Source organism: Pseudophryne corroboree, chromosome 6, assembly GCF_028390025.1.
Source record: "Pseudophryne corroboree isolate aPseCor3 chromosome 6, aPseCor3.hap2, whole genome shotgun sequence".
NCBI lineage: Eukaryota > Metazoa > Chordata > Amphibia > Anura > Myobatrachidae > Pseudophryne > Pseudophryne corroboree.
In genome coordinates this window covers 107,275,570-107,563,927 of record NC_086449.1, presented here as the reverse complement: position 1 = coordinate 107,563,927, position 288,358 = coordinate 107,275,570, and the positions used below count along the sequence as shown (strand labels likewise).

The 288,358-nt window shown below is 47.1% G+C and overlaps 1 protein-coding gene and 1 long non-coding RNA gene across 3 annotated transcripts; one reads left to right on the top strand and one right to left on the bottom strand.

Annotated features, from left to right (window-relative positions):
* Positions 1-53,635: 53,635 nt before the first annotated feature.
* Positions 53,636-180,214, top strand: LOC134936547 (G protein-coupled receptor kinase 5-like). Of its 2 annotated transcripts, none has more exons than XM_063931621.1 (16): positions 53,636-54,506; positions 101,405-101,500; positions 104,528-104,640; positions 105,007-105,084; positions 126,325-126,425; positions 127,292-127,384; positions 141,879-141,942; positions 142,196-142,336; positions 143,306-143,496; positions 145,382-145,419; positions 164,540-164,629; positions 164,720-164,928; positions 165,944-166,081; positions 166,750-166,887; positions 179,473-179,604; positions 179,794-180,214. In XM_063931621.1, the coding sequence occupies exons 1-16, from the start codon at positions 54,455-54,457 to the stop codon at positions 179,887-179,889; spliced, it is 1,770 nt and encodes a 589-aa protein (XP_063787691.1). In that variant the 5' UTR covers positions 53,636-54,454; the 3' UTR covers positions 179,890-180,214. The 2 variants fall into 2 exon arrangements, with proteins under 2 accessions (XP_063787691.1, XP_063787690.1); XM_063931620.1 differs by having other exon boundaries at positions 53,637-54,506; positions 179,791-180,214.
* Positions 180,215-180,840: 626 nt separating this feature from the next.
* Positions 180,841-209,739, bottom strand: LOC134936548 (uncharacterized). The gene is made up of 2 exons (XR_010180514.1): positions 209,425-209,739; positions 180,841-184,346 (listed from the first exon to the last, which is right to left on the bottom strand). It is a non-coding gene; the product is annotated as an uncharacterized LOC134936548 (long non-coding RNA).
* Positions 209,740-288,358: the final 78,619 nt, after the last annotated feature.

Sequence of the window (288,358 nt, the reverse complement as noted above, 5' to 3'; positions counted from 1 at the left end):
TGGGTCTTGAGAGCCCGTTTGAAGTTTTGTAGAGAGGTGGAAAGTCGGAGGGGGAGAGGTAGGGAATTACAGAGAAATGGAGCAGCGCATGAAAAATCTTGGAGGTAGGAGTGGGAGGAAATAATCAGTAGGCAGGAGAGTCGTCGTGCATTAGCAGAGCGAAGAGAACAGGTGGGAGTGTAAAAGGAGATAAGGTCAGAGATGTAGATGGGAGAGGAGTGGGTGAGGGCTTTGTGAGTGTGAGAAGCTTGAAATGGATTCTGAAAGGGAAGTGGAGCCAGTGAAGGTCTTCTAAGAGAGGAGAGGTGGACGTAGTGCGTTTGGTGAGAAAAATGAGCCAAACAGCAGCATTGAGGATAGATTGGAGTGGAGAGAGGTGTTTGTCAGAAATGCCAGTCAGGAGGAGATTACAGTAGTCCAGTCTGGAGATGACCAGTGAGTGGATAAGAATTAGTAGCATCCTGGATCAGAAAGGGTCTGATCCTGGAAATATTTTTTTTAGATGAAAACGGCAGGTTTGCGAGAGGTGCAGAATGTGTGGTTCGAAGGAGAGGGAGGAGTCAAGGATTACTCCAAGACAGCGCACTTGGCGGCTAGAGGAGATAGGAGTGTCATCAATAGATAATGAGATTGTAGGAGGTGAGGTTATGCCGGAGGCAGGGAACATGATAATCTCAGTCTCAAGGGCCATATTCACGGCCCGATTTAGGGAGAGATGTGCGCTGAGTGAACCGCTCAGCACACATCTCTCCCTCTGCTCAGCACAGCACGATACGGGGGGACGCTAATTTCACCCAGCGGGTGAAATGAGCGACCTGCTAGATTGAGCCTGCGCATCGCTATCGCTGGGGGGGTACACACTGAGCGATCACTGCTTAAAATCTAAGCAATCTAGTCAGATTGCTTAGATTTTAAGCAGCGATCGCTCCGTGAGTACCAACCTTTAGACATGTTAAGTTAAAGAAAGCGCTGGGACATCCAAACAGAGATAGCAGAGAGACAGTTGGAGATTCGAGTGAGGAGAGCAGGGGAGAGGTCTGGAGAGGAAAGATAGATTGAGTGTCATCAGCATAGAGATGATATTGGAAACCAAAAAATCTAATGAGGTTACCTAGTGAGGACATATAGAGAGAGAAAAGAAGAGGACCAAGGACAGAACCTTGGGGTATACCTACAGTTAGTGGAAGTGAGGGGGAGGTGGAGTCATGAGAGGAGACAGAGAATGAACGGTCAGAGAGGTAGGCAGACAGCCAAGAGAGGGCAGTATCATGTAGACCAATGGAGTGAAGGATTTGCAGCAGGAGGGGGTGGTCCACAGTGTCAAAAGCAGCAGAGAGATCAAGAAGATTAAGTAGAGAGTAGCAGAGGCGGATTTAGGGGGTAATTCTGAGTTGATCGCAGCAGGAACTTTGGCCCTCATTCCGAGTTGTTCGCTCGCTAGCTGCTTTTAGCAGCATTGCACACGCTAAGCCGCCGCCTACTGGGAGTGAATCTTAGCTTTGTAGAATTGCGTACGAAAGATTCGCATAATAGCGAATAGAAATTTCTTTGCAGTTTCTGAGTAGCTCGGTGTTATGCACACCAGTGCCAGCAGGAAAGTACTGGTGTCAGAACTGTTATGCACTCCAGTGTCTGCAGGAATGTACTGGTGTTTGAACTGTTATGCAAAACAGATGGACTCACAGACAAACTGGGGGATATGACATAACGTACACAGAAGGTGATAGGGTAACAAAATACACACAAAGTGAACAGAGAAGCCCAGAGGCTAAGGAACTGGGTATCTCCCTTGTATTAGAACTGCTAAGATGGAAAAAGCAAGATGTTGTGTTTTAATACGTAGAGTACCCGAAATGCTGTTGCTAAGGGCAACAGCAAAACCCTAAAGGGTTACCAACGGGTGTGGCAGTAAACTCCTTGGTCAGAGATGGAATGATAGACACAAGGAGAATCTCCACAATCCAAATTCTCACTTGCAGTGCACAGGTTTTAGCTTACTGCCACTAAACTGACCCCTGACACCTAGCACAGTGAGACAGGATTAGACAGGCAAGTCTTAGAATACAGCCGCAAACTTGCTAAGTTCACAGAGTAGTAACAGAACCCCAGCAAGCTAAACGACTGACTCCAGTCTTACTGCTAGGTCTGGATTGGCAGAGTGTAATACCAAATTCCCAGGCCTATTTGCAGTAAGCAACAAACAAATACAAAGCTACACAGTACTGGCTAACGTTCATGAACTGACTAACCAACAAAGATTCAGCAGCATCTGCTTACCCTGAAAAGAGGCCTTATAAAGCAGGTGCTGTCCACGCCCCACTCAGACCTCACAGACTGTGAGCACAAACACCAGCACCGGATCCCCTGCCGTGCACAGAGCCTATAACCACTGCACAGCAAAAGACCCGAACCGGAGTATCAGCTGCGCTCAGGTTACTCCACTAGCACTTGTCTCCCGGTTGCCATGACGACGTGGCAGCACAGGGCAGGAGACCCTAACAGTACCCCCCCTCTGACGAGGGGTCAAAGAACCCCTACCACCGGGTTTATCGGGGAACTGCGAGAAGAAAGAGCGTATCAGTCTGGGGGCATGAAGATCACAACTGCGCACCCACGACCGCTCCTCCGGGCCATACCCCTTCCAGTGCACCAAAAATGACAGCCGACCCCAAACCACCTTGGAGTCAAGAATCCTTTCAACAACAAACTCCCTCTGGCCACGTATCAGAAGAGGGGAAGGTCTTCCACTGGTAGAAGGATTACTAATCGCCCGTTTTAAAAGGGAACAATGAAATGTTTTATTGATACCCAAAGAACGGGGCAGATCTAACTGAAATGCCACCGGATTGATAACCCTGGTGATCTTATAAGGGCCGATGAACCGGGGCCCTAACTTATGAGATGGCTGTCTCAACTTCAAATTCTTGGTAGACAACCAGACGAAGTCTCCTAATTTGAAGCTGCAGGGTCTTTTCCGCTTATCAAAAACCCTTTTGGTCACTAATGACACAGACACAAGGGCTTTCTTCACTTTCCGCCAAATACCTCTAAGGACCGAAACCACAGAGGAACCACCAGGCGTGGAGTCCACGGGGTCAAAAGAATTGGCCTTAGGATGATGCCCATACACACAAAGGAAGGGAGAGATCCCTGTAGCAGAGTGAGCCGCGTTGTTATAGGCAAACTCCGCCATGGACAGATGAGCAACCCAGTCAGTCTGACACTTGGAGACATAACACCTGAGGAACTGCTCCAAGGACTGGTTCACCCTTTCAGTCTGCCCATTAGACTGCGGATGGTAGCCTGACGACAAGCTGACAGAAATCTGGAGATCGGAACAAAATGCCCTCCAGAATTTGGCCACAAACTGGGATCCGCGGTCAGAGACCACATCAAGTGGCAACCCGTGGAGACGCACAACATGCAGCATAAATAATTCAGACAGGCGTCTGGCTGATGGCAGCCCAACCAGTGGAACGAAGTGCGCCATCTTCGAAAACCTGTCAACGACAACCCAGATGGCTGTCATCCCCGAGGATTTGGGCAAGTCCACCACAAAATCCATTGAAATGTGGGTCCATGGCTTAGATGGGATAGAGAGTGGATGTAATGGGCCAACAGGAACCCCTCTAGGAGTCTTATTTCGGGCACAGATGTCACATGCCCGAACCCACTGATCCACATCCTTAGCCACAGAGGGCCACCACACCGCCCTAGATAGCAACTCCCGAGTTCTGGCAATACCCGGGTGACCTGCCGACTTCTTGGCATGGAATTCCAGGAACACTCGCTGTCTTAACCTAGGAGGCACAAACAAAAGACCTACCGGAAGGTCTGGAGGAGCCTGCTCCTGTGCTCTAAGAACTAATGATAAGAGGTCCTGGGTAATGCCCACTTTAATACATGATGGGGAAACAATGGGCAACGGCTCCTCGGTGGTCTCCTGGATTGGAGCAAAACTCCGCGAGAGCGCATCAGCCTTGATGTTTTTTGACCCAGGGCGATATGTTATCAAAAAATTAAAGCGAGCAAAAAACAAAGCCCATCGTGCCTGCCTGGCATTGAGACGCTTCGCTGACTCTAAATATGCCAGATTCTTATGGTCAGTGAGAATTGAGACCACAAACTTAGCCCCCTCAAGCCAGTGTCTCCACTCCTCGAGTGCATCCTTAATAGCCAACAATTCCCGGTTACCCACGTCATAATTCATCTCGGCAGGCGAAAATTTACGGGAAAAGTAAGCACAGGGATGAAGGCGATTATCAGACACTCCCATCTGAGAAAGCACTGCCCCAATACCCATCTCAGAGGCATCCACCTCCACCACAAAAGGACGCTCTGGATCTGGGTGTCGCAGCACCTTGGCCGAAACAAATGCCCTTTTGAGACGGGCAAAAGCCGCTTTAGCCTCACAAGACCAGTGAGCAACATCCGCCCCTTTCTTAGTGAGTGCCACCAATGGCGCCACTATAGACGAAAATCCAGCGATAAATCGTCTATAAAAATTCCCAAAGCCCAGGAAACGCTGAAGCGCCTTCAAACTAGTGGGCTGCACCCAATCCAGGACTGCCTGTACCTTGGAACCCTCCATTTGGAAACCTTCTGGGGAGATAATATATCCTAGAAATGCGATTTGCTGAACTTCAAATTCGCACTTCTCCAGCTTTGCCCCAAGCCGGTGGTCTCTGAGTTTCTGGAGGACTAAGCGTACATGCTTCCGATGTTCCTCCAGGGAATGGGAGAAGATTAGGATGTCATCTAAGTATACAACTAAGAATCTATCCAAATATTCCCTGAGCACATCATTCATGAAATCCTGGAAGACTGCCGGGGCATTACAGAGCCCAAAAGGCATCACCAAATATTCATAATGCCCTGAGTGGGTATTAAAGGCAGTCTTCCATTCATCCCCCTCTCTTATTCGGATTAGATTGTACGCACCGCGTAGGTCAATCTTAGAAAAAATGGTGGCAGTACGAAGCTGGTCAAACAAGACCGAAATGAGAGGCAGTGGGTATGAGTTTTTAATCGTGATACGGTTCAATTCCCTGAAGTCGATGCAGGGTCGCAACGAACCGTCCTTTTTACCCACGAAGAAGAACCCCGACCCAACTGGAGACTGTGAAGGTCTGATAAATCCCTTAGCCAAGTTCTCCTGAATGTACTCTGCCATAGCCTGAGTCTCAGGACGTGACAGGGAGTACAACCTGCTCTTGGGAAGCTTAGCATTTGGCAACAAATCAATGGCACAGTCATAGGGGCGATGGGGAGGTAGTACCTCTGCAACTTTTTTGGAGAACACGTCCGCAAAATCTGCATAACACCCTGGCAATCCTGGCAAACTTAGCTGCGAGAGCCTGACTGGAAGGCTCAAGCAACTCCTGAAACAATCAGTACCCCAACTAAGAATCTCCCCAGAGACCCAGTCAAATTGAGGATTGTGGGCCCTTAACCAGGGTAACCCCAACACCAATGGGGCAAAAGTACAGACAGTCACATAAAAGGACAATTTTTCAGAGTGTGTGGCTCCAATAAACAAAGAAATCTGGCTAGTGCAAGAGGTAATTTTACCTTGGGATAATGGTTCCCCGTTTAACCCACAAATCTCAATTTCCGATGCCAAGGGTACTAAGGGAACAGAGTGTTTCAGGGCGAATTGGCGGTCCATAAAAACCCCGTCGGCCCCACTGTCCACAAAGGCCTCAGTCTTGACAGTTTGACCGAGGATCTTCAAGGTCACCGGAATGATAAAAGTCTTCTTGGGAAATTCTGACTTCTGGCCTGACAGGATATTTCCCATCACCCTCAGGCCCTGAAGTTTTCCGGCTTTTCTGGGCATGATACTACCACATGACCTTTATTCCCACAGTACAAACACAACCCCTGCTGTCTCCTCCGCGTCTTCTCACGCGAGGAGAGGCGGGTAGCCCCAATCTGCATAGGCTCCTCAGAAAATTCCTCAGAGTCTGAGGTTCCCTTGGGAAGGAAGGAAATCTCAGTCTCCCTTTCAAGCCTACGCTCTCTCAGCCGTCTATCCACCCGGATGGATAACTGCATGAGCTGATCCAAGCTATCAGGCAAGGGATATTGTACCAGTTGGTCCTTTATCTGGTTAGAAAGACCTCTTCGGTACTGGTGTCTCAGGGCTGGGTCATTCCACTGGGTATCATGGGCCAACCTCCGAAACTCCGTACAGTAAACCTCAACTGGCCTGCGCCCTTGCTTAAGGATCGAAATCTGAGCCTCGGCTGAGGCCGTCTTGTCAGGGTCATCATACAACATGCCCAGTGCCGTAAAAAAAGCATCAACACTTTTAAGCGACGGACAGTCAGGCTGCAACCCATATGCCCAGACCTGTGGGTCTCCTTGTAGCAAGGAAATCACTATGCCCACCCGCTGAATCTCCGACCCAGAAGACTGAGGCCTAAGCCGGAAGTATAGCTTGCAGCTCTCCTTGAAACAAAAGAACTGCGAGCGATCTCCAGAAAAACGATCCGGGAGATTTACTTTCGGCTCCTTAACCCCTGCAGGTGCTGCTGCTGCGGGAGCTCCGCCAGCAGCCTGGGAGGTGTGCATTTTAATGGACAAATCATTAAATTGTCGAGTCAGGACCTGCACCTGATCAACCACCTGTTGCAACGTATTTTGAGGGGTATGCTCCATATTCCCACAAAATTTCAACAGGAGTATTAGGCTGCTGAATATGTTATGCACACCAGTGCCAGCAGGAAAGTACTGGTGTCAGAACTGTTATGCACTCCAGTGTCTGCAGGAATGTACTGGTGTTTGAACTGTTATGCAAAACAGATGGACTCACAGACAAACTGGGGGATATGACATAACGTACACAGAAGGTGATAGGGTAACAAAATACACACAAAGTGAACAGAGAAGCCCAGAGGCTAAGGAACTGGGTATCTCCCTTGTATTAGAACTGCTAAGATGGAAAAAGCAAGATGTTGTGTTTTAATACGTAGAGTACCCGAAATGCTGTTGCTAAGGGCAACAGCAAAACCCTAAAGGGTTACCAACAGGTGTGGCAGTAAACTCCTTGGTCAGAGATGGAATGATAGACACAAGGAGAATCTCCACAATCCAAATTCTCACTTGCAGTGCACAGGTTTTAGCTTACTGCCACTAAACTGACCCCTGACACCTAGCACAGTGAGACAGGATTAGACAGGCAAGTCTTAGAATACAGCCGCAAACTTGCTAAGTTCACAGAGTAGTAACAGAACCCCAGCAAGCTAAACGACTGACTCCAGTCTTACTGCTAGGTCTGGATTGGCAGAGTGTAATACCAAATTCCCAGGCCTATTTGCAGTAAGCAACAAACAAATACAAAGCTACACAGTACTGGCTAACGTTCATGAACTGACTAACCAACAAAGATTCAGCAGCATCTGCTTACCCTGAAAAGAGGCCTTATAAAGCAGGTGCTGTCCACGCCCCACTCAGACCTCACAGACTGTGAGCACAAAAACCAGCACCGGATCCCCTGCCGTGCACAGAGCCTATAACCACTGCACAGCAAAAGACCCGAACCGGAGTATCAGCTGCGCTCAGGTTACTCCACTAGCACTTGTCTCCCGGTTGCCATGACGACGTGGCAGCACAGGGCAGGAGACCCTAACACTCGGGACTTACTCTGCCACTGCGATCAGTTCAGTCAGTTTCGTTCCTGGTTTGACGTCACAAACACACCCAGCGTTCGCCCAGACACTCCCGCGTTTTTCCCAGAAACGGCAGCGTTTTTTCGCACACACCCATAAAACGGCCAGTTTCCGCCCAGAAACACCCACTTCCTGTCAATCACACTCCGATCACCAGAACGATGAAAAATCCTCGTTATGCCGTGAGTAAAATACCTAACTTTTGAGTAAAATAACTAACCGCATGCGCTCTGCGAACCTTGCGCATGCGCAGTAAGCGACTAATCGCAATATAGCGAAACTCGGCAACGAGCGAACAACTCAGAATGAGTGCCCTTGTTAGCAGTTGGGCAAAACCATGTGCACTGCAGGGGAGGCAGATATAACGTGCAGAGAGAGTTAGATTTGGTGGGTTATTTTCTGTGCAGAGTAAATACTGGCTGCTTTATTTTAACACTGCAATTTAGATTACAGATTGAACAAACCACACCCAAATCTAAATCTCTCTGCACGTTATATCTGCCTCCCCTGCAGTGCACATGGTTTTGCCCAACTGCTAACAAAGGCCCTCATTCCGAGTTGTTCGCTCGCTAGCTGCTTTTAGCAGCATTGCACACGCTAAGCCGCCGCCATCTGGGAGTGTATCTTAGCTTAGCAGAATTGCGAACGAAAGATTCGCAAAATTGCGAATAGAAATTTCTTAGCAGTTTCTGGGTAGTTCGACACTTACTCTGCCACTGCGATCAGTTCAGTCAGTTTCGTTCCTGGTTTGACGTCACAAACACACCCAGCGTTCGCCCAGGCACTCCCCCCGTTTCTCCAGCCACTCCCGCGTTTTTCCCAGAAACGGCAGCGTTTTTTCACACACACCCATAAAACGGCCAGTTTCCGCCCAGAAACACCCACTTCCTGTCAATCACATTCCGATCACCAGAACGAAGAAAAAGCCTTGTAATGCCGTGAGTAAAATACCTAACTTTTGAGTAAAATAACTAAGCGCATGCGCTCTGCGAACATTGCGCATGCGCAGTAAGCAACTAATCGCAATATAGAGAAAATCGGCAACGAGCGAACAACTCGGAATGAGGGCCAAAGTTCCTGCTGCGATCAACTCAGAATTACCCCCTTAGATCTCTTGGAGCCCTAAGCAAGACACTGATTTGGGGCCCCCCTTCCTCAAACAATCCAAAACACTATTTCTCTGACGTCCTAGTGGATGCTGGGTACTCCGTAAGGACCATGGGGAATAGACGGGCTCCGCAGGAGACTGGGCACTCTTAAAAGAAAGATTAGGTACTACATCTGGTGTGCACTGGCTCCTCCCTCTATGCCCCTCCTCCAGACCTCAGTTAGAATCTGTGCCCGGCCAGAGCTGGATGCACTTAGTGGGCTCTCCTGAGCTCACTAAAAAAGAAAGTATTTGTTAGGTTTTTTATTTTCAGTGAGATCTGCTGGCAACAGACTCACTGCTACGAGGGACTGAGGGGAGAGAAGCAAACCTACCTGCTTGCAGCTAGCTTGTGCTTCTAAGGCTACTGGACACCATTAGCTCCAGAGGGATCGAACACAGGGCCCGACCTCGATCGTCCGTTCCCGGAGCCGCGCCGCCGTCCCCCTTGCAGAGCCAGAAGACGGAAGATTCCAGGAGAAAATCGGCGGCTGAAGACTCCAGTCTTCAATAAGGTAGCGCACAGCACTGTGCGCCATTGCTCCCACAGCACACCACACGCTCCGGTCACTGGTGGGTGCAGGGCGCTGGGGTGGGGGGGCGCCCTGGGCTGCAATATGTATACCTTGGTTGGCAAAATGCACATAATACAGTTATAAACTGTATATGTGCCTAATCCCCCGCCATAAAGATTATTAAAAAAGCAGGAGAAGCCCGCCGCTGAAGGGGCGGGGCTATCTTCCTCAGCACAGCCAGCGCCATTTTCTTTTCACAGCTCCGCTGGAAGGACGCTCCCCAGGCTCTCCCCTGCAGTATTCACGACGAGTAGGGTAAAAAAGAGAGGGGGGGCACATAAATTTAGGCGCAAAAGGTAATATAAGCAGCTATTGGGGGAAATTTCACTTTGTATTAGTGTAAATCCCTCTGTTATAAATAGCGCTCTGGTGTGTGCTGGCATACTCTCTCTCTCTGTCTCCCCAAAGGACTTTGTAGGGTCCTGTCCTCAGTCAGAGCATTCCCTGTGTGTGTGTGTGTGCGGTGTGTCGGTACGGCTGTGTCGACATGTTTGAGGAGGACGCTTACGTGGAGGCGGAGCAGGTGCCGATAAGTGTGATGTCGCCCCCTGCAGGGCCGACACCAGAGTGGAAGGTATTAACCGACAGTGTCAACTCCTTGCATAAAAGGTTCGATGACGTAACAGTTTTGGGACAGCCGGCATCTCAGCCCGTGCCTACCCAAGCGTCTCAGAGGCCATCAGGGGCTCAAAAACGCCCGCTACCTCAGATGGCAGACACAGATGTCGACACGGAGTCTGACTCCAGTGTCGACGAGGATGAGACAATTGTACAATCCACAAGGGCCATCCGATGCATGATTACGGCAATGAAAAATGTGTTGCACATTTCTGACATTAACCCGGTTACCACTAAAAAGGGTATTATGTTTGGGGAGAAAAAGCAGCCAGTGACTTTTCCCCCATCTGATGAGTTAAATGAATTGTGTGAAGAAGCGTGGTGTTCCCCAGATAAGAAATTAGTGATTTCTAAGAGGTTACTAATGGCGTACCCTTTCCCGCCAACGGACAGGTTGCGTTGGGAAACATCCCCTAGGGTGAACAAGGTGCTCACACGCTTATCAAAAAAGGTGGCACTGCCGTCTCCGGATACGGCCGCCTTAAAGGAGCCTGCGGATAGAAAGCAGGAGGCTATCCTGAAGTCTGTATATACACACTCAGGTACTATACTGAGACCTGCTATTGCTTCAGCATGGATGTGTAGTGCTGCAGCAGCTTGGTCTGATTCCCTGTCAGATAACATTGATTCCCTTGACAGGGATACTATTTTGCTAACCATAGAGCATATTAAAGACGTAGTCTTATATATGAGGGATGCACAGAGGGACATTTGCCGGCTGGCATCTAGAATTAATGCAATGTCCATTTCTGCCAGGAGAGTATTTTGGACTCGGCAGTGGACCGGTGATGCAGATTCTAAAAGGCACATGGAAGTTTTGCCTTATAAGGGTGAGGAATTGTTTGGGGACGGTCTCTCGGACCTCGTATCCACAGCAACAGCTGGGAAGTCGACTTTTTTACCTCAGGTTCCCTCACAGCCTAAGAAAGCACCGTATTATAAAGTACAGTCCTTTCGGCCTCAGAAAGGCAAGCGGGTCAGAGGCGCGTCCTTTCTGCCCAGAGGCAGGGGTAGAGGGAAAAAGCTGCACCAGACAGCCAGTTCCCAGGAACAAAAGTCCTCCCCTGCTTCCACTAAGTCCACCGCATGACGCTGGGGCTCCACAGGTGGAGCCAGGTGCGGTGGGGGCCCGTCTCCGGAACTTCAGCGACCAGTGGGTTCGCTCACAGGTGGATCTCTGGGTTCTACAAGTGGTATCTCAGGGATACAAGCTGGAGTTCGAGACGTCTCCCCCTCGCCGTTACCTCAAATCAGCCTTGCCAGCTACTCCCATGGAAAGGGAGGTAGTACTGGCTGCAATTCACAAGCTGTACCTTCAGCAGGTGATAATCAAAGTTCCCCTCCTTCAGCATGGACGGGGTTACTATTCCACAATGTTTGTGGTACCGAAACCAGACGGTTCGGTAAGACCCATTCTAAATCTGAAATCCTTGAACACTTATATAAGGAAGTTCAAGTTCAAAATGGAATCGCTCAGGGCGGTTATTGCAAGCCTGGAAGAGGGGGATTTTATGGTGTCACTGGACATCAAGGATGCTTACCTACATGTCCCCATTTACCCACCTCACCAGGAGTACCTCAGGTTTGTGGTACGAGACTGCCATTACCAATTCCAGATGTTGCCGTTTGGTCTGTCCACGGCACCGAGGGTATTTACCAAAGTAATGGCCGAAATGATGATACTCCTTCGAAAGAAGGGAGTTATAATTATCCCATACTTGGACGATCTCCTTATAAAGGCAAGGTCCAAGGAGCAGTTGTTGGTCGGAGTAGCACTATCTCAGGAAGTGCTGCAACAGCACGGCTGGATTCTGAATATCCCAAAGTCGCAGCTGGTTCCTACGACGCGTCTGCTGTTCTTGGGCATGATTCTGGACACAGAACAGAAGAAGGTGTTTCTCCCGGAGGAGAAGGCCAAGGAGTTGTCCTCTCTGGTCAGAGACCTCCTGAAACCAGAACAGGTGTCGGTGCATCACTGCACGCGAGTCCTGGGAAAGATGGTAGCTTCTTACGAAGCAATTCCCTTCGGCAGGTTCCATGCAAGGATCTTTCAGTGGGATCTGTTAGTCAAGTGGTCCGGATCGCATCTTCAGATGCATCGGCTGATAACCCTGTCCCCGAGGGCCAGGGTGTCTCTGCTGTGGTGGCTGCAGAGTGCTCATCTTCTCGAGGGCCGCAGATTCGGCATTCAGGACTGGGTCCTGGTGACCACGGATGCAAGCCTCCGAGGTTGGGGGGGCAGTCACTCTGGGAAGAAACTTCCAAGGACAATGGTCGAGTCAGGAGACTACACATAAATATTCTGGAACTAAGGGCCATTTACAATGCCCTAAGTCAAGCAGAACCCCTGCTTCAAAACCAGCCGGTGCTGATTCAGTCAGACAACATCACGGCGGTCGCCCATGTAATCCGACAGGGCGGCACAAGAAGCAGGATGGCAATGGCAGAAGCCACAAGGATTCTCCGATGGGCGGAGAATCACGTGCTAGCACTGTCAGCAGTGTTCATTCCGGGAGTCGACAACTGGGAAGCAGACTTCCTCAGCAGGCACGACCTCCACCCGGGAGAGTGGGGACTTCATCCAGAAGTCTTCCAGCTGATTGTAAATCGTTGGGAAAGGCCACAGGTGGACATGATGGCGTCCCGCCTCAACAAAAAGCTAAAAAGATATTGCGCCAGGTCAAGGGACCCTCAGGCGATAGCTGTGGACGCTCTAGTGACACCGTGGGTGTACCAGTCGGTTTATGTGTTCCCTCCTCTTCCTCTCATACCAAAGGTGCTGAGGATAATAAGAAAGAGAGGAGTAAGAACTATACTCATCGTGCCGGATTGGCCAAGAAGAACTTGGTACCCGGAACTACAAGAAATGATCTCAGAGGACCCTTGGCCTCTGCCGCTCCGACAGGACCTGCTCCAGCAGGGGCCCTGTCTGTTCCAAGACTTACCGCAGCTGTGTTTGACGGCATGGCGGTTGAACGCCGGATCCTAATGGAAAAGGGCATTCCGGTTGAAGTCATTCCTACGCTGATAAAGGCTAGGAAGGATGTGACAGCAAAACATTATCACCGCATATGGCGAAAATATGTTGCTTGATGTGAGGCCATGAAGGCCCCAACGGAGAAATTTCAGCTGGGTCGATTTCTGCACTTCCTACAGTCAGGAGTGACTATAGGCCTAAAATTGGGATCCATTAAAGTCCAGATTTCGGCCCTGTCTATTTTCTTTCAAAAAGAACTGGCTTCACTGCCTGAAGTTCAGACGTTTGTTAAGGGAGTGCTGCATATTCAGCCCCCTTTTGTGCCTCCAGTGGCACCTTGGGATCTCAACGTAGTGTTGGATTTCCTAAAATCACATTGGTTTGAGCCACTTCAGACCGTGGAGTTGAAGTATCTCACGTGGAAGGTAGTCATGCTGTTGGCCTTGGCCTCAGCTAGGCGTGTGTCAGAATTGGCGGCTTTGTCCTGTAAAAGCCCATATCTGATTTTCCATATGGATAGGGCAGAATTGAGGACTCGTCCCCAATTTCTCCCTAAGGTGGTATCAGCGTTTCATTTGAACCAACCTATTGTGGTGCCTGCGGCTACTCGAGACTTGGAGGATTCCAAGTTGCTGGACGTAGTCCGGGCCCTGAAAATATATGTTTCCAGGACGGCTAGAGTCAGGAATCCGACTCGCTGTTTATCCTGCATGCACCCAACAAGCTGGGTGCTCCTGCTTCTAAGCAGACTATTGCTCGCTGGATCTGTAGCACGATTCAGCAGGCTCATTCTGCGGCTGGACTGCCGCATCCTAAATCAGTAAAAGCCCATTCCACGAGGAAGGTGGGCTCTTCTTGGGCGGCTGCCCGAGGGGTCTCGGCTTTACAACTTTGCCGAGCTGCTACTTGGTCGGGATCAAACACTTTTGCAAAATTTTACAAGTTTGATACCCTGGCTGAGGAGGACCTTGAGTTTGCTCATTCGGTGCTGCAGAGTCATCCGCACTCTCCCGCCCGTTTGGGAGCTTTGGTATAATCCCCATGGTCCTTACGGAGTACCCAGCATCCACTAGGACGTCAGAGAAAATAAGAATTTACTCACCGGTAATTCTATTTCTCGTAGTCCGTAGTGGATGCTGGGAGCCCGTCCCAAGTGCAGGCTTTCTGCAATACATGTATATAGTTATTGCCTAACTATAGGGTTTCGTTATGAGCCATCTGTAAAATGGGGCTCAGTTGTTGTTCATACTGTTAACTGGGTATACTTATCACAAGTTGTACAGTGTGATTGGTGTGGCTGGTATGAGTCTTACCCTGGATTCCAAATCCTTTCCTAGTAACGTCAGCTCTTCCGGGCACAGTTTCCCTAACTGGGGTCTGGAGGAGGGGCATAGAGGGAGGAGCCAGTGCACACCAGATGTAGTACCTAATCTTTCTTTTAAGAGTGCCCAGTCTCCTGCAGAGCCCGTCTATTCCCCATGGTCCTTACGGAGTACCCAGCATCCACTACGGACTACGAGAAATAGAATTACCGGTGAGTAAATTCTTATTATTTTCATTCCTGATTTATTTCCCTTACATTATTTGTCATTTTTCCTCCGTATATTCTACTTTTTAAAACTTTAAACACTACTGGCATTACAAACATTAAAAAGGTACATAAAAAGTGCAAACATAATATTTAATTATCACCACAGAGCAGGAGCCGAAATTCACATTATGCCACATACTATGAGCCAAAATTCACATTACACCACATGGTTTGAGTAAAAATGCATATTATGCACCATAGTATGAGCCGAAATATACATTACGCCACACAGTATGAGACGAAATTCATATTACGCTATACGTCATGAGTAGAAATGCGAATTATGCACCACACTACGAGCCGAAATATACATTATACCACACAGTATGAGCCGAAAATACACATTACGTCACACGGTATTTGCCGAAATTCACAATACGCCACATGATATGAGTCAAAATGCATAATATGCCACACTCTATGATCCGAAAAATACATTACGCCACACAGTATGAGGCTAAATTCATATTACACCATATGGTATGAGTAGAAATGCGTATTATGCACCACAGCATGAGCCGAAAACAGGATTTTAATACCTACCGGTAAATCCTTTTCTCCTAGTCTGTAGAGAATGCTGGGGTCCACTTCATGACCATGGGGTATAGATGCTTCCGCAGGAGCCATGGGCACTCTAAGACTTTTCAAAGGGTGTGATATGGCTCCTCCCCCTATGCCCCTCCTCCAGACCTCAGTTATAGGAACTGTGCCCAGGGAGATGGACATTCCGAGGAAAGGATTTACTTTAATACTAATGGTGAGATACATACCAGCTCACACCTCAACCATGCCGCACAACATGGCATTCAACATAACACACGCCAACAGGCATGAACCAATTACAGCAACATGCTGAAAACTAAAACACAACATGTGTAACTCTAATAAACCAAACTGCAGGTACAGTACGCACTGGGACGGGCGCCCAGCATCCTCTACGGACTAGGAGAAAAGGATTTACCGGTAGGTATTAAAATCCTCTTTTCTCATATGTCCTAGAGGATGCTGGGGTCCACTTCATGACCATGGGGTTTATACCAAAGCTCCAGTACGGGCGGGAGAGTGCGGATGACCCTGCAGCACCGATTGACCGAACTTGAGGTCCTCATCGGCCAAGGTGTCAAACTTGTAGAACTTTGCAAATGTGTTTGATCCTGACCAAGTAGCTGCTCGGCAAAGTTGTAATGCCGAGACCCCCCCCCCCCCCGGGCAGCCGCCCAGGATGAGCCCACCTTCCTAGTAGAATGGGCCTTCACCAACGTAGGTAACGGCAATCCAGCCGTAGAATGAGCATGCTGAATCATTCCTCTGATCCAGCGCGCAATAGTCTACTTGGAAGCAGAAGACCCAATTTTGTTGGGAGCATACAGGACAAACAGAGCCTCTGTTTTCCGTATCCTAGCTGTTCTAGCTACATAAATCTTCAAAGCCCTAACCACATCTAGAGACTTTGATTCAGTGAACGTGTCCGTAGCCACTGGCACCACAACAGGTTGGTTTATGTGGAAAGATGAAACCACCTTAGGAAGAAAATGTTGGCGAGTTCTCAACTCCACCCTATCTTCATGGAAGATCAGGTAAGAGCTCTTGTGAGACAAGGCCCCCAATTCAGACACCCGCCTTGCGGATGCCAAAGCCAAAAGCATCACCACTTTCCAAGTGAGAAACTTCAACTCTATCCCTTGTAGAGGTTCAAACCAATCCGATTGAAGGAACTGCAACACCACATTAAGGTCCCATGGTGCCACTGGAGGCACAAATGGAGGCTGGATGTGCAGAACCCCTTTCACGAAGGTCTGAACTTCTGGAAGAGAGGCCAATTGTCTTTGGAAAAAAACTGACAAGGCCAAAATCTGGACCTTGATTGACCCCAATCGAAGGCCCGCATCCACACCAGCCTGTAGAAAATGGAGAAAACGTCCCAACCTAAACTCTTCCGCAGGAGCTTTCCTGGATTTACACCAAGACACATATTTTCTCCAAATACGGTGGTAATGTTTAGACGTTACTCCTTTCCTGGCCTGAATAAGAGTGGGGGTGACTTCCTTGGGTATCCCCTTTCGGGCTAGGATCCGGCGCTCAACAGCCATGCCGTCAAACGTAGCTGCGGTAAGTCTTGATACATGCACAGCCCCTGCTGTAGCAGGTCCTTTCGAGGAGGAAGAGGCTGAGGGTCTTCTATGAGCAACTCCTGAAGGTCCGGGTACCAAGCCCTCCTTGGCCAGTCTGGGGCAATGAAGATTGCACAAACTCTTGTTCTTCTTATTATCTTGAGAACTTTTGGGATTAGCGGAAGTGGAGGGAAGACATACACCGACCTGAACACCCACTGGGCCGCCAGCGCATCCACTGCTATTGCTTGAGGGTCTCTCGACCTGGAACAATATCTCTGAAGCTTCTTGTTGAGGCGAGATGCCATCATGTCTACATGAGGAACTCCCCAAAGACTTGTCACCTCTGCGAAGACTTGGTGGAGGCCCTACTCTCCTGGATGGAGATCGTGTCTGCTGAGGAAGTCTGCTTCCCAGTTGTCTACTCCCGGAATGAAAATCACCGACAGAGCCTTTACATGTCTTTCTGCCCAGAGGAGGATCTTTGTCACCTCTGCCATTGCCGCTCTGCTTTTCGTTCCGCCCTGCCTGTTTATGTACGCGACTGCTGTTACATTGTCCGACTGGATCTGCACGGGATGATCTTGCAGAAGATGTACCGCTTGTTGAAGGCCATTGTAAATGGCTCTCAATTCCAGCACGTTTATGTGAAGGCAGGTTTCCTGACTTGACCATTTTCCTTGGAAGCTTTCCCTCTGAGTGACAGCTACCCAGCCTCGGAGACTTGCATCCGTGGTTACCAGGAGCCAGTCCTGAATCCCGAACCTGCGTCCCTCTAGTAGGTGAGAATTGTGTAGCCACCACAGGAGCGAAATCCTGGCTTTTGACGACAGGGTTATCTTCCGGTGCATGTGTAGGTGGGAACCCGACCACTTGTCCAACAGGTCCCACTGGAATACTCTGGCATGGAACCTGCCAAACTGTATGGCCTCGTAGGCCGCCACCATCTTTCCCAACAATCGAAGGCACTGATGGATCAACACACTTGTTGGCTTTAATATCTGTTTCACCATTTTCTGGATTTCCAGTGCTTTTTCCACCGGAAGAAAAACTCTCTGAACCTCCGTGTCCAGAATCATTCCGAGGAAAGACAATCTTGGACTTTGGAAAATTTATGATCCAACCGTGTTGTTGGAGTATGGACAGGGAGAGTGTGATGTTCTGTAGCAACTGCTCCCTGGATCACGCCTTTATCAGGAGATCGTCCAGATAAGGAATTATACTGACTCTTTTTTGACGAAGGAGGACCATTATCTCCGCCATCACCTTGGTGAATACCCTCGGCGCCGTGGAGAGACCGAAAGGCAACGTCTGGAATTGGTAATGGCAATCCTGAACAGCAAATCTCAGATAAGCCTAAATGGGAACATGCAGGTAAGCATCCTTTATGTCTACTGACACCATGTAGTCCCCCTCCTCCAGACTGGAAATCACTGCCCTCAGTGATTCCATTTTGAACTTGAACCGTTTCAAGTAAAGTTTCAGATTTTCTAGGTTTAGGATCGGTCTGACCGAGCCGTCCGGCTTCGGAACTACAAAGAGGCTTGAATAAAACCCCTCCCCTTGTTGTGAAAAAGGCACCAAGACTATGACCTGCTCCTGACATAATTTTTGAATTGCCGCTGTTACTGCCTCTCTTTCTGGAAGAGAAACTGGCAAGGTCGATTTGAAAAATCGGCATGGGGGAACGTCTTGAAACTCCAGCTTGTACCCCTGGGACACTATTTGTAAAACCCAGGGATCCAGGCCAGATTGAATCCAACCTTGGCTGAACAGTTTCAGACGTGCCCCCACCCGGGCGGCCTCCCGCAAGGGAGCCCCAGCGTCATGCTGTAGATTTGGCAGAAGTAGGGGTTGACTTCTGCTCCTGGGATCCTGAAGCCGCTGTGGACTTCTTTCCCTTTCCCCTTCCTCTACCTGCAAAGAAGGGGGAACCATTGGCCTTTTTGTATTTATTGGGCCGTCCCAGGTGCAGGAAGAATCACTTTCTTTGTCAACCTGGACAGTGCACTGTCTAACACCGGGGGTGACTCCCACTTTTTCCTGTCTTCTGCAGGGAAAGGATAAGCCATCTGAATCCTTTTGGGAATACGAAATTTCATTTTGGGATTCACCCACACCCCTTCAAAGGGAGTATTTAGCTCGTGGGAAGGAGGGAACTCAACCTTAGATTTCTTTTCTTTATAGAAATAGGCCTTCTCCTGAGGTACAGGAGTGGTTTCAGTAACCTCCAGAACTTCTCTTATAGCCACAATCATATATTGTATATTTTTTGCCAATTTATGATCTATTTCCCTGGAATCACTATCGTCGACACAGGAATCAGTGTCCGTGTCGGTATCAGTAGTTACAATATTTGCAAACGGTCTCTTATGTGACCCAGAGGGGTTGCCTGCGGGTGGAAGAACAGAACCCTGAAAAATCACATCTTCCACAGACTTTCTCCAGCATTCTGCATGAGATTCAGACTTATCTAACCTCCTATTGATATGATGCATACTATCACGTATTTCTTTCACCTATGCAGGCTCTTGGTGTGCCGGCAGTGCCACCACATTACAACTCGGTGTCCCTAAACTGGTTTCCTCCGGGGAAGAACTCCTTGCCTCAGACATGTCACACACGTGCACAACACACACACAGACACACTGGGACTTATAGGGGACAGACCCACAATAAAATCTGACAGAGGGACACAGTTTAGGAGCAGCCAGTTCACAACCCTAGCGCCAGGATATAATGCCTGTGAACACAAAATGCCCACTGACATGCAGCGCTGTTTTACAATGTAAATACACCTGTAAAGCACCAAAATCGGTGTCCCCCCCCCCCCCCCCTATTTTGCACCCTGATACTTGTAGTCAGAAGTGGAGGAGGACCAGCGTTGTCTGTGCAGCCTGAGGACAGAAAATGGCGCTGAGCAGTGTGCTGGCTGACTGAGAAGGAAGCTCTGCCCCCGCAATGGCGCGTTTTTACCTCAGAGATTTTCATATAATATTTATACTGGTGGGGCTGTGCCTGGGCATCTTATGCCCCCTTGTAACCAGTTTTTAAGGTATTTTGCCCTGCAGTGCCTGTGTGTGTGGGCAGAAATGGCGCGCTGCGCTCCCGCCAGCCGAGCGGTACCTTTAGCCGTCACTACGTTGATTGAAGATCTATTGTCAGGTTCGGTCTGGTTTGTGTCCCCGGAGGGGGCGCTAGTGGGTCAGTGGAGGTAGGATGGAAGAAGTGAGGATACTGGATTGGATTCCTGCGCATGTGCGCAATGTTGTTTATTAAGCAGAAAGATAAAACAATATGGCAGCAGGAATACTTGGAGAAATAAACAATAATAAATGCAATGGGTATGATGCAGCGTGGAAGCTGAGAGTCAATGGCAAAACAGTGAGAGTCTTATGGCAATACAGTGAGAGTCTATGGCAATACAGTGAGAGTCTATGGCAATATGCTGGTATGGGAACCAGAGATGATAAACACGTGGAGCCAGCAGAGGTGATGATAATGGTAGCAAACCTGGTAGCAGATGCAGAAGACTTGATGCAGGGTTCACAGTGCTATTGGAAAGCACAGGCAGCTTGCAAGCTGATTCACAGGTGAGGTGATGAGCTGCACCTGGAGATGGAGTCTCTACAGCTGAGGCTGAAGCACACTGTGTTGGAGATTGGTGTGAAGCCTGTAAATGAATGCAGGAATTGCTGATGCTTGTAGTTCCACGGAGATGCAGGAGGATAACCAGGAACACAGGGGATCTGGAGACTGGAACACAGGGAACCACTGGATGCAGCAGGAGAGCTGGAGTGGTTGCTGGAACTTGTAGTTCCACAGAGATGCAGGAGGATAACCAGGAACACAGGGGATCTGGAGACTGGAACACAGGGAACCACTGGATGCAGTAGGAGAGCTGGAGTGGTTGCTGGAACTTGTAGTTCCACAGGAACACAGGAACTTGCACACGGAATGTCGCAGGAGAGCTGGAGGGGTTGCTGGAACTTGTAGTTCCACGGGAACACAGGAACAACTGGGAACTGGAACAGCTGGGACCTGTTGTTCCACAGGTCTAATACACAAGGAAATCTCTGTAGACAGAGGATTGCAAACAGGAGCGGTCTGTTCACGGGATGTGACGTGTTGTCCAAGGCGATGTGAGAGAGCCACAAACTGGAAGTTATACCACCTGCCCAGCAGTGATTGGACACAAACTGCAGGCGGAGATACTAGCTGGATTGGGTGTCCAGATCAGCTGTGAGTTAGTTGAAGCACTATGTACTCCAGGCTGCAGAGGACTGAAAACGAGAACTGGAACAGAACTGAACTGCTGGAACCTGTAGTTCCACAGCAGTGATGTGATGGAAAATGCAGATTCCTGACAGTACCCCCCCTTTTATGGGTGGGCACCGAACACCCACGCTGGAACTTGGAGGAACCTTGAAAAAGAACTTAGAAATACACAAAAGCAGAGGTCCTCAAAAGTCTTCCCAACTTTCATCTTCAGAAGACAGATTTTCCCCGTCAGAACAAGTAGACCATTCATGGTCATTTGAGACAGAATTTACTTCCTGGGAAAAGGCATAGCTAACACTTACATCAACAGATGGTAGACTTTGAGCTGGTTTTTGAGCTCTCCAATTCTTGTAATTCTTGAAATCTCTGATACATTGATGCAACAGAACCTGTTCATGTTTGGAAGGAGTTGAGTCGAAAAACTGAGAACTGGAAGACTGATCAGATGTTGAATCCGGGGAGTCAATACTTCCAGAAGTGTTGCTGTAGGATGGAGACACGGGAGTATATGCAACTTTCAAATCTGAAGTCTGAGAACCTTGTCTTGACTTTACAGCTTGGAAATCTTTAATAGCTTGGTCTAATGTATCCTGATCTTGCACAGACAGAGATGTTGGAGAGGATTTAGCAGTAGACAAACTGTTGACAAATTGGCCAGAATGCCCAGATGACTCTGAATGCATAAACTTTGGAGCAAACTCCTGTTTTACGGCTTCGCAGAAAGCGGGAAGATCACTCAGTAGCGGATCTTTAGATTCAATGAGAGGATTCGCCCAGTCCAGTGCTCTACCTTTGAAGAACAGGAGGAAGTATCTGATTGCATTGGCTGGAGAAATAGTCACTGAAGGTTCAGACTCAGTAAAAGCGAGGTATTGGCTCGCCACTGCACGAAACTGAGCATAGTCACCATCAAAGTAGACTGGAGCTTTTGTATCTGGTGGACACTTGGAAGGCTGAATGTCAGATGAAGTCTCGGAAGACAATGTAGGACACTTGAGAGTTGAGGACTGGAATAAGCATTCAAAAGCAGGAGTAGAATCAACTTGAAATGCTCGAGGGTGGAGAGAGGACGTCATCTCCTGGATTGACTGACGGGAATTCTCTGCTGAGGTTGACAGAACGCTAGAAGCTTCATCTTGGGGTGAGATGCGTAGAGCCTCCATCTGGGTTGAGGCAACTGCAACATCTGCAAGAACTGTAGACTCTGGACATAGCGACAGGAGTTGTTTACTTGAAGCACCGGAGAGAACCACACCGGGTTTAGAGGAACTGGAATCGGTAGGGACCGATGGCAACTTTAGACAAATGGATGGACCTGGAACTTGTACAGGACTATTTGAATTGACTTGAACCGAAGGAGGCTGATCTGGACAGACGGATGGGACCAGATTGGGTCCAGAAGAGCTTGAACCGGCTGGAACCGGAGGAGTCTTCGGACTGATGGATAGGACCGGATTTGATCCGAAGAGACTGGAATCGGCTGGAACCGAAGGAGGCTTACTGGAATCGGCTGGAACCGAAGGAGGCTGATCCGGACAGACGGATGGGACCGGATTGGGTCCGGAAGAGCTTGAAGCGGCAGAAACCGGTGGAGTCCTCGGACCGACGGATAGGACCGGATTTGATCTGAGGATTCTGGAATCGGCTGGAACCGAAGGAGGTAGCCCATCATTGGAGCCACTCAGGCTGGCTGGAACCAGTGGAGACTGATCTGGACAGACGGATGGGACCGGATTGGGTCCAGATAAGCTTGAACCGGCTGGAACCGGATTTGATATGAAGAGACTGGAATCGGCTGGAACCGAGCTAGGTCCGTTGACACTTGACTCTGTATAGACAGAATCCGGATGTTCTGATGATCCCTTTTGGAGTGGTACTGAGCTGGTAGCACTCTCTGAAGTTGGCAAACAAAAGTTCATGTCTGTATCTGTGGCTTTAAGAATTCCTCCTGGGATCTTGGCCCTGGATTCCTCACTTGAGGCTGAAACTCCAAAGACCCCTCCTGGGGTTAATAGATCAGACACACTTCTTTGAGCTGCATGCCCGGATGCCACTTCTGGAACCTGAACATCAGATGCCCCACCTGGGGCTGTAGACACAGACGCCCCTTCTCGGGCTGTAGGCACGGATGCCCCTTCTCGGGCTGTAGGCACGGATGCCCCTTCTCGGGCTGTAGGCACGGATGCCCCTTCTCGGGCTGTAGGCACGGATGCCCCTTCTCGGGCTGTAGGCACGGATGCCCCTTCTCGGGCTGTAGGCACAGATGCCCCTTCTCGGGCTGTAGGCACAGATGCCCCTTCTCGGGCTGTAGGCACAGAAACTACTTTAGTTATGGGTAACATAGATAGTCTCTGTTGATTTCTGAACTTGGGATTGGGTCTATTTGTCACAGGACCCCAATCGTATACTTTTTGGACTCTCCTGTCCGAGGTAAAGGAACTTGAAACTGCAGAGGATACGTTGGAAGGTTTGCAGGTGAAAACACTGTGATGCTGGGACCTGTCACCAACTTTTGAGTTGCGGAAGGAACAGTCCTTAATAAGATGACTAGAACTCCCACAGTAAAAGCAGAGGTGAAGCTGCTTGCGATGCCGGCGTTCAGCTTCCGTTAGTTTGGAGCGCGGGTAGCTCTGGAATCTGCCCTCCCTCTGCATAGGAGAAGAGACTTTAGCTTGAAGAAAAGTTGACACGGAGGTCGCACTAGTCTCAATACTTTGAGCAGTACTCTTCACTGCGTTTAAAGCACCACCCAGGATTTCTGGCATTATTGGAATGATTTTTGTTAGGAGACTTTGAAGTTGTTCCAATAGATGATAAAGTGTGCTTATTGGTTCAGAGTTCACAGCAGACAACAAAGGAGTCTTGAAGCTTTCAAAGGAGGAAGTCGCTCTCTCAGGAGAATTCGCTGTGAAGGGACTGCCATAGGACTGACTTGAGCAATATCCATCCACAGGAACGGAATGTGCAGGGAAAGTTGAAATGACTGGAGCAGGAGTGACTTGAACAGGAACTGGAGAAACAACAGAACTTGGAAGGGATGGCTGCAAGGTATCCAAACGGATAGACATTCCCTGTAGAAACTGGAACATCTGCTGCTGCGCAGCCTCTTGACCATCCAAACGGGAGACCAGATTTTGTAAGGCCCCTGACCCCACATTCTGACCACCATCCGAGTCCATGCACCTTGGACAAACTGTCAGGTTCGGTCTGGTTTGTGTCCCCGGAGGGGGCGCTAGTGGGTCAGTGGAGGTAGGATGGAAGAAGTGAGGATACTGGATTGGATTCCTGCGCATGTGCGCAATGTTGTTTATTAAGCAGAAAGATAAAACAATATGGCAGCAGGAATACTTGGAGAAATAAACAATAATAAATGCAATGGGTATGATGCAGCGTGGAAGCTGAGAGTCAATGGCAAAACAGTGAGAGTCTTATGGCAATACCGTGAGAGTCTATGGCAATACAGTGAGAGTCTATGGCAATATGCTGGTATGGGAACCAGAGATGATAAACACGTGGAGCCAGCAGAGGTGATGATAATGGTAGCAAACCTGGTAGCAGATGCAGAAGACTTGATGCAGGGTTCACAGTGCTATTGGAAAGCACAGGCAGCTTGCAAGCTGATTCACAGGTGAGGTGATGAGCTGCACCTGGAGATGGAGTCTCTACAGCTGAGGCTGAAGCACACTGTGTTGGAGATTGGTGTGAAGCCTGTAAATGAATGCAGGAATTGCTGATGCTTGTAGTTCCACGGAGATGCAGGAGGATAACCAGGAACACAGGGGATCTGGAGACTGGAACACAGGGAACCACTGGATGCAGCAGGAGAGCTGGAGTGGTTGCTGGAACTTGTAGTTCCACAGAGATGCAGGAGGATAACCAGGAACACAGGGGATCTGGAGACTGGAACACAGGGAACCACTGGATGCAGTAGGAGAGCTGGAGTGGTTGCTGGAACTTGTAGTTCCACAGGAACTTGCACACGGAATGTCGCAGGAGAGCTGGAGGGGTTGCTGGAACTTGTAGTTCCACGGGAACACAGGAACAACTGGGAACTGGAACAGCTGGGACCTGTTGTTCCACAGGTCTAATACACAAGGAAATCTCTGTAGACAGAGGATTGCAAACAGGAGCGGTCTGTTCACGGGATGTGACGTGTTGTCCAAGGCGATGTGAGAGAGCCACAAACTGGAAGTTATACCACCTGCCCAGCAGTGATTGGACACAAACTGCAGGCGGAGATACTAGCTGGATTGGGTGTCCAGATCAGCTGTGAGTTAGTTGAAGCACTATGTACTCCAGGCTGCAGAGGACTGAAAACGAGAACTGGAACAGAACTGAACTGCTGGAACCTGTAGTTCCACAGCAGTGATGTGATGGAAAATGCAGATTCCTGACATCTATCTTCTTACACTCACCTGTCTTCTGACTTCTGGCTCTGTGAGGGGGGTGACAGTGTGCTGTGGGAGTGAGCATCTAGACACGGCTAGCGTTCAGTACCCTTCAGGAGCTAATTGTGTCCTGTCAGCCAGAAGCAGAGCCATGAAACTCTTTAGGAAGATGGTTCCTACTTCTGCCACCTCAGTCCCACGAAGCAGGGAGACTGTTGCCAGCAGTTCCCCCTGAAAATAAAAAACCTAACATAAGTCTTTTCAGAGAAACTCAGTAGAGCTCCTCTGGAGTGCATCCAGTCTGCCTGGGCACATTTCTAAAACTGAGGTCTGGAGGAGGGGCATAGGGGGAGGAGCCAGTTCACACCCTTTGAAAAGTCTTAAAGTGCCCATGGCGGGGCGGGGCCTAGCCTGTGAGCTGCGAGGTTGTGGATCTGGAGAGCTCCTGCCGGTATTACCTCTTTCATAATAACTAACAGTGCCTCAGGGGATCCTAACCCCCCATCTCCCCTACTACGAATTGTCCTATATATCTGGAATCGGAGGGTCTGGGCTGCAGAATCGGGGGACCCTTTTCAGGGTTCCTGCGGGTTGCGGCCCTCCCCTCTATCTGAAGCCGGGGACTACACTGCGCTCTCCTCCCGACCGGAAGTGCGGCTGGACGGGCCACGCGGCGGGGGAGTCCGTGGAAAGAAGAAGCTGCCCGAGGACGAGTGCAGAGGGGTTGTCTGCGAGCGCTCCCCCTGGGCTCCGGCGGCGGAGGTCCGGACCACGAGCGGTGAGCGCCCGCACCTGTCTACCGCCGTCTCCCTCTCTGAGCCGCGGCTGCAGTCTGCCCTGCCGGGACCCGGCGGCGGCGGCCTTGAGTGGCAGTTGTGCTCCAGCCCCCCCTCCCTGCTTATTTACCTTGTTGTGTCCGGGGCTCCGGGGCACAATCAGGGGATTTGGGGGACTGCAGGAGTCTGTCCACGGCTGTGGGCAGCTCCGTGGGAGGTGCAGGAGGGGCCGGCTGCTCTCGCTCTCTCCTGGTGCCTGACCATCTCCCTGCACTGGGTCTGCAGATAGGAGCTCCCATTACTTGTAATCAGTGTAGTGGAGCACGCAGAGCACCCCGCTCCCATAAGCCTATCTGTGCCTTTATATAGGAATTAATTTGAGGAATTAATTTGCGGAGGTTTGATCTGCTGCCTCCTCTTTATAGTTTGGCTGCTGGAATCTTTACTGTACATGGCAGTCTGGACCTGGGTACCCCAGAGGCTTTACCAACCTTTTTCATACCTATAGGTTGATTATTTCTACAGCTCCTACAGCCTCCTCCCTGGTCCCTATACCTGATAAACCCTTTAGCTGTGGAGCTGAGATCCTATATCCCCTGTGCTATCTGATTTCCAAAGCTGGGGCCCCTCTGCTGGGAGGTGAATGGGGATGGTCGCCCTCGTGAATCTGTGCTGCCACAGTTGTGCTGAGATGTGACCTCCTTTACATTATGCCCTACTAGTGCCTCCCTGCAGTCATTCTAGCCGACACATCTCTATACACGACATGGTCGTTCTTCTTTCAGATTGAGACCCCGCTGTAGCTCCCTTTCTACTGTACTCGACATCTCTCAGGAACAGTGCGACAACATGCCTCCAAAGAAGCATAAAGCCTCCAAACCGGTCTCACAGGTTGCCTTTTTTAAGCCGTCTCCTTACCGCAGCAAGCCTCATGAGGCTGGAGTTCCTGCGTCTGGCTCGGCACCTCCAACCATGCTGTCTTCCCCTCTGGCGTCCGCGTCCCCTCCCACCGACGCCCCCTCCTCACTGTGTTTGGAGGATAGTGAAGCCTTAACAGTGGGCAGTATGAAACTTCTGTTACATCAATTTAAAGATGAAGTGACATCTGAGTTCAGAACCATGCTGAAATCCTGCCAGAGCTCTATTGATGATTTAGGTGAGAGGACCGGTCAACTGGAAACCAAAATGGGGGAAGTGGTGGGCTCACATAATTCCCTTATTGACTCTCATGACACTCTCGAGGGAGAAGTGGCTACTCTGTGGGATAAAGTTGCGGATTTGGAGGACCGTTCGCGCATAAACAACCTTAAACTCAGGGGGGTTCCGGAATCGGTATCCAATAGCAACCTTCATGACTATGCTATGGGGATTTTCAAGATACTGCTGCCCTCTGCCACTTCTTCGGATCTGCTTATAGACCGCATACATCGTCATCCGAAGTACCGGAGTGCTCCAGAGGGATCGTCCAGAGATGTTCTCATGAGGGTCCATTTCTACCATATTAAAGAGTCTCTACTCAAAGCGGCTAGACCTTCTTCTGACTCAGCAGGGGCTTTAGGCCAGCTTCAACTATTCGGAGACCTGTCGCAGTACACCCTTATTAAAAGACGCTCTTTCCAACCTGTTACCGTAGCTCTTCGGAAGGCTGGTATCGTTTATAGATGGGGCTACCCCAGGCGTCTGCTAATTTCTAGAGACGGTTCCACTATTGCTATTTCTTCGGTGGAGGATGGTATGAGCCTTCTTCGTAAATGGAATCTAGGGGGCGATCGCGGGCCCGGCTCTCCTGACCGCCGACTCCAGCAGGACTGGTCGACGGCCGAGAAGTAGAGTCGGCCATCTGCTACACCTATTTGCCAAGAATGGCCTCCGATTGGCGGAGATTACCTTTCCAAGTTGTATTGCTGCAGAGACTGCTATAGTTCATACACAAGTTGATTACTAATCTTGCGCTTGCTCTGTAATTTTCTTTCTCCAGGTCTGACATATACGCGCAGTCTAGTGCTTTGCTTAGGGGTCGCAGATACGTATTTTGACTCGCTATGATGTTTTCACTGTTGACCTTAGCTTAACCCGTTTACTTTGGATCGAAGTGATGTGTATATGTATGTATATGTCTATATATGTGTATGTGTATCTATATAGATATATATATATAGTTATTTATTTTCTTCTCTTAAGATAGCGTGTTTCTGCAGTTTTACATTTTACATTTCTATGTTCTGTATGTCGAGTGGATTTATTCTTGTATGCCGAGATTTATAGCTCTCGGCTTTTTGACTGCGGGGAGGTTGGCCACCAACCTCTCTATCTAGTTGTGTGAGGCGCTGGATGTTTTGGCGTCTTACTATGGCTCCGTATCTTTACGGGGTCTGTTTCCTTACTTTCTTTCTATTCTACTCTTGTCCACCCCTGTATGTCCCCCTTATGTGTCTTGTCTCCCCCAGGGTTTTGTTTCCTCTTTGTCATAAAGTTCAGGATACGGTATTCTTTCAGATTGTATTTGTAGGTTCTAACGGTCACTCCACTCCCCGACTAATTAATTATGGTCAAAATAATCTCACTAAACATTAAAGGATTGAACTCCCCTCAGAAGCGTAAACTGGCTCTGTCCTCTTTCTATAAAATGTATCTCATTTTGATAGGATTACTTGAAAACGCTATGGTCACTTTAGTTTCTTGTTACGCACCGAACTCTGGTCAGCTTGCGTTCTGCAAGAAAATATGCTCTTTAATACAGAAGCATACTAAGGGGGCCCTTCTGATTTTGGGGATTTCAATCTGGTTGTTGATCCCGTTATGGACAGGTCTCGGGCTACTAGAGGCTCCCTTCCCGGGAATCTGACCTCCCGTGGTGGGAACGCGGGCTTTCGCCGCCTACTAGGTGAATACGATCTGTATGACGCATGGAGAACCAAGCATCCCACGGAGAGAGACTACTCTTTCTTCTCGCATGTTCACTCCTCGTATTCTAGAATTGACCTCGTTCTGACTAATAAAGAGACCCTAACAGCCATTCAGGAAATATCTATATTGCCAATGACTTGGTCCGATCATTCCCCATTATTGGTAGTCTGGGATCTGGAGGCCTGTAAGGTTTCTCCAGGGCCCTGGAGGCTGGGAAATTTCTTGCTTAACCACCCTGAAGCTTTTCTCGCAATACAACGTTCTATACAGTTATTCCTAGACACTAATAAACCTGAAGATACCTCGATCTTTAATAACTGGTGCTCTTTTAAGGCGGTAGTTCGGGGATCTGCCATCCAAACAGCTTCTAGGCTTAAACGCTCTCAACAACACGAGCGCTTGGTGGCTGAAAGAGAGGTCGCCAGACCTGAATTGCTGCATAAAGCTGACCCTCAAAATAGATCGGTTTTCAAGATATTACTAGCTGCTAGAGAGAAGGTTAACATTTTCTCTCTTCGGGATGTGCAACGCAATATCGCACGACTAAACCAGAGGTTTTATACACTTGGTATTAAGGCGGGTCACCTCCTGGCTAGGAAGCTACGAGGTAGACGAGCTAGGGCTAGAATACATTGTGTTTGCTCCTCCAAGGGATCTAGAGTGTCTGACACCTATGATATTGCAAACACCTTTGCAGAGTATTATTCTCGACTATATGGTTTAAGGTTGGACCCGACTACCCCCCAACCCAAAGCAGCTGATATCAAGTCTTTCCTAACGGGGATCTCCCTCCCGATTCTCGACTCCGCGGCCTGTCTGTCCCTCAGCTCCCCTTGGACAATAAAAGAACTGGAAGCAGCTATAGATGATCTCCCGAGAGACAAAGCCCCTGGCCCTGATGGCTTCCCTTCAAATTTTTATAAATCATTTAAAGCTGACTTAGCCCCTGTGCTGTTGTCTGTTTTTAATGAGGCATCGGATGTAGGGCGGTTTCCGAGGGAAATGCTTGAGGCACAAATAGTCGCTATTCCTAAACCTAGCAAGCCCCCTACATCTGTCCAAAATTACCGTCCCATAGCTTTGTTGAACACTGATGTTAAGCTTTTTGCAAAGCTTATTGCCAACCGTCTCTCCCCGCTGCTTCCATCTCTCATAGCTGCTGACCAGGTCGGCTTTGTCCCTGGCAGGCAGGCCCCGGACAACACCCGACGAGTGTACAACATACTGGAATATTGCGATGCACATAAGACGCCCCTCCTAATTCTGTCATTGGACGCCAAAAAGGCGTTTGACAGACTCCACTGGGGATATCTAAGAGCAGTTCTGGATAAATTTGGATTTGTTGGGAGGTTCTTGGACTCTATATTCGCTCTGTACTCTGCTCCCTCTGCAAGGGTGTTTGTTAATGGTTGTTTGTCGGGAGGTTTCGACATCTCGAATGGCACTAGACAAGGTTGTCCCTTGTCACCCCTTATATTCGCCTTAGCTATTGAACCTCTGGCCGAAATGATTAGGTCCGAGACGACAATTATGGGCCCAGTGATAGGAGGTCTGCCGCACAAAATTAGTTTATTTGCTGACGACATATTGCTTTGTTTGACCCACCCCGACACCTCCCTCCCAGCTCTTCATAGTATTCTGGACCGTTATTCCAAAATTTCCTATTACAAGTTAAACACTTCCAAAACGGAAGCTCTACCGCTTCACATTCCACCACGCACTGTCGCTTTGCTCAAAGACAGATACCGTTATGCTTGGCAAAGGAGATCTATCAAGTATTTGGGTATCCATCTCTCTTTAGATGGGGATTTATACGACTGTAATTACACGCCCTTATTAAACGCATTTGAAAAATTAATTAAAGAATGGTCCCTCCATGAACTTTCCTGGCTAGGACGTATCTCTGCAACTAAGATGATCTTACTTCCCAAACTCCTCTACCTGTTCCAGGCTATCCCTCGTAGTTTTCCCAAACCTCTTAATATAAGGGCTAACAAAAAAATTTCTCACTATGTCTGGAAGGGGTCTAGACCTCGCATTGCCAGACAGGTTTTGAAGTTACCCAAGACTGTAGGAGGGGTGGCTTACCCCAATTTAGAAGCGTACCACACCGCCTGTGTTCTTAGTCAGGCCCGGGATTGGTTCAATATGCACAACCCCAAGCCGTGGGTCCTCATCGAACGGTCTTTCCTCGGGTCAATAGACATGAGAGATCTTTTTATGCTGCCCATCCATAGCGTCCCAAAATGGAAAGGCCCAGGGGAAGCGATTAGAAACACCTTGAAACTTTGGTACTCTGTAGTTTCATCTGACCCGACTGTTTCGCTGCCGTCGGCCGACTTATCACTTAGAATTATTGCATGTGTCATACCTAATCTCGTACTGGACACTTGGATGGAGGCTGGGATTGTGCATTTGAGGAATCTCTGTTCGGAGGGAGGTTTGGTGACCTTCTCTAGCTTACAAACCCATTCAGGTATACCAAAACAGGATTTCTTCAAATACCTGCAAATACGTCACTGGCTCCACTCCTGTTCTGGTAGATTACCGGGCCCCGTTCCCCTTCCCGCTTCCTTATATTCTAGGCTGACTTCTCCTACACATGGAGGTGGGATTTCCAAATAGTATCAGTATATTGTGCTACTGACTAAACAGGGTAAGACTCCCTCGCAGCTGAAATGGGAAAAGGATCTATCTATTGTCCTTCGAGAAGAAGAGTGGGACTCCATCTCCTCAAGGTGCTTTAAGATTTCTAGATGCCTCCAACATTCTGAAATGTATTATAAATTATGCCACAGAGCGTACTTTACCCCGCAGCGGCTTCATAGCATCTGGTTCTCGGTTTCCCGGCTTTGCTGGAGAAATTGCGGTCATGTGGGTAATATTTTGCATATCTTCTGGGAATGCCCGGCTTTGCAGCCGCTGTGGACTGAAGTGTTCTCCCTTCTGCGGGAGGTGCTGGGAATGGAGGTACCAATGAATCCTTTGTTTGCTTTATTTCATTACTCAACGTTTGATTTACTGCTATGTGACAGATATGTGGCTGGACATGTACTGATATCCACCAAGGCTGCAATTGGACAGCTGTGGAAATCTCAGTCGATACCCAACATCCAATCTATTATTAACAATACTCATAAACATTTTTTATTCGAAACAGCAGGGGGGGTATATTTAATAACGCCTGCTCGGGTGCGGGAGAGATGGTCGAAATGGGAGGAATTCCGGGAGCGGCGAGGGCTTCCCATGGTTATTAATGGCGCTGCAGATTTGTCACAATTACTTTCCCCCCAATCTGACACTACCTGAATATGATTGAATTCCTCACTCACCTCTACATATTAATGTTTGACTATGCCGGTTAACGACTATTCCTATAGTGGAACCTGACCCGTGTCTTTATGTTTCCCTATTTGTGTCACTGTATTGTCTCTCTTCTTGTCTTCCTTTTGTTATTACATTATCTGTTGTCCTTTTTGTTCTTTATTTGTTTGTTACCAAATTTGGTAGTATATGTCTAGCGAACTGAACATTCTGTATTACGGATATGGTGTTATGTACATTTTTGATGGTTGTTAAATTCTGTCACCCCTTTTGTATACCTATGTAATGTGTACTATCACTTTTGGTTTCCTGTTTGTTTAAAATCCAATAAACAGCATTATAAAAAAATAAAAGTGCCCATGGCTCCTGCGGAACCGTCTATACCCCATGGTCATGAAGTGGAACCCAGCATCCTCCTAGGACGTATGAGAAATATACATTATACCACACAGTATGAGCCGAAAATTCACATTACGCCACAAGGAATTTTCCGAAATTCACAATACGCCACATGATATGAGTCAAAATGCATATTATGCCACATACTATGAGCCAAAATATACATTACGCCACACAGTATGAGCCAAAATTCTTATTACACCATACGGTATGAGTTAAGATGCGTATTATGCACCACAGTATGAGCTGAAATATACATTATGCCACACAGTCCACCCTCCCACAGCACCTATGCGCCCTCCCACGCTGATTTTGGAGCTGTTTTGCTCCAAGCTGCAGGGCCAACAGGTAGGTATGGCCATCGGTGGGGTGTCCATCGATGGTTGCCATCGATTATACCATCAATGATAACCATCGATGGTACACAAACCATCTATGGTGAACCATCGATGGTTTGCACCACTCGATGGCCACCAGTGAAAGGTGCTGGCTGGTCCGCGGACCAATGAATAACCAGGGGCGGGGCTTATCAGGTGTCGGAGCTATGCTCCGTGTCCCGGCACCATATAAAAAAAAAAAAAAAGGATTTGGTTATACCTTTCCATCGATGGAGGAAAACTATCTGGTTCTCCCCCATCAATGGCAAAAGTATTCTACATCGGCCATAAACCGTCGATGATTTTGAATCATCGATGGTCGATGGCCATCCCTACCAGCAGGCACTGTCTGGCAGGCACCCGTGCCCCCCCTCCCCTCCACTGATTGTTGGCGCATGCTGATTGCCTGCCACTGCCAGTACTGCTGGAGGTGAGGGTGAGGCCAACAATCAGCATGTGTGGGGGGGAATAGGGGGGCATGGGTGCCTACCAGAGGCACACTGTCAGTCTCACCCCCTGGCCGATTGCGCCCCCCACTGGCAGGCACACCCCCAGCCCCCATCAACAAGCAGGAAGGGTGAGAAACTGAGGATCGATCGTCGCCCCCTCAGCTTCCCCCAGAGCCCACCCCCCACCCCGCAAAAACTCTAAAGGCAGCCCGGCCGCAGCCGCGATACTCACTGAGCAGCTTTTGCCAGTGCCGGTGAGTCACATTCTTCTACCTCCGTTCGGCCGCAGCGCACGGTGTCTTCTCCTCTCTCCTATTGCTGGGCACTACAGCGGCTCTCTTCTCTAGTCTCTCCCAGTCTCCGTGCCGCCGCTGCGGTGCTAGTCGGTCACATGGAGGAGGGGGCTGCTCTGTGGGTGTGAGCTGGCGCTGGTCCCAGCGGCAGCAGTCCAATCAGCGTGCGCAGATTGCACGCTGACAGCCTGCTGGGGCGGGGCCGGGCCGGCTCAGAGATGTATGAAAAAAAACAACAACAAACTCTGCAGCTGCTATGCAATTCGCGGCCGTGGCCGGGCACCCTGAAACTCATGGGGCCCTAAGCGCATGCCTGGGTTGCCTAGCAGCAAATCCACCCCTGGAGAGTAGTGTCCCTTAGATTTAGCAGCATGGAGGTCATTGCATACTTTTGTAAGGGCAGTTTCAGTGGAGTGGAGAGGACGGAAGCCAGACTGGAATGGGTCAAGCAGTGAGTGTGAGGAAAGAAAGGAAGTAAGGCGGTTGTAGACAATACGCTCAAGGCGTTTGGAGGCAAAAGGGAGGAGAGAGATGAGTCGGTAGTTGGAGAGAGTGTTTGGATCAAGGGTAGGTTTTTTAAGAATAGGAGAGATGAGTACATGCTTGAGGGCAGAGGGTACAGTGCCTGATGAGAGGAAGATACTGAGAAGGTGGGAACAGGTAGAAGGAGAGAGGTAGCGGAGAAGGCGGGAGGCGATAGAGTCAAGTGGGGAGGTGGGTAAGGGGACAGGAAGGATGAGCCCCTATGTTCTGTAGCTGCTTTAGGGTGCACTAAAATAGTGTCAAAACCACTGGCTTAGCGGATACATTAAGGTGTGTATGTGTGTATATATATATATTGTAACACTGTAGGGGTGCAAGGTGCCTTTTCCTGGGGAATATGGCAGCACGCAGCAGTTGAGGAACAACACAAGTCCAGTTTCTGGTACAACTGACCCCGGCCAGTTTTATTGAAACAGAAAATAAAACAAACCCCAAAATAAAAATACCTTGCCTGTCCGGCACTAACTAAACATAAGATGTTCCTAACTGTCACTAAACAAAACACAGAGTTCTTCAGTACATACTGTATAGCTTACTTGCATCAGAAAGCGTGTCTCTCACACACAGATCCTGCAGCCTTCCCAGGCAGTCTGCCCATACTAATCAGGTTAGAAGCACTATATCACTCTTACACAGCTGAAACCCTGATTAGCCCTCTGTGAGGCCAAAGACCCGAACTGGGCCCATTGTCTAGAACTCGCCTTATCTCTCTCTCAGAGCCTTTACCCAGCTTTTACAGCAAACTGAAAAGGTTCAGAAAAAACAAAAAGCATTTTTCCTAGAAGTTAACATTTTCTAAAACATGTAAGACAAGAACCTGGGACAAATATACCTGCCCTCAAACACTATCCCAGTGTTCTTGTCACATATCCCCCTCCCCTGTTTCGACCTAGGGGCCGGAACACTTGTAGCCCCCAAACAGAAGATGCGAGACAATGCATCTGCGTTGGCCAATTGTGTTCCCGGTCTATGTTCGACAGTAAACTTAAAGTCCTGCAACGCTAGAAACCATCTAGTTACACGAGCATTCTTGCCTCTATTTACATACATCCATTTTAAAGGGGCATGGTCTGTCACTAGTCTGAATTGTCTACCCAAGAGGTAATATCTCAAGGTATCTAGTGCCCACTTAATGGCCAAAGCCTCCTTTTCCACAATGGCATACCTTTTTTCATGCTCATTGAGTTTCCTACTCAAATAAATGATAGGGTGTTCGTCCCCATCTCTGGTTTGGGACAGCACAGCACCTATCCCTACCTCTGAGGCATCTGTCTGTACCACAAATTCTTTTGAAAAATCTGGTGTTATCAACACCGGTTGTGAACACAAAGCCACTTTTAACGCTTGGAACGCCTTTTCTGCATCAGGGTTCCATTTCACCACATTTGACTGCTTCCCTTTGGTAAGGTCTGACAACGGCACCGCTGTGGTCGCAAAATTAGGAATAAACCGTCTATAGTACCCAGTAATTCCCAAAAAAGCCCTTACCTGTTTTTTATTCACTGGACGAGGCCAGTTTTGAATAGCATCAACTTTATTCAATTGGGGCCTAATCAGACCTCTGCCTATGGTGAAGCCCAAGTATTTGACCTCCTCCATTGCGAGGCAGCACTTCTTTGGGTTAGCAGTTAACCCTGCCTCTCTGATTGAGTCCAGTACTGCTTGTACTTTAACCAAATGTGACCCCCAGTCTGTACTGTGAATTACCACATCATCCAAATAGGCAGCTGCATATTTTCTATGGGGCCTCAAAATTTTATCCATCGCCCGTTGAAAGGTTGCTGGAGCCCCATGCAACCCAAAGGGTAACATCTTATACTGGTACAGCCCCTCCGGAACCGAAAAGGCTGTTTTTTCTTTGGCGCTATCAGATAAAGGTATTTGCCAGTAACCTTTGGTCAGGTCCAATGTGGTGAGAAACCTGGCTGTTCCCAGCCTTTCTACAAGCTCATCCACACGGGGCATGGGGTATGCGTCAAACTTGGACACCTCATTTAACTTACGAAAGTCATTACAGAAGCGTATGCTACCGTCGGGCTTCGGGATGAGCACTATGGGACTGGACCACTCACTGTTAGACTCCTCTATGACTCCAAGTTCTAACATGGTTTTAACTTCCTTAGAAATAGCTTCTCGCTGAGCTTCAGGAATCCTATATGGCTTTAAATGAACCCTGACCCCTGGTTCTGTGACAATGTCATGTTTTATTATGGTCGTTCGGCCAGGCAGCTCTGAAAATACCTCCCTATTTTGGATGAGAAATTCTTTAACCTGATTGTTCTGATTAGCTGGTAATGTCTCTGACACCTTCACTGCGGGAAGCAACCGGGGTGAAGACACCGAAGGGCAAGGCTCCGCTGACAGCGACAACCTATCTTTCCAGGGTTTGATTAAGTTAACATGGTAGATCTGTTCGGGTTTTCTCTTTCCCGGCTGGTATACTTTGTAATTAACCTCATTCACTTTTTCCCTAATCTCAAATGGACCCTGCCATTTAGCTAGGAATTTGCTTTCCACAGTGGGTACCAAAACAAGAACTCTATCTCCAGGAGCAAATTCCCGTATCTTGGCACTCCGGTTATAGACCCTCTGTTGAGCACTTTGGGCCTGTTCCATGTGCTCTCTGACAACAGGTACCACGGCTGCAATCCTATCCTGCATTTGTGTTACATGCTCAATAACGCTTCTATAAGGAGTGGGCTGTCCTTCCCACGTCTCTTTGGCAACATCCAACAGCCCTCTGGGGTGTCTACCATACAACAAATCAAATGGAGAAAACCCCGTAGAGGACTGAGGAACTTCTCTGATGGCCATTAACAAGTAGGGCAACAAACAATCCCAGTTTTTCCCATCTCTCTCAACAACCTTTTTTAACATACTTTTTAATGTTTTATTAAACCTTTCCACCAACCCGTCAGTTTGGGGATGGTAGATGGACGTCCTGAGGTGAGTGACCTTAAATAACTTGCACAATTCTTTCATGATCCTTGACATAAATGGAGTACCTTGGTCAGTCAAAATTTCTTTTGGTATTCCCACTCTACTAAATACCTGCACCAGCTCCCTAGCTATCGCCTTGGTTGTGATAGTGCGTAAAGGGACAGCCTCAGGATATCGAGTGGCATAGTCCATAATTACCTGGATATACTGATGGCCCCGAGCAGACTTTAACAAGGGCCCCACGAGATCCATGGCTATTCTGTCAAACGGGACCTCTATAATAGGCATGGGAACTAGTGGGCTCCTGAAATGGGGTCTAGGGGCATGATACTGGCATTCAGGACAGGAAGAACAATATTCAGACACTTCTTTATAAACCCCTGGCCAAAAGAACCTTTGTAAAACTCTTTCAGTGTTTTTTTCTGCCCCTAAATGTCCTGCGGTAACGTGACTATGAGCTAAATCTAGTACCGTTCTCCGATAAGGCTGGGGAACTACCAGCTGTTCCACCACATCCTCACCCCTTTTGACAATGTGGTACAAGAGCTCATTACAGATGGCCATGTGGGGATACGTAACCCTGTCACCTGGTACCACAGGTTCCCCATTAACAATCTTAACATTCTCTCTAGCCTTTATTAAGGTAGGATCCTTTAACTGTTCAGACGCAAACAGATCCTTCTTTACCTCCAGGTCAGGCACGCTTTCAGTTCTAACTACTATGTCTCTGTTCCCGGCAAGAGGGTCCTCACTGGACTCCCCATCTGTCACTTCCCCAGCCAAACTAGCAAAAGGCAAAGGGCCAGAAAGTTCCGAAGACCCACGTACATCCATAAAATCACCGGTATTATCATCAACTGGCTTTTTACTTCTCACATCTGTTGATAACCGTGATTCCCACAGTTTCCAAAAATGAGGAAAATCCCTCCCTATTATGGCCTCATGCACCAAGGTAGGGACCAGTCCCACTTTAACCATTGCTGACCCACAACAAGTTTCTATATTCACCTCAGCAGTGGCATAATATTGGGTATCCCCATGTATGCAAGTTACCCCAATAGGTATTTGCTGGACCTTTAAGGGGTTCACTAACCCAGCTTTCACGAGGGTAACTAAACTTCCTGAATCTAGCAAGGCCTCTACCCGGTTACCTTCTAAGAACACATCACACATTTGTTTTTCCAGCTCAGGTGAAGGTACCACAGTACAGGCTAACCTAGCAAAGAAAGACATTCTGCGACATTCAAAGGCAGCATCACATTGCATGGGTTCTTGCGTGAATGGGCAATTGGCAATAACATGACCTGGCATACCACACCTAAAACATTTAACCACACGATTATCAACCCATTTGGGCAGAATAGACCGTTCTAGCCCCATTGGCCTGTTTCCAGGGCCAGTGTTTACAGTCTCTCCAGCCTTGCGTTCTCTTAACCGCCCAGCAACGTTTTCCCACGGAACAGTCTTACCAGTCTTTACTGAAGGGCGCTGTCGAGGATCTATGGGTTGCTGGGTGGTCATCAGTAGTTCCTCTGCTGCCAAATACCTCTCTACCATGTCCACTAATTGGTCAGCAGTACCCGGGTTTCCATGGCTCACCCACTTGCGCAGGACCATGGGCAAAGATCTCAAGTAGCGGTCCATGACGACTCTTTCCACCATCTGGGGACCAGTTAATGTCTCTGGCTGCAGCCATTTTTTTGTTAGCTGAATAAGGTCGTGCATCTGGGAGCGCGGAGGCTTCTCCATGGCGTACAGCCAACGGTGCACCCGTTGTGCTCGTACTGACAGCGTGACTCCCAGGCGGGTCAGGATCTCAGTCTTTAGTTTATCATAGTCCCGAGCCTCAGCAGGGCTTAAATCAAAGTAAGCTTTTTGGGGCTCACCTGACAGGAAAGGTGCCAGCAGACTGGCCCACTGTGCTTTCGGCCAGTTCTCACGCTCGGCAGTCCTTTCAAACGTGGTCAGATAGGCCTCCACATCATCAGCCTCTGTCATTTTCTGCAGGAAGTGACTGGCTCGTATAGAACTAGAGCTGGTTGGAGCACTGACGGCCACATCTCCAACCCGAGCTGCAAGTCTCTGCACCACTTCTGCTAAGGCCTCTCTATCCTGACGCTGTTGCCTGTAAAGTTCATCAACAACTGCCTGCTGTTGTCTCTTATTTTCCTCCATTGCCACCTGCTGCTGTCTGTTGGCCTCCTGCTGTAGTCTCCAATTTTCCTCCATTGCCACCTGCTGCTGTCGGTTGGCCTCCTGCTGAGCCGCTGTAGCTTGCAGCAAGGCTTTAAGCAGATCCTCCATGTCAACAGATTTTTCAGGCGGCTTTGCAGCTGCTTTCACCCAGGACATATATCAAACCCTCAGGGGTGAGTCTCAGTAACTTCACACTGGGCTGTATCTGCATAAACCACCGTTTTCTGCAGGCCTCACAAAGCTGCTGCTTTCACTTATGCGCAGAACGGCCTGCTCGCATTCTCCACCAAGTTGTAACACTGTAGGGGTGCAAGGTGCCTTTTCCTGGGGAATATGGCAGCACGCAGCAGTTGAGGAACAACACAAGTCCAGTTTCTGGTACAACTGACCCCGGCCAGTTTTATTGAAACAGAAAATAAAACAAACCCCAAAATAAAAATACCTTGCCTGTCCGGCACTAACTAAACATAAGATGTTCCTAACTGTCACTAAACAAAACACAGAGTTCTTCAGTACATACTGTATAGCTTACTTGCATCAGAAAGCGTGTCTCTCACACACAGATCCTGCAGCCTTCCCAGGCAGTCTGCCCATACTAATCAGGTTAGAAGCACTATATCACTCTTACACAGCTGAAACCCTGATTAGCCCTCTGTGAGGCCAAAGACCCGAACTGGGCCCATTGTCTAGAACTCGCCTTATCTCTCTCTCAGAGCCTTTACCCAGCTTTTACAGCAAACTGAAAAGGTTCAGACAAAACAAAAAGCATTTTTCCTAGAAGTTAACATTTTCTAAAACATGTAAGACAAGAACCTGGGACAAATATACCTGCCCTCAAACACTATCCCAGTGTTCTTGTCACAATATATATATATATATACACACACACAGAGGTGTAGCAAGGTGTCATGGTGCCTGGAGCAAGGTATGTTTTGGCGCCCCCCCTCCCCTTTACTGAATTGAAATGCAGATATATATATATAACCAATTTCGAGATCGGCACTTACCCCTCAAATAGTATTACAGGCGCTGGGTGCCCTCATTAATGAATATTATAGAACGCACAGACATGCGGCACTCACGGCTGAGTAAAAAAAGAATACAAACGCTCACAGAGTTTTCAACGTTTGTCTTCTTTTTTGACTCAGCCGTGAGTGCCGCATGTCTGTGCGTTATATATATATATATATATATACACATACAGTATATATATATATATATATATATATATACACACTGCTCAAAAAAATAAAGCGAACACTAAAATAACACATCCTAGATCTGAATGAATGAAATATTCTTATTAAATACTTTGTTCTTTACATAGTTGAATGTGCTGACAACAAAATCACACAAATATTATCAATGGAAATCAAATTTATCAACCCATGGAGGTCTGGATTTGGAGTCACACTCAAAATTAAAGTGGAAAAACACACTACAGGCTGATCCAATTTTGATGTAATGTCCTTAAAACAAGTCAAAATGAGGCTCAGTAGTGTGTGTGGCCTCCACGTGCCTGTATGACCTCCCTACAATGCCTGGGCATGCTCCTGATGAGGTGGCGGATGGTTTCCTGAGGGATCTCCTCCCAGACCTGGACTAAAGCATCCGCCAACTCCTGGACAGTCTGTGGTGCAACGTGGCATTGGTGGATGGAGCGAGACATGATGTCCCAGATGTGCTCAAATGGATTCAGGTCTGGGGAACGGGCGGGCCAGTCCATAGCATCAATGCCTTCGTCTTGCAGGAACTGCTGACACACTCCAGCCACATGAGGTCTAGCATTGTCTTGCATTAGGAGGAACCCAGGGCCAACCGCACCAGCATATGGTCTCACAAGGGGCCTGAGGATCTCATCTCGGTACCTAATGGCAGTCATGCTACCTCTGGTGAGCACATGGAGGGCTGTGCGGCCCCCCAAAGAAATGCCATCCCACACCATTACTGATCCACTGCCAAACCGTTCATGCTGGAGGATGTTGCAAGCAGCAGAACGTTCTCCTTGACGTCTCCAGACTCTGTCACGTCTGTCACATGTGCTCAGTGAGAACCTGCTTTCATCTGTGAAGAGCACAGGGCGCCAGTGGCGAATTTGCCAATCTTGGAGTTCTCTGGCAAATGTCAAACGTCCTGCACAACCCCCACCTGTGGGCGTCGGGCCCTCATACCACCCTCATGGAGTCTGTTTCTGATCGTTTGAATAGACACATGCACATTTGTGGCTTGCTGGAGGTCATTTTGCAGGGCTCTGGCAGTGCTCCTTCTGTTCCTCCTTGCACAAAGGCGGAGGTAGCGGTCCTGTTGCTGGGTTGTTGCCCTCCTACGGCCTCCTCCACGTCTCCTGATGTACTGGCCTGTCTCCTGGTAGCGCCTCCATGCTCTGGACACTACGCTGACAGACACAGCAAACCTTCTTGCCACAGCTCGCATTGATGTGTCATCCTGGATGAGCTGCACTACCTGAGCCACTTGTGTGGGTTGTAGGCAGGTCATACAGGCACGTGGAGGCCACACACACTACTGAGCCTCATTTTGACTTGTTTTAAGGACATTACATCAAAGTTGGATCAGCCTGTAGTGTGTTTTTCCACTTTAATTTTGAGGGTGATTCCAAATCCAGACCTCCATGGGTTAATAAATTAGATTTCCATTGTTAATTTTTGTGTGATTTTGTCGTCAGCACATTCAACTATGTAAAAATTCAACTATGTAAAGAACAAAGTATTTAATAAGAATATTTCATTCATTCAGATCTAGGATGTGTTATTTTAGTGTTCCCTTTATTTTTTTGAGCGGTGTATATATATTAATTATTATATATATATATATATATATACATACACACACACACACTTTTGAAAAACCTAATGACCATTATACTGCACGAAATTATTAATTATATACAGTGTGCCGCGGCCACCCGGCGCCCTCAGCCCCACTCTATTCTCACTCTCAGACTCAGCCAGGCACAGGATGGACTCCAGTCCGTCCCTCTAAGTCTGGCCGGCGCCGCATCCCCGCCCGCCTGACGTCACTGACGGCATGACTTCAGACGCCCGTGCGTCAGACGTAAGCCAAGACGCGGAGGGTAGGGGAGGGAGGTGAGCAGAGGGGAGCGGAGGAGGGAGAAAGCTGCCGCTCCAGCTGTCAGTGACTGACAGCTGCGGCTGCGAGCGGCCTGCAGCGGTTCCGGCGGAGTCAAGCTGCGGCGCCCTCTACTGTTTTGGGTGCCTGGAGCTCGAGCTTTACCGGAACCACCCTCCCTACGCCCCTGTATACACACACACAGTATATGTATATATATATCTATATATATATTGTAAAGGTTGCATTATCACCTATACGTGGTTATAGAGCATTGCTGGTAACCCTGTGGCTCCCCAGCTGTTGTATAACTACAATCCCCAGCATGCCCTGACAGTTTTGCTGTTAGTGAATGCTAACGTTGTGATAGGGCATGCTGGGATGAGTAGTTTCACAGCAGCTGGAGAGCTACAGGTTGGCCAGGCCTGCTATAGGGGATGCATTATTCCCCATGTAGATGTATTATCCCCTATATAGTCCAGAATACAATAAATATTCCATATAGTGTACAGTAGGGGGTGCATTTATTACCTGTGTGCTCCCCTCACCCTCTTTGTGTCCACCTATAGTCCATCTAGATTGTAAATCCCTCTCTCTTCTGTATCCTCTATGAATTTATGTAATCTGAGCAGTGACATTATGGAAATATGCATATATGTAAATGTATGTTCTTGTCTACCATTTATCACTGTTTACAGCACGTGGGAGCCATATAAATAAACAATAATATTTTCCTATATAGCTTGGTCTCTGTATGCTCCTGTAGCATAGAAAAATTGTTTAAAAATCATAAATCATAAATTATACTTTAGTACAGTGGTCTCGGGTTGGTGGCCCAGGACCAATTCCAATTAGTTACGGGAAATGTAATAGACAAAACCAGTGCTGGTGGCTGACAATCAAAAAACATGTGGACAAGTAGAAGTGAATCCTGTCACTCACCACACAATTGAACCTAAAAAAGACACAATTTACTTCTAATATTTTTTTCTGAATAAGAAATTTTTGGGGTTCCGTGTTTTTTTTTTATACTCTAGTGCAGAGCTTTTCAACCTTTTACAACTTGCGGCACACTTAACAAGATATAAATATTGCCATGGCACACTCAAATATAATGGCGATGCATGGTGCAGGTGCGTGTCCTAGGATGTCATGTCGCAGCTTCTCCATAGGTAATGCATGAGCCACATCTGAGATAGCCAGAAGAGCCCAACACTGCCCAGGCCAAAAATTAGAACTGGCTCTGCAACCACTAAACCCACCAGTATTAATTGTTCCAGGACCTCAGTAGCAGCAAAACACTGATGGGCCTGGCTGTGCTTCTATGGCGGCATACCTGGAGACTGCTCAAGGCATACTAGTGTGCCACGGCACAGTGGTTGAAAAACACTGCTCTAGTGTGCCATGATTCAAAAAAGTTTGGGAACCACCGCTTTAGGACATGACTGTGCAACGTGACTCGTAAAGACAATGGGATGCGGTTAATAAACCGGCTGTCGGGATCTCGGCGTTCAGGATACTGACGCCGGAATCCAGACAGCCGGGGGGAAATGCCGGCGATCGGAATCCCTACCTCAGCCCAGTATGCCCACTCAGGTGATGGGTCCACGCCATCTGGGCTATTAGACCCAGAAATACTTGTAATTATTTATGGGGTGGGTTTGGGGTGCGGTGACCCCTATGTTGGTATTGCTGGGCTACTTCAGGTTGGCACACCCTAACACTTTATTAACACTTATGTTTTTCCCTATCACATTGTATATATTTTTGTATTATTTTAATCACACTTCACCTACATACCACTTATGTGCTTCTTATTAACCTCTACTAATTTTCACCTGTGTGCTGCCCTGTGGTGGCCAGCTTGTGCCGGCATGATGGGGACCCGCACCCCAGACCCACACCTAGTGTTAGGGACCCTCAGTGACAGAGACGCCTTGCAGTTCGACGCGATATATGCAACCAAGATCTCTGTATTATCTGATTATTATGTAGTGTTATTTTTCACTCAGTGTGCATTAGGGATAGCAAAACATCCAGATTGATCGCCTGTAAAAAAAAAAAAACCTTTTCTCCCAAAAACACACAGGTTCAGTGAAACGCGGTAGCGCCCTGTCCTGCATCCCTCCCCCCCTCACATAATGGAGTAGCGACCATGTGACCTGGGGGAGCCGGATGAGTAGCGCTGCATCGTGAGCTGTCAGCAACCGGTGCAGCATAAGGTAACCCCCGATAAGCCACTGCCCGCGCTGGGCCCCGGTAAATGACCGATGACCGGGGCTAATTGGATTTCCCCCATAGTATGGTAAGCCTACCCATATGCAGCATTCCATAAACATTTTGCAGTGTAACCACCTCTGCGTGTATGCCTGGTTTGTGATACCCCTTTCACACCAGCACCTCTGAACACGGATTTTTATTATTATTTTCTCTAACGTCCTAGTGGATGCTGAGGACTCCGTAAGGACCATGGGGATCAGCGGCTCCGCAGGAGACTGGGCACAACTATAAAGAAAGCTTTAGACTACTGGTGTGCACTGGCTCCTCCCACTAAGACCCTCCTCCAGACTTCAGTTAGATTCTTGTGCCCGGCTGAGCTGGATGCACACTAGGGGCTCTCCTGAGCTCCTAGAAAGAAAGTATATTTAGGTTTTTTTATTTTACAGTGAGATCTGCTGGCAACAGACTCACTGCAGCGAGGGACTAAGGGGAGAAGAAGCGAACCTACCTAACAGGTGGTAGTTTGGGCTTCTTAGGCTACTGAACACCATTAGCTCCAGAGGGATCGACTGCAGGACCCGACCTTGGTGTTCGTTCCCGGAGCCGCGCCGCCGTCCCCCTTACAGAGCCAGAAGCAACGAAGAGGTCCGGAAAATCGGCGGCAGAAGACTTCGGTCTTCACCAAGGTAGCGCACAGCACTGCAGCTGTGCGCCATTGCTCCTCATGTACACCTCACACTCCGGTCACTGATGGGTGCAGGGCGCTGGGGGGGGGGGGGGGGGCGCCCTGAGGGCAATATATGACACCTTGGCTGGCAAATCTACATCATATATAGTCCTAGAGGCTATATAGATGTAAAATTACCCCTGCCAGTATTCCAGAAAAAGCGGGAGAAAGTCCGCCGAAAAAGGGGCGGGGCCATCTCCCTCAGCACACTGGCGCCATTTTTCCCTCACAGTTCCGCTGGAAGGAAGCTCCCTGGCTCTCCCCTGCAGTCTGAACACTACAGAAGGGTAAAAAAGAGAGGGGGGGCACTAAATTTAGGCGCAGTATAGATATATATGATATATAAAAAAGCAGCTATAAGGGAAAACACTCATTTATAGTGGGATCCCTGTGTTATATAGCGCTCTGGTGTGTGCTGGCATACTCTCTCTCTGTCTCCCCAAAGGGCTTTGTGGGGTCCTGTCCTCTGTCAGAGCATTCCCTGTGTGTTTGCGGTGTGTCGGTACGGCTGTGTCGACATGTTTGATGAGGAGGCTTATGTGGAGGCGGAGCAAATGCCTGTAAACGTGATGTCACCCCCTGCGGGGTCGACACCTGAGTGGATGGTGCTGTGGAAGGAATTACGCGACAGTGTTGACTCCTTGCATAAAAGGTTTGACGACATACCTAATGTGGGACAGCCGGCTTCTCAGCCTGTGCCTGCCCAGGCGTCTCAAAAGTCATCAGGGGCTCTAAAACGCCCGCTGCCTCAGATGACAGACACAGATGTCGACACGGATACTGACTCCAGTGTCGACGACGATGAGACTAATGTAACTTCCAGTAGGGCCACACGTTACATGATTGAGGCAATGAAAAATGTGTTGTACATTTCTGATGTTACCCCCGGTACCACAAAAAAGGGTATTATGTTTGGAGAGAAAAAACTACCAGTAGCTTTTCCTCCATCTGAAGAGTTAAATGAAGTGTGTGAAGAAGCGTGGGCTTCCCCTGATAAAAAGCTGGTAATTTCTAAGAGGTTACTAATGGCGTACCCTTTCCCGCCAGAGGATAGGTCACGCTGGGAAACATCCCCTAGGGTGGATAAAGCGCTCACACGCTTGTCAAAGAAGGTGGCACTACCGTCTCCGGATACGGCCGCCCTGAAGGAATCTGCTGATAGAAAGCAGGAGGCTATCCTGAAATCTATATATACACACACAGGTGTTATACTGAGACCGGCTATTGCTTCAGCCTGGATGTGCAGTGCTGCTGCTGCGTGGTCAGATTCCCTGTCAGAAAATATAGATACCCTAGACAGGGACACTATATTGCTAAACGTAGAGCATATAAAAGACGCACTTTTATACATGAGGGATGCACAGAGGGATATTTGCCGGCTGGCATCCAAAATTAGTGCAATGTCCATTTCTGCCAGGAGAGGGTTATGGACTCGGCAGTGGACAGGAGATGCAGATTCCATACGACACATGGAAGTTCTGCCTTATAAGGGTGTGGAGTTGTTCGGGGATGGTCTCTCGGACCTCGTTTCCACAGCAACAGCTGGGAAGTCTACATTTTTACCCCATGTTCCCTCACAACCAAAGAAAGCACCGTATTATCAGGTACAGTCCTTTCGGCCCAATAGGGGCAAGCGGGTTAAAGGCACGTCCTTTCTGCCCAGAGGCAGAGGTAGGGGAAAGAAGCTGCAGCATACAGCCAGTTCCCAGGAGCAAAAATCCTCCCCCGCTTCCTCTAAGTCCACAGCATGACGCTGGGGCTTCACAGGCGGAGCCAGGTACGGTGGGGGCCCGTCTCAAATATTTCAGCAATCAGTGGGCTCGCTCACGGGTGGATCCCTGGATCCTTCAAGTAGTATCTCAGGGGTACAAGCTGGAATTCGAGACGTCTCCCCCCCGCCGTTTCCTCAAATCTGCCTTGCCAACCACTCCCTCAGGCAGGGAGGCAGTGTTACAGGCAATTCACAAGCTGTATTCACAACAAGTGATAGTAAAGGTGCCCCTACTTCAACAAGGAAGGGGTTACTATTCCACAATGTTTGTGGTACCGAAACCGGACGGTTCGGTGAGACCCATTTTAAATTTGAAATCCTTGAACACATATATAAAAAAATTCAAGTTCAAGATGGAATCGCTCAGGGCGGTTATTGCAAGCCTGGACGAGGGGGATTACATGGTATCACTGGACATCAAGGATGCTTACCTGCATGTCCCCATTTACCATCCTCACCAGGAGTACCTCAGATTTGTGGTACAGGATTGTCATTACCAATTCCAGACGTTGCCGTTCGGTCTATCCACGGCTCCGAGGGTCTTTACCAAGGTAATGGCCGAAATGATGATACTCCTTCGAAAGAAGGGAGTTTTAATTATCCCGTACTTGGACGATCTCCTGATAAAGGCGAGGTCCAGAGAGCAGTTGTTGGTCGGGGTAGCACTATCTCGGGAAGTGCTACAACAGCACGGCTGGATTCTAAACATTCCAAAGTCACAGCTGGTCCCTACGACACGTCTACTGTTCCTAGGGATGGTTCTGGACACAGAACAGAGAAAAGTGTTTCTCCCGGAGGAGAAGGCCAAGGAGCTGTCATCTCTAGTCAGAGGCCTCCTAAAACCAAAACAGGTGTCGGTGCATCACTGCACGCGGATCCTGGGAAAAATGGTAGCTTCCCACGAAGCGAATCCATTCGGCAGGTTTCATGCAAGAACCTTTCAGTGGGACCTGTTGGACAAGTGGTCCGGATCGCTTCTTCAGATGCATCGTCTGATAACCCTGTCTCCGAGGACAAGGGTGTCTCTGCTGTGGTGGCTGCAGAGTGCTCATCTTCAAGAGGGCCGCAGATTTGGCATACAGGACTGGGTCCTGGTGACCACGGATGCCAGCCTTCGAGGCTGGGGAGCAGTCACACAGGGAAGAAACATCCAAGGACTATGGTCAAGTCAGGAGACTTCCCTGCACATAAATATTCTGGAACTGAGGGCCATTTACAATGCCCTAAGTCAGGCAAAACCCCTGCTTCAAAACCAGCCGGTACTGATCCAGTCAGACAACATCACGGCGGTCGCCCATGTAAATCGACAGGGAGGCACGAGAAGCAGGACGGCAATGGCAGAAGCCACAAGGATTCTCCGATGGGCGGAAAATCACGTGTTAGCACTGTCAGCAGTGTTCATTCCGGAAGTGGACAACTGGGAAGCAGACTTCCTCAGCAGGCACGACCTCCACCCGGGAGAGTGGGGACTTCATCCAGAAGTCTTTCAAATGATTGTAAACCGTTGGAAAAGGCCACAGGTGGACATGATGGCGTCCCGCCTAAACAAAAAGCTAGAAAAATATTGCGCCAGGTCGAGAGACCTGCAGGCGATAGCTGTGGACGCTCTAGTGACACCGTGGGTGTACCGATCGGTTTATGTGTTCCCTCCTCTTCCTCTCATACCAAAGGTACTGAGGATAATAAGGAGAAGAGGAGTAAGAACTATACTCATTGTTCCGGATTGGCCAAGAAGAGCTTGGTACCCGGAACTTCAAGAAATGATGTCAGAGGACCCATGGCCTCTACCGCTCAGACAAGACCTGCTGCATCAGGGGCCCTGTCTGTTCCAAGACAGGCTGCGTTTGACGGCATGGCGGTTGAACACCGGATCCTGAAGGAAAAGGGCATTCCGGAGGAAGTCATTCCTACGCTGATTAAAGCTAGGAAAGAAGTAACCGCAATCCATTATCACCGCATATGGCGAAAATATGTTGCGTGGTGTGAGGCCAGGAAGGCCCCAACGGAGGAATTTCAGCTGGGCCGTTTCCTGCACTTCCTACAGTCAGGGGTGACTATGGGCCTTAAATTGGGTTCCATTAAGGTCCAGATTTCGGCTCTATCGATTTTCTTCCAGAGAGAACTGGCTTCACTACCTGAAGTTCAGACTTTTGTTAAGGGAGTGCTGCATATTCAGCCCCCTTTTGTGCCTCCAGTGGCACCTTGGGATCTCAACGTGGTGTTGGATTTCCTAAAGTCACATTGGTTTGAGCCACTGAAAACCGTGGATTTGAAATATCTCACGTGGAAAGTGGTCATGTTGTTGGCCTTGGCTTCGGCCAGGCGTGTATCAGAATTGGCGGCTTTGTCATGTAAAAGCCCTTATCTGATTTTCCATATGGATAGGGCAGAATTGAGGACTCGTCCCCAGTTTCTCCCCAAAGTGGTATCAGCTTTTCATCTGAACCAACCTATCGTGGTGCCTGCGGCTACAAATGACTTGGAGGCTTCCAAGTTGTTGGACGTAGTCAGGGCCCTGAAAATCTATGTTTCCAGGACAGCTGGAGTCAGAAAGACTGACTCGCTCTTTATCCTGTATGCGCCCAACAAGTTGGGTGCACCTGCTTCAAAGCAGACTATTGCTCGCTGGATCTGTAGTACGATTCAGCTTGCACATTCTGCGGCTGGACTGCCGCATCCTAAATCAGTAAAAGCCCATTCCACGAGGAAGGTGGGCTCTTCTTGGGCGGCTGCCCGAGGGGTCTCGGCTCTTCAACTTTGCCGAGCAGCTACTTGGTCGGGGTCAAACACGTTTGCTAAATTCTACAAGTTTGACACCCTGGCTGAGGAGGACCTAGAGTTTGCCCATTCGGTGCTGCAGAGTCATCCGCACTCTCCCGCCCGTTTGGGAGCTTTGGTATAATCCCCATGGTCCTTACGGAGTCCCCAGCATCCACTAGGACGTTAGAGAAAATAAGAATTTACTCACCGGTAATTCTATTTCTCGTAGTCCGTAGTGGATGCTGGGCGCCCATCCCAAGTGCGGATTGTCTGCAATACTTGTATATAGTTATTGCTTAACTAAAGGGTTATTGTTGAGCCATCTGTTGAGAGGCTCAGTTATTATCATACTGTTAACTGGGTATTGTATCACGAGTTATACGGTGTGATTGGTGTGGCTGGTATGAGTCTTACCCGGGATTCAAAATCCTTCCTTATTGCGTCAGCTCTTCCGGGCACAGTATCCTAACTGAAGTCTGGAGGAGGGTCTTAGTGGGAGGAGCCAGTGCACACCAGTAGTCTAAAGCTTTCTTTATAGTTGTGCCCAGTCTCCTGCGGAGCCGCTGATCCCCATGGTCCTTACGGAGTCCCCAGCATCCACTACGGACTACAAGAAATAGAATTACCGGTGACTAAATTCTTATTATTATTATCACCAGTTATTTATATAGCGCACACATATTCCACAGCGCTTTACAAAGAATATTTGGCCATTCTTATCAGTCCCTGCCCCAGTGGAGCTTACAATCTATATTCCCTACCATATGTACACGCGCACACATTCATACTAGGGTTAATTTTTGTTTGGATCCAATTGAAACCAGAATATCCGGAGGAAACCCACCCAAGTATGGGGAGAATATACAAACTCTGCACAGGTAGAGCCATGGTGGGAATCGAACCCATGACCTCAGTGCTGTGAGGCAGTAATGCTAACCATTACACCATCCGTACTGCCCAGATGGCAAATGATGGATGGATTTTTGGCACATGAACGCGCATAACCCGTATTCATGTGCTGTGTGAATGGGAGCCGGGTCAATGCGACCCGGCTCCCGTTCACTATGTACGGGCAGCGCTTGGAGATCATGTGATCTCCATGTGCCGTCACCGCTGACATCAGCAACCCGGCAATATGCCAGGCTGCTGACTGCGGTGTGAAGGAGCCTTACATGGGAATGTCACTGCATGATCCCGGGACCATATTCCCGGGTAAGTCCCTGCATTTTAGGTATAACAGTAGTATTACTAATCATCAACACTGTGTACTAGCACCTACACTATATTAGCTGCAAAACATATGCCTGAAACGGGTTCACTACGGCTGGCCGGCGGTCGGGCTCCCGGCGACCAGCATCCCGGCGCCGGGAGCCCGACCGCCGGCTTACCGACAGCTTGGCGAGCGCAAATGAGCCCCTTGCGGGCTCGCTGCGCTCGCCACGCTACGGGCACGGTGGCGCGCTACGCGCGCCACACTATTTTATTCTCCCTCTATGGGGGTCGTGGACCCCCACGAGGGAAAATAAGTGTCGGTATGCCGGCTGTCGGGCTCCCGGCGCCGGTATACTGAGCGCCGGGAGCCCGACCGCCGGCAAACAGAAGACCACCCGCCTGAAACAGTGTATTTACTCCATACAGCTGCACTTACTAGCAGGGGAAACAACATCACCCCTAATTGCATTCCTCTTTTGGAGTCAGCCAGCCACAGAATCAGTGGCAGATTTAGCGGGGGGCGATTAGGGCGAACGCCCCCCCTACACATACCGGCACCGGGATGGAGGCCGGGTCCCGCCGCGGTGTTGGGAACGAGGTGGAGAGCGGTGCAGCGCGGCGGGGGAAGGGGAGAGAGAGAGCGTCCTGACGCCCATACAGCGGCTGAGCGGCCTCTGTTCTGACCACGCCCCCTCCTTCCTGTACGCGCGTCAGGACGCTCTCTCTCTCTCTCCCCGTCCCCCGCCGCGCTGCACCGCTCTCCACCTCGTTCCCAATGCTGCGGCGGCACCCGGCCTCCATCCGACTCCTCATGCTGCTGGCTGCAGCAGGTGTCACTGTCAGTGTATGCCATGTCTCCTACCCTCCAAATTAAAGTAAGTGTGTGTGTGCCCCCTCTGTGTTCCATGTCTCCCCTTTCCGCTCCTAGCTAAAGTGCCTGTGTTCCATGTCTCCCCCCTCTTCTCCTAACTAAAGTGTATATGTCTCTGCATTATTTTGGCTCAATCAGTGTACTGTAATGTGAATTTCGGCTCATTCTACATGCTGTAATGTGAATTTCGGCTCATACATTGTGCTATGATGTGAATTTCGGCTCATTCAGTGTGCTATAATGTGAATTTTGGCTCATTCTGCGTGCTATAATGTGAATTTTGGCTCATTTTGCGTGCTATAACGTGAATTTTGGCTCATTCTGCGTGCTATAATGTGAATTTCGGCTCATACAGTGTGCTATAATGTGAATTTTGGATCATACTGTGTGCTACAATGTGAATTTCGGCTCACTCGGTGTGCTATAATGTGAATTTTGGATCATACTGTGTGCTACAATGTGAATTTCAGCTCATACAGTGTGCTATAATGTGAATTTCGGCTCATTCTGTGTGCTGTAGAAACAGAATTTGTCGGCAGATAAGAACCACTTGGCCCATCTAGTCTGCCCCTTTTTTTTTTTTTTACATTATTTTTTTTATCTCTAACCTTATCTGATCCTTATTTCTTTGTAAGAATATCCTTATGTCTATCCCATGCATGTTTAAATTGCCCTACTGTCTTAGCCTCTACCACCTCTGATGGAAGGAATGGTGATTCGCCAGTCTGTATCACCAGTGCGCAGGGTTCTCTCCACTAACTGGCAACATTTTATTAGTAATGGCAACAATAGGAAATTTAGAAGCGAACGGGAAGGGCATTACTAAGTGGGAGGGGCTATGATTAGGGGGAGGGGTTATAATTCTTAAACCGCACCTCCTAAAAGTTAAGTCTAGATCCGCCACTGCACAGAATCTGTATAATGCCTATGTAAACCTTAATAAAGGGATGATCTGGCACTCCACTCGGTGGTTTGGGGTGTAACGCAGGATGAAGTGTTACGCTGTCAGCACAACACCTCCATACCCTCTGACATTTTAGAGCTAAAAATTGATACATATCAGGAAAGGGGGCATGGTCACGAGTAAAGGGGGACATTTGGAGAGTAAAAAATCAGTACAGACCACAGAAAAAAAGGTACTGTACCTGCCAAAAAGGTATAGTTGGAGGGTATCCACCTCATCCCCCGGGGAATGTATGCGAGATTCCCAGAGCAGCCAGTGCCTGGGGAGCACTCATGCATGCATACAGGGAGCCCAAGCAGTATCTCCCTGCAACCCCAGTCAGGCGCAATGTCTAACTTTATAGAATGCGCTTGATAAATGTTTCTTCAAAGGGGATTGGTAGCCATGGGTAACTTTTCCACTCTTCACTGCTTCATACATCCCACCCCCTATACATCCCACCCCATAGTCACTCCCCGTCGCCGCCGACACCCAGCCCTTTTCCCCCACCAGTAGGACTACATTTCCCGTCACCCCCCGCGGCAGCAGGACTCCCAGCGTGACGTCAGGCAGCAGGCCCCGCCCGGTGTGGGCCGCTCTGTAGCTGCAGCGCTAGCCTCCTCCAGTCCCATGTTACTTCCTGCTGCTGCCCTGGGGATCCGCAGGCGTGGGGGGCCCCCAGCGTTGCTGCCACAGTCCCGGAGCCGGCGCATCACTGGAGAGCAGTCCCGACCTTCGTACACCGCCCTGTGACACCCCTGCTGCTGCTGGCTATGGGGCTCCCTCCTCCGCCTCCACAAAAGTTATTTCCCCGGGATCTGTGCAGCCCGAGGGCCTGTCCCTGAGCCGTCGCCCCCTGGTAACCCCGGCAGCCCGGTGCCCCCCTCTGCCCATGTACTAGGCAGCAGCCAGAGAGTAGCCAGCAGGATGAGGGAACCACAGTCTATGTGACACTGCTGCCTCCATTCATGCCCTGCCTCTGGCTGCCTTTTTATACTATATGCACATATATTTTTATTGCAATCATTTCTGACAGTAAGAATCCTGGAACAGTTCCATCTACTTATCTCAGGAGACCCTCTCTCCCAATATAGATCCAGATTTTTGGAGTCTACTCCATACATTTTCTATAGAATTCCTGCAGCCGTTGCGCCAGCTCATGAGAATAAACTGGACCCATAGAACCCACATTTCATGCCCCCTGCGGCTGGCATTACCCGGGATATAACGCTATTCCCAATGAGCATCGCCCCGTATGGTGAATGACTCGCCCAACAAGCGTCTAAATCCGGGAAATAATGGAGCTAGAGAATATAGTGGCCAACACCGTCCTGCTGAAAGCCAGGGAAGGTAAGACTGCGTGCCGGACACCTTTATTCATGCAATTGTGATCGTTGTTGGGACTCATTTCCTGTAAATAGAATTTTAGTTTAATTTCGTCATCCAATTTTTTATTTGGTTAACATGATAAATGGTTTTACTCCTGGTCTTACACATCTCATTTACATGATCTTATATGGTTGTCTACCTGTGAATAAGACCAAACCCTACTGATAACGTCTCCATCTAGTTGGTGTTGTGAAATTTGTAATCTCTTGTGTTTTAGCCTTGGACCAGCTGACGGGACGGGCACTGTACCTCATATACTCCTTACTGTATAACTATATTTTCCTTTATAACTTTAATATGTCCAATTGCTTACATGGTGTGTGAAAACCTCCTTGTGAAATAAACTTAGTTAAGCTTAGTGTTTAGTAATTTGTGTTGGGTTATATTAATGGATATTTAATTTCTTTGCATTGCTTTACTTGGACTTTATTTTTTTAAAGCAATTATATATTCCATATTGCTATATAGTGAGGCCTAACATTGCAGACACTGTACATTTCATAATGTAACACTATGTTATCTCTATAATTACATTACACGTTGAGTATCCCATATCCAAATATTCAGAAATACGGAATTTATCGAGTGAGACTGAGATAGTGAAACCTTTGTTTTCTGATGGCTCAAAGTACACAAACTTTGTTTAATACACAAAGTTATTTAAAAATATTGTATTAAATTACCTTCAGGCTGTCTGTATAAGGTGTATAAGAAACATTGTTTAATGCACAGTTATTACAAATATTGGCTAAAATTACCTTGAAGCTGTGTGTATAAGGTGTATATGAAACATAAATGTATTCTGTGCTTAGACTTTGGTCCCATCACCATAATATCTCATTATGGTATGCAATTATTCCAAAATACTTCTGGTCCCAAGCATTTTGCATATGGGATACTCAACCTGTTTTATGTGAGGGTAGCTGGACCTATCAAAGGAAAGCTTGGATGTAAGTTTTCCATATACATTTTCAAATGTATGCTCCGCTTTCATAGAGATCTGTACCCTAAAGGTTAAATTTGCTAAGTAAAACCTAAGGATTTATTTAGCGAATGTAACCCCCTACCCTCCATGTAGCCATTACCTGTGTATACTCTGCAAGACTTATGTTCCTGAACTTGCTGCCATCTTTCAGGGATCAGCCACAACATCTTTCCGGCCGCTTCCCAATCCAGGCCTTGTTTAGATGGAAAAGAGGGCCAGCTTCAGAGATAGGCACAGTTCACATCCCTGCTAAGACGCAGCATCAGATCACTCTGCAAAACATTGGCCATCTGGGTGACCCTGAGGCTACTCAGATTGGCCGTCGCACCTCTGTAGCTGAGGCCAGGGAATCTGCATCAGAACAGGCAGACCCTGGCCTCCGCACTCCTAGAAAACGTGGGCAACATGCCATCCTTTTCAGGAAAAATGGCCATCCCTGCCCCCAAACAGCGGAGATTTCTCGCAGTACAGATCCTACGCTTGGCCGATCTTCTAACATTGGAGTAGCACAAAAAAAACATCATGTCTGCATACTATTCTAAGGGGGACATGTATACTTTTATAGTATGCAAATTATAAATGTTACGTCAATGCCGATTGGTTGCCATGGGAAACTTCTCCACTGGCTCACTTCTCCACTTTTATCACTGCTAAGTACATGTCCCCCTAAATCAAGCCCCAGGTTGTGCAAAAATGCTGCGACTGGGTCCCCTTCGTGTACAGTGTCTGAAACGGAAGCGGGAAACAGTTCATGGTGGGAGACTCGGAGGAAACTGGTCATGAACCGAGGGGAGGGGCGACCAGGAGGGGTGGTCTTCAGTATGCCGACTGACGGGATCCCGGCGCACAGTATACCGGCGCCGGGATCCCGACAGCCGGCATACCGACACTTATTCTCCCTCGTGGGGGTCCACGACCCCCCTGGAGGGAGAATAAAATAGCGTGGCGAGCCCGCAAGGGGCTCATTTGCGCTCGCCACACTGTCGGTAAGCCGGCGGTCGGGCTCCCGGCGCCGGTATGCTGGTCGCCGGGAGCCCGACCGCCGGCATACCGTAGTGAACCCGACCAGGAGGGCGTCTGACTCCCCACTGCTGACTCACAACCCTAGGGATCGCGGCCTCATACTATTCCTGGAGCCTCTGATCCTTAAGGCCTAGTGCTGGTGCACTCGGGGCCTTACCTTCTCCCCATGCTCCGGCCACAGCCTGGTAACGTCTGCTGGACCTGCTAGTATATCCAACACAGACGCCCGCCGAAACAGCACTGTACTCATGGGTTGCGTTGTCGTGACCCGGCGGAGAGTTGTTGGAGCAACTCTTTCTAAGGTACGTATAAGACGCTGTTTAGAAAGATCACTCAAGAAAAAATAGTAAGACTATAAAAATAAAATAAGAAAGCTTAGGGCTGCTAAAAACTAGCAGCCCTCTGACCATGCTCCGGCTCCTGCCGCACCAAACAAAAAAACTGATTTGCCTGAGCAAGGAGGCGGGTATATATGGACGGGCCCGTTGCATGCTGGGAGGCCGGAAAAGCTTTGACCGATTGGTGCAAATCCGCTGTCACGTCATCATATCTCATTGTTATCCTGTGGACCCTACCGGAGATGAATTTGTCCTACTCTATTCAAACTCAATGTTGACACCTGGTTCTTGAGGCAATGCAGTTTCTCTAAAATAATGTATTGAGGGTTGGGTACGAAATGCTAGTGCTCACAATGCCGACGTATCCCGGTGAATATTCTAACCTTAGCTCTAACCCCAACCCTAACTGTCCCCTCCCACAGCCTAAAACTGACCCTAATACCTACCGTTGGAATCCTGACTACATGCCATGTAATGGTCCTAGGTAAGATAGGGGTGGGAAAATAATTCCATGAAATAAATGTATTTGCACCACTTGCATTGCAGCATGGTTTGTCCAGGAGCACGGTTAATTGCTCTTTTTGTTTTACTCCTACTTGAGAATCAGGCCCTGTAGGTTCTTTAAAGTATTTTTGAAGCTTTTACTAATGTATCTCGTACATCAATAAGGCGAAACTCGGTGGGTGATCTGATTTGCCAATCAGCGGACATGATGATTGTTGGGTGATCTGCAAATCCAATATGTTAAAAATCCCATATTCTCAGATTCCGATCACTTTTGGGTTGGAGTCGGTGAATCAATATTGTCCAGCATGTTGGATTTTGCCGATCACCCAACCCAACCATAGGCAGTATGGAGAATTGGCCGGATACATTCATAGTGTACGGGCCCCTTTAACCTGCAGTGCTATAAGTTGTAATCATAGTAGTACTACAGTTCTGCTACGTATCCTGTTTTATTGAAATCAGCAGAGTTTTTAATAAGCCGTTTCTGAACCTGAGATAATCTTGTACTACACATTTTGGCGTCAGGCAGTAGGACATACTTAGGGCAGTTTGCTGTATGTCTATACTAATACTGATGACTCATTTAGTTGGTTGTCACTAAATTGTCCTAAATGTTCTGAGTTTGGGCCAAAATAACAGCTGCTACCAATCAGCGGCAGCTTGAAACCGATCCGATGTTACTTCGGTCTGGAGGAAGCTCAGATGACGGATATCCCGCAATCTGCAGGTGTGCATGGCCAGTTACCTACCACGTGTGCCGGGACCTAGAACTGTCTCACTGGTCAGTTCTAGTTCTGCTTGGTGTATTCTAAGGATATGCTCTGGACCTTCGAGCCTGGAGGAATTAGTCAGCATTCTGATGTGCCCTTATAGTTGAGTTACTGAGCAGTAAGGCCCATACAAGAATACGGTACAGTACATTATCAGTCTCCTGCCCATACATTAAAGGCCCCTGATCTCTAATTTATATGTCTATGGCTGTGACAGAGGGTGGCTCTGGTTTATTTCCGCTCTACTGAACTTGTGATATGTTTGATGCTGTCAAAAGTTATTTTTAAACATTGTGTTACTTGGACTGTGTCTCTAATCTATGAAGATAAGATTGCTGGAATCCCTTGTGTAAACAGGCACCTTGTTACACCTCCAGCATTTCAGTGTTTCCCTGCATTGTCGTGACACGGTGGTGACAAAAACTTCTGTATATGCAGTGTATACAGTGTTATGGGCAGGGTTATTGTGTGACTTTCCAGCTTCACTTCAGTCACAACTTCATTTATTTTGTCAGTTCTGATTACTGGCCCTCCCTCCTCACTAGCAGTACTGATCATGCATGTGCAGGCACTTGGCACTATATATATATATATATATATATATATATATATACACACACACACACACACACACACACACACACACACACACACACACACACACACACACAATGGAGAGCCGTAGGAATTGTTTCCTGGGAGCGTATGACGAAGTGGTATTCTGTGTCTGTATAATGCCCATACTGTGCACTGGGGTGGAATGAGTAGTAGCAATAATGATTTATTAATTTGAGTTTGGAACTACTTTTCTCTAATGTCCTAGTGGATGCTGGGGACTCCGTCAGGACCATGGGGATTAGCGGCTCCGCAGGAGACAGGGCACAAAAATAAAGCTTTAGGATCAGGTGGTGTGCACTGGCTCCTCCCTCTATGACCCTCCTCCAAGCCTCAGTTAGGTTAGTTAGGTTTTTGTGCCCGTCCGAGCAGGGTGCAATCTAGGTGGCTCTCCTAAAGAGCTGCTTAGAAAAAGTTTTTAGGTTTTTTATTTTCAGTGAGTCCTGCTGGCAACAGGCTCACTGCATCGAGGGACTTAGGGGAGAGAAGTCAACTCACCTGCGTGCAGGATGGATTGGCTTCTTAGGCTACTGGACACCATTAGCTCCAGAGGGATCGAACACAGGCCCAGCCATGGAGTCCGGTCCCGGAGCCGCGCCGCCGACCCCCCTTGCAGATGCCGAAGATGGAAGAGGTCCAGAAGCAGGCGGCAGAAGACTTTTCAGTCTTCCTGAGGTAGCGCACAGCACTGCAGCTGTGCGCCATTGTTGTCAGCACACTTCACACAGCGGTCACGGAGGGTGCAGGGCGCTGGGGGGGGCGCCCTGGGCAGCAATGTATAATACCTTTTTATGGCTAAAAAATACATCACATTTAGCCCTTGAGGCTATATGGATGTATTTAACCCCTGCCAGATCTCACAAACTCCGGAGAAGAGCCCGCCGAAATAGGGGGCGGGGCTTATTCTCCTCAGCACACAGCGCCATTTTCCTGCTCAGCTCCGCTGTGAGGAAGGCTCCCAGGACTCTCCCCTGCACTGCACTACAGAAACAGGGTAAAACAGAGAGGGGGGGCACTTTTTTTGGCGATATTACTATATTTAAGCTGCTATAAGGATACAACACTTATATAGGGTTGTTCCCATATATATATTATAGCGCTTGGGTGTGTGCTGGCAAACTCTCCCTCTGTCTCCCCAAAGGGCTAGTGGGGTCCTGTCTTCAATAGAGCATTCCCTGAGTGTCTGCTGTGTGTCGGTACGTGTGTGTCGACATGTATGAGGACGATGTTGGTGTGGAGGCAGAGCAATTGCCGGTAATGGTGATGTCACCCCCCAGGGAGTCGACACCGGAATGGATGGCTTTGTTTATGGAATTACGTGATAATGTCAGCACATTACAAAAATCAGTTGACGACATGAGACGGCCGGAAAACCAGTTAGTACCTGCCCAGGCGTCTCAGACACCGTCAGGGGCTGTAAAACGCCCTTTACCTCAGTCGGTCGACACAGACCCAGACACGGACACTGAATCTAGTGTCGACGGTGAAGAAACAAACGTATTTTCCAGTAGGGCCACACGTTATATGATCACGGCAATGAAGGAGGCTTTGCATATCTCTGATACTACAAGTACCACAAAAAGGGGTATTATGTGGGGGGTGAAAAAACTACCTGTAGTTTTTCCTGAATCAGAGGAATTGAATGATGTATGTGATGAAGCGTGGGTTAACCCAGATAGAAAAGTGCTAATTTCAAAAAAGTTATTGGCATTATACCCTTTCCCGCCAGAGGTTAGGGCGCGCTGGGAAACACCCCCTAAGGTGGATAAGGCGCTCACACGCTTATCAAAACAAGTGGCGTTACCGTCTCCTGATACGGCCGCCCTCAAGGATCCAGCTGATAGGAGGCTGGAAACTACCCTAAAAAGTATATACACACATACTGGTGTTATACTGCGACCAGCCATCGCCTCAGCCTGGATGTGCAGTGCTGGGGTGGTCTGGTCGGATTCCCTGACTGAAAATATTGATACCATGGATAGGGACAGTATTTTACAGACTTTAGAGCAATTAAAGGATGCTTTTCTTTATATGCGAGATGCTCAGAGGGATATTTGCACTCTGGCATCGAGAGTAAGTGCGATGTCCATATCTGCCAGAAGAAGTTTATGGACACGACAGTGGTCAGGTGATGCGGATTCCAAACGGCATATGGAAGTATTGCCGTATAAAGGGGAGGAATTATTTGGCGTCGGTCTATCGGATTTGGTGGCCACGGCAACTGCCGGGAAATCCACCTTTTTACCTCAGACCCCCTCCCAACAGAAAAAGACACCGTCTTTTCAGCCGCAGTCCTTTCGGTCCTATAAGAAGCGGGCAAAAGGACAGTCATATCTGCCCCGAGGCAGAGGAAAGGGTAAGAGAGGGCAGCAAGCAGCTCCTTCCCAGGAACAGAAGCCCTCCGCGGGTTCTGCAAAGCCCTCAGCATGACTCTAGGGCTTTACAAGCGGACTCAGGAACGGTGGGGGGGTCGACTCAAGAATTTCAGCGCGCAGTGGGCTTGCTCACAGGTGGACCCCTGGATCCTGCAGGTAGTATCTCAGGGTTACAGGTTGGAATTCGAGAAGTCTCCCCCTCGCCGGTTCCTAAAGTCTGCTTTGCCAACGTCTCCCTCAGACAGGGCGACGGTATTGGAAGCCATTCACAAGCTGTTTTCTCAGCAGGTGATAGTCAAGGTACCCCTCCTACAACAGGAAAAGGGGTATTACTCCACGCTATTTGTGGTACCGAAGCCGGACGGCTCGGTAAGACCTATTCTAAATCTGAAATCTTTGAACCTGTACATACAAAAATTCAAGTTCAAGATGGAATCACTCAGAGCAGTGATAGCGAATCTGGAAGAAGGGGACTTTATGGTGTCCCTGGACATAAAAGATGCTTACCTGCATGTCCCAATTTGCCCTTCACATCAAGGGTACCTCAGGTTCGTGGTGCAAAACTGTCATTATCAGTTTCAGACGCTGCCGTTTGGATTGTCCACGGCACCTCGGGTCTTTACCAAGGTAATGGCCGAAATGATGATTCTTCTGCGAAGAAGAGGCGTATTAATTATCCCTTACTTGGACGATCTCCTGATAAGGGCAAGGTCCAGAGAACAGCTGGAGGACGGAGTAGCACTAACCCAAGTAGTGCTGCAACAACACGGGTGGATTCTGAATTTTCCAAAATCTCAGTTGACCCCGACAACACGTCTGCTGTTCCTGGGAATGATTCTGGACACGGTTCAGAAAAAGGTGTTTCTTCCGGAGGAGAAAGCCAAGGAGTTATCCGAACTTGTCAGGAACCTCCTAAAACCAGGAAAAGTGTCTGTGCATCAATGCACAAGAGTCCTGGGAAAGATGGTGGCTTCTTACGAAGCAATCCCATTCGGCAGATTCCACGCACTAACTTTTCAGTGGGATCTGCTGGACAAATGGTCCGGATCGCATCTGCAGATGCATCAGCGGATAACCTTATCGCCACGGACAAGGGTGTCTCTTCTGTGGTGGTTGCAGAGTGCTCATCTGTTAGAAGGCCGCAGATTCGGCATACAGGACTGGGTCCTGGTGACCACGGATGCCAGTCTGAGAGGCTGGGGAGCGGTCACACAGGGAAGAAACTTCCAGGGAGTATGGTCAAGCCTGGAGATGTCTCTTCACATAAATATACTGGAGCTAAGAGCGATTTACAATGCTCTAAGCCTGGCAAAACCCCTGCTTCAGGGTCAGCCGGTGTTGATCCAGTCGGACAAAATCACGGCAGTCGCCCACGTAAACAGACAGGGCGGCACAAGAAGCAGGAGAGCAATGGCAGAAGCTGCAAGGATTCTTCGCTGGGCGGAAGATCATGTGATAGCACTGTCAGCAGTGTTCATTCCGGGAGTGGACAACTGGGAAGCAGACTTCCTCAGCAGACACGATCTACACCCGGGAGAGTGGGGACTTCATCCAGAAGTCTTCCACATGATTGTGAACCGTTGGGAAAAACCAAAGGTGGATATGATGGCGTCTCGCCTCAACAAAAAACTGGACAGGTATTGCGCCAGGTCAAGAGACCCTCAGGCAATAGCTGTGGACGCTCTGGTAACACCGTGGGTGTTCCAGTCAGTGTATGTGTTTCCTCCTCTGCCTCTCATACCCAAAGTACTGAGAATTATACGGCAAAGGGGAGTAAGAACGATACTCGTGGCTCCGGATTGGCCAAGAAGAACTTGGTACCCGGAACTTCAGGAGATGCTCACGGAAAATCCGTGGCCTCTACCTCTAAGACGGGACCTGATTCAGCAGGGACCGTGTCTATTCCAAGACTTACCGCGGCTGCGTTTGACGGCGTGGCGGTTGAACGCCGAATTCTAAGGGAAAAAGGCATTCCAGAAGAGGTCATTCCTACACTGGTTAAAGCCAGGAAGGAGGTGACTGCACAACATTATCACCGCATTTGGAGAAAATATGTTGCGTGGTGTGAGGCCAGGAAGGCCCCCACGGAGGAATTTCAATTGGGTCGATTCCTACATTTCCTGCAAACAGGATTGTCTATGGGCCTCAAGTTGGGGTCCATTAAGGTTCAAATTTCGGCCTGTCGATTTTCTTCCAGAAAGAATTGGCTTCAGTTCCTGAAGTCCAGACTTTTGTAAAAGGAGTACTACTTATACAGCCCCCGGTTGTGCCCCCAGTGGCTCCGTGGGACCTTAATGTAGTTTTGGATTTTCTCAAATCCCATTGGTTTGAGCCACTCAAATCGGCGGATTTGAAATATCTTACATGGAAAGTAACCATGCTACTGGCCCTGGCTTCAGCCAGGAGAGTGTCAGAATTGGCGGCTTTATCGTATAAAAGCCCATATCTGATTTTCCATTCGGACAGGGCAGAACTGCGGACGCGTCCTCATTTTCTGCCTAAGGTGGTGTCAGCGTTTCACCTGAACCAGCCTATTGTGGTGCCTGCGGCTACTAGCGATTTGGAGGATTCCAAGTTGCTGGACGTTGTCAGGGCATTAAAAAATATATATTTCAAGGACGGCTGGAGTCAGAAAATCTGACTCGCTGTTTATACTGTATGCACCCAACAAGCTGGGTGCTCCTGCTTCTAAGCAGACGATTGCTCGTTGGATTTGTAGCACAATTCAACTTGCACATTCTGTGGCAGGCCTGCCACAGCCTAAATCTGTCAAGGCCCATTCCACAAGGAAGGTGGGCTCATCCTGGGCGGCTGCCCGAGGGGTCTCGGCAATACAACTCTGCCGAGCAGCTATGTGGTCGGGGGAGAACACGTTTGTAAAATTCTACAAATTTGATACCCTGGCTAAAGAGGACCTGGAGTTCTCTCATTCGGTGCTGCAGAGTCATCCGCACTCTCCCGCCCGTTTGGGAGCTTTGGTATAATCCCCATGGTCCTGACGGAGTCCCCAGCATCCACTAGGACGTTAGAGAAAATAAGATTTTACTTACCGATAAATCTATTTCTCGTAGTCCGTAGTGGATGCTGGGCGCCCATCCCAAGTGCGGATTGTCTGCAATACTTGTACATAGTTATTGTTACAAAAAAATCGGGTTGTTCTTGTTGTGAGCCGTCTGTTCAGAGGCTCCTACGTTGTCATACTGTTAACTGGGTTCAGATCACAAGTTGTACGGTGTGATTGGTGTGGCTGGTATGAGTCTTACCCGGGATTCAAAATCCTTCCTTATTGTGTACGCTCGTCCGGGCACAGTATCCTAACTGAGGCTTGGAGGAGGGTCATAGGGGGAGGAGCCAGTGCACACCACCTGATCCTAAAGCTTTATTTTTGTGCCCTGTCTCCTGCGGAGCCGCTAATCCCCATGGTCCTTACGGAGTCCCCAGCATCCACTACGGACTACGAGAAATAGATTTATCGGTAAGTAAAATCTTATTTTTCAGCCCATTTATTACATACACTTGATTCTAAATGTAAATTATTGATGTGCCCTGTACAGAGCTTGTTATAGAAGATTTGAGCTCAGTACGCATTAGACGATCCCCGCCGATATTGGCGACGGGAACCCGGAGGAGTATACCCTTGCCGATGGTGGGGTGAACGACGCCCATACTGCATCTGCAGCATGGCTGTCGTTAACGAGGATCTCCCTCATCTGTACATGTTCAGACGAGGGAGGGGGTTGTTAATGATGCGCAGGAGTGTGCATTTGTTAACGACATTGAGATCGTAAAACATCTCGCTCAGATCGGCCCTTCTGAGCGAGACCTTTCTCGTCTAGTATGTATGGGGCTTTAGTCATTGAGAGAGGTCCAGCTAATTTATATAAAAAAATTAAAAAAAAGGTAGTGGCTGTGGGTTCTATGTATTAAGCGTTGGAGAGGGATAAAGTTCCAGCCTAACTGTCATTTCTTTAATCACAGCCTGTAATTTAGCAGTTGGCTGGTACTTTATCTGTCTCCACTTTTTCTCTCTCCAAGGCTTAGTACATAGAACCCTGAGTCTTGTATTTACATTATAGATATTCTGCTAAGGAGTCTATAAGTAAGCATTGGAGAGAGAAAAAGTACCAGCCTATCAGCATCTAACTTTCATGTTACAGGCTGTGTTTGAAAAATTACAGGTAAGAGCTGGTTGGCTTTTAGTTTATCTCTCTCCGCAGCTTATTATTAGGTCTATTCATGAAGCAGTGAATAGAGTGGAGAAGTTGCCTATGGCATCTGTGTCACCCCGTCACCACACACACACAAGCTCACCAGCATCTGGTCCACTTCATGGCGGTGCCAAGCATGCCCAGGATGTGGATAGTGAACACCACGCTGGAATCCGCGCGTGTACATAGCGCTGAGAAGGAGAGTGCCGGGTCTTTCTAGTGCTGGCGATTGCAGTCCACCACTGAGATCATGTATAGCTGCACGCACGTGTAGGGCTACAGCTTCATCTGTGCAGTTGCCGGAACAGTCGGGACTTGACCGTGCACCCGGACCCTCAGCTCAGATGGGGGGGAGGGGTGACGCTGAGAGGCACAGGGGGGGTGAGGACGGACGTGGAGAGGCACAGGGGGGGATGACGACGCAGTGATGGGGGAGGGGAGTTCTGTAATGGCAGGAGGCTGGATTGACACAAGGGTTGTCTATTTTCCCTTTGTGGAAAGGACCTGGATGCTACCTTGACACAAGGGGCAGAAGGCTGGAAAGGCAAGGGGCTGGAGTGGATTCAGGGAGAGAAAGTGACACAGGGAGCACAAGTCTGGGTGAACCTTTGTTTGATGATGACATCAGTTAAATTCTGCTACATGAATATACTCCTACATGAATAATGAATACCGACTGAAGGCACTGTTGGCCCATGGAGGATACATTTCTGCAGAGGTTCCCCATTGCAGTGAAGCCACAATTGTAGGTAAGGTGTATTTGGAATAGAATGGAGAGAAATTCTCGCAGAGTGACAAGAAACTTGTGGCGTGTCATGCTGGCATGCTCCTGTGGCATATGCAGATGAAGACCACAATGTACGGATCACCTGCAAACCTAAATCCACAGGACAGATTCCTATATGGCCGTTTTCTCTAACGTCCTTGAGGATGCTGGGAGTCCGTAAGGACCATGGGGAATAGACGGGCTCCGCAGGAGATGGGGCACTTTAAGAAAGCTTTGGATTCTGGGTGTGCACTGGCTCCTCCCTCTATGACCCTCCTCCAGACCTCCGTTTTACACTGTGCCCAGAGCAAGATGGGTGCACTGTAGAGAGCTCTCCAGAGTTCTCTGCCTGAAAGCATTTTTGTTTGGATTTTTCTTCTACTTTTTACTACTTTTTCACAGGGAGCACTGCTGGCAACAGGCTCCCTGCATCGAGGGACTGAGGAGAGAGGGGCAGACCTTCTTGTCAAAGATAGGCTCTGCTTCCTCGGCTACTGGACACCATTAGCTCCAGAGGGGGTGAACACAGGTTCTTACTGGGCGTCCACCCCCGGAGCCGCGCCACCGTTCTCCTCACAGAGCCAGAAGTACAGAAGTCAGAAGACGTCTAAGGCGGCAGAAGCCTTCAGCTTCACTGAGGTAACGCACAGCACTGCAGCTGTGCGTCATTGCTCCCATACACCTCACACACTCCGGTCACTGTAAGGGTGCAGGGCGCAGGGGGGGGGGGGGGGGGGGGCGCGGCGCCCTGGGCAGCAATATAACCTCTACATGGCAAAAAGACTATATACATGTACAGGTGGGCTCTGTACATGTATATAAAAGAGCCCCCGCCATATTTTACTAAGTTTGAGCGGGACAGAAGCCCGCCGCTGAGGGGGCGGGGCTTCTCCCTCAGCACTCACCAGCGCCATTTTTCTCTCCACAGCACTGCTGAGAGGAAGCTCCCCGGACTCTCCCCTGCTTACACACGGTGAAAGGGTGCTTAAAAGAGAGGAAGGGGGGCACATAATTGGCGGTTTACATATTACACAGCGCTGCTGGGGAAAAACATTTTGTGTTGGTCTCCAGGGTTATTGCGCTGGGGTGTGTGCTGGCATACTCTCTCTCTGTCTCTCCAAAGGGCCTTGACAGGGATATTGTCTTCAGAAAAGGGGTTCCCTGTGTGTGTGAAGTGTGTCGGTACGCGTGTGTCGACATGTTTGACGAGGGAGGCTCGCTTGCGGTGGATGGGGAGTGTTTGAATGTCAGGTCGCCGTCGGCAACGCCGACACCGGAATGGGTGGATATGCTGAATGTCTTGAATGCAAATGTAAATCTATTGCATAAAAGGTTAGACAAGGCAGAAGCTAGGGATCAGTCAGGTACCCAGTCCATGCCTGTCCCTATAGCGCCAGGCCCGTCGGGGTCTCAGAAGCGCACCATATCCTAGATCGATGACACAGATACCGACACAGATTCTGACTCTAGTGTCGACTATGAAGATGCAAAATTACAGCCGAAGGTGGCTAAGGGTATACGGTACATGATTATGGCCATTAAAGAGGTTTTGCATATTACTGAGGAACCCCCTGTCCCTGACACGAGGGTACACATGTATAAAGAGAAAAAGCCTGATGTCACTTTTCCATCATCATTTGAGTTAAGTGAATTGTGCAAAAAGGCTTGGGACTCTCCAGATAGGAGATCACAAGTTCCCAAAAGGATTCTTATGGCCTATCCTTTTCCACAAACTGATAGGATACGCTGGGAATCTTCACCAAAAGTGGACAAGGCGCTGACACGCTTGTCCAAAAAGGTGGCACTGCCTTCTCGGGATACGGCTTCCCTCAAGGAACCGGCCGATCGCAGGCAGGAAATTACCTTGAAGCACATTTACACTCACTCCGGTACTATTGCTAGACCGGCTATGGCGTCGGCCTGGGTTTGTAGTGCAGTTGTGGCATGGGCAGATTCCTTATCTGCGGAGATTGACACCTTAGCTAGGGATACCATTCAAATGACCATAGAGCATATCAGAGATGCTGCCTTGTATATGAGAGATGCTCAGAGAGACATTTGTTTATTAAGCTCCAGAATAAATGCTATGTCTATTTCTGCTAGGCGACTCCTGTGGACCCGGCAGTGGACGGGAGATGCCGATTCTAAGCGGTACATGGAGTCCTTGCCGTACAAGGGGGAGGAGTTGTTTGGAGACGGCCTCTCGGACCTAGTCTCTACGGCTACGGCTGGTAAGTCGAATTTCTTACCTTATGTCCCCCCGCAGCATACTAAGAAGGCACCTCATTATCAAATGCAGTCCTTTCGTTCCAATAAAAACAAGAAGGTGCGGGGATCGTCCTTTTTTAACCAGAGGAAAAGGCAGGGGAAAGAAGCTGCACACAGCTAGTTCCCAAGAGCAGAAGTACTCCCCTGCGTCTGCAAAGTCCACCGCATGACGCTGGGGCTTTCCGGGGGGGAGGCAGATCTGGTGGGGGCTCGTCTTCGGTTTTTCAGCCACGTCTGGGTCAATCGCAGGTGGATCCCTGGGCAATAGAGAATGTTGCTCAGGGATACAGGCTGGTATTCGAAGACTTGCCTCCTCGCCGGTTTTTCAAATCGGCTCTACCGACTTCCCCGTCAGAGAGGGAGTCAGTGTTGACAGCAATCCAAAAATTGTATGTTCAACAGGTGTTTGTCACAGTTCCTCATCTCCAGCAGGGAGAGGGATATTATTCAACCCTGTTTGTGGTCCCGAAACCGGACGGTTCGGTCAGGCCCATTTTAAACCTGAAATCTCTGAACTTGTACTTGAAAAGGTTCAAGTTCAATATGGAATCACTCCGGGCGGTCATCGCCAGCCTGGAGGGGGGGGGGGGATTGGATGGTGTCCCTGGACATAAAGGATGCATACCTTCATGTTCCAATATTCCCCCCTCATCAGGCATTCCTGAGATTTGCAGTGCAGGACTGTCACTACCAATTTCAGACGTTGCCGTTTGGGCTTTCCACGGCCCCGAGGATTTTCACCAAGGTAATGGCAGAAATGATGGTGCTCCTGCGCAGGCAGGGGGTCACAATTATCCCATACTTGGACGATCTCCTAATAAAGGCGAGATCTCGGGAGAAGTTGCTGGACAGCGTGTCTCTGTCCATGAAGACGTTGCAGCTACACGGCTGGATTCTCAATATACCGAAGTCCCAGCTAGTTCCTACAACGCGTCTGACCTTTCTGGGCCTGATCCTAGACACAGACCAGAAAAAGGTTTTTCTTCCGATCGAAAAGGTTCAGGAACTCATGACCATGGTCAGGAACCTATTGAAACCAAAGAAGGTTTCAGTGCATCAGTGCACGCGGGTCCTGGGGAAGATGGTGGCTTCATACGAGGCCATCCCTTTCGGCAGATTCCATGCGAGGACTTTTCAATGGGACCTCTTGGACAAGTGGTCCGGGTCCCATTTACAAATGCATCAAAGGATCACCCTGTCTCCCAGGACCAGGGTATCTCTCCTGTGGTGGCTGAACAGTGCTCACCTTCTAGAGGGTCGCAGGTTCGGCATTCAGGACTGGGTCCTGGTAACCACGGACGCAAGCCTCCGAGGCTGGGGAGCAGTGGCACTGGGAAGAAATTTCCAAGGTCTCTGGTCAAGCCTGGAGACTTGTCTCCACATCAACGTCCTGGAGTTGAGGGACATATACAACGCCCTGCGCCAAGCGGAGAACTTACTTCAGAGAAGACCGGTTCTGATTCAGTCAGACAATGTCACGGCAGTGGCTCATATAAGCCGCCAAGGCGGAACAAGGAGCAGAGTGGCCATGGCAGAAGCGACCAGGATTCTACGCTGGGCGGAAGGCCATGTAAGCGCGCGGTCCGCGGTGTTCGTCCCGGGGGTGGACAACTGGGAGGCGGACTTCCTCAGCAGGCACGACCTGCATCCGGGGGAGTGGGGACTTCATCAAGAAGTCTTTGCACAGATCGCGGATCGGTGGGGCCTGCCTCAAATAGACATGACGGCGTCCCGTCTCAACAAAAAGCTAAAGCGGTATTGCGCCAGGTCAAGGGACCCTCAGGCGGTAGCGGTAGACGCTCTGGTGACACCTTGGGTGTTCAGATCGGTCTATGTGTTTCCTCCTCTTCCTCTCATACCCAAGGTGTTGAGAATTGTAAGAATAAGCAGGGTCAGAACAATCCTCATTGTTCCAGATTGGTCACGGAGGACTTGGTATCCGGAACTACAAGAGTTGCTCACAGAAGATCCGTGGCCTTTTCCTCTAAGGCAGGACCTGCTGCAGCAGGGACCCTGTCTGTTCCAAGACTTACCGCGTCTGCGTTTGACGGCATGTCGGTTGAACGCCGGATCCTAGCGGAAAAAGGAATTCCGGAGGAAGTCATTCCTACCCTGATCAAGGCTAGGAAAGACGTGACGTTAAAACATTATCACCGTATATGGCGGAAATATGTTTCTTGGTGTGAGGCCAGAGCTGCTCCTACGGAGGAGTTCCATTTGGGCCGTCTACTTCACTTCCTTCAAACAGGAGTGACCTTGGGCCTAAAATTAGGGTCCATAAAGGTCCAGATTTCGGCCTTATCCATTTTCTTTTAAAGAGAATTAGCCTCTCTTCCTGAGGTACAGACTTTTGTGAAGGGGGTGCTGCATATTCAGCCTCCCTTTGTGCCTCCGGTGGCGCCTTGGGATCTTAACGTGGTGTTACGTTTCCTCAAGTCACCTTGGTTTGAACCACTTAAAACTGTGGAGTTGAAATACCTCACATGGAAAGTGGTCATGTTGTTGGCATTAGCTTCGGCGAGACGTGTTTCAGAATTGGCGGCTTTATCGCATAAAAGCCCATACTTGGTTTTTCACTTGGATAGGGCAGAGTTGAGGACTTGTCCTCTTTTTCTGCCAAAAGTGGTCTCATCTTTTCATGTGAACCAACCTATTGTCGTGCCTGTGGCTACAAGGGACTTGGAGGATTCTGAGTCCCTGGATGTAGTCAGGGCTTTGAAGATTTATGTGACCAGAACGGCTCGGATCAGGAAGACTGAAGCTTTGTTTGTTCTGTATGCGGCCAACAAGGTTGGCGCCCCTGCTTCAAAGCAGACTATTGCTCGCTGGATCTGTAACACGATTCAGCAGGCGCATTCTACGGCAGGATTGCCGTTACCGAAATCGGTTAAGGCCCATTCCACTAGGAAAGTGGGCTCTTCTTGGGCGGCTGCCCGAGGGGTCTCGGCATTACAGTTGTGCCGAGCAGCTACTTGGTCGGGGACAAACACCTTTGCAAAGTTCTATAAGTTTGATACCCTGGCTGAGGAGGACCTCCTGTTTGCTCAATCTGTGCTGTAGAGTCATCCGCACTCTCCCGCCCGTTTGGGAGCTTTGGTATAATCCCCATGGTCCTTACGGAGTCCCAGCATCCTCAAGGACGTTAGAGAAAATAAGATTTTACTTACCGGTAAATCTATTTCTCGTAGTCAGTAGAGGATGCTGGGCGCCCGTCCCAAGTGCGGACTTCTTCTGCAAGACTTGTATACAGTTATTGCTTACATAAGGGTTATGTTATAGTTTTCGGTGATACCGTGGCTATGTTGTTCATACTGTTAACTGGGTAGTTTATCACAAGTTATACGGTGTGATTGGTGTGGCTGGTATGAATCTCGCCCATAGATTTACAAAAATCCTTCCTCGTACTGTCCATCTCCTCTGGGCACAGTTTCTCTAACTGAGGTCTGGAGGAGGGTCATAGAGGGAGGAGCCAGTGCACACCCAGAATCCAAAGCTTTCTTAAAGTGCCCTATCTCCTGCGGAGCCCGTATATTCCCCATGGTCCTTACGGAGTCCCAGCATCCTCTACGGACTACGAGAAATAGATTTACCGGTAAGTAAAATCTCATTTTTCTGGACACCTGCCATCTAGTTTACCACATGCGCATAAACTGGCCCCTGATTTGGTCTGCGATGGGCCAAAATGGCAGCTCACAACTTTTCATCAAGAAGTATCTTATGTAGCCAAGACATGGGGGACTGAGAGCCAGCGCCCTAACACCGGTGACTTCTATAGCAGCGCTGCTCTTTTGTAACAATTCATTCACAAAACAAATATCTTCTACCTTCATCTCAATTCATAACGGACAATAGTGCATACACTGAAATGTGAGCTCTCTTCTGCCACCAGATTCCGTGTGATAAAGATTCTGATATTTGGCTATGAATGTCCAACACACCTACCACAGGGACTTACACTTCCATGGTATCCGGTCTCTAGGTCGACCACACTTATGTCGCCAATGTCAAGGTCGACCAGTATTGGTCGACAGGGTCTCTAGGTCGACGGGTTTTAGATCAAAAGGTCGACATGAGTCTTTCACAATTTTTTTGAACTTTTTCATACTGAACGATACATGTGGACTACGGTTGGGAATAGTAACCTGCCCGATGTTGCTCGCCATGTGAGGGGACGCGATGCACTAATTGGGGATCCTGGTCACTGTACGGAAAAAATGACACAAAAAAACAACAACTAATGTCGGCCTTTTGACCTGTCGACCTAGAACATGTCGCCCTAGAAACCCTATCGACCTAAGTGTGGTTGACCTTCCTTACCACACCCCTCTTCCATACTAGTCTGCCTTCTTTCTAAGCTGGAGCCGGGGTACTATCTCTAGGGGCCCTCTGTGCACAAAGGCTTTCTCGCAGTTAAATAGAAAACCATCCACAGCCAGCACAGAAAGAGACAGATATCATATGTTTATTCCACATAGTGGCATAGCTCCTAGAGGCAATGGAAGGATTGGCCTCTGGGCGGCAGCTGTCAGGGGGGCATTGAGGAGGGAGGAAGGAGGGACAGTCACAGTCAGACTGTTGGAGGCATGCCCTGCTCTGCCTGTTACATCCTGTAGCTGGCAGGTACTAGGACCTGGAGTTGCTGCTGGAGGTGAACCCTCTTGATTTCTGCACAGCTCCCCACCGCATCTTTCTTCTTCGGGCATGGGGTGACATGGGGTTGCCATATAGAGACCATACCTCCGGGGAGTGGCAGCTATTTTTTTTTTTTTTGGGGGGGGGGGGGGGGGGGGACTACCACATTTTCATCACCCTTTTCCCATCGCTCCAGAAGCCCCAGCATCTCCCTGGTCTGGCAGCCTGCTGGCACAATCCAAGGGGGTGACACATAACAGCACATCCGCTCTTCTACTTTGGTGTCACCCAGTTAATCCCGCACCCCCCAGTGACAACACTGCCTCCAAACACCCTATTAAAAGTTCCCCCACCAATTCCTCATCACCTGCATATATGTTTTGTTTTATTATTATTGGCATATTTCAGGATTGGTCAGAACTCCTTTTTCCAAAACATTATGCAAATACCTAGATAATTGAAAAAGCAGAAGTAATAAGGACAGACCTGTACACTCAGTGCCTAATCCTGAGTCAGACGCAGTTTGTTACATGGCTGCAAATGGCGAGCGTTAGCATACTGTACATGCGCAGAAGCAAATTTACACATTTGCGTCCATCTCCAGCCAATTTGGAGTCGGACAGATCTCTCCTTGTGTGACATGGGTGTTTCAAGGCGGTAACGCTGCAGTCGGGCACAAGAGATCTGTCTCATGGGAGTGTAGGTAGTATTCTGGGTTATCCTGAGATGTGGGTACAGCGCAGGGATGACCATTTCTGACGCATCTCTGGCACCAACATGGGGCAGCTGCTAATTCTAATGATGGTAGTTGTGGCTGTAGATGGCAAAACAGCGGCCAGGGCAACTAAATGCATGAGCAGTCCGGATCCCCGCATGGGTGGTTCAGATCCTACAGTGATAAAAATATGTTGGTCCCAGGGATCCCTCGCTGTAAAAAATTTGGGTCTTATCCACCATTTCTGGATCCCATAACAAATATTCTAGGGGGTGAGGGCATACATAGTTGGGTCAGTTTTGGGGTCAGGTGGCAGCTTGGGGAAGAGGGGCTAAGGGCAGGCAGCAGTTAAGGTAAAGCTGAGGGTAGAGGAAGAGAGAAGTTGGGTGTTGAGCTGTGGTCAGAGGGGACTAGGGAGTAGGGAGGGGGTAAGTGCAGAGGCTGTACTGGGGGGCAAGGAGGAGGTTATGGGCAGGCAGTGCGGGGGGTAGGGAGGGGCCAGTAACATTAGCCATAGGACTGACCCCTGTATGTGAGTGTCAGGAAGCCACCATCACGTGCTGTGTACATAGTGTAGGGAACAGTAGTCTGCACTACAATGTCTGACCAGCAGCAGGATTTAGGTAACATTAATAATAATATTGTCACCTATACATTAGTGTTAGTCAGAGCTCCTGTCTCTGACATCCTATAAGAGCAGATGGCGAGAAACACAGGACACCAGCTATAATACATGACAGGAGACCTCATTCAGAGATGGATGCAGATATCGCTTCCCGCAGAAAGATCTGCGTTCATCTACTCTCCTGCTGGGGGCCATCCAGCATGTGTGGCGCCACCCTGCAATACGCTCCCAATTTAATTGCGAACGCATCGATTTAAGGTTGCCCACTACCTGGCGCCATTTTTTTTTTATCGGAGTGGTTGCACGTAATGTCATGCAGCCACCCCAAAAATGCTCTAGACATGCCTGCGTTATCTGGACCGTGCCCACAAAACACTGTTAATGAAGCCCCCCGCCCCCCCAACGGCCGCTGCTGGCGATCATCTTGTGACCACATAGTAAAGGGTTGTGTACGTGCACTCTTGTCAGTGTGCGTGAGCAGAACCCCTGGATGCTTCCGCTGGTGACCGGTCCGCACTTTCCAAATCTGGTGAGAGTATCGCTGCGGGAACACTCGGCTGATAAGTGAATATGCTGCTCTGTCAGTGCGATGTCCAGTCCGCCATCATGACGTGACTGTGTGTACCCAGCGTTAGGGCCTCCAGTGTTTTTATTATTTATACACTTAAATTGTATTATTTGTCATGTTGCTGAGATATTTACAACTTTACAAGGTATTCCCGTGTGTGATTTGTGCTTTATGACTGTTTTCATATTTATTATTAAACACAGGATAATGTCCCGTTGAGTTGTAAAAATAAACTGTTAGGTGGTAGAGAAATGGCTACCCATTTTTAATTGTATCAAAATATATATATACCGTGTAGAGCAGGCCTGGCCAACCTGTGGCTCTCCAGATGTAGTGAAACTACACATCCCAGCATGCCCTGCCACAGTTTTAGCATTCCCTAATAGCAAAACTGTGGCAAGGCATGATGGGACTTGTAGTTTCACAACAGCTGGAGAGCCACAGGTTGGCCAGGCCTGGTGTAGAGGAACAAGCAATAATGTCCCTCATGACCCCGCTTGTCCGGGAGATGGCATTTAGCAGCTCGCTCTAAGCTTTCTCCAGGGCTGGTTTCCTACACGCCGTCCAGCAGAGGAAGTGGGAGGCAATGTGTATGCTTCAAGCTTTGGGTGAGTGCTTGCCCTCCGTGTGATGTGCTTTTTTCCCTTTATTTTTCTATTTTAGAAAGGTTATCTTTAGGGTCTACCTTGGTCTGTGTACACAGGTCACTACGTAAATCTCTGGCCATCTCTCCATCTACTTACAGACATTTTGATTCCAAAGAGAGGATTCTGAAGGATGAGGAGACTTTCGGTGGTTTATGGAGTGAGCTGACCTTTTTTTTTTTATATAATTGCCCTCCGTAGGATTTTCTATCGGCTTTTTATATCTGATCACAGTACAACTGGCCATGTTGCTGTGGAGGAATTTTACTGTCTCTTATCCGGAGATGGACCAGAGAATGTAGAAATCAGGGGCTGTTCTGCAAAGTTCAGAAGGGGGTAATTTCCATCTCTGTAGAATAACGTATCCTAGCACCGTGGGCATGAAGTGTCAATGTTCCATCTATTTTGGCAGCACTTTGCAGCCATCACTTGGAAACGTGCGTCCATTGACCTGAACAGTAAAGATCCCTGCCAGGGGCCCTTTCTAGGCACATTGGCATCTGTCCAGCCCCGGGATTACCTTATTCTGCAGTAAAAAAGCATATATACATACTTCATGAATTATTGCTTGTTCTATGGTTGCTGCCAAATTTCTCCCATACCCAAGTCATTGACTATAGTAACATCTAATTTTATTTCCCATTTTAATTAAGCTTGCAGCAAGTCCTGATTTATTGCTCTGTTATTGGAAGACTATGCTTTGTAGTGGGAATTTCATGATTTACAGCTATTATTCCAGTTCCGGGTAAATATCAGGTCTTGTTAATGCTTCAGCTGTATTGCAGAACCGTATTCCAGCTCTCACTATAGCTGGTTTTAATTCTGTGCTCTGTTCTAATGATTATATCATGAACTGAAGTCTTCTCTATACAATGCAATATATCCTTGCTTGTGTAGCCAGTATTTAATGCTTCATTGCATACATGCACATATAACATGGTGTAAAAGTCACTTCCAATGAATGTTAGTGGTAGATTCTGTGGCATCTGGCCCCACCACTCCCAGCCAAGTCTGCTATGACCCTCAGTTTATCCCTGTAAAGTCACTATCTAATCTGATCTGTTTGCGAAATAAAAAATAAAAAAGCAGTTTATATCTGAGATCTGTGTATAAATGAATATAAACCAGTTGTTTATATTCAATCGCCCCATATAGAGTGTAAAATACATTTATTCACTGCTGCCATCATGTCAGCCATGGAGTTCAATTTCTATATCCCAGGCTGAACACATTTTTCTAAATTCTAGGAGCCAGACCATCGTCGCCAACCAAAATATATAGAAGCTTGTGTAGACCACTGTACAAGCCCCTTTTAATACCCTCCAGACGAGGGTGGCCAATCCCGGGATCGGTGAATCCCGTCCTAAAATTGGTCGGGATTCAATCCCGGGATTGGAGCTTCCAGTCCTGGGGATTTTGGGATTAGCCAGCAACCTATATTTTTTGGATATGTCTGGCAGTGTTGTGCATCCTCAGGACACATTTAGATGCTGCCCGGCTTCGGCGGTGAGGTCTGCCGGCTGCGCAGCGTGACCTCTGACTTCACGCCATGCTGCGCAGCCGCAGGACCTCACCCCCACACTGTCCGCCCAGCTGCCAGAACGCAATGGAAATGTCCCTCCGACCCGCCCAGTTAGATTGCTGTGAGTTATGTGGGCTGGGCGGGGGGGGGGGGGGTTCGGGCACTTTGAAATGCAGCCAATCCCTGGTATCCCGGGAATCCCACAACGTGTCTTACCTCGTTGATGGCTGCTGCGGGGATGCTGGGGTCTGTCACTGCTAGGATTGCTGAACTTGCTGTTGGGACCTCCAGAGTGTCTGAGGACTCTTCCCATTGCTGGAAAATGCAGTCGCCAGGTCCAAAAATGTAGTTGCCATTGTGAGGTGACGCCCGGGATTTGTCAAGCCCTGCTATGTGTGTATTGTTAAAGAGAAACTCATTGACCAGTATTTATGCAGTAACAAGGTGGAGGTGACTGTCAGTCACTTGCAGATGAAATGAATAGTGCTACAAGTGATTGACAATTATCAATCAGACCACAGATAGAGTGGGATGTATCAAGCCTGGGAAAAGTTGCCCAAAGCAACCAATCAAATTCTGTTTGATATCTAGCACAGTCTTTGAATTGCCAGAAGCCATACCCCCCCCCCCCTCCCAAGGCTTGATACATTTCCCATCCATTCTGAGCAGAAATAACAGTCAACAAAAAAGAAAAAGAAAGGGCCGGTATCCTCACCTAGCACTGGGCAGTATCCTCACTGTCCAGATCCTTGCCTGGCACTGGGCAGTATCCTTACTGTCCAGATCCTCGCCTGGCACTGGGCAGAATCCTCACTATCCAGATCCTCGCCTGGCACTGGGCAGAATCCTCACTGTCCAGATCCTCGCCTGGCACTGGGCAGAATCCTCACTGTCCAGATCCTCGCCTGGCACTGGGCAGAATCCTCACTGTCCAGATCCTTGCCTGGCACTGGGCAGTATCCTTACTGTCCAGATCCTTGCCTGGCACTGGGCAGAATCCTCACTGTCCAGATCCTCGCCTGGCACTGGGCAGAATCCTCACTGTCCAGATCCTCGCCTGGCACTGGGCAGAATCCTCACTGTCCAGATCCTCGCCTGGCACTGGGCAGAATCCTCACTGTACAGATCCTCGCCTGGCACTGGGCAGAATCCTCACTGTCCAGATCCTCGCCTGGCACTGGGCAGAATCCTCACTGTACAGATCCTCGCCTGGCACTGGGCAGAATCCTCACTGTACAGATCCTTGCCTGGCACTAGGCAGTATCTTCACTGTCCAGATCCTCGCCTGGCACTGGGCAGAATCCTCACTGTCCAGATCCTCGCCTGGCACTGGGCAGATCCTTGCCTGGCACTGGGCAGAATCCTCACTGTCCAGATCCTCGCCTGGCACTGGGCAAGGGACCTATGGGTATGGTGAGAAATTACATCTGTCACCTGGGTGGATGGAACTACACACGTTGGGTTAGGAGCTGGCTGCCATTTCTGGCTGGTGCCTGGAAAACTTCACTCTTCTGGTATTCACCAGCAGAGGGCCCTGCTGAGCTCAATGATTTTGATTCATTGAGCAAATGGCGGGGACCTCCCTAAAATACAAATGTGGAGAGGTTGTTCTATTTTTTTCCCCATTTTTCTAATATATATTACATATAATATATATATATATATATATATATATATATATATATATATATATATATATATAGTAAATGATTTAAGTACTGAAACATGCACTATACATTGCAAGTGTTTATTTCTTTATGCATAGCAAAAAATGTTTTTTTGAGCATTTGTAGAATAAGGTAATAAAGAAGCTGTTTTGTCAATGTATGCTCTGTGTATGGATGTATATACGTTGTGACATCTTGGTCAGTAGTGGTCTCTGTAAATGAATAGGATTGTGCTGTAATGAGAGAGCAGGTGGAACTCTGGAATTGCGATGCTTTTACCAAAATATGTTTAAGGTCCTTTTGTATGAAATAAGTGGGTTAGCCATGGTAACTATGCAGAACGTGCTTCTGTTTCTCCAGGCAGAAGAGTGTGCGTTCTCAGGTAACATAATTGCACAAAGCTTGACTATTACTTTGCTTTTGTTGCATTATCTAAAGCTTAAGAGATAACTCCAGCTACAGTTCAGATTTTACCCAATGATGCCGCCGCCTCCCATCTAGCAGACCTGCTCCAGTGCTACTGCACTTTGTGACCTGGCATTAAGGTAGATGCTAGAATCAAGTGGGCTAAGGGATCTTTTCCGTAAGGGGGAGGAGTTACAACGCAAGGGGGAGGAGCTAGGCCAGCGGGATAGTTCCTCTACTATCCACGCCACCAACTATTACCTTTAGTAATTAGGTGGTGAGCAGAGCGGAGCGAGCCACCGTGCCCGAAGCGTGGCGAGCGAAGCGAGCCCGCGAGGGTACTTTTCGGGTACCCTGTTCGCCCGTAGCTCCTCCCCCTGGTGACGTAGCTCCTCCCCTCAATACGTCACAAGGTCCCTTCAGCCCCTCCGATATAGAACCAACCCTGGCATTAACAATCAAGAGTGACTCCTAGAGCTAGGTACCCATCTAAACGCTAGCAGGAACCAGGGACGGATCCAGAAAAAAAATGACAGGGGGTACCATGATAAGAGAGGAAGAGGGGGGGGTAGCTGTGTAATGTGCATTTGTGTGTGTGCTCCCAAAATATGGGCGTGGCCTCAGGATAGTGAGTGACAGAGGAGGTAGAGGATGACTCAGATAGGGTGACAAGCAGGGGGTGCGTGAAAAGCAGTGGGTAATAGGGTGAGGGTAACAGGGATAGACAGAGGGTGACGGAGAGTGGTTGAAAGGGAGAGGTAGAGAGAGATCAGCAGCGGGATATGGGGAGAGGTAGATGGAGTTAGTAGGGTAAATTGGGCTGAAAGGGGTTCACTGGGATATGAAAAGAAAGGTGACACAGGCAGAAAAAAACAAAGAGGTTTAACATGAGAGGATGGAGGAAAACAGGCGTAGGGGGAGAGAGAAAATGAGAAAGGGGGTTGGAGAGGGAGAGAGAAGCTGTGAGTGAACTTACCTTTCACCCAATCACTGATCCTTGTGCACAAAGCTGACACAGCAGTGGCAAACATGGTGCAGACCCCTTCACCGCCACTAGTTTCTGTGCTGTCTGTTGAAACGACATGGGGGGGTTACGGGCCCGTTTGCATGATTCATTTTGTTTTTGACCGCTGAAATGATCTAGAGAACGTAATTTCCTGTATACACATTACACTAGTAACATTCTTATGTGAACGATACATTTCTTGAGTTGACGATTTTTACATGCGGCTTGTGAGACAATGTTTGTACATGCTGCATTTGCTGCATAACGTCTGCTCTAAGGGGTCTATTCATGAAACGGTGAAAAGTGTGGAGAAGTTGCCCATGGCAACCAATCAGCATTGACGTAACATTTATAATTTGCATACTATAAACATATACAGAGCAGCTGATTGGTTGCCATGGACAACTTCTCCACTGGCTCACTTCTCCACACTTTTCGCTGTTTCATGTATAGACCCCTAAGTGCTGTGTACACACTGTGCAGTAATCAAACCGGCCAGCTGAGAACTGGCAGATCAAACCGATAATTGCACAGTCTGTACCTGGCATAATGCATGTGCTGAAAGGACAGCCGCAGTATGCGGGTCCCCATCACCAAGTTGCCAGGGGTAAGAAGCTTTGCAGAACTGGTCACGGTGCAGGCCCACTGTGTATGGAAGACTGGAGGATTTCACATTGATTGTGACTGTTGCTGCCTGATTGATTGATTGATTGAATGGTAACACTGTATCAACTGGTGCAGCTGCTTCTTACACCTCCATAATACACAGGATTTTTTTTATTTGTTGGTGTCCAGATCTTTACATGCTGTTTAGTTGTGACTATCACCATCATTTGAGTGGCGTGGTGAGAAATGATGGATCTGTTATGGGCTTTGTACAAGCAAAAATTCTCAGGAGATTTTGAGAATTTTCATATATTTAAATCCTTTTCAAACACTGCGCCACATTTTTGTCTACTGCATAGAGGACGCTGTAAGAATTGCTGCTTTCTAAGCCACTATTGCAGGATTCACAAAACTATGTAGAAGTACAGCGTTATCGGGTCACGTGATGGCTTACACCCTCCTTCATATGTCGCGGGTTGATAACGTACACCTAGGCAGGTATCCTTAAGCACAGGGAGTGCTATTTTATTATAACCAAAATCCCCCTAAAAGGTAACTATCATTAGCAAATCATGTGACAGAAGCTCTGTATATACAAGCATGCAAACATGGTGAAGAGGTTCAGTTTTTGTTCAGAGCAAACACCAGAACTGGAAAGAAATGTTATCTGAGTGACTTTCATCATGGAATGATTGTTGGTACAAGACGGGGTGGTCTGAGAATCTCAGAACTGCTGATCTGGAATTTCAGGCACATCAGTCGGTAGAGTTTATAGAGAATTGTGCACAGAACAAAAAATGTCCAGTCAGCTTATAGTGCTGTGGGTAAATACGCCTTGTTAATGAGGAGAATGGCCAGACTGGTTCAAGGTGCATTGGATGCAAGGAGCTATGCCCTCCTCGCTGACTAGGCGCAGGGAGCTATGCCCTCCTCGCTGACTAGGCGCAGGGAGCTATGCCCTCCTCGCTGACTAGGCGCAGGGAGCTGGAATTAACACTAGTGACTGTGTTCTTGGCACACATTAGGCCCTTTAATACTAATTGATCAATATTTAAATACCACAGCCTACCTGAGTATTGTTGCAGAACATGTACAATCCTTTATGGGTTGGGGACAGTTTCCTTTTCAGCTAACAAAAATCACAGGTTGGTGCGCATTCACATGCAAAAATCCAGGATTTTAAGGTCAGTGGAAAAGGGGTATAACATGCATTACGCTGTGCTGACCATTCCTCCAATCATCTGTGCCGTGATAAAGTCCCCATATTATGTGTACCATAATATAATCTGGTGTTAATTCTAGCACCCTGCACCTGCCGCGACCCAAGCAGTTCCTCTTTCCTACCTGGGGAGTCGCTCTCTGCTATGGTGCTTCTAGCACACTCTGGTCCGTATCTATACAGACCAGAGTGTGCTATAAGCACCAGAGCAGGGGGAGAGACCTCAGGCAGGAAAAAAGAACTGCACGGGTTGTGGCAGGTGCACGGTGCTAGAATGAACACTAATAATCTGTAGAGCACATTGCAGTATGTTGCTCCATCCTGTGTGCCGTGTTATTATGCCTTGTGGTGTGCCTCTCCTGACCGCTATGTTATGTCCCGCTCCACACTGTGCTGCTGACTTTGGCACATCCCCAGATATGTGTCATGAACTCTGACTTCATTCCAGAAGGAAACGTTTGTGTTATGATAACACAATCAGACTTTCTACCGACTGTTGAATTTGATTCCTTTAATATTTGCTTTCAGGAGACCAATTACACAAAAACAAACAATATCGCTGTAACCTGTGCCAAGATTACCATTAAATGTGCCATAAACATACAAACCCTGGGCTGCTGCCTTTCCTTAGCGTGTTACCCTGACCTTTGGGCACTGCTTTCAGAGCCTTGTTCTAATGAAGTGTTCATAGAAAATTGGGGCTGAAGTGGAAGACCACATATTAAGGGTTAAGCGGAGCAGCCTGTTACTTGGGTGAGGAGAACATTACATTAAGTGTGGTTAAAGCGGCCTTTCATTGTGTTAGCGTGTTTTGTACACAGTGATCCTGCGCCTGACGCTTCAGGACGTTGCCGTTTGACCTGTTGCTGATTGATACAAGTCCTAAAAGTGAAATTAGTGTGTCCACGTTTTCCAGCTGTGCTTCAACCAGTCTGACAACTTTACACGTACAGTAACAGGACACATTCTAATTGGCTGTTGTGAGAGTTGGGCACTGAAATCTGGCATCCCACCTCCTGCCCTCTAGATCATTTATGCTTGCATATATTTATGGTGCCAGTCTCCTCATAGCTTATTTTACAAACCTTGGCTACATGATTTTTATGTTTTTTTCTAACCCAGCGAGCCTAGACTTCATCAGAAAAGCACCATGCACCTGACTGACCTGGTGGAAACTGTAATTATGATTTCTACAAATGTGGTGGTTTTTTTTCCCCCTGTCCTACCAGTTGCCTTTAGAAATCTCCCCTGAGGTCAGTGCGCAAATCCCGATAAGCGAACAGTGCAGAAATATGCTATTATAGAGGTTATTACACATGCCAAAACTATGTCTGACTAATCGGCATCCCAGAATGGACTCTCATTACCTGGCCCACCAATTTTGTTGTCTCATGTAGAGACGTGGCGGCCATTTTGTGGACTGAACTAGTATTTAAAGATTGGTGAAGAACTATTGGTGCAGCGCACATGCTGGCTGCTATCTGGGCGAGTAGTTAAAGATGATGAATCCTCGTATGCAGAGTATTGCATTTTTGGATTGGCAATCACAAAATGTCATTTATGTAAAAGATATGCGCAGAAATCGCTATTTTGTTTTTTGTTGTGCACCTTGCCATGTGAAGCACTCGGGAATCTCTTTACTAAACCTTGGATGGAGATAAAGTACCAGCCAATCGGCTCCGAACTGTCATGGCAGTTAGGAGCTGATTGGCTGGTACTTTATCTCTGCCCACTTTATCTCCATCCAAGGCTTAGTAAATAGACCCCTCAGTCCCTCTGTGTGGGCAGATCTGTGGTTCCTTTGCCCTCAGTCATCCTTGAGGTGTTAGTATGGTCCTTATCTTCCTTTCTCCTCTAAACTTCCTGCGGTTGGCTGATGTCTGTGTGACCAGTAAATACTCCCATGCTGTCACACTACAGCAGGCTAGGGCCTAACACAGGTACAGGTATTAACAAGCACACCACGGCAGTGGTAGGCAGTCAGATAGACTTTGGTGGCCATCTAACCTTCAAGAGCCACAAATTACACTTAATATCCATAATATCTCATCTGCAATAACCTATAAGCAGGTGTTTTATACAAGTGTTAAGCTGGGTGCACACCGATACAATCGTCTGCCTGGTCATCCAATATCTGGTGAGATCAGGAGGCCACATCTTATGTACTGTTGTTATTTGTCGGGTCGACCTGATCCCATAGAAACAGGAACCCACTGAACTATTTCTAGCACCGTGTGTACTGGGGCACGCAGGCGGCTGATAGGAGGTCAAGCTGGGGACACGGTGCTGATTGGGAGGGTTAACCTGATCAGCTGAGTAATCGTAATGGTGTGTATCCAGCTTTGCATGATCTAACAACCAGATCTGACAATAAAGCAGAAAGGACCTGCGTACCACAGGACAAGGCTCTGGCGGCTACCTGTTGCCCCATCACTGCACTAAGGATGGGTACACATTTGTCCAATCCTCAGGAGATCAAACTCCAGATCAGACCTGCTCGCACATTCTGTGTTCAATACATGCGTACACACTTGTCCAATTTATCAGCAGACTTTCAATTTCCATCTTCTGAAACAATCTGCTGAAATGATTGTACCACTGTACACACTCTTTCAGTCCTTAGCAGACCAGCTGCCACTCGCAGAAAAAATGTACGGGCTGAGCTGCACAGCACGGTATATGCCGGATAAAGAAAAATGTAATTTCAAAAAATGCGTGGGTGCCCCCCAACCCAATAACCAGCTCCGGACCTCTCAGCCGTGGCTGGTATTTGGAAATGAGGGGAAAACCAGCATTGAGTTCCCTCTATTTTCCGGTAACCAGCCATTGGGATAATTCCATAGCAGAGAAGCACAGTCTCCCTGCCATCACATTGACCAGCTGCAAACTAGTCAGTCCAGAGTTGGAATTTTGACGAAAAGAGAGGACCCAAGAATAAAATGGGGTCCCCCTTCCCGGGCAACAGCTAATCCCCGCACTCCTGATGATGGTGGTTGCGAGGTTAATGGTATGGAAAGAGTTAATATTGTTGATAACAGGTGGTGTGCAGGTCTCATCAAGCCTGCCCCGGCATGCCGACACTTGTGGAACAAGAAGTGCCGGCATGCCTTGACAGTAAGGCCGCTGTCCTCCAGGATTTCCTGCGTCATCTTTCTGCCGGAGCTCTTGTCTGCTCCTTCCCTGCCGACAGATTGTCAGCTTCTGCCTCACACTGGCTGTGATATAAGCTAGCCCAAAGGGGCGGGCAATAACGTAAGGAGCCGCGATTGGCTCATCGTGACTATTTTGTAATAGGCCACGCCATCACTGTGCATATAGGGCAGTGGTGGAAACCCTGTCACTGTCTAACTCTGCAGTACTGACTGCGGGGATTGGCTTTTCCAGGTTTCAGACCTGCTGACATGCCCAGTGGCAGCAGCTGTTAACCCTCTGGCTACTGGGCAGTGCCGCTGATGCTTGTATTAGCCCGGCTGATGGCTGCAGCAGATGGTGTGCTGAGTTCCTGACACTGGAGATTGGTTGCCAGCTCTGATCTCCGCAGCATACACACTGCAACATTGGCCAGCTGATCGCTGGTCAGGTCGCTTGATGTTTAACAACCATTTTCCCCAACTAGCTGACCAGGATCTGGTTGAAAGCATTGGCTGGGAGATGGAACACACTTGTCCAATGTCTGAACAACTGGTGGGTTTGTTGTCGTAGTCGGTTTCCTGAGAATTGGACAAGCTTGTATAGGGTGTGTCAGCAGCCAGATAACTTAACCTGTTTGTTATTGGTAGAAATAGAAGCACGCTTGTAAAACTTTTAAACCAAAATTATCACGGGGAGAACATAAAAACTCCACACCCCAAGTTCTGTGACTCCGTATCCGCTTATCGGTTAGCATCCAGTTACTATAGAATCTCACGGTTTGCACGCAGAGAACATTTTTCCGAAATCAGAGTTTATAGTATTATAAGCCGTGTTTATAAAGGAAATTTTAATTCATTTCCTTTCTTAATGCTGAATAACTTCCTAGACAGAGTAATAATCCTATCTCAATGTGAATACCAGTCTGCTATCGTCATAAATCTATATTCAGATTTTCGTCAAGATAAAAAAACGTCACAGCTGAGCTGAGCTAAATCGCCATGGCCCTGTCCAGGGTTGTGCATATTAAAGGCCAAGTGAGGTAAGTAAGCGATGAGGAATATACTTATACAAAATAGCTGCAGCAAATCTCACAATTCCCATTTTCTACTTTTGTTAGTAGATATAATAGTGATTAAAGTAGCAATATTTACCTTATTGTGAATGCTACTTGTAACGTCTGATTTTGTGAGGTGTAAGTAGGCACCAATTCAGTTGGCATCCAGGCCCACATAATTTTTTAGTGATGATAGGCAAAATACTGTGCCTTGGTTATAGATGGGTGGTATTCTTGTGACTGCCGGTCAGCTGACCGACAGTCACATGACCTCCTCCACGAGCCCGACGGCTCACTATCCCGATGGTCGGCATGCCGACCAACAGGGACTATTTCCACTCGTGGGTGTCCACGACACCCATAGAGTGGGAATAGAACCCGGCTTGCTGCACTCGCCCTTCCCCGCCGGTATGCTGCCGGGATCCCGGCGTCGGTAAGCTGACCGCCGGTCAGCAGTACTACACCCGTTATAGATAATGCGATACATCACGATTTCCACAGAGGCTTGTCTGTACTTCTTTACTAGAGGGGAATTGATGCAAGGGATCAGAGTGTTATACTCCCACTATATAAATCCCTAGTGAAGCCTCATCTGGAATACTGCACACAATTTTGGGCACCTTACTACAAAAAGGATATCCTGGAACTAGAAAAGGTTCAGAGGCGGGCAACCAAACTAATTAAGGGGATGGAGATGCTGGAATACCAGGAAAGACTTGCAAAGCTTGACATGTTTACACTGGAAAAGAGGAGACTAAGAGGGGACATGATGAACATTTATAAATATTTAAGGGGACAATACACAGAGCTTGTGGGGGATCTGTTTTTGGTAAGATCAACACAAAAGATACGTGGACACCCACTTAGGTTAGAGGAGATTCCGCACACAGAGACGAAAAGGTTTTTTTTTACAGTAAGGACAATACGAGTTTGGAATCCCCTTCCTGAGAGAGTAGTAATGGCAGACTCGGTCAATACTTTTAAGAATGGGCTAGATAAATTCCTAATTGATAATCATATACAGGGTTATAGTGCATAGACCAGGCACTATAGTTATAATGAATTGAGGGGAAAAACACAACGGCCAATTTTATATGGGTGTGGTATTGAAAGTCGACAGTAACTAGGTCGACAATGTCTAGGTCGACCACTATTGGTCGACAGTAACTAGGTCGACAGGGTGTCTAAGTCGACAGGGTCTTTAGGTCGACATGTTCTAGGTCGACAGGTCAAAAGGTCGACATGAGTTTTTAATGTTATTTTGGTGTCGTTTTCTTCGTAGAGTGACCGGGAACCCCAAATAGTGCACCGCGTCCTCTCGCATGGCTCGCTTTGCTCGCCATGCTTCGGGCATGGTGCCTTCGCTCCGCTACCGCTTCGCTCGGCACAGATTACCGTTCCAATCGTAGTCCACGTGGATCGTTAAGTATAAAAAGGTTCAAAAAAAGAAAAAAATTGTGAAAAACTCATGTCGACCTTTTGACCTGTCGACCTAGAACATGTCGACCTAAAGACCCTGTCGACCTAGACACCCTGTCGACCTAGTTACTGTCGACCAATAGTGGTCGACCTAGACATTGTCGACCTAGTTACTGTCGACTTTTAGTCCGGATCCCATTTTATATACAGATAAAATTAGTCCTGAAATTAATACAGCATAGGAGAACACAAATAGGTTTAACTCGATTGACAATTTGTCTTTTTGCAACCTCAGAAACTATGTAACAGTAGGGGAGATGTATGAAAAACGTCAGACGTTATGTGCTTGAAGCCGTATCACCACATTATCGTGGTGATACGCCCTGACCCGCTGCCAAAATGTATTATGCAGGCCCTGCCAATGTGGGAGGGCGCTATGTCACCTGTCCCGTGATATGCGTCCTCCCCATCGAACAGACTGTTAACAGTGCCTGCTCGCTTTGTTCACATGTGCCATTCACCCCTGCTCCCAGCATGCCCTGCAGGTGGGATTCTGTGCATGCGCAAATAGGCTGGGAGGACGCCGTGCAGTGCCGCTCACAGAGGAGGCGCTGGGGAGATGTCCACAAAGAACAATAAAGATTTATTGAAGAGACAAAAAAAAACGGTCCTTGGATGAACAAGGAAGTGCCCGTCAGGCCAGGGAAGGTGATGCAAGACAGCTTCATTAGGAGCCGAAGACTGCCTACAAAGGTAATAATACATTAGCTCCCACTCATCGCCTAGCAACAGTTCATCGGAGCGGGGGGCACGCGGCAGGTACTACAAACTGCGTTAACACTCCATTCATACATTGTAGTGAAGCGCTAAATGCAGTCTTTCCGTGCGCTGTGGCCAACAGAAAGCAAAGCGCACTTTCATACATCTGCCCCTATGTGCGCTTTATCATGTGATGACCGTCCCGGCCTCAGTTGCTCTGTTAAGAAATTTGCTTCACAAGGAGGAGAACGTTGTCTTTTGCCTTGTCCTCCTCAAGTATACACAGTGCAGGCAGCTATTTTATTACCTGAACATACTGCCATGTTTGCTACACCCATCTATAACATTAAAACCACTGACAGGTGCAGTGAATAGCACTGATGATCTCTTTACAATGGCACCTATCAAGGGGTGGGATATATTAGGGAGCAAGTAAACAGTCTGTTCTGGAAGATGATGTGTTGGAAGCAGGAAAAATGGGCAAACGTAAGGGTTTGAGCGACCTTGACCTGGACCAGTTTGTGATGGCTAGACTGGGTCAGAGCATCTTCAAAACGGCGGGTATTATGGGGTATTCCCAGTATGCAGTGGTTAGTACCTACTAGAAGTGGTTCAACGGTGGACAACCCGCGACAGGGTCATGGGACACCCAAGACTCATTGATGCATGTAGGGGAAAGAGGGCTAGCCCGTTTGGTCCTATCCCTTCAGAGCTACTGTAACACCTATTGCTGAAAAAGTTAATGCTGGCTATGATAGACAGGTGTCCATACACATAGTGCGTTACAGCTTGCTGTGTATGGGTCTTCACAGCCACTGTCCGATTAGCGTGCCCATACCGACCCCTGTTCACCACTGAACGGGCCTACAACAGGCATGTGAGCGTCAGAACTGTACCATGGAGCAATGGAAGATGTTGGCCTGGTTTGATCAATCATGTTTTAATTTACACCATGTAGACAACCGGGTATGTGTGCATCATTTTACCTGGCGAAGAGATGGCACCAGGATACAGTATGGGAAGAATGCAAGCTGGCAGAGGCAGTGTGATGCTCTGGGCAATGTTCTACTGGGAAACTTGGATCCTTTAATTCATGCGGATATGACTATGTCACCACCTACTTACACATTGTTGCAGATCAAGTACATTCATTCATGGCATTGGTATTGGACACAATTTTTAGGCAGTTGGTTTTAATGTTATGGCTGATAGGTATATATGTCAGTAGTTATGTATGTGTGTCTATGGGTTATGGATCAATAAGTTGACACAAAATGGTCGACATAATTTTTTAAAATTTTATTTCAAAATTTTCCTTTCAGCACGTGGAACCTCAATTAGTGCACCGTTGCGCTCGCCATACTTCGGGCAAGGTATATTCAGCATATTCATTTACTGTGGTCTAATGTCACCACTAAGACATGACGTAGAGCAGAGGTGGGGAACCTTTTTTTTCTACCAAGGACCATTTGGACATTTATAAAATCCTTCGGGGGCCATACAAAAATTATCAATTGACAAAGTGTATACTGAGATATATATTATGTATTCATTTATTAACAGTTTCTTATTTAGTGCAGCTAATTCCGTTGCACTTTACAATTGGAAATAACAATAATATCACAAAACTGGGTAATAACAAACAGTCATAGAGGTAGGAAGGCCCTGCTCGCAAGCTTACAATCTATAGGGAAATAGGCATGGATACACAAGGATAGGTGCTATCTATTGCAGAGTCGTCCACAAGATTCCAAAAGTTCCTGGTGGGCTGTATGATATGGTCACACAGCAATGATGAACCCGGGGTTGAGAGGAAGGGAAAGTGAAGAATGAGAAGATATGTGTGGACTGTGCAGAGTGGATGCAATTTGATAGGAAGGTTTATAAAAGTTATGTGGGCGGTTCTGGAATTTGATACGCTTGCCCGAAGAGGTGATTTTTCAGGGAACGCTTGAAGGTTTGGAGACTACAGGAGAGTCTTATTTTGCATGGTAGGGCATTCCACAGAGTAGGTGCAGCCCAAAGAAAGTCCTACAATCGTGAGTGAGAGTGAGTAATGAGTGTGTATGAGATACGCAGATCTTGTGAAGAGGTCGGGTTGGGAGATATTTTGAGATAAGTGAAGTGATGTACGTTGCTGTAGTTTGGTTAATGGCCTTGTGTGGGAGTAAAAGTATTTTAGTAAAAGTATTTTATATTGAATACAGGTAACCAATGGAGGGGTTGACAGAGTGGATCTGCAGACGATGAACGTCTAGCGAGGAAGATTAGCCTCGCAGCTGCCTTCAGAATGGATTGTAGTGGTGAGAGTCTCGTTTTGGGAAGACCAGTTAGGAGACTATTGTAGTAATCAATGCGAGAGATAATGAGAGCATGGATTAGAGTTTTAGCAGTGTCTTGTGTAAGGTATGGTCATAATTTGGATATGTTTTTTAGATGCATGTAACATAATTTTGAGACAGATTGAATGTGGGGAACAAAGGACAGATCAGAGTCAAGGATGACACCTAGGCAGCGAGCTTGTGGGGTAGGGTTGATTGTCGAGATATCAGGTTGGTACCTACTTTGGTCGGTGGAAATATAATTAACTCTGTTTTTTAAATATTAAGTTTGAGATGGCGAGATGACATCCAAGATGAAATGGCAGAAAGGCATTCAATGACATGGCCCAGTACAGATAGGGAAAAATCAGGGGAGGATAGGTAGATTAGAGTATCATCTGCATACAGATGATACTGAAATCCAAAAGAGCTGAGCAGTTTACCAAGAGATGAGGTATAGATAGAGAAAAGCAGGGGACCCAAGACTGAGCCTTGCGGTACTCCAACTGAAAGAGGTAGTGAAGAGGAGGTAGATTCAGAGAAGCTAATACTGAAGGAGCGATTAGATAGGTAGGATAGGAACCAAGAAAGGGCTGTGTCTTTAAGACCTAGGGATTGTAGTGTCTGTATGAGAAGAGAGTGGTCAACAGTGTCAAAGGCAGCAGATAGATCTAGAAGAATAAGTAGTGAGTAATGGCCTTTAGATTTCGTAGTGACCAAATCATTAACCACTTTAGTCAGTGCTGTCTCTGTGGAGTGTTGCAAACGGAAGCCTGACTGAAGTGGGTCCAATAAGTTGTGTGAGTTAAAAAAAAGTGTGAGTCGAGTGTAGGCAAGTCTCTCAAGTAGCTTAGAGAGACAAGGGAGCTGAGAGATGGGGCGGTAGTTTGAGAGAGTGTTAGGGTCAGAATTTTGTTTTTTCAAAATGGGAGTAATCACTGCATGCTTGAACAGTGAAGGAAAAATTCCAGTAGAGAGAAAGCGAGAGATTACAGATGTTAGTTAAGGTTGGGATGAGCACCGGAGACAGAGCTTTACTTATTTGTGAGGGTAAAGGATCAAGAGGAGAAGTAGCAGAGAAGCAGGATGAGAAGAGTGATTATACTTCATATTCATTTGTTGGATCAAATGAAGAGAGTGCCAGAGGTTTCAGGTAAAGAACTGAGCAGGTCACTGGCTGACAAGCATACCATTTCATATCAGATCTTATCAATCTTCTCCTTGAAGTAGGCAGCAAGATCTTGTGCCTTGATAGTGGCTGGTGGGGTAGGTGAGGGAGGATTCAGAAGTGATTTAAATGTATTAAAGAGTTGTTTGGGGTTAGAGGCTTGAGCAGAGATAAGAGTTTGGAAATATGTTTGTTTGGCAGTGTCCAGGGCATTTCTGTAAGAGTGGTAGACAGTCTTATACGTGAGGAAGTCACTTGAAATACGAGCTTTACGCCACTGACATTCAAGTTTACGTGTGAGTTTTGTAGATGTCTTGTTAATTTAGAGTGCCATGGTTAACATCTAGGCCTACGTGGAGTGTAATGGGTAGCTGGAGCCACTTCATCAAGGGCTAGTTCTAGAGTCTTGTTCAGGTGTGATACAGCCGGGTGGTCTTCTGTTTGCCGGCGGTCGGGCTCCCGGCGCTCAGTATACCGGCGCCGGGAGCCCGACAGCCGGCATACCGACAATTATTTTCCCTCGTGGGGGTCCACGACCCCCATAGAGGGAGAATAAAATAGTGTGGCGCGCGTAGCGCGCCACCGTGCCCGTAGCGTGGCGAGCGCAGCGAGCCCGCAAGGGGCTCAATTGCGCTCGCCAAGCTGTCGGTAAGCCGGCGGTCGGGCTCCCGGCGCCGGGATGCTGGTCGCCGGGAGCCCGACCGCCGGCCACCCGTAGTGAACCCGATACAGCCATCTCAGGAGAGGTGAATGGACAAATAGTTTAAAGCAGTTGTTGGAGTGAGGTGGAAAGTTCTTGAAGATTAATTGTGTTAATATTTCTGCGGGTTTGAGGAGGATTGGAGGACTTCAGCAACAGAGAGTTTGAATTAACGGAGGAGAGCATGCAGGTGATAAGGTTGTGATCTGAGAGGGGGAAAGGAGTGTTAGTGAGTTCAGAAACGGAGCATAGTATGGTGAATAGAAGTTCAAGGCAGTGGCCCTCCTGATGAGTAGAATATATATATATATATATATATATATATATATATATATATAATATGTATATATATTTGTATGTATATTACACACACACACACGTGTGTATATATAAATATATATATATATCTCTATATAGTAAGCGTGTGTGTGTATATAGTGCATACACTGGTAAAAAGAGAAAATACAGTAAGAGGGGCCAGAAATCTGTGTGTGTATATAGATATATATATATATATCTATCTATCTAATTTCTCTAACGTCCTAAGTGGATGCTGGGGACTCCGTAAGGACCATGGGGAATAGCGGCTCCGCAGGAGCACAAAAGTAAAGCTTTAGAACTACCTGGTGTGCACTGGCTCCTCCAAGCCTCAGTTAGATTTTTGTGCCCGAACGAGAAGGGTGCACACTAGGTGGCTCTCCTGAGCTGCTTAGTGAAAAGTTTAGTTTTAGGTTTTTTATTTTCAGTGAGACCTGCTGACAACAGGCTCACTACATCGAGGGACTAAGGGGAGAAGAAGCGAACTCACCTGCGTGCAGAGTGGATTGGGCTTCTTAGGCTACTGGACATTAGCTCCAGAGGGACGATCACAGGCCCAGCCATGGATGGGTCCCAGAGCCGCGCCGCCGGCCCCCTTACAGAGACAGAAGAGGTCCGGAAAATCGGCGGCAGAAGACGTCCTGTCTTCACCAAGGTAGCGCACAGCACTGCAGCTGTGCGCCATTGCTCCTCAGCACACTTCACACTTCGGTCACTGAGGGTGCAGGGCGCTAGGGGGGGGCGCCCTGAGCAGCAATAAAAACACCTTGGCTGGCGAAAATACATCACATATAGCCCCCAGGGCTATATGGATGAATTTTAACCACTGCCAGAATCCATAAAAAAGCAGGAGAAAAGTCCGCGAAAAAGGGGCGGAGCCTATCTCCTCAGCACACTGGCGCCATTTTCCCTCACAGCTCAGTTGGAGGGAAGCTCCCCTGGCTCTCCCCTGCAGTCACTACACTACAGAAAGGGTTAAAAAAGAGAGGGGGGCACTAATTAGGCGCAGTATTAACAATACAGCAGCTATAAGGGGAAAAACACTTATATAAGGTTATCCCTGTATATATATAGCGCTCTGGTGTGTGCTGGCAAACTCTCCCTCTGTCTCCCCAAAGGGCTAGTGGGGTCCTGTCCTCTATCAGAGCATTCCCTGTGTGTGTGCTGTGTGTCGGTACGTTTGTGTCGACATGTATGAGGAGAAAAATGATGTGGAGACGGAGCAGATTGCCTGTAATAGTGATGTCACCCCCTAGGGGGTCGACACCTGAGTGGATGAACTGTTGGAAGGAATTACGTGACAGTGTCAGCTCTGTATAAAAGACAGTGGTTGACATGAGACAGCCGGCTACTCAGCTTGTGCCTGTCCAGACGTCTCATAGGCCGTCAGGGGCTCTAAAGCGCCCGTTACCTCAGATGGCAGATATAGACGCCGACACGGATACTGACTCCAGTGTCGATGGTGAAGAGACAAATGTGACTTCCAGTAGGGCCACACGTTACATGATTGAGGCAATGAAAAATGTTACACACATTTCTGATAATACGAGTACCACCAAAAAGGGGTATTATGTTCGGTGAGGAAAAACTACCTGTAGTTTTCCTGAATCTGAGAAATTAAATGAGGTGTGTGATGATGCGTGGGTTTCCCCCGATAACAACTGATAATTTCTAAAATGTTATTGGCATTATATCCTTTCCCGCCAGAGGTTAGGGTGCGTTGGGAAACACCCCCTAGGGTGGATAAAGCGCTCACACGCTTGTAAGAACAAGGGCTCTACCCTCTCCTGAGATGGCCGCCCTTAAGGATCCTGCTGATAAAAAGCAGGAGGGTATCCTAAAATGTATTTACACACATACTGGTGTTATACTGCGACCACTAATCGCCTCAGCCTGGATGTGCAGTGCTGGATTGGCGTGGTCGGATTCCCTGACTGAAAATATTGATACCCTAGATAGGGACAGTATATTATTGCCTATAGAGCATTTGAAAGATGCATTTCTATATATGCGTGATGCACAGCGGAATATTTGCCGACTGGCATCAAGTCTAAGTGCGTTGTCCATTTCTACCAGTAGAGGGTTATGGACACGACAGTGGTCAGGTGATGCGGATTCCAAACGGCATTTGGAAGTATTGCCTTATTAAGGGGAGGAGTTATTTGGGGTCGGTCTTTCAGACCTGGTGGCCACGGCAACAGCTGGGAAATCCACGTTTGTACCCCAGGTCGCCTCTCAACATGAGAAGACGCCGTATTATCAGGCGCAGTCTTTTCGTGGGCAAGCGGGCGAAAGGTTCCTCATTTCTGCCCCGTAACAGAGGGAGAGGAAAAAGGCTGCAGAAATCAGCCAGTTCCCGGGAACAGAAACCCTCTCCCGCCTCTGCCAAGCCCTCAGTATGACGCTGGGGCTTTACAAGCAGAATCAGGCACGGTGGGGCCCCGTCTCAATGAATTTCAGCGCGCAGTGGGCTCACTCGCAAGTAGACCCCTGGATCCTTCAGGTGATATCTCAGGGGTACAAATTGGAATTCGAGACGTCTCTCCCTCGCCGTTTCCTAAAGTCGGCTTTACCGATGTCTCCTTCTGACAGGGAGACAGTTTTGGAAGTCATTCACAAGCTGTATTCCCAGCAGGTGATAATCAAGGTACCCCTCCTGCAACAGGGAACGGGGTATTATTCCACACTGTTGTGGTACCGAAGCCGGACGGCTCGGTGAGACCAATTCTAAATCTAAAATCTTTGAACACTTACATACAGAGGTTCAAATTCAAGATTGAGTCACTCAGAGCAGTGATTGCGAACCTGGAAGAAGGGGACTACATGATGTCTCGGGACATCAAGGATGCTTACCTTCATGTCCCAATTTACCCTTCTCACCAAGGGTACCTCAGGTTTATGGTACAGAACTGTCACTATCAGTTCAGACGCTGCCGTATGGATGGTCCACGGCACCCCGGGTCTTTACCAAGGTAATGGCCGAAATGATGATACTCCTTCGAAGGAAGGGAATTTTAGTTATCCCTTACTTGGACGATTCCCTGATAAGGGTAAGATCCAGGGAACAGTTGGAGGTCGGTGTAGCACTATCTCAGGTAGTGTTGCGGCAGCACGATTGGATTCTCAATATTCCAAAATCGCAGCTGATTCCGACGACTCGTCTTCTGTTCTTAGGGATGATCCTGGACACAGTTCAGAAAAAGGTGTTTCTCCCGGAGGAGAAAGTCAGGGAGTTATCCGAGCTAGTCGGGAACCTCCTATAACCGAGCCAAGTCTCAGTACATCAATGAAATGGTTCTGGGAAAAATGGTGGCTTCCTATGAAGCAATCCCATGCGGCAGATTCCACGCAAGAACTTTCCAGTGGGACCTGCTGGACAAATGGTATGGGTCGCATCTTCAGATGCATCAGCGGATTACACTGTCACCAAGCACAAGGGTGTCTCTCCTGTGGTGGTTGCAGAGTGCTCATCTTCTAGAGGGCCGCACATTCAGGACTGGGTCCTGGTGACCACGGATGCCAGCCTGCGAGGCTGGGGAGCAGTCACACAGGGAAGGAATTTCCAGAGCTTATGGTCAAGCCTGGAGACATCACTTCACATAAATATCCTGAAGCTAAGGGCCATTTACAATGCTCTAAGCTCAGCAAGACCTCTGCTTCAAGGTCACCCGGAGTTGATCCATTCGGACAACATCACGGCAGTCACCCACGTAAACAGACAGGGTGACACAAGAAGCAGAAGGGCAATGGCAGAAGCTGCAAGGATTCTTCGCTGGGCGGAAAATCATGTGATAGCACTGTCAGCAGTATTCATTCCGGGAGTGGACAACTGGGAAGCAGACTTCCTCAGCAGACACGACCTCCACCCGGGAGAGTGGGGACTTCACTCAGAAGTCTTCCACATGTTTATAAAACTCGACAAGTATTGCGCCAGGTCAAGGGACCCTCAGGCAATAGCTGTAGACGCTCTGGTAACACAGTGGGTGTACCAGTCAGTGTATGTGTTCCCTCCTCTGCCTCTCATAACCAAGGTACTGAGAATTATAAGATGGAGAGGAGTAAGCACTATATTCGTGGCTCCGGATTGGCCAAGAAGGACTTGGTAACCGGAACTTCAAGAGATGCTCACGGAGGATCTGTGGCCTCTACCTCTAAGAAGGGACCTGCTCCAGCAAGGACCCTGTCTGTTCCAAGACTTACCGCGGCTGCGTTTAACGGCAGGGCGGTTGAACGCCGGATCCTGAAGGAAAAAGGCATTCCGGATGAAGTCATCCCTATCCTGATCAAAGCCAGGAAAGATATAACCGCAAAACATTATCACCGCATTTGGCGAAAATATGTTGCGTGGTGCGAGGACAGTAAGGCCCCGACGGAGGAATTTTCAACCAGGTCGATTCCTACATTTCCTGCAAACAGGAGTGTCTATGGGCCTGAAATGGGGGTCCATTAAGGTTCAAATTTCGGCCCTGTCAATTTTCTTCCAAAAAGAACTAGCTTCAGTCCCTGAAGTTCAGACGTTTCTGAAAGGGGTACTGTATATACAGCCTCCTTTTGTGCCTCCAGTGGCACCTTGGGATCTAAATGTAGTTTTTGGGTTCCAAAAGTCACATTGGTTTGAACCACTTAAATATGTGGAGTTAAAATATCTCACATGGAAAGTGGTCATGCTGTTGGCCCTGGCCTGGGCCAGGTGCGTGTCAGAATTGGCGGCTTTATCCTGTAAAAGCCCTCATCTGATTTTCCATTCGGACAGGGGGAATTGAGGACTTGTCCTCAGTTTCTCCCTAAGGTGGTTTTCAGCGTTTCACCTGAATCAACCTATTGTGGTGCCTGCGGCTACTAGGGACTTGGAGGACTCCAAGTTGCTAGACGTTGTCAGAGCCCTGGAAATATAGGTTTCCAGGACGGCTGGAGTCAGAAAATCTGACTCGTTGTTTATTCTGTATGCACCCAACAAGCTGGGTGCTCCTGCTTCTAAGCAGACTATTGCTCGTTGGATTTGTAGTACAATTCAGCTTGCACATTCTGTGGCAGGCCTGCCACAGCCAAAATCTGTAAAAGCCCATTCCACAAGGAAGGTGGGCTCATCTTGGGCGGCTGCCCGAGGGGTCTCGGCTTTACAACTTTGCAGAGCAGCTACTTGGTCAGGAGCAAATACGTTTGTAAAATTCTACAAATTTGATACCCTGGCTGAGGAGGACCTGGAGTTCTCTCATTTGGTGCTGCAGAGTCATCCGCACTCTCCCGCCCGTTTGGGAGCTTTGGTATAATCCCCATGGTCCTTACGGAGTCCCCAGCATCCACTTAGGACGTTAGAGAAAATAAGAATTTACTTACCGATAATTCTATTTCTCGTAGTCCGTAGTGGATGCTGGGCGCCCATCCCAAGTGCGGATTGTCTGCAATACTGGTACATAGTTATTGTTACCAAAAAATCGGGTTATTGCTGTAGTGAGCCATCTTTTCTAGAGGCTCCTCTGTTATCATGCTGTTAACTGGGTTTAGATCACAAGTTATATGGTGTGATTGGTGTGGCTGGTATGAGTCTTACCCGGGATTCAAAATCCTTCCTTATTGTGTACGCTCGTCCGGGCACAGTATCCTAACTGAGGCTTGGAGGAGGGTCATAGGGGGAGGAGCCAGTGCACACCAGGTAGTTCTAAAGCTTTACTTTTGTGCCCTGTCTCCTGCGGAGCCGCTATTCCCCATGGTCCTTACGGAGTCCCCAGCATCCACTACGGACTACGAGAAATAGAATTATCGGTAAGTAAATTCTTATTTTATATATATATATATATATATATATATATATATATATATATATATATATATATATATATAGAGAGAGAGAGAAATATACCAAAGGGAGACATTAGCTGCTATATGTCTACATGCTATCTTTTGCTGCATCTGGGATAATTAATGTGTGTGTGTGGGATTAGCACCCACCTGTTGCAGAGCCGGTGGTTGGAAGCAGGCAAACCACTGAGAAGCAGCTGCAAACAACAGCGCAAAATGCCGCGGAGATCGAAACGCTGTGACACACAAGCCAGGCATCAGCGGAGTAGGTGTACAGAAAGATATAGGAAAGGAGCGGGAGCTGGAAACGAGCGCTCACTGCTGAGCACCAAACACCAGCTGCCAATAGCAGCACAGAGCCGGAGTCCGAACCTTCCTCAGTGCCACAACCCTCCCAGTCTCACCCACGGTTGCCAGGTTGCCTCGCGTCCTCCTCCATTGGATGTCGCCTCCCTCCTCTCCTGCGGTACTCTGGCCAGGCAAAGAGGCTATGCGGGCCTTATACGGCCCGCGGGCCGGACGTTCCCCGCCCCTGATGTACAGTATAACTGCCTCATACCTCACTTTGGTCATTTGTTGCTATTAAATCCCTTTTACAGGACGTTATTGGGATCCACTGGTCACACTACATGATTTTATTTTTCGTGGGGCAAAGTTACGTCTCTTAGCATCGCTAAGGGGTGTTCCTATGGTAAGAGGAGAGCAGCATTATAGCAGTAATTCAGAAATGAACTGTCTTAAACAAACTTTCAAGTGATCCCTGATTCAGATCTAAAGTCGTAAAGATCAGTGAATCTCCCAAAGCTGGTTTTAAAAATTAACAAAATTACAGTAATCCGCTGGGATCCCGTACCCAACCCATTACTACGTCTGGGATAATAAAGCTATTACTGTTTGTAGTATTACAAACATATTGCAAGAGCTTAGTAGTGAGTTAATTACAAGTTGGAAGTCTCCGTAGTCCTTCTGTTCATGTGTACAGGGATATGTTTGGGAGTTGATCACTAATTACATCAGTTATCCGTAGTGTTTACTGCTGTTTTATCTACATCTTAAATTGATTCTGCCGTCCCTTAGTCCCTCTAGCGTTCTCCCTGTAGTATAGTCCTTCAGGTTGCATCTCCAGGGATCAGGGAGCTGTCTATGAACTACTCAAGATTTGCAACATGTAACAGTTTGTGTGGATATAGCATGTTATTGTGAGTATTTGTGTGTATACTGCAGTGGTGTTTGCAGCTCCACCCCAAGGAAAAATTTGCCTTGAAGTCCTGCAAGTTATGGGATGCATACATAGCTGAACAAAGACATTTACTACATGCGCTGTATGACTGTATTACTCATATTTATCATAGTCCATATATAAATATACCCTGAGAGGTTTGGTTCTGCCTGTGGCCTCCAGTTGGGGAACCTGTGTAAATTCTCATCCTAAGACACATGGATCTAGAGGTGTACCTGTATTAACATAATTCATATTTGAAGTCTGTGTGCACAAGTGCCAAATTTCCACAATCGCTAGTGCAGTTGGACTAATTGGTTCTACACTTCCCTTGACGAATGACAGCACTTTGGTATAAGGATGCTGAGAAGATGTAAGCTAGCGGCACCTGCAGATTGTGCAGCGAGTTGGACGGTCATTGCAATGTCTTACATTTTATCCAATTCCACAGTGAATATTACGAGTTAGTATAACTATGCCAGGAAGACGGAAGCTGATGGCTACAGCTGTGGTTCTAGGACTCTGATTCATTGTTACTGACACACGAGTACACTGAGGCTTGTATTCTGTTCTATACTCATTGTAGCATTATACTTTGTGCATAGTCTGTACAGTAATTATCTGAACAAATGTGTAGCATTGGTCACACCGCTAAATTATCATCCTTTATATAGCGCAACAAGTGATACGCAGCACCCAATTATACCCCTTTCAGACCACATAAAGCGGGTCGCACCTGGGACTTTTACACGGCTCCTTTCTAGGTGATTCTCGCTTGAGACCCCTTTCAGACCGGCGGCACAACCCAGCAATATGCCGGGTTTTGGTTAACGTCATTGGTGATACGTCCCAGAGATGGCACTTGGAGATGAGAATCTCCAAGCGCCGCCTCTTCCTATAGTGTGAACGGGTGCTGGGCCACATCGACCCAGCTTACCTGTTCACACCACGACCTGAGTTGAACACGTGTTCAACCCTGGTCACGACCCCAGTTGAAACACCGGGTCGCACAACCTGGATTATTTCAACTGGACCCTTTCAGACCACACAGCAACCCGGGTTCACGAGCAATAGCGCAGGTTATTGCTGGTGGCCTGAAAGGGGTATTACAGAGTACATATACGCAAAATAAGATAACAGTGACTTACAGATCAGGACAATGTAGTACAGGGTATATAAACATTGTTGCATAAGCAGATGACACTGAAATAGGTATCAGGGTGGCAGAAAACCGAGGGATTTGGTTTCTTTGAATGGAGTAGAAGATGGTTTTAGTAAGAGAAGGAAAGGCATATGAGGGAAGTAAGAACAACTCCACCCCAATGATATTCCACACCGGTGATATGGAATCATCCAGAAAGTTGGCTGCCAAGCTGTGTTGGCTTGCTAAGACTTGTAGTTTCATTGCAGTTAGAGTGCTGTATGCTGGTAATGGTAATGATGAAGTTTGTATATTTTTTTTAAACAATTTTTTTTTTTTTTTTTTTTTTTGTCCCTGGTTTTCAGGTGGAGGTGGCAAACGGAAAGGGAGGAGTAAAAAATGGAAAGAAATCCTAAAATTTCCTCACATCAGCCAGTGCGAAGAGCTGCGGAGGCAGATTGGTGAGTACTCATGGTACATGGCATATACAGAGAAATGATCCTGCTTGCCCTCTGCGTCTAAAAATACTGGCCACAACTGATGTCATTGAAGGGGGTGACCTGGAAAAGGAAGAATGTTGTTTTTTCTTTTTTTTCTTTTTGTATTGGCGATCTAAAATAGGGTGGTACAGAGAGGGAGCAGTGTTTGAGACATGCCTGTAAAATAAAACGTTTCTACCCAGTAGCATGCCACCTCCATTATGAACCTATGGCATTGCACACAGGAGGGCAGTAGAAGCAAAGGCTAGTAGGCCATACGAGACTTTTTCTCGGCTAATATAATATAGTGACAATATTTGCAACACTTATCAGATTAAGAATACACAGACTTATTGTTTTTTGTCAGTGCTTCAATAACATCCTGGAAAACCTGCAGATTACGGAGTAATAACACATACACTGATTTTCCAGGCAAACCAGGTGATAGTGTATTGTCTACGTATATTTTCGCCTGTATACAAGCATTCATTATGTCTTGTTAATTCTTTGAATATCTGTATATATCTTCAACAAATACAGCCATGACCACTATATGATTACATGGTAATTTTACCAAATATGAAATCCTAAACATCACTGGCTGAATCGTTTTTACCAATTTATTAACCTGAACAGAAATTTAAGACAACTACTGTATTCACTGAGATGTAGTGCACTATGGAACTAATGACATTGTTCTATCCCTGTCCTGTGATTTATCATACAAACAAATAATTCTGTCATACAGCATTTCAGAACACAGTGGCAAATGTTTTCTTCTTTGTATAAAAGCGTTTGTCATTTTGATGTGTAAACTAAGAAAAAGGCATGGTTTTTACTTTTAATGTATATCAATAACATGTAAAATATTTTTAAACCCAAAGAGTGCCCCAGCAAATAGTTTTCTTTTCTGTCTTTATTATTCATGGTGTCCCAGCAAGCGTGATTCTAATAAACTTTCTCCATGACCAAAATGGGTGTGTATTGCATAACCGGCGGTCAGCATAACGACGCCGGCGTCCCGGCAGCGGAATGCCAGGGGGGGCAAGTGCAACAAGCCCCTTGCGGGCTCGGTTACAGGTTCTATTCTCACTTTATGGGTGTCGTGGACACCCACGAGTGGGAATAGTCCCTGACGGTCAACATGCTGCCCGTTGGGATAGTGAGGGTGCGGGATGTAGGGGGAGGTCATGTGACTGGCGATCTCCTAACCGCTGGTCACATAACTACATCCAGACCCAAATGTCTACATTAACCTTACTGTGCGGCTCCTCTCATGCCTCATTCTACTGCAATAATGTCTGTCATGTTGCTTAGAGCCCAATACAGCCATAGATCTGTCCATGGACTTTAGGTGCAATAAGCTAATAAGGGGGACATTTACTAAGCAGTGATAAGAGCGGAGAAGTGAGCCAGTGGAGAAGTTGCCCATGGCAACCAATCGGCACTGAAGTAACATCTATAATTTGCATACTACATAATTATACAGAGCTGCTGATTGGTTGATGGGGCAACTTCTCCACAGGCTCACTTCTCCGCTCTTATCACTGCTTAGTAAATGTCCCCCTGAGTCTCCGGTCATAGTTCTCTTCTAATACATGAGAGAGAAGTGTCTGTCCATTGTGAGGCAGATGGGACAGTACGGACTATCTGCTAGTGAGCCCCTCGTGTCATCCCGCTTTCTGTCTCCTGGGAGACTGAGCATCACATTGTTCCTGGGAATCTTTAGCCGAATCTTTGGAGATTATCCTATTTTCCCCTCCCTTTGCCAGGAATCTGAGCTCTTATTAGACTTTTCTTGATCTTGTTGCGATCTGTGTTTCAAAAGGTCCTGGCACACAGCCCAGGCTCTATAGATAGAATAGCTTGTAGTAAGTATGTTTTAACAGCTAAATCTTTAAGGTTCTATTTCTGTGCTTACACTTTTGTGTGCGTCTTAAGTCTATTGATGAAACTGTGCCCCTGCCAGATGACATTTATTGTGCAATTTCCTTAGTTGGTCATTGTCTTAAGCTGCTACAAAACACAGTAAACTAGATGGTTTATTTACTTACTGCGCCTTTGTCGGGCCCAAAATTACACAGTCCCTCATACTTTTACTGGGACCAATCGTATATTGGAACTGGTGGAAATTGGAAATTACAGATGGACATGGACCAAGATCAGAGTACGGCCGGTCATCTTCTGGCTGCTATAATTGTGTCACCTCGGCCTGGTATTTTTTGACCACTCAGAAGATGGCCGTATCCCTAGGCTATTGGTTTAGCTCTGTTCATCGGTTGCCATCTTGTTTAATCGCAGTGACCATTAGGTTGGTGTCACACTTGCTCTTTTGAATATTGCGCTTTTCCATCCAGAAATGTGTGGCGTTCTGTGACTGTCAAAAACTAATTTAGTGATACCCATTTTTCATAGAGAACACACTAGTACACTAGGTAATGTTTTTAGTGGAATTTCATGAACATGAGCAATAATATGGTGTTGAGCATACTTGGGATCTAGATAGTCCCAAGAGTGTATTACAGAGGTTCCCAAACTTGGTCCTCATGGCACCACAAAGGTCCACATTTAAGCATACCCATGCTTGGACACAGGTGAATTAATTCGTACCCGTTCTATTACGGTGCCTTGAGGACAGAGTTTGGGAATCACTGGTGTATAGGATGGCAACACACTGCCTATATACAATGAGTGTCTGCCTCAGCAAGTGAGCAATGAGCTAAGCTATATCTGCCTTCCTGCTCCCTGCCCCTGCAGCTTCTCTGCTCTGTCTGCATTGATACGTACCCTCATAGTAACCAAGTAAATGTCAAACTACCTGTGGCAAGTTCCAGCATTATATTTTCATCCACATTAGCAGCCGGAAGCCACTGCTTTTTCTAGGTTATGGGAAGAAAGTTACATGTAATAGTAATTGTAGTTAGGTGTTTTGTTTGGAGAACCCCTCTAAAGTAATCCTTCTCTAATAATGTTCTACTTTTCTTTTCCTCTAATTGGATCTTCCCACAGATCGGGACTACACTAGTCTCTGCGAGAAGCAGCCAATCGGACGCCTCCTTTTCCGCCAGTTCTGTGAAACGAGGGACCATCTTTTTAGATGCATCCTCCTCCTGGACGCAGTAGTAAGGATATACTGAGTTATTCTACATTATTACACTATGCCATAGGTTCTCAAACTCAGTCCTCCGGACCCCACACAGTGCATGTTTTGCAGGTCTCCTCACAGAATCATAAGTGAAATAATTAGCTCCACCTGTGGACTTTTTAAAATGTGTCAGTGAGTAATTAATACACCTGTGCACCTGCTGGGTTACCTGCAAAACATGCACTGTGTGGGGTTCTAAGGGCAGAGTTTGAGAACCTGTGACCTATGCGATATAAGGAGCTGGCACTTGTAAACTGTTCAGTGTATTTGATGTACTGCTCTGCTCCCTATCACTATACATTACATTGTGTTTACAAAACCCTGGTTTACGTCCCCTTTTTAGACAAATTATGAAGTGGCCTCAGATGAGAAGAGGAAAGAGACCGGAGAGGAGATCATTAAAAGGTTCTTTACCTCAACGGTGAGTGAATATATTGCTGGAAGTCTATGTCCCAGTGAATGTCGACTGCTAAGGAATCGCCTATCTTCATGCCTAGTGTCCTGGCACCTTTGTAATAGGCTTAGTCGCCCTGTGGTCAATTTTTGAATGCCCACAAGTCCCAGTTAGCCCTGTCATGGAGTGCCACCTGTTACTTATGTAATACACTTTAGTCACTAAGGGGAGTTTTGATAATCTACAAGGTTTAAAACAATCCTCTTCTGGGCTAAGTACAGAACTGGGGACTCGGCGATATTAGGTTGCCACCACTCCTCTTAGGTTATGATATGCATGCGAAGTACAGGAGGAAGATAGGGCTATTACTGCACCAGGTCTACAGTATAGTTTGTTTGAAGTCTGATCCAAGCTGGGGATAACAACATTTTGTGCTCTTGTGAGCAAAGACTGGATTTCTTGGGTTCTGGACAGAATAAAGGCAAATGTAATAGGTTGAAGTACAGCACCATGTAGTTTTTCAGATCAGTCAGTAGGGAATAGCTAACTTGATTAAAAGTCTGCTCTTTGGCTCTCCCTCTGCTGGGAAGCCCTGAATTTACAAAGGGTCTAACGTCCTTCCAGTCTCGAACTTGGACCTCTCATGTTGGACACCTCACTAACGCCACACAAAAGCCCCCTTTAACTTTTGAACATGGCAAACTACGGTCTTCTTACAAGCCCAACATTATACCAGTAAGGTGTTCTCTTGCCTGTCACTACAAGATTGGAACGATCCATTGGATTACACATGTCTATGTGTTAGCTACTCAGGGAGAGCCATATATTCTACAGGGCTTACTGTACGGCCGAGACATTTTCCTGGTATTACTGAAAATACTCTTTTCAGCACCCTCAAAAATTCTTTTCACACACTAACTGCTATCTCTTATCTAGAGATTTGTTTTTTTAGACTGTTCTATAGCAGCTATATACCCCACCTGTCGATGTCAATTTATTGATTTAACTAATACAGCAATGTACCTGAAGTGTTCTAGACTGGAGGCATCCCTGTACCAGTGGTTTGGGGACTGTCATGTGGTAAAAAGATTCTGGATGATGGGGAAACAGGTAGCACTTACCCACTTAGTTAATTATATATATTTATTTCCAGAATGGGCAGTCTTGGGATATAGCCCTGTTACCACTAGAATCTCCCCCGGATGCAAATAATAGTTATTGCAGCGGTGGCCAAAAAATGGATGCACACAGCCCCTTCCACTATTAATGTTTCATTATTTTTTGTTTTGTTTTTTAAATGGACTGGGTGAAAACTTCTCTGCACAAAGACTAGAAAACTGGAGTCTTTTTTTCTGGATATGGGAGAGTTATATTTATCCATCCTTCCGATATTAAATCACAGATTATGAAATGTGTTTTCCAAATGTTTCCATTCTATCCTACCATGGCTGAAATCATCTGGGCAAACACCCCCTCCCCCATGTGTGCAGTTCCTCAGAGCTGAGTCGGAAGACTTTAATTGCAATAGATCTGAATGACTCTTAAGTTTGTGCTCCCATTTCAGTTGCACCGAGTTCTGTATACTGGGGTAAATATTCCAGTTTACCAGTGTCCCCTTTGCAGCTTCTTGCACCTTTACACATGGTCCTGGTGTTGGTGGTGGTTGTTAAATATCCCCATAAAAATAAGGTCTGAGAGCACAAAACACCAGTGATCGGAGCCTGGTAGGATCATGATGGCCGATCAACTGTGAGCAAAGCCCTTTGCTAACATCTACAAGTTAGATATCTCTGGAAGTAACAATAGACTCATTTCATGGTCAGTTCTGCTTCCCAGAGTCCAGGTAGCTGCCAAACCACTAAGCCAACAAGTCATCCCCCAATGTGGGAATGGCTAGCACGTCTAGGAATGTGTTTCTCATCAGTTGAGAACCTTACTATGGACCCATAAAAGAGAGTCTAACCAAAAGAGGGACAGTTAGTTGGATAGTTCAATTCACCTAATAACTGTGCCAAGAGAATATTGCTGTACTGTTAAGGGCCCCATACACTAGAACGATATGTATGAGGCGATTTCCCTTGAACTCTCCCAGGAACTTCCCGGGACTGGCTCCATACGATTCCAAACGATTTGGTACATTTTGCATGCGATATATCGTATGCGATCCCAGCCATGCCTGCGGGAACCAGCATATCACGAGTGCAGCACTAACGATCTAGGGGAGCCGATCCGACCCTTACGGGAACGCGCATCAGATCGGAAACACCTCCAAAATGCACGATTTCACCCGATATATCGGCCCGAATACTCGAAATTGTCAGAAATCGGGCATTATTGTTCTAGTGTATGGGGCCCTTTAGGAATGTTCAACAACATAGAAACGACTTATGATCTAGAAAAGAAGCCAAACTATGTTTAATTAACCACAAAGGCAAGCCAATTAGGCTGGAAAGCACACCTAGGACAACAAGTGATCCAAGGGGAACGGGGAGAGGGGAGAACAGGAGTCCTTCAAAACTTCTGGAAATTAAAGCAGTCTATTAGCAGATATAAGTCTCCCAGGTACAGATTTAGCAAAGGTACTTCGAAGGAGATGCAGTTAATATACCAGCTGTCAGGATCCCGGCGTTCAGAATACCGACGCCGGAATCTCGACAGCCAATAAAATGCTGCGGTCACAATCCTGATGCAGCCCCAAATTCCCACTTGGGTTGTGGTGCCACGTGTTGTGAGCACAGTGAGCCCGCGAGGGAACTCGCTGCCTCGCAGCCGGGTTGCCGCTGTCTGTATAGTGACAGCCGACATCCAGTCTGCCAATCTCCCATATGTATTCCCTTCAAAGTGCTGTTAGACAACAGAATAGTAGTTTCCTTCCTCAACCACTAGAGGGCACAAATAGTTGAGCCATGATGGAGAAGCAGTGGCCAGAGCAGAAATTGCCTCCAGTTTCTGCAATACCTGCGGCCAGAGAAGTCCGTGTGACTGTAGATGTCATACATGGGAACAGATTACTGCAGGAAGAATGGGAGCTACGTTATGACGCATTCCCCTTGCAATTACAGAGAGCCACAAATAGACATCAGTGCTACAAAGGAGACCGCAGAGAGGGTTTGGGTCTTCACACAGAAAATATGGTAAGCAGCATAAAGAGTATTGGGGGAGTCTTATCCAGGCTTGGAGAGAGATAAAGTACCAACCAATCAGCTTCTGTAACTTTCTAGGTTGTGTTTCCCAGCAGTCTCGCACTGCACTCTTGGTACAGTTTTGTCTGGAGTATACTGTCCATGTACATACAGGAGTAGTTTGTTTGCAATAAACTTGGCTGGAAGTGCTTTTCTGGGAATATTGTATATAGCGTTTTATCCTAGGGTCCTTCTGCCTCTGACATTGAGTGGGAATGGTAGGGGGGCAGTCTTTCTCCCACTGATATTTACCTGACTCTCTGTGGTGTCTTACAGCTGTCCCATGTCTTCTCACTTCATGGTACAGTGCTGCTGGTGTGATAATCACACTATGGAGGAGGCTGAATAAGTCAGGGTGTGCAAGGTGGCAATAAGTCGCCTAGGTGTTTCATTGGCCGTCACATGACATCATCACAAATTCCTAGGATGGGCAATGGAGAACTGACTGTGTCTGCCATCGGTGAATGGTTGCTTTATGTAGATGAATGTTAATAAATCTAATTGATTATCTGCTTCCTGGGGCCTATTTACAAACTGCATTCTGTCCTTAAAACATTCACAACAGGCTGTTTTCAGGGAACATGTGCCAAATAGTATTGTACATACAGTAGTACATGGAATGTTAGAGGGAGAGCAGATCGCCCAGCTGCAACACAAAAGATGTCATCTGTGTAATCGCTCTTCCACGTCATTTGTTTTGCAGCTCAGTGAACACTTTTTCTCGGCTCCTCTTCGTACCAGGGCAGCGAGTGTGCCGTGATGTTGTGATGTCCATGTTGCGCTCCCGGCAGCCCTGGCTGCAGCCAGGCAAAGATAGGAGTTGCTCGGTGGCCATGGCCGGTTCTATACCAAGTAGAGCCCAGGGTGGTTTCTATGCAGTGGGGTATAGCTATAGAAATTGATCCTCTCTGGGCAGACAGTATCTTCAGTCGGATATAACTATTTTTGTTAGAAATCACATGGTCTGGAAGATGCCTGATAGTGTAAGAATATAACCAATGTCCTCATCATACAACAGATGTTCAACCAGACCTGTCACATCCTGCCCTATGTCCCCTCTAGCTTTCTGACCCCTGCCTCTCCAACCTCCTGCCCCGTATCTCTCCAGCCTACTGTGTTACTTGAAGAGCCGCCCCATCTAACATACCTATTTCTTTTGACCTCGGTCGGCAAGCAGGCAGGGTCACTGCTGGAATTGCGCGGCTGGTGGCTCGTCTTCCTGCCAGGAGCGTGAGGTTATGGCGTCAGTGTTGTTCTCCTGGCAGTAACCAGGCAAAATAAGGAGGTGCTGCTGCCAATCGCTGTGAGAGACTCGCACAGCATTGCGGGCTTGTAGCAGATGGCGGTGCCGTGGTGGCTGTAAGGTGGTCGGTAGTACAGCATACTGGCTAATAATTTCAGAATAGGGCATTGTACCCCCTTACTTTCACCACTGTGGAGGTGACCGTATACCTACAGGACAACATTTATTCTACTGGTGCCACTCTTACTATTCGCTGGGCTTATTCTCTCTTTCCTGGTATTTGCTGGTATGAGAGAATCATGGAATCCGCTTTACACGGACTTGGGTAACCAGATCTGCACATATACAGGAGCCCCAATGATTCCTAACACTGTACTTGGGTGGGAAGTTGCACTGAGCTGTGAATATATTTATCAGATTCCAATGCCAGGCCAGCAGTATCACATATGCCACGTCCCTGCACATGTCATCCGGGCATCCCTAGTTATGTGACCGTGGCCTACTTTCCTAGCGCCATATGGCGTGTGCTGAATTTGAAGACTTAAGGCAAATTCATCATCTGTTTAGCATTGGCAGCTCTTCAATCCTTAATATAAATGAACATGTAGAATACAAGGATCTTCACAAATACTGTGCTTGTTCCAGATCTGAAATTTCTGAATGACTTGGAGGTTTTCCTAATATTGTGCACCTATTTCTTACCACAGTTTTCAGAAATGCCCAAACACCATTTTAAATTGTATTTTGAATACTTTCTTAAAAGTATATTGGAAGAATAATTGTGTATTCCAAAGTCCGTGTAGTATTTGTTTGAGGTTTGAAATATATAATGTAAGAGGCATGTTTACTGCAATTAGATTCTCTCTCTCTCTCTCTCTCATTCTCTCTCTCTCTCATTCTCTCTCTCTCTCTCTCACACACACACACACACACACACACACACACACACACACACACACACACACACACACACACACACACACACACGTAACAGCAAGTTTGAAGAATAACTGACATGCTAGGCTTTGCTATTTGAGCTTTCTCTAACGTCCTAGAGCAGGCCTGGCCAACCTGTGGCTCTCCAGCTGTTGTAAAACTACAAGTCCCATCATGCCATGCCACAGTTTTTCTATTAGGGAATGCTAAAACTGTGTCAGGGCATGCTGGGATGTGTAGTTTCACAACATCTGGAGAGCCACACGTTGACCAGGCCTGTCCTAGAGGATGCTGGGACTCCGTAAGGACCATGGGGATAGACGGGCTCCGCAGGAGACATGGGCACTTTAAGAAAGACTTTGACTCTGGGTGTGCACTGGCTCCTCCCTCTATGCCCCTCCTCCAGACCTCAGTTTGATACTGTGCCCAGAGGAGATGGGTGCACTGCAGGGAGCTCTCCTGAGTTTCCTGCTAAGAAAGTATTTTAATTAGGTTTTTTATTTTCAGGGAGCACTGCTGGCAACAGACTCCCTGCTTCGTGGGACTGAGGAGAGAGAAACAGCCCTACTTCTCTGAGTTTCAAGGTCCTGTTTCTTAGGCTACTGGACACCATTAGCTCCAGAGGGAGTCGGAACACAGGTCTCACCCTGGAGTTCGTCCTAGAGCCGCGCCGCCGTCCTCCTCGCAGAGCTAGAAGATAGAAGCCGGGTGAGTATGAGAAGTAAGAAGGCTTCAAAGGCGGCAGAAGACTTCGTGATCTTCACTGAGGTAACGCACAGCACTGCAGCTGTGCGCCATTGCTCCCATACACCTCACACACTCCGGTCACTGTAAGGGCGCAGGGGGGGCTCCCTGGGCAGCAATATAAACCTCTATTATGACATAAACACATATATACATGTACAGCTGGGCACTGTACATGTATATAAAGAGCCCCCGCCATGTTTTTAAATAATTTGAGCGGGACAGAAGCCCGCCGCCGAGGGGGCGGGGCTTCTCCCTCAGCACTCACCAGCGCCATTTTTCTCCACAGCACAGCGCTGAGAGGAAGCTCCCCGGACTCTCCCCTGCTTACTGAGGTGACAGTGGGTTTTTCAAGAGGGGGGGCACATATTTGGCGAAAAACGTGTTATTTCAGCGCTACTGGGGAAACATTCTGTGTTTTGCCTGGGTTATATAGCGCTGGGGTGTGTGCTGGAATACTCTCTCTCTGTCTCTCCAAAGGGCCTGGTGGGGAACTGTCCAGATAAGAGCTTCCCTGTGTGTGTGGGGTGTGTCGGTACACGTGTGTCGACATGTATGAAGTGGAAGGCTCACCTAAGGAGGAGGGGGAGTGTATGAATGTCAGATCTCCGTCGGCAGCGCCGACACCGGACTGGATGGAGATGTGGAATGTCTTGAGTGCTAGTGTAAATTTATTACACAAGAGATTAGACAAGGCTGAGGCTAGGGAACAGTCAGGTAGTCAGACCATGCCTGTCCCTGTGTCACCTGAACCTTCCGGGTCTCAGAAGCGCACATTGTCCCAAATAATGGACACAGATACCGACACGGATTCAGACTCCAGTGTCGACTATGAGGAGGCAAAATTACAGCCAAAAGTGGCTAAGGGCATTCGATATATGATTATTGCAATAAAATATGTTTTGCATATCATAGAGGAACCCCCTGTCCCTGACAAGAGGGTACACATGTATAAAGAGAAAAAGCCTGAGGTCACTTTTCCATCCTCGTATGAGCTGAGCGAGCTGTGCGAAAAGGCTTGGGATTCTCCAGACAAGAGGCTGCAGATTCCCAAAAGGATTCTTATGGCGTATCCTTTCCCGCAAACAGGTTTATCAAAGAAGATAGCGCTGCCATCCCAAGATACGGCTACCCTCAAGGATGCTGCTGATCGCAGACAGGAGGTTACCATGAAGTCCATTTACACACATTCAGGTACAATTCTTAGACCGGCAATAGCGTCGGCCTGGGTTTGTAGTGCTGTTGCAGCATGGACAGACTCCTTATCTACGGAAATTGAGACCCTAGATAAGGATACCATTTTAATGACCCTAGGGCATATAAAAGATGCTGCGTTCTATATGAGGGATGCTCAGGGACATTTGTTTGCTAAGTTCCAGAATAAACGCTATGTCTGTTTCTGCTAGGCGAGTCTTATGGACCCGACAGTGGACGGGTGATGCCGACTCAAAGAGGCATATGGAGTCTTTGCCTTACAAAGGTGAGGAGTTATTTGGAGAAGGCCTCTCGGACCTCGTCTCCACAGCTACGGCAGGTAATTCAAATATCTCTGACGTCCTAGTGGATGCTGGGAACTCCGTAAGGACCATGGGGAATAGATGGGCTCCGCAGGAGACTGGGCACTCTTTAAAGAAAGATTAGGTACTATATCTGGTGTGCACTGGCTCCTCCCTCTATTCCCCTCCTCCAGACCTCATTAAGAATCTGTGCCCGGCCAGAGCTGGATGCACTTAGTGGGCTCTCCTGAGCTCACTAAAAAAGAAAGTATTTGTTAGGTTTTTTATTTTCAGTGAGATCTGCTGGCAACAGACTCACTGCTACGTGGGACTTAGGGGAGAGAAGCAAACCTACCTGCTTGCAGCTAGTTTCTGCTTCTAAGGCTACTGGACACCATTAGCTCCAGAGGGATCGAACACAGGGCCCGACCTCGATCGTCCGTTCCCGGAGCCTCGCCGCCGTCCCCCTTGCAGAGCCAGAAGACGGAAGATTCCAGTGAAAATCGGCGGCTGAAGACTCTGGTCTTCAATAAGGTAGCGCACAGCACTGCAGCTGTGCGCCATTGCTCCCACAGCACACCACACGCTCTGGTCACTGGTGGGTGCAGGGCGCTGGGGGGGCGCGCCCTGGGCTGCAATTTGTATACCTTACTTGGCAAAATGCACATAATACAGTTCTAAACTGTATATGTGCCTAATCCCCCGCCATAAATATTATTTAAAAAGCGGGAGAAGCCCGCCGCTGAAGGGGCGGTGCTATCTTCCTCAGCACAGCCAGCGCCATTTTCACTTCACAGCTCCGCTGGATGGACGCTCCCCAGGCTCTCCCCTGCAGTATACACTACGGAAAGGGTAAAAAAGAGAGGGGGGGGGGCACATAAATTTAGGCGCAATTGTGACAATAAGCAGCTATTGGGGGAAAAATTCACTTTGTACTAGTGTAAATCCCTCTGTTATATAGCGCTCTGGTGTGTGCTGGCATACTCTCTCTCTGTCTCCCCAAAGGACTTTGTGGGGTCCTGTCCTCAGTCAGAGCATTCCCTGTGTGCGGTGTGTCGGTACGGCTGTGTCGACATGTTTGATGAGGACGCTTACGTGGAGGCGGAGCAGGTGTTGATAAGTGTGATGTCGCCCCCTGCGGGGCCGACACCTGAGTGGATGGATATGTGGAAGGTATTAACCGACAGTGTCAACTCCTTGCATAAAAGGTTCGATGACGCAGCTTTGGGACAGCTGGCATCTCAGCCCGCGCCTGCCCAGGCATCTCAGAGGCCATCAGGGGCTCAAAAACGCCCGCTACCTCAGATGGCAGACACAGATGTCGACACGGAGTCTGACTCCAGGGTCGACAAGGATGAGACAAATGTACAATCCACAAGGGCCATCCGATGCATGATTACGGCAATGAAAAATGTGTTGCACATTTCTGACATTAACCCGGTTACCACAAAAAAGGGTATTATGTTTGGGGAGAAAAAGCAGCCAGTGACTTTTCCCCCATCTGATGAGTTAAATGAATTGTGTGAAGAAGCGTGGGGTTCCCCAGGAAACTAGTGATTTCTAAGCGGTTACTAATGGCGTACCCTTTCCCGCCAACGGATAGGTTACGCTGGGAGACATCCCCTAGGGTGGACAAGGCGCTCACACGCTTATCAAAAAAGGTGGCACTGCCGTCTCAGGATACGGCCGCCTTAAAGGAGCCTGCAGATAGAAAGCAGGAGGCTATCCTGAAGTCTGTGTATACACACTCAGGTACTATACTGAGACCTGCAATTGCTTCAGCATGGATGTGTAGTGCTGCAGCTGCTTGGTCTGATACCCTGTCAGATAACATTGATTCCCTTGACAGGGATACTATTTTGCTAACCATAGAGCGTATTAAAGACGTTGTCTTATATATGAGGGATGCACAGAGGGACATTTGCCGGCTGGCATCTAGAATTAATGCAATGTCCATTTCTGCCAGGAGAGTATTATGGACTCGGCAGTGGACAGGTGATGCTGATTCTAAAAGGCACATGGAGGTTTTGCCTTATAAGGGTGAGGAATTGTTTGGGGACGGTCTATCGGACCTCGTATCCACAGCAACAGCTGGGAAGTCGACTTTTTTACCTCAGGTTCCCTCACAGTCTAAGAAAGCACCGTATTATCAAGTACAGTCCTTTCGGCCTCAGAAAGGCAAGCGGGTCAGAGGCGCGTCCTTTCTGCCCAGAGGCAGGAGTAGAGGGAAAAAGCTGCACCAGACAGCCAGTTCCCAATAACAAAAATCCTCCCCTGCTTCCACTAAGTCCACCGCATGACGCTGGGGCTCCACAGGTGGAGCCAGGTGCGGTGGGGGCCCGTCTCCGGAACTTCAGCGACCAGTGGGTTCGCTCACAGGTGGATCTCTGGGTTCTACAAGTGGTATCTCAGGGATACAAGCTGGAGTTCGAAACGTCTCCCCCTCGCCGTTACCTCAAATCAGCCTTGCCAGCTACTCCCAAGGAAAGGGAGGTAGTACTGGCGGCAATTCACAAGCTGTACCTCCAGCAGGTGATAATCAAAGTTCCCCTCCTTCAACAGGGACGGGGTTACTATTCCACAATGTTTGTGGTACCGAAACCAGACGGTTCGGTGAGACCCATTCTAAATTTGAAATCCTTGAACACTTATATAAGGAATATAGAATTGGAGACTACGGCGCTTGGGTGCAGTTTATGTGGTAGTTATACACAGACTATACAGTAAAAATGTTGTTTAAAAATATGATAAAACGTAATGAATATAATAGAGAAGAAACGTGAAGTAAGAGCCCCTATTTCATATAAAAGCACTTCTCAATAAGTTATCAGAGCGGCAGCTTGTAATGCATATAGATATGCTTGGCGTGCATATAAAATTTGTTGCAAGAATTGGTGAAAACAAGCGCCCAAGAGTGTGATTCTTAAAATCAGGGGAAATGAAGGTGTAGAGGAACGGATGATAAGGATCGGTTTAAAACACTTATCTGGTAGGTAGATACTTGACTCAAGCAGTACTCTTTTTGTGGATTAAGAACATGCGGATAAAACAGAAGAAAACTAACATAGTGTGTACCATTTATGTTACGTATTATGTTGCTGCTTAGTTTCACAGGCCTAATTAGGGAACTAGCTTATTCCCACAAAATATAAATTTGTAGCCTGAGCAGTGTATATATTAAAAATACAAAGAATTTAATAACATAATCACATAAAAACACACATAAAATATCTGTATAACATGCGTACAGAATAAAAAAATTATATCAGGCTTATCTGTCCATGTAAATGACTGAAATGCATGCGTACAGGATTTAAAATTGTTATAGGCTTATCTGTCCATAGAGAGGAGATGTCTGCAGGTATTCCCAACGCGTTTCGTCCATCAGCAACAGGACTTCATCAAGGGGATGACCACACTGAGCAAGTTTTGCTCTATTTATGCCCAAAGGAGGAAATTAGTAATGACATCACTTCCTGTGATTGTCATTAATTTGTTGGAGGAAAAACAATATATCTATAATCTAATTTGCACTCAAAACAGTGGTAATTAGATAAAAATATAATTAGAGTAAGAACCGAAAATTGTATAAAAAACATGAATGGAAAGTGTATTAACATCTATTGCCGTCGGAAATGGTGGTGGAACGCATGTGGAACGCATGCGTCATTTCCGGCCGGCGCTGTGTACTTCTGTATAGTGAAATAATATCCACTATAAAAGGAGTGGAATAAGGAAGCAGAACGGGAGGTGATGTGAACCAGTGTAGTGTGTTAAAACAAGTGGGGAAGAAGAGAAGGAGAATAGCGGTGACGCGCACCGCCATAGCGATTACGTCGCATCCGTGGGAAACACGGAAGTGAGTGGAAGGGAGGTGGAACGCACCGCCATTAAGTGAGAAGGAGAATGAGACTTAGCGGTGAAACGCACCGCCATACCAATGACGTCACTTCCGTAAGAAATGCGGAAGTGAGAGACGTGCTTGTTAATTGTGGTGGAACGCACCGCAATTAACTACCGGTGTTGTTTATAGCGCTGTGGAGCGCATAGCCGAGAGTGAAGAATACATCCTAAATAGAATGTAATTAGTGAGACCGTTAAAGTTAGCCAATTAATCTTGTGTTGTGGTTTACTTAAGGTGCAAAGTGTCATAGATTATATGTATGTATATATACACATACATGTATATATATGTAAATATATAAATACATATCTCTCGTGAGTGATGAGGATTTAAAGTGACAGTGCCCTGGGATATAACATTAAATTTAAAGTGGCAGTGCTGTAAATAGTATTAATTTATTTTGAGTGCAGATGGATTTTATTAAAAATAATTATTAAAAATTATGTATGATATATATGTAAAATCTGGACTCATTTTTTCTTCTTAATAAAAAATTCGATACAGTCGTATGGATTCATTCTTTCTTAGTCGTTCAAAAATGTCCATAGTTTAGATGTGTCCTTAAGGTCAGTTTTGTAGATCGCTTGTGGACGTCTTGTGATACTTCTCATATTTGTTTTTAGTATCGTCCAATGGAAAATTTAGCTGGAAAAGACCATAAAAATGGCTTATGACTTAAAGCCTTGACTAAATGTAAATACAAAGAAATATATAACAAGAAACCAATTTCTTACTTAATTATATATCAAGGAGAAAAATGAATAGAAAAGGAGATAAAAGTTGATAAAAGGTGATAAAAGAATGTATGGGGAATGAAGCATCAAAGAAAAGGGGCAATTTCAAACGCCTCATTCAATCCTAATGGGGATAAGGTCTTGAGTTCATATATCCAGAACATTTCCCGTCTCGACAACTTATTTAGGACATCGCCTCCTCTTTCTCCAAGTTTTACCAGTTCAATTGCTTTAAATGAGATGTCTTCCGGGTTTGATTTGTGTTTTTCTGTGAAATGTTTGGAAACGGTATGGTTGTCTACCTTATTCTTGATATTCTCCTTCTCTTCTTCCCCACTTGTTTTAACACACTACACTGGTTCACATCACCTCCCGTTCTGCTTCCTTATTCCACTCCTTTTATAGTGGATATTATTTCACTATACAGAAGTACACAGCGCCGGCCGGAAATGACGCATGCGTTCCACATGCGTTCCACCACCATTTCCGACGGCAATAGATGTTAATACACTTTCCATTCATGTTTTTTATACAATTTTCGGTTCTTTCTTACTCTAATTATATTTTTATCTAATTACCACTGTTTTGAGTGCAAATTAGATTATAGATATATTGTTTTTCCTCCAACAAATTAATGACAATCACAGGAAGTGATGTCATTACTAATTTCCTCCTTTGGGCATAAATAGAGCAAAACTTGCTCAGTGTGGTCATCCCCTTGATGAAGTCCTGTTGCTGACGGACGAAACGCGTTGGGAATACCTGCAGACATCTCCTCTCTATGGACAGATAAGCCTATAACAATTTTAAATCCTGTACGCATGCATTTCAGTCATTTACATGGACAGATAAGCCTGATATAATTTTTTTATTCTGTACGCATGTTATACAGATATTTTATGTGTGTTTTTATGTGATTATGTTATTAAATTCTTTGTATTTTTAATATATACACTGCTCAGGCTACAAATTTATATTTTGTGGGAATAAGCTAGTTCCCTAATTAGGCCTGTGAAACTAAGCAGCAACATAATACGTAACATAAATGGTACACACTATGTTAGTTTTCTTCTGTTTTATCCGCATGTTCTTAATCCACAAAAAGAGTACTGCTTGAGTCAAGTCTCTACCTACCAGATAAGTGTTTTAAACCGATCCTTATCATCCGTTCCTCTACACCTTCATTTCCCCTGATTTTAAGAATCACACTCTTGGGCGCTTGTTTTCACCAATTCTTGCAACTTATATAAGGAAGTTCAAGTTCAAAATGGAATCGCTCAGGGCGGTTATTGCAAGCCTGGAAGAGGGGGATTATATGGTATCACTGGACATCAAGAATGCTTACCTACATGTCCCCATTTACCCACCTCACCAGGAGTACCTCCGATTTGTGGTACAGGACTGCCATTACCAATTCCAGACGTTGCCGTTTGGTCTGTCCACGGCACCAAGGGTATTTACCAAGGTAATGGCCGAAATGATGATACTCCTTCGAAAGAAGGGAGTTATTATTATCCCGTACTTGGACGATCTCCTTATAAAGGCGAGGTCCATGGAGCAGTTGTTGGTCGGAGTAGCACTATCTCAGGAAGTGCTACAACAGCACGGCTGGATTCTGAATATCCCAAAGTCGCAGCTGGTTCCTACGACGCGTCTGCTGTTCTTGGGTATGATTCTGGACACAGAACAGAAGAAGGTGTTTCTCCCGGAGGAGAAGGCCAAAGAGTTGTCATCTCTGGTCAGAGACCTCCTGAAACCAAAACAGGTGTCGGTGCATCACTGCACGCGAGTCCTGGGAAAGATGGTAGCTTCTTACGAAGCAATTCCCTTCGGCAGGTTCCATGCAAGGATCTTTCAGTGGGATCTGTTAGACAAGTGGTCCGGATCGCATCTTCAGATGCATCGGTTGATCACCCTGTCCCCGAGGGCCAGGGTGTCTCTGCTGTGGTGGCTGCAGAGTGCTCATCTTCTCGAGGGCCGCAGATTCGGCATTCAGGACTGGGTCCTGGTGACCACGGATGCAAGCCTCCGAGGTTGGGGGGCAGTCACTCAGGGAAGAAACTTCCAAGGACAATGGTCGAGTCAGGAGACTTCCCTACACATAAATATTCTGGAACTAAGGGCCATATACAATGCCCTAAGCCAAGCAAAACCCCTGCTTCAAAACCAGCCGGTGCTGATTCAGTCAGACAACATCACGGCGGTCGCTCATGTAAACCGACAGGGCGGCACAAGAAGCAGGATGGCAATGGCAGAAGCCACAAGGATTCTCCGATGGGCGGAGAATCACGTGATAGCACTGTCAGCAGTGTTCATTCCGGGAGTGGACAACTGGGAAGCAGACTTCCTCAGCAGGCACGACCTCCACCCGGGAGAGTGGGGACTTCATCCAGAAGTCTTCCAGCTGATTGTAAATCGTTGGGAAAGGCCACAGGTGGACATGATGGCGTCCCGCCTCAACAAAAAGCTAAAAAGATATTGCGCCAGGTCAAGGGACCCTCAGGCGATAGCTGTGGACGCTCTAGTGACACCGTGGGTGTACCAGTCGGTTTATGTGTTCCCTCCTCTTCCTCTCATACCAAAGGTACTGAGGATAATAAGAAAGAGAGGAGTAAGAACTATACTCATCGTTCCGGATTGGCCAAGTAGAACTTGGTACCCGGAACTACAAGAAATGATCTCAGAGGACCCTTGGCCTCTGCCGCTCCGACAGGACCTGCTGCAGCAGGGGCCCTGTCTGTTCAAAGACTTACCGCGGCTGCGTTTGACGGCATGGCGGTTGAACGCCGGATCATGATGGAAAAGGGCATTCCGGTTGAAGTCATTCCTACGCTGATAAAAGCTAGGAAGGATGTGACAGCAAAACATTATCACCGCATATGGCGAAAATATGTTGCTTGGTGTGAGGCTATGAAGGCCCCAACAGAGGAATTTCAGCTGGGTCGATTTCTGCACTTCCTACAGTCAGGAGTGACTATGGGCCTAAAATTGGGATCCATAAAAGTCCAGATTTCGGCCCTGTCTATTTTCTTTCAAAAAGAACTGGCTTCACTGCCTGAAGTTCAGACGTTTGTTAAGGGAGTGCTGCATATTCAGCCCCCTTTTGTGCCTCCAGTGGCACCTTGGGATCTCAATGTTGTGTTGGATTTCCTAAAATCACATTGGTTTGAGCCACTTCAGACCGTGGAGTTGAAGTATCTCACGTGGAAAGTGGTCATGCTTTTGGCCTTGGCTTCGGCTAGGCGTGTGTCAGAATTGGCGGCTTTGTCATGTAAAAGCCCCTATCTGATCTTCCATATGGACAGGGCAGAATTGAGGACTCGTCCCCAATTTCTCCCTAAGGTGGTATCCGCGTTTCATTTGAACCAACCTATTGTGGTGCCTGCGGCTACTCGGGACTTGGAGGCTTCCAAGTTGCTGGACGTAGTCCGGGCCCTGAAAATCTATGTTTCCAGGACGGCTAGAGTCAGAAAAACTGACTCGCTGTTTATCCTGCATGCACCCAACAAGCTGGGTGCTCCTGCTTCTAAGCAGACTATTGCTCGCTGGATCTGTAGCACGATTCAACTTGCACATTCTGCGGCTGGACTGCCGCATTCCTAAATCAGTAAAAGCCCATTCCACGAGGAAGGTGGGCTCTTCTTGGGCGGCTGCCCGAGGGGTCTCGGCTTTACAACTTTGCCGAGCTGCTACCTGGTCGGGATCAAACACGTTTGCAAAATTCTACAAGTTTGATACCCTGGCTGAGGAGGACCTTGAGTTTGCTCATTCGGTGCTGCAGAGTCATCCGCACTCTCCCGCCCGTTTGGGAGCTTTGGTATAATCCCCATGGTCCTTACGGAGTACCCAGCATCCACTAGGACGTCAGAGAAAATAAGAATTTACTCACCGGTAATTCTATTTCTCGTAGTCCGTAGTGGATGCTGGGCGCCCGTCCCAAGTGCGGACTCTCTGCAATACATGTATATAGTTATTGCTTAACTAAAGGGTTATTGTTATGAGCCATCTGTTGCTGAGGCTCAGTTGTTGTTCATACTGTTAACTTGGTGTGGTTATCACAAGTTGTACAGTGTGATTGGTGTGGCTGGTATGAGTCTTACCCTGGAATCCAAATCCTTTCCTAGTAATGTCAGCTCTTCCGGGCACAGTTTCCCTAACTGAGGTCTGGAGGAGGGGCATAGAGGGAGGAGCCAGTGCACACCAGATATAGTACCTAATCTTTCTTTAAAGAGTGCCCAGTCTCCTGCGGAGCCCGTCTATTCCCCATGGTCCTTACGGAGTTCCCAGCATCCACTACGGACTACGAGAAATAGAATTACCGGTGAGTAAATTCTTATTTTTTTGCCTTATGTTCCCTCACAGCCTAAGAAAGCGCCTCATTATCAAATGCAGTCCTTTCGTTCGAATAAAAGCAAAAGAGTACGAGGATCGTCCTTTCTTGCCAGAGGTAAGGGCAGAGGAAAAAAGCTGCACACAGCTAGTTCCCAGGAACAGAAGTCCTCCCCTGCCTCTGCAAAATCCACCGCATGACGCTGGGCTTCCCTGGGGGAGTCCGCTCAAGTGGGGGCACGTCTTTGACTTTTCAGCCACATCTGGGTTCATTCACAGGTGTATCCCTGGGCAATAGAAATTGTTTCTCAGGGATACAAGCTGGAATTCGAAGAGGTGCCTCCTCGCCGGTTTTTCAAATCGGCTCTACCTGCGGCTCCCTCAGAGAGGGAGTTAGTGTTGAATGCAATACAAAAATTGTATCTACAACAGGTAGTGGTCAAGGTTCCTCTACTGCAGCAAGGAAAGGGTTATTACTCAACCCTGTTTGTGGTTCCGAAACCGGACGGTTCGGTCAGACCCATTTTGAATTTAAAATCCCTGAACCTATACTTGAAAAGGTTCAAATTCAAGATGGAATCGCTCAGGGCGGTTATCGCCAGCCTGGAAGGGGGGGATTTTATGGTTTCCCTGGACATAAAGGATGCATACCTTCATGTTCCAATATTTCCTCCTCATCAGGCGTTCCTGAGATTTGCTGTACAAGATTGTCATTACCAATTTCAGACGTTGCCGTTTGGGCTTTCAACGGCCCCGAGGATTTTCACCAAGGTAATGGCGGAAATGATGGTGCTCCTGCGCAAGCGAGGGGTCACAATTATCCCATACTTGGACGATCTCATAAAAGCGAGATCTCGGGAGAAGTTACTGGACAGCGTGTCTCTGTCTTTGAAGGTGTTAAAGCAACACGGCTGGATTCTCAATATCCCGAAGTCACAGTTGGTTCCTACGACGCGTCTGACCTTCTTGGGCTTGATCCTGGACACAGACCAAAAGAAGGTTTTTCTTCCAATGGAAAAAGCTCAGGAACTCATGACTGGTCAGGACCCTATTGAAGCCAAAACAGGTGTCAGTGCATCACTGCACTCGAGTCCTGGGGAAAATGGTGGCATCGTACGAAGCCATTCCCTTTGGCAGGTTCCATGCGAGGACCTTCCAATGGGACCTACTGGACAAGTGGTCCGGGTCACATCTACAAATGCATCAGAGGATCACCCTGTCCCCCAGAGCAAGGGTGTCTCTCCTGTGGTGGCTGCAGAGTGCTCACCTCCTAGAGGGTCGCAGGTTCGGCATTCAGGACTGGATCCTGGTGACCACAGACGCAAGTCTCCGAGGTTGGGGAGCAGTCACACAGGGAAGAAATTTCCAAGGTCTTTGGTCCAGTCTAGAGACTTGTCTCCACATCAACATCCTGGAGTTGAGGGCCATATACAACGCCCTACGTCAAGCGGAGGCATTACTTCGCGACAAACCAGTTCTGATTCAGTCGGACAATGTCACCGCAGTTGCTCATGTAAACCGCCAAGGCGGCACAAGGAGCAGGGTGGCAATGGCGGAAGCCACCAGGATTCTTCGCTGGGCGGAAAATCATGTAAGCGCACTGCCAGCAGTGTTCATTCCGGGAGTGGACAACTGGGAAGCAGACTTCCTCAGCAGACACGACCTGCATCCGGGAGAATGGGGACTTCATCAGGAAGTCTTCGCGCAGATCGCAGGTCGGTGGGAACTGCCCCAGATAGACATGATGGCGTCCCGTCTCAACACAAAGTTAAAAAGGTATTGCGCCAGGTCAAGAGATCCTCAGGCGATAGCTGTGGATGCCCTGGTGACACCGTGGGTGTTTCGGACGGTCTATGTGTTTCCTCCTCTTCCTCTTATACCCAAGGTGTTGAGAATAATAAGACAAAGAAGAGTGAGAACAATCCTCATTGTTCCAGATTGGCCACGAAGGACTTGGTATCCGGATCTACAGGAATTGCTCACAGAAGATCCGTGGCCTCTTCCTCTAAGACAGGACCTGCTGCAGCAGGGGCCCTGTCTGTTCCAAGACTTACCGCGGCTGCGTTTGACGGCATGGCGGTTGAACGCCGGATCCTAGCGGAAAAAGGTATTCCGGATGAGGTCATTCCTACGCTAATAAAGGCTAGGAAGGACGTGACATCAAAACATTATCACCGAATATGGAAAATGTTTCTTGGTGTGAGGCCAGGAATGCTCCTACGGAGGAATTCCATCTGGGTCGTCTCCTTCACTTCCTGCAAGCTGGAGTGAATTTGGGCCTAAAATTAGGCTCCATAAAAGTTCAGATTTCGGCCTTATCCATTTTCTTTCAAAAGGAATTGGCCTCTCTACCTGAAGTACAGACTTTTGTAAAGGGAGTACTGCATATTCAGCCTCCTTTTGTACCTCCGGTGGCGCCTTGGGACCTTAACGTGGTGTTAAGTTTCCTTAAGTCACATTGGTTTGAACCACTCAAAACGGTGGAGTTAAAATATCTCACTTTGAAGGTGGTCATGTTGTTAGCCTTGGCTTCGGCTAGGCGAGTTTCGGAATTGGCGGCTTTATCACATAAAAGCCCCTATCTGGTTTTCCATATGGATAGAGCGGAGTTGCGGACCCGTCCTCAATTCCTACCTAAGGTGGTCTCATCCTTTCATATGAACCAACCTATTGTCGTGCCTGTGGCTACTCGTGACTTGGAGGATTCCAAGTCCCTTGATGTGGTCAGGGCTTTGAAAATTTACGTGGCCAGAATGGCTAGGATCAGAAAAACACTAGCACTGTTTGTCCTGTATGCAGCCAACAAGGTTGGCGGCCTTGCTTCAAAGCAGACTATTGCTCGCTGGATCTGTAACACGATCCAGCAAGCGCATTCTACGGCAGGATTGCCGTTACCAAAATCGGTTAAGGCCCATTCCACTAGGAAGGTTGGCTCGTCTTGGGCGGCTGCCCGAGGGGTCTCGGCACTACAGCTGTGCCGAGCTGCTACTTGGTCGGGGTCAAACACCTTTGCAAAGTTTTATAAGTTTGATACCCTGGCTGAGGAGGACCTCATGTTTGCTCAATCGGTGCTGCAGAGTCATCCGCACTCTCCCGCCCATTTGGGAGCTTTGGTATAATCCCCATGGTCCTTACGGAGTCCCAGCATCCTCTAGGACGTTAGAGAAAATAAGATTTTAAACCTACCGGTAAATCTTTTTCTCGTAGTCCGTAGAGGATGCTGGGCGCCCGTCCCAAGTGCGGACTACTTCTGCAAGACTTGTATATAGTTATTGCTTAAATAAGGGTTATGTTATAGTTTCATCGGTTTTGGACCGAAACTGTTGTTTTTCATACTGTTAACTGGTTAGTTTAACACAAGTTATACGGTGTGATTGGTGTGGCTGGTATGAATCTTGATTAACTAAAATCCTTTCCTCGTACTGTCCATCTCCTCTGGACACAGTTTCTCTAACTGAGGTCTGGAGGAGGGGCATAGAGGGAGGAGCCAGTGCACACCCAGAGGCAAAGTCTTTCTTAAAGTGCCCATGTCTCCTGCGGAGCCCGTCTATCCCCATGGTCCTTACGGAGTCCCAGCATCCGCTACGGACTACGAGAAAAAGATTTACCGGTAGGTTTAAAATCTTATTTTTTTTTTACCCACTTTGCCAATGTTTTAGCCGTTGCTATTTATGATGATGTGGAGTAAAAAGATCTGAGGCTGCAGGTTTCGCTACATTCTAGCGCATAAGCTGCCCCCACATACAGCAATTCTAAAAATTTTAGTTGATCTATCTGATCTAGAAACCATCACATAACTGAACAATTTGTACATAGGCAGACCAATACATAAATATGTTATATAGACCAGTAATATTTAACTGTGTGTAATTACTTAATTTCAAACACATGAAAAGAAACCACACAGACACACACGCACACACCAAGTCTGTTCTCTAATAACACTTCCCAAGAGACAGCCAATGGCCATTGGGCCTAATTCAGACCTGATCGCTAGCAGGCGATTTTTGCACTCCTGCGATCAGATAGTCGCCGCCTACAGGGGGAGTGTATTTTAGGTGTGCAAGTGTGCGATCGCATGTGTAGCAGAGCTGTACAAACAGATTTTGTGCAGTCTCTGCGCAGCCCAGGACTTACTCAGCCACTGCGATCACATCAGCTTGTCCGGGACCGGAATTGACGTCAGGGACCCTCCCTGCAAACTCATGGACATGCCTGCATTTTTCCAGACACTCCCTGAAAACAGTTGACACCCACAAACGCCTTCTTCCTGTCAATCTCCTTGCTGTCCTGTGTGAACGGATCCGACGCACAAACCCATCACTGAGCGGCGATCCGCTTTGTACCCGTGCGACGCGCCTGTGCATTGCGGTGCATACGTATGCGCAGTTTGTGCCTGATTGCCCGCTGTGCGAAATTACACACCAGTGATCAGGTCTGAATTACCCCCTTTGTTTCTGACTCGCCCTTGGACCATTATTATTGGATAATCTCCATTAATATGTTCATGTTGTGATTTAAAAGCCCTGTATTTGTGATTTTACAGACAAGTGTGTTGTGGTTTATGCTTAATTCTAGATTTATTAATTATACTTCTCATGGGGAAATGCAAACGCAAGTGACCTTTCTGAGATTGCTGTGTGTATTTTTGTAATGTGTAATTGTTTCTTATATTATTGTGTTTTGTTCATTCCTCCAGTCTCCAGACTATGTGCCAGAGATTCCAGACTCTCAAATGGAAGAATGTATATTGAGCTTTGAAAAGAACCCTAGCAAGGAGGTCTTCAGCAATTGTATCAGGTAAGAGGCAGGTTGGATGCACTCTAGAATGCTCTGTTAATATGGCAGATGAGTTCTCCCGTTGTTCAGCCCACAAACTACAACAATGGCTTTATCAAATCGTGGAGAGTGAGAAGTGTAGAGAGATAGAGGGGCCCATTTATCAATGAGGTTTAGCTATTTAAATTTTGTTGCGTATGATAAATGGTGCTCCAGCCAATCAGCTCCTAACTGCAATGTGTTTGAAAAATGACAGTTAGGAGCTGATTGGTCGAATCACCATTTATGATACGCAGAGAGTTTACTCATTGATAAATAGGCCACAGAGTACCAGCCAATCAGCTCCTAACTCTGTGCTATAAAAATGACAGAAGCTGATTAGTTTGCTAGTTCTCCCCCTGGGTCACAGAATTTTGCTGAATTATGAAACATTTGTTTTGGGGCAACAGGGCGAAGTTGTTCGTTTTCCCCTTTTATAATGTCCATATAATAAAAAACAGAGCTTTATTTTAGCACCATAAGCAAGAATGTATTTTTTTTTAACAGGTAGTTAGAGGGACAAATAATTCAGAGTGAAACACATGCAGTGTACGAACATGTCAAAGGTTGCTGCACCACGAGATGAAATTCAGCACAAACCTCACACCTGGGGATTGTTAGCCACACCACACACTACGGTCATCTGGTGGCCATTTTGGTCACCTTTAGTGTCTTTCAATTAAGTTACATACAGGAAGTCTGGTGTGCAAGGCACAAATGCTTCCACTTTCATCGAAGCCTTGCCAAAAATGTTTCGTTCTGAGAACTGATACAGATATCATTTTCATTTTATATTTTTATTGGTTTCCATTGCTCTGTTTACATTGAGTTGATTTCTGTGCCCACAGCCTCCTCCATGAGTTCCTGCGAGGGTCTCCTTTCAGGGAGTACCAGGAAAGTATGTACTTTGACCGCTTCCTGCAGTGGAGAAGTCTGGAAAGGTGAGATTATTTATTTATTTTAAAAAAGCAAATTAGGGATTTTGTTTACTTGCAAAAAGTAAAATAACCAACCTAGGTTGGAAGGGCGCTATTTAGGTTGCGTTTCTAAAGTGTGAGCTGCTGCCTGGAATAGGTTAGTCGAACCTAAATTAAAGATACAGGTTGAGTATCCCTTATCCAAAACGCTTGGGACCAGAGGTATTTTGGATATCGGATTTTTCCTTATTTTGGAATAATTGCATACCATAATGAGATATCATGGTGATGGGACCTAAATCTAAGCACAGAATGCATTTGTTTCATATACACCTTATACACACAGCTTGAAGGTAATTTTAGCCAATATTTGTAATAACTTTGTGCACTAAAAAAAGTGTGTGTACATTCACACAATTCATTTATGTTTCATATACACCTTATACACACAGCCTGAAGGTCATTTAATACAATATTTTTAATAACTTTGTGTATTAAACAAAGTTTGAGTACATTGAGCCATCAGAAAACAAAGGTTTCACCATCTCACTCTCACTCATATTTCTCTAACGTCCTAGTGGATGCTGGGGACTCCGTAAGGACCATGGGGAATAGACGGCTCCGCAGGAGACTGGGCACACTAAAAGAAAGATTTGGTACTACCTGGTGTGCACTGGCTCCTCCCTCTATGCCCCTCCTCCAGACCTCAGTTAGATTTCTGTGCCCGGCCGAGCTGGATGCGCACTAGGGGCTCTCCTGAGCTCCTAGAAAGAAAGTATATGTTAGGTTTTTTATTTTACAGTGAGACCTGCTGGCAACAGGCTCACTGCAACGAGGGACTAAGGGGAGAAGAAGCGAACCTACCTGCTTGCAGCTAGCTTGGGCTTCTTAGGCTACTGGACACCATTAGCTCCAGAGGGATCGACCGCAGGCCCAGTCCTTGGTGTTCGTTCCCGGAGCCGCGCCGCCGTCCCCCTTACAGAGCCAGAAACGAGAAGATGGTCCGGAAAAGCGGCGGCAGAAGACTTCAGTCTTCACCAAGGTAGCGCACAGCACTGCAGCTGTGCGCCATTGCTCCTCATGCACACTTCACACTCCGGTCACTGAGGGTGCAGGGCGCTGGGGGGGGGCGCCCTGAGCAGCAATAATATCACCTTGGCTGGCAAAATAACCACAATATATAGCCCCAGAGGCTATATATGTGGTAATTACCCCTGCCAGAATACAGAAAAAAGCGGGAGAAAAGTCCGCCGAAAAAGGGGCGGAGCCATCTCCCTCAGCACACCGGCGCCATTATTCCCTCACAGTTCCGCTGGAAGGAAGCTCCCTGACTCTCCCCTGCAGTCTACACTACAGAAAAGGGTAAAAAAGAGGGGGGGGCACAGATTTGAGGCGCAGTAAATATTATAGCAGCTATAGGGGACATAATTCAGTTAGTCCCTGCATTATATAGCGCTCTGGTGTGTGCTGGCATACTCTCTCTCTATCTCCCCAAAGGGCTTTTGTGGGGTCCTGTCTCCTTTAAGAGCATTCCCTGTGTGTGTGCGCGGTGTGTCGGTACGGCTGTGTCGACATGTTTGATGAGGAGACTTATGTGGAGGCGGAGCAGATGCCTATAAATGTGATGTCACCCCCTGCGGGGCAGACACCTGAGTGGATGGACTTATGGAAGGAATTACGTGCGAGTGTCGACTCCTTACATAAAAAATTTGACGACAGGCCAAATACGGGACAGCCGGCTTCTCAGCCCGTGCCTGCCCAGGCAATTCAATGGCCATCAGGGGCTCTAAAACGCCCACTATCTCAGATGGCAGACACAGATGTCGACACGGATACTGATACCAGTGTCGACGACGATGAGTCAAATTTAATGTCCACTAGGGCCATTCGTGGAATGATTGAGGCAATGAAAGAGGTTTTACACCTTTCTGATATAAACCCAGGTACCTCAAAAAAGGGTATTATGTTTGGGGAGAAAAAACTACCAATAGTTTTTCCCCCATCTGAAGAATTAAATGAAGTGTGTGAAGAAGCGTGGGCTTTCCCTGATAAGAAATTGGTGATTTAAAAAAAATTACTAATGGCGTTCCCTTTCTCGCCAGAGGACAGGTCACGTTGGGAAACTCCCCCTAGAGTGGATAAAGCGCTCACACGTTTGTCTAAAAAGGTGGCACTACCGTCTCCGGATACGGCCGCCCTAAAGGAACCTGCTGATAGAAAGCAGGAGGCTATCCAAAAGTCTATATATACACACACTGGTGTTATACTGAGACCGGCTATTGCTTCAGCGTGGATGTGCAGTGCTGCTGCTGCTTGGTCAGATTCCCTGTCAGAAAATATTGACACCCTGGACAGGGACACTATATTGCTTACCATAGAGCATATAAAAGACTCAGTCTTGTACATGAGAGATGCACAGAGGGAGATCTGCCGGCTGGCATCTAGAATAAGTGCATTGTCCATTTCTGCTAGGAGAGGCTTATGGACTCGGCAGTGGACAGGGGATGCAGATTCTAAAAGGCACATGGAAGTTTTGCCTTATAAGGGTGAGGAGTTATTCGGGGACGGTCTCTCAGACCTTGTTTCCACAGCAACAGCTGGGAAGTCAGCATTTTTACCCCATGTCCCCTCACAGCCTAAGAAAGCGCCGTACTATCAGGTGCAGTCCTCTCGAACCCAGAAAAACAGGCGGGGAAAAGGCGGGTCCTTTCTGTCTAGAGGCAGAGGAAGGGGGAAGAAACTGCACCACGCAGCAGGTTCCCAGGAACAAAAGTCCTCCCCAGCTTCTTCCAAATCCGCCGCATGACGGTGGGGCTCCACAGGCGGAGCCAGGTACGGTGGGGGGCCGCCTCAAAAATGTCAGCGATCAGTGGGTTCGCTCACGGGTGGATCCCTGGATCCTTCAAGTAGTATCTCAGGGGTACAAGCTGGAATTCGAGGCGACTCCCCCCCGCTGTTTCCTCAAATCGGCCTTACCGACAATTCCCTCGAGCAGGGAGGCTGTACTAGAGGCAATTCACAAGCTGTATTCCCAGCAGGTGATAGTAAAAGTGCCCCTACTTCAACAAGGACGGGGTTACTATTCCACACTGTTTGTGGTACCGAAACCGGACGGTTCGGTGAGACCCATTTTAAATTTAGAATCCTTGAACACATACATAAAAAAATCAAAGTTCAAGATGGAATCGCTCAGGGCGGTTATTGCAAGCCTGGACGAGGGGGATTACATGGTATCCCTGGACATCAAGGATGCTTACCTGCATGTCCCAATTTACCTTCCTCACCAGGAGTACCTCAGATTTGTGGTACAGGATTGTCATTACCAATTCCAGACACTACCGTTTGGACTGTCCACGGCACCGAGGGTGTTTACCAAGGTAATGGCAGAAATGATGATACTCCTTCGAAAAAAGGGAGTTTTAATTATCCCGTACTTGGACGATCTCCTAATAAAGGCGAGGTCCAGGGAGCAGTTACTGGTCGGAGTAGCACTATCTCGGGAAGTGCTACAACAGCATGGCTGGATTCTAAACATCCCAAAGTCACAACTGGTTCCTTCCACACGCTTACTGTTCCTGGGGATGATTCTGGACACAGAACAGAAAAAAGTGTTTCTCCCGCAGGAGAAAGCCAAGGAGCTGTCATCTCTAGTCAGAGACCTCCTAAAACCAAAACGGGTATCGGTGCATCACTGCACACGAGTCCTGGGAAAAATGGTGGCTTCATACGAAGCAATTCCATTCGGCAGGTTCCATGCAAGGACCTTCCAGTGGGACCTCTTGGACAAGTGGTCGGGATCGCATCTTCAGATGCATCGTCTGATAACCCTGTCTCCAAGGACCAGGGTGTCTTTACTGTGGTGGCTGCAGAGTGCTCATCTTCTAGAGGGCCGCAGATTCGGCATACAGGACTGGGTCCTGGTGACCACGGATGCCAGCCTTCGAGGCTGGGGAGCAGTCACACAGGGAAGAAACTTCCAAGGACTATGGTCAAGTCAGGAGACTTCCCTGCACATAAATATTCTGGAACTAAGGGCCATTTACAATGCCCTAAGTCAGGCAAAACCCCTGCTTCAAAACCAGCCGGTACTGATCCAGTCAGACAACATCACGGCAGTCGCCCATGTAAACCGACAGGGCGGCACAAAAAGCAGGATGGCAGAAGCCGCAAGGATTCTCCGATGGGCGGAAAATCACATAATAGCACTGTCGGCAGTGTTCATTCCGGGAGTGGACAACTGGGAAGCAGACTTCCTCAGCAGACACGACCTACACCCGGGCGAGTGGGGACTTCATCCAGAAGTCTTCCTACTGTTGGTAAACCGTTGGGAAAGGCCACAGGTGGACATGATGGCGTCCCGCCTCAACAAAAAGCTAAAGAGATATTGCGCCAGGTCAAGGGACCCTCAGGCGATAGCTGTGGACGCGCTAGTGACACCGTGGGTGTACCAGTCGGTTTATGTGTTCCCTCCTCTGCCCCTCATACCAAAGGTACTGAGAATAATAAGAAGGCGAGGAGTAAGGGGCGTGGCTTGGCCGAGCATGGAGTAGGCAGCTAGGAGTTAGAGCTCCGTATATCCTGCCTTTTATATCCTGCTTTCCCCGCTAGTGGCTACCAATAACCCGGCTCAGACGTTGTGGCTATTGACCCTGCTCACATTGAGGGGTCTGTGGGACGGTGTTTCTGCTCTGGGAAGCCGCTGGACGCATCGCGGCCTACACCGCTCGCCATCACTCCTTCCGCCCGGCGCCATCTTGGGAATCAGCGGCGGAGTCCGGAGCCGCGCTGGGACGGGGCTCCCTCCACTCGCACCATCTGCTGTTTTCGGCTGAACCGGAGATCGCTGTGTGCCCCTGTCTCCTTTCACCTTGCGTTTGGCGGACTGCAGGCCCCTCTGTGGCGGTGATAGCTGCTGGCGGTGCGGGGGTACATCTGCCTACACGGGCCGTCTCTCCTCACATCCCCTGCCTTTCTGCGCTGCTGATCGGAGCCTCCCAGCCTGCATTACTCTGCCTGCAGGGCTGCCTTGATACCTACAACTACCCTGCTCTACCCACACTGCTGGGTGACGTTTCCATATCTACACTACTCTCTGGATAAAATTGGCCAAGTACAGGTGGATATTACTTTAATCAGGCATGACATGCAAAAGATTCGTGAACGGGTGGGGGAGGCGGAACACCGTATCTCCGACCTAGAAGACGTCACCAATCCTCTCAAAGACACAGTTTCCAGCCTCACAACTCAGATGTCGGCAGTTAAGGCGAAGCTCTCCGATATTGAAGGAAGGCTGCGTCGTAATAACGTTCGCTTTGTGGGCCTCCCGGAGAGAGTGGAGGGCTCCTCCCCAGAATCCTTCCTTGAAACATGGCTTCTCCGTCTATTTCAACGCGATGACTTTGGTCCTCAGTTCTCTGTGGAGAGGGCCCATCGATTGCCTGCCAGGGCTCCTCCCCCGGGCGCACCTGCACGCACTTTCATAGCCCGTTTTCTACATTACAGGGACCGGGATGCAGTCCTACGGCTGGCCCGTACACAGGGTCCTTTGAAATTTGACAACCATGATATTGCTGTCTACCCAGACTTTGCCGTGGAAGTCCAGAAGTCGCGTACGCAGTTCCTACAGGTCAAGAGAAAGCTTCGTGATCATCAAATTCAATATGCCATGTTATTTCCGGCACGATTGAGGGTGGTGTATGATGGCTCCACACACTTCTTCAATACCCCTCAAGAGGCGGAGGCCTGGCTTGAGCGCAGACCCAGGCCCCCTATTTAGAGACTGGTTCTCCCTCAGAGGACGCATTGACTGCTGGGTTCTGTACTCCTTCTAGTCCTATAGCGGGAATGATCTTTATTTCTAGGAGCTGAATGCTAGGATATAGCCTTTTTGTAGAGGCATTAGTTGTCTCTACTCCCTAGGGTTGTTATAGGTTCTCAGCCTTAGTTCAGTTAACGGTTTTTCTGGGATCCAGGCGTGTCTAGTTTGGGATGGATATGCAGGGAGGGGGGGGTTTGGGTTGTTCTGGGTTTGTTCTTTTTTTTGTACATGTATTGTCTTATGTGTCACTGTGCTATTTTTTTTTCTCGAACTGTAATGTGTCCATGATTTCGTTTATGTATGCCTTCTGCTCTCCGTATGCTCCGCCTGTGTGCTGGCGGGGGGTCGTAGTGATCCCTTTGCTTCTCTCCCCTCTATGTTATGGGTTCCTCTCCTTTGCGCGCCTTGCTTGCCTTGGATTTTCTTCTTCCCCTCCCTCTCCGCATTTGCCCCTTGCCCTTTTTCTCCTCCTGTCCTTTCTCTTTTGTATCTATGGCTGCAGGGGTTGATGGGCTCCGCATACTCGGCTGGAATGTGAGGGGCCTGAATGACCGCATTAAGCGGGCGCTGGTTTTGTCTCAGGTGAGAAAATATAGGGCAGATATCATATGCCTTTCCGAAACGCATCTAGTTGGTACTAAAACCTTGGCTCTCAGGAGGCCCTGGGTGGGTCTCTCCTATCACTCCACCTTCTCTGCTAACTCCAGGGGGGTTTCAGTTTTGGTGCGGAAGTCGGTTAATTTCCACTTGGTTCATAGCCAAATTGACCAATATGGCAGATATGTATTTCTTAGGGCCTATGTTAACCGTACACTTTTACACATACTTGCTGTCTACGTCCCTCCCCCCTACAATAATGAGGTACTCAGGCGGGCGATGTCGTTTCTTGCTACTTCTCCCTCGGCTCCGGTCCTTTGCATCGGTGACTTCAATAATGTTTTGGATAAAGTCTTAGATAGATGGACTGAGCTTCCCCCTTCCCTACCCTCTGCCTCCCCGTCCCCCACTCCGTTCGCAAGGTTGATTTCCGAGCTTGGACTCCTGGATATTTGGAGGTTGAGACACCCTAATCAACTCCAATACTCCTGCCACTCGGCCAGCTTTCACTCGTTTTCGAGAATAGACTTGGCCCTCGTCTCCCCTGATCTCACTGCTAGAATACTGGATGCCCAGTACCTTCAGAGAGGAATCTCGGATCACTCACCTGTGCTGGTGGTCCTGGATTCTGTTCCTCCCCGTGGGGCTAAGCTCTGGAAGTTGAATCCCTTCTGGTTGACCTTGTTAACTGACCACGAGGCCTTGCTTAACGAATGGAATGATTTTGGGGTTCATAATGCGTCCTGTTCTGATCCACTGGTTAAGCATGACGCATTTAAAGCTTCACTAAAGGGGCTCCTTCATACGACAAATAGCTAATGTCAAGAAATCTAGTAGAGAAGAGGAGATGCGCCTGGAGCTTGCCTGTTCCCAATCCGAATCTACTTACCTCACTACTAGGACCCTTGATGATCGGGCAAGTTGGGATTTGGCCAGGAAAGCCTGGTCTGACCACTTGCTTGATAAATCAAAGCGCAAATTACTTTTCTCCCAGCACGCCCTGTATTCACAATCGGACACGGGGGGTAGTTACTTGGCATTTCTGGCTAGGGGAGAGAGAACGGGGGGTTCCATTCAGCAGATCTGTGATACTCAGGGCGAAATGGTATATGCCACTCCTGAAATAGCCCAGGTCTTCCAGTCCTTTTATTCCTCGCTATATGCCTCTAGAGTCGCCTATACCCCCACTCAACTACAGCAATATCTTTCAGACATTACCCTGCCACAACTATCTCAACAATCTGTAGATATTTTGGATGCTAATATTACCCCAGAGGAAGTTGAGGCTGCTATTGCCTCCTTCCCTAACAAAAAGGCCCCGGGTAGCGACGGTATACCGGTTGAAGTTTATAAACAATATCGTGCATACTTTGTCCCCTATCTTTTGACTCTCTTTAATACATTGCTGGAGGGCGCTCGTCTACCTCCCTCTATGTCTGAAGCTATTATCGTGGTGATCCTTAAACCGGGTAAAGACCCTACGGCCCCGGAATCCTACCGCCCGATCTCATTGCTACCTACTGATGTCAAAATTTTGGCCAAAATTCTGGCACTTAGACTCAATAGTGTTATCACTTCGATCATACATGATGACCAGACGGGATTTATGCCAGGCAAGTCCACCCTCCAAAATTTGAGGCGACTGTTCTGTCACCTGCAGATGGGGGACCGCCCCGAGTCGGAGGCTGTGGTGGTTTCCTTGGATGCTGCCAAGGCCTTCGACTCTGTGGAGTGGGTGTATTTGTGGGAAGTACTTAGACGGTTTGCTTTTGGCCCCAAATTCATACGCTGGGTACAATTACTCTATTCCTCCCCCGTGGCTCGGATATCTGTCAATGGCTATGTGACCTCCCCGTTTGCCTTGTCCCGTGGTACCAGACAGGGCTGCCCACTCTCCCCTGCCCTTTTTGCCCTGGCTGTAGAGCCATTGGCATGTTTCATCAGAGCGTCCCCTGATGTTAGGGGTATCACCATTGACGGACATGAGGATGTCATTGCATTATATGCCGATGACATGCTCTTGTTCCTCAGAGACCCTGATGCTTCCCTGACCTCCCTTCTGGGTATTGTTGATACATTTGGTCTCTACTCCGGCCTGACTATCAACTGGAATAAGTCTAATGTCTTTCCCATCTCTGGTATTCTTCCTGACCCGTTGCCAGATGTGTCCTCCTTGACCTGGACCCTTCGCTTTCAGTATCTTGGTGTCCGGATCACTCCTAATGTTAAGTCTTTTGTACATCAAAACATTGACCAGGTCACGATGGATCTGAAGCGACGGGTTCATGTATGGAAGAAGCTTCCCCTTACTGTCACGGGTCGCATTAACCTTATTAAGATGGTGATGCAACCGAAGTATCTTTATTTATTGCAGCACTCTCCTACTTATATCCCCAAGAAAATATTCACTAATATTGATAGTGTACTTTCCTCCTTTGTTTGGGGCGACAAAACGCCTAGGGTTGCCCTGAGAGCTCTGGTTAAGGCTAAATCGGATGGAGGCTTGGGCTTTCCCAATCTCCGGGTTTATTATATAGCTGCTCAGCTTGCACACCTGTCTAATTGGATTCTCAACAGGGATAGTCTCACATTTGAGAGATTCTTTGCCGAGTGTGTGGGGTCTCATTTCTCCCCTCTCCAGTTTCTTCTTTCTGCCTCTTCTACTGCTGGTCTTCCTCCTTTGCTACGACAATCGCTACTTGTGTGGCGTCAGGCTCACTCCTATTACTCATGGCAGGGCACAGACTCTGACACGCCACTCTGGTTCAATCCAAGATATAGGGAGTTGTTGCAACTCTCACAGGACAACATATGGATTGGGGCAGGCCTTACCACAGTCTTGCAACTATTTAATAATGGTGTTCTCAAGTCTTTCGCACAACTGAAGGAGGAGCTTGAAATATCCAATAGATCCTTTTATCGCTATCTACAGCTCCGCCACGCGGTGCAGGCACAGTTTGGGGCCTCACCCCCGCCCATTTCTGACTCCCCAATTAAAGATATGGTTAGGAATTTAGGTGCAAGACACCAAGTTTCCATTCTATATAGTAGTCTGAATGCACACATCTGTCCGAATATATTTGATCAACTTAAACTCAAATGGGAACAAGACATTGGCCCAATTGCAGATGACCAATGGCTACAGGTGCTGAGCTCACTTAAATACTCCACTCAGTGTATCAAATATCAGCAGGTTTATTTTTATGTTCTGCATAGGACATACAGAACTCCAGTTTCTTTGTATAAAGCAGGCCTACGGCCTGATAGTACCTGCCCCAGATGTGGTGCCCCTGAATCTACTTTTTGGCACCTATTATGGCTGTGCCCCACTGTGTATGCCTTTTGGGCAGCAGTTTGGGCGGACGTTCTGCTCACTGAACCTACGCTCCCCCCCCTCTCTCCTACTATATGTATGTTTGCGCTAGACTTAGAGGAATCCTACTGCCCTGCACTATACAAATGTTCTTTGCCTGACTACCTTAGCTAAGGTGATTATAGCGCGTAACTGGTTTGCTACCTCTTCCCCCAGTGTGTACAACTGGCGAGCCCTAGTAAATGAGGTGTCAGGACACGAGAGGTTTACACATAGATCTAGAGGGACCCTACCCCATTACTTTAGCAAGTGGGATAGGTGGAATACCTCCCGTCTGGCTACAACTGGAGCAATATTCTCTGACTGATTGAGGCTTCGTATTTGAATTTACAATGTTGCCGTGACGCTTATTCCATGTGACACTGTGACACAGATGGTATTAATTACTGTATTTTTTCTGCAATGTGTGTTTTTTTTTTTTTGTTTTTTTTTTGTTTTTTGTTTTTTCTTTCTCTTCTCTTTCTTTCTCCCTCTGTTTTGATTGTTGTTCTGGTTTTGTTCTGCATTTAATGTTGTTGTTTTTTTTTTTTTTTTTTACCTTGTCCCTGTGCAAAACTCTAATAAAAAATTACACAAGTAAAAAAAAAAAGAAGGCGAGGAGTAAGAACGATACTCGTGGTTCCGGATTGGCCAAGAAGAGCTTGGTACCCGGAACTTCAAGAAATGTTATCAGAGGACCCATGGCCTCTACCGCTCAGACAGGATCTGCTACAGCAGGGGCCCTGTCTGTTCCAAGACTTACCGCGGCTGCGTTTGAAGGCATGGCGGTTGAATTCCGGATCCTAAAGGAAAAGGGCATTCCGGAGGAAGTCATTCCTACGCTGATAAAAGCCAGGAAAGAAGTAACCGCAAACCATTATCACCGCATTTGGCGAAAAGATGTTGCGTGGTGTGAGGCCAGGAAGGCCCCCACAGAGGAATTTCAGCTGGGTCGTTTTCTGCACTTCCTACAGTCGGGAGTGACTATGGGCCTAAAATTGGGTTCCATTAAGGTCCAGATTTCGGCTCTGTCGATTTTCTTCCAGAAAGAACTGGCTTCACTGCCTGAAGTTCAGACTTTTGTAAAGGGAGTGCTTCATATTCAGCCCCCTTTTGTGCCTCCTGTGGCACCTTGGGATCTCAATGTGGTGTTGAGTTTCCTAAAATCACATTGGTTTGAACCACTTAAAACCGTGGATCTCAAATATCTCATGTGGAAAGTGGTCATGTTATTGGCCTTGGCTTCGGCCAGGCGTGTGTCAGAATTGGCGGCTTTGTCGTGTAAAAGCCCTTATCTGATTTTCCATATGGATAGGGCAGAATTGAGGACTCGTCCCCAGTTTCTCCCTAAGGTGGTATCAGCTTTTCACTTGAACCAACCTATTGTAGTACCTGCGGCTACTAAGGACTTGGAGGATTCCAAGTTATTGGACGTAGTCAGGGCCTTGAAAATTTATGTTTCCAGGACGGCTGGAGTCAGGAAAACTGACTCGCTTTTTATCCTGTATGCACCCAACAAAATAGGTGCTCCTGCTTCTAAGCAGACTGTTGCTCGCTGGATTTGTAGCACAATTCAGCTGGCGCATTCTGCGGCTGGTTTGCCGCATCCTAAATCAGTGAAAGCCCATTCCACGAGGAAGGTGGGCTCATCTTGGGCGGCTGCCCGAGGGGTCTCGGCTTTACAACTTTGCCGAGCTGCTACTTGGTCAGGGGCAAACACGTTTGCTAAATTCTACAAATTTGATACCCTGGCTGAAGAGGACCTTGAGTTCTCTCATTCGGTGCTGCAGAGTCATCCGCACTCTCCCGCCCGTTTGGGAGCTCTGGTATAATCCCCATGGTCCTTACGGAGTCCCCAGCATCCACTAGGACGTTAGAGAAAATAAGAATTTACTCACCAATAATTATTTTTCTCGTAGTCCGTAGTGGATGCTGGGCGCCCTTCCCAAGTGCGGATTGTCTGCAATACTTGTATATAGTTATTGCCTAACTAAGGGTTATTGTTGAGCCATCTGTTGAGAGGCTCAGTTGTTATTCATACTGTTAACTGGGTAAAATATCACGAGTTATACGGTGTGATTGGTGTGGCTGGTATGAGTCTTACCCGGGATTCAAAATCCTTCCTTATTGTGTCAGCTCTTCCGGGCACAGTATCCTAACTGAGGTCTGGAGGAGGGGCATAGAGGGAGGAGCCAGTGCACACCAGGTAGTCCTAAAGCTTTCTTTAGTTGTGCCCAGTCTCCTGCGGAGCCGCTATTCCCCATGGTCCTTACGGAGTCCCCAGCATCCACTACGGACTACGAGAAAAAGAATTATCGGTGAGTAAATTCTTATTATTTGGATATGGGATACTCAACCTGTATAACAAAAAGAGCAAAGAAGGCAGCACTAGTCAGAGAACAAATGGATTGTCTGTTATTAACATATATAATTAAAATTATATGTACAATGAATTAAAATGGCTTCATATAGAATACACTGCAAACTTGGAGCTCCTAGTCACCATATAGTAAGTCATACCACATCTCGCCTGTTCCTGATAATTCACAAGTGACCTGTAAATTTTGCAAGTGGACAGTGATGTTTTCTTAGGGCTGACAGCGTAGTCCCAGGACGGTAGGTTCACTTTCACCGCTGGAGGAATAATAGTCCCTCTGATGTAGATGCAAACTGGGGAATCCTCACAAGAGCTACGGTGGCTTGATAACAATCCAGTCCTTTCACTAGAAACAGTCCCACTTGGTTGAATATAGGTCCAGTGATGGTTCAGGCGATGAATGGTCCTTTCAGTAAGTTGAGGTGACAGGAGAGCATACGGCTGACGCGTTTCACAGCCAAAACTGCTGCTCTTTCATTTTAGTATGTTTTATTCTAGCATCAGGCTAGATAGACTGTGTGGCTGACATGGTAAACATACGGAATGTGCTCATGTATACAATAAATAGACCATGAATAATAATATATAATAGAGGGGACCTGGAGGAGATCCCACACATTTCTGGTTTGGGGAAAACTACTATGAGAACTATTATGAGGTTGTCACCTCCATGGCATTATGTGAGAACAGATCTATTATGCAGAGGTAATGGCAGTCCCATTGGGCTGTACATGTAGATGTCGCTGTATGCTGCAGATCAGGTGGTACAGGGGTTTGTCATCGCTGAGCTGTGTCGGTCCTATCCAGTTTCCTGGAATCACGTTACGGAAAAGGGCTGATGCAGCTTTGGAAGAAAAGTGGGCGGAGTTTACAAAAAAGGTGTGTGTGTGTATATATACACACACACACACACTGCCAGTATACAGAACGGTATGCCTCTGCATCCCCAGCGTCGTTGTCATCATGGATTTGCACCTGCCCTTTAGCAGATGCTCAAGATACAATTCCAACAGGCACAGATGTGCATATTTGCTGGTCTACGTTAGCCACATCTGCATGAACACGCAGTCACTGAGTAGTCCTTCCTGTTGGCTCGCCACGTCTCTGGTTGGAATGGTCTGGGGCAGATGTATTAAGCCTGGAGAAGGGATAAAGCAGTGATAAAGAAGTGATAACGCACCAGCCAATCATTACGGCCTTGAAATATGACAGTTAGGAGCTGATTGGCTGGCACGTTATCACCTTCTACTTATCATTATATCACTTCTCCAGGCTTAATACATCTGCCCCAGTGTGTGCAAATGCATTCTTCTCTGCAATCATGTTCTAGGCATGCACAGTACGACTTACCCAAGATACGCTATGTACACTGGCGTTGTCCTCAGCCTGTATCAGCCTCTTACTGTGACATTTTTTTAAACTGCTTAAAATGTAACTCTCCGGTGTAATTTGTGTCATAGTGGCTGTGTTGATGGCATGGCACATACCGATGCTCATCTTTGCTGCAATAAGGCTTGCTGCATGGCATGCCGGGCTGTGACTCTCTGCAGCCTGCAATCGCTCCATTAATAATCATTATCAACTGTATTGGCCAGGTATACAACCTTATACCCGAAATTCAACTCCGGTCTGCTGCTACACCAAGTACTCACATACATACCTTACATTTAAATCTGAATACATAATACAATACATAATTCCAGACAATAAAAACTTCTATTAAAAAACTCTCCTGAATTGGAACAATAATATAGTACTAATCAAGTCCTTCTTTCAGGTATTCATCAGGCGAAACTGCCTGTGGGAAGAAACTTTTGAGCTATCTAGATGTTTTTGCAGGCAGTGCTCTATAGTGCCTGGCTGACGGAAATAATTGAAAGAAGTCCCAACCGGGATGCGACTGGTCCCCTACAATATATCTAAATTGAGAGCCAACTCACCTGGAGTCACCCCTAGATTCTCCGAATGACTCCAGGTAAATTGGCTTTCAATTTAAATATATTTTGTGTGTGCTATTTTCATGTAGCTTAATCATGAACAATTATATGACTCAGAGTAGGTGCTAGCGTTAGGGACCACCAGTATCGGAGAAGCCTTGCCACTGCTTGGTAGCTTAACCATATCTTTGCAAATATATGCAAATAAGATCTCTGAATGTTCTATTACCATGTAGTTTGCAAGCCTTCTTTTGATAAGTTTTCCCCCAGCACACCAAAACATATATGCTTCTTGTTTAGAATAAACCCCTCCCTTTCATGCATCGGAAGAATATTACTAAATCAATACCAAATAATAATAAAAATAAAATATCCTGGAAAATACAGTGTGTATGTAAATGGTGTCAGCTTTATACTACTGTTTTTCTATTTTGCAGGCTAGCAGTAACGAAGGACACTTTCAGACAATACAGGGTGCTAGGGAAAGGAGGATTCGGGGAGGTAAATTATAGCTTGTGGCTTCCTTTCTATGTATGATATTGCTGCTTTAATAACCCTTCTCCATGTTGCTTCTCCCACTGACGTCTATGTCATGCTCCTCTTGAGGCTCCATATTACCCACCTATGCTAGATCTCTCTCTGCACCATGTTGCGCTGCCTACAAGGGTATATCCTGCACATCCCCTTCCTGCACCATGTGTTGTACCTCCTATAACTGTCTCTCTGCCGGATACTAAAGCTGTACTCTCCCCAGGTGTGTGCCTGCCAGGTCCGTTCTACGGGAAAGATGTATGCATGTAAAAAACTAGAGAAGAAGAGGATCAAGAAGAGGAAAGGGGAAGCTATGGCTTTAAATGAGAAGCAGATCCTGGAAAAAGTGAACAGCCGTTTTGTGGTACTGACCCTCTGTATAAATCATTGTACAGTACATGTGTATGATATTAGTGTGTATAATGGACCTCTCAATAGCTTATCATTAAAGAGAACTGTTTCAACACTAGTTTTTCATATAGCCTCCCTTCCATAGTTCTTCATGTATAAGATAAAGCAGCTTCATCAGTGCATGAAGGAAAGAGCATTTAGTAGAGCTTTCTTTGCATGCTGTGCTCGCTACAGAACCTGGTGCTTCTATCCCTGGCAGCTAGGGATGTAGGAAGTTTCCAGCAAGTGCACGTTGTCAGACTGTGAGCACGCGTTTCGTGGAGGCAGGATTGAGGAAGTGGACTAGTTCCACGAAACGCGTTGCAGATGTCAGAATGAGATTTTCACATTTCTTACGTTTTATTTTATCTACGTTGCATTTCTCATCCATTCTTGTTTGTTTTTGGTAATACTGTGAATGCATTTTTTAAATAATCATTGTCCATAATTGTGAGAAGAACTTCTGCGGAATGTTTGACAAAGGATAGACTTCTGAATGTCTTGATATTGTTTTATTCACCAGCAAAAAGATTTATTATCTGTACTGGTTTGGCATTCGAATATATTTGCTTATTTAAGGGACAAATGAGTAAAGATTTGGACCACTGGTTTTACTACAATACCATATATAATGTTTAAAATCTGGCCGTACGTTGAGGTTGCTCTTCCATGTACAGGGTACAGAGGAACCAGAATTTCTTTTTCCTCTTGTTACTTAGTACATTTGCACCCATCCAAGCATCCTTCCCAATCACTGCCATTATATTGATGTTAACAGAAACCGATGGTGCCTTCAGCCTTCGCCCCTTGGTTGGTTTTGGCTGTAAATATCTAAATAATAAATGAAGATTGTTGGTTTACTGGCATCCATCACTGATACCCAGTGAAAATGGCTCATTATAAGCAGATGACAGGACATGACTTTGCCGTGTGCTTATCCCAGGTGAGCCTGGCGTATGCGTACGAAACTAAGGACGCTCTGTGTCTGGTGCTTACCATCATGAACGGAGGAGACCTCAAGTTCCACATCTACAGTATGGGCAACCCTGGCTTTGAGGAGGAGCGTGTGGTCTTCTATGCTGCTGAAATCTGCTGCGGGCTGGATCATCTTCACCAGGAGGGCATAGTGTACAGGTGAGCGGCATGCAAAGGGCCGGAGGGATGTGGGGTTTCAACCAACCTTTTATTTTATTGACCGGGTGCTGATTCTGATTTCCCCAGCTTAGAATTGAAGCAGCCACTTGTAATAGCTCAAACCCATCCGTTTTACTGTATTCGCTTCCATGAAAATTAACTTCATAATATTAAAAGCAGAAAAATTGTTGCTTTTTGCGATAATAGTGGCAGAGAAATGTGACTGCCCCCCCCCCCCCCCCCCCCACACACACACTTTCCCGAGGCTCATGCGCTGGCTGCATTACTGCTACATGTGTGAGTACATAGCTAATGTTAGTATTAGGACAATGGACTTCCACGGGGTGGGAATAACAACATCCATTGCTAAATGTGAGCACTTTGAGCCATTGTTGTTGCAATAGATCCAGTTACTGGGTAATTATATGGAGATTTGGATCTCTAGTAACCTGTACTGATGAAATCTGTTATATTGCATCGGGAGGTGATCATGAGACTGCCTGTCTGGATCCCGGTGGTCACAATGCCGAGGCCGGAATCCCGACAGACAGTGAAATGCAGCCTCCGGAATCCCGACGATACAGGCTTTTCTCCCTCTATGCGTGTCCATGACGCCCATAGAGGGAGAATAACCTGTGGCGAGCTCAGCATGCCTGCAAGCGGCTTTCTATTGCTCGCCCCGCTGCCGGCATACTGGTGGCCCGGGATCCTGCTGTCTGGATCATGACAGTCGGGATCCCGATAGAACGTATTTATTCCATTGCATCAATATCAGGAGTTTCCACTGGGAGTCTAATCATAGTATGCTAAATTTCTATTTAATTATATCAACCATGAACTTAAATGCTTTTTGATTGCTTCAATGAGATGTAGGGACGGGGGAAGTTAGAAGGTTGCGTTTTCCTGCCAGAAACATGTAGTGCTCTGAGGCTGCATGTGACACCCATTGGACTGTGTAATTTGGTCTCCCTAGTGGCTGCACTACTTTATGTCACTACGGGATCTTCTGAGGTCTACACTGATCTTGCAGGGAAATCCTGGTCTCTTATATGCTCATCTGACCCCGGGGACTGAGGGAGTTATGCAATGAGTTACAGATACCGGGTATGCAAAATACATTTGTCCAGCTGTCATTACATTACAGTGATCATCCTTTCCACCAAATGCTCAATGAGAATAGACTGTCAGATAGAGCTACCTTCCCAGTTTCTGTGCTGAGGAATCATTACGTAGAGCTGCTTAGTGTGCGTGGAATAGCTGCTTTGTGCTTTTAATGAGCTGCTACATGCAAACAGGGGAGGCATCTATTCTGTGAGTGGAGTCAATATTTCAGGAGGAAATCTATCAAATCACTAAATGTCCGTAGTGACCACAGAGGATGCATTTCCTTAAATAATGGTTTATCAGTATTGTTATACAGTGCTCCCTCTATACCACCTCACGTTATTATAGCACATACCCTCCTAGCACAAGATATTGGGCCTAATTCAGAGTTGATCGCACCAACAAATTTGTTAGCAGTTGGGCAAAACCATGTGCACTGCAGGGGAGGCAGATTTAACATGTGCAGAGAGAGTTAGATTTGGGTGTGGTGTGTTCAAACTGAAATTTAAATTGCAGTGTAAAAATAAAGCAGCCAGTATTTACCCTGCACAGAAATAATATAACCCACCCAAATCTAACTCTGCAAATGTTATATCTGCCACACTGGCAGTGCACATGGTTTTGCCCAATTGCTAACAAATTTGCTGCTGCGATCAACTCTGAATTACCGCCATTGTTCCCTAAGCATCGGTCTATGTAGTGCCTAATACCATAAAATGCTATGTTTGTCCTGTGTTGGCAATCTGTACTTATTTAACGTGTTATGTATTTGTATTTTTAGGGATTTGAAACCAGAAAATATTCTCCTAGACGATGATGGTAAGTGCTGTGCAGTGGTGGGGGGTACGGGGGTGTAAATACATATGGGGTGGGCCAGTGGCGTAACTAGAAGTTTTCTCTGACGTCCTAGTGGATGCTGGGACTCCGTCAGGACCATGGGGAATAGCGGCTCCGCAGGAGACAGGGCACAAAATTTAAAAGTTTGACCACTAGGTGGTGTGTACTGGCTCCTCCCCCTATGACCCTCCACCAAGCCTCAGTTAGGTTTTTGTGCCCGTCCGAGCAGGGTGCAATCTAGGTGGCTCTCCTAAAGAGCTGCTTAGAAAAAGTTTGTTAGGTTTTTTATTTTCAGTGAGTCCTGCTGGCAACAGGCTCACTGCAACGAGGGACTTAGGGGAGAAGAAGTGAACTCACCTGCGTGCAGGATGGATTTGCTTCTTAGGCTACTGGACACTAGCTCCAGAGGGACGATCACAGGTACAGCCTGGATGGGTCACCGGAGCCGCGCCGCCGACCCCCTTGCAGATGCCGAATAGAGAAGAGGTCCAGAAACCGGCGGCAGAAGACGTCTCAGTCTTCATGAGGTAGCGCACAGCACTGCAGCTGTGCGCCATTGCTCTCCGCACACTTCACACCAGCGGTCACTGAGGGTGCAGGGCGCTGGGGGGGGCGCCCTGGGCAGCAATGTAATATACCTATTCTGGCTAAAATATATCACATATAGCCCCTGGGGCTATATGGATGTATTTAACCCCTGCCAGGTTCCAAAAAAACCGGGAGAAGAAGCCCGCCGAAAAGGGGGCGGGGCCTATTCTCCTCAGCACACAGCGCCATTTTCCTGCCCAGCTCCGCTGCGAGGAAGGCTCCCAGGACTCTCCCCTGCACTGCACTACAGAAACAGGGTAAAAACAGAGAGGGGGGGCACTTATTGGCGATATTTATAATATTTGAGCTGCTATAAAGGGAACACACTTATTAAGGTTGTCCCTATATATATTTATAGCGCTTGGGTGTGTGCTGGCAAACTCTCCCTCTGTCTCCCCAAAGGGCTAGTGGGGTCCTGTCTTCTATCAGAGCATTCCCTGTGTGTCTGCTGTGTGTCGGTACGTGTGTGTCGACATGTATGAGGACGATGTTGGCGTGGAGGCGGAGCAATTGCCTGTAATGGTGATGTCACCCCCTAGGGAGTCGACACCAGAATGGATGGCTTTGTTTATGGAATTACGGGATAGTGTCAGCACGCTACAAAAGTCGGTTGACGACATGAGACAGCCGGCAAACCAGTTAGTACCTGTCCAGGCGTCTCAGACACCGTCAGGGGCTGTAAAACGCCCTTTACCTCAGTCGGTCGACACAGACCCAGACACTGACACTGAATCCAGTGTCGACGGTGAAGAAACAAACGTATTTTCCAGTAGGGCCACACGTTATATGATCACGGCAATGAAGGAGGCTTTGCATATCTCTGATACTGCAAGTACCACAAAAAGGGGTATTATGTGGGGTGTGAAAAAACTACCGATAGTTTTTCCTGAATCAGAGGAACTGAATGAAGTGTGTGATGAAGCGTGGGTTACCCCAGATAGAAAACTGCTAATTTCAAAGAAGTTATTGGCATTATACCCTTTCCCGCCAGAGGTTAGGGCGCGCTGGGAAACACCTCCTAGGGTGGATAAGGCGCTCACACGCTTATCAAAGCAAGTGGCGTTACCGTCTCCTGATACGGCCGCCCTCAAGGATCCAGCTGATAGGAGGCTGGAGAATACATTAAAAAGTATATACACACATACGGGTGTTATACTGAGACCAGCAATCGCCTCAGCCTGGATGTGCAGTGCTGGCGTGGCTTGGTCGGAGTCACTGTCTGAAAATATTGATACCCTGGATAGGGACAGTATTTTACTGACTATAGAGCAGTTAAAGGATGCATTTCTTTATATGCGAGATGCACAGAGAGATATTTGCACTCTGGCATCAAGAGTAAGTGCGATGTCCATATCTGCCAGAAGAAGTTTATGGACGCGCCAGTGGTCAGGTGATGCGGATTCCAAACGACATATGGAAGTATTGCCGTATAAGGGGGAGGAATTATTTGGGGTCGGTCTATCGGATCTGGTGGCCACGGCAACGGCCGGAAAATCCACCTTTTTACCCCAGGTCACCTCCCAGCAGAAAAAGCCGCAGGCTTTTCAGCCGCAGTCCTTTCGTTCCTATAAGAACAAACGAGCAAAAGGACATTCATATTTGCCCCGAGGCAAAGGAAAGGGTAAGAGACTGCAACAAGCAGCTCCTTCCCAAGAGCAGAAGCCCTCCCCGGCTTCTACAAAGGCGTCAGCATGACGCTGGGACCTTACAAGCAGACTCAGGGGCGGTGGGGGGTCGCCTCAAACATTTCAGCGCACAGTGGGCTCACTCGCAGGTGGACCCCTGGATCCTGCAGGTAGTATCTCAGGGTTACAGGTTGGAATTCGAGAAGTCCCCTCCTCGCCGTTTCCTAAAGTCTGCTTTGCCAACGTCTCCCTCCGACAGGGCGACGGTATTGGAGGCCATTCACAAGCTGTATTCTCAGCAGGTGATAGTCAAGGTACCCCTCCTACAACAGGGACAGGGGTATTACTCCACGCTATTTGTGGTACCGAAGCCGGACGGCTCGGTAAGACCGATTCTAAATCTAAAATCTCTGAACCTGTACATACAAAAATTCAAGTTCAAGATGGAGTCACTCAGAGCAGTGATAGCGAATCTGGAAGAAGGGGATTTTATGGTGTCCTTGGACATCAAGGATGATTACCTTCATGTTCCAATTTGTCCTTCACACCAAGGGTACCTCAGGTTCGTGGTCCAAAACTGTCATTATCAGTTTCAGACGCTGCCGTTTGGATTGTCCACGGCACCCCGGGTCTTTACCAAGGTAATGGCCGAAATGATGATCCTTCTTCGAAGAGAAGGCGTCTTAATTATCCCTTACTTGGACGATCTCCTGATAAGGGCAAGATCCAGAGAACAGCTGGAGGTCGGAGTAGCACTAACCCAAGTAGTGCTCCAACAACACGGGTGGATTCTGAATTTTCCAAAATCCCAACTGATCCCGACGACACGTCTGTTGTTCCTAGGGATGATTCTGGACACTGTTCAGAAAAAGGTATTTCTTCCGGAGGAGAAAGCCAGGGAGTTATCCGATCTAGTCAGGAACCTCCTAAAACCAGGAAAAGTATCTGTGCATCAATGCACAAGAGTCCTGGGAAAAATGGTAGCTTCTTACGAAGCGATTCCATTCGGCAGATTCCATGCACGAACTTTTCAGTGGGATCTGCTGGACAAATGGTCCGGATCGCATCTACAGATGCATCAGCGGATAAAATTGTCCACAAGGACAAGAGTGTCTCTGCTATGGTGGTTGCAGAGTGCTCATCTGTTAGAGGGCCGCAGATTCGGCATACAGAACTGGGTCCTAGTGACCACGGATGCCAGCCTGAGAGGCTGGGGAGCGGTCACACAGGGAAGAAACTTCCAGGGCGTGTGGTCAAGCCTGGAGACGTCTCTTCACATAAATATACTGGAGCTAAGAGCAATCTACAATGCTCTAAGCCTGGCAAAACCTCTGCTTCAGGGTCAGCCGGTGTTGATTCAGTCGGACAACATCACGGCAGTCGCCCACGTAAACAGACAGGGCGGCACAAGAAGCAGGAGGGCAATGGCAGAAGCTGCAAGGATTCTCCGCTGGGCAGAAAATCATGTGTTAGCACTGTCAGCTGTGTTCATCCCGGGAGTGGACAACTGGGAAGCAGACTTCCTCAGCAGACACGATCTGCACCCGGGAGAGTGGGGACTTCATCCAGAAGTCTTCCACATGATTGTGGTCCATTGGGAAAGACCAATGGTGGACATGATGGCGTCCCGCCTCAACAAAAAACTGGACAGGTATTGCGCCAGGTCAAGAGACCCTCAGGCAATAGCTGTAGACGCTCTGGTAACACCATGGGTGTACCAGTCAGTGTATGTGTTTCCTCTTCTGCCTCTCATACCAAAAGTACTGAGAATTATACGGCAAAGGGGAGTAAGAACGATACTCGTGGCTCCGGATTGGCCAAGAAGAACTTGGTACCCGGAACTTCAGGAGATGCTCACGGAAGATCCGTGGCCTCTACCTCTAAGACGGGACCTGCTTCAGCAGGGACCGTGTCTATTCCAAGACTTACCGCGGCTGCGTTTGACGGCATGGCGGTTGAACGCCGAATCCTAAGGGAAAAAGGCATTCCGGAAGAGGTCATCCCTACCCTGGTAAAAGCCAGGAAGGAGGTGACTGCACAACATTATCACCGCATTTGGAGAAAATATGTTGCGTGGTGTGAGGCCAGGGAGGCCCCGACGGAGGAATTTCAACTGGGTCGATTCCTACATTTCCTGCAAACAGGATTGTCTATGGGCCTCAAATTAGGGTCCATTAAGGTTCAAATTTCGGCCCTGTCGATTTTCTTCCAGAAAGAATTGGCTTCAGTTCCTGAAGTCCAGACTTTTGTAAAAGGAGTACTACATATACAGCCCCCGGTTGTGCCCCCAGTGGCACCGTGGGATCTTAATGTAGTTTTGGATATTTCAAGGACGGCTGGAGTCAGAAAATCTGACTCGCTGTTTATACTGTATGCACCCAACAAGCTGGGTGCTCCTGCTTCTAAGCAGACGATTGCTCGTTGGATTTGTAGCACAATTCAACTTGCACATTCTGTGGCAGATCTAAAAAAGGGGAGGTAGAGGACTGCTGCGCCTCAGAGAGCTGCAGTAGGGATACCAACAGATGATCACTCAATCACCCTGGAACACAATGCACAAGAAAATAAGGGATCCCTTCTGCGCTCATCCAACAACAATAAACAGTAATGCAATAAATGATAGGTTCCCAATGGATAAGTCTATGACTAAATTATAGTCTCTTTTAGTTCTTATACAAAGCGGAAGTGCTGGATGTAGGGAGACTCAATGCATACCGTACTCACAAGGAGTCGTGGTATGTCCCGCATGTAGAGGTGTCTTAAGTCGCTTGGTTCTTCTTTACCTTCTCCGAGGTGGAAAGTTCTTATCCTCGTAGTTGGATGACCTTAAATGCAGAGATCTGACCCATCTGGCTCCGCTACCGGTTCGCCCTCCCTGCCGTCCCCGGCTGCTGCTGCTGCGGGCGGTGGCACTGACTGGACGGGTCGCTGTATCTCCGAACTTGTTTTCGGAGATACAGCGACCCGTCCAGTCAGTGCCACCGCCCGCAGCAGCAGCAGCCGGGGACGGCAGGGAGGGCGAACCGGTAGCGGAGCCAGATGGGTCAGATCTCTGCATTTAAGGTCATCCAACTACGAGGATAAGAACTTTCCACCTCGGAGAAGGTAAAGAATAACCAAGCGACTTAAGACACCTCTACATGCGGGACATACCACGACTCCTTGTGAGTACGGTATGCATTGAGTCTCCCTACATCCAGCACTTCCGCTTTGTATAAGAACTAAAAGAGACTATAATTTAGTCATAGACTTATCCATTGGGAACCTATCATTTATTGCATTACTGTTTATTGTTGTTGGATGAGCGCAGAAGGGATCCCTTATTTTCTTGTACATTCTGTGGCAGGCCTGCCACAGCCTAAATCTGTCAAGGCCCATTCCACAAGGAAGGTGGGCTCATCTTGGGCGGCTGCCCGAGGGGTCTCGGCATTACAACTCTGCCGAGCAGCTACGTGGTCAGGGGAGAACACGTTTGTAAAATTCTACAAATTTGATACCCTGGCTAAGGAGGACCTGGAGTTCTCTCATTCGGTGCTGCAGAGTCATCCGCACTCTCCCGCCCGTTTGGGAGCTTTGGTATAATCCCCATGGTCCTGACGGAGTCCCAGCATCCACTAGGACGTCAGAGAAAATAAGATTTTACTTACCGATAAATCTATTTCTCGTAGTCCGTAGTGGATGCTGGGCGCCCATCCCAAGTGCGGATTGTCTGCAATACTTGTACATAGTTATTGTTACAAAAAAATCGGGTTGTTATTGTTGTGAGCCGTCTGTTCAGAGGCTCCTACGTTTGTCATACTGTTAACTGGGTTCAGATCACAAGTTGTACGGTGTGGCTGGTATGAGTCTTACCCGGGATTCAAAATCCTTCCTTATTGTGTACGCTCGTCCGGGCACAGTATCCTAACTGAGGCTTGGAGGAGGGTCATAGGGGGAGGAGCCAGTACACACCACCTAGTGGTCAAACTTTTAAATTTTGTGCCCTGTCTCCTGCGGAGCCGCTATTCCCCATGGTCCTGACGGAGTCCCAGCATCCACTACGGACTACGAGAAATAGATTTATCGGTAAGTAAAATCTTATTTTTCTCCCCCAAGCCAAAAAATTCTTCGCCCCCCCTCCATCCCCCATAATTGGCACTATTAAAGGGACAAACATGCGCGCACCGAAAAAAGGGTGTGTGGCTTCGTTGGAATGGGCGTGGCTTTGCATAAAGGGGCATGGCATTGCAGGAAAAGACTTCCTTATACCCCAGTTTTGCAACCTGCACGCCCAGACGTTAGCCACCACAGGAAAGAAAAATAATCCTGATTCATGCCCCTTACATTATTTGTCATTTCTCTATCGTCCTAAGTGGATGCTGGGGTTCCTGAAAGGACCATGGGGAATAGCGGCTCCGCAGGAGACAGGGCACAAAAAAGTAAAGCTTTACTAGGTCAGGTGGTGTGCACTGGCTCCTCCCCCTATGACCCTCCTCCAGACTCCAGTTAGATTTTGTGCCCGAACGAGAAGGGTGCAATCTAGGTGGCTCTCCTAAAGAGCTGCTTAGAGAAAGTTTAGTTTAGGTTTTTTTTCTTTACAGTGAGTCCTGCTGGCAACAGGATCACTGCAACGTGGGACTTAGGGGGAAAGTAGTAAACTCACCTGCATGCAGAGTGGATTTGCTGCTTGGCTACTGGACACCATTAGCTCCAGAGGGATCGAACACAGGCCCAGCCGTGGAGTCCGGTCCCGGAGCCGCGCCGCCGACCCCCTTGCAGATGCTGAAGCGTGAAGAGGTCCGGAAACCGGCGGCTGAAGACTCCTCAGTCTTCATAAGGTAGCGCACAGCACTGCAGCTGTGCGCCATTTTCCTCTCAGCACACTTCACTGGGCAGTCACTGAGGGTGCAGAGCGCTGGGGGGGGGCGCTCTGAGAGGCAAATATAAACCTTATACAAGGCTAAAAATACCTCACATATAGCCCATAGGGGCTATATGGAGATATTTAACCCCTGCCTGACTGGAAAAATAGCGGGAGAAGAACCCGCCGAAAAAGGGGCGGGGCCTATCTCCTCAGCACACGGCGCCATTTTCTGTCACAGCTCCGCTGGTCAGAACGGCTCCCAGGTCTCTCCCCTGCACTGCACTACAGAAACAGGGTAAAACAGAGAGGGGGGGCACATTAATGGCTATATATATATATATTAAAGCAGCTATAAGGGAGCACTTAATATAAGGATATCCCTTGTATATATAGCGCTTTGTGGTGTGTGCTGGCAGACTCTCCCTCTGTCTCCCCAAAAGGGCTAGTGGGTCCTGTCTTCATTAGAGCATTCCCTGTGAGTTTGCGGTGTGTGTCGGTACGTGGTGTCGACATGTATGAGGACGATATTGGTGTGGAGGCGGAGCAATTGCCAAATATGCAGATGTCACCCCCCAGGGGGTCGACACCAGAATGGATGCCTTTATTTGTGGAATTACGTGATGGTTTATCTTCCCTTAAACAGTCAGTTGAGGACATGAGGCGGCCGGACAATCAATTAATGCCTGTCCAGGCGCCTCAAACACCGTCAGGGGCTGTAAAACGCCCTTTGCCTCAGTCGGTCGACACAGACCCAGACACGGGCACTGATTCCAGTGACGACGGTAGAAATTCAAACGTATTTTCCAGTAGGGCCACACGTTATATGATTTTGGCAATGAAGGAGACGTTACATTTAGCTGATACTACAGATACCGTAAAACAGGGTATTATGTATGGTGTGAAAAAACTACAAACAGTTTTTCCTGAATCAGAAGAATTAAATGACGTGTGTGATGAAGCGTGGGTTGCTCCTGATAAAAAGTTGATAATTTCAAAAAAGTTATTGGCATTATACCCTTTCCCGCCAGAGGTTAGGGCGCGCTGGGAAACACCCCCTAAGGTGGACAAGGCGCTCACACGCTTATCCAAACAAGTGGCGTTACCCTCTCCTGAGACGGCCGCACTTAAGGATCCATCAGATAGAAAGATGGAAGTTATTCAAAAGAATATATACACACATGCAGGTGTTATACTACGACCAGCTATAGCAACTGCCTGGATGTGCAGTGCTGGAGTAGTTTGGTCAGAATCCCTGATTGAAAATATTGATACCCTAGATAGGGACAATGTTTTACTGTCGTTAGAACAAATAAAGGATGCATTTATCTATATGCGTGATGCACAGAGGGATATTTGCACACTGGCATCTCGGGTGAGTGCTATGTCCATTTCAGCCAGAAGAGCCTTATGGACACGACAGTGGACAGGCGATGCGGATTCAAAACGTCACATGGAGGTTTTGCCGTATAAAGGGGAGGAGTTATTTGGAGTTGGTCTATCAGACTTGGTGGCCACGGCTACTGCCGGGAAATCCACTTTTTTACCTCAAGTCACTCCCCAACAGAGAAAGGCACCGACCTTTCAACCGCAGCCTTTTCGCTCCTACAAAAATAAGAGAGCAAAGGGCTTGTCGTACCTGCCACGAGGCAGAGGAAGAGGGAAGAGACACCAACAGGCAGCTCCTTCCCAGGAACAGAAGCCCTCCCCGGCTCCTGCAAAAACCTCAGCATGACGCTGGGGCCTCTCAAGCGGACTCGGGGACAGTGGGGGGCCGTCTCAAAAATTACAGCGCGCAGTGGGCTCACTCGCAGGTAGACCCCTGGATCCTGCAGATAATATCTCAGGGGTACAGGTTGGAATTAGAGACGGATCCTCCTCATCGTTTCCTGAAGTCTGCCTTACCAACCGTCTCTTCCGAAAGGGAGAGGGTGTTGGAAGCCATTCACAAGCTGTACGCTCAGCAGGTGATAGTCAAAGTACCCCTATTACAACAAGGAAAGGGGTATTATTCCACTCTATTTGTGGTACCGAAGCCGGATGGCTCGGTAAGGCCTATTCTAAATCTGAAGTCCTTGAACCTCTACATAAAAAAGTTCAAGTTCAAGATGGAGTCACTCAGAGCAGTGATAGCGAACCTGGAAGAAGGGGACTTTATGGTATCCTTGGACATCAAGGATGCGTATCTACACGTTCCGATTTACCCCGCACACCAGGGGTACCTCAGGTTCATTGTTCAAAACTGTCACTATCAGTTTCAGACGCTGCCGTTCGGATTGTCCACGGCGCCTCGGGTCTTTACCAAGGTAATGGCCGAGATGATGATTCTTCTTCGAAGAAAAGGCGTATTAGTTATCCCATACTTGGACGATCTCCTAATAAGGGCAAGGTCCAGAGAACAGCTGGAGACAGCTTTAGCACTATCTCAAGAGGTGCTAAGACAACACGGGTGGATTCTGAATATTCCAAAATCCCATTTAATCCCGACAACTCGTCTGCTGTTCCTAGGAATGATTCTGGACACGGTTCAGAAAAAGGTTTTCCTTCCAGAGGAAAAAGCCAAGGAGTTATCCGATCTGGTCAGGAACCTCCTAAAACCAGGAAAAGTGTCAGTACATCAATGCACAAGAGTCCTGGGAAAAATGGTGGCTTCTTACGAAGCAATTCCATTCGGCAGATTCCATGCAAGAATATTCCAAAGGGATCTGTTGGACAAATGGTCAGGGTCGCATCTGCAGATGCACCTGCGAATAACCCTGTCACCAAAGACAAGGGTGTCACTTCTGTGGTGGTTGCAGAAGGCTCACCTATTAGAAGGCCGCAGATTCGGCATTCAGGATTGGATCCTGGTGACCACGGACGCCAGCCTGAGAGGCTGGGGAGCAGTCACACAAGGAAGAAACTTCCAGGGAGTATGGACGAGTCTGGAAAAGTCTCTTCACATAAACATTCTGGAACTAAGAGCAATCTACAATGCTCTAAGCCAGGCGGAACTTCTCCTGCAAGGAAAGCCGGTGTTGATTCAGTCGGACAACATCACGGCGGTCGCCCATGTAAACAGGCAGGGCGGCACAAGAAGCAGGAGTGCAATGGCAGAAGCTGCCAAGATTCTTCGCTGGGCGGAGAATCACGTGATAGCACTGTCAGCAGTGTTCATCCCGGGCGTGGACAACTGGGAAGCAGACTTCCTCAGCAGACACGATCTTCATCCGGGAGAGTGGGGTCTACATCCAGAAGTCTTCAACATGTTAATAGACCGTTGGGAAAGACCAATTGTAGACATGATGGCGTCTCGCCTCAACAAGAAACTGGACAAATATTGCGCCAGGTCAAGAGATCCACAGGCAATAGCTGTGGACGCACTGGTAACTCCTTGGGTGTACCAGTCAGTGTATGTGTTTCCTCCTCTGCCGCTCATACCAAAGGTATTGAAGATCATACGGCAAAGAAGAGTAAGAACAATACTAGTGGTTCCGGATTGGCCGAGAAGGACTTGGTATCCGGAACTTCAAGAGATGCTCACGGACGAACCGTGGCCTCTACCTCTGAGAAGGGACCTGCTACAGCAGGGTCCCTGTCTTTTTCAAGACTTACCGCGGCTGCGTTTGACGGCATGGCGGTTGAACGCCAGATCCTAAAAGGGAAAGGCATTCCAGAAGAAGTCATTCCTACCTTGATTAAGGCACGGAAGGAAGTCACCGTGAAACATTATCACCGCATTTGGCGAAAATATGTAGCGTGGTGCGAGGATCGGAGGGTTCCGACGGAGGAATTCCAACTGGGTCGTTTCCTACATTTCCTGCAATCAGGATTATCTATGGGTCTCAAATTGGGATCCATTAAGGTTCAAATTTCGGCCCTGTCAATATTCTTCCAAAAAGAATTGGCCTCTGTCCCTGAGGTCCAGACTTTTGTCAAGGGAGTACTGCATATACAGCCTCCTGTGGTGCCTCCGGTGGCACCGTGGGATCTAAATGTAGTTTTAGATTTCCTCAAATCCCATTGGTTTGAACCATTGAAAAAGGTGGATTTGAAATATCTCACATTGAAAGTGACTATGTTACTAGCCCTGGCCTCTGCCAGGAGAGTATCTGAATTGGCGGCTTTATCTTATAAAAGTCCTTATCTAATCTTCCATTCGGATAGGGCAGAACTGCGGACTCGTCCGCATTTTCTCCCTAAAGTGGTATCAGCATTTCATCTGAACCAACCTATTGTGGTGCCTGCGGCCACTAGCGACTTGGAGGACTCCAAGTTGTTGGACGTTGTCAGAGCCTTAAAAATATACATTGCAAGGACGGCTGGAGTCAGAAAATCTGACTCGCTGTTTATATTGTATGCACCCAACAAGTTGGGCGCACCTGCTTCTAAGCAGTCGATTGCTCGTTGGATTTGTAACACAATTCAACTTGCACATTCTGTGGCAGGCCTGCCACAGCCTAAAACTGTAAAAGCCCACTCCACAAGGAAGGTGGGCTCATCTTGGGCGGCTGCCCGAGGGGTCTCGGCATTACAACTCTGCCGAGCAGCTACGTGGTCGGGGGAGAACACGTTTGTAAAATTTTACAAATTTGATACCCTGGCAAAGGAGGACCTGGAGTTCTCTCATTCGGTGCTGCAGAGTCATCCGCACTCTCCCGCCCGTTTGGGAGCTTTGGTATAATCCCCATGGTCCTTTCAGGAACCCCAGCATCCACTTAGGACGATAGAGAAAATAAGAATTTACTTACCGATAATTCTATTTCTCGGAGTCCGTAGTGGATGCTGGGCGCCCATCCCAAGTGCGGATTATCTGCAATACTTGTACATAGTTATTGTTAACTAATTCGGGTTATTGTTAAGGAGCCATCTTTAAGAGGCCCTTTCTGTTGTCATACTGTTAACTGGGTTTAGATCACAAGTTGTACGGTGTGATTGGTGTGGCTGGTATGAGTCTTACCCGGGATTCAAAATGCCTCCCTTATTGTGTATGCTCGTCCGGGCACAGTACCTAACTGGAGTCTGGAGGAGGGTCATAGGGGGAGGAGCCAGTGCACACCACCTGACCTAGTAAAGCTTTACTTTTTTGTGCCCTGTCTCCTGCGGAGCCGCTATTCCCCATGGTCCTTTCAGGAACCCCAGCATCCACTACGGACTCCGAGAAATAGAATTATCGGTAAGTAAATTCTTATTTTTTCCTCCTTATAGTAATGCCCAGTATACATTATGCCACATACTGCAATGGCCCTTAGACATTATTCCACACACAATAATGCACATGACACAATATGCACACACCATAATGCCCCAGACACATTATGCCACACACCGTAATGCCTGTGACACATTATGCCACACACCGTAATGCCTGTGACACATGACGACAGGAATCGCAATGCCCGTTGTACATTATGCTACACACTGCAATGCCCCTGATACATTATAGCACATACAATGTCTGTGACACATTATGCCACACACCGTAATGCCTGTGACACATTATGCCACACATCGTAATGCCTGTGACACATGACGACAGGAATCGCAATGCCCGTTATACATTATGCTACACACTGCAATGCCCCTCATACATTATAGAACATACAATGCCTGTGACACATTATGACACACACTGCAATGACCCTAAGACATTATACCACATACCACAATGCCCGTGATATAGTATACAACACACCGTAATGCCTGACACATACCGCAATGCCCGTTATACATTATGCCACACTGCAATGACTCTGAGACATTATACCACATACCACAATGCCCGTGATATAGTATACAACACACCGTAATGCCTGACACATTATGACACACACCGCAATGTCCGTGATACATTATGCCACACACTGCAATGACCCTGAGACATTATACCACATATCACAATGCCCGTGATATAGTATACCATACACCGTAATGCCTGTGACACACACCGCAATGCCCGTTATACCCTATGCCACACTGCAATGCCCCTGAGACATTATACCACAATGCCCGTGATATAGTATGCCACACACCGTAATACCTGTGACACATTCTGACACACACCGCAATGTCCGTGATACATTATGCCACACACCGTAATGCCCATTACACATTAAGTCCTACAGTAAGGCTTCTAATTACTTTTAAATTACCTGCTCGTTGCCAGGGGTTTCATGCTCTTGGTTCCATGCACGGTGCCAGGAGTTTTCATGCTCAGGGTGTCATGCTCGTTGCCAGGTGTTTCATGCACTGGGTGTCATGCTCGTTGCCAGGGGTTTCATGCACTGGGTGTCATGCTCGTTGCTAGGGGGTAGTGCTTGTTGCTAGGGCTGTGCTCCCAGTGCCATATATGTCCCCAGTGCCAGATATTCCCCCATGGTGCCAGGTACTCACATGCCCCCAGTGCCAATTATAGCCCCCCCCCCAGTGCCACATATGCCCACACTGCCAGCTATTCCCCCACAGTGCCAGGTGCTCACGTGCCCCCAGTGCCAAATATAGCCCCCCCCCATGTGCCAGGTAGACATACAGTGCCATATATGCCCCCTCAGTGCCATATATGCCCCCCCAGTGCCATATATGCCCCCTCAGTGCCCCCCCAGTGCTATATATGCCCCCTCAGTGCCCCCCCCCCCCAGTGCCATATATGCCCCCTCAGAGCCCCCCCGCACTCCCCCGCTGCTGTGAAGGAGGGCACAGCGCGCGCCTCTCCTGTGTTCCTCCTGGGTCTCCGGCCGCGGGTCTGTTAAAGGAAGTGCCGGTTCGTGAGCCAATCAGAGCTCACGAACGGCACTTCCTTTATTAGACACGCCGGAGACGCAGGAGGGACACGGGAGAGGCGCGCACTGTGCCCTCCTTGTCCCTCCTTCACAGCAGGGAGGGTTAGTGACAACAGATTGACATGCGGATGCTCGTCCGCATGTCAATCTGCTCTAAATCAGTGGCGGCGCCCCTCGCCCCCAAGCCACCGCGAGGGCTCCGGGGGCAGTAGTTACGCCACTGGGGTGGGCTCTGATGTCTCGGTAGAATGCTGATTCTACAGGGAAATCAGCCTTTTATAATTCTCTATTGGCTTTTATACTGCATTGCACTGACCTGTTAATTGCGTTTGATTATTAGAACACCTGCCGTTAAATCACCATTTCTTTCTGCTGTGACGTTTGCTGTGTAAGCATAAGCAGTACTGCGGCCGGTCACGTCAGGTGCTGGGCACTCCTATTCTCCAGGGTTCTTGTTGCCCTTTGGTGATGACTGAAGCAGTGATACCACATGAGAATCTGTTGTGTATGCCATTGCTGCCAGTGTGGACTGTGTGCATTATAAGGTAGTGAGCTCTGCGGACAAGAGATTAGCTGCTTGATGTGTTACGCTCACCGGAGTACACGGGTACTTACAATGCACTGCTCACCTGCAGCCACTAGAGGCAGCCTATTGTGCGCACTTATCCAGCTCACCAGGAAGCTCTACCTCACAGATAATGATGTACATCAGTGGTGTTACTGGTTGTTAGCAAACTGCAGCTACACAACGCTCATCGGAAAAGTGCAGTTATTCCATGTTTGAGACGTCGCAGAGCAGTAATTGGTACTGAACAAAAGTAATTTCTTATTTAATAAATGCGATTCCGTATTCTGTGCACAACTTCCGACTATACGTACAGTCTACATGTCGCACAGTTTAGACTATGTTTATATGTGCAGTGTATTATAAGAATTACATAAATCATTATAGCGGCAAAGACGAATCACACCACTTGTTCTTGGGCAGAAAAAGAATTCTATTACAAATACGGCAGCTTGTCAAAATAAAGGTGAAGTGTAAAGCTGGGTACACATTTGGCCGACAGATCAGCCTCCTGGTTGACCAGTATAATGATTGGTAAGATTCTGCACAAAGTCTTGTACATACACACTTACCAATCAGCAGACCTGTCTGTTTATGCCCGCCCACTTGTGACGTCCTATCCAGTGGCTTCTGCGGCCAGTATATCATTCAGTCAGACACCTGTACACACACACGCCGCTGTACCGATTATATTAGCATCGGCTGTGCTGCAGGACTGATCTGTCTGTCATGCACTTGGCTATATCTAGTTTGTGGGCAGTATGAGCGATATATCGCCCAGTGTGTGCCCAGCATAATGTGCGGATTGATCACCTGATGGCAGACAAAAGGAAAAATCCCTTAAAATTAATAATTACAATGGAACTAAAGGTGAAAGGATTATATTAAAATAAATGTCCATCTGCTGGCCACATCAATGCCTGATCACGTCATTGACCACCAATAAATAACAGGTATAAGTGGATAATGTCGCTAAGTCAGAACTGAAGGCAATGTATCCTCATGACCCGATACATGGTTTACTGACCGCCACAAATGATGGTTAGAGAGAAATGTAGAACTAACACTATATACATTTATGCTGTTACAGTGAGAGATGTTCTGGCCTCGCACCCTGCAAACACGTCGGCTATAAGGGTTACAGAACGCATTCGCTTTGACTGGTTTCTCCGCTGTGTAGGTGTCTGGTGTACTCTCAGAATGCAGTTTCTGATAGGTCCTAATATAGTTCTTCTGGAATCCTATTGTGATGGGTGTGGATCATCAAATCGACAGTGTCGACCTTTTGACCTGTCGACCCAGCACATGTTGACCTAGAAACCCTGTCGACTAGTGACTGTTGACCTATAGTGGTCGACCTAAACATTGTCGACCTAGACAGTGTCGATCTTCAGACCGGATCCCATTGTGATACATGGGAAATTGCTTCTAGTGCCTTTGTTTTATTTATTTACTTGTTCATATTGCGCTGGCTGTGGGTAGGAAGGACATTGCTTTTATTTTCCACTGAACTGCTCAGGCCTCTGTTAAGACTGTGCCCTTCAGTATTATTAAAGACAGGGGTCTATTTACTAAGCCTTGGAGAGAGATGAAGTACCAGTCAATTGGCTTCTAACTGCCATGTTACAGGCTGTGTTTAAAAAATGACAGGAGCTGGTTGGTTGGTGCTTTTATCTCTCTCCAAGGCTTAGTAAATAGACCCCTTAGGGCAGTATCCAATTACAGACGGTCATTGACTGCGGGTAATTGCCTAGCCGGGCGGTATCCTATTAGCCACGATAACCCGGGATGAGCCACAGCTTATCGGGGATTTTATGTCACCTGTCTCAGGCAAGTGAAGCAAAATCCCTGATAAGCATAGGCTTTTCAGGGCTGCGGTGTCGAAAACATGTTTCACTGAACCTGTGTGTTTTCACACCAAAACAAGTGTTTTTATAGACACAGAATGTCCGTTTAATGCTGAGCAGGGTGTAGAGCGGACCGGGCACCAATCAAGCTGGAGCTGATGTAATAGCTTAATGCGTAAGAACATAGAGTGTTAGCAGTGTGGTTCTGAGAGTGCCGTGACTGTCTTCATCTTGGCCCAGCATCCATCCCATCCACCAGTGTATTTTTGAATTAGAGCGACATGTAGCCAGGGTCCTTCTAACAGGAAGATGCCAGTGAGAGGTAGATGGGTAGGTACCAGTCCGAGTGAGGTCACCTTGTGGTGGCAGATGGGCATCGACAGTAAGACTAAAATGTGCAGAAATGTCCTCATTTTTATACTAGTTATTGAAGAGCACTGCTGCGTAGTGTATAGTGCATCTATTTCCTATATGTTGTAGTGCTCCTGCAATTGCCCTTCTGTGCATTCAGAGGCGGCTACGTGACTTTATTAAAGCTGGGTTGAGATGATGCATTCATAGTAAAGAATTTATTGGAGCGCTGCATTACAAATGCCACCTTGCTGAGAAGATGTATTATATTTTTTCAATTGTACATACCAAGTACACAAAGACCCTTATTCTCAGTAGGAGAGGAAAAGCTAGGATATTAGTGTTCAAGAGGAAACGTCTTTTAACCAATACATCAGAATTGAGTGGGTTTTACATTGTGGGATTTCTGAGTTTTCTGCCATTTGTAGGAAACGGGAATATAAGAGTCCCAGAAATGTATTTTCGGAGCGGTAAGAACACAGAAATGGTGCAGCTTCACCCTTCGGTGTTTTGAGCATTCCGATTAATCTTCCTGTATTATACGGAACTGCTGTAGTAATGATAAAGGACAGTCCTCAGTGTCTTGGAGCTTTGTGCATGCTTAATTGCCTGTGTTTTCCGTAATGAGCCTGTAATGGCTGGACACTGCTTACGCTGGTCTCCTCAATAGAGTCTGTGTCCCTGTCTGTAATTTCAGTGCACTGAGACCCATCATCAGTTCAGTGGTGCAGACAGGAGGATTATCCAGTGCTCATCGGATGTTTTGTGACATCAGAGTTTTTGAGATTGAGTCACTAAGTTATACTTAATTTGTGTCTGCAAAGGAAGAACTAGTCAACCTATAGTATTATTATGGCTTGATAGTAATTTCACAGCGGATGTGACTTGTTTCCTGTTTTAAGAAGTAAACACCTCATGCACATCTGCAGGGCTTCTCCAGGGCTGCTCCTCTGCTCTGGGGGACCTTTCACCTCGCACTCCCCTGAAGACTCTCACACTTCAGTGGTCACTGGAAACTACTTTTTAGTGATTCTACCCCTATGTTCCCAGTCTGCCCCTTTCATGTTTATGTTGTTCGCTTTCTCCCATTAGATTATACGCTCTTCTATATTGCAATTTAATAAACTGTATGAGCGTTTCAAAGAAAAATCTAATTACTTTTGCTCTAGAAATATCTTCACTGATAACAAAATCTTTTTCCATCTGGGTCATATCCCCCCTAACACGACACACGCTAAATCTATAATAACAAACCCATTTTGTCTTTGTGTCCAGTAGTGACACATTTGGGCATATGTAATAGGTTCCGAGTTTGCCAGTGGTCCAGGATACCGGCTGATCTTTGACCTTTTTTTCTTTCTTTTTTAAAACAGCAATAATTTACAAGGCAAATTCATGCCTTGTAAATGATTGCTGCTTTAAAAAAACTTCTGGGAACGGCCAGCATCCCGCACCTCCGTCAAACTCGGACCCTATTACATATGCCCCATTGTAACTTAATGTCACATTGTGACACAGGGAGGCAAATTGCTGGCAGCCATGACACATGTATGATGATTACATTTTGTCAATATCATGACTGTCGATATTCTGAATTTGGTACTCATTAACCTTTCTGCCACGTTTGACACTGTGATTCACTCGCTTCTCCTTGACACCCTTTACTCCTGTGTCCTCTCCTGGATCCCCTCTTATTAGTCAGGTCACTCCTTCAGTATCTACTTCTGACGTTTCCTCCCCTCCTCTTCCTCTTTCTATTAGTGTTCCCCAAGGCTCTATCCTTAACTCTCTGCTCTGCAAACTCAGACGCTTCTTCGGCCTCCACTACCACCTCTTCGCAGTCCAATCTACCATTGTTCCCCCTCTGCTCACTCTTTCCTATCCCGTGTGTCCAAGCCTCTTCCCCATTTCCACATAGATGACCCAACCTTTCCTCAGACTTGATCTTATCATAACCCTTCCTTGGGTCTTCTCTTTGTCCTTGCTGATGCCAATACCAGCTCCACATCTCCCTCACATGCAATAGCTCCACACACTAGCTGCCTGTCTACCAGCCTCTTCACACCACATATTATGTTCCTCTCACAGTAACTCCATCACTGGCTGATGCATGTCCTATCTTTAGGATGATGATGATTGCTCGGCACTAGGGCATCTATCTAATCAGAGATCCCATGAACAGTTAACCCAGGGCAAATTTCATATGAACTCTCATTAGTCTTCCTCGATTGCGACCATGCTATTGAGATAACTTGTGGACTTTGCTTTACTCTCCCTGGAAAACAGTCCCATAGAGCACCTACTGTATGTTACTACACCATTGTTATCTTGTGATTGAGCTACAAGTCCATTCTGGTTTTTATTATTTTATTCTTTTAGCTCGCTGGTAGCCGGTCATTCTCTGCATACTGACAGCTCTGCCACATAAGCGGATAGGGCACAGGTATCCTAGTTCTCCTCATGTGTGAACAAAGGGATAGGGTAGTAGATGTATATCATATCTATCTGATCTTGTTTTCTCTTACCAGGTCATATCCGCATCTCAGACTTGGGGTTGGCCATCAAAATTCCAGATGGCGAGACTATCCGAGGAAGAGTAGGAACTGTAGGATATATGGGTAAGTGCAGCAGGCAACAGATTTTACACACACTCTGCATGCCCCATGGGTCTAACTAATGGCTCTGCTCTCTGTCTCTGTTTCTATTAGCTCCAGAAGTGATCAAAAATGAGAGATACACATTTAGCCCTGACTGGTGGGGTCTTGGTTGTCTCATATATGAAATGATTGAGGGACAGTCTCCGTTTCGTGCACGGAAGGAACGTGTGAAAAGGGAAGAGGTGGAAAAGCGAGTTCAGGAAGAACAAGAGTCATACTCTGACAAATTCCCGGAAGATGCAAAATCCATTTGTAAGATGGTGAGTAATGTGGCTATATATGTGTGAGCAGCGCTATAAAGTGTAATATTAATCAGGGCTGAAACTAGTTTACTCAAACCCCACCCCCACCCCCCTCCCGAAAAAAAATAAAGAGAAATAGATAAATTTAATAAAAAATAATAAAAATTAAAATTAAAGGCAAAAAGTAAAATAAAACTATGCCATGCAGTAGTGCAACCTTATTCTCATTACACTGCACAGTAGAACCTCTTATTAACATTATGCCGCCCCACTGGGGAGAGAGGGGTGAGGGCGAGAGAAGGGTGAGCTAGAGATGGCAGAGAGAGGGGTGAGCTAGGTATGGCGAGAGAGAGAGAGAGGGGTGGCATACACTCCTACATAACCCTCCAATAAGATGTGTGGTGCCAGGCAGGTATAGGGGTGGCAGGACTGCCATGTGATGCCCAGCTCCTGCAGGAGGCTGTACCTGGACTGTGGGCATCGCTGGCAGTCATCACCTGTTGGCCGTACTGTGGACAGGACTTGGTGGGAATTTACACATGCTTGACTCTGGCGGCGGTGGCCACGTTCATGCTCACACCCCGGTTCCCTCTGCTCCCTCTCTCTCCACATATCAGCTCACATCAAGGTCAGGCTGACCACATCCTGGTGCACTTGCTCCTCTCCAGCGGGGCCAATCATGTGCTGCCATCTGCATCATGGCCCGACTCTACTGCAGCTCCTGCTTCATGGAGCTGTGCCTGGCTGCCCAATCCATGCTTGACTGGGTGCAGGGGGAGCGGAAGGCCCTGGGCCACACAGCTGCCATATCCCCTGCACCCATGGTAGACAATCACTGGGGTTAGGGGTGGAGGCAAAGGAGCAGCTGGCCGATGGAGCCAGGCTAGGTTCTCAACGCCCTCTCCATCTGGGGCACGTGACCCCTTGGGCGCTCTCCCCCCTCTTCCCCCCCTCCTCCCCCCCCTCCTCCCCCCATATGTCTCATAGGCCACACGGGTAAGAGATTTCAGCACTTTCTGTTTTGTGCTTACAGCTATTAGCCAAAGACCCTAAGCAGAGGCTGGGGTGCAGCGAGCAGGGCGCCAGCCAGGTGAAGCAGCATCCGTTTCTCAGGGACATCAACTTCAAGCGGCTGGAGGCTGGAATCATGAAGGCGTCATTTGTGCCGGATGTAAGTATCCCGTATGGGTGCATTTGGTATGTGAACTGGATTGTGGAGCTTCTAGCCTGGCCTTAGGACTGATGTATTTTCTTTTATTGAGTTAAACACGAAGGGCATGTTTCTGAGTCTTGCGCAGCTGTGCTAATATTCCAGGCAGCGTTTGCGATCTGAAGTGTAATGTGAGAAATCGCCTGTATTCTGAGTCGTGCGGATTTCTGCCACGGCACCAGCCCTCCGTCCACAAGAGCATCCGACATCCCTATTATTGGCCCTCACACCTGCCCTATATTGGGCGCAAGAGATGGGTCTGACTCCGCCTGGTTCAGTGATGCGTGTATGTGTGCTGCAGCTGTCACTGGCAAGATGCAGCTGCGTACGAACCTTCCTGCAACTCGGAATACATCCTGAAGTGTTTAAATGTCATGGGGGATCTAGTTTGGGGCATCGTCCTCTTACATAGAATCCCAGTGTTCCCAGTCTGTTGCCAGTTGTGTTTGGAATAATAGACAGGTACCCAGCAGTCTTAAGACACTGAAATAGCTGTTACATTTTTTCCCCCACCATCATACAATAATTATTGCATAATTTGGGGTAATCCTCTTTGGAATTGGAGCATATACTTTGTGTACAGTGTGTCAGCATTATCCTGATCCTGTGTGGTTCTCTTCCCCTCTCAGCCCCGGGCGGTATACTGTAAGGATGTGCTGGACATTGAGCAGTTTTCAACGGTTAAAGGGGTCAATTTGGATAAAACGGACAATGATTTTTATGTCAAATTTGCCACAGGCTGTGTGCCAATCCCTTGGCAGAATGAGGTGAGTGCCCATCTATGCTGTGGTTCTATTGTCTCCTGCGCACCAGGGTGTAACTGTGTGATCGGCGCCCCCTTGTGCTCAGTACAGTCATTTCCCGTGTAATCCACTGGGTCCTGTATAAAGGTATCAGATTTCCTCTGCATGACCATTCGTTATAGACAGTCATACAAATGAATGGTGGCTGTCCTGGATCGGGAGGCCCCTGAGTCTAGTAAACGGAGAGAGGCTCTCCAACATCTAACCCGTATTATAGACATGTAAATTGATTGATTATTTTAACACGAAGAAATTAGTACAGTCTCTAATATAGTACATATGTTAGGTATCAGTTTTGTTCATGTTTCTCTGTAATATCCACAGTAAATAAAGATTATTTTCCAATAACAAGTTTTCTCTTGCGTCCTAGAGGATACTGGGGATCCATTTAGTACCATGGGGTATAGACGGGTCCACTAGGAGCCATGGGCACTTTAAGAATTTGATAGTGTGGGCTGGCTCCTCCCTCTAGGCCCCTCCTACCAGACTTGGTTTAGAAAATGTGCCCGGAGGAGCCAGTCACGCTTCTGGAAGCTCCTGAAGAGTTTTCTGCATTTATTTTTCTGTTTGTTATTTTCAGGCAGGACTGGTTGGCACCAGCCTGCCTGCTTCGTGGGACTTAGGGGGGGAACGGCCCAACCTCCCAAAGGGTTAATGGTCCCGTTCCCTGCTGACCGGACACTAGCTCCTGAGGGAACTATTCGCAAGCCCCACCAAGGCAAGCGTACATTCCCGCAGCATTCCGCCACCCCTAACAGAGCCAGAAGAAAGAAGAGTGGTGAGTACTAAGCCGACGTCCCGGCTAGCGGGTCGCCGGCCATTATGGCGGCACAAGGTTACGGAGAGGCATGGCTTCTAACGGGGCGGATTGCGTCTCCAGACACAGTAGACAACTGCGTCACAGTACCCAAACTTGCAAACACAGCCTTAAAATGGTTCTGCTCCATTTTAAGCGCACAATTTTCCTCAGCCAGTATAAAAAAAATGGGGTGGGGCTTCACTATGATAGGATCCAGCAGCTCACCAGCGCCATTTTCCCTCTACATTGGACACAGACGCTGACTTACAGGGATGCGCAGCTCCACCGGTGTGACTCCAGATTACCTCAGCGGTACCAGGGGGTCATCACAGGGGGGGAGCAATATTAGTGTACTAAGTCCCCAATCTGGGTACTTAATCTGCGACTCGGCTAAGCTTGGCATTAGCGATAAGGGCGCTGTGGGCTGGCTCCAAAATACTCTGTCTCCCTGAAGGGCTTTTGTGGGTTAATTGTGCTTTTAACCTTTCCTGTGTGTGTGTGCTGTCACATTTACATTCTATCAGGCAAAGAGCATGTTTCAGGTACGGTGGAGTGTTCTTCTTCCCCGGGGAGCTCACTACTATGTATTCAGCAGTGTAATGCACCTTCTCAGGCTAGCGGGGCTGAACCAGTGTGGCTGGATTCCCTAAAAGGAATGATTTCCAATACCTCTAATAAATTGTCCCGCAATGAGAAAGAGACGCAATACTTAAGACAGTATGTGGATGAGATTATGAACAGTCCCCAAACATGCGTCTTAGTCCCTTGCCATTTGTCCACATAAACGAACTTTGGCCCATATCCTGCAGTCTGACTCTGACATTGAGGGGTCATACATGGAGGAGGGGGAGGTGGATTCAGAAGGGGGGGGGGGGGGGGGGAGGCACTGCTGTGTCACGGGGAATACAGGCTCTTATAGGCACTTATAGAGACTATCAGAGATGTGCTACAAATTCCTGATAAGGGGATAGAGGGGTGTGAGGAATCTTATTTTAATGTACAAAAGAAGTCCTCAGTCACTTTTCCTGTGTCAAAGGAATTGAATACCCTGTTTGAGGAACCATGGGTAAATCCTGATAAGAAATGTAAAATCCCTAAAAGGTTACTCTCATCTTCTCCTTTTCCTCCTGAGGATAGGAAAAAATGGGTAAGTCCACCGATAGTGGATGCATCTGTGTCCAGGTTGTCACGGAAGATTGTGTTACCCGTCCCTGGTGCAGCCTCCCTGAAGGACACTGCTGATTTTAAGATTGAGTCTACACTCAAATCCTTGTACACAGCTGCTGGGGTGGCTCAGATACCCACTATAGCATGTGCGTGGTTTACTAAAGCCATTGCTAAATGGTCGGGTAATCTTATTGAAGGGTTGGATTCCTTATCTAGGGGGGAGATTGTGTTACTCCTGCAACATATACAGGACTCTGCAAACTTTATGGTGGAAGTGGGTTTGCTTAATGCACGCACCACTGATATGGCAGTGTCAGCATGCAGCGGCTTGTGGTTATGCCAATGGACTGCGGACGCGGACTCCAGGAAAGGCATGGAAGGCCTACCCTTCACAGGAGAGGCCTTATTTGGAGATTAACTGGACAAATGGATCTCCAAAGCTACTGCGGGTAAGTCCACGTATCTTCCTTCTGCAGCTCCCCCAACCAGGAAGACCTACTCAGGACCTACCCTACAGTCCTTTTGGACTGCCAAGTTTAAGGGCAAAGTCAAAGGATCTTCTACTGCCACCAGAGGCGCTAGAGGTAAACCACGCAAACCAGCAGCTGCCGGTTCTCAGGAACAGAGCCCCAGTTCTGCTTCCTCAAAGCCTTCTGCGTGACGGTGGGCCGCGTGGCCTGGACGACTGGCAGGTGGGAGCCCGGCTAAAGAATTTCATTCACATCTGGACAACATCATGCCAGGATCCCTGGGTCATAGATCTTATTTCCCAGGGATACAGACTGGAGTTTCAGGAGCTCCCACCTCACAGATTCTTCAAATCAGGCTTACCAGCTTCACAAGAAGCAAGAATAACCTTACAGGATGCCATTCAAAAACTGGTACAGACTCAGGTCATTGTTCCAGTTCCACCTCATCTGCGCAACAAGGGGTATTATTCCAACCGATACCGAAACCAGACGGTTCGGTGAGACCGATTTTGAATCTAAAATCCTTGAACGCGTACTTACGAGTTTTCAAATTGAAGATGGAGTCTCTGAGAGCGGTGAACTCAGGTCTGGAGCAGGGGGAATTCCTAGTGTCTCTGGATATCAAGGATGCGTACCTTCACATTCCGATCTGACCGTCTCACCAAGCTTATCTAAGCTTGCACTACAGGACTGTCACTACCAGTTCCAGGCCCTGCCATTTGGTCTCTCCACAGCACTGAGGGTGTTCACCAAGGTGATGGCAGTGATGATGTTCCTCCTTCGCAAGCAGGGAGTGACCATTATTCCGTACCTGGACGATTTTCTGATAAAGGCACCATCCAGGGAAAGGTTGTTGGACAGCATTGGTTTCACAACCAGACTACTCCTGGATCACGGGTGGATTCTAAATCTTCCGAAATCTCATTTAGAGCCAACTCGGAGGCTCCCATTTCTGGGAATGATACTGGACACAGAGTCGCAGAAAGTTTTTCTTCCGTTGGAAAAGGCATTGGTAATCCAGTCGATGGTTCGGGATGTCCTGAAGCCAACCCGGATATCGGTGCATCTATGCATTCGCCTTCTGGGGAAAATGTTGGCCTATTACGAGGCGCTTCAGTACGGAAGGTTTCATGCAAGGCCTTTTCAGCTTGATCTGTTGGACAAATGGTCCGGATCGCATCTTCACATGCACCAGAGGATCCGTCTGTCACCAAAGGCCAGGATCTCCCTTCTGTGGCGTCTACACACTTCTCACATAATCGAGGGCCGAAGGTTCTGGATTCAAAATTGGATTCTGCTAACCACAGACGCAAGCCTCAGAGATTGGAAGCAGTCACCCAGTTTCAAGGAAGATGGACAAGTCAGGAAGTCGTCCTTCCAATCAACATTCTTGAACTCAGGGCTGTATACAACGCCCTTCTGCAGGCCTCATATCTTCTTCAAGATCGAGCCATTCAGGTTCAGTCGGACAATGTGATGGCAGTAACGTACATAAACCGACAGGGAGGAACGAAGAGCAGAGCAGCAATGTCAGAGGTATCAAGAATTCTCCTCTGGGCAGACAAACACGCTGTGGCATTGTCGGCGGTCTTCATTCCAGGAGTAGACAGCTGGGAAGCAGACTTCCTCAGCAGACACGACCTGCACCCGGGAGAGTGGGGCCATCACCCGGAGGTGACCAGGTGCTTGACACGTCGATGGGGATGTCCACAAATCGACATGATGACCTCTCGTCTCAACAAGAAGCTCAAGAGGTATTGTTCCAGGTTGAGAGACCCACAGGCAATGGCGGTGGACGCTCTGACAACGTGTTCCTTCCACTTCCACTGATCCCAAGAATAAAAAGGGAAAAAGTTCAAGCAAATCTCATTGCTCCAGATTGGCCAAGAAGGGCCTGGTACGCGGACCTTCTGGAGATGCTCCTGGAAGATCCGTGGCCTCTACCTCTTCGCGAGGATCTCCTGCAACAGGGGCCGTTCGTCTATCAAAACTTGACATGGCTTCGTTTGACGGCATGGAGGTTGAACGGCTGATTCCTGACAAGGTCATCCCGACTATGATTCAAGCCAGGAAGGGGGTAACGTCTAAACATTACCACCGTACTTGAAAGAAATACGTCTTTTGGTGTGAGAGCAGAAAATATTCTGCTGTGGAATTTCATCTGGGATGTTTCCTGCTTTTTCTGCAGTCGGGTGTGGATGTGGGCCTACGTCTGGGCTCCATAAAAGTCCAGATTTCGGCCTTGTCCATTTTCTTTCAGAAACAATTGGTTTCTCTTCCTGAGGTCCAGACATTCTTGAAAGGGGTTCTGCACATCCAGCCTCCCACGGCACCTTGGGATCTCATTTTGGTGCTGCAGTTCCTCCAATTAGACTGGTTTGAACCTTTACAGGCGGTAGATGTAAAATATCCTACGTGGAAAACCGTCACACTGACCGTGAAGACCGAGCTGAACTCGGGACTCGTCAGCAATTTCTTCCTAAGGTGGTGTCGGCGTTTCACATAAACCAACCAAATGTTGTGACCGACGCCCCTGTTACTTTAAAGTCTTTGGATGTTGTGAGGGCTTTGAAGGTGTTTGTGAAGAGAGCGTCTCATCACAGGAAATCGGACTCGCTGTTTGTGCTTTACGATCCCAATAAGATTGGGTGTCCTGCTTCAAAGCAGTCTATTGCACGCTGGATTAGGCTTACTATCCAGCATGCTTATTCCACGGCAGGCTTGCCAGTTCCAGAATCTGTACAGGCCCACTCTACTAGGTCTGTGGGTTCTTCTTGGGCGGCTGCCCGGGGTGTCTCTGCTTTACAGCTTTGCCAAGCAGCTACTTGGTCGGGTTCGAACACGTTTGCAAAGTTTTACAAGTTCGATACCTTGGCCTCCGAGTACCTTCAGTTTGGTCAGTCAGTTCTGAAGGAACCTCGGCACTCCCCCACCCGGTTTGGGAGCTTTGGTACTTCCACATGGTACTAACTGGATCCCCAATATCCTCTGGGACGTAAGAGAAAATAGGATTTTAATTACCTACCGGTAAATCCTTTTCTCATAGTCCATAGAGGATACTGGGCGCCCAGTGCTTCGTTCGTCCTGCACCGTTACTTGGTTAAGTATTGTTGTTTGGTTCAGCCGTTGCTGTTCCAAGTTTGGTTAGCATGGCTTTCCTCTTGTTTGCATGTGCTGATCTTGGACTCTCACCACTATCCTTTTATAATGTATCCTTCTCTCAAAGTATGTCCGTCTCCTCGGGCACAGTTTCCTAGACTGTCTAGTAGGAGGGGCATAGAGGGAGGAGCCGGCCCACACTATCAAATTCTTAAAGTGCCCATGGCTCCTAGTGGACCCGTCTATACCTCATGGTACTAAATGGATCCCCAGTATCCTCTATGGACTACGAGAAAAGGGTTTACCGGTAGGTAATTAAAATCCTATTTAAACATGTCATGACCACAAACAAAAGTAATCGCCACAAAATATATAACCTAGAATATTTGTCTGGATACCTGGGGCACAGAGCCTGGGGTCCTGAAAGCATCTAATGGCTGATCTGCTGCAAAGTGCTCAGTGATCTGTTCTGATGATTTACCTGTGTGATGCCAAATATGGGTGTGCTTGCGCCAGCGGCTGGACAGGGCCATTGGTATAATGTACTGTATGTGTTTTGTGTAGTTGGGATTTAGGGGGCCGTCACATCTAGTTTGCATGGATGAAATTGCCTCCCCAAAAAATATTTAACGGTAGCAGCCGACATAGCCTGCTGCCTAAATTGTTCACACTTTGCCTTTCTTAACTGGGTAAACCAACTGGACAGCAGAGGGCGCCATACCGTGGTTTTTCAGGACCAGGGTATAGTTAGGGGAACCTCTCCCACATAATTCATTAGTGTACTATACTAGTCAATCCGAGGCAAGGATTAACAAACACGTCATTAATAGCACCCAGTGAAGGTCAGGGCTGATCATAGCAAGTGATTGTATGAAATACTTTAGGAGAAGTCTGAGCAGTTCCCAGCTTATATCCATATCTGTCAGTGACATTTTCCACCTGGCTGATTCATATCCAATCCACCCAAATCCGATTTCAATTGGAGCAGAACAATTTCTCATACATCCTAGAGGATGCTGGGGATGCTTCAAGAACCATGGGGTATAGACGGGATCCGCAGGAGACATGGGCACACTATAAGACTTTGAATGGGTGTGAACTGGCTCCTCCCTCTATGCCCCTCCTCCAGACTCCAGTTAGATTCTGTGCCCAGTGAGACTGGATGCACACTGAGGAGCTCTCCAGAGTTTCTCAGAAAAATACTTTTATTAGGTTTATTATTTTCAGGGAGACCTGCTGGCAACAGGCTCCCTACAGCGTGGGACTGAGGGGAGAGAAGCAGACCTACTTAAATGATAGGCTCTGCTTCTTAGGCTACTGGACACCATTAGCTCCAGAGGGTTCGATCACTTGGTGCGCCTAGCTGCTTGTTCCCGGAGCCGCGCCGTCACCCCCCTCACAGAGCCAGAAAACAGAAGCCGGGTGAGTATGAGAAGATCAGAAGACTTCAGTGACGGCAGGAGACGCGTTTGAGGTACCGTGCAGCGGCCGCGCTGCGCGCCATGCTCCCACTGATAACACGGCACTGCAGGGCGCAGGGGTGGCGCCCTGGGCAGCATGTATACCTCAAACAGCACTGGCATAAGTAAAAACAGTGCCTAGGCACTAGTTAAGGGACCCCCGCCAGTATAATTATTAATTTAAGCGGGACTGACTCGCGCCATGTAGTGGGCGGGGCTTAGCCCACACAGCTCTGACCAGCGCCATTTTCTCTTCACAGAAGCTGCAGAGACGCTGGCCCTGACCTCCACACTGCTGTACAAGTAACAGGGTGCAAAACGTGTGTGTGGGGGGGGGGGGGGGGGGGGCAGGCACAAGTGATTTGGTGCTAATTGATATATATAAAGCGCTAACGGGGTCTGGGCAGTCTTTTTACTTGCTTCAGTACCTGGATAGGCGCTGGGTTGTGAGCTGGCAGAACTCCCTGTGTCTCTTACAGGCTTTGTTGTTGGTCTGTCTCCTAGAGCCCCAGTGTGGTAGTGGGTGTCAGTACGTGTGTGTCGACATGTCTGAGGCTGAGTGCTTTTCCCAGGAGGAGGGTGGAGTGGGGACAGAAAATACTGAGAGTGACCGTGTCGGCACCACCGACGGATGATTGGGTAAATATGTTGAGTGTTTTAAATGCAAATGTGATCTAAGAACCAGCCATGGAGGAAATCCATGGAGGATGCTTTGTCACAAGCCCAGACCCCCTCGGGGTCACAGAAACGTGCATTTACCCAGATAGATGATACAGATACCGACACGGACTCTGATTCCAGTGTCGACTATAGTGATGCCAGATTAAATCCAAAACTGGCTAAGAGTATTCAGTACATGATTGTGGCGATAAAAGACGTATTACATATTACTGAGGACCCTGCTGTTCCTGATACAAGGGTCTGTATGTTTAAAGGAAAGAAACCTGAGGTAACGTTTCCTCCCTCTCATGAACTGAACGCTCTTTTTGAAAAGGCTTGGGAAAATCCTGACAAGAAGATACAGGTTCCCCTCTGGGGACAGGGAAAGGTGGGAGTCAACCCCCACGGTAGACAAAGCTTTATCGCGTCTATCCAAAAAGGTGGCGCTTCCGTCTCCCGACACGGCAGCCCTAAAAGATCCTGCGGATCGTAAGCAGGAAAATACGATAAAATCCATTTAGGTCACTACAGGGTCGCTACTCAGGCCTGCCTTTGCTTCGGCATGGGTGAGTAGCGCTATTGAAAAATGGGCAGATAACTTGTCATCTGAGGTAGATTCCCTAGACAGGGATAGCGTGCTTTTGACTCTGGATCATATCAGGGACGCTGCAGCATATCTAAAAGAAGCTGCAAGGGATATTGGCCTTTTGGGATCAAGGGCCAATGCCATGGCGGTCTCAGCAAGGAGAGCATTATGGATTCATCAATGGAATGCTGACGCTGACTCTAAGAAGACGATGGAGTCTCTACCGTTTAACGGTAGGGTCTTGTTTGGTGACGGGCTCACTGACCTGGTGTCTACGGCTACCGCGGGTAAGTCTTCATTTTTACCTTATGTTCCTGCACAGCTGAAGAAATCGCCTCACTATCAGATGCAGTCCTTTCGGCCCAATAAATGAAAAAAAAGGACGTGGGTCCTCCTTCCTTGCTGCGAGGGGAAGAGGAAGGGGAAAAAGGTCACAGGCTGTGACAAGTTCCCAAGAGCAGAAGTCCTCTCCGGCTTCTACCAAATCCAGCGCATGACGCTGGGTCTGCACCGGTGTGGGCACGTCTCCAATTCTTCAGTCAGGTCTGGGTGCACTCGGACCTGGATCCTTGGATAGTGGAAATCGTAACCCAAGGATACAGGTTAGAGTTTCAAAACGTGCTCCCTCACCGATTTTTCAAATCGGCCTTGCCAGCTACTCTTCTAGAAAGGGAGGTAGTAAGCTCTGCGATTCTAAAGTTGTGTCGGAATCCAGTAATTGTCGCAGTGCCCCTGTCACAACGGGGGGAAGGCTTTTATTCGAGCCTGTTCGTGGTCCCGAAGCCGGATGGCTCAGTCAGACCGATTCTGAACCTAAAATCCCTCAATTTCTTTCTAAAAAAATTCAAATTCAAGATGGAATCTCTCCGAGCAGTGATCTCCAGTCTGGAGGAGGGGGATTTTATGGTGTCGGTCGACATAAAGGATGCCTACTTGCATGTCCCCATATATCCTCCACATCAGGCTTACCTGAGATTCGCTGTTCAGTATTGTCATTACCAATTTCAGACGTTGACGTTTGATCTGTCCACGGCTCCGAGGATTTTCACCAAAGTACTGGCGGAAATTATGGTTCTCCTGCGCAAGCAGGGAATCACAATTATCCCGTACTTGGACGATCTCCTCATAAAGGCGAGATCCAAGAAACAATTGCTGAAAAATGTTGCCCTTTCACTGATGATTCTGCAATAACATGGTTGGCTCCTAAATTTGCCAAAATCACAGTTGGATCCGACGACACGGCTGTCGTTCCTGGGTATGATTCTGGATACAGAATTACAGAGAGTTTTTCTTCCAGTGGAAAAAGCTCTGGAAATACAGAACATGGTAAAACAGATTCTGAAACCAGCAAGGATGTCAGTTCTTCAATGCACTCGGTTGCTGGGGAAGATGGTGGCGGCCTACGAGGCCATTTCGTATATGGCAGGTTCCATGCCAGGGTGTTTCAGTGGGACCTGTTGGACCAGTGGTCCGGGTCTCACCTGGACATGCACCGGAAAATAATTCTATCTCCCAGGACCAGAATCTCCCTTCTGTGGTGGCTACACAGTCCTCACCTTCTGGAGGGACGCAGGTTCGGGATTCAGGATTGGATCCTGGTGACCACAGATGCAAGCCTCCGAGGCTGGGGAGCAGTCACACAGGGAAAAGCTTTCAGGGAAAGTGGTCAAGCCAGGAAGCTTGTCTACACATAAGCATTCTGGAATTAAGGGCCATTTACAACGGCATCCTGCAAGCAGAACATCTTCTTTGAGGTCTGCCTGTCTTGATTCAGTCAGACAACGTGACAGCAGTGGCGTACATAAACCGCCAGGGCGGAACAAGGAGCAGAGCGGCGATGGCCGAGGCCACGAAGATTCTTTGCTGGGCGAAAAGACATGCCAGCGCTCTGTCAGCAGTCTTCATTCCAGGAGTGGACAACTGGGAAGCAGACTTCCTCAGCAGACACGATCTCCATCCAGGAGAGTGGGGTCTTCATCAAGAGGTCTTTGCAGAAGTGACAAGTCATTGGGGAGTTCCTCAAGTAGACATGATGGCATCCCGCCTCAACAAGAAACTTCAGAGATATTGTTCCAGGTCAAGGGACCCTCAAGCGATAGCGGTGGACGCCCTAGTGACACCGTGGGTGTTTCCGTCGGTATATGTGTTCCCTCCACTTCCACTCATTCCAAAGGTGATACAAATTATAAGAAGAACAAGGGTTCAGGCGATACTCATTGTTCCGGATTGGCCAAGTAGGGCCTGGTATCCAGATCTTCAGGAGTTGCTCATAGAAGATCCCTGGCCTCTTCCTCTTCGGGAGGACCTGTTGCAACAGGGGCCGTGCGTGTATCAGGACTTACCGCGGCTGCGTTTGACGACGTGGCGGTTGAACGCCAAATCCTAGCCCAGAAGGGTATTCCCAGTCAAGTCATTCCCACACTTCTTCAGGCTAGGAAAGAAGTAACGGCAAAGCATTACCACCGTATTTGGAGAAAATATGTGTCTTGGTGTGAATCCAAGAAGGCTCCTACGGAAGAATTTCACCTGGGGCGTTTACTCCATTTTTTGCAAGCAGGTGTGGATGCGGGCCTTAAGTTGGGCTCCATTAAAGTACAGATTTCGACCTTGTCGATCTTTTTTCAGAAATAATTGGCCTCCCTTCCAGAAGTACAGACCTGTGAAAGGCGTGCTTCACATCCAACCTCCGTTTGTGCCTCCTGTGGCACCGTGGGATCTTAATGTGGTGTTGCAGTTCCTGCAATCGCATTGGTTTGAACCTTTACGCAAGGTTAAGTTAAAATTCCTTACTTGGACAGTAGTCATGTTGTTGGCCTTGGCATCCGCATGGCGGGTGTCTGAGTTGGCTGCTTTGTCTCACAAAAGCCCCTTATTAATCTTCCATGCTGATAGAGCGGAGTTGAGAACTCGTCAGCAATTTCTACCGAAAGTGGTTTCATCATTTCACGTGGCTACTGACACCTTGGCGGAATCAAAGTCTCTCGATGTGGTCAGAGCTTTGAAAATCTATGTCGCCAGAACGGCTCAGATTAGGAAAACAGAGGCTCTGTTTGTCCTGTGGGCTCCCAACAAGATTGGGGCTCCTGCTTCCAAGCAGACTATTGCACGCTGGATCTGTAATACGATTCAGCAGGCTCATTCTATGGAAGGATTGCCGTTACCGAAATCAGTGAAAGCCCATTCTACCAGAAAGGTGGGCTCATCCTGGGCAGCTGCCCGAGGGGTCTCGACATTACAGCTTTGCCGAGCGGCTACTTGGTCGGGTTCAAACACCTTTGCGAAGTTTTAAAAGTTAGATACCCTGGCTGAGGAGGACCTCTTGTTTGGTCAATCGGTGCTGCAGAGTCATCCACACTCTCCCGCCCGTTCTAGAGCATTGGTATAAACCCCATGGTTCTTGAAGCATCCCCAGCATCCTCTAGGACGTATGAGAAAATAGGATTTTAATACCTACCGGTAAATCCTTTTCTTAGTCCGTAGAGGATGCTGGGCGCCCGTCCCAGTGCGGGCTGTATCTGCAGTTTGGTTATAGTTACGCTCATGTTGCATTGAGTTCAGTCCATCTGTGACTGTTGTTGGTCATGCCGTTGCATGCGTTGTTGTTGAATGCCATGTTGTACGGCGTGTTTGCGGTGTGAGCTGGGGTGTATCTCACCTTAGTTTAACAATAAATCCTTTTCCTCGAAATGTCCGTCTCCCTGGGCACAGTTCCTATAACTGGAGTCTGGAGGAGGGGCATAGAGGGAGGAGCCAGTTCACACCCATTCAAAGTCTTATAGTGTGCCCATGTCTCCTGCGGATCCCGTCTATACCCCATGGTTCTTGAAGCATCCCCAGCATCCTCTACGGACTAAGAGAAAAGGATTTACCGGTAGGTATTAAAATCCTATTTTCATGGCCAGTCTCAATGATTTATTATTGTGCTCAAAATATTACCCAGTTGTTTCACAGTGCATCGTGGCTGATTTCCGTAGACTAGCTCAGGCTAAGTGGGACAAGAACAGTGGCCAGGTGAGGCCTTTCTGCTGGTCAAGGCCCTTAGTGATTGAGTGCCCCTGCACAAAAGCTCTCTGTACATGCGCTTGCCAGTTGCAGATGTTCTTGGATCTCCTCACAGGAGCAGCGGTGGAGAAAGGTCCTTCTGCAGGCACTACATTTTCCAGCCGCTCTCCTTTGGAGTGTATCCTGTAAGCCCTGCTGTTGTGGATATGTTTGAGAAATGAGTCTGACTAATATATGCAGAATACTAACTCATCCAGATCCAGAATATTGCTATAACCACAATTACTTTTGTGTTCTTTTCGACAGATGATTGAGACTGAATGCTTCAAGGACCTTAATGTCTTTGGACCAAATGGGACCCGTTCTCCAGATCTCGATTGGAGGCAACTTCCTGAACCACCAAAACGTAGCCTGCTCCAGAGGATCTTCCGAAGACATGTAAGTATATATGGCAGTTACCCCCATGTCATGCATACTGTATACGTTGTCTATAACCCTACATCTTTACACATTACATTTTGTCTTGCTTTTGCATTCTCCCGACATGCACTGCAGGGACGAGTAGGGGGATGTACAGCGGTGGCAAATACTGTATGTAATAAATGCATTACTACCTGTCTCCAGCAGGCTGATTATGGGATCACCCCAAATGACTCCTCCCTTGTCAACACCACAAACCACCACTTCCAAAGCAAGACGGCAACAGCCAACGAATCATCTTGACGGAATATTCTATGAACAGCCTCAGAAAGGCCTTGGTTTTATCAAGAAACCGTCCAAGAACCCTTCTACATCCCTCCCATTTTCTCAGGTTTAGCCTTGAACTCTGTGCAAAACTTTTTACAGGAAAAATATAAATATATATATATATTTTAGGTCTTCAAGACCAAATGGACTCATGGGAAATGTATATTGCTGCGGGGAATTACCTTCCGGCAGTCATGTATTTTAAACCTTTTTTTTTCTTTGTAATTCTGAACAGTTCACTGCTGAAAACATGTTTTATGCTAAGTTCATGGAAATATACAAGCTGTGTTTTTTGTCTCTTTTTTTTTTTATTATTTGTTTTGTGTTCTGTACACATTTTTTTATGCCTCTTATATATAAAAAAAAAACAAAAAAAAAACAGGATACATTGGAAACTTGTTTTATCCTGCTGTTTCTTTCTCATAGGGAGTGCCAATCAATATCTATTGTGAAGTCGTTTTACTTGCCTCATGGATATAACACTGGCAGCCATTTTGTGTGCTGTTTCAATGTTTATAAAAATCTAGCCAATCCCAGTTCTAGGAAGCAGGTTGTGATTATTTTGTAATGAACTGATTGGCTACCTCCACCTTGTGTAGGTTACAGGTGCGCATTAGTTTCAAAAAACATTAGAAATCATTTTATCGGAACATATCATTCTAAAACTAAGGAGCATTCAAACATCAAAACTATATGGAATGTGTTCTTGTAAATATGTAACCAATATATCTTTTTAATATTCACATTGACAGTTTTATCTATTTTTATGTTTTTATAAGACTTTGCACAATGTCAATACCGTTGGCCTGTGTCTATGACCAAGCCTGTTTGCCAAGAAAGAACCTTCCTCAAAATGGATTCCTTTGTCTGCTGATAGACAACCAAAGTTATGACCCCTTCCCCACTCTCTTAAGAATTGTCACCATAGAGTTTTATGACATTTATTGGTCATTATTGAATCATATCAGAAATCTTTAAACAGTAGAATATAAACAATTTAGGCAATTATAGTGTCACACGCATTGCACGCTACACAAAACATTTTAAGGACCTTGCATTATATACGTATCTCTGCATAAAGACGAAGACTATCGAACCTATGTTACCTCAGTTTTTACGAGCGTCTGGTTACAGTCTGATGGTCACATTTTAGGACGGTTTTTAGTCCAAAATAAATTCATATACACGTTAACTCGTTTTGGCCTGGCTGGGTAGTTTTCTACCCATTTTTCAACATTTCTTGAGGGATGGTTTTTATTGACCCATTTAAGAAAAATCTAGTGGAATTTTTTTTTAAGTGCTGGGTAGAAAACTACCCTCCTGGGCCAAATCGGGTTAAGTGAAGTTTCCTCATTTCAAACCCGAGGTAAAATGGTGGTCAGACTGTTCCTGCTTAATGAACAGTGATGACAGTCGTACTCACTATTTATACAGATATTATTTACAGAAGTTTATACATATATTAGCATCATTTGTATATAATATTTATTCACATTTTTTCACAGTGTATGTTCCTTTTGGGAAAAAAAATATAGTTTTGCTTTTATGATGTTTTGTTAGTCTCACACATTACCTCACTAGTTCACAAAATGGCTGCCTTCAAAGTGTTGACACATGTATTTCACAGAACCAGGGATGGAAACCGTTTCCTCAGTATATTTAGAAACCAATGACCATACCATTCATTCAGCCAGCAGAAAGATACTTTTAGTATGCATCTTCAAACCCCCAGCAAATATTGACCGTAGTCCTGTAGATAGTTTATTATATTTTCCTCTGTAATACCAAAAGAGTAAAATGTTGATGGCAAATTCTATTCTCACCATTGTATTATTTATTCTTTAATGCTTTATAATATACTGTCTTATGTGGTGTTCCAGTTTACAGTAAAAAGTTAGAGCCACTCTCATACCCCAGCTGGTCATTTGAAATGCACAGGCTTTAAGGTTCACATATAATAGTTCTTAATTACATTTATTTTTAAATAATGTTTCCCAAAAGTCTTGAATGAGGCGGAGGCAATAAAAAATGGCAGAAATCTGTCTAATTGAAATGAGCGTTATTTTCAGAGCCATGATATTTGTGTTTCTAAGACTCTGGCAAAGACCAGAAGAACAATTGTACTACTTTGTCTAAATACGCCTATTTTATTGATGTATTTTATTAGGGGTTTTTTTTATACTTTTTTATTTGGACCTCTCTTTGTACATGGGGCATTGTCATGAAAAAAGGGTGTGAGAGGTAACAATTCTCTTAGACAGGTATTCCCAACCTCGGTCCTCAAGGCACACCAACAGGTTTTAGTGATATCCAGGCTTTAGATGGTTAAATCAAAATAACTGAGGTACTAATTAATTCACCTGTGCTTCAGCATGGATATCACTAAAACCTGGACTGTTAGTGTGCCTTGAGGACCGAGGTTGGGAATGCCTGCTCTAAGATATCATTTTATGCTGTAGAAATTTTGATTTTAACATTCTTTGGAATGATGGGGCCTAGGTCATACCATGATAAACAGGCCCTGACCATTATTCCTCTTCCACCAAACTGTACAGTTGGTAGTACACAGTCTGGCACATGGGGCAGTGTAATCCTTACCTCCAGTGAACGCATCTCCACTGTTCCAGACTCCAGTGGTGGTGTGCTGGAATGTTGCCTACAGAGAGTGTTTGTCATCCATCACAACATTCATTAGAGTTCCAACCACATTTCATGCACTTGTGCTTGATTGTATGCACCTTTAGCAATGGTTGTGGCTGACGTGGCCAAACGCACTAATTAGAAGGGCGAGAACTTACATTTGACCATGCATGATATCTCCAGTCCATGTTCTACCTATTTCAGCTAGTTGTGGGTGGAAGATGTCATTACGTCTGCCGTCATCTTCTCCTAATCACGAAGCAGTGTCAAGTGTCTCATACTCTCTAGGGCTATCTATACTGGCACCATGAATCCTAAGTTTATTCAGATGCCCTCTCCCCTTTATCTACAGAAGACCAGAGAGTGAAGACAAATTACATAATGCGCAGATATTTAGAATGCTCTACCCAGGCTTTAACAGTCCTGTTATGTATGGAAAGGTGAAGTCTCTCCCTGTGTAGAGCTCTTTGTGGTCTATTCATAAAGCAGTGAAAAGTGTGGAGAAGTGAGCCAGTGGAGAAGTTCCATGGCAACCAATCTTCTGCCATGTATTATTTTATAGAATGCATTTTATAAATGTTACCTCAACACTGATTGGTTGCCATGGGCAACTTTTCCACTCTTTTCACTGCTTCACAAATAGACCCCTTTGTGTTCATGAAAACTTGAGGACCCAATACACCTTCTAGATAAGGAGCATGCTTTATTCTCATCTAATGTATATTGTATTGTATTTCGGTGTAGGTGCCAAGTGGACTTAGCCCATTTACTAGTTGTCATTTCTATGTGTGGCTCAACCATGGTTGACTTGGAAATCCTAAGACTGCTATTCATACCTTTGCGCCCAAGTAGAGTTGTACCCTTGTTTATCCTAGAATACTGGGAGTAATTCAGTTGTTTTTGCTGCCCGCAGCATGCTTGGCAATGATTGTTCCTGCAATTTCTGCTTGCAGCTTCCTGAGCTGGCAATCTGAAATCTGAAGAATCTGAATTATCCAGGTATTGGGTGGCCGAAAAAGGACGTCAGACGGGTTTAATTGCTTTACGCTGCTAAAACCAGTCTATTTGGGCTCAATATGCACAAAAAGAAATCCCACAATTGAATATCGCCCCATCAGTTGGGTGTTAAGGTGCACAAACAGGTGAAATGCCCCACTGACAGCAAGAGCCACTCAATGGTTTGTAGAGATGAGGACCATTTTTTTTTCTGCATCTTTAAAGATGATTCAAGCAGACTCTGATAATTCCTTGCTTGTTTGAAGTGTGAACAGAGAGAGAATCATTGGTCGTTCTATACTACACATTTATACTTGTGAATGTATTTGTCCAACTTCTAAGGAAAAGAGAAACCTTTTAGCATCTAGGTTCCAGATTTATGGGGTGCATAATGCAGTGAAAGCTGCTTTTGTGGTCACATATCGATCATCATTGGGGTCCTCTCTTTTTGTTGCGTATCAGGGTGCTCATTCAACAGGCGGGACATGTATCTGTAAGGCATTCTGCTTTCACCGTCTCTCCTTATGTAAGGATCCAGGTGTGCAAAGCCTTGGGAACCAGCATTCATATAACTCTGCAGGCAGACGGTGTACAGAAATGCTGTCAAATGGAGGAGACAGACAAGTCCGAAAACGACCACAACAATTATGGTGTGGGGCTCCCACAGCCCAGGGTCCACAGGGTTTTCTATCTGCCGGAGTGTTAGGTTTCCCTTGATGATATGATTGACAGGTGAGAAAATCATGTTGCCGCGGTGACAAGCCTCAGACCTGGGAATTCATCTCCTTTAATGTATCCTGTGAAAATGACAATGAATCTAATTTGTTGCATAACAGACTTATTTTATACAGTTGTCATTCTTACGTATATTTCTGAATAAAAGCCAATGTCAGTGTGATTTCTTTCTAGTAATTATGGTCTGTGTTGTGGTGCAGGCTGTGTAATGTAACGGTAGATGAGGGGAATAGTCGGACTTATTACAGGAGACCTGACTTGTACCCGCAGACTGGGGAGGCCGCCATGTTGGTGAGAATGCAGCCTGTACATTGCCCAGTACTTCATGGATATTGTGCTGTGCCTTCGGGCTCGTTGTTGCCTACTCTCGGCATGGCCGCTCTGTGTAGGCGGTGGGTATGCATTAATACTGCTCAAAAACATTTTCAAAAATTATTATTTTTGCAAGTGGACAGATTTTCCTGAGCAAACTAAACTATATTCTAAAATGTATTATAGTGTTCACTCTAGGAACTGGGCAGGGCGCCGGACTGTGGGGGGCATATGTGCGCGCGCCCGAAAAGGGGGTGTGGTCACACAAAATAAGGGGTGTGGTCATTTAACATCATTGGAGTGGGCGGTGCGGCCCACAGATGTTAATACAGGGGGCGTGGGCGGCCGGCGGCGTCACTGTTGGGGGCGTGCCCAGCACCTACGGAGGTGCTGGGCTTCCCTCAAGCTCTCTCCCACAGCGTGAATGGATGGCTTTTGCCCTTAAAAACCGGGCAGGGCGCAGTGCCCTGCTAAAACAGCCTAGCGTGGACACTAGTATTATTTACTAACCTAATCATTCGCTGTAATAACCTTTGCTCCACATATATAGAACTGTTCCATATATTTTTTATATTATGTCATTGCCTCTAGTATCACACATATACCACAGGTTGGTGCTGTAGCGCTCCAAACATTATCACATAACTGTTTTTGTTTTATTCCCCACAATAGCAGGGGATACAGTCATTAGGTCGACCACTATTGGCCGACATGGAAAAAGGTCGACATACATCTTTTTCACTTTTTTTTTACTTTACGATCCACGTGGACTACGATTGGGAATAGTAACCTGTGCTGAGCGCAGGGACACAGCGCACTAATTGGGCTTCCCCGTCACTTTCCGATGAGAACGACACCCAAAAAAGTAAAAAAAAACAACTCATGTCTTCCTTTTTTGAGTTGACCTAATGACTGTGTCGACCTATTTCAGGTGTCCACCTAATACATATCGACCCTATGACCCATACCCATCAGCAGGACCACAGCTTGTATTAAAAATCAATGCATTTTGCATATTATATAGAATTTAGTCATAAGTAAAATTGGTGGGAGATGTGTATCCGTACCATTGAGAGAGAGCAAATCTGTCTCCTGTTCCCACGTCCTTCTCTCACCATTTCTTCCCGCCGGGTTGGGTATGGCTGACCGGTGCTGGCAATCCCAGCAGCAGAGTGCCTGGGGAGGAGCGCAATGAAGCCCCTTGCGGGATCGCCACAGGTTCTATTCCAACTCTATAGGTGTTGTGGACATCCACGAGTGGGAATAGTCCCTGCTAGTCAGCATGCTGACTGTCTGGATGTAGCAGTCTGTATTGTGAGCAGTGGTCTCCTGACCACATCCCCTTCCCATTATCCATTGTATTTCTCATCTTTGACCCAGTGGATGTAAAGGACATTGCTGAAATTGCTTGGATTTTGCTTCCCACCACCTGTGATCTGGACCCTGCCTCAACCAAGCTTCTAATAGGTTGTATGTATATAACTGGTCCTGTCTTTGCAAAAATGGTTCAATGCTCTTTGCAGACAGGCATTTTTCCTGGACCCCTAAAGGAAGCAATTGTTAGACCTCTTCTTAAAAAACCTAATTTACTTCCCGACTGCATGACCAACTACAGACCCGGTATCAAACCTTCCTTTCCTAGGAAAGGTTATTGAGAAAGTGGGTACAAATCAACTGGAAACCCGCCTGACAACCCATGATATTTATGATCCATTCCAATCAGGATTCAGGAGAAGACATAGCACTGAAACAGTCCTGGTGTGTGTGTGTGTGTGTGTGTGTGTGTGTGTGTGTGTGTGTGTGTGTTAAATGATCTTCTGATGGCAAGAGACAGAGGTGACTTCAATATTAATCCTTCTGGATCTCTCTGCAGCATTTCATACCATGGACCATGGGCTTCTGATTGAGAGACTGATACATTTTTGTGGACTGGATGGCACAGTCCTAAGCTGGTTCAAATCATTTCTCACAGGCAGGTCACAGAGAGTATTGTCTGGAGTATAGTCATCACCATCGGGTCCCACAAGGTTCTATACTATCCCCCATGCTTTTTGCAGTATACATGCTCCCGCTGGGTGAAATAATCAGGTGCCATGGCCTGGTCTACCACTGCTATGCAGATGATACACAACTGTACTTGTCCTTTGCTCTAGGCACTGATAACCCAATAGCAACCCTAAATGGCTTTCTAGCTGAGCTCCAGGAGTGGATGAGTGCCAGTTGGCTGCGACTAAACCCGGATAAAACAGAGATCCTTATGATAGGACCGTAACATCAAAGGACAAGACTGCAACATAGCCAACCAACTGGACTTGCACTCAGGGATTCAGAATTACAAACCACTGATCGTGTGCGGAATCTTGTCGTTGTCCTGGATGGTGGCTTGACACTTAAACATTAGATATCAGCCACAATTAAATTCTCATTCTTTCACCGGAGGAACATAGCCAGAATCAAGCACTTAATTCCCTCAGATGATCTGCCAAAAGTCATACATGCATTTGTATCATCTCGATTAGACTACTGTAATGTCCTCTACCTTGGTCTCCCAGCAAAAGAATTGCAACGCTTACAGCTGCCAGGCTGTTAACCAACCAGCCCCGTTCTAGCCACATAACACCCATCCTCTACTCCCTTCAGCGGCTGCCTGTAAGATGGCGAATCATCTTCAAGATTGGCTTACTGAGTTTCAAAGCATAACATGACCAGGGCCCAAGGTACCTGAAGCAGCTTCTGACCCCATACTGCCCCACTCGCTTACTGCGATCTGTAGATGAAGTACCTAGAATCTCCTGTAATTCATCTGGGGGTTGAGCTTTTAGTCATGTGGCTCCGACTCTATGGAACTCCCTTCCCCGCACAGTGCGAGAGGCCCAACAATAGAATCCTTCAAAAGTAGACTCAAGACTTTCCTGATTACTCAAGCATTTCCATAATGTCACTTTAGTATCTACATGCTTCTGTATTTTATGAAAAGTTGTTCTGTAATTCATTATTTTATGTACTATATTATGCTATGTATCTGTTAAGCGCCTTGAATCCTATTAGAGAAAGCACTATGCTAGTGTTACACTGCTCATACTACCTATAGCATGATATGGTACTTGCTGTCACTGTGTGATGTGTCTCGGTGGAGCCAAAAATGAAAGGAACACTAAATTACAATAACATTCCTAAATATATATGTAAAGGTTCCCAAAGATTGTTTTGAGACATTGGGGTAGATTTACTTAAACTTCCAAAACAGACCAGCAGTGGTGGTATCCGAGTATTTGCTCCACAAGCAAAAGGTCTGCAGCCATTATGGTCGAAAAAGTCATTAGGTCTACATGAAAAAGGCAGACAGTACTAAAGGCTGACACAACATTTTTACATTTTTTGGGGGTAATTTTTGCTGTCAAAGCACGTAGAACCCCAATAAGTGTACTGCGTCCCCTAGCTTCAGACAATGGCTACAATTCCCAGTCATAGTCCACGTGGATGGTGAAGTATGAACAATACACCCAAAAAACACTGTCGACCATTTGAACCTGTCAACCCAACTTTTCATCATTCCAAGGGTGTGCCCAGCGTTCCCGGAAATGCTGGGCTGCCCCCAGAGACTCATCTGGCTGCACCGCCGCCTCCTACACTGTGACAGGTGCCGAGTACTGCACATAATCTCTTGGAGGGTGACACCCAGGTGCTGCCTCTACCCCCCCCCCCCCCCCCCCCAGTGACGCCACTGATTGATGATGATATGGGATGCAGTTACTTTGTCGGCAGTCGGGATTCCGGCAGTCATGATACCGATGTCGGAATCCCAACCACTGACAATACCGACAGCGGGAATCCAGCTTCACAGAGGCTATTCCAACTTATCCACGACACCCATAGAGTGGGAACAGAACCTGTGGTAAGGGCAGCAAGCACGAAAGGCGACTCTTTGTGTTCACCCGACTGCCGGCATACTGATAGCTGCGATGCCGTTGTCTGTATACTGACGGCTCGGCATCCTGACCGTCGGCAAATCATACTGAACCTGATGATATAAGCAGTGGTGAATTTCCCATGGGGAACATGAGGCACATGTCTACAGGCGGCACTTGGATGCTTATGTTGGTACTGTCAGCCCAAAAAGTAAAAATAATAATGATATTTATATAGCACTTTTCTCTTATGTCCTAGAGGATGCTGGGGACTCCAAAAGGACCATGGGGTATAGACGGGATCCGCAGGAGCTTGGGCACACTGAAAAGACTTTAACTGGATGTGAACTGGCTCCTCCCTCTGCCCCTCTTCCAGACCTCAGTTAGATTTTGTGCCCAGGACTGACTGGACACTCACTAGGGGAGCTCTCCTGAGTTTCTCTGGAAAATACTTTTGTTAGGTTTTTTATTTTCAGGGAGACCTGCTGGCTACAGGCTCCCTGCAGCGAGGGACTGAGGGGAGAGAAGTCAGACCTACTTCTACTAAGGGCTCTGCTTCTTAGGCTACTGGACACCATTAGCTCCAGAGGGTTCGATCACTTGGTGCGCCTAGCTGCTTGTTCCCGGAGCCGCGCCGTCACCCCCCTCACAGAAGACAGAAGCCGGGTGAGTATGCAGAAGACAGAAGACTTCAGGACGGCAGAAGACTTCAGTGACGAGGTACAGCGCAGCGGTAGCGCTGCGCTCCATGCTTCCACACACTTCTCCATAGGCACTCACAGGGTGCAGGACGCTGGGGGGGCGCCCTGGGCAGCAGTTACTGAGGTCTGGGAGGCCGGCAGAAGCCTTTTCGGTGCCTCGGCACCATTTTTCAGACCTCCGCCGGCATTTTCATTTTTCAAAATTGGTGGGCTGAAGCACGCCGGGAAGGGGCGGAGCTTAGCTGCGCGGCTCACAGGCGCCATTTCTCCTCAACACACGGCTGCAGGAAACGCTGGCCAGGGACCAGTTTTGTGGTGCATATTGTTCTTTCAGCAGCGCTTTTCACATATATGCTTTGGTGGGATATATGGGCGCTGGGGTGTGAGCTGGCATACTCCCTCTGTGTTTCTCCTTCCGGGCTTCCTTGTGGGCCTGTCCCCTAGCTGAGGCATTGTGTGTGTGTGTGTCGGTGGGTCGATACTCCGTGTCGCCATGTCTGAGGCTGAATGTTATTCACCGGAGGAGGTTATTGTGGGAGCAGATGCGGGTCTGGAATCGGCTCTGTCGGCGCAGCCGACACCTGATTTACTCACATTGTTAAATACAATTAATACAAATGTGGCTCCTTTGTCAAAGAGGTTAGATAAATCTGAGTCACAGACACAGGTGTGGAAAAAATCCATGGAGGATGCTTTGTCTCTGGTGCAGACCCCATCAGGGTCAAAAAAGCGGCCGTTTACTCAAGTGGTAGATACTGATACCGACACAGATTCTGATTCCGAGGTCGATTTCACTGAGGATGCTTTACATCCACGATTAGTTAAGAGTATTCAGTACATGATTGTGGCTATAAAAGATGTTTTACGCATTTCTGATGAACCTGCAGTGCAGGAAACAAGGATTTGCTTGTTCAAAGAGAAAAAACCTGAGATGAAGTTTCCCCCCCTCTCATGAAATGAATACTCTTTGTGAAAAGGCTTGGGAGTCGCCGGACAAGAGGTGGCAGATTCACAAGAGGATTTACATGGCGTATCCTTTCCCCTCTGATGATAGGGGAAAATGGGAGGCGTCTCCAAATGTTGACAAAGCTCTATCTCGTTTGTCTAAGAAGGTGGCGCTTCCATCTCCTGACACGGCAGCTCTCAAGGATCCGGCGGATCGCAAGCTGGAGACGTCTATGAAGTCCATTTTCGCTAATACGGGTGCATTGCTCAGACCTGCTGTGGCGTTGGTATGGGTGAGTAGTGCTATTGCCAAATGGGCTGAGAATTTAGCTGCTGATATGGATACCTTTGATAAAGATACTGTTCTTTTGACTCTTGGTTATATCAAGGACGCTGCAGATTACCTGAAGGATGCGGCGAGGGATGTTGGTCTCTTGGGATCAAGAGCCAATGCCATGTCGATTTCGGCCAGGAGGGCGCTGTGGATCCATCAATGGAATGCTGATGCCGATTCCAAGAGAGCTATGGAAGCTTTACCCTTCAAAGGTAATGTCTTGTTTGGGGACGGCTTGGCTGACCTGGTTTCTACAGCGACTGCGGGTAAGTCGTATTTTCTTGCCTATGTTCCCACACAACAGAAAAAGGCACCACATCAGCAGATGCAGTCCTTTCGTCCGAATAAATACAGGCGGGGAAAAGGTTTGTCCTTCCTCACTTCAAAGGGTAGAGGAAGGGGAAGGAAGTCGCCTGCAGTGTCAGGCGCCCAGGACCAGAAGTCCTCCCCTGCCTCTACCAAGTCCACCGCATGACGCTGGGGCTTCCCTGGGGGAGTCCGGACCGGTGGGGGGCCGTCTGCGGATCTTCAGTCAGGTCTGGATTCAATCAGGCCTGGATCCTTGGGTCCTAGAGATTGTATCTCAGGGATACAAGCTGGAGTTTCAGGAGGCACCCCCTCACCGGTTTTTCATTTCGGCCTTGCCAGTGTCTCTTCCGGACAGGGAGGTGGTGCTGGCAGCAATACAAAAGTTGTGTCAACAGAGGGTCATTGTTCCCGTCCCAACGGGGGGAGGGGTTCTACTCGAGCCTCTTTGTGGTACCGAAACCGGACGGTTCGGTCAGACCGATTCTGAACCTAAAGTCCCTCAATCCATACTTGAAGGTTTTCAAGTTCAAGATGGAATCTCTTCGAGCTGTGATTGCTAGCCTAGAAGGGGGGGACTTTATGGCGTCAGTCGACATAAAGGATGCCTACTTACACGTTCCGATATATCCTACGCACCAATCCTTCCTAAGGTTTGCGGTACAGGATTCTCATTACCAATTTCAGACGTTGCCGTTTGGGCTTTCCACGGCCCTGAGAATTTTCACCAAAGTCATGGCAGAAATGATGGTTCTCCTTCGCAAGCAAGGGGTTACCATTATCCCGTACTTGGACGATCTCCTGATAAAGGCGAGGTCCAGGGAACGGTTACTAAGAAAATGTGGATTTGTCTCTGTCCGTTCTGCGACAATACGGTTGGCTGCTAAATTTGCCAAAGTCTCAGTTGATTCCGACCACTTGGTTGTCCTTTCTGGGCATGATTCTGGACACGGGCTTACGGAAGGTGATTCTTCCGGAAGAAAAAGCTCTGGAACTTCAGACGATGGTCAGGGAACTTCTGAGGCCAAAGAGTGTGTCGGTTCATCAATGTACTCGGGTTCTGGGGAAGATGGTTGTGGCGTACGAAGCCATTCCATTTGGCAGGTTTCATGCTCGGGCTTTTCAGTGGGATCTGCTGAGCAAGTGGTCCGGGTCTCACCTGCACATGCGCCGGCAGATACGTCTATCTCCCAGGGCCAGGATTTCTCTCCTGTGGTGGATACAAAGTTCTCACCTCCTAGGAGGCCGCCGATTCGGTATCCTGGATTGGGTCCTGTTGACAACAGATGCAAGTCTCCGAGGCTGTCACCCAGGGTAGAAATTTCCAAGGGAAATGGTCGCTCCAGGAATCTTGTCTCCACATAAATGTTCTCGAGTTAAGAGCCATTTATAACGGCCTGCTACAAGCAAGAAACCTCCTTCAGGGTCGGCCTGTCCTGATCCAATCAGACAACATAACTGCGGTGGCGCATATAAACCGTCAAGGCGGAACAAGGAGCAGGGCGGCTATGGCGGAGGCCACAAGAATCCTTCGCTGGGCGGAACAGCACGTGAGCGCCCTGTCAGCAGTCTTCCTTCCGGGAGTGGACAACTGGGAAGCAGACTTCCTCAGCAGACACGATCTCCATCCAGGAGAGTGGGCTCTTCATCAAGAGGTGTTTGCAGAACTGACGAAGCGTTGGGGAACTCCGATGATCGACATGATGGCGTCTCGCCTCAACAAGAAGCTTCCGAGGTATTGTTCCAGGTCAAGGGACCCCCAAGCCAGTGCAGTGGACGCCCTGGTGACTCCGTGGGTCTTTCAGTCGGTGTATGTGTTCCCTCTGCTTCCTCTCATTCCAAAGGTGCTGGGAATCATTCGACGGGCAAGAGTGCAAGCAATTCTTGTAGTTCCAGATTGGCCAAGGAGGGCCTGGTATCCAGATCTTCAGGAATTACTTGTGGAAGATCCTTGGCCACTTCCTCTAAGGGAGGATCTCTTATTGCAGGGACCATGCGTTTTTCCAGACTTACAGCGGCTGCGTTTGACGGCATGGAAGTTGAGCGCCAAATCTTAACTCGGAAAGGTATTCCCGGGGAGGTCATTCCCACTCTCCTTAAGGCGAGGAAGGAAGTTACGGCGAAACATTATCACCGTATTTGGAGAAAGTATGTTTCGTGGTGTGAGACTAAAGCTGCTCCTGCGGAAGAATTTCACTTGGGTCGGTTTCTCCATTTTTTGCAGGCAGGCGTCGATGCCGGCCTGAAATTGGGTTCCATCAAGGTGCAGATTTCGGCTTTATCTATCTTCTTTCAGAAGGAATTGGCGGTTCTCCCTGAGGTTTAAACTTTTGTGAAGGGAGTGATGCATATCCATCCTCCGTTTGTGCCTCCGGTGGCACCATGGGACCTTGACGTGGTCTTACAGTTTCTTATGTCTTCCTGGTTTGAACCTTTGCGTAAGGTTGAGTTAAAATTTCTCACTTGGAAGGTGGTCATGCTGTTAGCTCTAGCATCTGCCAGGCGGGTGTGTGAGTTGGCGGCCTTGTCACACGAGTCCGTACTTGATCTTCCATTCGGATAAGGCGGAATTGAGGACTCGTCAACAATTTCTGCCGAAGGTGGTTTCTTCATTTCACATTAACCAACCTATTGTGGTGCCTGTGGCTACAGATGCTGTGGCGGTTCCAAAGTCTCTTGATGTTGTGAGAGCTTTGAAGATCTACGTCGCCAGAATGGCGGTGGCCAGGAAAACAGAGGCGCTGTTTGTCCTGTATGCTTCCAACAAGATTGGTCATCCTGCTTCGAAGCAGACTATTGCACGCTGGATTTGTAGTACGATTCAGCAAGCTCATTCTTCGGCTGGGTTACCGGTGCCGAAGTCAGTGAAGGCCCATTCTACCAGGAATGTGGGCTCATCTTGGGCGGCTGCCCGAGGGGTCTTGGCACTTCAGCTTTGCCGAGCAGCTACGTGGTCGGGTTCAAACACCTTTGCTAAGTTTTACAAGTTTGATACCCTGGCTGAGGAGGACCTCATGTTTGCTCAATTGGTGCTGCAGAGTCGTCCGCACTCTCCCGCCCGTGTTGGAGCTTTGGTATAGACCCCATGGTCCTTTTGGAGTCCCCAGCATCCTCTAGGACGTAAGAGAAAATAGAATTTTAGTACCTACCGGTAAATCCTTTTCTCCTAGTCCGTAGAAGATGCTGGGCGCCCATCCCAGTGCGGACTGTTACTTGCAGTGTGTTCTTTCTGGTTAAATTAGTTTATACACGGGTTGTGTATTTTTTGTTTTCAGCTTGTTGCTGTTGTTATTTCATGCTGTTATCTGGTTTACTGTTACTCCGGTTGTACGGTATGTTTGTGGTGTGGGCTGGTATATTTGTAGCCCTTAGTTTAAACAAAAATCCTTTCCTCGAAATGTCCGTCTCTCCTGGGCACAGTTCCTATAACTGAGGTCTGGAGGAGGGGCATAGAGGGAGGAGCCAGTTCACACCCAGTTAAAGTCTTTTCAGTGTGCCCAAGCTCCTGCGGATCCTGTCTATACCCCATGGTCCTTTTGGAGTCCCCAGCATCCTCTACGGACTAGGAGAAAAGGATTTACCGGTAGGTACTAAAATCCTATTTTCTCCTAATAGTACTCAAAGTGCTTTACAATTGTCTTTACAGCTCAAAATACAAAACAAGCTTAATAGTAGATATCAGTGAAATGCTGAGTAAATAGGAAAGTCTTCAGTCTATTTTTTAAGGATTCTAGAGTAGAGGCTACTCGCGTTGTGTGGGGAAAAGAGTTCCATAGAGTTGGAGCCACAAAGTTAAAAGCTTGACCGCCAGATGAATTCAGGGAGATTCTAGGTACTGTAACTAGTTCTTTATCTGCAGATAGTGGTAATTGAGTGGGCCCTGGTCATGTAGGGCTTTGAAAGTCAGTAAGCCAATCTTGAAAACGATTCACCATTTTACAGGTAGCCAGTGAAGGAACTGGGCTGGTGGGTTAATAGTCTGGCAGCTGCATTCTGTACCATCTACAGGCGGTGCATTTCTTTTGCTGGGAGACCAGGGTAGAGGGCATTGCAGTAGTCTAGGTGTGATAATACAAATGCATGTATGACTTTATGGTGTGTACACACGGTGAGATTTTTTCTTTCGATTTTGACTATATAGAAAAGTTAGTGCAAATCGCAAGGTGTTATGCCATGTCAAAGTCAGAAAAATATCTCTATGCACACTGCCATATTTGCACCTCACACAGGTCTGCGCTGCGCATGCGTGCGCTCTCCCGTGCGTGCGCATACTCGCTGTTGCGGGCACCCGCGGGCGCGCGGTATGTGCATTTACGGTAGAGTTCATGTGTTTGTAGCGTGCGACTCAATCGTTACATATTTTCACTATATAATGTATTTTGTAGATCATGGTCCCTTTGATAGAATCTGAAAGTTTGGTTAATGTAGAATGTTCATGAACAGAGAAATCCCTCTTTGTTTGATACGAAGGGTCAGACAGGAGTAATACAGTGGTGTTTAGTATCCATCGGAAGAGTATTTAATTAGCAATATTCCGGTGTTGGTTTGAAGCGGATTAATCGCTCGTGCGAATAGTTATGGACATAAGAAGTTTATGAACATTTACTTTATTTGCACTTTATTACCCATGCGGCGGGAAACCCAGTTTCCCTCCCACCTGAGCAGTTGGAAATTGTCACAGCCCACCTGTATGAATCAACCTATGACCTTTTGTTATAATGCGAGGAGGAATTCCTGTGTCCAATGAACAATGAGATTGTAGGGACCATTGAATTGTATTGTGTGTGGGGCATAAATAGACAAGCCGATCACATCCAGCTCACTCTTCAACGGTTATCATTGCTGAAAATCGGGAGCTGGATGTCCAGAGGCGCATGCGATCGTTTCCCCTTGTGCGTAAGTGTTTCTCCGCAATCATATTGTCTTTCCTTGTTGTTATGGGCCATATCTCTCTCTCTCTCTCTCTTCTCCACTCTCTCTCGTAATCCCTTAAACGTAATAGTATTGTATTGTATTTCATGTGTAGATATCTGGTTAGGTAGTCTATGTTATATTGTAGTGTATGACTTGTATTGTATTAATTCTTTTGCAAGTATAACATTCATAATATATATATTAGGCGTTGGACCCTAAGCACGGTATCTGTGTATTTCTTATAGTGTTAAGTATTCTCAGAGCGTCGGTGACGCTCAAACAGCTTTTAAGTTAATAAGGTTACACTGTGTTGCATCTACACCCTATCTCTACACTAAGGTTTTACAGCATATTACATTGTTTATGGTTTAGATATAAAGGTTTAACATTGTGAGCGTCTGCGCCGCTCGTGATCTCCTCGTGGTCTCGAGCGTCCGCTACGCTGATAGCGTAGCATTACGGTAGTCGCTCACCTATAAGTGTGCCCGATACCAACAGCGTATTCTCGTGAGCGTCTGTATCGCTCGAGCAACCCGCTCCCGATACAGCGTCCGTTACGCTATAGTGAACCATTACGTTAGTCGCCAGCCAATAGCGTGCCTGCCTGTGATCTCTTGGCCGTGAGCGAACGTGACGCTTGAGCGTCTCGACCACGGCTAAGCGATCGTTACGCAACGAGCGTACCCTTACGGTACTCCATACGTAAATAGCGTACAGTGTTCTTAGACCTCATAAAGGGTTTTATATAAGGTAAATATTTAGCTTTATCAATTGGCGGCTCGTCCTGTCCTTCACATATCTCTGCTAGGTAATTTCAGCAGACATTATCCATCAGCAAAGGGCGGGAGATCATATTCTTCGCAGTGCTGACGGGATAAGCGTCTGCTTCGCTTAGTAAAGGGTGCTGAAGGAATCCGGAACCGGAGGTAAGAACAACACACTAGTGTCTTTTAAAACTGTTTATTTCTGTCTTGCGTACACACGCACATATCTGCATTTCTTTTTCATTCGTGTATTTTCATATATCACTCTCCTGTTTGCCATTTTATAATTGATAAAACGTGCTAAGAGAGATTTGTCGCTATTTCATAGTTGAAGTGTAAAACCCACACGCAACTCTACCTAAGGTAAAGGAGAGATTGGTGTGTTGCGCGGTAGACGATCGAGGATCATCTACATTGATAAAAGTGTTAGTTGTGTTACGGTGGACATTGGTTTTGTGTACACGTGTCTCTAACAAAGGGCTGAGACTCGCGTACGCCAAGGCCGACGCACGCAGCGTAAATTACGCAACGGAGCGTCTGGGTACGCCCACGTAACTCAAGTCACACGACAGTGTTGATTTTTAAGTAGCGCAACAGGCGATAAGTAGCGCATCAGGCGATAAATAGCGCAAATCTATTTTTATATCCGAAATTTAAATTAACAGATCCTTCTCCAAATTTACAACACATCTGGTTTAAAGAAAATTTCTGCGCAGAAATAGAAATAGAAATAAAAGTACATGTGGTGAGTGAGTGTTTGCAATTATACAATTTTGAGGTTGAACCACAAAGAAAAGTATCGAGTTCTCGTGAAGGTGTAAGTGTAACATGTAACATGTAACATGTAAGTGACGTGCATGGTGGCTAGGGAGGCATCCCTGGTTAAACATAAAATTTGAGCATTAGAGTGTAGCAGACCAGGAGGTCATACTGTAACAGACCAGGAGGTCAGACCAGGAGGTCGCATAACAGACCAGGAGGTCCAGGTACAGCAGACAAGGAAGTCCGCTATAGAGACAAGTAGCACAACACCAAGAAGGGTTGGTGCGGAACCCATATAGGCCATTAAGCTCTGGCTGAAGGAATTCGCAGCCGAAATTTTCGATTCCACTGGTCGCTCCGCACATAAGATTAGTTGCTTATGTGCTGAACGATTGTACCGCACGTAATTGTGTGCATTAGTAAACCTGACCGGTACTATTTGTGTACGAAGGTCATAAACGCTATTTGTACATTTTAACGTGATTTGTGAAATTTTTTCTATTTTAAGGGAAGTTCGCTGGTCACTCAGGAACTATCCAACAACCGATACTTGCTGGGGAACGCGCCCCAGTAAATAAAGGTTCACAGGGGCCCTAGGTTGGGTACAACAGCTCTGGATACAGTGATTGTGTTACTGGCCAACGTGGGCGAGAAGTGAGTGGAGTACTCGGTAAACTTCACCGCCAGCCTGCCCCGGACATCTTGGTTTTTGTAAGGGTTCGCTGAAGAAAAGCAACACCTGCAAGTTATGGGGGCCAGTTGTTCAGGTAGGGGGCGATCAACCTCGGTTCGGGTTGATTTAGTAAACCGACCAATCGGGTCGGCCAGGTATGTAATGTGTGAAAAATACGGTTCACACACAGAGGTTTTATGTGATGAATGGGAAAGAATGACTGTACATGACGGGGAGAAATTCCCAAGAATAGGTAGCTTTAGCCCAGAAGTGTTACTAAATCTAAGGAGAAGGATAGGTCTTATTGAACCAGCAAAGAGACGGATCAAACATTATGATTGTTTAAAGTTATGGCAACAGGAAAGTGAAATGCAAAGAGAGCTAACTGACATATCTGACTCTCATCTTGGGAGGAGAGATGTGGCAATGGAGAGGATTATGGTTGCGGAGAAAGGCACAATGTTGAACAATAAAAACGCACTTAGCAACTGTAGTATAGATGATAAGAATAAGTGTAATAAACATAACAATGATAATTGTAATGCTGTTAAATGTACAACTATTAACCCGTGCAAGTTGCACCCCATGTCAAACTTCCCTCAGGAATACGAGCAAGAAAGTGAACCCAACACGATGTCGGCACCTCTTCCAGCAGCCATCACACAAGACATCCAGGTGGACGCGACCAAATCGGTAAAGGCAATAATCAAACCCCCTAACGGAGGGTCAGGTGAGGTCGTGTCCACAGGTACGTACAATGTTTTATATCACGCACAAACAAATGTACCCCATATTGTAAGACCAAAACAAGGTGATGTAATTGAGTTTAGTCCTGTCAGGGTGATCACAGTCCCCAATGGGAAGACTGACGATCAGGGAATCATTCCCGTCCAGGACAGTGCAATGCGCTGTCCCTGGTCCCGGACCGAATTGAGATCAATTATGTCCGAATTTCCTGATCCAAGGAAAAATCTAGTCGCATGTCAAAGGTTCATTAAAGAACTAGGAAACTCAACAGAACCCACCAACAAAGATTGGCGGACAGTGCTGAGGGCATGTTTGCCCTCCGGTGTTGACTCTGCGACATTTATTACTGATTGTCAATTAGACACAGAAGTACCTCAAACGGAGGAACACAATCAGGAATGTATTAAGCAGATAAACCAACAGTTGGAAGTATATTTCCCTGCCATTGTCAAGTGGAATGAAATCTTCTCCATAAGACAAAACGAAAGGGAAAGTATTTCCAATTATTTCAATCGAGCACTGCAAGTAATGGCTAGGAACACTGGGATCACAGACATCAAAACATGCGCACAGCATAGAGAAATAGCGGTTAAGGTATTAATGAATGGTTTAAAGGAGGTATTGAGAACAAGGGTACAGACCACCAACCCAAACTGGAGAAATATCTCAGTGGCCGCATTAAGAGAGGCCGCTATTGATATTGATCGAAATATCACCAGATACAGAGAGTCACAAAGTGATAAATTAATGGCCGCGAGTATACAGGCCCTAACCACAAGACCACTCCAACATAAGCCCCAAACCCCTGCGAGAAATTCAAATGTGGAAATCTGTTACAATTGCCAGAAGGAAGGTCATTTTGCAAGAGATTGTAGATCAGGAAGTAGACAAAAGTCACATCAGCCCCCTAGACAACGACATAATCATGGTATCCAAGGAATCAGGGAAGCACAGGGAAAACGGTTGATGGCGATGAGCATCCAAGCACTAGAGGAGGCATCAAGTCGACCGGAACCCCAGGCCCCTAGCACATGGAGAAAGCCAAGGATTTGTTATCATTGTAGAAGAGAAGGGCATTATGCCAGCAACTGTAATAACCCACATAAAGTTAGACCCCCTAGACCAAGAAATGAGCAAAATTATAACACACACAATTATAAACAGGGATCATATAGGGAGAATTTTGAGCCACAACCATAATGTGCAATCAGGAAAGGTGATCATTAGGACTGATGGTAAGCCTGAGGTTATGGTTAATAAATTGGGAGGTCGTTCCCTGAAGACACAGGAATGACCGGGTGAAACGTTGTAAATGTATCTGTGAAATGTTTCTTTTTCTCTCTCCCCATCTCTGACGATTATTGGTAGGATTCAAACATTGCATATATACTTGGTCTTTGCAGAAGTCTACCAAACCCCAGCATGACCTATCCGCATCAATGTATTCTGGCCAGATACAGACAGTGGAATATGGAAGTGCTGGGGTGAGGGACTGCGCAAGGAAACCATTGGACATGGAGATATGACAGCCTGATGATCTGACAATGTTTTAGAAAACGTTTATGTTTGAAAAATGTTTTTTTCCCTGTTGTTGTTCTCTGTTGATTTATGTGATATATACATATATGAATTGTTCTCTCTCTGTTTTTTTTGTTTTCTCTCTTCTTTCTCATGTTTTCATGTTTTAAAGATGGTATGTCACACCTCAGTTAGGCAAATGGTAATGCAAGATTTTTTGCTCCTTACAGAAAGTTCGCTGGTTTGGAAGGAATATTGCATCACCGGAATGTTCGTTTGGAAGACTGAGAGACAGCACCTTTGAGATGACAGCAGAACAAGAAGAACAACAAGACTAGAGAACTTAATTATCGTAGCAAGTTTCTCTCCCCCTCAAACTGTTTCTCTGTACCCCCATTACAAATTTCTTCTTTTCTCCTCCTGTAAGATGGACTTGCCCAAAGAGACTGCGATATGGATTTTCCTGTTGACCATGATGTTGACCAGAGCAGTCTGTTCCGGCGAGAGTACCAGTGAGGTCGAGAAAGGATCCAGAAAGGTTCCGATGACTGAGACGGAGGTGTAAATTTCCAATAGCAATACAACCACCAAGCAAAAGGCGAGTACCGGAAACGATCTAGCAGCCATGTTATTTGTAAACATTGTTAGCTGAAAAGAAAACTGTATCTGTAGGCTCTGTGACAACGTAGTTGAGGATGGGTGCATTAAGAAATGCCAATCCAGTTTTAATATCCACATGGACCGGCATCCCTTGAGTGACTATCATTTCTTAGTGGGTAGTGTGTTATGCTCTCAAGTACCTCAAGGTCATAGCAAATCAGGACTAGTACCATTTCCTTTAACGATAGGGGAGATACTTGAGCTAAGTGGTGGGAGGCCGGTGGACAGGAGGTTTAATATCTCCAGTCCTCCTAGTTTGAAGCTCCACCAATATCATGTGGATAGATCCCTCATATGTTTTAACATTTCCAATCCCCGAAAGCCGGGAAATTGGGAAGTGTCATGGAGTAACCAAACCATGACCTTTTCATATAGAGCAGATAGAATGCCGACAGATACAGAACTTATACGCCACATAGCCAGTAGAGGAAAATCTTTCCGATATAGGAAATAGGATTACGAGAGTTGGAGAGGTATCACCAGGATACTGTGCACATATCGTACAAGCTGATACGTGTACTAGACAGATGGGAGAATTAGGGTTAGGAGATTTCACATGGAAGATGTGTAATATGGTTATGTCCTACTCCGTCCCATATGTTCTCCCCGATGATGCATATTTCATATGCGGGAGGAAGGCGTATAAGTGGCTTGCCCCAAACTCGGAAGGATTGTGTTATATTGGAAAAGTATTGCCTGAAGTAATGACTGTATCACATGCCAAAATGAAAGATATACACCGTGTTGCCCAAGCTCCTTATACTCACACCCATTACGAGCACGTAGTTAAACGGCACCTGATAGAAAGAACAGAGCATCCGGCCTCTGACATGATCCATGAATCCACCGGGATTCAGGTTCTAATCGCGTTAGATTTCACTCGCACCGCCAGAGGAGTGTTGAATTATAAATACATATCTGCGCTCGCAAATTTGTTAGACAATATCACAGAAATGTATGATGACACGTTTAGGTATACTGGAAGAGAACTTCAAGCTTATAAAACAGAACTGGTTCAGCATAGAATGATTCTCAATTATCTCACGGCAGTAGTGGATATTGTGTCACACTGGCAACGCAGTACGGCGTGAAATGTTGCACATATATTACAAATAGTACCGAGGACCCGGTCAAGGTCATAGACCAAAAGATGGACGATATTCTCCAACTGAAGTGGGAATTTCGCAGGAGACACAATCTCACCCTTGCTGCTGTGGGTAATGAGCTGACTAGTTGGGTGTCATGGTTGAACCCGCGAAATTGGTTCTCCGGTTTAGGAGAATGGGCTCAAGGAGTCATAATGGATGTAGGGAAGTTTCTCCTATGTATCTTAGGTGTTATCATAACGATTGGCTTGATATTTAGATGCGGTCAGGCTTTAACGAAGTGCAAACGAAGTACCAGGGTGATGAGTTTAAGGAGTGAGGAAACTGTAATTCCCATGGATTTGATTTATGACCCGACGGTAGAAACAATGATGTAATGAAAATGCGATTATACGGTCCGTTTCTTTCACCTGTTTTTCCGTTTTCTCCAAGGTAAAAAGACCCACTTGGACGAGGAATTTGATGAGCCGATATACAGACAACGGATGGATTAAAGAAGAAGTTTTGACAACCTGATACACAGATTTTTGATGAACTTTGCCATAGATCCCCAGTTTTCCTAGAAATTTTAAAATTACGCTAGCCCAACACTTTTGTAAATCTATGGACATTGACAAAGCTTTTGCTCGTACCTTATGGGCAAAAGCACAAAGAAGACTGCATTCAACAGACACCGAACAAGACTTCAACCGACAAATGTTCATTTACCTGACATAGAATACCACTGCATTTACCGTAATTGTCTTTTCTTCATCTCTACAACCTTCAGGTAATTACACACATAGTATAGGGAATACAGGCACAGATATCAGCAATCACATATTCCCCCATTCATGTATCATCAACTAAAATGTGCTCCCCATTTTGTTACAACCAAAATCCGAAAAGAGCTCGGTAAAGTTTGACAGCCCATCCACAGACCCGTACCACGGGATAAGAAGGAATTCAAATGTATACTTCGCAATACCTCGAAGCTTGATTTAAAACACGTACGGCACGATGATACATGACCCCCAAACATGGATTCATACACACATGCTTCTGCTATCTCACTAGGTCATACCCTTTTCCTACCTTCTCCTCTCCTCCCCTACCCAACCATGTAAATGTATTAACCCCTGACATATATTTTTCTCTTTTTGAAATGTTTTAGGAAGTGGCAGTTATTGTTGACTGCCAAAGGGTGGACTGTCAAAGTCAGAAAAATATCTCTATGCACACTGCCATATTTGCACCTCACACAGGTCTGCGCTGCGCATGCGTGCGCTCTCCCGTGCGTGCGCATACTCGCTGTTGCGGGCACCCGCGGGCGCGCGGTATGTGCATTTACGGTAGAGTTCATGTGTTCGTAGCGTGCGACTCAATCGTTACATATTTTCACTATATAATGTATTTTGTAGATCATGGTCCCTTTGATAGATTCTGAAAGTTTGGTTAATGTAGAATGTTCATGAACAGAGAAATCCCCCTTTGTTTGATATGAAGGGTCAGACAGGAGTAATACAGTGGTGTTTAGTATCCATCGGAAGAGTATTTAATTAGCAATATTCCGGTGTTGGTTTGAAGCGGATTAATCGCTCGTGCGAATAGTTATGGACATAAGAAGTTTATGAACATTTACTGTATTTGCACTTACTTATCCATGCGGCGGGAAACCCAGTTTCCCTCCCGCCTGAGCTGTTGGGAATAGTTACAGCCCACCTGTATGAATCAACCTATGACCTTTTGTTATAATGCGAGGAGGAATTCCTGTGTCCAATGAACAATGAGATTGTAGGGACCATTGAATTGTATTGTGTGTGGGGCATAAATAGACAAGCCGATCACATCCAGCTCTCACTCTTCAACGGTTATCATTGCTGAAAATCGGGAGCTGGATGTCCAGAGGCGCATGCGATCGTTTCCTTTGTGCGTAAGTTTTCTCCGCAATCATATTGTCTTTCCTTGTTGTTATGGGCCATATCTCTCTCTCTCTCTTCTCCACTCTCTCTCGTAATCCCTTAAACGTAATAGTATTGTATTGTATTTCATGTGTAGATATCTGGTTAGGTAGTCTATGTTATATTGTAGTGTATGACTTGTATTGTATTAATTCTTTTGCAAGTATAACATTCATAATATATATATTAGGCGTTGGACCCTAAGCACGGTATCTGTGTATTTCTTATAGTGTTAAGTATTCTCAGAGCGTCGGTGACGCTCAAACAGCTTTTAAGTTAATAAGGTTACACTGTGTTGCATCTACACCCTATCTCTACACTAAGGTTTTACAGCATATTACATTGTTTATGGTTTAGATATAAAGGTTTAACATTGTGAGCGTCTGCGCCGCTCGTGATCTCCTCGTGGTCTCGAGCGTCCGCTACGCTGATAGCGTAGCATTACGGTAGTCGCTCACCTATAAGTGTGCCCGATACCAACAGCGTATTCTCGTGAGCGTCTGTATCGCTCGAGCAGCCCGCTCCCGATACAGCGTCCGTTACGCTATAGTGAACCATTACGTTAGTCGCCAGCCAATAGCGTGCCTGCCTGTGATCTCTTGGCCGTGAGCGAACGTGACGCTTGAGCGTCTCGACCACGGCTAAGCGATCGTTACGCAATGAGCGTACCCTTACGGTACTCCATACGTAAATAGCGTACAGTGTTCTTAGACCTCATAAAGGGTTTTATATAAGGTAAATATTTAGCTTTATCAGCCACTTGCGATCCCGATGCGCTGTCCCGCCAGGTCGGCATCGCAAGAAAAGATAGACTGTGCAGGCAAGTCAATCCTTGCTAGATTGGTGTACTATCTAGTTCATCTCACATGTCAATTAAATCTCACATAAGCCAAAATCGTAAACACACACGGGGTAATTCCAAGTTGATCGCAGCAGGATTTTTTTTTTGCAGTTGGGCAAAACCATGTGCACTGCAGAGGAGGCAGATGTAACATGTGCAGAAAGAGTTGGATTTGGGTGGGTTATTTTGTTTCTGTGCAGGGTAAATACTGGCTGCTTTATTTTTACACGGCAAATTAGATTGCAGATTGAACACACCACACCCAAATCTAACTCTCTCTGCACATATTATATCTGCCTTCCCTGCAGTGCACATGGTTTTGCCCAAATGCTAACAAAAATCCTGCTGCGATCAACTTGGAATTACCCCCATAGTCCATATCTCAAGAAAAGTTAGTCAAAATCGGTGGTGCTGGGCTTCGGGGAGATCAGGGGAAATCGCAAAGTGAAAATCGGGCATAGCAAGGATCTCGCCTTGTGTACACACCATTAGGCAGATATTCTGAGGGAATTAAGTGCTTGATTCTGGCTATGTTCCTCAGATGAAAGAATGAGGATTTGATTGTGGCTGATATCTGATGGTTGAAGTGTCAGGCCACTATCCAGGACAAAACCAAGATTCCGCACATGTTCATTCCAAGCGGAAGGCCTGTCAGTTGGCTATGCTGCAGTCTTGTCCTGTGACCTATCATCACTAATAATTAGGCAGGCGAGGTGTGGCCGTTGCTGTTACCTCACCCCTAAATCTGCCCCTGGATATAGGGGGTAATGGGGTAAGATACAGGAGGGGATTAGGGGATTGATGATATGATAATAGTTCTAGACAAGCCCCATAGAGCAGAGTATTTCTTTCCTGATTTCACACTTTCACACAGGTGCTGATTCTGAGGTGTGAGTAAAGCAAAATGAGCCAGTAACCGTGCATCTGGGCAAAACCATATTGCACTGCGGGGGAGGGGAGGAGGGGGGCAGATGTAATATCTGCAGAGAGATTAAGATGTGGGTAGGTCGTATCTAAACACATAAATTGAAGTGTAAAAATAAAGCTGCCCAACATTTGTGGCCGACATGCAAAAACAGCCAGTATTTACCCTGCACGCAAAAAAATAAATATATGAGTTATAGTATATATTAAATATATACATTTTTGCAGATGATACTAAAATATGTAGGGTAATTAAGTCAGTTGTGGCTGTGGAGTCTCTTCAGAGCAATTTATTTACACTGGAAGTTTGGGCAACGAAATGGAGTATGAGTTTTAATTTTGAAAAATGTAAAGTTATGCACTTTGGGACTAAGAATAAACATGAAAATTACCAATTAAATGAGGAAAATATACGGGAAACGGTATTGGAAAAGGATTTGGGGGTGCTCATTGATAGTAGATTTAGCAGCAGTACACAATGTCAAAGTGCAACAACAAAGGCAAATTAGGTGTTAGCATGCACTAAAGGGGAATTGAGACAAGGGATGAGAGTAATCCTGCCATTGTATAAATCATTGGTACGGCGGCATCTTGAGTATTGTGTACAGTTTTCAGCACCGCACTATAAAAGAGACATGTTAGAACTTGAAAAGATTCAGAGGCGAGCAACCAAATTGATTAAGGGGTTGGAGACACTGGACTATGGTGGTCATTCCAAGTTGATCGCTAGCTGCATTTGTTCACAGCGCAGCGATCAGGCTTAAAAATGGCAGTTCTGCGTATGCGGCGCAATGCGCATGCGCGACGTACGGGCACAACGAACTATGCAGTTTTTCACAGGGTCTAGCAATGCATTTCAGTCGCACTGGCTGCCGCAGAGTGATTGACATGAAGTGGGCATTTCTGGCTGGCAACTCACCGTTTTCAGGGAGTGTTCGGAAAAACGCAGGCGTGGCTGGACGAACGCTGGGCGGGTGTGTGACGTCAAATCCGGAACTGAATAGTCTGAAGTGGTCACAAGCGCTGAGTAGGTTTTGAGCTACTCTGAAACTACACAAAAATTTTTTGCAGGCGCTCTGTGATAAAAACGTTCGCACTTCTGCTAAGCTAAAATACACTCCCAGTGGGTGGTGGCATAGCGTTTGCATGGCTGCTAAAAACTGCTAGCGAGCGATCAACTCGGAATGACCCCCTATGAGGAGAGGCTTTTTAGGTTAGATATGTTTACACTAGAAATGAGACGACTAAGTGGAGATATGATTAATATTTACAAATATATAAAGGGGCAATACGAGGATCTATCAGGTGATTTGTTTATTAAGAGGCCTCTACACAAAACGTGCGGACACCCACTAAGGCTTGAGGATAGGAAATTTCATACTCCGTGCAGGAAGGGATTCTTCACTGTAAGGGCAATACGAATATGGAATTCACTGCCAGAGAAGGTTGTAATGGCGGACTCGGTCAATGCGTTTAAAAATGGGTTAGATACATTTCTAACAGAAAAAGATATCCGAGGATATAACCTTTAACCAGAATAGAATAGGGAGTATAATATATTTCAGGTTGAACTCAATGGATTACCGGTCTTTTTTCAACCTCACCAACTATGGTACTACAGTATGTATATGCTCCCCCTGCAGTGCTACATGGTTTGTGCTGGTGCAAAGTTACTTGCTCCTTTTTGTTTTGTTCCCAACACAATTTGGCCCAAAGCTAAACTTTTAAAGAAATGTGCTGGGGACAATTTGGGGAAGACTGGCACCTCTAAATGGAATTAGGTATACCAGGTTGAGTCTCCCTTATCCAAAATGCTTGGGACCAGAGGTGTTTTGGATATGGGATTTTTCCGTATTTTTTAATAATTGCATACCATAATGAGATATCATGGTGATGGGACCTAAATCTAAGCACAGAATGCATTTATGTTACATATACACCTTATACACACAGCCTTAAGGTCATTTTAGCCAATATTTTTTATAACTTTGTGCATTAAACAAAGTGTGTATGCATTCACACAATTCATTTATGTTTCATATACACCTTATACACACAGCCTGAAGGTCATTTAATACAATATTTTGAATAACTTTGTGTATTAAACAAAGTTTGTGTACATTGAGTCATCAGAAAACAAAGGTTTCACTATCTCAATCTCACTCAAAAAAGTCCGTATTTCGGAATATTCCGTATTTCGGAATATTTGGATATGGGATACTCAACCTGTACTTAGAAAACACTATTCTGGATTATGGGTACCTTACCTGTAAACAGATTTGGTCAGTGAAAGATAATAACTGACATTCTATGCTTTACTATTAGATCTTTTTGCCCTATTTCAGGAGGATTTTAATTACCCTCTGCTGGAGTATTAGAGAAGACAGGAAACGCTAAACCCCAATTTACTTATTAAAACTGCATGAAACATGTAGCTATGTGTTTGTGAGCTGTTAAAAATAAAATTTAAATAAGTTCCATTTACCTGACATATGTGCAATGTGATACTCCCATCACAGAGATAGAATGTATATACATATATAGTGCTTGCTTACATACATACATATACATCGATTATTATATAAGCCATTATAATGGACAGTAAAACCTGGCATCTCCCCAGAAATATAACGTGACATTTTTGCGATATGCTGTAATGCGAAGAATGTTCTGTAAAAAGATGAATTCTGAGAAATTGAAGGAACTAATTAAGTGTGGCTGCTTTCCACAGATAACAATGTATTGTTTGGGTTTTCACGTATGTGTTCTGAGGCGAGAGAATGATGGATTACATACACAGTTATCACTTTCATAGCTGACAGTTAGTTATATATCTAACAGCTATCTATGTTTATAGATATTAAATCTATCTGTAAGTAATAAGAGTCACATAAACAGGTGTCCCTTCCAGGTCTTGTCCATTTTCAGACATTAGACAATGCTGTCTGAATCCTCCCCAATTATCCAAAGCTGGGAATTCATCTCACTATCTGTCAGTATGTAAGAAGAAGGGGTGTTTGGATTAGCCCCCCCCCCCCCCCCCCCTTATTTACCACAAGTAAGATATGAGTGTCCTAAAGATGGACATCCCCTTTAAGAAATGAGTCTCAATGGAAACCTAGAGAATGTCACAAAATTCTTATTAACAGATGAATAAAGCATATATCTGCTGCTGCACTGTGCAGGGATTGGTAAAGACATGATATTATAACAATGACATAATATAACAATGTATACTACTTAGGATGGAAATGAGAATGCTGCAGGTAAGCATACATTCTAGGTAAAGGTACACCTGCACATGGCAGGCAATCATTTCTGAGACTAATATGAGAAAGCAGTTTAGCAATTTACTAGAAACTAGTGACATCACTGAGGCACGAGGCATGAAGTACCTCTACAATGTTTTTTGTTGTTTATTTGTCAATTATCACATTGAACATGGTTTCAAACCACAAACTGGGCACCCTCATGTCTTAAAAAACCCCAGTTGCTATCTATTATGATACAGTTATATCCTGTCAACTGTAAGGGGTCAGCTCGGGCCAATCAACATCTTATTTTGCCTGTTGGAAAATCATGTAGTTTACAACGACCTGACAGAGGTGCTGGGGGGATAGTTAATGGAATATGATATAATTTTTTTTTATTATTATTTAACATCAGAAGCTTGCCTCTTCATATATAGTTACATGTTCTTTACTAGTACAAAAAGCTTTATCAGTATTGTCAAAAAATGGTAATTTAAGGCTATCTAATATAAATAGTGATATCTTGCTTATTACCTGTGTGAGGTATGGCAGCTGGATCCTTCAGTGCTCGGTGAATGTAAGGGGAATTCTGTTGCATTCCCAGCATCTGTACACAGCTCGGCTTCTGTGCAGAAGACACAGAGACACAGGCAGAGGAGGACCGTTCATCATTGTGGTTGCTTTGGAAACGCACCTCAGGCTAAGGCGCTAAGGAAAAAAGGACAAAAATATTTAAAACATCAGGCAACAGCTTAGACTGAACGCCTAAAGAACATACAGCACTGAATGAGAGACGTGTACTGCCACCTATTCCTCCTGATGCCAGACTTTGTACAATGCTGCACTTATTACAGAAATACTGGAAACCTCAGTGTAGATGTGTAGTGGGTGTTACACTTAATGGACCTCATTCAGGTCCAGTCGTTATTGGTACTCATGCAGCAAAGTACCGATTATCATATTTTGTGCATGTGGAGGAAGCGGGATGGCAGCAGACTGTCAGTGATTGGGAATCTGCTGCCGTTTCTGGGGCGGCGACGGCATCCGTTTCATAAAAGCCGAGGCGTGTTGCTGCCATTTAGGGGGAGGGAGAAGGTGGCCAGGGATCTCTATCATTGGACAGAAATTCCATGGCCTTTGCGACTGGCGGCTTGCGCATTCCGATGGGTGCCACAAACCACCTGATGGTGAGTGAGTGATCCGACAGCAGACCTGTAGTACTCATGACTTGTCCAGGATTATGGACGGCCATCACAACCATGAGTTCGTAAATTTGATTACATGGTTACAATATTGTCCCCCCATCGCTTGCTACCATTCCTACTTCCTTAATAAATCTTTTATTCCACTGTCTGGTAACATGATTCAGTAGCAGGGGTTATGAGCAAACTATCCTGTTCCTTTGCAAATGTGCACGATTGTCCTATCGATGATTTAAACCATCAAATTGTTCATGAGCAATAGTTACATTCCATTGTAAGGCATGCAGTGATGCTCACAACGGGTTACTGCATGCAATAATGAAACAGATCGATGCTACCCTTCTGAGGGCTATCCCTAAATAGATTACCAAATGTAGAAAATGTGAACAAGTCTGTCAGGTTACATAACAGTTGTGTATACATAATTTCTTTATTACATCTATCCATGCATTGGGTGCAATATCCCGGTTTTCAGCATGCCGACAGTCAGAATCCCGGTACTGGAATCCCGGCGGTAACTGTAGAGGTTAGTGTTAGGCACTCGAGGGAGGGTGAGGGTTAGGCTGCGGGAGGGGTGGGTAGGGTTAGGCACTCGAGGGAGGGTGAGGGTTAGGCTGCGGGAAGGGTGGGTAAGGATGGGTAGGGTTAGGCACTCGAGGGAGGGTTAGGGTTAGGCTGCGGGAGGGGTGCGTAGGGTTAGGCACTCGAGGGAGGGTTAGGGGTAGGCTGCGGGAGGGGTGGATAGGGTTAGGCACTCGAGGGAGGGTGAGGGTTAAGCTGCGGGAAGGGTGGGTAAGGGTGGGTAGGGTTAGGCACTCGAGGGAGGGTGAGGGCTAGGCTGCGGGAGGGGTGGGTAGGGTTATGCACTTAAGGGAGTGTTAGGGTTAGGCTGCAGGAGGGGTGGGTAGGGTTAGACACTCGAGGGATGGTGAGGGTTAGGCTGCGGGAGGGGTGGGTAGGGTTAGGCACTCGAGGGAGGGTTAGGCTGCGGGAGGGGTGGATAGGGTTAGGCACTCGAAGGAGGGTGAGGGTTAGGCTGCGGGAAGGGTGGGTAGGGTTAGGCACTCGAGGGAGGGTGAGGGCTAGGCTGCGGGAGGGGTGGGTAGGGTTAGGCACTCGAGGGAGGGTTAGGCTGCGGGGGGGGGGGGGGGTAGGGTTAGGCACTCGAGGGAGGGTGAGGCTGCGGGAAGGGTGGGTAGGGTTAGGCACTCAAGGGAGGGTGAGGGTTAGGCTGCGGGAGGGGTGGGTAGGGTTAGGCACTTAAGGGAGGCTTAGGGTTAGGCTGTGGGAGGGGTGAGTAGGGTTATGCACTTAAGGGAGTGTTAGGGTTAGGCTGCGGGAGGGGTGGGTAGGGTTAGGCACTCGAGGGAGGGTGAGGGTTAGGCTGCGGGAGGGGTGGGTAGGGTTAGATACGAGGGAGGGTGAGGGTTAGGCTGTGGGAGGGGTGGGTAGGGTTAGGCACTCGAGGGAGGGTTAGGGTTAGGCTGCGGGAGGGGTGGATAGGGTTAGGCACTCGAGGGAGGGTGAGGGTTAGGCTGCGGGAAGGGTGGGTAGGGTTAGGCACTCGAGGGAGGGTGAGGGCTAGGCTGCGGGAGGGGTGGGTAGGGTTAGGCACTCGAGTTAGGGTTAGGCTGCGGGAGGGGTGGGTAGGGTTAGGCACTTGAGGGAGGGTGAGGCTGCAGGAAGGGTGGGTAGGGTTAGGCACTCGAGGGAGGGTGAGGGCTAGGCTGCGGGAGGGGTGGGTAGGGTTAGGCACTCGAGTTAGGGTTAGGCTGCGGGAGGGGTGGGTAGGGTTAGGCACTTGAGGGAGGGTGAGGCTGCGGGAAGGGTGGGTAGGGTTAGGCACTTGAGGGAGGGTTAGGCTGCGGGAGGGGTGGGTAGGGTTAGGCACTTGAGGGAGGGTTAGGGTTAGGCTGCGGGAGAGGTGGATAGGGTTATGCACTCGAGGGAGGGTGAGGGTTAGGCTGCGGGAGGGGTGGGTAGGGTTAGGCACTCAAGGGAGGGTGAGGGTTAGGCTGCGGGAGGGGTGGGTAGGGTTAGGATTACAATAATTACTCAAAGTCTCAGTACATCTGACCCTATCGGCAGGGTGAAATACGTTGCAAATTTGTAAAAATTCAACTTGCTCCTCCTCGCACTTTGAGAAGGTGTGAGATGGTGGAGCAGTGCGCAAATACAATGCGGTGCAAGTTTTTAGAGATCCCGTGAGAATACAGACCAGAAAGCTAGTGGTTAAACTCGCACCTAATAATGAAAGCTGCATTGCAAGGTGCAAGTGTTGATAGTAGCATGCACAGATCAGTGAGATCCATATATGCTTCTGACAGTGTGATGTTAGTGTATTAGAATGCTTAATATTTGTAGACACTCCCTTACTAATCTGTGTAAGCCTCAATCTTCAGTGATGGTCCCTAGGACCAGGGGGATGCTGGGAAGTGGGTGGTCCAGTGTGTCTGGAGTTGGTGATGGAATAAATAGCACAGCAGTGAACTCACATGTCTCTGTGTCCTGATGACTGGATTTACAAACATATGAACAAAACATGGTGTCAGATGAAGTTTAACTTGGACGGCTAGTGCTCTCAGAGTGTGAAAGAATCCTGCAGCAGTCTGTGGCTGTGATACTCTGTGTCTGTAAAGCCTGCCGTGTGCTCCTCTCTTCAAACAGTGAGTAACCATGGATAAACTAGCGCCTCCATCCGGCATGCTGATGTCTGGTAACTTGTCTGAAAACTGGAAAAGATTTAAGCAAAGGTTTAATATATATCTTGCTGCATGTGGAGCTGATACAGAGGCTGACAAAACAAAGGCATCCATTTTCCTCCATGTGATAGGAGAGGATGTGCTGGACATTTATAAGAGTTTTAAGTTTGATGAGGGGCAGAATATGGTGCTGTCTTCTATAATGCAAAAGTTTGAAGATTACTTTGTGCCAAGGAAAAATGTGACATATGAAAGATATAAGTTTTTCACGTGATCAGAAGTCTGTAGATGGATTTGATCAGTATGTTACAGAGCTGCAATCACTCAGTAAAACCTGTGAGTTTGGTGAATTAAAGGATTCACTGATTAGAGATTGTATTGTCTGTGGAATACCTGATAATGGACTCAGAGAGAGACTGCTGAGAGAGCAAGACCTAACACTAGACAAGGCAGTGACTATGTGTAGATCTGCAGAAATAACTAGATTTCAAGCCAAAACTTTACACAAGGAAGTTGATGCTGTTGTACATGTAGTGCAGAACATAGAGCCAAGCAAACCTCCATTCTCAAGAATGAAGCAGTCTAAGCCACAGTCTAATAAGGAAATGTGTAGTAGATGTGTAAATGCTCACAATAATAAAATGTGCCTTGCTTATGGTAAAACCTGCATGAAATGTGGTAGACTTAATCACTTTGCCAAATGCTGTAAAATGAAAAGTGAAACCAAAGTGCATGCTATTAAACAGAGGAATTATTTGTGGATTGCATTGAACTTTGCAGTGCAGATAAGATAGAATGGATTGTCCCTTTAACTGTGAATGAGATTGTCATTCCCTTTAAGCTTGATACTGGCGCGCAGGTGAATTTAATATCGTTTCAAGACTATAAGACTTTTAGAGTAAAACCTAAAATTCATCCAGCCAAAGTGAAAGTTACAGGGTACACCGGGGAGGAAATTCCTGTGAAAGGTACATGCTTAGTGACACTGAAATATAAGGGACAACAGTTTAAAACATCTCTACTGATTGTGGATAAAAATGTGCAACCGATTCTAGGATTAAGTTCCTGTGAGAAACTAAGCTTGCTAAAGAAAGTTTTTATGGTGACATCACAAGTAGAAGATGACTGCAAATCGATGTTTACAGAATACAGAGACTTGTTTGAAGGTCTAGGTTGTTTGCCTGGAGAGCATAAAATAAATATAGACACGCAAGTTTCTTCAGTGATACACCCCTGTAGAAAAGTGTCGTTTGCGCTGAGAGAAAAACTGAAACAAGAGTTAAATCGCATGGAAGCCTTGGCTGTGATACAGAAAGTTGATGAGCCTACTGAATGGGTAAGCTCCTTGGTAATTGTTGAAAAGAAAAATGGACAACTCAGAATATGTCTAGACCCCAGAGATTTAAACAAAGCTATTAAACGAGAAAATTTCAAACTACCAACCAGAGATGAAATCATGTCGCAATTTGCGGGAGCAAAATGGTTCAGTAAATTGGACGCATCTTCAGGATACATGGCAACCAGTAATCTATGCATCAAGAGCACTGACAAGTGCTGAAACAAGGTATGCTCAGATAGAAAAAGAACTTCTAGCGATCACATATGCATGTGAGCTTATTTCATCAGTTTGTGTATGGTCAAACATTTACAGTGGAAACTGACCACAAGCCATTGATAGCTATCATGACTAAATCATTACATGACTGTCCCATGAGAATTCAATGAATGCTTATCAAACTACAGAAATATGATGTACACTTGCTGTACTGTCCCGGCAAATACATGTACATTGCTGATACACTTTCTCGTGCTGTGGACAAAAGTGAAGGTTCCAAAAGTCTGATGGATGAAGAGATAGAAGCCTATGTTAATTTGATCGTAGCGTCTCTACCAGTGTCTCTTGCAAGACAAGAACAGATTAGGAAAGAAACTGAGACAGATGACACAATGAAAGTGTTGAAAGATATCATTCTGAAAGGTTGGCCAGCAGAAAAACATGCGTGCCCGCTGTCTATCCATGTCATACCTGCACGACTAAGAAAAATAATGCTGTGCAAGATACATGAAGGCCACTTAGGAGAAGAAAAATGTAAGCGGAGAGCGCATGAAGTTATGTATTGGCCAAGAATGAACCAAGACATAGCACAGACTACAGCTACATGTGAATTATGTCTTACGTATAGACCGAAACAACAAGTCGAGCCACTGAGTCCTCACGCAGTGCCAGAGAGACTGTACCAGAAAGTTGGCGCAGATTTGTTTGATTGTAATGGGAAAACGTACATTGTCATGACTGATTATTACTCTAACTTCCCTGAGGTGAAGACACTACATACAACTACTAGTAAAGCCGTAATCAATTGCATGAAGTCAATCTTTGCAAGGCATGGTGTTCCTATGGAAGTGTTCACTGACAATGGTCCTCAGTTTTCCAGTGCTGAATTTAGACAATTTGCTGATGAGTGGGAATTTGTCCATACTACGTCAAGTCCCCACTATCCACGCTCAAATGGGTTGGTGGAAAGTTCAGTAAAAACTGTAAAGAGTCTCATGAAAAAAAGCTCAAGAAGGTAAAGAAGATTTCTACAAAAGTATTTTAATCTACCGCAGTACACCTTTACAGAATGGACTTTCTCCTGCACAAATGCTGATGGGAAGGAGGATTAGAGCAAATCTCCCGATACATGATGAACTGCTTAATACACATAACTCAGCGTTGGTCAGACTGAGTAAGGAACGTCAACAGGCGAAACAGGAACTGTTCCATGACAGGCGAGCAAAAAGCTTATCTGATCTAAAATCGGGTGACCAAGTCCGTCTCAGAGATCACGAGAAAGGTATTTGGGTGCAGAAATGTATTGTGCAAGCACAAGTAGCACCAAGATCTTATACTATACGTACAGAGCGTGGAACGAAAGTAAGAAGAAATAGGGTGGATTTAAGATCTCAACCTAACCATAATGAAGACAACATGACTGAAGAATACCCTTCATCTGACATGTATGATGATCCTCATAATGGTGAACAAACCACGATTCTGGAAAGGTCCAACATAGTCGATGAAACACAGACTGTGTATGAAAGATCCAAAAGGGAAATACGCAGACCTGAGAGACTCATTGAAACGTGTTAGATGATGTTCTTAATATGACGTTGTTAATTGTTGCATTGAAACGTATAGGGCTTATCTTTAAAGAAAAGAGGATGTGATGTTAGTGTATTAGAATGCTTAATATTTGTAGACACTCCCTTACTAATCTGTGTAAGCCTCAATCTTCAGTGATGGTCCCTAGGACCAGGGGGATGCTGGGAAGTGGATGGTCCAGTGTGCAGTGTGTCTGGAGTTGGCGATGGAATAAACAGCACAGCGGTGAACTCACATGTCTCTGTGTCCTGATGACTGGATTTACAAACATATGAACAAAACAGTCAGGAAAAGTGTTCCAATCATTTAACCACACACACACACACACACACACACACACACACACACACACACACACACACACACACACACACACACACACACACACACACACACACACACACAACTCATAACCAGCCCCAAGTTCTTTGAGCCAGTCCTGGTTGCAAAAATACAGGGGGGAAAAATAGGATTTTAATACCTACCGGTAAATCCTTTTCTCTTAGTCCGTAGAGGATGCTGGGGTCACCATTAGAACCATGGGGGTATAGACGGGATCCGCAGTAGACATGGGCACTTTAAGACTTTGAAAGGGTGTGAACTGGCTCCTCCCTCTATACCCCTCCTCCAGACTCCAGTTATAGGAACTGTGCCCAGGGAGATGGACATTTAGAGGAAAGGATTTATTGTTAAACTAAGGTGAGATTCATACCAGCTCACACCTCAAGCATGCCGCACAACATGGCATTCAACAGAACACAGGCCAACGGCATGAACAATTGCAGCAACATGCTGACAATAAACGTAACACAACAAATGTGTAACAAGAACTATTAACTGCAGACACAGTACGCACTGGGACGGGCGCCCAGCATCCTCTACGGACTAAGAGAAAAGGATTTACCGGTAGTTATTAAAATCTTCTCATACGTCCTAGAGGATGCTGGGGTCACCATTAGAACCATGGGGTTATACCAAAGCTCTAGAACGAGCGGGAGAGTGCGGGCGACTCTGCAGCACCGATTGACCGAACTTAAGGTCTTCATCGGTCAAGGTGTCAAACTTGTAGAACTTTGCAAAAGTGTTTGACCCCAACCAAGTAGCTGCTTGGCAAAGTTGCCATGCCGAGAACCCCCAGGCAGCCGCCCAGGATGAGCCCACCTTCCTAGTGGAATGGGCCTTCACTGATTCCAGTAATGGTAATCCAGCCGTGGAATGGGCCTGCTGAATTGTGTTACAGATCCAGCACGCAATGGTCTGCTTGGAAGCAGGACACCCAACCTTGTTGGGAGCATACAGGATAAACAGAGGCTCTGTTTTCCTAATCTGAGCCGTTCTGGCGACATAAGTCTTCAAAGCTCTGACCACATCCAGAGATTTTGACTCAACGAAGGCGTCAGTAGCCACAGGAACCACGATAGGTTGGTTTATGTGGAAAGAGGAAGCCACCTTTGGTAAAAATTGCTGACGTGTCCTCAATTCAGCTCTATCTTCATGGAAGATCAAATAAGGGCTCTTGTGAGACAAGGCTGCTAACTCAGACACCCGCCTTGCAGATGCCAAGGCCAACAGGATGACCACTTTCCAAGTGAGGAATTTTAACTCCACCTTCCGTAAAGGTTCAAACCAATGTGATTGAAGGAACTGCAACACCACATTAAGATCCCATGGTGCCACTGGAGGCACAAATGGAGGTTGGATGTGCAACACGCCTTTCACGAAAGTCTGAACTTCTGTAAGGGAGGCCAATTGTTTCTGAAAGAAAACCGATAAGGCTGAAATCTAAACCTTAATTGAGCCCAATTTTAGGCCCGCATCCACACCTGCTTGTAGAAAATGGAGAAACCATCCTAGCTGAAACTCCTCCGTAGGAGCCTTCTTGGATTCACACCAAGAAACATATTTCCTCCAAATACGGTGGTACTGTATGGACATTACCCCTTTCCTGGAATGAATAAGTGTGGGAATGACTTCACTGGGAATGCCCTTACGGGCTAGGATTTTGCGTTCAACCAACATGCAGTCAAACGTAGCCGCGGTAAGTCCTGATACATGCATGGCCCCTGTTGTAACAGGTCCTCGCGCAGAGGAAAAGGCCAGCGATCTCCGATGAGTAATTCCTGAAGATCTGGATACCAAGCCCTCCTTGGCCAGTCTGGAACAATGAGGATCGCTCGGACCTTTGTTCTTCTTATGATCTTTAGAACTTTTGGAATGAGAGGAAGTGGAGGGAACACATACACCGACTGAAACACCCACGGTGTCACCAGAGCATCCACTGCAATCGCTTGAGGGTCCCTTGACCTGGAACAATATCTCTGAAGCTTCTTGTTGAGACGAGAAGCCATCATGTCAACTTGAGGAACTCCCCAACGACCTGTCACCTCTGCGAAGACTTCTTGGTGGAGTCCCCACTCTCCTGGATGGAGATTGTGTCTGCTGAGAAAGTCTGCTTCCCAGTTGTCCACTCCTGGAATGAAGATTGCTGACAGAGCGCTTGTATACTTTTCCATCCAGCGGAAAATCCTTGTGGCTTCTGCCATCACCGCTCTGCTTTTCGTTCCGCCCTGACAGTTTATGTACGCTACTGCTGTTACATTGTCTAACTGAATCAGTACAGGCAGACCTCGAAGAAGATGTTCCGCTTGTAGTAGGCCGTTGTAAATGGCCCTTAGCTCCAGAACATTTATGTGGAGACAAGCTTCCTGACTTGACCATCTTCCTTGGAAGTGTTCTCCCATTGTGATTGCCCCCCAACCTCGGAGGCTTGCATCCGTGGTCACTAGGATCCAGTCCTGTATCCCGAACCTGCGCCCCTCTAGGAGGTGAGAGCTGTGCAGCCACCACAGGAGTGATACCCTAGTCTTGGAAGACAGGATTATCCTCTGTGCATGTGTAGATGGGACTCGGACCACTTGTCCAACAGGTCCCACTAGAACACCCTGGCATGGAACCTGCCAAACTGAATTGCCTCGTAGGCCGCAACCATCTTCCCCAGCAACCGAATGCATTGATGGATTGACACTCTTGCTGGTTTCAGAATTTGTTTGACCAGACTCTGAAGTACCAGAGCCTTTTCCACAGAAAGAAAGACTCTCTGTAGTTCTGTGTCCAATATCATTCCCAAAAACGACAACCGCGTCATCGGAATCAACTGTGATTTTGGCAAGTTTAGGAGCCAACCATGTTGTTGAAGAACTGTCATGGAGAGTGCAATGTTTCGGACAAACTGGTCCCTGGATCTCGCCTTTATCAGGAGGTCGTCCAAGTATGGGATAATTGTGACTCCTTGCTTGCGAAGGAGAACCATCATCTCCGCCATCACTTTGGTGAAAATCCTCGGAGCCATGGATAGACCAAACGGCAACGTTTGAAACTGGTAATGATAATCCTGAATTGCAAATTTCAGGTAAGCCTGATGCGGAGGATAAATGGGAACATGTAAATAGGCATCTTTTATGTCCACCGACACCATAAAATCCCCTTCCTCCAGACTGGAGATCACTGCTCGGAGAGACTCCATCTTGAATTTGAATCAGTTTAGGTAGAAATTCATCGATTTAAGGTTTAGGATTGGTCTGACCGAGACGTCCGGCTTCGGGACCACAAACAGGCTCGAATAAAAACCTTCTCCCTGTTGTGACTGGGGAACCTTGACGATAACCTGATTTTGACACAATTTTTGTATTGCGTCGCAAACTACCTCCCTGTCCGGAAGAAAAGCTGGTAAGGCCGATTTGAAAAAAAACGGCGAGGGGGGACGTCTTGAAACTCCAGCTTGTACCCTTGGGATACTATTTGTAAAATCCAAGGGTCTAGGTTCGAATGAACCCAAAACTGACTGAAGAGTTTTAGACGGGTGGTGGAATTGGCAGAAGCCTGGGAGGACTTCTGCTCCTGGAAGCCTGACAAGGCTGGAGATCGCTTACCTCTTCCCCTTCCTCTAGTAGCAAGGAACGAAGAACCTCGGCCCTTTCTGAATTTATTGGGCCGAAAGGACTGCATCTGATAATGGTGCGTTTTCTTTTGTTGTGGAGGAACATAAGGTAAAAAGGATGACTTACCCGCGGTAGCCGTAGATACCAAATCATCAAGGCTGTCTCCAAATAAGGCATTACCTTTATATGGTAGAGATTCTATACTTTTCTTGGAATCAGCATTCCATTGGTGAATCCACAACGCACGCCTAGCTGAGACAGCCATGGCATTAACCTTTGATCCCAATAGACCAATGTCTCTCGCAGCTTCCTTAAGGTATGCTGCAGCGTCCTTGATATAACCCAGCGTCAAGAGGATGCCATCCCTATCTAGGGTATCTATATCAGATGACAAGTTGTCTGCCCACTTTTCGATAGCACTACTTACCCACGCAGACGCAATGACAGGTCAGAGTAGAGTACCCGTGGTCACATAAATGGACTTCAACGTAGTTTCTTGTTTACGATCCGCAGGATCCTTAAGGGCCGCCGTGTCAGGTTACGGGAGAGCCACCTTTATAGACAAACGAGACAAGGCCTTGTCCACGGTGGGGGGTGACTCCCACTTTTCCCTATCCGTCGAGGGAAACGGATAAGCTGCCATAATTCTTTTGGGAATCTGAAACTTTCTATCAGGACCTTCCAAACTTTTTCAAATAGCGTGTTCAGTTCATGAGAGGGAGGAAACGTTATCTCAGGTTTCCTTTCTTTATACATACAGACCCTTTTATCAGGGATAGCTGGGTCCTCAGTGATATGAAATACATCTTTAACCGCCACAATCATGTACTGAATGCTTTTAGCCAATTTTGGGTCTAACCTGGAATCGCTATAGTCGACACTGGAATCAGTGTCCGTGTCAGTATCAGTGTCTGTCAACTGGGCCAACGTACGTTTTTGTGACCCTGAGGAGACCTGACTTTGGAATAACATATCTTCCACAGATTTCTTCCATGCCTGGGTCTGCAACTCAGACTTATCTAGCCTCTTACTAATAAGAGCCACATTAGCATTCAAAGCGTTCAACACATTTACCCGATCAGGTGTCGGCGGTGCCGACATGGTCACCCCCGCAGCCATTTGTGTCCCTAATACAGACTCCTCCTGGGAAGAGCCTTCAGCTTCAGACATGTCAACACTCATGCACCAAACACCCACAGACACTCCGGGCATATAGGGTACAGACCCACAGTAAAGTCTGACAGAGAGACACAGAGGGGATTTGCCAGCTCACAACCCTGCGCTGAGAAAACGGGTCTGAAAGCGCCAAGACAATGCTTCAGACCTATAGCGCTTTTATCACATATATATGTTGCACCAATTATATGCCTCCCCCCTCCGTTTTGCACCCTTGGTACTTGTCAGTGAGGAGGACCAGCGTCTCTGCAGCTTGTGGAGAGGAAATGGCGCCGTGAGCTGTGAGGAAGAAGCTCCGCCCCCTTAATGGCGCGATTCTATCCCGCTTTTCTCAATATTTATACTGGTGGGGGTTGGGACAGTGCCGCGGCACTAATGTCTCCTCTTGCCAGTGGGCTTAATGAGGATGTTTTTTCAGCTGCCCAGGGCCCCCCCCCCTCCCCCCCCTCCCCCCCCCCCCCCCCCCCCCCCGCGCCCTACACCCTGCAGTGCTGTGTGAGTGGGAGCTTGTCACTGAAGTTGAAGTCTTCTTTGCTTCGGTTACTCACCTGTCTTCTGACTTCTGGCTCTGAAAGGGGTGACGGCCGGCTGTGGGAGCGATCATCTGAGCGTACCCAGCTATCAAACCCTCAGGAGCTAATGGTGTCCTGTAGCCAGAAGCAGAGCCCTTGAACTTACTGGAAGTGGGTCATACTTCTCTCCCCTAAGTCCCACGAAGCAGGGAGACTGTTGCCAGCAGCCTCCCTGAACATAAAAAACCTAACAAAAAAGTATTTTCAGAGAAACTCAGTAGAGCTCCCTGTAGTGCGTCCAGTCTCACTGGTCACAATTCTAAAACTGGAGTCTGGAGGAGGGGCATAGAGGGAGGAGCCAGTTCACACCCTTTCAAAGTCTTAAAGTGCCCATGTCTCCTGCGGATCCGGTCTATACCCCCCGATGGTTCTAATGGTGACCCCAGCATCCTCTAGGACGTATGAGAAATGAGTAAGGTCCCTCCGTATTTTAGCAACCAGCACTGGGTTCTTGGTTCCAAAAATATGGTTGGAGGAAGATGTAGGGGTACCCCATTATTTTGCAACCAGCACCGGGCTCCACTAGCCAGGGAGGAAATGCCGGAGCCGGAGAACACGTTTATACTTGTCTCGGCAGCCGCAGTACCAAAACCTTCCCTCCCAAATAGTCAGAGCTGCCCGGGGTTGTGTGGGGTGTGGAGACCCCCCAATAAAGGCCACCCCCCCCTCCAGGCACCCATGGGCCAGGGCTGAAGCCTGAGGCTATGCTAACCACCCCTTGGCTGTGGTAGTGAGTTCACAGTCCAATTTGGTATGAAATTAAAATTTTATATTGTGTTCTACAGTGGAATTACAGGTACCTGCAAGCTTCTCCCATATGCTGGTACTTGGAGAACCACAAGTACCAGCTTGCGGGGCATTAAAGGACCCGCTAGTACCTGTAGTTTCACTAGTAAAAAAAATATTACAGTAAACACAGGACACAGACACCTAACACAGTACAGCTTTAATAAAACATCCTTGCACACTCACATACATACACACACTCACACATACTTACCTACCATCCCACGTAGCCCTTAAATCCACTTTGTCTAGTACAAATTCATAAGTAACCTGTTTTAAAATAAGAATTTACTTACCGATAATTCTATTTCTCATAGTCCGTAGTGGATGCTGGGAACTCCGAAAGGACCATGGGGAATAGCGGATCCGCAGGAGACTGGGCACAAAAGTAAAAGCTTTAGGACTAGCTGGTGTGCACTGGCTCCTCCCCCTATGACCCTCCTCCAAGCCTCAGTTAGGATACTGTGCCCGGACGAGCGTACACAATAAGGAAGGATTTTGAATCCCGGGTAAGACTCATACCAGCCACACCAATCACACCGTACAACCTGTGATCTGAACCCAGTTAACAGCATGATAACAGAGGAGCCTCTGAAAAGATGGCTCACAACAATAATAACCCGATTTTTGTAACTATGTACAAGTATTGCAGACAATCCGCACTTGGGATGGGCGCCCAGCATCCACTACGGACTAAGGCCCTCATTCCGAGTTGATCGGTCGCAAGGCGAATTTAGCAGAGTTACACACGCTAAGCCGCCGCCTACTGGGAGTGAATCTTAGCTTCTTAAAATTGCGACCGATGTATTCGCAATATTGCGATTACTAACTACTTAGCAGTTTCAGAGTAGCTCCAGACTTACTCTGCCTGTGCGATCATTTCAGTGCTTGTCGTTCCTGGTTGACGTCACAAACACACCCAGCGTTCGCCCAGGCACTCCCACCGTTTCCCCGGCCACTCCTGCGTTTTTTCCGGAAACGGTAGCGTTTTCAGCCACACGCCCCTGAAACGCCGTGTTTCCGCCCAGTAACACCCATTTCCTGTCAATCACATTACGATCGCCGGAGCGAAGAAAAAGCCGTGAGTAAAATTACTTTCTTCATAGTAAAGTTACTTGGCGCAGTCGCAGTGCGAACATTGCGCATGCGTACTAAGCGGATTTTCACTGCGATGCGATGAAAAATACCGAGCGAACAACTCGGAATGAGGGCCTATGAGAAATAGAATTATCGGTAAGAAAATTCTTATTTTCTCTGACGTCCTAGTGGATGCTGGGAACTCCGAAAGGACCATGGGGATTATACCAAAGCTCCCAAACGGGCGGGAGAGTGCGGATGACTCTGCAGCACCAATTGAGAGAACTCCAGGTCCTCCTCAGCCAGGGTATCAATTTTGTAGAATTTTACAAACGTATTTGCTCCTGACCAAGTAGCTGCTCGGCAAAGTTGTAAAGCCGAGACCCCTCGGGCAGCCGCCCAAGATGAGCCCATCTTCCTTGTGGAGTGGGCATTTACAGATTTTTGGCTGTGGCAGGCCTGCCACAGAATGTGCAAGCTGAATTGTACTACAAATCCAACGAGCAATAGTCTGCTTAGAAGCAGGAGCACCCAGCTTGTTGGGTGCATACAGGATAAACAGCGAGTCAGATTTTCTGACTCCAGCCGTCCTGGAAACATATATTTTCAGGGCCCTGACAACGTCTAGCAACTTGGAGTCCTCCAAGTCCCTAGTAGCCGCAGGCACCACAATAGATTGGTTCAGGTGAAACGCTGAAACCACCTTTAGGGAGAAACTGAGGACGAGTCCTCAATTCCGCCCTGTCCGAATGGAAAATCAGATAAGGGCTTTTACAGGATAAAGCCGCCAATTCTGACACGCGCCTGGCCCAGGCCAGGGCCAACAGCATGACCACTTTCCATGTGAGATATTTTAACTCCACAGATTTAAGTGGTTCAAACCAATGTGACTTTTTTGGAACCCAAAAACTACATTGAGATCCCAAGGTGCCACTGGAGGCACAAAAGGAGGCTGTATATGCAGTACCCCTTTTACAACGTCTGAACTTCAGGGACTGAAGCTAGTTCTTTTTGGAAGAAAAATTGACAGGGCCGAAATTTGAACCTTAATGGACCCCCATTTCAGGCCCATAGACACTCCTGTTTGCAGGAAATGTAGGAATCGACCCAGTTGAATTTCCTCCGTCGGGCCTTACTGGCCTGGCACCACGCAACATATTTTCTCCAAATGCGGTGATAATGTTTTGCGGTTACATCCTTCCTGGCTTTGATCAGGATAGGGATGACCTCATCCGGAATGCCTTTTTTCCTTCAGGATCCGGCGTTCAACCGCCATGCCGTCAAACGCAGTCGCGGTAAGTCTTGGAACAGACAGGGTCCTTGCTGAAGCAGGTCCCTTCTTAGAGGTAGAGGCCACGGATCCTCCGTGAGCATCTTTTGAAGTTCCGGTTACCAAGTCCTTCTTGGCCAATCCGGAGCCACGAATATAGTGCTTACTCCTCTCCATCTTATCAATCTCAGTACCTTGGGTATGAGAGGCAGATGAGGGAACACATACACTGACTGGTACACCCACGGTGTTACCAGAGCGTCTACAGCTATTGCCTGAGGGTCCCTTGACCTGACGCAATACTTGTCGAGTTTTTCCCAACGGTTTATAATCATGTGGAAGACTTCTGGGTGAAGTCCCCACTCTCCCGGGTGGAGGTCGTGTCTGCTGAGGAAGTCTGCTTCCCAGTTGTCCACTCCCGGAATTGCTGACAGTGCTATCACATGATTTTCCGCCCAGCGAAGAATCCTTGCAGCTTCTGCCATTGCCCTCCTGCTTCTTGTGCCGCCCTGTCTGTTTACGTGGGTGACTGCCGTGATGTTGTCCGACTGGATCAACACCGGCTGACCTTGAAGCAGAGGTCTTGCTAAGCTTAGAGCATTGTAAATGGCCCTTAGCTTCAGGATATTTATGTGAAGTGATGTCTCCAGGCTTGACCATAATCCCTGGAAATTCCTTCCCTGTGTGACTGCTCCCCAGCCTCGCAGGCTGGCATCCGTGGTCACCAGGACCCAGTCCTGAATGCCGAATCTGCGGCCCTCTAGAAGATGAGCACTCTGCAACCACCACAGGAGGGACACCCTTGTTCTTGGTGACAGGGTTATCCGCTGATGCATCTGAAGATGCGACCCGGACCATTTATCCAGCAGGTCCCACTGGAAAGTTCTTGCGTGGAATCTGCCGAATGGGATTGCTTCGTAGGAAGCCTTGATGCACTGAGACTTGGCTCGGTTTTAGGAGGTTCCTGACTAGCTCGGATAACTCCCTGGCTTTCTCCTCCGGGAGAAACCCTCTTTCTGGACTGTGTCCAGGATCATCCCTAGGAACAGAAGACGAGTCGCCGGAACCAGCTGCGATTTTGGAATATTGAGAATCCAATCGTGCTGCCGCAACACTACCTGAGATAGTGCTACACCGACCTCCAACTGTTCCCTGGATCTTACCCTTATCAGGGAATCGTCCAAGTAAGGGATAACTAAAATTCCCTTCCTTCGAAGGAATATCATCATTTCGGCCATTACCTTGGTAAAGACCCGGGGTGCCGTGGACCATCCATACGGCAGCGTCTGAACTGATAGTGACAGTTCTGTACCATAAACCTGAGGTACCCTTGGTGAGAAGGGTAAATTTGGACATGAAGGTAAGCATCCTTGATGTCCCGAGACATCATGTAGTCCCCTTCTTCCAGGTTCGCAATCACTGCTCTGAGTGACTCAATCTTGAATTTGAACCTCTGTATGTAAGTGTTCAAAGATTTTAGATTTAGAATCGGTCTCACCGAGCCGTCCGGCTTCGGTACCACAACAGTGTGGAATAATACCCCGTTCCCTGTTGCAGGAGGGGTACCTTGATTATCACCTGCTGGGAATACAGCTTGTGAATGGCTTCCAAAACTGTCTCCCTGTCAGAGGGAGACATCGGTAAAGCCGACTTTAGGAAACGGCGAGGGGGAGACGTCTCGAATTCCAATTTGTACCCCTGAGATATCACCTGAAGGATCCAGGGGTCTACTTGCGAGTGAGCCCACTGCGCGCTGAAATTCATTGAGACGGGCCCCCCACCGTGCCTGATTCTGCTTGTAAAGCCCCAGCGTCATACTGAGGGCTTGGCAGAGGCGGGAGAGGGTTTCTGTTCCTGGGAACTGGCTGATTTCTGCAGCCTTTTTCCTCTCCCTCTGTCACGGGGCAGAAATGAGGAACCTTTTGCCCGCTTGTCCACGAAAAGACTGCGCCTGATAATACGGCGTCTTCTCATGTTGAGAGGCGACCTGGGGTACAAACGTGGATTTCCCAGCTGTTGCCGTGGCCACCAGGTCTGAAAGACCGACCCCAAATAACTCCTCCCCTTAATAAGGCAATACTTCCAAATGCCGTTTGAAATCCGCATCACCTGACCACTGTCGTGTCCATAACCCTCTACTGGTAGAAATGGACAACGCACTTAGACTTGATGCCAGTCGGCAAATATTCCGCTGTGCATCACGCATATATAGAAATGCATCTTTTAAATGCTCTATAGGCAAAAATATACTGTCCCTATCTAGGGTATCAATATTTTCAGTCAGGGAATCCGACCACGCCAACCCAGCACTGCACATCCAGGCTGAGGCGATTGCTGGTCGCAGTATAACACCAGTATGTGTGTAAATACATTTTAGGATACCCTCCTGCTTTCTATCAGCAGGATCCTTAAGGGCGGCCATCTCAGGAGAGGGTAGAGCCCTTACAAGCGTGTGAGCGCTTTATCCACCCTAGGGGGTGTTTCCCAACGCACCCTAACCTCTGGCGGGAAAGGATATAATGCCAATAACATTTTAGAAATTATCAGTTGTTATCGGGGGAAACCCACGCATCATCACACACCTCATTTAATTTCTCAGATTCAGGAAAACTACAGGTAGTTTTTCCTCACCGAACATAATACCCCTTTTTGGTGGTACTCGTATTATCAGAAATGTGTAAAACATTTTTCATTGCCTCAATCATGTAACGTGTGGCCCTACTGGAAGTCACATTTGTCTCTTCACCGTCGACACTGGAGTCAGTATCCGTGTCGGCGTCTATATCTGCCATCTGAGGTAACGGGCGCTTTAGAGCCCCTGACGGCCTATGAGACGTCTGGACAGGCACAAGCTGAGTAGCCGGCTGTCTCATGTCAACCACTGTCTTTTATACAGAGCTGACACTGTCACGTAATTCCTTCCAACAGTTTATCCACTCAGGTGTCGACCCCCTAGGGGTGACATCACTATTACAGGCAATCTGCTCCGTCTCCACATCATTTTTCTCCTCATACATGTCGACACAAACGTACCGACATACAGCACACACACAGGGAATGCTCTGATAGAGGACAGGACCCCACTAGCCCTTTGGGGAGACAGAGGGAGAGTTTGCCAGCACACACCAGAGCGCTATATATATACAGGGATAACCTTATATAAGTGTTTTTCCCCTTATAGCTGCTGTATCTTTAATACTGCGCGTAATTAGTGCCCCCCCTCTCTTTTTTAACCCTTTCTGTAGTGTAGTGACTGCAGGGGAGAGCCAGGGAGCTTCCCTCCAACGGAGCTGTGAGGGAAAATGGCGCCAGTGTGCTGAGGAGATAGGCTCCGCCCCCTTATCGGCGGCCTTATCTCCCGTTTTTCTATGTATTCTGGCAGGGGTTAAATGCATCCATATAGCCCAGGAGCTATATGTGATGTATTTTTTGCCATCTAAGGTATTTTTATTGCGTCTCAGGGCGCCCCCCCCCAGCGCCCTGCACCCTCAGTGACCGGAGTGTGAAGTGTGCTGAGAGCAATGGCGCACAGCTGCGGTGCTGTGCGCTACCTTATTGAAGACAGGACGTCTTCTGCCGCCGATTTTCCGGACCTCTTCTGCTCTTCTGGCTCTGTAAGGGGGACGGCGGCGCGGCGGCGCGGCTCTGGGACCCATCCATGGCTGGGCCTGTGATCGTCCCTCTGGAGCTAATGTCCAGTAGCCTAAGAAGCCCAATCCACTCTGCACGCAGGTGAGTTCGCTTCTTCTCCCCTTAGTCCCTCGATGCAGTGAGCCTGTTGCCAGCAGGACTCACTGAAAATAAAAAACCTAATTTAAACTTTTACTCTAAGCAGCTCAGGAGAGCCACCTAGATTGCACCCTTCTCGTTCGGGCACAAAAATCTAACTGAGGCTTGGAGGAGGGCCATAGGGGGAGGAGCCAGTGCACACCAGCTAGTCCTAAAGCTTTTACTTTTGTGCCCAGTCTCCTGCGGAGCCGCTATTCCCCATGGTCCTTTCGGAGTTCCCAGCATCCACAAGGACGTCAGAGAAAAAACAAAACAAAACATGCTCACCTAAATCCAGTGTAGACCTGCAAGCCAATCAGGAAGCGCCACGTAGTTTAGCGCTGCAGGACTGTCAGTCAAGCGAAGCCCATTTTCTTCTATGAGGAAAAATCCCCATTAAAGTGAATGGGTGGGAACCAGTGGTCTGCAGTAAGCCACAAGGTTAACTGAGGTCACCCACAGGCTTACTGCAGACCGCCGGTTACCACCCATACACTTCTATGGGGATTTTTCAGCGACATGCCCACAACTCTCCCATACTACGCCTATAAGATGGACCGTCTCTGTGCATTTGTTTAGCCACCTCCCAGTCACCAGGAATGCTCAGCAATTTTCCAAGGCATTTGTGATAGCGCACCTTTGTGCATACTGTACACAATGTGTAACGCATGAGTTGTCGGAATTTTTAGGGATTTGAGCAAAAAATCGGTCAATTATGTGAACATAATGTACGACTCTGAATCAGGCCCTTTTCTCACTCAGGACATTACCGAAACTCTTATGCGTTTTCTCATTATCTCCACCTCTTACTTTCTGGCATTCCACTGATCTTTGTCTACAACAAGGTTCTGTCCTCTGCTCCTTACTCTCTTTGCTTTACACCTTCTCGCTTGGGGACCTTATCAGTTCTTTCAAGCTGTAGTACCATATTTGTGGTGATGATACTCATTTGTACCAGTTTTCCCTGAACTCTTCTCCTCTCTCTTCTATTTCAAATGGCCTTTCTTCTAGCTGTCTCAACATTTTCTTAGCTTAATATATGCTCAAGAAGACTTCCGGTTCCGGCAGTGCATGGAGTAGCCGCGCTCCTCTCAAGCTCCGGTGCCCGCCGCTTCTATACCCGTCGTATTGCCTCCTTAGGCAACCCCACCGCAACCACTAACCCCCTCCAGCCTCTTTGGGGTCCCCCCTCCTCTATATGGAGAGGTACTTGGCCGGCAGCATGCCTCAGAAGCAGCAGAAATCGGGAAGGGACGGGGACAGACCTGCCACATCCAAGATCGCCACCGCAGCTGCTACTAATCCAGGACATCCAGACACTGCTCATACCGTGGAACTACGGGTACAAAAACAACCCCGCAAGGTTCCTGCCATAGACACAGCACCTAGTGCCACACTAAACCCTGCCTTATCCTATGCTGATATTATGCGGGCTGTTAAGGAGACAGTGCAACCTTTATTACAGGAGCAAGCTCAATCACAGGCAGCTGCACTACAGCAAGCAGTGCTAGATATAAAAAGCCAATATAAGCAACTCACTAAGAGGCTGGCACATGTGGAACAAACTGCAGGCTCTAATTTTCAAGATGTAGCTGATTTAAAAGACACGGTGGCGGGTCTGCAGAAATCTGATACGCAGGTTTGGGCGAAATTAGATGATTTGGAGAATCGCTCGCGCAGATGTAATCTGCGCCTCATAGGCTTGCCTGAGTCCATTCGCGGCCCTGAGTTGTACAAATTCCTGCGTCACACGCTGCCCGAGCTCTTGGATGTACAGGAAGTGTGTGCAGACTTAGTCGTAGAACGTGCACATAGAACCGGCCCTTCCAGGCCCTCGGGCTCTGGTTCTAGACTGCGTGCAGTCCTATTTAAGTGCCTTAATTTCCTCCATAAGGAAGCACTGTGGTCGGCATCTCGTCGCCTCAGGGATATCTCGTGGGACGGGAATAAACTACTACTGTTCCAGGACTACTCCCCGGAATTAACAAGGCTGCGGAAAGCTTTTACACCCATATGTTCATCTCTGGTGTCGGCCGGTCGTAAATTCGCGCTGTTGTACCCTGCACGCTTACGAATCTTTGAAGGAAACTCCTTTAAAGACTTCTCCACACCTGCAGATGCTGAGAGTTTCCTATCGGAGGGAAATAACAGGATGGAAGAAGAAGAGAGCTAATCTATATATTCAGCTGTCATGCCCTAAATGCCTGTCGATTTAGGCTTTTGAACTGTGTGTCCGGATTCCTAATCTGATGCTGGATTTATGGCCCGGAATCTACCTTTCCCAACCCCATTAAACACCTGAAACCCTTAAAATCCCCGGAGCCGGATGGCTTCTCTGGGGAATATTACCGATTGCTCTCCGCAAAATTGATCCCCCCCCCTTACTTCCCTTTTTAATGTCATCCTAATATCTCATAAAATACCCTCATACTTTAATGATGCTTTTACACGTCTCTTAACTAAACCAGGCAAAGATTTACAACTCCCTGGGTCCTATAGACCGATCTCGCTCTTAAATGTAGACTATAAATTGTTTACCAAGATTCTCGCAGACAGACTGAAACCCCTCCTCCCTTCTGTAGTCCACCCCGACCAAACGGATTTATCTCTGGAAGACATTCCACTAGTAATATTCGCAAGATACTGGCTGCGGCGCACTGGCTGGGCTACACGGGGAATGTGGACCCACATTTTCTCTTCTCGCTAGATGCCGAAAAGGCCTTTGATCTGGTGAGCTGGGATCATTTATATACCACCCTGGCGAGGTTTGGATTCCCGTCGGGCCTAGCCGGTGTGCTGCGGGCTTTGTACTCCAATTTGAGTTCTCGTATCCTATGTAATGGATTTCTCTCGGATCCCGTGCGTTTGGGAAGGGGCACCAGACAAGGTTGCCCGTTATCGCCCCTATTATTTGCGCTGGCTGTAGAACCTCTAGCTCTGGCGCTGCGAGGGCTCCATTCATTCTCAGGCATTTCAGTTTTTGACCAGGAACTTAAAATAAGCTTATTTGCAGATGATATGTTACTCTTTATATCCCGCCCTGAAGTCTTCATTCCAGCCATAATGGAAAAAAATCGAGAATTCTGCCTTTTTGCTGGTTATAAGGTGAATACTTTAAAATCTGAACTACTTCCTTTAACTCAGACAGCACATAATATGTCCTCCCACCCTCTCCTCTCCCAATTCACCGTTAATAAAACTAAATTGATGTATCTTGGGATTTATTTGCCACCCGATTTAACGGATCTTTACAAGATGAACTTTACACCTATACTAAAGGCTATTTCTACCCAGCTCCAATCCTGGTCAGCGCTCCCTCTATCTTTGCTAGGCCGCGCGGCGGTCCTCAAGAGCATTATTTTCCCAAAGATTTCTTATTCGCTCCAGTTACTGCCCCTTAAACTCTCCAGAGCGGATGCTCTTGTTTATGATAAAATGTGCACAAAATTCCTGTGGGCAAATAAAAAACCAAGAATAGCATTAGCTAAACTTAAGTTTAGGAGGGGGGCCTTGCGATCCCGGATCTGCTTGCCTTCTCTAGGGCGGTGCTTTCAGATATATAAATGACTGGCTTACGGCAAAAACCACATACACGAATTATCACATTGAGCAGGCTTTAGTGTCGCCTTATGACTTGAAGGCCTTGTTACACACTCCGCTCACCCTGCTCCCCTCACAAGCGAAAACAAATCTATTATTTTGGGACGCATATATTGCTTGGAAAATAATTAATAAAGCACTGCACAGGAATTTTGGCCGTACTGATTTTATTCCTATCTGTGGGAATCCTTGTTTTACCCCTCCTTTGGAGAATACAAAATTTGAGGTGTGGCGGACTAAGGGAATCAGTAGCATCAGAGATGTTTTTGATCCTGGAGGTTTGGTGTATTCTTTTTCTGGGCTGGTGGAGAGGTATGGTGTGCATCGATCGGAATTCTTCATGTATCTCCAAGTTAGACATTATGTACAATCCCTTCCTGACCCATTACTCCACCCCCGGTGGTTCTGACTCCCTCACCTCCTTACTCACTCGAACTGCTAAGCTACCATATAAAACAAAACGCTTATATTGGGACCTTCTCCCTAGTGTTGCAGATAAGTTATGGAGTCAGATGTTCGAAAAATGGAAGGTAGACCTCTCTATGCAAGGGTCCCTAATTGATTTTTTCCGCCCTTTACCAGGTATTTTTAAAGCTCTACACTCCTCAAACCTACAGGAGATCCATGTAAATTTTTTATACCGAGCATATATATCCCCTAGTCAGAGGAGTCATATGGTGCCTTTGGATTCAGGACAATGTCTTAAATGCAGAGCACCCCATGTAAACCTGATGCATGTATTTTGGAGCTGCCCCAGTATACAAAGATTTTGGAATAAAATTTTATGGTATTTAAACAGTAAATGTAGGTTGCGTCTCCCCTTATCACCTAAGGCACTGCTGGGTTTGCATCTCCCTTATGGGGATTTACTGGCTGAGATCCTCCCATTACGTCCCTTGCTTTACGTGTTTCTCACACTGGCAAAGAAGGCCATTCTGACGCAATGGATCCATAGCTCCCCCCCCAGACTAGAACAACTTCTGAGTATGGTGAAGTCGACTATGTATTATGATAGACAATCTGCCGTTTACGATGTGGACAAGCATGCTCATTTGTTCTATAAGAAGTGGGGACCGTTTATTGAAGTTCTGGATCCCATGCTTAGGTCTCATATCCTTACATTTTTCAACTCGCTGAAAAGAACGACCCTCAGAGAGATATGCTCCCCCCCCTCAACCCACTATGTGAGTCCCTAGCTGGATTGATATATTTTGTGATTCTTGTCAACCTTAACATCACTACAGCTCTAGTTCGATAGAGCTATTGGCTATGGCGCGCTATATCATGTGGTCGTCCTGGCGGGAAATGTGTAGCCTGATTCAATGTTTGCATTCCCCCCCCCACCTTGTCTTTGTCTTGTCGTTTGAATTTCTTGTTTATTAAGTATTGGATATGTATACTATACTATTTCTCCAATTCTGGGAATATTATGTGGCTGCAAATTGTAGTGCTATGGTGACTGTACCTTTTCAAACTGTATGTTTTATTATTGAAAAATTTGAATAAATACATAAAAAAAAAAAAAAAAAATATGCACAAGACTGAACTTATTGTCTTCCATCCTTCTCATGTCCCCACCTCTCTCCGCTTCTCTGTCTGTGTTAACAATACCGTTATCTCTGCTTAAGTTCCTCAAGTTTGCTGCCTGAACACCACCTTCACTCATCCATTTCCATTTCTCCCCACATCAGTCACTCTCCCATCAGTTCCATCTCCAGAATATTGCCAGAATAAGACTCTTCCTCTCCTACAACACCACAAAAACATGCAAACATTAACTCCCGTACAGAGGTGCTTTAAGAGTGGAGGCAGAGTCTACTGCGCTTGCGCAGGTCTCTGGAAACAGGGCACTTGTGCCGCGTTTCCGGAGACATCTCTATTGCGCATGTGCGAAACACCAGAAAATGGCTGCAGCGGACATTTTCCCAGTGATATTTGCAGCTCTACAGCCTGCACTGGGCCGACGGAGTGGTAAATATAATTAAATGGGTGAAGGGTGTGCGGTGTGTGAGCCCCCCTGGACCCAGGTGCCCGTGTGCACTGCACACCTTGCACCCATTATAGATACACCAGTGCTCCTGCAAACATCTTTTCTCAGATCTCCCCCTTACCTGACTCCAGGCTCGGCGCTAACCGCACAGCAAAGGGATGCAGAGCAGGTAGGAGCCAGGGTGCAGAGGCGCTCTCCCTGCTCTGCATACCCGATGCTGTGCGGGTCCCTGCATGACTGATGCTGCCGCTGCGCCTGTATGACAGGCAGCGGTGCCGGCTGCTGTGTGGATATAAACTGTGGCTCCAGTGTTCTCAAGAAGTACAGTGGAGCGGCCCAGGCTTCAGCTATTCTCTTCTCCCTCCAGAGAGTGCGGTCCGCCGGCAGCTGTGTGGATTCAAAGTTGCAGCTCCTCTCCAGCACTTACAGTGGAGCATCCCAGGTTTCAGCAAGCCCCCTCCTCTCTTCTCCGACTGGAGAGTGTGGTATGATGGTAAGCTCCAGCCCCTTACGCCCCACAGCACCTCATATTGCTGCTGCAGCTACCCACGCCATGCACCACGACAGCCGTCATGAAGCCCCAAAGTCCCTCGGTTGTGGCTAAAACCAAGTTGGGGAAAGGACCTCTGACGTCACCAGGGGAAGGAGCAAGCTCCAAACAGGGTACCCCAAATTAACCCTCGCCACGCTTCAGGCTTGGTCACTCGCTCCGCTTCGCTCACCACCAGGTTACTAAAGGGAGTAGTTGGTGGCATGGATAGTGACAGTACTATCCCGCCAGCCTAGCTCCTCCCCCTGACGTCAGAGGTCCTTTAGCCCACTTGATTCTAGCATCTACCAAAGTCCCTCATCAGCAGCGCATAAGAAGAAGTACGCTCTCCTGGGCCACAGTGAGTCAGGCAGCGCCGGAGCCAGTAAGTCAAGCATCCTGAGTGGTTGAACGCAGCTTTGAGCTTCAGGTCACTGGGCTGGGGGAGGGCATGGGGGTGCAGTGGTTAGCATAACCACTGAGACTGTGTCATCAGTAGTTTCTGTGTTCTGTCACTGTTTCAAACACCCCCCCCCCCCTCTGTGACATCACAATGCCTTCAGCTGCAGGCACTTAGAGAGTACCTCTCTCTGTGATGTCACATAGCATTCTGCTGCAGGCAGCCAGACAGAACCTCTGTGTTATCACAATGCATTCAGGTGCAGTCACTTAGACAGTACCAAAATGCATTTAGCTGCAGGCGGCTATAGAGTACCTCTGTGACATCACAATGCATCCAACTACAGGCAGCTAAACCAAGCCTGGCCAACCTGTGGCTCTCCAGCTGTTGTGAAACTACAAGTCCCAGCATGCATTGCCACAATTTTGGTGTTAGCAAATGCTAAAACTATGGGGGTCATTCCGAGTTGTTCGCTCGTTATTTTTTTCTCGCAACGGAGCGATTAGTCGCTAATGCGCAATGTCCGCAGTGCGACTGCGCCAAGTAAATTTGCTATGCAGGTAGGTATTTTACTCACGGCATTACGAGGTTTTTTCTTCGTTCTGGTGATCGTAATGTGATTGACAGGAAGTGGGTGTTTCTGGGCGGAAACTGGCCGTTTTATGGGAGTGTGTGAAAAAACGCTACAGTTTCTGGGAAAAACGCGGGAGTGGCTGGAGAAACGGAGGAGAGTCTGGGCGAACGCTGGGTGTGTTTGTGACGTCAAACCAGGAACGACAAGCACTGAACTGATCACACTGGCAGAGTAAGTCTCGAGCTACTCAGAAACTGCACAGAGAAGTCTTTTCGCAATATTGCGAATCTTTCGTTCGCAATTTTGATAAGCTAAGATTCACTCCCAGTAGGCGGCGGCTTAGCGTGTGCAAAGCTGCTAAAAGCAGCTTGCGAGTGAACAACTCGGAATGACCCCCTATGAGAAGGCATGCTGGGATGTGCAGTTTCACGACAGCTGGAGAGCCACAGGCTGGCCAGGCCTGATTTCACATAGTAAAATCAACCTTTTTTTTTCTATGTAAATGAGTGCCAATTAAGAAAAAAAAAGAACTCTCACAAAAATCTCTCACTTTTTGATTCTCACACCCTATTACATTCCCCCCGTGGTGTCCACCTTTGTACTACTTCTTGCATGGTCAGCAAGGGACAAAGGCCCTCATTCCGAGTTGTTCGCTCGCTAGCTGCTTTTAGCAGCATTGCACACGCTAAGCCGCCACCCTCTGGGAGTGTATCTTAGCATAGCAGAATTGCGAACGAAAGATTAGCAGATTTGCGAATAGAAAATTCTTAGCAGTTTCTGAGTAGCTCCAGACTTACTCAGCCATTGCGATCAGTTCAGTCAGTTTCGTTCCTGGTTTGACGTCACAAACACACCCAGCGTTCGCCCAGACACTCCCCCGTTTCTTCAGACACTCCCGCGTTTTTCCCAGAAACGCCAGCGTTTTTTCGCACACTCCCATAAAACGCCCAGTTTCCGCCCAAAAACACCCACTTCCTGTCAATCACACTCCGATCACCAGAACGATGAAAAATCCTCGTTATGCCGTGAGTAAAATACCTAACTTTTGAGTAAAATAACTAAGCGCATGCGCTCTGCGAACCTTGCTCATGTGCAGTAAGCGACTAATCGCAATATAGCGAAACTCGGCAACGAGCGAACAACTCGGAATGAGGGCCCAAATTCCCTGAGAAAATGGGGTCTGCAAAAAATAAATAAATAAAAATAAAATATCTGAGCATCACCTTGATAAATTCAGGTCAGGGTTACATAGCAGTGATGTCTTTTCCCAACTTTCCTTCCCCCTCTGGGCAGTTACCAGCATTTCAACACTTTTTATGCATTATCTTTATTTCTTCCTATTTATCTAGACCAGTTCTGACAGTGTGTAGGCAACAGGCACACATTAACCTAATACAGTCAGTACACCTCACATAGGATGACGTCAAATGAAAAAAAGGGCAAAATATGGGAAATATACTCTAGACATTTTTTCACTAGTGTAAAAGTATTTGGGCTATCAGATTATTATTTTGCTTCCTTCTGAATGCATGTTATTATGTCATTACAGTTGCTTTATTAGATTTTTGTAATACTTTTGTTTCCCAGTAACCGTCTCGATCCTTTGCTCTTGAGAAAGAAGTACCATGGTAACTCGGAAATATCTTCCATTAGCAACTGAGAACTTTCCAGCTATAACACTGGCGGTGCCGGTGATATTCTCCTACAGTCATCTGGGAGGATATTACCTGTTAGTGCGAAACTCAACGAACAACGAGTGTATGTCCACAATTAACACTAAGGGGCAGTGGCGGATTTAGGGGGGGGGCACCAAGGCACGTGCCCCCCCTGTCATTTTTAGTGCAGACTGACATGCGGACGAGCGTCCGCATGTCAGTCTGCGGTCTCGTTTCCTCCCCTGCTGTTAGGGACACGGAGGGCACAGTGCGCGCCTCTCCTGTGTCCCTCCTGGGTCTCCGGCGGCCGCTGGTCTCATAAAGGAAGTGCCGTTCGTGAGCACTTCCTTTATTACAGTGACCCGCGGCCGCAGGAGACACAGGAGGGACACAGAGAGGCGTGCACTGTGCCCTCCGTGTCCCTCCTAACAGCAGGGGAGCGGGGGGAGCAGCGGCGGCGGCGGAGGAAGGGGGGGGGACGCACTGGGGGGGAATATCTGGCACTGGGGGCATATTTGGCAGGGAGGGGGGAGAATATCTGGCACTGGGGACATATATGGCACTGGGGAGGGAATATCTGGCACTGGGGGCATATTTGGCAGGGAGGGGGGGGGGAGAATATCTGGCACTGGGGACATATATGGCACTGGGGAGAATATCTGGCACTGGGGGCATATATGGCACTGGGGGGGGGCATATGTGGCACTGGGGGCATATGTGGCACTGGGGGGGAATATCTGGCACTGGGGCATATGTGGCACTGGGGGCATATATAGCACTGGGGGGGGCGATATCTGGCACTGGGGGCATATGTGGCACTGTCGGGGAATATCTGGCACTGGGGGTATATGTGTACCTGGCACATGGGGGGGGCTATATTTGGCACTGGGGGCATGTGAGTACCTGGCACCGTGGGGGAATATCTGGCACTGGGGACATATGTGGCACTGGGAGCACAGCCCTAGCAACAAGGACTACCTCCTAGCAACGAGCATGACACCCAGTGCATGAAACCCCTGGCAACGAGCATGACACCCAGTGCATGAAACCCCTGGCAACGAGCATGACACCCAGTGCATGAAACCCCTGGCAGCGAGCATGACACACTGAGCATGAAAACCCCTGGCACCGTGCATGGAACCAAGAGCATGAAACCCCTGGCAACGAGCATGACACCCAGTGCATGAAACCCCTGACAACGAGCAGGTATTTGAAAAGTAATTAGAAGCCTTACTGTAGGACTTAATGTGTAATGGGCATTACGGTGTGTGGCATAATGTATCACGGACATTGCGGTGTGTGTCATAATGTGTCACAGGCATTACGGTGTATGGTATACTATATCGCTGGCATTGTGATATGTGGTATAATGTCTCAGGGTCATTGCAGTGTGTGGCATAATGTATCACGGACATTGCGGTGTGTGTCATAATGTGTCAGGCATTACGGTGTGTGGTATACTATATCACGGGCATTGTGGTATGTGGTATAATGTCTCAGGGTCATTGCAGTGTGGCATAATATATAACGGGCATTGCGGTGTGTGGCATAGGGTATAACGGGCATTGCGGTATGTGTCACAGGCATTACGGTGTATGGTATACTATATCACGGGCATTGCAGTGTGTGGCATAATGTGTCACAGACGTATGTGCTATAATGTATCAGGGGCAGTGCAGTGTGTAGCATAATGTATAACGGGCATTGCGATTCCTGTCATAATGTGTCACAGGCATTACGGTGTGTGGCATAATGTGTCTGGGGCATTACAGTGTGTGCATATTGTGTCATGTGCATTATTGTGTGTGGAATAATGTCTAAGGGCCATTGCAGTATGTGGAATAATATATACTGGGCATTACTATAAGGAGGAAAAATGACAAATAATGTAAGGGGCATGAATCAGGATTATTTTTCTTTCCTGTGGTGGCCAACGTCTGGGCGTGCAGGTTGCAAAACTGGGGTATAAGGTAGTCTTTTCCTGCAATACCACGCCCATTCCAACGAAGCCACGCCCATTCCAATGAAGCTACGCCCCTTATGGTGCCCCCCCTGTAATTTTTTTCTGGATCCGCCCCTGCTAAGGGGTCTATTTACTAAGCCTTGGATGGAGATAAAGTCGCAGGAGATAAAATACCAGACAATCCAAGGCTTAGTAAATAGACCCCTAAGTGTATGTCCACAATTGACAGCTCACATTTTCTCTGTTTAGATTAAGATGTCTTTGGCCTCAATTAATCAAATCGCTTGTTTTTAGAATGGTCCATAAGCAAGTCTGCTATTGGGGTACGTTTATCATATGTGTCAGTCCACATCTTAAAAATAGATTCTGGAACCAATTCACTTTCCAAACCAGAATAGAATAAAATAACAAATCTTGACATGTTCCAGTCAACCAGTTACTCATCTGATCCCTCTAGAAGTGGGTTAAGGCCAGTGTGATGGCAAGAGCTGACGTCATGGAGATTGGTGGTGATGTACATACCCTGTTATCCATAACTCATAACTCATCACACAAATATTATTTTATCCTTGAATCATGTCACACAATGTTATCTACGCTGCTTTCTCAGCACTGGGAGGTATAACAATTTGTACGTGTACGCAGATAGAAAATGTATGTGTTCCCGATGTTAGCAACATATCAACTGTGGAATTGTGTTAAGCTATATTAATTCATTCATTAATTAATGCTCAATATAGACAAAACACATCTGTGCTTTTATCTCCTTCATATTAAATAGGTTTCTATGTATGTTTGGGAATCCAAAGTGAAACGTGTCACTGAAACAGTGGTGGTTCAAAGGACTCGTATTATTGTAGAGATCAGTAACTGGATCTATATATTTGTGGACCCTGCTTTTCCCAGAATGTCACATTTCCTGAATGTGTTTATGCTATTGTCAAGTGTGTAAGAGAGTAGCTCGCATATATGGCACCACGCGTTTCACATTTCCATTTGCCGACCATCCTTGCTTACCTGGTGTTTATATGGCATTTTTTCCATGGGGCCTGGCTAAAAGTATAACAGCAGCGAACTCCATCCACATTGCATGCTAAATATGTAAGTGCATAAGTAACGCATATATAGATTTCCAACGTCCAAGTGACCATTCACAGGGCCTGATTCAGTGATGTACGCTAATGCATTCGCATGATTCCATATGCAGTGGATGTGTAAAAATATGCTAATGCTGTAGCCGCCTAGAAACGTACAGAGACAGCCATCGTCAGCTTTGCAGATCCAAGTAACTGCATACAAACACTTAGTGGTGGGAGCAGATGCTTTGATAACTGACCATCTGAGTAACTCTGTGCTTGTGCAGAATGACGACGGGAACTGAGACGCTGGCGCCATGTTTTCTGTTTACAAGATCGTAGTTCTAAGCTGAGAAATACCCTGAAAAAAGTTGCGATATGCCCGCATTTTCACTGCCACCCCCCGTTACCTCTCCCAAACGGTCCCTGACTTTCAATCAATTTGCAAATAAATCTTCACTGTGAGCATCTTCGCTAATGTACCTTGGCGTGAGCGCAGTGTGACCGTGACGCATGCACAGTTGGCCGATAATCGCTCAACTCAGTAAATATGGTTGTGGCATTTTTTGGGGATATAAAGTACAGTAGTTGGTTTGTGGTATCAGTTTCTCTCTGTGCATCTTTCAAACCACAGAGTATAATACAGGATATTAGAAGTTAAAATATTAACAAGAAACTGGACCCATTAGCTCATTTGGCATCTCTCCAGATCTCATTATCTACATGTCAAACTATATATGCTTAAATACATTGTATTTATCAACACCATATTTAATTCTTACTAATGTGTAAGAAATTATGAACACTGGATATTTGCACTTTTATGTTTTTAGACTATTCTACGTGTGTTGGTAACACCCTTTTTTGGGTGATGGTTGATCTAAATACAAACCCGACTTTGAAATTCTGGATTTGCAGCCATGTTGCAGTGGCGCTGTGGTGACATCCCTTGATCTCTTAGACATGGTTGGCGCTATTGAGTTCTAGGCCAACTGATGGATAGAATGGGGGGACAGAGCTTTTTAATCAACCCTGTCCCGTCTATATTTTAATACCATAGTAGGCTCTGGGTAAAGCAATGCACGTGGACCCCTACACACCCATTCACGGGAACCAACTATAAAAAATCATAACAGTCCTGCACCGTCTCTCCACATGCTTCCATTCAGTGAATGGCTTTCAGCACTCTGATTGGTGGATAGCTCCAGCCATCCACCAATCAGCATGCTGACAGCCATTCACTTACTGCAGGCTGGGAGGCAAATAGAGAATGCTGCTTTGCCGCTCTGATTGTGTGACCACCACCCACCCCTTGCTTGGAGGGCACTTATTGTGGGGCCCTGGGCAGCTGTCCATTGTGCCTATTCAATAAGATGACACAGATCAGAAAATATGATAAAAGTGATAAAAACATACAGTATACAGTTGTCAATGGCTGGGGAGGCACCACTTCTGCACTACATCCCCAGCAGCACAAGTCACTTCCCACCCAGCCCAGCTGCCCCCGCTCTCACCAGGTATCCTGGGCAGATGTGCCCTGTGTGGAGCCCCCCGTTCCAGGCAGGGGCGTTTCTACAGAGGAGGGGGCCCATGTGCACCTCCGGGTGGGCCCCCTCCTCTGAACGGCGCTGTAGACTCCGACAATGTGCCGGAGTCTACTGCGCATGCGCAGGTTTCCGGAAACATGGCGCCCGCCATGATCTGGAGACCAATTTGGCTACCGCACATGCAGGGCGCCCATTTTGGTGGCAATTTCCGCCGCAGACGCTGCGCCCACCGCTGGACTCCGGTTAGGTAAGTATTTAAATGGGTGCAATGTGTGCGGTGTGGGCCCCCCCCTGGACCCAGGGGCCCGTGTGCTCCGCACACATTACACCCATTATAGAAACGCCAATGGTTCCAGGACAGTGCAGGCGCTGGTGCAGCTACCGCTGTTTGCTGGGAGGGCGGAGGAGGAGGAAGGAGGAGAAGAGTGGCGTCCACAGCAGCAGGCACTCCCAGCTCTGGTCTTCCTGCCGGATTAGCTGCACTTGGCTCCCTTGCCTCCCTGGTGTCAGCTGCGGCGTGGTAACGGAAGGAGCTCACCAGGCTGCGGCTGTTATTATCAGGCTCCGCTCCCCCCACCACCAGGCGAGTCAGGGGCATGAGGAGGAGAGGGGAGATGATGGAAATCACTGTAATGTGATCCTGGAGTGTGACTCTGAAATGCGCCGGGTCCCACTGCTGCTTCTCCCCCGCCACGTAGGGGTGATTGGATCTAGCACTGGATTGCCCTGTCCAATCACATCTGCCTCGCTGACAAGGGCGTGCTTTGATGTGCGCTGAAAGCACGTCCCTGTCAACGAGGCACTTGTATAGGTGCCGCATTCTCCATTTTATTTAATGGGCTTTCTCATACGTCCTAGAGGATGCTGGGGACGACATCAAGACCATGGGGTACAGACGGGATCCGCAGGAGACATGGGCACTCTAAAGACTTTTCATTGGGTGTGAACTGGCTCCTCCCTCTATGCTTCTCCTCCAGACCTCAGTTTTAGAAATGTGCCCAGGTCGACTGGATGCACTCTGAGGAGCTCTACTGAGTTTCTCTGAAAAGGCTTATGTTAGGTTTTTTATTTTCAGGGAGATCTGCTGGCATCAGACTCCCTGCTTCGTGGGACTGAGGGGGCAGAAGCAGAACCAACGTCCTCAGAGTTTCATGGCTCTGCTTCTGGCTGACAGGACACCATTAGCTCCTGAAGGGAACTGAACGCTAGCCGTGTCTAGATGCACACTCCCACAGCACGCCGTCACCCCCCTCACAGAGCCAGAAGTCAGAAGACAGGTGAGTATGAGAAGAATGAATCAATTCAATCAAGTAAGTGACGGCTGAGGTGCGGCACGGCTGGCGGGAGCGCAGCGCGCCATTGCTGCCCACACACACAGGCACTGCAGGGTGCAGGGCGTGTGGGGCGCCCTGGGCAGCAAGAAAAATACCTCAAACTGGCTAAAAGGGGGCATAAGATGCCCAGGCACAGCCCTACCCCCGCCAGTATAGATATTATGAAAAGTTTCTGAGGTAAAAAGGGCAGAGCTTCTTCCTCAGGCAGCCAGCACACTACTCAGCACCATTTTCTCTCTATCCTCAGGCTGCAGAGAACACGCTGGCCCTCTTCTCCACTTCTGACAAGTACAGGGTGCTATAAAGGGGGGGCACAAAGCGATTGTGGTGCATTTGATAGTGTATATTACTATTTAAAAGCGCTTTTGGGCTGTGGACATACTGTGTTCACAGGCAATACTGGCGCTGGGTTTGTGAACTGGCTGCTCCTATCCTGTGTCCCTCTGACGGATTTTACTGTGGGTCTGTCCCCAAAATAAGTCCCAGTGTGTCTGTGAGTGTGGTGTACACGTGTGAGGCATGTCTGAGGCAGGGAGTTCCTCCCCGGAGGAAGCCATTTTAGGGACACAGAGTTGTAATGTGGTGGCGCTGCCGGCACACCAAGAGCCTGCATGGATGAAAGAGCTACGTGACAGTATGCATCTGATTAAACGTAGATTGAATAAGTCTGAATCTAAGGCTGCATGCTGGAGAAAATCTGTGGAAGATGTGATTTTTCAGGATGCTGTTATTCCTTATGCGGGCAGCCCCTCTGGGTCACATAAGAGACCATTTGCAAATGTTGTAAACCAGAGGTTCTCAAACTCGGTCCTCGGGGGCCCCCACAGTGCATGTTTTGCAGGTCTCCTCACAGAATCGCAAGTGAAATAATTAGTTCCACCTGTGGATCTTTTAAAATGTGTCAGTGAGTAATTAATACACCTGTGCACCTGCTGGGTTACCTGCAAAACATGCACTGTGTGGGCTCCCGAGGACCGAGTTTGAGAACCTCTGTTGTAAACACTGATACCGACAAGTATTCTGATTCTTGTGTCGACAATAGTGAATCCAGAGAGAGATAATAAATTGGCAAAAAGTATACAATATATGATTGTGGCTATAAGGGACGTGTTGGAGGTTACAGAAAGCACTCCTGTACCTCAGGAGAAAGCTTATTTATGTAAGGAAAAGAAATCCAAAGTCACGTTCCCTCCTTCACACGAACTAAATGCTCTGTTTGAAGGGATGTGGGTGAATCCTGATAAAAAAATTCGTATTCCCAAAAGGATTCACATAGCTTTTCCTTTCCCGGTTGAAGACAGGAAAAAATGGGAGTCACCCCTGTGTTAGACAGTGCACTTCCCAGGTTGACAAAGAAGGTAATTCTCCCTGCTCCTGGCACGGCTTCTCTTAAAGAGCCATCAGACCGCAAAATGGAAACGACATTGAAATCCATTTATGTTACCAATGGTACACTGCTCAGGCCCACTATTGCCTGCGCATGGGTGAGTCGCGCTATTGAAAAATGGTCAGAAAGCGTGTCATCAGAAATTGACACGATTGATAAAGATGAGATACTCCTTAAGTTAGGGAATATCAAGGACGCTGCCGCCTACATGCTGGAAGCAATGAAGGATATTGGACTCTTGAGTTCACAAGCCGCTACCATGGCAGTATCGGCTAGGCGGGCGCTATGGATTCACCAGTGGAACGCGGATGCAGATTCCAAAAGAAACATGGAGGCTCTCCCATATAAAGGTGAGGCCTTATTTGGCGATGGCCTGGATGCATTAATCTCAGCAGCTACCGCAGGCAAGTCAACATTTTTGCCCTCTGCACCTGCACATGCAAAAAAGACCTATCACCCGCAAATGCAGTCTTTTCGGCCCAATAAATACAAAAAGACGAGAGGTTCCCCCTTCTTTGCAAGAAGGGGAAGGGGAAAGAAGCCCACACCGGCTCCAGGTTCCCAAGAGCAAAAGTCTACCCCTAATTCTGCCAAATCCCCAGCATGACGCTGGAACTCCCTTGCGGGAGGCCGCTCGGGTGGAGGCACGTCTCAATCTCTTCAGCCAGGATTTGGTTCTGTGTGGCCTGGACCCCTGGGTGTTGCAAATATTATCCCAGGGATACAAACCAGAGTTTCAAGACGTTCCCCCATGCCGATTTTTCAAATCGACCTTGCCAGCTTCTCCACCAGAGAGAGAAGCAGTAACAGCGGCAATCCAAAAAATTATGTCAAGACCAGGTCATAGTCCTGGTACCGTTGTCACAACAAGGGCAGGGTTTTTATTCAAGCCTTTTTGTTGTTCCGAAGCCGGACGGCTCGGTCAGACCGATCCTAAATCTAAAAAATTTGAATTTCTTCCTGAAAAGGTTCAAGGTCAAGATGGAATCACTTCGGGCGGTGATTTCCAGTCTGGAGGAGGGGGACTACTTGGTGTCGGTGGACATAAAGGATGCTTACCTGCATGTTCCCATTTATCCTCCTCACCAGGCTTATCTGAGATTCGCGATTCAGGATTGCCATTACCAATTCCAGACGTTACCTTTCGGTCTCTCCACGGCGCCAAAGGTATTCACCAAGGTGATGGCGGAGATGATGGTCCTCCTTCGTCAGAAAGGAGTCAATATAATTCCTTATCTGGACGACCTCCTGATAAAGGCGAGATCCAGGGAGCAGTTATTACAAAACATATCCCTCTCCCTGTCAATACTCCAACAACACGGATGGATCATAAATTACCCAAAGTCACAGTTGGAACCGACGACAAGGTTGTCTTTCCTCGGGATGATTCTGAACACAGAAGTTCAGAGAGTATTTCTTCCGCTGGAAAAGGCTCTGGAAATCCAGAAAATGGTAAAACAGATATTGAAACCATCAAGTGTGTTGATCCATCAGTGCATTCGGTTGTTGGGGAAGATGGTGGCGGCCTACAAAGCCATACAGTTTGGCAGGTTCCATGCCAGAGTATTCCAGTGGGACCTGTTGGACAAGTGGTCGGGGTCACACCTACACATGCACAGAAAGATAATCCTGTCGTCAAAAACCAGGATTTCGCTCCTGTGGTGGTTGCACATCTCTCACCTGCTAGAGGGACACAGGTTCGGCATTCAGGACTGGGTCCTAGTAACCACGGATGCAAGTCTCCGAGGCTGGGGAGCAGTCTCTCAGGGAGAAAACTTCCAGGGACGTTGGTCACATCAGGAAGCCTGCCTTCACATAAACGTGCTGGAGCTAAGAGCCATTTACAACGGCCTTCAACAAGCGGTACATCTTCTTCAAGACCGTCCCGTACAGATCCAGGCGGACAATGTAACAGCAGTCGCATACATAAACAGGCAGGGCGGAACGAAAAGCAGAGCGGCAATGGCAGAGGCGACAAAAATCCTCCGCTGGGCAAAAAAACATCTACAAGCTCTGTCGGCAATATTCATTCCGGGAGTAGACAACTGGGAAGCAGACTTCCTCAGCAGACACGATCTCCATCCAGGAGAGTGGGGCCTCCACCAAGAAGTCTTCGCAGAGGTGACAAGTCATTGGGGAGTTCCTCAAATAGACATGATGGCGTCTCGTCTCAACAAGAAGCTTCAGAGATACTGTTCCAGGTCGAGAGACCCTCAAGCAGTAGCAGTGGATGCACTGGTGACCCAGTGGGTGTTTCCGTCAGTGTATGTTTTCCCTCCACTTCCGCTGATCCCAAAAGTACTCAGGATCATAAGAAAGACAAGGGTTCGAGCAATCTTCATTGCCCCAGACTGGCCAAGAAGGGCTTGGTACCCAGATCTTCAGCAGTTACTCATAGGAGATCATCGGCCTCTTCCTCCTCGGGAGGCCCTGCTGCAGCAGGGGCCATGTGTGTACCAAAACTTACTGCGGCTATGTTTGACGGCATGGCTGTTGAGCGCCATATCCTAGCCAGGAAGGGTATTCCTAAGGAGGTCATCCCCACCCTTATTCAGGCCAGAAAGGGAGTAAAGTCAAAACAGTACCACCGTATTTGGAGAAAATATGTGTCTTGGTGTGAATCCAAGAAAGCTCCTACGGAAGAGTTTCACTTAGGACGTTTTCTCAATTTTTTGCAGGATGGTGTGGAGAAGGGCCTACGATTGGGATCAATCAAGGTCCAAATTTCGGCCTTGTCAGTGTTCTTCCAAAAACAATGGGCCTCTCTTCCAGAGGTTCAGACCTTAGTGAAAGGGGTTCTGCACATCCAGCCTCTATTCGTGCCTCCAGTGGCACCATGGGACCTTAACGTGGTATTGCAGTTCCTTCAATCGGATTGGTTTGAGCCTCTACAAAAGATAGAGTTGAAATTTCTCACTTGGAAAGTGGTGATGCTTTTGGCATTGGCATCTGCAAGGCGGGTGTCTGAATTGGGGGCCTTGTCTCACAAGAGCCCTTACCTGATTTTCCATGAAGATAGGGCAGAGTTGCGGACTCGCCAACATTTTCTTCCAAAGGTGGTTTCTGCTTTTCACATAAACCAACCTATTGTGGTGCCAGTAGTCACTGACACAATCACTGATTCAAAGTCTCTAGATGTGGTTAGAGCTTTGAAAATCTATGTTGCTAGAACAGCTCGTATACGGAAAACAGAGGCACTGTTTGTCCTGTATGATCATAACAAGATTGGCTGTCCTGCTTCCAAGCACACTATTGCACGTTGAATTAGAAATACGATTCAGCAAGCTCATACTACGGCTGGATTGCCGTTACCGACGTCGGTAAAGGCCCACTCCACTAGGAAGGTGGGCTTATCTTGGGCGGCTGCCCGGGGGGTCTCGGCCGGGGGGTCTTTGCCGAGCAGCTACTTGGTCAGGGTCAAACACATGTGCTAAGTTCTACAAGTTTGACACCTTGGCCGATGAGGACCTAAAGTTTGGTCAATCGGTGCTGCAGGGTCATCCGCACTCTCCCGCCCGTACTGGAGCTTTGGTATAGACCCCATGGTCTTGATGTCGTCCCCAGCATCCTCTAGGACGTATGAGAAAATAGGATTTTGATAACCTACCGGTAAATCCTTTTCTCCTAGTACGTAGAGGATGCTGGGCGCCCGTCCCAGTGCGTACTTTACCTGCAGTTTAGTTATTACAGTTACACAAGTTGTGTTATCTTGGTTTCAGGATGTTGCTGCAATTAGTTAATGCCTGTTGGCGTGTGTTATGTTGAATGCCATGGTTGAGGATGTGAGTTGGTAGATATCTCACCACTAGTTAAGTAATTCCTTTCCTCAAAATGTCAGTCTCCCTGGGCACAGTACCTACAACTGAGGTCTAGAGGAGGGGCATAGAGGGAGGAGCCAGTTCACACCCAATGAAAAGTCTTTAGAGTGCCCATGTCCCATGCGGATCCCGTCTATACCCCATGGTCTTTATGTCGTCCCCAGGAGAAAAGGATTTACCGGTAGGTTATCAAAATCCTATTTTTACAGCCCAGTGCTTGCCCCCCCCCCCCCCCCCCCCGCTTTATCCCCGTTCCAATTTTCAACGGGAGGCACTGATATCAGTGCCTCCCAAACTAATTTACTGTATTAAAATTATTAGAATAATATAAAAAAAATACTTATGAATGACACAGAATATGTCATAAGTATCTTCTTTGTATTATTGTAATCATTAATGACAGGGGAGGCACTGCCTCCCCTGACTGCATGTCCCTGGTATACATTATTGTGTACATACACTCATAAAAAGCTATTTAATGTAGCACTTAACACTTTTACACAATACAGTAATATGACCATACAAGCTTTAGTTGTATTTTATTTTAGTTGTCACGCTTGACACGCAGTTATATTACTTTTCACCCCGTTAACCCACCAAATGGATTTGTTCTGAGAAAAGCGCACTGCAATTTCTAGGAAACGAAAGTACGGACAATGGAGCTACAGACGTGATGGTCGATTAAGAAAACATTGTTTAGATATTTTAACCTTCAGCACAAAACTGTTGTTAAAAGATTTTTTTCAGAATGTTATTAAATCAACAGCTTTTTTTTTTATTTCATTAGTATTCATTTGCATTATAATTCCCCTTATTAGCCTTAATCACAATGTTCTATATATGCAGGTATATCTCTAATATTTGTGAAGGAGGAGCTTCTTTTGGTGTGGCCATGATGACCACAGATTTTGTGTGAGGGGATTTATATCGGATGCCCACTCTCTCCCAGGCTAAAGTTTAGAAAATGTGGAAGGTCAAGAAAAAGAAGGCAATACTGTTAACCCAACAACATGTACAATGGTTGAATGGTAAATTTGGTTTGAGTACATGAATTGACCTCAAAGTACTCTGACACATACATATGAGATACCATTATTGACCATCATTGGGATCACCAGTACCAAAAAAGCCTTGCCATGGTCTGGTGGCATAACCATATTTTTGCAAATATATGTAGCTAAGATCTCTGAATTTTCTATTATCATGTAGTGTTCACGCCATATAGCTGATACGTTTGGGTGTGCTGGAGGAAACCTTTGTATTTATTTTTCTTGTTTAGAATAACCCCTCCCTCTCATGCACCTGAAAAGTATCACTACATTGATTGAGCAGCTACCATTTTATATTGTCTCTCCAACCTTCACTTGAACAACAAGTGGGCCAGTATAAGCACTTTTGCATAGATATAAATACACATTGTCTTGTCCTTCCACATGTCTGTGCCCCTCTCTATGTTCCACATTGTGCAGCCCACTGTGCTGCATTGTTAGGCAGCCGACGAGCAGAGGAGGAACTAGAACGGAGGGTCTTCGTCCCGATGGGGCTGACCCCTCCCTCGTCACGGACATGGATTCATGCACTATGTACACAGCAGATGGTACAGTAAACAGAGGGTCTAATTCAGACCTGATCGCTGCTGTGCTGTTTTCGCACAGCAGCCGATCAGGTCTAAACTGCGCATGCACCGGCACATGCCAGACAGCCAATGGCCATCTCAGCCCTGCAATCGTCTCTGCCTGATTGACAGGCAGAGGCAGTCGCTGGGAGGGCCGGCGGCGTGGTCCGGGCAATGTAAGCGTGCCCGGACCGTGCGGGGGGCAGGCCGCGGCAGCTGTGTGAGATCACATGCAGCCGCAGCGACCGAGACAGCGACGGGAAGCTCCCTGCCAGGAGCTGCGCTGGTAGGGAGCTACTCGTCAAGTACAAAAGCATCGCCACTGTGCGATGCTTTTGTACTTGTGCGGGGGGGTAGGGCCAGACATACGGGGCGGACTGAGTAACTGATCGTAGTCGTGCAAAATGATCAGGTCTGAATTAGGCCCTGCGTCACTTGCCTTGTGTGTGCCCCCCATCTGGGCCGCCTATACCCAATCCTGGCACCTAGGAATGATGATCACTTTCTGTCACACATCTGATACTGTGTGAATCATATCACAACAGCACCTTTGAGCATACACTCAGCGCAACTGCGCCGCAGAAGATTGCAGAATATGTCATGCATGTGCAGTTGCAAATAACCGGGGAGGGTTAGGCACACACAAGGGAGGGTAAGGGTAGGGTAGGGGGCAGGGGAGGGTTAGGGTACTTTCTGGGGAGCTATCAGGATTCTGATGGCAGGGATGCCGCTGTCGGTATTCTGACCGCCGGCATCTAATACATCAGTATATCACATTGAATCCGTCCTGAGTAGTCTCTAGCACTAAGCTCCATGTTTGCCCGAGCTGGCAAGCACAGGAGTGTTTGCCCAACACGGAAATTCACCAAAAAACAAACATGGGAGTGTTAGGTCAAATAGAAGTACAAAACACAGGTGTACAGGAACATACGATCACACACGTCATTGGCCAAACTTTGATGTCATTTCCATAGAAAACACTGAAACACGGGAATTTACCTAGAATCTTTTCTGCAAACACACGCAGGCATTGAGCAAACTCAGGTCAAAATGCACTTTACAAATAGACGTCCCTCTAAGCAGCGTGCTTAGAAAAGGCTACACAAATCAGTGAGATCTGTGCAATGCTTCGCTGGTAAAATGTGTTGAAATGGTTAAAAACAGAAGAAAAAAACCCTGTGTGGGGTCCCCATAACATAAAGTATAACCAGCCCCGGGCTCTTTGAGCTGGTTCTGGTATTAAAAATACAGGGGAAGTGGGGGGGGGGGGGGGGGGGGGGAATGAATGAGGTCCCGTGTATTTAAAGAACCAGCACCGGACTCTTCTACCAGTTCTGGTTTAAAAAATAAGGGGCAAAAAAGACGTAGGATTCCCCCCATATCTTTTAACAAGCACCGGCCTCCACTAGTCAGGCAGGTAATGCCACAGCCCACAATAAAGGGGTCCCCCCCATCCAGTGCACCCAAGGCCAGGGCTTAAGCTCGAGGAAATCTCAACAACCCTGGGCAGTGGATGCCGACTTGATAGCAAGTCAGGTGTAAAAGTTAGAAATAGTATTGTCTTTTACTTTAGAACTACAGATCCCAGCAAGCCTCCCCTGCATGCTGGGACTTGGAGAAGTAGCAGCGTGTGAGGCATTAAGCGTCTGCTAGTACCCGGAGTCCCACCTGTGAAAGAAATATAAAAAAAGACAGGACACACACAGCGTAGAAAGTAAAAGTTTATTAAACACCCATAAACACTCATACTCACGCATACTTACCTATATTCCCTGTAGCCTTTCCCACCCTCTTCTTCAGTAGAATCCACTTTAACCTATAAAAAAAAAAAAAAAATCAAAATCGCACAGTTGCTGATTATCCAATGAGTGCACATGCGTATGGATCGTAATGGGCAGGCGCGAGGCCAAAATGAAAAAATCCTGTGACTTTTATGCTCACTAGGCGAACGCAGGCTGACTGACAGGAAGCGGGCGTTTGAGGGTGGTAACTGGCCATTTTCTGGGAGTGCCTGGAAAAATGTAGGTGTTCCCAAAGGTTTTCAGGGAGGGTGTGTGATGTCAGCTCCGGCCCTGATCAGCCTGTTTCTTACGCATTGTAGGATTAAAGTCCTGGCTACGCAACAGCCCGTACACAATGGAAAAAATCATGCGATGGTGAGTGATTTGCAAAACAGGTTTGTCAGCTAACCAGAATTTGCAAAGTTTTTCACACGAGGTGCGATCAGGTCTGAATTTAGGCCCTTGGCCGGGATCTGTATTTCTGTGAAATTAGGAGTTTGGGGTGGCAACAATGCGACTGCATGAAGCCACCCTGACTGAAAGAGTCATGGGAGCATCATGGAAGTGTGATGGGCGTGCATCTAAATCTCTGTGCGAGTTGTGCCTACAGCGAGCGGAAAACCTGATTCTGGCATATCACTGGCATCAAGTATGGGGCTTGTGCAAGTGCCAATACTAATTATGGGCCTAATTCAGATCTGATCGCAGCACCAAATTCGTCAGCAGTTGGGCAAAAACCATGTGCACTGCAGGGGGGGGGGGGGATATAACATGTGCAGAGAGAGTGAAAAGGTCGACATGAGTTTTTGACTTTTTTTGGTGTCGTTCTCTTTGTAAAGTGACGGGGAACCCCAATTAGTGCACCTTGTCCCCTTGCATGGCTCACTATGCTTCGGGCAAGGTGCCTCGCTTCCGCTACTGATGCGCTCGGCACTGGTTACCGTTCCCAATTGTAGTCCACGTGGATTGTAAAGTATGAAAAAGTAAAAAAAAAAAAAAAAATTAGAAAAACTCATGTCGACCTGTTGACCTAGTATATGTCGACCTAATGCCCATGTTGACCTTCAGTGGTCAACCTAATGACTGTCGACCTAAGTTGTGTCGAACTAACGACTGTATCCCGCCACTTCATGTGCCATTCAGTATCAGACCAAAAATATATACCCTGCATGCAAAAATAATAAATGTATTTGCACCCTTTGCAATGCAAAGAGGATTGTCCAAGGAGTTAATTAGGCCTAATTCAGACCCTGATTGCTACGCTGCGTTTTTTATACAGCGGGCGATCAGGTCTGAACTGCGCATGCGTATGCACCGCAATGCGCAGACATGTCGCATGGGTACAAGCGGATCGCCGCTCAGCGATGGGTTTGTGCGAAGGATCTATTCGCACGGGCGTTCGCAAGGAGACTGGACAGGAAGAGGTGTTTGTGGGTGTCACACTGCCCGTTTTCTGGATGTGTTTTGAAAAATGCAGGCGTGTCCAAGCATTTGCAGGGAGGGAACCTGATGTCAATTCCGGTCCCCGGACAGGGCTGATGTGATCGCAGCGGCTGAGTAAGTCCTGGGCTGTGCAGAGAGACTGCATAAAATCTGTATGTACAGCTCTGCTACACATGATCGCACACTTGCACAGCTAAAATACCCCCCCCCCCCCCCCCCCCCCCCCCCGTAGGCAGCGACTATCTGTTTCAGTGATGTGCGTGTGGGTGAGGCAGAGATTTTCCTGTCATACTAACATTTGTACCAGAGTTTTGATTGTATAAAGTGCACCTGCTGGGTTACCTGCAAAACATGCACTGTGTGTGCCCCCGAGGACCGGGTTTGAGAACCTCTGGTGTAAAGTATATGAAAAAATACAAATAATATGTTTGAAATGTCTTCTTTGTATTATTCTAATCATTTTTTATAGCCAAAACTCGGGAGTTAAAAGTCTATGGCAGGAGGTGAGGCAGTACCTCATCTGGGTAACTTTTCTGCACATCTCTTATCAAAACTCACCAAATTTTCAGAAGTTTATACTGCTGCACCCGTGTATAATGCCCAGATGTACCCTTTGGCTCATATTTTGTGTGTAAATCTGGCTCTGGTGCTAGCTAGTGCCTCCTTAGCCTTTTAGCTCACCGCACGTCCCTGATCTGTTTGTAGCACTGCAAAAATCGCCTGCTAGCGATCAGGTCTGAATTAGGCCCATTGTGCGACACAGTACCTATGTAAGAATTGGTTTACAGCGTATATGGATGCTGAAATTCTATTAATCAATATAGCAGGGAACCTTCTAGATTAAGCAGTGCTGTAGCAGGGCATTAATGCATCCTGGGTTAGCCCTCAGAACCAGGAAGCTTATTGGCTGGCATGTTGCGCCCTGGGTAGCGGTACTGCTAGCACATCCACAGTTACAGCAATGAGACTAGTAGTTGGTGTATGGCAGAGCTGTAATTTCAGCCCAGTGTTTTGTTGTGTTGCGCATTCCAGAAATGAGCCTGTCAAGGTTCCTGTATACTGTGAAGATGTATGAGTACGGTTATCTAAATCATTTGCAGCATTTTCCAAAGTTTACAACTTGTTCATGAATACAGACAAAAGGTGGGCTCTGGGGCTGGAAATGATGCAGATTTATTTTTTCCAGTTCTATGTCAGAGTATAGAGAAAATGTTTTAGGCGTAGTCAGTGCCGCAACTAGCGGTGTGCCAAGTGTGCCTTGCACATAGCGCAGGTCGCCTGGGGGCGGAACTAGCCGCTCCCGCGATCTATAATTGCCCTGCTTTTAAATTTCAGTTCAGGGCACATTCTCATAGCGCCGGCATACTTATAGTATGGAAGGCGAGACCCCGCCTCATGCCAGGTAGGTGTGCCGAGATTCACATCGCTGCTCCCTGTCATTGGATCCCCATAATCATTTACAGCTGCTCCTATGTCCGCTGCCTACAGTGCCGGGTAAGAAGCGGCGGTAGATAGAGGAGAGGTGCACAGATGGAAGGGTATGTGTGTCCTGCATTGACGGGTAAGAAGCGGTGGCCAGGGGAGCGGTCTAATATGAATTGTTAATGTGTAAAACTGTAGGTGAGCACAGTAATTCAGAGGTTGGCAACTTGGCATTAAGGGGGTCATTCAAACCCGATCGCTGCTGTGCGTTTTCTGAACTGCGCATGAGCACAGCACATGGAAGGCAGCCGATGGCTGTCTTAGGCTAGCGATCGCCTCTGCCTGATTGACAGGCAGAGGCGGTCGCTGGGCAGGGGGGGGGGCGGGTCAGCGTCATTTAGCCACCGTTTAGTGGTCGCGGTGCAGGCAACGCAGGCGTGCCCGGACCATTGGGGGGGGGGCGGCCCATGGCCGCTGCGTGACGTCACGCGCAGCCGCTGCGACCCGGGCAGCGACGAGTAACTCCTGTATGCGTGCAGTAGCTGCGCTGGCTGGGAGTTACTCCTACAGTAAAAAAGCATCGCCGCTGTGTGATGCTTTTGTACTTCTGCGATGGGGTAGGGCCCTCAGTGGCAAACGCAGGATTTCTAGAGCATGGTTTCCAAATGCATTCCACAGTGTCCCACTCTGTGGACCATTGGAGCAAGTGTGGGAGTCTGAAGGAGTGGTAGAAGAACCTAGTAACGACCCTGTACATTAATGTAAACATTTATCTTTTCATACAATGAATACTCTATGGAGTATAGTTTTAATTAACACTATAGATGGCATGTTTCAAATGTGTTTTATTTTTTTTTTATATATATATATATATATATATATATATATATAAAAGCAGTGGAGAACAGCGCCTAGGTATATCTAATAGAGACCAAGATCAGGAGAAGAATTTTTTTCTTTTACACAACACTCCTCATCTATAAATGAGTGGCAGCTTATATACAGTATGTGAATAAAATGTGAAAAAAATGAAGTAAAACAAGCGCCTAATCGTGTTGGTGAAATATTAACCTGTGCATCATTTGCTAGAAAGACAGATTCTGACACAGTGTCTACAAGACAACATTACTATATCTGTGGATGGAAACTGACTATTCCCTAGTACTAGAAATGTCTGAGTGGAGATCAAGCCTACAGCGATTTCTGACTATGGAGTAATTCACCTATAATTTACGTTTAGAGATAAGACATCAAAACGGATCATAGAGTTTCCTATCAGAATCCACGACCATTATGAATGTTATTGTGTAGATCTACTCTCAAATACATCCTATCATTGTCCACCTAATAGGACAAAACGCGTTGGGACAGGGACCTGCTACTTACCCCTTGGACTCCCTACATGCGGACAGATAAGCCATTTTTATTTTTCAATCCTGTACGTGTGCTACCTGCATTTATGGACAGATGAATTGCCTACTTGTTTTAATTGTCTTGTACGTTTGTTACTTTTAAGCGTGGCAGGATTGTGCCCATTAAATTGTTGTTTTTTTTAATTACATTTGCCTAACATTAATTGGAATGAGCCACATTCCTAGCTTTTAAGCTGTAATGAATTTTTTGTCTCTTAGCTTTCATCTTATATACATTTCAGTTTTTATCATCAATCCTGCTTACTTATATAATTGGAATGAGCCACATTCCTAATTTTTGATATCACCAGAAAATATCGTGTCTTAAAAACAGTACACACTATGTTGCTTTTATTTTCTCTTTACATGTTCGGCTTCCAAATGTCATCAGCCTGAAAGTATTTAAAGCTAAGTTGTTATTTATTTTAATAACTGCACCTGACTGCACAGGTTTTTATTTCACCAACACGATTAGGCGCTTGTTTTACTTCATTTTATTCACATATATATATATATATATATATATATATATATATTCAAAATGTATATCGGCGGCACTCACACGGGACTTATACAGCAAATAAGGAAAGGAAGAGACAAAGCTCTTAACCCAGCTTTGTCTCTTCCTTTCCTTATTTGCTGTATAAGTCCCGTGTGAGTGCCGCCGATATACATTTTGAATATATACACGAAAGTGACGGAGGGCACCTGGGCATTCTGCATATGAGATAGTGAGTGCCGGTAATTGTGTTACTATATATATATATATATATATTAGTATATATATATATATATATATATATATACTAATAACAAATGCACAGACAAAATTCTTAAAGCTATGTGTGCAAATGCTAGGAGCTTAGGAGACAAGATTCCAGAGCTAATTGCGATAATGACAAGGGATAACCTGGATTTTGTGGCAATTACAGAGTCATGGTGCAATGAAAATCATGACTGGGACATAGCTATACCAGGATACAATTTATTTAGGAAGGACAGAATAGGAAGAATAGGAGGAGGGGTAGCAATGTATGTGAAAAAAAGCATAAATGCTACTTTAATACAAAATATTGAAGACAAAACGGAGGCCCCTTGGGTCACCATAGAAACCGGGGAGAAGGATGTTATTCGCATTGGGGTGATCTATAGACCACCAGGCCAGGATTTGGACAGAAACCTATTGTTGGACATCACTAAAATGGCTTTAAAGGGAGAAGTCATAATCATGGGAGACTTTAATTTACCTGATGTAAATTGGGAGGGGTCTTTTGCAAATTCAGCTACAAGTGGCAAATTTCTACATTCCTTACAGGGAGCATCTCTCAAGCAATTGGTGACGGAGCCCACTCGCAAAGATTCAATATTAGATTTAATTCTTACAAATGGTGATAGGATATCCGACATATATGTGGGTGAGCACCTGGGATCCAGTGATCATCAAGCAGTATGGTTTAGTATAAAGACAGGATCCAACTCCTGTCACACAAAAACAAAGGTGTTGGATTTTAGAAATGCTGATTTTGCAAAAATGGGGAGATGTTTAAGTGATTCATTGGCGGACTGGTGGAACTTGGAGTGCAGGAGAGGTGGGAAAAACTGAAAAGTGCAATACTAAGTGCAACTGATCTTTGTATCAAAAGAGTTAGGAAAAGCACCAGGAAAAGGAAGCCAGTGTGGTTCACAAAAGAAGTATCAACTAGTGTGAAAGCAAAAAAGATGGCTTTTAGGAAATACAAACAGACTCAAAATAATAATGACAAAGAGGTGTATCTTGACAGACGGAAGGATGCTAAGAAAGTGATCAGACGTGCAAAGGCAGAAGCTGAGGAAAAAATGGCCCAGTCAGTAAAGGGGGCAAAACTTTTTTTAAGTATATAAGTGAAAGGAGAAAATCAAATGGAGGAATAATAAGACTTAAGACAGAGAGTGAGAATTTGGTGGAGGGAGACAAGGCAATAGCAGATCACCTAAATAATTATTTTTGCTCAGTATTTACTACAGAAGAAGGGATGGGGCCACAGTTAAGTTGCAAGGACATTCATAAAAATAAGGTAGATGAAAGTACATTTACAGAGGAGAAGGTCCTAACAGAACTTTCACAACTAAAAGTGGATAAATCAATGGGACCAGATGGGATACACCCAAGGATACTCAAAGAGCTAAAAGATGTGCTGGTTACACCGTTAACAGAATTATTTAACCAGTCACTAAATACAGGTGCCATTCCAGAGGACTGGAAAAGAGTAAATGTAGTTCCACTGCACAAAAGTGGAAGCAAGGAAGAAGCAAGTAACTACAGACCAGTAAGCCTTACATCAGTAGTGGGGAAAGTAATAGAAAAACTATTAAAAGAAAGAGTTGTGGAATATCTTAAATCAAACCACTTACAGGATCCAAAACAGCATGGATTTACTGGTGGTAGACCATGCCAAACAAATCTTATTGACATTTTTGACTCTGTGACGAAAATAATAGATCAAGGGGGAGCTGTAGATGTAGCATATCTAGACTTTAGTAAGGCATTTGACACTGTCCCACATTGCAGACTACTAAATAAACTTGAAAGCGTGGGGGTGGATTATAAAACAGTTAAATGGATAAGAACCTGGTTGCAGGATAGGAAACAGACAGTTGTAGTTAATGGAGTGCAATCTATGGAGGGAAATGTTACCAGTGGAGTACCCCAGGGATCTGTACTTGGTCCAGTTCTCTTTAATATCTTTGTTGGTGACATTGCAGATGGTATTGAAGGGAAGGTATGCCTTTTTGCAGATGATACAAAGATATGCAACAGGGAGACACACCGGGAGGGGTAAAACAAATGATTGATGACCTAGCTAGGCTTGAGAAATGTTCAAGAACGTGGCAACTACAGTTTAATGCTAAAAAATGCAAAATCATGCACTTGGGTCTCAAAAACCCAAAGGTTAAATATAGTATCAAGGGTACTATAATGGAAACTACTGAGGAGGAAAGGGATTTAGGAGTCACTATTTCAAGTGACTTGAAGGCAGGAAAGCAATGCAACAAAGCAATGAGAAAGGCAAGTCAGATGCTTGGTTGCATAGGGAGAGGAATCAGTAGCAGGAAAAAAGAAGTGATAATGCCACTGTATAGGTCATTGGTGCGGCCCCATCTGGAATACTGTGTCCAGTTCTGGAGACCATATCTCCAGGAGGATATAAATACATTAGAGAGTGTACAAAGAAGGGCAACTAAAATGGTGCATGGCCTACATCACAAAATGTACCCGGAAAGGCTAAAAGATCTTAACATGTATAGTTTGGAGGAGAGAAGGGAAAGGGGAGACATGATAGAAACTTTCAAATATATCAAGGGTCTTAACAAAGTTCAGGAGGGAAACATTCTTCAAAGGAAGAGAAGTATTAGAACTCGAGGACATACACTGAGACTGGAGGGGGGTAGGTTCAGGGGAAATTTAAGGAAAAATTACTTCACAGAAAGGGTAGTGGATAAGTGGAATAGTCTCCCATCAGAGGTGGTAGAGGCTAAGACTGTAGAGCAATTTAAACATGCTTGGGATAGGCATATGAATATCCTTACAAAGAATTAAGGTTCAAAAAGGGTTGAGATTACCTAAAGGATAAAAAAAAGGGGCAGACTAGATGGGCCAAGTGGTTCTTATCTGCCGTCAAATTCAATGTTTCTATGTATGTTTCTATATATATATATATATATATATATATAAAAGCAATACAGTCCCTTTAGAAAAAAGCAGCTTTTATATATCACAGTGAATTCAGTGCATCAAAAATACGAGCATAGTGCAAGGCACAACCAACGTTTCAATGCCTCACAGGCGTTTTTTTCAAGGTGCTCAAAGCTGTGAAAGAAAACAAAACAGCTTGTTTTGAGCACCTTGAAAAAAAAGCCTGTGAGGCGTTGAAACGTTGGTTGTGCCTTGCACTATGCTCGTATTTTTGATGCACTGAATGCACTTTGATATATAAAAGCTGCTTTTTTCTAAATCCGTGGAGTGCCGCCTGGTCCCTGATTATGGAAATGACTTGTTGGTCTTAACCAAGGGACTGTATTGCTTACAATTCTAATAGGAGGGCACCCCGGTGGCGGCTGTAATAGTGAGTGCCTGCTATCCTCTTCTTGTTATATATATATATATATATATATATCAGTAGCGGATCTTGCCACGGGCAAGCAGGACTTTTGCCCGGGGCAAGATCCGCTGCTGCTGTGGTGCCCCCCGCTGCCGCGGACCGCGTCTAGTTTCCCTTCGTGGGCTGCCCGCTGTGAAGGGAAACTAGACGCTATGCGTCTAACTTCCCTTCCTGGGGAGGACCTTCACTGTAATGATGTGCGGTGCGCGTTGACGTCATCGCGCACCGCACAGCAAAGGTCCTCTCCACGAAGGGAACTAGACGCTTAGAGTCTAGTTTACCTTCGTAAAGAGGACCTTTGCTGTGCGGTGCGCGATGACGTCATCGCGCACTGCACATCCTACAACAGTACAGGGGGCGTAACTGACCACGCACCCTGTATGAAGCCACGCCCCCTAATGCCGCCCGGGGCGCCTGAATCCCCGGAACCGGCCCTGATATATATATATATAAGTCGTCAGGAAAATTTTAAACATACAATACTAAATAAATGGCTACAAAAACATAATATAACCAGTTCTTCACTTTCTAAACACACATTCTCCCACCTCATGGTAAGGCTCCTGTCTCTTCTTCCTGGCAGCTACTCTATGGTCCAGTGCACTGATTAAGGGCTCAGATCTACACACACAGCAAACTTGGTAGAAGAAGCTGTTAACACTGGGCATGTGCAGCAGCTCCGCTCTGTCCCTTAAACTGCATGATGGTGGTGGCAGCTCTAGTTATTGTATTATGGCCCTCATTCCGAGTTGTTCGCTCGCCAGCTACTTTTAGCAGCCGTGCAAACGCGTAATCGTCGCCCATGGGGGAGTGTATTTTCGCTTTCAGATAGCCGCCCTGCAAACGCTTGGACATGCCTGCGTTTTCTCTACCACTCCCAGAAAATGGTCAGTTGCGATCGGCTGTGCGAATGGAATCGTCGCGAGAAGCAGTGCACAACGATGCTGTTTGTACCTGTACGACGCGCGTGCGCATTGCGGTGCATACGCATGCGCAGTTTTGCCATTTTTTTACCTGATTGCTGCGCTGCGAAAATCAGCAGCGTGCGATCAACTCGGAATGACCCCCAATATACCACTGCTTTTGTTGTCATACTTTGAGCCACTTGCCAAGAGGAGGGGGGTTTCCAGGCAACCGCAAACCCCCCTGCGTTTGCCTATGGGCCTGACATGCGTGGCGGAGTAGCCCTGTGCTGTGTGTCCCCCCGCATGTCAGTGTGCCTGATCGTAGCTGTGCTAAATTTAGCACAGCTACGATCAACTCTGAATCAGCCCCTAAGTGTAAATGCAGCAAAATTTCTTTGACTAGATGAGATGTGGAAATAATTATTAGTGAAAGAATGTGGGTGGTATTTGTTGATGTCATAGACGTCTGATGGTTGGGAAACACAAACGAACTCTTCAGTGAAACTGAATGTATAATTGAAGAGACTGGAAGGTTCTTTGTAATATGAGCAGCATTTGCTCATCTCATGATCAGTTTCTTGTATTGTTGTAAGTAGTTATCCAACCAGAAACCCAAATTCCTGAATTAAGGGGGTCATTCCGAGTTGATTGCTAGTTAAAAATGTTTGCAGCGCAGCGATTAAGTGGAAAAGCGGCACTTCTGCGCATGTGTATGCGGCGCAGTGCGCACGCGCAACGTTCTTTCACAATGGGCGAAGTATTTTTACACAAGGCCTAGCGAAGCTTTTCAAGCGCAATGTCAGCCGCAGAGTGATTGACAGGAAAGGTCCGTTTCTGGGTGTCAACTGACCGTTTTCAGGGAGTGCTCGAAAAAACGCAGGCATGCCAGGAAAAACGCAGGCGTGCCAGGAAAAACGCAGGGCGTGTTTGTGACGTCAAATCCGGAACTGAATGGTCTGAAGTCAGGGCCGGCTCCAGGCCTACTAGCACCCTGAGCGAAAACATGTAAAAGTGCGCCCCCCCCCCCCATGCGCGCGCCGAAGGCGCGCGAGCTCCAGGAAAAGTGGGTGTGGCCTCTTGGAAAGTGGGCGTGGTCTCATAACTTCATATTATTAGACTTTAAATAAATATGTTTTCACACCCCCTCTACGCACACAATTAGCAGCCTTACACATAACAGCCACAGTAGTGTTCCTTACACACAATGTCTCCAGTATAGTGCCAGATAGACATGATATGCCCCCCAGCAGTGGCAGCTACACACAATATGCCCCCCTAGCAGTGCCAGTTACACGATAGTGTTCACTTTTTAGGGCAGGGAGGGCACATTTTTAAGTTAGGAGGGCAAAATGACGTACATACTGTAATGCTTGGTGCTCATCTACCTACATGGCAAACTATGGACAGTGCGCGCCGAAGGCGCGCAGCAAAAAGTTAGGGGTGTTGCTTCGTGGGGAAGGTGCGTGGCCACATAATAGTGGCAATTCGCATTACACAACACAGTAGTGCAGTTAATACAAACTGCACCAGGTAGAACCTCCTAGACACTTTGCGCCAGGCAGAGCACGTTAGACACTTTGCGCCAGGCAGAGCACGTTAGACACTTTGCGCCAGGCAGAGCACGTTAGACGCATTGCCTAGCCACAGACGCCTAGCGGGAAGACTATAGGATATGCTCCCCAGCCGTGCCAGCTACACATGACATGCCCCCCAGCAATGCCAGATACATAAATGGCCACACAGTGCCAGATATGTAGATACAGAAAAGGCCACACAGTGCTAGATAAATGCCCCCACAGTGCTAGATAAATGCCCCCACAGTGCCAGATAAATGCCCCCACAGTGCCAGATAAATGTCCCCACAGTGCCAGACAAATGCCCCCACAGTGCCATCCATAAATGCCCCCACAGTGCCATCCATAAATGCCCCCACAGTGCCATCCATAAATGCCCCCAGTGCCAGATAAATGTCCCCACAGTGCCAGCCATAAATGCCCCCACAGTGCCAGCCATAAATGCCCCCACAGTGCCAGCCATAAATGCCCCCAGTGCCAGATAAATGTCCCCACAGTGCCAGATAAATGCCCCCACAGTGCCAGCCATAAATGCCCCCACAGTGCCATCCATAAATGCCCCCACAGTGCCATCCATAAATGCCCCCACAGTGCCATCCATAAATGCCCCCAGTGCCAGATAAATGCCCCCACAGTGCCAGATAAATGCCCCCACAGTGCCAGCCATAAATGCCCCCACAGTGCCAACCATAAATGCCCCCACAGTGCCATACATAAATGCCCCCAGTGCCAGATAAATGCCCCCAGTGCCAGATAAATGTCCCCACAGTGCCAGATAAATGCCCCCACCGTGCCAGCCATAAATGCCCCCACAGTGCCATCCATAAATGCCCCCACAGTGCCATCCATAAATGCCCCCACAGTGCCAGCCATAAATGCCGCCACAGTGCCAGCCATAAATGCCGCCACAGTGCCAGCCATAAATGCCCCCACAGTGCCAGCCATAAATGCCCCCACAGTGCCAGCCATAAATGCCCCCACAGCGCCATCCATCCTTAAATGATTCACCTCCCCCCCCATACCTGCAGCGTTGGAGGGGGAGTACTGCTGTCCGGGTCCAGGTCCAGGTCCGGGTCCGCGTGCGGGCGGCCGGGTGCGGGGTCGGGGGGAGGGCGGCCAGCCAGGAAGCGTCCAAGGCGCTTGTGTGCGCTGCGCGGCGCCGGCGTCTGACGTTAGATACCGGCGCCGCTCGCACACAAGCGCCTGCAGTCACCAGGGCCGGCTTCATGTTCGAATATGGCGGCGCCAGCGCGCGGCGCCCATTAAGGGTGGCGCCCTGCGCGGCCGCTCTATTCGAACATGCCTAGAGCCGGCCCTGTCTGAAGTGATTGCAAGCACTGAGTAGGTCTGGAGCTACTCTAAAACTGCACAATTTTATTTTGTAGCCGCTCTGCGATCCTTTCGTTTGCACTTCTGCTAAGCTAAGATACACTCCCAGAGGGCGGCGGTTCGTTTGCACGACTGCTAAAAACTGCTAGCGAGCGATCAATTCGGAATGAACCCCAATGTGCGGTGATCAGACTGTCACCCAGGGTTGGCACTGGTGCTTGGCTAATATGATATCTGTGATTCATGTTATGATATTTACCTTTCTTCATGGCCACTTTTCGTGGTGTTCTACAGAGAGAGAGAGAGGACATTTTGGGGGGAATTCAAATGTTTGAAAAGTCGGTTGGGTGTCTGTTTTTTCCTATTAGATAGGAAAAAATAGGATTTTAATAGCTACCGGTAAATCCTTTTCTCCTAGTCCGTGGAGGATGCTGGGGACTCCATAAGGACCATGGGGTATAGACAGGATCCGCAGGAGACATGGGCACACTAAAAGACTTTGACTGGGTGTGAACTGGCTACTCCCTCTATGCCCCTCCTCCAGACCTCAGTTATATGAACTGTGCCCAGGCGAGACGGACATTTAGAGGAAAAGGATTTTTGTTAAACCAAGGGTGAGATACACACCAGCTCACGCCACAAACACACCGTACAACTGGATTAGCATGAATACCAAATAACAGTATGAACGAAAAAAAAAGCAGCAACAAGCTGAATATAACCGATACACAACCATCGTGTAATCGAAAACAACAACCAATAACACAACTGCAAGTAACAGTACGCACTGGGATGGGCGCCCAGCATCCTCTACGGACTAAGAGAAAAGGATTTACCGGTAGGTATTAAAATCCTATTTTCTCATACGTCCTAGAGGATGCTGAGGATGCTTCAAGAACCATGGGGTTTATACCAAAGCTCTAGAACGGGCGGGAAAGTGCGGATGACTCTGCAGCACCGATTGACCAAACAAGAGGTCCTCCTCAGCCAGGGTATCAAACTTGTAAAACTTCTCAAAGGTATTTGATCCTGACCAAGTAGCAGCTCGGCAAAGCCGTAATGCCGAGACCCTTCGGGCAGCCGCCCAGGATGAGCCCACCTTTCTGGTAGAATGGGGCTTCACAGATTTCGATAATGGCAATCCAGCCATAGAAAGAGCCTGCTGAATCGTATTACAGAACCAGCGTGCAATAGACTGCTCGGAAGCAGGAGCCCCAATCTTGTTGGGAACCCATAGGACAAACAGAGCCTCTGTTTTCCTAATTGGAGCCGTTCTGGCGACTTAGATTTCCAAAGCTCTGACCACATCGAGAGACTTCGATTCCGCCAAGGCGTCAGTAGTCACTGGCACCACAATAGGCTGGTTTACGTGAAACAATGAAACCACTTTTGGCAGAAATTGCTGACGAGTTCTCAACTCCGCTCTATCAAGCATGGAAGATTAAATAGGGCCTTTGTGAGACAAAGCCGCCAATTCAGATACCCGCCTTGCGGATGCCATGGCCAACAACATGACTACTTTCCAAGTAAGGAATTTTAACTCAACCTTACGTAAAGGTTCAAACCAATTAGATTGCAGGAACTGCAACACCACATTAAGATCCCATGGTGCCACTGGGGGCACAAAGGGAGGTTGGATGTGCAGTACGCCTTTCACGAAGGTCTGAACTTCTGGAAGGGAGGCCAATTCTTTCTGAAAGGAAATTGATAAGGCCGAAATTTGTACTTTAATGGAGCCTAACTTTAGGCCCGCATCCACACCTGCTTGCAAAAAAATGGAGCAAACGCCCCAGCTGAAAGTCCTCAGGAGCCTTCTTGGATTCACACCAAGACACATATTTTCTCCAAATACGGTGGCAATGCTTTGCCGTTACTTCTTTTCTAGCCTGAAGAAGTGTGGAAATGACTTCACTGGGAATACCCTTTCGGGCTAGGATTTGCGTTCAACCGCCACGCCGTCAAACGCAACCGCGGTAAGTCTTGGAACACGCACGGCCCTTGCTGCAACAGGTCCTCTCTTAGAGGAAGAGGCCAGGGATCTCCTATGAGTAATTCCTGAAGATCCGGATACCAGGCCCTCCGTGGCCAATCTGGAACAATGAGTATCACCTGAACCCTTGTTCTTCTTATGATCCTTATCACCTTTGGATTGAGTGGAAGTGGAGGGAACACATATACCGAATGAAACACCCACGGTGTCACCAGGGCGTCCACTGCACTGGCTTGAGGGTCCCCCGACCTGGAACAATATCTCTGAAGCGTCTTATTGAGGCGAGACGCCATCATGTCTATTTGAGGAATTCCCCAATGACTTGTCACTTCTGCAAAGACCTCTTGATGAAGACCCCACTCTCCTGGATGGAGATCGTGTCTGCTGAGGAAGTCTGCTTCCCAGTTGTCTACACCCGGAATGAAGACCGCTGACAGACCGCTTACATGTCTTTTCCGCCCAGCGGAAAACTTTTGTGGCTTCTGCCATTGCCGCTCTGCTCTTCGAGACGGCAGCTCGCGAAGAAGGTGTTCCGCTTGCAGAAGGCCATTGTAAATAGCCCTCAATTCCAGAATGTTTATTGCAGACAAGCTTACTGGCTTGACCATCTTCCCCGGAAACTCTTCCCCCTGAAAGACTGCTCTCCAGCCTTGGAGACTTGCATCCATGGACACCAGGATCCAATCCTGGATCCCGAAGCTTCGTCCCTTTAGGAGGTGAGAACTGTGCAGCCACCACAGGAGAGAGATTCTGGTCCTGGAATATAGGATTATTTTCCGGTGCATATGCAGGTGAGACCTGGACCACATGTCCAACTGGTCTTGCTAAAATCACTCTGGCATTTAACCTGCCCACTGAATGGCCTCTTAGGCCGCAACCATCTTCTTCATCAACGGAACGTATTGATGGAATTGACACCGTTGCAGATCCGATCCGACTCTGGATCCTCAGAGCTCTTTCCACTGGAAGAAACAAACTCTCAACAGTTCTGTATCTAACATTATTCCCAATTCCGACAACCGCTTCGTTGGGATCAACAGTGATTCTGGCAAGTTCAGGAGCCAACCACTTTGTTGAAGAACTGTCAGGAAGAAAACAACGTTTTGCACCACTTGTTTCTTTACCTCGCAGTACTCAGGAGAGCGTCCCAGTACAGAATAATAATGACTCTTACTATTGAAGGAAAACAATCATACCGCCCTCACTTCGGTGAATTGGCAATGACAATCCTGAATAGCAAAACCAGGTAAGCCTAATGCGGAAGAAACCGTACTTAGACCCTCTTTTTCCTTTTACAGATTGGATATCCCTGTCCTGAGAGATTCCATCATGTAGTTGACATTTTTGGGATTGTTCTGACCGAGTCGTCCGGCCTCAGAAGCACGAAAAAGCTTGAATAACAGATTTTTCTCTTTTTTTTTTTTGTGTGACCGGGACAGCAGGACAATGACCTGATCCAGACCCAACTCCTGTATGGCATCGCATACTACCTCCCCGTCCAGAGGAGAATCGGTAAGGTCTATTTGAAAAATCAGTGAGGGGAATCGTCTGGAAACTCCAGTATGTCCCCCTTGGGACTCTATTCTTAAACTCACTGGTCTAAGTCCATTCCAGGATTGACTGAAGAGTATTAGACGTAGTCCCACCGGTGTGGGCACCCGCAAGATAGACCCAGCAACATGCTGTGGATGTGGTAGAAACAGAGGATGATTTCTGCTTCTGCGAACTTGAAAAGGCTGCTGACCTCTTACCTTTTCACCTTCCTCTACCTGCAAAGAAAGGGAAAACTGTATCCATTCGGTCAAAATGACTGCATCCTACAATAATGCGTCACCAACCGTTGTGAGGGAACATAAGTCAAGAAGGTAGACTTACATGCGGACACATAATTAGAGTATTACATATCTTCCTGCATACAATCCTTTGTGACAGAGCCCTGTGCAGAACAGGGGTGACTCTTACTTAATTCTATCCATGAGAAGGAATAACTTTTACCTCAGCATTCATTATAAATATTTATATATACATAAATATACCTTCAAATGCACCTATACACACATATACACCTAAACACACATACTGAATGCCTTTCTGCCATTTCATCTTGGATGACATCTCTGATATCTGCCGAGATCAACTTAACAAAGCCATCCCCAAACCAGGTTTCACCTTCATAGGGAAGATACTCCAGTACTTCTCAGAGTCAGCCTCAGCATTCCATTGGTGAATCCACAACGTCCTCCTAGTCGAGACCGCCATGGAAGTGGCCCGCGAACCCAAGAGTCCTATATCCCTTGTAGTCGCACGGCAGTATGCTGCAATGATATAGACATGACTAAACTTCAGGAGTACCCTGCATACAACTACTCCCCCATGCGCATGTAATGCTAGTATAATCAACGTACATGCGGACACATAATTAGAGTATTACATATCTTCCTGCATACAATCCTTTGTGACAGAGCCCTGTGCAGAACAGGGGTGACTCTTACTTAATTCTATCCATGAGAAGGAATAACTTTTACCTCAGCATTCATTATAAATATTTATATATACATAAATATACCTTCAAATGCACCTATACACACATATACACCTAAACACACATACTGAATGCCTTTCTGCCATTTCATCTTGGATGACATCTCGCCACCTCAAACTTAATATTTCCAAAACAGAATTAATTATATTTCCACCGGCCAATAGTAGTTTCCAACCTGATATCTCTATCACTGTTGAGAACTCGGCAATCACCCCTACCCCACAAGCTCGCTGCCTAGGTGTCATTCTTGACTCTGAACTGTCCTTTGTTACCCACATTCAATCTGTCTCAAGATCATGTTACATACATCTAAGAAACATATCCAAAATACGACCATATCTTACACAAGACACAGCAAAAACTCTAATCCATGCTCTCATTATCTCCCGCATTGATTATTGTAATAGTCTCCTGACCGGTCTTCCCAAACATAGGCTCTCACCACTACAATCCATTTTGAATGCAGCTGCGAGGCTAATCTTCCTTGCCAGACGTTCATCGTCTGCAGATCCGCTCTGTCAGTCCCTCCATTGGTTACCGGTATTCTACCGTATTAAATATAAAATACTTTTACTCACATACAAGGCTATTAACCAAACTGCACCAACATACATCTCTTCACTCATCTCAAAATATCTCCCTACCCGACCTCTCCGCTCTGCACAAGATCTACGTCTCTCATCCACACGCATTACTTGTTCACACTCAAAATTACAGGACTTTATCCGGGCTTCACCCACTCTGTGGAATGCCCTCCCACGCACAGTAAGACTCGCCTCTAGTCTCCAAACCTTTAAATGTTCCCTGAAAACTCACCTCTTCAGACAAGCCTATCAAATTCCAGACCCACCCACATAACCTTCAGTGCTTCCCTATCTAATTACATCCTCTGTAGAGTATTCATAACATCACATATCTTGTCTTTCTTTAGTCTCACACCCTCCTGACACTTGGATAACTTTGTGGGGTATCATCATACAACCCATTAAGAACCTAGTAATCTGGTGGACCATTATGCAATAGGTAGCATCTATCCTTGTGTATCTATGCCTATTTCCCTATAGATTGTAAGCTTGCGAGCAGGGCCTTCCTACCTCTATGTCTGTCTGTTTTTACCCAGTTTTGTTCTATTACTGTTGTTCTAATTGTAAAGCGCAACGGAATATGCTGCGCTATATAAGAAACTGTTAATAAATAAAAAAATAAATATATCTATATAATACGTATACATATATCCCTTTGTCAGGAACAGCAGGGTCCCTAGTGACGTTAATACGTTCCAGTGTGCATGAACAGGTACTGAATGCCGATTTTGTGGATATGATCAGGAAACATTATGGTCGACATAAGAAACACTATTCGAGTCGATCTCAGGGAGCAGAAACTGTGCAAAATAACATTTTTGCGATCCCTAGGGGTCTGAGAGAAATCAATTCTATGAATAGGACTCCCTCCATAAATATTAACACATCTGTGATCGTGCCACAGACCTATGTAACTTTACTATACATACATATACATATAGCTCTTTCTTATATGCATCACATTATCACATTTCACCCAGTCAGATACTGTTGATGCAGACAGGGTCACACCCCCCCCCCCCCACCCCTCTGTGTCTCCCATATAGTTTTCTCTCGGGAAAAATATATATATCTACTGACATGTTGACATTGATTAACATGTACCAAGTACTATTAGGAGTCGACAGCGCCGACATAGTCATTCCCTTTGTGGCAGAGCACTGAGCCTCAGATATGCCGACACCTGTGTACCAAACACCCACCGACATTACACTGGCTATAAGGGATATACCCCAGTACATTCTGTCATGGAAACACCTAAGGACTTTTTCAGCTCATTTACACCGCGTCCATGATATAGTGCTTTTATTGTTAACTAATATTGCACCAAATAACTGTGGCCCCCCTCGTTTTACACACTGATCTATACAGTAGTGTTTTGGAAGGACCAGCGTCTCTGTGAGGAGAAAATGGTGCTGGTTAGAGCTGTGAGGGCTAAGCCACGCCCACTTAATGGCGCGCTTCAGTCCTGCTTATTTTTATATTTTTATACTGGCGGGGGTCTGTAATTAGTGCCCAGGCACTTTTTACACTTCTGCCAGTCGCTATTTGAGGATTTATGCTGCCTAGGGCGCCCCCCCTGCGCCCTGCACCCTTCAGTGCCGTTCTGTATGTGGGAGCGTGGCACGCAGCGCGGCCGCTGCGCGGTACCTCAAAAGCCGTCTTCTGCCGTCACTGAAGTCTTCTGATCTTCTTTTACTCACCCGGCTTCTTTCTTCTGGCTCTGCAAGGGGGGAGACGGCGCGGGGTCGGGAACAAGCAGCTAGGCGTACCAAGTGATCGAACCCTCTGGAGCTAATGGTGTCCAGTAGCCTAAGAAGCAGAGCCTTTGAACTCACAGAAGTAGGTCTGCTTCTCTCCCCTCAGTCCCACGATGCAGGGAGCCTGTTGCCAGCAGGTCTCCCTGAAAATAAAAAACCTAACATAAAGTCTTTTCAGAGTAACTCAGTAGAGCTCCCCTGTGTGTGACCAGTCTCACTGGGCACAGAATCTAAACTGGAGTCTGGAGGAGGGGCATAGAGGGAGGAGCCAGTTCACACCCATTCAAAGTCTTAAAGTGTGCCCATGTCTCCTGCGGATCCCGTCTATACCCCATGGTTCTTGAAGCATCCCCAGCATCCTCTAGGACGTATGAGAAAAATGGGTTACACATGGTATAGTCAGTAAACACCCAAATTGGTCTGAAAGCAAAGAAGTACATCCAAAGGCAAAGCTAGCTCAGAAAGCCCTGAACCCTCAGATTAACTAAAGGCAGCAGCAGACTGACAGAAAATGACCAGTGTGTAGGAAATATGGTTGGGTGTAACTCATCACAAAGGGGTACAACCTGTAGACAGTATAAATTACACCATGGTGTCAGCTGTATAATAGCCCTACGAGCATTCTTGGATGAACAGCAAGAGTCCTAAGACATAGGAGTCAGATGGAAAAAAATCTGTTTGCTCTATTATCCCTCTCTGTGGACATTTCTGTGCAGTCCATGGTGAAGAGGTGAGTCAGCCGAGGTAACAAGAGAGTAAGGCTAAGGATATCAGTGGCAATCTACTGGGGGGTGTTAGAGCAGATTAACATTCAAGAAGAAAAAGCAATACCTTAAATGTATAACTAATCAGGCCGCTGCGACCGCTAAGCGTGTGTGTGTAAAACCCCTAACAGATGCGTACATGTTGCGTAAGCACGCTGTCACGCTGTAAGCACAGAGTAGCTACAAGTGAGGCGGAATACACTTTATAACCCCTAGCGGGAAAGGAACACGACATCAATTGTATTTAAAATGTTGGGATCCGATCCACCAACAAATATTTACTCAAAAGGGGGTTACAACAATAACACAATTACATAAAAGAAGAGGCTACAATCAATGGATACATATGTTTGTTCGCCAGCGCCACCCGGTTCCGGTCCTCAGTCTGTCTGGAAAGATGACCTTCAGAGAATGTGTATGACCGGCCAGGCAGCGTGGCTTTTATACATTAGTCCAAATCATGAAACAATGGAATCTGTATTCTCTTCACCCATAGGTCAAAGGGCTGGTCATTTACAGTACAGGAGGGGTCAAAGGTCGGTTTGAATAGGTGGGTGATGCCTGGTCCAGGTGCACTTGCAGATGGTCTCCACTGGGTTCCCGCCGAATATCAAGAGTACAGTAAATACAGTTAATATTAATATTCTGTTCCTGTGCATATCTATGCGCAGGAGCGTGCTATCTTCTGCAAACTGCTACCGGAATATTGCTCTTAAAATACGGTACAGCTGGATACCAAACACCACCTCCTAACCTAATTCTGCCCCCTCATATCCTGTAAAGGTGAATTCCTTTGTTGTTGTACCTTTTAAACAAATGTAATTCGCTGGTGTGGTGCATGTAGACTATGTGTAAATTATGTGCTATGTGAATTAAATCTGAGATATGTCTTTGTGGCTTTTCCATGCGAATGCATATGCTACCGTAATTACTCATACCACGCGCTAACACACACGACCGCGTGAGCGATTATACGTAACTTGCGAGTATGCGCAGGCACGGCAGAACAGGCACCCGCATGGAGGCCATCTGTGTGGTGTTTGTACGTGATGTGTGTGACAATATTTTTTACTTCGACAGTCCACCCTTTGGCAGTCAACAAGCACTGCCACACCTTAATAATAAAACTGAAAATATTTACATGTACATTATATACAAAAGTTCAAATATATATATATATATATATATATATATATATATCTATCCGGGGAAGATTTGTAGGTGGGAAATGTATATCCTAGTGAGACAGAAAAAGCATGTATGTATGAATTAATGTCTCAGGGGCATGTATCATCGTGCCGTATATGTTCTAAGTAAGCTTCAAGGTATTGCGAAGTATACATTAACTCCTTCTCATCCCATATTAAGGGTCTGTAAATGGGCAAACAAACACTACCGAGCTCTTACCAGGCGAAGGCCATTAGCCCTCACCTTTCCGGCTTCTTATACCAACAAATGGGGAGCGCATTTATCTGATGATACATGGGGGGGGGGGGGGGGGAACGTATGTGCGTGCTACTATATGTAGGTGTCATTTATCGACTATGTGTGCCATTAACTGAAGATTGCAGAGATGAGGGTAAGACACATAAAAATACATTCACAGAAATTTGGGTATGGTTGACGTCTTTTCCGGTTGGGTGTTTCTGAGTAGAGGGGGAAACAGAAAAAAAAATGGTGAAAGAAGCAGGCCATGAAATTCATTTACAATCCTTATCATAACACTGTTTCTACAGATGGGTCATAAATCAAATCTGCTGCTGTAACAACGCCCTCGCTCTTGAGACTCATCAAATTTGTGCTGTGTTTGCGCCGCGTCAAAATTCAAACACACTTGAATATCAGACCAATAATTATGATGACACCCAGGATACAAAGGAGAAACTTTCCTACATTCACAACTACATTTTGCGCCCACTCTCCTAACCCTGAGAACCATTTGCGTTGGTTCAACCATGAGACCCAGCCGGTCAGTTCATTACCCACAGCCATTAAGGTAAGGTTGTGTTTCCTCCTGAACTCCCACTTTAACTGCAAGATCTCGTCCATCTTTTGATCGATGATCTTCGTGGGGTCGTCAGTGCTATTCGTAATATACGTACAGCACTTCACACCATATTGAGTTGCCAGGGTAACACAGTACCCACCTGTCACAGCCGTAACGTAATTAAGAACCATCCTGTGCTGGATCAGCTCCTTCTTGTAGGCTTGTAACTCCCTACCCGTATACCTGAAGGTGTCATTATACATCTCGGTGATATTATCTATCAAGTTCGCCAGCACATGCATGTACTTATAATTTATAGTTCCTCTGGCAGTACGGGTGATATCTAATGCGAGAAGGAACTGAATCCCGGTGGATTCATGGATCAAATCAGAGGCTGCGTGCTCTGTTTTATCTATGAGGTGTCTCTTGATGATGTGTTCATAATGGGTATGAGTATAAGGAGTCTGTGCGTTGCTGTGAATGTCGTTCATTTTATCGTGCGCTATGGTCATGACCTCTGGTAGTACTCTCCCAATATAGCACAACCCTTCAGAGCTCGGAGTAAGCCACTTGTATGCTTTCCTACCACATATGAAATAGGCATCATCTGGGAGAACATAAGAGACGAAATGCAACAACACCATATCACATATCTTCCTTATAAAGAAACCAATCCCTAGTTCTCTCATTTGCTCAGTACAAGTATCGGGCTGAATTATGTGGGCACAATACCCCTGCAATACTTTTCCAACCCACATGGTTTTGATCCCACGTGTATACCTGTACCGAAAGTACTTCCCACTGTTGGCTATCTTGCGTGCAAGTTCGGAGTCGATAGGTATCTTATCAGCTCTGTGTGAAAAGGTCATTGTCTGGTTATTTCATGTCACTTCCCAATTTCCTGGTTTCCGGAAATTGGACATGTTAAAGCACAACAGTGACCTATCTACGTGGTACTGGTGGAGCTTCAAGCTAGGGGGCCTAGATATGTTGAATTTCTTGTCCACCGGTCTCCCACCCCGTAATTCGAGTACCTCATCTATCATTAAAGGATACGGCACTAATCCCGACTTACTCTGTCCTTGAGATACCTGTGAGCACACCCAGCATTCTGTTTGGTTTAAGACCGTACCCACTAATGAGTGGTAATCACTCAAAGGATGTCGGCCAATGTCGATATTACTGTTTGACTGACATCTTTGGATGCACCCATCTTCGACTATGTTTTCGCAATGCCTACATATACAATATTCATCAGACAATAACCCTTCACATTGCTTCCGAGCTCCATGACTACTAGATCGCTTACTGATACTAGCCTTTACTAGAGTGATATGCTGCTCCTGAGATCCTACGAATCCGTACTCGCCATCAGAACCCAGTACAGATCCTTGCTCAACGTCTCTGGGACCCTCACAAAACAGATTATCCTAATCAAAAACAGAGTCACCAGAAAAACCCGAAACACAGTCTCTTGAGGTAGATCCATTTCGTTACAGAACAAAAATAGGAAGAGAGAAAAAGAAAAATAATGCAGCGGGGGGTGAAAAAAAGAAAAATTGTACGACAACTGTCCTTGATTTTGTTGTACTCCACACTCAGGTGCCGTTCAACAGTCCTGCCTCTCAGCTTTCCCGAAATAGACTCTCTAGTGATTCGAGGTTCTCTTCACATTTCTCTTTGTCACTAGTTTTCTCCGGGTCAGTGACCTTCTTGCAGTGGTACGAGTGGACCCAAGTCTCTCTCTCGACGACCTTTAGTGCTGTCGTGCTGGTCAACAAAACTTGATACGGTCCTTCCCACCTGTCTATGAGGCAACCTGAGCATAAAAAATTTCAAATCATCACATAATCCCCAGGCTCATGTCATGACAATTACTGTTCGGTAGGTCAGGAATCACCAGCTTTAGATTCCTTTGCTGGTTTCTCAGTTGCTGGCTCATCCTAACCAAATATTCCACAGTTATTTCATTATTGAACTTCAAATCATCCTGGGGGTCTATCATTACATGAGGTTGTTGCCCAAAAAGAACTCCGAAGGGTGATAAATTAAGCGGTGACCAGGGAGTGGTTCTGATGCTGTACAACATTAGTGGTAATGTCTCTGGCCACAACAATCCAGTTTCAGCCATCACTTTGCTCAGCTTATTCTTAATAGTGCTGTTCATTCTCTCCACCTTCGCACTTGCCTGTGGCCGGTATGGAGTATGCAGTTTGCTATTAATACCCATCAGTTTGCACATGACCTGAAAGACTTCACCTGTAAAATGGGTACCCCTATCACTTTCAATTATTCTAGGGATACCATATATGCACACAAATTCCTGCACGATTTTCTTTGCAGTGAACACAGCAGTATTTGTGGCCACGGGGAATGCTTCTACCCAGTTGGAAAAGACATCTGTACATACTAACACATACTTTACATTTCTACAGGGTGGTAACTGTATGAAGTCGATTTGTATTACCTGGAAAGGTCCGTCTGTAGGAGGGATATGGGATGGCTCTGTTGGTATTGTCTTACCAATATTCTTCCTCAAGCAAGTAAGACATGTCATTGCTTTCTTACCTGCATGAGAAGAGAACCCTGGTGCACTCCAGTAGGCTCTTACCAACTTGCACATACCTTCCTTGCCCAGATGAGTCAGACCGTGTGCCGCCTCAGCTAGGCTTGGGAGATATGCCCTGAGGGCCACTGGCTTACCGTGCCATCTGTCCAAAGTCCTGAGGATTCCTGACCATATCCCTTCACCTTCCAGACTGCCTTCTCCTGTAGGGAACACAAATTTTGCATTTCAATTAACTGTTGCATGTTAACCATGTTAAATGTCATCAGTTGTGTGATGTTGGTTTGTATGGTAGTGCTTGCTGCTGATTTTGCAGCTTCGTCTGCCCGGCTGTTACCAAGTGAAATTGGGTCTTGGTTGTAAGTGTGTGCTTTACACTTGATAACAGCCACTCTGTCTGGTTCCTGTATTGCTGTCAGAAGCCTCTTGATGTAGGACGCATGCACTACAGGTGTGCCAGCTGCCGTCATGAAATTTCTGAGGCACCACAGGGCCCCGAAATCATGCACCACTCCAAAGGCGTACCTGGAGTCTTTGTATATATTAGCTGAGTTACCCTTTGCCAACTCACATGCTCTGGTCAGTGCTACCAGCTCAGCGACTTGTGCTGGATGAGCTGGACCAAGGGGTTCAGCTTCTATGATACCTTCGTCATCTACAACTGCATATCCGGTGCACAGGTCTCCCGATTCCGTCTGTCTGTGGCAACTACCGTCAGTGTAGAAGGTAGAGTCTACCCCTTCCAGTGGGTTGTCACTGATGTCAGGTCTCGCAGTGAAAGTCTGGTTCAGGTATTCCATACAATCATGCGTATCAGTATCTGCACTAAATCCTCCTTCACCATCATTCTCATCCTCCACCCTTTGTGCATGTCCAGGCACACTAGGCAAATAAGTTGCAGGATTTAGTGTGCTGCACCTCTTTATGGTGATGTTTACAGGGGCCCTCAGTGATAGTTCCCACCTTGTAAACCGAGCGGATGAGTCATGTCTGGTTTGGGCCGAGTTTAGCAAGGCTGATACTGCAAGAGGTGTATGGATGGTCAAGTCGTGTACTAACACTACGTCCTCGCTTTTACTCACCAGCAAAGCAATGGCTGCAACACTTCGCAAGCAAGTGGGGAGAGACCGTGCTACAGTGTCCAAATGTGCGCTGTAGTAGGCTACCGGTCTGCTGGCATCACCATGTTTCTGTGTTAAGACTCCTGCCACGCACCCAGCGCTTTCGGTACCATACAATTCAAAGGGCTTCTCATAATCTGGCATACCCAATGCTGGTGCTTGTGACAAGCACTGTTTTATTCTCTGAAACGCCAATTCGGACTACTCTGTGTGAGAGACCCGTTCTGGTTTATTCGAGGAGACCATTTCTTGCAAAGGTAGTGCCAGTATAGAGAACCCTGGAATCCAGTTTCGACAGTACCCACACATCCTGAGGAAAGTGCGGATCTGTTGCTGAGTTTGTGGCAGAGTCATGTCGCGGATGGCCTGTATTCGGTCAGTGGTCAGGTGCCTAAGTCCCTGCGTCAAGCAATGCCGCAAGTATTTAACCTTAGTCCAACACAACTGCAACTTATTCGTTGAAACTTTGTGTCCTGTCTGGGAGATGAAACAGAAGCTGTTTAGTGTCTGCCAAGGACGACTCGAATGAGTCAGAGCACAACAACAAGTCATCAACATATTGTATTAGCACCGACCCACTCTCAGGTTGAAAAGATTGCAAACAGTCATGTAAGGCCTGGGAGAAAATACTTAGGCTGTCAATGAAACCTTGGGGAAGATGAGTCCAGGTGTACTGTACTCCCCTGTAAGTGAAGGCAAAGAGGTATTGGCTGTCATGGTGGAGAGGGACAGAAAAGAAAGCGGAACAGAGATCAATGACAGTGAAGAATTTAGAGGTGGAGGGAATTTGCATGAGGATGACAGTGGATTGAGCACTACGGGGAATTGACTCTCAACTATCTTGTTTATCCCCCTTAGGTCCTGCACTAGCCTGTAACCCCTCCCCCCACTCTTTTTCACAGGGAAGATGGGACTATTGGCTATGCTGGACGTCCTGACTAGGATGCCCTGCTGTAGCAGCCGTTCTATTATGGGGTATACTCCTAATTCCACCTCTGGTCTCAGAGGATACTGGGGGATTTTTGGAGCTATCCTGCTATCTTTTACTTGTACTGCTACTGGGGCTACATTCGTCATCAATCCAGTGTCCTGTCCATCTTTGGTCCAAAGGGAACCCGGTATTTGTGAGATCATTTCCTCTACCTGCGATGGACATGTGTCTATAACGGTGGAGTGTAACATTAGCCTTTGAGGGGTGTCTAAAATATCTTGTACCTCCTGTGCATGGTTCTCAGGGATATCTAAGAACACAGTACAGTATATAACACGCCGCATTTTACACAACAGGTCTCTGCCCAGTAGATTAGTCAGGGCCGATGCAGCCAACAGGAAAGAATGTTTGGTTTGCAATGGCCCTATCGTAATCTCTGCAGGTCTACTCAAAGGGTATTGCTGCACCTTTCCCGTTACTCTCATTGCCGAAATCGTTTTACCCGTGGTTTTTATACCTGTGGTGGAATTTAGTACTGATCTGGCCACCCCTGTGTCTACAAGAAAAGGTAGTGCTACCCCAGCTACATCAACCATGACCTCAGGGTCACTACCAAGGCCAGCAATCAATTTCACTGGCTGTAGACTACAGGTGTTGCCCAACCTCTATTGTGTAGTGGGACCCTCCCGCAGGGCATTGGCAGCTGCAATATGTGAGGGGGATAACTGAGTTTTCGGGGGCCTGCCAGTCCCTCCTGGGTGGGTACCTCCTTGTTTCCCCTCTATGCAGCTCATAATCCCTTCTATGTGGTCCCTGGTCCCAACTATGTGTATTGTAGCGTGGTTCGTATTCAGGTCTAGGGGTCTATATACGTTATGTGTCCTGCTACTTCTACAATCCCTGGCAAAGTGCCCTTCCTTCCTGCAAAAGAAACATATTATTGACCGTGACTTACCATCAGGGGTCTGGGGTTTAGGCTGATGGGGCTTTTCTGTAAGAGCCTGTATACTTACCATCATCAGCTTATCCCCTTGCGACACCCTGTGTTTACTGATGTTCTGATCATGTTCGATAGCGGACTCTCTTAGCGCAGCCACTGAGATACCTCTCCAATTTGGCAGAGAGGTTTGCACCCTCGTCCTCAGTGCCTCCTTTGATCCATCCATTAGCACAGATACAGCTACCTCCCTGTGGTTAGCATTCTCCTTAATATCCTCTAGCCCAGTGTATCTAGCCATTTCCTGCAGTGCTCTATGGAAATACTCGGATGCCATTTCACTGTCCTTCTGTCTTATGGAGAAAATTTTGTTCCATTTAACAACAGTAGGGAAATACACTCCTAATTGCAGGTTGATTTGCTTTACATTCTCCTGGTTGTACTCATCAGTGAGAGGCACTTCTACATCTAATTTACAATCAGTTATGAATTTTGGGATGTCAATGTTTGAGGGTAAACTCGCTCATAACACTGTTCGCCAATCTTTATTTGTGGGCTCATGGGCATTGCCCAATTCTTTAATGAATTTCTGGCATCTGACAAGATCTTTTCTGGGATTGGGGAATTCTGACATAATTGACCTCAGTTCTGATCGGGACCAAGGACAATGCATTGCAATGTTCCTGATGGGAGTCAACCACATCATTTTTGTTTGATTCTATAATACGGGGAGCTATTGTCTCTGCATAATGTATGGTACCGTACTTACCGGTGGACACGACCTCACTCACTCCTCCGCTGGGGGGCATCGTTATTACTCTTGGTGGTTGGGCCGTGCCCACCTGGGTATCCTGTATGGTAGCTGCTAAAGAGAGTGCCGATATCGTGCTGGACTCGTCATCCTCCTCACAACCTTGGGGAAAATTCAAAACGGGATACAACTGGCAAGGGTTAGGGTTAACACATTGATTAATCATTTTGCTATCCTTTACCAATGCACCATTGGTTGTAGCCAATTTCTCCATATGGCAGTGGTGGTGCGCTCGCAATCGCTTTCCCGCTAGGTTTGGAACTTGCTGTGCGAGCCAGTTCCCTTTGCACCTCCCCCTCTTGCTGCCACAGATTTAAACAGTCAGTATGTCGGATCCTTTGTTTTCTAGATTTGATCAGACATATTCTAATCCTTATGCTCTGTAATACCTCTGATTCAAGGCTACCCACCCTTGGAAATGATGCCCTATCTTCAGCAGTCATACACACCCATTGATTGCAAAAAGCCTCCGAGTGTGGACCATACTTCTCACACATTATAAACCGAGCTGACCCCCTGGGCCGCAGCTCTCCAGTCTGAACCCTGGCTGCCGAACGCCCCTCGCTTGTGCAATTGGATCCCATCGTGGACTTTTTGCCTTTGAACGCAATCCCCAACCGCACAATCGAGATGACGGTGAAAGTCCTCTGAGCGCCTTTCACCTGCTCCTTCTCCGCTGATGAACCACGACTCACTCCAATAATGAACACCGCGTACCCAGTGCGGACCCTACCTGGCTTCTATTCACTGAAAGTTTTAGGAATAACTTACCTTTTCCAGTGAATATCTACCGTTGAAGATTTTCCTGAGAGAGAACAGCGAAAACTTCCCTTTTTGCTATACACAAATCATGCTTGCATATGCTCTATGCGGCGCAAATGATACCGCAATTTACGCGAAAAGCTCGCAAGAGGGTATCAAGTTGCGCCACATATCGCACACACCAATACACGGTCCAATCGCACAGCGTATTAGTGCTTGTTACCTATCCGCCCTACGACCCCTGGAGTCGAATCCACAAGCTGCGCTCCTTGGCCGGAGTGTGACACAAAACCTTAACTTCAATTCACAATTCTAAACTTCACAATGCTCAATTCTATATCACGCTCCTCTGCAAATCTCCTCACGACTTGCGTATTTCTCTATGTATTAACGTAAGTCAGCCACCTTACGCCACCAAGCCTCTGCTTACTCAGTGTCACCACGGGATCCCGACTTCCGGGGTTCAACAACCGTTCACTCCTACTTTCAGCTCACACAAATACACAGTGTTTTTCTGTACAGAAAAATATCACTCCTTTTGATTGGCTACTTTACCCCAGAGGTAGTACAGTTTAAACAAAATATCACTGTAATCTGCTTTTGAAATCGGATAGTTATGTGCTACAGTATTAAATGTATACTATCCCACCTTAAATTGAACAACTATCATGTGGTTATACCTTGCGCCTGCAACTCTACGCAACCTTGCGTAAACACGCGACCGTGCATGCCTCTACGCCACGTGTGCGACCCTGCGCCATGTGCACGCTTCTGTGCACTGTCCTCACGTTCCATACCACGTGTACAAACGTGCGTTCGCAATTCACTAAACCACACAATCTCGATAAATGTGAGCAATAAAACTACTATTACTCACTAACACAACACACACTTGTTCCGTACGCTCGCCGGAAGTCATCCCCAAAGGTGATCCTCTTTTGAGTGTAAACCCAAACATTTTAGGCCGGAAACTGCGTTTTGTGTTTTACAATTATGCCCTTAAACTATCAAATATATATATAGCAAACAAATGTATCCGATTTCACACAGATCTATAATGACTGTTAACCTATGGCAACAATATGTTGAGAAAGCATGCAAAGTATCTGTATGCTTTGTGTACGCTTTTCGCGCCAAAAATTTACACACAGATTTTTTAAACAGCTTTTTTCCTGTGTCCTTCGGGTTACACCAGCACCTCTTTAGACTAGACAGAACAGACGTGATCTAACAGCACAAACTGGTTTTAACACAATGCAAGGTTATTTAACATGCGTCTCCACCCTTTGCTGACAGATCAAAGTCTGTTATGGCCTGCAAGTCTGTGAGTGTGAGATGAACCGGACAGAGCCCCCAATTGTTAAAGCAGATTAACATTCAGGAAGAAAAAGCAATACCTTAAATGTATAACTAATCAGGCCGCTAAGCGTGTGTGTAAAACCCCTAACAGATGTGTACACATTGCGTAAGCACGCCGTCACGCTGTAAGCACAGAGTAGCTACACGTGAGGCGGAATACACTTTATAACCCCTAGCAGGAAAGGAATACGACACCAATTGTATTTAAAATGTTGAGATCCAATCCACCAACAAATATTTACTCAAAAGGGGGTTACAACAATAATACAATTACATAAGAGAAGAGGCTACAATCAATGGATACATATGTTTGTTCGCCAGCGCCACCCGGTTCCGGTCCTCAGTCAATCTGGAAAGATGACCTTCAGAGAATGTGTATGACCGGCCAGGCAGCGTGGCTTTTATACATTAGTCCAAATCATGAAACAATGGAATCTGTATTCTCTTCACCCATAGGTCAAAGGGCTTGTCATTTACAGTACAGGAGGGGTCATAGGTCGGTTTGAATAGGTGGGTGATGCTTCGTCCAGGTGCACTTGCAGATGGTCTCCACTGGGTTCCCGCCGAATATCAAGAGTACAGTAAATACAGTTAATATTAATATTCTGTTCCTGCGCATATCTATGCGCAGGAGCGTGCTATCTTCTGCAAACTGCTACCGGAATATTGCTCTTAAAATACTGTACAGCTGGATACCAAACACCACCTCCTAACCTAATTCTGTCCCCTCATATCCTGTAAAGTTGAATCCCTTTGTTGTTGTACCTTTTAAACAAATGTAACTCGCTGATGTGGTGCATGTAGACTATGTGTAAATTATGTGCTATGTGAATTAAATCTGAGATATGTCTTTGTGGCTTTTCCATGCGAATGCATATGCTACCATAATTACTCATACCACACGCTAACACACACGACCGCGTGAGCCATTATACGTAACTTGCAAGTATGCGCACGCACGGCAGAACAAGCACCCACACGGAGGCCATCTGTGTGGTGTTTGTACGTGATGTGTGTGACAATATTTTCGCTTCGACAGGGGGAATAGTTTTTTTAGTAGCTGCGCCGCTGCCACCCTTGCCAATTCCCATGGGTCAGTTGGGGGGGGGATCAGAGCAGAGCCGTAACTAGGTGTGTGCGGAGTGTGCTCCGCACATAGCGCTGCACCGTAGGGGGGGGCGCTGTTATTGGCATTTGTCAATTATCTATTTACTTTCACTTGCAACTTCCCCGCTTTCTGAAGCCCAGCATCTCCTGACCGCCCCTGTCTCCTACCCCCACCCCTTCTGTTGCTAATACCTATACAACATTCATGACTTGATAGCTCTTTGTTGTTCAGTTGCACTGTCCTTTATTAAATTTCGGGATGCTGATGTGCCCGGGATTTAAACCCGTTGCCTATGACATTGCAGTCGGACACTCTATTCGTTGAGCTATCTGCTCTTGCATAGAAAGCTAGACAATTCCAACTTTTACCTATTTGAAGCTTACCTTGTACTTTGTGAAGGGGTAATCAGCGCTGCGGCTATGCAGATCTATGTAGTGTGTGGCTGTAAGGGATTGGATGTGTGGCTGCACACTACATGGATCTGATCGATATGGTGCTGGTTATTTTCTTTACAGAGTACAGGTAACTTCATATAGTTAGAAATCTCATAGTTTTTATACGTGTTCAAGTGACTCGGTGGGTAGGGTGTTTGGCTGGGATGCAGCAGGTTGTGGGTTTGAGTCCTGGATGTGGCAATAAATTGAAATGTGTTATTTAGTGAGGGGTATTGTTGCTGAATGGCGGCGAGCTCTCCGGTTAAGTGCATGAATGTGGTATAAAGAGGATTTGTGTCCAAATCCATTTTCTTGCTGTGTTCTATAAATGTGTGTATAACATATATATATATATATATATATATATACTGTATGTGTGTGTGTGGGAAGGGGCATCATAGCATGGGCTTTCTTTGGGCTCAATTTTGTCATGCCCTTCCCCATGCGCCTTATGTCCCTGTTGGAAAAATGGTGTGTGTGTGTGTGGGGGCGGGCGCCAATTGTCTTTATGGCACGGGGTGGCGAGCACCAATTCTCTTTCTGGCACAGGGCCCCAAAAAGTCTAGTTATGGCTCTGGATCAGAGGAGTATAAATTCCACAATGCCCATGTATCAGTTATTATCAAATCTATCTCCAGGTCTCTTTTAATATAATCTTGGACAAGGTCCACCAATCAGCAATCCACCAATCAGGCCTGTATGGTAGAGTGGCCAGACGGAAACCACTTCTTAGTAAAAAGCACATGGCAGCCTGTGAAGATGCCGGGTTCCAAATCACTCAGGCACGGTGGTAGATGAAAAACCAACAGTGGTTAATTGAACAGAATGGGTTATAAACAGTTCAGCACACTTCTGTAATCCAATTCCACACGACAATTCCCACCACAAACTCTTGAGAGAACATTACTTCTTGGAGCAGAGAATTTCTTCCAGCAACACAGAGTCCCAGATAAATCCAGTATAATGGATTCCACAGCAGATCCCTGGCAGAACATTACTTCTTAGCCTAGGGACAAAGTATCTCTCTTCAGCTCTCTAAGTAGCTCTACTTATACCTCCAGAAGCTTCATATTGCAGGGGTGTGTGACCTCTGTGTCTTAGGATCTTACAGCATTGGAATACAATACATATTCTATTCAAGGTGATTACATCAGCCAGAGAGCAACCCTGTCTGGTCAGCTCACTTTTGGACAATAGGGAGTAAACAAAAAGGGACAATGGTACCTTATATGACTCACCTTCTGAGTGTCCACTGTGGTGTTTGAAAACAATAGGAAACTAAGTCTAACATAAATACATTATCTAAAGGGTAACAGATAACATAAAACAATTGCATATATTAACAATATTAAGGTTGATTTAAACACAGTATTGGGTGAGCAGCAATAGACATGTTATGGAGAATAGTCAAACAGATGAATTGAATGTATACGGATATGGGTATGAAAAGTACATATTTGACATGGGAAATGAGGCATAGCTATAACAATTGTCACAGACCTCTCTTTTCCTCACACAGCCCGTCTGGAGTTTGCCAAAATGCACCTGAAGGACTCTCAGACCATGAGAAACAAAATTCTCTGGTCTGATGAGACAAAGATTGAACTCTTTGGTGTGAATGCCAGGCATCATGTTTGGAAGAAACCAGGCACCGCTCATCACCAGGCCAATACCATCCCTACAATGAAGCATGGTGGTGGCAGCATCATGCTGCGGGGATGTTTTTCAGCGGCAGGAACTGGGAGACAAGTCAGGATAGATGGAAAGTTGAATGCAGCAATGTACAGAGACATCCCGGATGGAAACCTGCTCCAGAGCGCTCTTGACCTCAGACCGGGGCAACGATTAATCTTTCAGCAGGACAACAACCCTAAGCACACAGCCAAGATATCAAAGGAGTGGCTTCAGGACAACTCTGTGAATGTCCTTGAGTGGCTCAGCCAGAGCCCAGACTTGAATCCGATTGAACATCTCTGGAGAGATCTGAAAATGGCTGTGCACTGACGCTTCCCATCCAACCTGATGGAGCTTGAGAGTTGCTGCAAAGAGGAATGGCCGAAACTGCCCAAAGATAGGTGTGCCAAGCTTGTGGCATCATATTCAAAAAGACTTCAGGCTGTAATTGCTGCCAAAGGTGCATCAACAAAGTATTGAGCAAAGGCTGTGAATACTTATGTACATGTGATTTCTTAGTTTTTTATTTTTAATAAATATGAAAAAAATCTAAAACAAATTTTTTTTTCACGTTGTCATTATGGGGTATTGGAGGTCATTCAGATCTGATCGCTGGGCTGCGTTTTTTGCTGCGTCCAGATAGTCGCCGCCTACAGTGGGAGTGTATTTTTGCTGTGCAAGTGTGTGATGCTATGTGTACGCTGAGCTGCTAAAATTGTGTGTGTGCAGTCTCTGCGCAGCCCAAGACTTACTCTTCCAGTGCGATTGAATCAGGCTGATTGGGGCCGGTGCTGACGTCAGACACCCTCCCTGAAAAGGCTTGGCCACGACTGCGTTTTCCCAGTAAACGGTCAGTTACCACCCACAAACGGCTTCCTCCTGTCAATCACCTTGCGAAAACACACAGCAGTGATCAGATCTGAATTACCCCCATTGTGTGTAGAATTTTGAGTGAAAAATACATTTTTGGAATAAGGCTGTAACATAACAAAATGTAAATTTGCTAAAAGTTAAGCGCTGTGAATACTTTCCGGATGCACTGTATAATATACTGTGCTGATATGTAATTCGGGTTAATTAGCTCAGTAATAATAATAATAATTTTATTTATATAGCGCTCTTTCTCCAACCGGACTCAAGGCGCTTTACAGATATCAAAAACAATGCACATGATACAGAGGATTTGAGTAATACAGCAATAGATAAGCCACACAGACATAAAAGAAAACCTTAAGCACACAGAAAGCATAATGCAGGATTGGTGTAGGCATTTTGGGTAATAACTTTCAAGGGTTGTGTATTCCACCCTCACAAGGTACCAAGTGCGGCAGCCATCTTGGGCGCTCAGCGTAGGATTACCCAGGGTGGAATAGTCCACCCCTAGAAGAGATGACACAAAATTGGGGTGATTTCAGAGTCCTACAGTTCAGAGTAGGGTTCCATCAAAACCATCAGGCCTATGTATTTTTCATCCCATCCACAAGTGTACCATATGGGGAAGCCATGTTGGGCGCACTTTGAAGGTTACACTGTGGGAGGTGAGCCATACAAGGGACAAGATCATATATGGAAAAATGACGCTTATGTAGTAGTATGATGATGTACCCTGCATGTAGGGCACAATGGCAAGGTGTGCAATCAGTGGAGGTACACATTACAGGAAAAACACACGGTGGGGTGGAAGAGAGGAAGGAAGAAAAAAAACAACAAAAAAACAATAGCAGGTAACTAGTGGCAGAAGTAGAACAGGGATAACATTATTTTGATAAGATCTTAGTTCGGGTGGGTATGAGAATGTGGGGGGCATACTCAGAAGCAATGGGGATGTCCCTGCTGAGCCTGGTCCTGGTGCTCTGCTCAAACAGTTCCCTGTTCATCTAGAGGGTTAGGCCCAGGGGCAGACTTGATGTTCTCAGCCAGAGAGGTATAAGCCTGGTCCTGGTGTTCTCATGTTAGAGGTGAGGAGAGGCCAGTAGAGGGGTGTATTGGTGCAGGGTACTGTATATACATACTTTCCAGGGAGTGGCGAGGCCAAGGACTGTGTTGCGAGAAGCAGTTTCCTTGGCACTGCAAGCCGCACTGCGACGGCAAGGTTGAGTAACAGCCGCCGTTGCAGATGAACATTATGACCGATGGTCGCGATGTTCATCTGATATGCGATCGCATCGCAAATGCAGGGAGGAGGTGGTATGCACCTCCTCCTGCATTTAGATTGCTAAGGACTGCAAATGCAAAGCTGCTGCGAACAGCTTTGCATTTGCAATCCTTAATGAATCAGGCACACAGACAGGATAGCGTGCAACTCTGAATCAGACTCACAGACAGGATAGTGTGCAACTCTGAATCAATCACAGACAGGATTGCGTGCAACTCTGAATCAGGCTCACAGACAGGATAGTGTGCAACTCTGAATCAATCAGACAGGATTGCGTGCAACTCTGAATCAGGCTCACAGACAGGACAGCGTGCAACTCTGAATCAGGCCCATAGACAAGATAGTGTGCAACTCTGAATCAATCACAGACAGGATTGCGTGCAACTCTGAATCAGGCTCACAGACAGGATAGTGTGCAACTCTGAATCAGGTCCACAGACAGGATAGCGTGCAACTCTGAATCAGGCCCACAGACAAGATAGTGTGCAACTCTGAATCAGGCCCACAGACAAGATAGCGTGCAACTCTGAATCAGGCCCACAGACAAGATAGCGTGCAACTCTAAATCAGGCTCACAGATAGTATAGCGTGCAACTCTTAATCAGGCTCACAGACAGGATAGCGTGCACCTCTGAATCAGGCTCACAGACAGGATAGCGTGCACCTCTGAATCAGGCCCACAGACAGGATAGCGTGCAACTCTGAATCAGGTTCACAGACAGGATAGCATGCAACTCTGAATCAGGCTCACAGACAGGATAGCGTGCACCTCTGAATCAGGCTCACAGACAGGATAGCATGCAACTCTGAATCAGGCCCACAGACAGGATAGCATGCAACTCTGAATCAGGCCC

What these genes read in the sequence shown, in the direction of transcription:
- LOC134936547 (XM_063931620.1), top strand. Translation starts at nt 54,455, where the DNA reads ATGGAGCTAGAGAATATAGTGGCCAACACCGTCCTGCTGAAAGCCAGG. An exon ending in CCTGCTGAAAGCCAGGGAAG is followed by an intron (nt 54,507 to 101,404) that starts GTAAGACTGCGT and finishes CCTGGTTTTCAG; the next exon opens with GTGGAGGTGGCAAACGGAAA. An exon ending in AAGTGAACAGCCGTTTTGTG is followed by an intron (nt 142,337 to 143,305) that starts GTACTGACCCTC and finishes TGCTTATCCCAG; the next exon opens with GTGAGCCTGGCGTATGCGTA.